Source organism: Heterocephalus glaber, unplaced genomic scaffold, assembly GCF_053883595.1.
Source record: "Heterocephalus glaber isolate CG9 unplaced genomic scaffold, H.glaber_assembly_v1.0 deba00001662, whole genome shotgun sequence".
Taxonomy (NCBI): Eukaryota; Metazoa; Chordata; class Mammalia; order Rodentia; family Bathyergidae; genus Heterocephalus; species Heterocephalus glaber.
In genome coordinates this window covers 5,447,983-5,724,666 of record NW_028258403.1, presented here as the reverse complement: position 1 = coordinate 5,724,666, position 276,684 = coordinate 5,447,983, and the positions used below count along the sequence as shown (strand labels likewise).

The 276,684-nt window shown below is 46.7% G+C and overlaps 19 protein-coding genes, 2 long non-coding RNA genes and 4 pseudogenes across 48 annotated transcripts; 16 read left to right on the top strand and 9 right to left on the bottom strand.

Moving 5' to 3' along the window:
* The first annotated feature begins 10,982 nt into the window (after positions 1–10,982).
* Cma1 (chymase 1) lies at positions 10,983–13,851 on the top strand. The gene is made up of 5 exons (XM_004864066.3): positions 10,983–11,118; positions 11,768–11,918; positions 12,513–12,648; positions 12,866–13,120; positions 13,518–13,851. Exons 1-5 carry the CDS (start codon positions 11,061–11,063, stop codon positions 13,662–13,664), a joined length of 747 nt encoding a protein of 248 aa, XP_004864123.1. The 5' UTR covers positions 10,983–11,060; the 3' UTR covers positions 13,665–13,851.
* Positions 13,852–55,816: 41,965 nt separating this feature from the next.
* Sdr39u1 (short chain dehydrogenase/reductase family 39U member 1) lies at positions 55,817–58,949 on the top strand. Its single transcript, XM_004864067.4, has 6 exons — positions 55,817–55,915; positions 56,188–56,294; positions 56,374–56,456; positions 56,900–57,021; positions 57,772–57,915; positions 58,202–58,949. The coding sequence occupies exons 1-6, from the start codon at positions 55,900–55,902 to the stop codon at positions 58,612–58,614; spliced, it is 885 nt and encodes a 294-aa protein (XP_004864124.1). The 5' UTR covers positions 55,817–55,899; the 3' UTR covers positions 58,615–58,949.
* Positions 57,385–76,355, bottom strand: Khnyn (KH and NYN domain containing). Of its 3 annotated transcripts, none has more exons than XM_087197035.1 (8): positions 74,244–76,355; positions 67,121–67,338; positions 65,516–66,621; positions 65,235–65,365; positions 65,051–65,147; positions 62,478–62,585; positions 62,170–62,271; positions 57,385–61,637 (listed from the first exon to the last, which is right to left on the bottom strand). In XM_087197035.1, the coding sequence occupies exons 1-8, from the start codon at positions 74,353–74,355 to the stop codon at positions 61,388–61,390; spliced, it is 2,124 nt and encodes a 707-aa protein (XP_087053161.1). In that variant the 5' UTR covers positions 74,356–76,355; the 3' UTR covers positions 57,385–61,387. The 3 variants fall into 3 exon arrangements, 1 of the variants encoding a protein (XP_087053161.1); XR_015445751.1 differs by having other exon boundaries at positions 61,466–61,637; positions 62,020–62,271; XR_015445752.1 differs by having other exon boundaries at positions 61,585–61,637; positions 62,403–62,585.
* Cbln3 (cerebellin 3 precursor) lies at positions 68,229–92,894 on the top strand. Of its 2 annotated transcripts, none has more exons than XM_004864073.4 (3): positions 68,229–69,292; positions 69,739–69,858; positions 70,147–73,751. In XM_004864073.4, the coding sequence occupies exons 1-3, from the start codon at positions 68,993–68,995 to the stop codon at positions 70,342–70,344; spliced, it is 618 nt and encodes a 205-aa protein (XP_004864130.1). In that variant the 5' UTR covers positions 68,229–68,992; the 3' UTR covers positions 70,345–73,751. The 2 variants fall into 2 exon arrangements, with proteins under 2 accessions (XP_004864130.1, XP_087053162.1); XM_087197036.1 differs by lacking the exon at positions 70,147–73,751 and adding an exon at positions 90,426–92,894 and having other exon boundaries at positions 68,641–69,292.
* On the bottom strand, positions 76,403–97,582 carry Nynrin (NYN domain and retroviral integrase containing). 3 transcript variants are annotated; one of them, XM_004864075.3, is made up of 9 exons: positions 97,109–97,582; positions 96,753–96,967; positions 87,062–87,717; positions 85,383–86,939; positions 84,359–84,489; positions 84,111–84,207; positions 82,499–82,600; positions 82,194–82,295; positions 76,403–81,042 (listed from the first exon to the last, which is right to left on the bottom strand). In XM_004864075.3, the coding sequence occupies exons 2-9, from the start codon at positions 96,948–96,950 to the stop codon at positions 78,192–78,194; spliced, it is 5,694 nt and encodes a 1,897-aa protein (XP_004864132.1). In that variant the 5' UTR covers positions 96,951–96,967; positions 97,109–97,582; the 3' UTR covers positions 76,403–78,191. The 3 variants fall into 3 exon arrangements, with proteins under 3 accessions (XP_004864132.1, XP_021099520.1, XP_021099521.1); XM_021243861.2 differs by having other exon boundaries at positions 97,245–97,582; XM_021243862.2 differs by lacking the exon at positions 97,109–97,582 and having other exon boundaries at positions 96,623–96,775.
* A 2,601-nt stretch (positions 97,583–100,183) lies between these two features.
* Positions 100,184–108,507, bottom strand: LOC110345658 (uncharacterized). The gene is made up of 4 exons (XR_002389125.2): positions 106,904–108,507; positions 105,951–106,003; positions 103,499–103,582; positions 100,184–101,964 (listed from the first exon to the last, which is right to left on the bottom strand). It is a non-coding gene; the product is annotated as an uncharacterized LOC110345658 (long non-coding RNA).
* An 11,133-nt stretch (positions 108,508–119,640) lies between these two features.
* On the bottom strand, positions 119,641–128,811 carry Nfatc4 (nuclear factor of activated T cells 4). The gene is made up of 10 exons (XM_004864078.3): positions 128,535–128,811; positions 126,374–127,469; positions 124,727–124,889; positions 123,939–124,138; positions 123,514–123,686; positions 122,869–123,009; positions 121,918–121,973; positions 121,520–121,646; positions 120,755–121,336; positions 119,641–120,021 (listed from the first exon to the last, which is right to left on the bottom strand). The coding sequence occupies exons 1-10, from the start codon at positions 128,632–128,634 to the stop codon at positions 119,954–119,956; spliced, it is 2,706 nt and encodes a 901-aa protein (XP_004864135.1). The 5' UTR covers positions 128,635–128,811; the 3' UTR covers positions 119,641–119,953.
* Positions 128,812–145,152: 16,341 nt separating this feature from the next.
* Positions 145,153–146,317, top strand: LOC101703216 (serine-threonine kinase receptor-associated protein pseudogene; annotated as a pseudogene).
* A 372-nt stretch (positions 146,318–146,689) lies between these two features.
* Positions 146,690–147,198, top strand: LOC101703562 (large ribosomal subunit protein uL23 pseudogene; annotated as a pseudogene).
* Positions 147,199–149,161: 1,963 nt separating this feature from the next.
* On the top strand, positions 149,162–152,473 carry Ripk3 (receptor interacting serine/threonine kinase 3). The gene is given in 8 exon segments (XM_087197033.1): positions 149,162–149,533; positions 150,013–150,164; positions 150,291–150,337; positions 150,515–150,618; positions 150,621–150,687; positions 150,796–150,863; positions 151,068–151,436; positions 152,106–152,473. Coding segments are annotated over 7 exon segments (1,029 nt in total). The 5' UTR covers positions 149,162–149,251; the 3' UTR covers positions 151,377–151,436; positions 152,106–152,473.
* A 1,077-nt stretch (positions 152,474–153,550) lies between these two features.
* Positions 153,551–169,507, top strand: Adcy4 (adenylate cyclase 4). Of its 4 annotated transcripts, none has more exons than XM_004864083.4 (25): positions 153,551–154,013; positions 155,666–155,863; positions 155,951–156,112; positions 156,722–156,871; positions 157,231–157,379; positions 157,454–157,565; positions 158,274–158,401; positions 158,531–158,689; positions 158,949–159,081; positions 159,263–159,436; positions 162,183–162,226; positions 162,359–162,445; positions 162,636–162,705; positions 162,992–163,089; positions 163,714–163,798; positions 163,904–164,041; positions 164,640–164,750; positions 164,997–165,181; positions 165,386–165,470; positions 165,852–166,010; positions 167,562–167,708; positions 168,026–168,133; positions 168,249–168,363; positions 168,697–168,821; positions 168,907–169,507. In XM_004864083.4, exons 1-25 carry the CDS (start codon positions 153,855–153,857, stop codon positions 169,057–169,059), a joined length of 3,234 nt encoding a protein of 1,077 aa, XP_004864140.1. In that variant the 5' UTR covers positions 153,551–153,854; the 3' UTR covers positions 169,060–169,507. The 4 variants fall into 4 exon arrangements, with proteins under 4 accessions (XP_004864140.1, XP_004864139.1, XP_087053147.1 ...); XM_004864082.4 differs by having other exon boundaries at positions 158,242–158,411; XM_087197021.1 differs by having other exon boundaries at positions 155,666–156,112.
* Positions 169,508–170,564: 1,057 nt separating this feature from the next.
* On the bottom strand, positions 170,565–179,706 carry Ltb4r (leukotriene B4 receptor). 3 transcript variants are annotated; one of them, XM_013065303.3, is made up of 2 exons: positions 179,572–179,706; positions 170,565–171,895 (listed from the first exon to the last, which is right to left on the bottom strand). In XM_013065303.3, exon 2 carries the CDS (start codon positions 171,884–171,886, stop codon positions 170,840–170,842), a length of 1,047 nt encoding a protein of 348 aa, XP_012920757.1. In that variant the 5' UTR covers positions 171,887–171,895; positions 179,572–179,706; the 3' UTR covers positions 170,565–170,839. The 3 variants fall into 3 exon arrangements, with proteins under 3 accessions (XP_012920757.1, XP_087053158.1, XP_004864145.1); XM_087197032.1 differs by lacking the exon at positions 179,572–179,706 and adding an exon at positions 177,493–177,586; XM_004864088.3 differs by lacking the exon at positions 179,572–179,706 and adding an exon at positions 172,705–173,447.
* On the bottom strand, positions 173,615–179,734 carry Ltb4r2 (leukotriene B4 receptor 2). Of its 2 annotated transcripts, none has more exons than XM_004864087.4 (2): positions 179,572–179,734; positions 173,615–177,091 (listed from the first exon to the last, which is right to left on the bottom strand). In XM_004864087.4, exon 2 carries the CDS (start codon positions 177,069–177,071, stop codon positions 175,995–175,997), a length of 1,077 nt encoding a protein of 358 aa, XP_004864144.1. In that variant the 5' UTR covers positions 177,072–177,091; positions 179,572–179,734; the 3' UTR covers positions 173,615–175,994. The 2 variants fall into 2 exon arrangements, with proteins under 2 accessions (XP_004864144.1, XP_087053157.1); XM_087197031.1 differs by lacking the exon at positions 179,572–179,734 and adding an exon at positions 177,493–177,588.
* A 133-nt stretch (positions 179,735–179,867) lies between these two features.
* Positions 179,868–182,635, top strand: Cideb (cell death inducing DFFA like effector b). Its single transcript, XM_004864086.4, has 5 exons — positions 179,868–180,070; positions 180,329–180,473; positions 181,323–181,472; positions 181,702–181,892; positions 182,067–182,635. The coding sequence occupies exons 1-5, from the start codon at positions 180,030–180,032 to the stop codon at positions 182,197–182,199; spliced, it is 660 nt and encodes a 219-aa protein (XP_004864143.1). The 5' UTR covers positions 179,868–180,029; the 3' UTR covers positions 182,200–182,635.
* On the bottom strand, positions 182,616–187,893 carry Nop9 (NOP9 nucleolar protein). 2 transcript variants are annotated; one of them, XM_004864084.4, is made up of 10 exons: positions 187,549–187,891; positions 186,856–187,329; positions 185,839–185,949; positions 185,460–185,601; positions 185,139–185,331; positions 184,372–184,512; positions 183,860–183,985; positions 183,448–183,684; positions 183,154–183,259; positions 182,616–182,888 (listed from the first exon to the last, which is right to left on the bottom strand). In XM_004864084.4, exons 1-10 carry the CDS (start codon positions 187,793–187,795, stop codon positions 182,731–182,733), a joined length of 1,935 nt encoding a protein of 644 aa, XP_004864141.1. In that variant the 5' UTR covers positions 187,796–187,891; the 3' UTR covers positions 182,616–182,730. The 2 variants fall into 2 exon arrangements, with proteins under 2 accessions (XP_004864141.1, XP_004864142.1); XM_004864085.4 differs by lacking the exon at positions 185,839–185,949 and having other exon boundaries at positions 187,549–187,893.
* A 50-nt stretch (positions 187,894–187,943) lies between these two features.
* On the top strand, positions 187,944–196,164 carry Dhrs1 (dehydrogenase/reductase 1). Its single transcript, XM_087197034.1, is given in 9 exon segments — positions 187,944–188,591; positions 188,593–188,701; positions 191,810–191,953; positions 192,090–192,169; positions 194,098–194,230; positions 194,649–194,713; positions 194,715–194,793; positions 195,413–195,482; positions 195,806–196,164. Coding segments are annotated over 9 exon segments (1,077 nt in total). The 5' UTR covers positions 187,944–188,553.
* Positions 196,165–196,473: 309 nt separating this feature from the next.
* LOC110345645 (uncharacterized) lies at positions 196,474–245,485 on the bottom strand. The gene is made up of 3 exons (XR_002389103.2): positions 245,326–245,485; positions 199,094–199,278; positions 196,474–197,475 (listed from the first exon to the last, which is right to left on the bottom strand). It is a non-coding gene; the product is annotated as an uncharacterized LOC110345645 (long non-coding RNA).
* Rabggta (Rab geranylgeranyltransferase subunit alpha) lies at positions 213,516–220,094 on the top strand. 6 transcript variants are annotated; one of them, XM_021243805.2, is made up of 17 exons: positions 213,517–214,124; positions 214,457–214,513; positions 214,736–214,846; positions 215,225–215,349; positions 215,536–215,723; positions 215,968–216,171; positions 216,503–216,586; positions 216,660–216,742; positions 216,834–216,935; positions 217,041–217,146; positions 217,223–217,274; positions 217,434–217,522; positions 217,670–217,758; positions 217,847–217,963; positions 218,679–218,792; positions 219,032–219,119; positions 219,883–220,094. In XM_021243805.2, the coding sequence occupies exons 2-17, from the start codon at positions 214,511–214,513 to the stop codon at positions 220,029–220,031; spliced, it is 1,704 nt and encodes a 567-aa protein (XP_021099464.1). In that variant the 5' UTR covers positions 213,517–214,124; positions 214,457–214,510; the 3' UTR covers positions 220,032–220,094. The 6 variants fall into 6 exon arrangements, with proteins under 6 accessions (XP_087053151.1, XP_021099464.1, XP_087053150.1 ...); XM_087197024.1 differs by having other exon boundaries at positions 214,118–214,229; XM_087197023.1 differs by lacking the exon at positions 213,517–214,124 and adding an exon at positions 214,149–214,303.
* Positions 220,814–235,984, top strand: Tgm1 (transglutaminase 1). 3 transcript variants are annotated; one of them, XM_021243803.2, is made up of 15 exons: positions 220,814–222,470; positions 223,171–223,476; positions 223,626–223,814; positions 224,770–225,018; positions 225,382–225,500; positions 225,617–225,724; positions 226,153–226,327; positions 226,732–226,870; positions 227,012–227,115; positions 230,015–230,103; positions 230,631–230,784; positions 230,891–231,172; positions 231,318–231,478; positions 231,968–232,104; positions 235,584–235,984. In XM_021243803.2, the coding sequence occupies exons 2-15, from the start codon at positions 223,173–223,175 to the stop codon at positions 235,807–235,809; spliced, it is 2,436 nt and encodes an 811-aa protein (XP_021099462.1). In that variant the 5' UTR covers positions 220,814–222,470; positions 223,171–223,172; the 3' UTR covers positions 235,810–235,984. The 3 variants fall into 3 exon arrangements, with proteins under 3 accessions (XP_021099462.1, XP_021099463.1, XP_087053148.1); XM_021243804.2 differs by having other exon boundaries at positions 222,469–222,899; XM_087197022.1 differs by lacking the exon at positions 220,814–222,470 and adding an exon at positions 222,475–222,579.
* Positions 244,665–260,659, top strand: LOC101723913 (TERF1-interacting nuclear factor 2). Of its 6 annotated transcripts, none has more exons than XM_087197029.1 (9): positions 244,665–245,916; positions 246,046–246,150; positions 246,274–246,375; positions 246,452–246,562; positions 246,646–246,742; positions 246,880–247,330; positions 247,413–247,480; positions 247,677–247,768; positions 260,296–260,659. In XM_087197029.1, exons 1-9 carry the CDS (start codon positions 245,725–245,727, stop codon positions 260,299–260,301), a joined length of 1,224 nt encoding a protein of 407 aa, XP_087053155.1. In that variant the 5' UTR covers positions 244,665–245,724; the 3' UTR covers positions 260,302–260,659. The 6 variants fall into 6 exon arrangements, with proteins under 6 accessions (XP_087053155.1, XP_004864155.2, XP_004864154.2 ...); XM_004864098.4 differs by lacking the exon at positions 260,296–260,659 and adding an exon at positions 247,917–251,314 and having other exon boundaries at positions 246,455–246,562; XM_004864097.4 differs by lacking the exon at positions 260,296–260,659 and adding an exon at positions 247,917–251,314.
* Positions 254,422–255,000, top strand: LOC110345655 (serine/threonine-protein kinase PAK 2 pseudogene; annotated as a pseudogene).
* On the top strand, positions 255,028–255,804 carry LOC147822328 (serine/threonine-protein kinase PAK 2 pseudogene; annotated as a pseudogene).
* A 1,359-nt stretch (positions 260,660–262,018) lies between the features above and the next one.
* LOC101700514 (magnesium-dependent phosphatase 1) lies at positions 262,019–264,338 on the top strand. 3 transcript variants are annotated; one of them, XM_004864121.4, is made up of 6 exons: positions 262,019–262,175; positions 262,282–262,342; positions 262,439–262,549; positions 263,400–263,507; positions 263,580–263,665; positions 263,834–264,046. In XM_004864121.4, the coding sequence occupies exons 1-6, from the start codon at positions 262,139–262,141 to the stop codon at positions 263,923–263,925; spliced, it is 495 nt and encodes a 164-aa protein (XP_004864178.1). In that variant the 5' UTR covers positions 262,019–262,138; the 3' UTR covers positions 263,926–264,046. The 3 variants fall into 3 exon arrangements, with proteins under 3 accessions (XP_004864178.1, XP_021099516.1, XP_087053352.1); XM_021243857.2 differs by having other exon boundaries at positions 263,580–263,681; XM_087197226.1 differs by lacking the exons at positions 263,400–263,507; positions 263,580–263,665 and having other exon boundaries at positions 263,834–264,338.
* LOC101700145 (charged multivesicular body protein 4a) lies at positions 264,015–267,923 on the top strand. The gene is made up of 6 exons (XM_004864118.4): positions 264,015–264,538; positions 265,980–266,129; positions 266,221–266,398; positions 266,789–266,903; positions 267,050–267,185; positions 267,615–267,923. Exons 1-6 carry the CDS (start codon positions 264,508–264,510, stop codon positions 267,671–267,673), a joined length of 669 nt encoding a protein of 222 aa, XP_004864175.1. The 5' UTR covers positions 264,015–264,507; the 3' UTR covers positions 267,674–267,923.
* A 786-nt stretch (positions 267,924–268,709) lies between these two features.
* LOC147822327 (testis-specific serine/threonine-protein kinase 4-like) lies at positions 268,710–275,979 on the bottom strand. Of its 2 annotated transcripts, none has more exons than XM_087197220.1 (4): positions 270,929–275,979; positions 270,352–270,572; positions 269,610–269,973; positions 268,710–269,173 (listed from the first exon to the last, which is right to left on the bottom strand). In XM_087197220.1, the coding sequence occupies exons 1-4, from the start codon at positions 271,130–271,132 to the stop codon at positions 269,000–269,002; spliced, it is 963 nt and encodes a 320-aa protein (XP_087053346.1). In that variant the 5' UTR covers positions 271,133–275,979; the 3' UTR covers positions 268,710–268,999. The 2 variants fall into 2 exon arrangements, with proteins under 2 accessions (XP_087053346.1, XP_087053347.1); XM_087197221.1 differs by having other exon boundaries at positions 270,352–270,566; positions 270,929–271,171.
* Positions 275,980–276,684: the final 705 nt, after the last annotated feature.

Here is a 276,684-nt window from a genome sequence, read left to right as displayed (position 1 = left end):
GTTTTTAATCTCCTGGAAATCTGTTTGCATCTGTTTTATGGATTCTATTTGTTTCCTATGTTGGGATTCCATCATGTTCCTCAGATCCTCTATTTTTTTTATCTGCGTCCCCTCTAGATTCATTAATCATGTCTTGCACCATGAGCACAATCATTGCTGTTATCTGAGTAATTATTTCTGATTTCATTTTTCCCAGATCCTCTTTTGTTGCCAGTTCAGAGAGTCCAGGTGGTTGAGCATCAGATTGTTCCACCTCATTTCCCTTTGGAGTTGCTGTAGGTGATCCAGAAGTCTGTTTTTGAGGCTTGTTTATGTTTCTTCTCATTTCCAAGGTGGGGGGGTGCTTCTGGCACCCGTGCTGCTCAGCTTCTCTGCCCTAGGAGCTTGGGATGGCGGTGGGGGAGCTGACTTCCGGGTGCTAGGACAGGCTCAGCTTCTCTGCCCCTTTTATCTTTCTAATTACCAGTCTTTTAGGGGTTTCTTGGTTACTTTCACTCTCAGAATGCAGTTGCTCAATTCTCAGAGTACCCACTTTCCTCACACAGCCATGTACTTGTCAGTTTTGGAAGGTTATCCCAAAGCAGTCCCTAAACCTACATGGCCTCTAGTCCACCATCTTTCAACCTTCTCTATATAAGTTTAAGAATTGTGTGTCAACAAGGATGAAGTCATATGCCTATAATCCCAGCATTCTAGGAGACTGAGGTAGGAGGGTCACAATTTCAAGCCTTACCTAGCCAACTTAGTGAGATCCTGTGACAAAAAAATTTTTTAAAGAGAGTGCCATGTGGAGGATTGTGGGTGTGAGTTCCATGTGAGGCTGAGAGAGATCCGAGACATATTAGGTTTCTTTGAACATTTCTTCAGCAATACTTTAAAAATGTCATCCAAACAAGAAATAATGAATGACCAGCAGTTTAGGAAGGTTTCAAAGGACCTCGGTCTCTGGGATGTGCCAGAAAAGGATCGAAAAGTCAAAATTGACAAGAGATTTTGAGCCATGTTTCATGACAAAAAGTTCAAATTGAACTATGCAGTTGATAAAAGAGGATGCCCTATCAACCACAGCATTACTAAGGACTTGAAACATTTCTATGAGCTTTCAGGTTCTGATTCTGATCTCTCTGATGAAGATAGCAAACCACTGAATCAACAGAAAATAAAGAAGAAAAACCACCAGACAAAAATGAAGTAGATTCAAAAAATATAATTGAGGAAAAAAAGAAAGAAACCAAGAAAATTAATCAAAAGTATACCGGAAATAATGATTTAGATGATTCCAAAAGAATTCAGGAAATGAAAAGTTCTAAGAAGACAGATTCAGAAATAAGTCCAAAAAAGGACAGCAAAGAACTTACACAAAAAGGTACAAAAGGGGAAAAAAGCATCATTGAACATAATAGAGACTCTTTTCCCAAAAGAAAACTAAAGACAGACCCAAGCACCTCTAAAATTGTGCAATCTCCCAAGATCAGTTGTTCTGAGACAAAAAGAGAAAAGCAATCAGCTTGGTTAGGGATACTGTGGGGTTAGAATAATTATCTTTATACTGGTCTTTTGAAAAACTAAATAATAATTATTTACACAGAATGTTGGGAATGGTTAAATACTTTAGAAATATAAAGCTGTGAAAAGTAGTCAGTGATTTGTTTTTGGTGCTATAAGACAAATGTTCGAGTCTTAATATTGATTTGTAGGCAGTTGTGAGAGCTATAATCTCTAGGTAAAGTAGTAAATGTTACCACATGATAAGAGGTGTGTCTGAAGAAGGTAGAGTTAGATATTTATTAATTTATTCAGCTAGTACGTATAGATAGAACATGAGTAAGGCATCATCCTTCAACCCAGGGCTTTTACTAGATTATAGGATCACTTTGTGCAAATTAGAAAAAGGCATACCTTCTGAACATAGAGCTTCCCAGGGTTCATAGATTGGTTAGGGGATGACACTTTTGAGTGAAATAACAGATTCTTTTCCCCTAAGCAGATACAGCTCTGTAGGGTTCATGGTTTAATAAGTAGAGGTTGGCTTTGATTTCAGTTCTTCTTGACCCTTGGTAGATGCTTTTGTATGAGTAACAGCCTGCTAAGCTGTTTGCAGTGGCCCTGGTCTAAAGCAGAACAGTTCAATAGAAATATATAATTTTGAGTCTTCTAGTAGCTATGTTAAAAAGTAAAGAGAAACAGGTGACATTAATTTTAATAAAATATTTCAAAAATTAAAAAAAATTTTAAAGATCTTGGGATGTAGCACAGTATGAAGAACCTGAGTTCAATCCCCAGTATCCTAATAAAATTGTTGTTACATATAATATATTGTTACGATGATGATGTACAGGATTTCAGCTGTCACTGGAAGGTAGGAGAGAGGCCTAGAACAAATCCTCACAATAATCAGAAGGAACTAGCACTGCCCTGATATCTTGAACCATGAAAGGATAGATTTCTGTTTGGGGTGGGGGGGTTGTGGGGTTTTTTGTTTGTTTGTTTGTTGGTACTGGGGATCGAATTCAGGACCTTGCACTTGTAAAAATATTTCTTTTAATAAATTTTATATTAAATGTGCTTTAAATCATAAAACATTTTGCTGTTCAGCTATATCAAGGAACGAATCTGTGATGAGTAAGGTAAACAGATTGTGAAAGCCACATTTACCACTTTTCTTAAGCTCTGTCCTGCTTCAGTAAACTCTTTTTCTTAATAGTAATTAGAATAACAGCCCCAGGCTTTCCTCTTGCCTGGACCACACAGACCACTGCTCCCTGCCCCTGAGTCCATCCCCACTGGCCCTCCATCTCTAAGGCCTTTCCAGCAAGAAACTGACATGAGGCCCAGGACCAAAGCAAGATAAGAAAGGTTCTTGGGAGCAAAATCCAAGAAGTCCTGCAAGGAAAACTTTGTGCTACTCTGAGAGAGATAGCACCCCTCAACCTGTGTGTCCTCAAGCTTTTGCCTCACCCTAACCCCAGCCATGACTGCCACATTGGTGAGCATTGTCCTGGCTCATAACTAGCCTCTACTTGACCTCTAGACAGTTCAAACAAATTTTTACTCAAAGTCAGCCTCCTAAAGGACCTAGCTGCTCCTTACCAAAGTAAATGAGATCCAACCAGGCCCACAGATGGAGAATTTAGATGCAATGGAAATGCACTGAAGGAAAGGTAGAGATTAGTGAAATTGACACCTGTGCTGTGGACTTTCAATGCATTCAAAAAATTCAAAAGAAATGTACCTCTGACCTTACAGGGACAAAATCTAAATAAGTCAGCATTCCAAAAAGCATTCCATTTAGTCCAAGGCAATGAAAAACTCGAGGAGAAAGAAGAAACTATTTTTTCATTTTCTCTTATTACTTTACCTACATCACTGCATTTAATTCCCATGACATCATATGACAAAAAAAAAGCCAGACCTCAACCTAAGTCTTGAGCATACAAAAAACTCAAAAATGGATAATAGATGTAAAAGTAAAATCACAAAAGTTTTAGGGGAAAAAATAAGAGAAAATCTTAGTAACCTGAAGCTTAGCAAGGAGTTGTTAAGCATGACACCAAAAACACAATCATAAAATTTTTTTTTGGTACCAGGGATCGAACTTGGGACTTTGCGCTTGCAAGGCAGGTGGTGAAACCACTGAGCTAAATCCCCAGACCAATCATAAAATTTTTAAAGCTTCTGCACTGTGAAAGACACTTAAGAAAATAAAAATCCAAGCTGGAGACAAAAAGAAAATATATGCAAGTCACATGTCTGACAAATGACCTGTACTTATAATATACAATGTACTGACAAAACTCAGCAATAGGAAAATTAAAACCCAATTAAAATATGAGCAAATGACATGAACAGACACTTTACCAAAGGGGATTTTCATATGAGGGTTTTTTGTTTTGTTTTGTTTTCTTGCACTACAGGAGATTGAACCCAGAGCCTCATGCATGCTAGGTAAATGTCTACTACTGAGCTATATCCCAAGATCTTTTTTTTAAACTTTACTTTGAGATAAAGTCTTATCAAGTTTCCTAGGCTGGTCTTGAACTCACAATCCCCTAACTTAGCCTCCCAAGTAGCTGAAATTACAGGCATGTACCATCACATAGAACTCCAAAGAGGATTACAGATAGCAAATAGCACATGAAAATATATTTAACTTCATTAGAAAAATTCAAATTAAAACCACAATGAAATACCACAACAGGGGCTGGGGATTTAGCTCAGTGGTACCACCACCTGCCTCATAAGTGCAAGGTCCCAAGTGCGATCTCTGGTACAAAAAAAACCCACAACAATTTATTTATTTATCATATTGAAATGAGTAAAATTAAAACTATTACCAGAGCCCACTGCATGGGTTCCAATCTCCTGCTCGGTGCTATGACGCATGGTGAGAAGAAAGACATAGAGACAGAGTTAAAGAGACAGATACAGGTAGCCAGGGTGATGCAAGCAAGGCTGAACAAGCAAAGGCCCTGAGCACCCAGAGCTGTCAATATTCATTGGTGACATCATAGTTAGATTGAGGTAAAAGGGCTACATGAGAGGGCTATATGTAGTTGCTATGGATACATTACTGATTCAGGCAAGGCTTGTAAAGGAAAAGACAGAGCATTCTTGAATTAGGAACAGAACAGACAAAATATAGGTTGTGGTTAATAATTAACCTTGTCTTTTTAGTACAAAAGGTTTTAACTCTGGGAACAGAATTTGGATAAGAGTCACTCTGACCTCAGCATGTAGGCTTTGGCCAGACTCACTTCTCAAACAAAGCCAGTTGTGGGGTTAACTCTTTACAGCCTCCACTCCTTACAGCCTGCTTCGCACATAGTCAATAGGGCAGTCCCCCACAAACTATGGAAAATACCAAGGATTTCTATGAATGTGAACCAACTAGAATTGCTAGTGACAATGGAAAGTGTTAGAGCCACTTTAGAAAATAGTTTTATCACTTTCTTATAAAAGTAAACCTACACTTATATATGACTCAGAATCCTATTCCTGGCTGTTTGCCTTACCAAAATGAAAATTTAAGTTCACACAAAAGCCTACACACATGTTTACAGCAGCTTCATTTATAATTACAAAAAACTGTAGACAACCCAAATATTTTTCACCATGTGAATGAATAAACAAACCATGATATAACCATACAACAGAATACTACTGTTATGGACTGCTTTTTGTGTTCCTGTGTCATAAGAGTATCAGTAAATTCTTAAAACCAAGCTCTCTCACAGCCTCCAGACTGTGACCTGGGTGATCTGTACGTAACTCAGTTTTTTGTACATATTAAAGTGTCCCGTTCTATTGTTAGAAAGAGGTTTACTAGGCAAACTTAATGCTCAAATACCTTTCTTCCCAGACAAGCAGCAAATGCAGGTAAAAGTGCCACCTAAACAGGTATTTCATCTCCACCCAATGTTAATCCAAGACAAGACAACAGACAGGAAGACAAAGCCCTCTGAAATCTATCAAATTGTAAAGCAGGTTGGGTGGGCCTATGTTACTCCAGGCAAAGCTATATTGTCTTGCCTGTTATTTCCTTTAGAAGGAAGGTGCACCAACTCCCCACTTAAAACAGTATCTTTTGCAGCAAGGGCTACTCAAGAAAATCTAATCCATACTCCAGAAGTTTTTAAAATGCAACTTGATCAGGGTCTATCAGTCAACTTATCCTATCCAGCCAATTAAAAAAAACTGATCTGAAGATTATTATTTTGTCCAAGATTTCCAGGCTATTAACCTGTCCAGGACTTTACCCATGAGGTGCCTAATCCTTGTACTCTTAAACAGTTTTGCAAAAGATATAGATACATCACTGTCAATCCTGCTTGCATTCTGCTTGAAAGCAAGTTGCAATTCCTTTTTGCCATTGAGTGGACAGACCCCCAATCAAAAACAACTCTTTGATACTAGGGAGCAATGTTTCCCCAAGGATTTAAAAACTTGCCCACAATCTTTGGGGAAAATACTGGGTAGAGAGCTCCCCCGCCACCATCCCAAGCTCCTAGGGCAGAGAAGGTGAGCCAATCCCAGCACCGGGAAGGCAGCTCCCCCACCACCATCCCAAACTCCTAGGGCAGAGAAGGTGAGCCAGTCCCAGCACCCGGAAGTCAGCTCCCCCACTGCCATCCCAAGCTCCTAGGGCAGAGAAGCTGAGCCAGTCCCAGCACCCAGAAGGCAGCTCCCCCACTGCCATCCCAAGCTCCTAGGGCAGAGAAGCTGAGCAGCATGGGTGCCAGAAGCACCCTGCCACCTTGGAAATGAGAAGACACATAAACAAGCCTCAAAAACAGACTTCTGGATCACCTACAGCAACTCCAAAGGGAAATGAGGTGGAACAATCTGATGCTCAACCACCTGGACTCTCTGAACTGGCAACAAAAGAGGATCTAGGAAAAATGAAATCAGAAATAATTACTCAGATAACAGCAAAGATTGTGCTCATGGTGCAAGACATGATTAATAAATCTAGAGAGGACACAGATAAAAAAATAGAGGATCTGAGGAACATGATGGAATCCCAACATAGGAAACAAATAGAATCCATAAAACAGATGCAAACAGATTTCCAGGAGATTAAAAACTCCATCGAAAGTCTGTGGACCAGAATGAACCAATGTGAGGATAGAATTTCACATATAGAAGAAAGGATTGCAATTAGTGACCAGGAAAAGAAAAATTGCTTTAAAATCATAAAGGAACATGAGAAATCAATCCAGCAGCTGCTAGACGATGCAAAGAAGAATAACATAAGACTAATCGGAGTCAATGAAGAAACAGGAGAGAGTGCAGATGACATCAAAAAACTGTTCACAAGAGCTGGGGATTTAGCTCAGTGGTTTCATCGCCTGCTACGCAAGCACAAGGACCTGACTTCAATCCCCAGTACCAAAGAAAAAAAAAGCAAAAAAAACAACTATGAAATCTGAAAAAAAGAAATTCCCACCAAGTTTTAGGGCAGGGGATTTAGCTCAGTGGTTTCACCGCCTGCTATGCAAGCAAGGACCTGAGTGTGATCCCCGGTACCAAAAAAAAAAAAACTGTTCACAGAAGTGATGGCAGAAAACTTCCCAAGGAGGGGAAAAGAACTTGACATACAGAGAAGTGAGGCATATAGGACTCCAAAGAGCCTTGATCAAAAAAAATCTACACATAGGCATATAATAGTTTGGATTCCAGAAATCCAACAGAAGAACAAAATTCTACAAGCAGTGAGAGAAAAGAAACAAATCACACACAAAGGAAAGCCCATCAGAATCACAGCAGACTTCTCAATGCAAACCCTCAAGGCAAGAAGAGCTTGGAGTGATGTATTTCAAACCCTAAAGGAAAACAGCCTCCAACCCAGATTGATGTACCCTGCAAAACTATCTTTCAAAATTAATGGAGAAATAAGATAATTTCATGACAAAGAGCACCTCAGGAACTTCATGAATATCAAACTGGCACTCCAAAAAATTTTAGACAATACCCTAGGAAAAGACAATGAGGATCACAACCCCAGGAAACCCAGCAGAATGAATCCATTGGGTGTGACAAATTAAATGCAAAGGGGGAGAATCCAACAAAAAGAAAAAGTCATGACAAGGCTTTTAAAACTTTTAACTTCATCTCCCTAATGAGTGTATAATTCAATCTTGTTATTGTACTGATTAGTATTTTTCTGATTCTAGAGCTTCATACCTTTCCTTGTGCTATACTGGCTATTTACCATCTTCTTATGTCTACTTTCTAATTGGGTTGTCTATTAATGAGCTCTAAGAGTTCTTTATATATTCTGGTCATAGGTTATATGCATTGTAAATATGGTCTGTTTAAGGACTACTTTTCATTTTAAAGATGTCATTTAATCCTCTAAATTTTGATGGAATCTCATTTATTAATTTTTTCTTTTATACATCATGTCTTTTGTATACTAGGTAGTTCTTGCCTACCCTGAATTCATAAATAGTTTCCCTTATAATTTCTTCTTAAAGTTTTATACTTTTAGGCTTTCATATTTAGGTTCATAGATCCCTTCAAGTTATTTTCATGCATGGAAATAAAGGGCTGAGGTTAATTTTTATATAGGGATACCAGGTGTTCTAGTGCCGTTTGCTGAAGACACTATCTCTTCCTCGGCTCTTGAATTGAGTTTATATTCTATAAAATGCTAATGTTAAATAATCTTTCAAAACTCAGTGGACCATATATGTGTGGTTCTATTTCTAGATTTTCTGTTTTAGTCCAATGATCTATATGTCTTTCATTACACCAGCACTGCTTTGATTACTGTAGCTTTAGAAGAAGTCTTAAAATTAGGTATTAAATGTCTTCCAACACTGTTTTTGTTGTTGTTTTTGGCTTTTCTAGGTCTTTTGTACTCCTACATAACTTTTAAATTTCAATATCCAATTCTTCACTTATAGCAAGTATACACAGACCTGAACTTTTATATATACCTTGTGTTTTCTAATCCTGCTAAATTCAAATACAAGTTCTAGGGGCTCCTGGAGATTTCTTAATATTGTCTCTGTAGATGATCATTTCATCTACATATAAAGATTTTGCTTCTACCTGACCAAGCCTATCCTAATTGTGTCATTTTATTGCCAGACTATTTTGGTGGGGCCTAGGTTTCAAAGTTTAATGGACAGATAAAGAGTAAGCATATCTGCCCTTGTTCCCCACCTTAAGGAGAAAGCATTGCGTCTTCTCCATTCATATAGGGTGTTCTCGCTGGAAGTATGGAGCACATGTCTTTAATCTGTTGAGAAGGTTCTGTTCTACTTCTAGGCTCCTGATAGCTTTTACCATGAACAGCTGTAGAATTTAGTCCAATACTTTTTCTCCAACTAGTGACAGGATCATATGGCTTTTTCCTTTCCTCTGTTAAAATGATGACTTTTGGGGGTGGATCTTCCAATGCTAAACCAACACTGCCATCCCTATAACAAAACTACTTTCTACATACTGCCGGATCTGAATTCTAATAGTTTGTTTTGTTAAACAAATTTCTATCTATGTTCATACTTTTTTCTTTTATTATCTTTATCCAGTTTTAGGATTAGCACAATGTTGATTTCCTAAAATGAGGGGAGAAGTGTTCCTTCTTTTTTCTGCTTTAAATGTTTGATATAATTTATCAGTTAAAATGTATATGAGCCTGCTGTTGTCATATAGGTAGGTTTTCAAGCTAGGAATATACTTTCTTTAATAGGTGCTATTCAAATTTTATATTTCCTCCAGAGTTAGTTTCATTAATTTGTCTTCCAAGGTACTTCTTAGAAGTTGTCAAATTTATTTCAAAACAGATTTTTGTAATATGCTTTCTATATCCTTTTAAATTCTGTAAAATCTGTGGTAATGTCTCCTAGATCTTGATATTGTAATTTAAAAAATGTATAATTGGTATTGTGTAACAGGAAGAAAAGGTCTAAAGGAGCAGGGGAAGTGGGAGGGGTAGGGGAAAGGAAAGAAGGGAAAAGAAAAAATATGAGAAAAGGAAAAAAATGGAAACAAAGTCTTTGCAAATAGGGAAGGGTGGAGGGGGTGAAGGGAGGGCAGGGGAAGGGGAAAAAAATAAGAACCAAGATACTCATGTAATGGTACAAGATCCCAATGATGAATGCAACTGTATTTTATACCTAAAATGTACCAATAAATTTAATGGGAAAAAAAAAGAAATGGGTCATCCCAGTCACAAACCCAAGATCACATCAAGGATCAGGCTCCCATGTATGACCTAAACACATAACTATCTAAGGGAAATGACACTGTACCATTGTACCCTCCTCTCCCTTGGACTCCATCCTCCAAGATCAGAGAAAGCAGCAGACAGGTGCTGGAAACTCAGTTCTGATTGTTATGACTTGTGTGATCTTGGTTATATTAATGTTTGAGTTTCAATTCTACATTTATAGAGACAGTAATAGTATTTTCCAAGGTGGCTGTAAAAAGAACAAAAAGAAAAAAAAAGCTAAAACCTCAAATACTGACACTGTATATTTCAGCAAAATATAGGAAACCCCAGCTACCCAGAGCAAAGCACCCATCTTCTACACCTACACTTCCCCTCCACACTGACAGGATTCTATTTCTCTATTTCCTGTGGGTGGTAGAGCAGAAAGGACCCTTGTTTTGAAAACAGAAAAATCTAATTTTGAACTGTTAGCCTTGATAGCCAGACCAATAAAATTGAAATAAAAACATCCAGTTTACAGGGCTATGAATGTAATAATATATCCAAGGGATGTGATAACAAATGACATGTGTGGGCTCTGAGAAAATGCTAATTCCATCCCATTTGTCTAGTGATGCTATACATAAAGTCCTATCCTGGAATGTGTCTCTTTCCCCCATTCACTCACCTTGGGCCTTTCTCTTGCTCTGCCAACAAACATTGATAACAGGGGAAGAGAAGCACAGATCAGTGTTTTTCAAATTGCAGATAATCATGATTTAAGAGGGGTACTGCTCAAGTTTTATAATATAGTGGAATGATGCAACATAGAATTAAATTGAATGGAATGGAACAAAAGCTAACAGAACACTGCACATCATTAGGATAAATATTGTCTTCTGAAATTTGTGTTTCACTGGGGTGTGTGTGTGTGTGTGTGCTCATATAATGGAACATATGTGCATATATTCATTGGGTCTTTTTGCAAAATTTATTTTTTAGTGTGGGCCATACCCATACTATTGTGCATGCTTCTGAATGCTCAACGTGAAAATGATCCCCAACCAGTGTTTCTGGCAGAGTTTTAATACACTGCCCTAACTGGGAAAGACAAGGTCCCTCCATGGCCAGTCTCCACACTCCCACCAGATAAGGGGCATGGTCGAGGACTCATCTAGGGAGCCAGAACGTGGGAGTTTAGGCCTAAATTTTACCTTTGGCAAAACAGAGTGGGATTCTGAGGAAACGTCTGGTCATGAGGACAGCTAAGTTAGGATGACAACAGAAAACATGACCACACAGTTCCTGTGGTTACCAGCCTTGCTCCTCCTTGCTTGCTGCGAGTAATAAAGCCCGAGGCTAAAAGATAAAACCTGCTCTAACCAGCCTCTTTGAGAAGATGTGTCTTCTTTCTTTCCCTCTACTACTCCTTCTCCTATGCTCCAGAGCCAAAGCTGGTGAGTATAAAATCCTTTTCCTCATAAATCCTCAGGATCAGCTCCTAAAACAAAGATGTTTATTCTGAACTTAGCTAACTCTTAAGGAGAGATCCCAGGATCTCTCCTCAAGAGTCCCAGAATGAAGTCTCCACTTGGGATATGCACTCCCATTCTCTTCAGGCTTCTACTACTCACTGATTTGGGGGAATTCCAGAGCACGTGGGAGGAGGAGGGAGAGTCCCAGGGTGGGCACTTTCTCTTCATCCTCTGAGCGTCAGAGCTACAGATTGCTTTGTGTCCTGTCCATTCTGTGGTGCTGCTCACAGGCTCAGGGAAGGCAGGGAAGGAAGCTGGACAATGTCCTGCATGGAGATAGAGAGCAGGCTAGGCCTCAGGCAGAGTGGGAGCAGGGGAGATCCAAAGTGGGAGATGTCTAAACAGTATTCAATTTAGAGTTGGCTATCTGCTTGGAGGAAGAAATGAGAATTTATGGACGAAAGCTGTACCTGGGAAAAGCAGGTATAAGAGACCTGAGAGAGTGATAAGCAATATTCAGGGCAAAGATGAGATTCAAGGGAAGCCTGTGTCAACCTCAACCAGACTGTGCATTCTCTGGAGACAGCATCAACGCCTGGCCCTCTTAAGGTCCTGGGACTGTCTGTTCTAGGGGATGTCATCGGTGGCACAGAGTGCAAGCCACACTCCCGTCCCTACATGGCTTACCTAGAAATTGACACTTCTGCGGGACAGCAGAGGGCCTGTGGTGGTTTCCTGATACGACGGAACTTTGTCCTGACAGCAGCTCACTGTGCAGGAAGGTAAGACAAGGGCCTGTTTCTCTCCAAATGGGAGATAAACAACCAGGCTGGCAACCTAGGCTACACTTACAGTAGGTCCTGAAGAAGGGATCCTGGTACTGGGTCAACTTTCAGGAGAGAGATTGGGACTTAGATAAATTGATCTCATTGACTAGACACCTTGAGCCTCAGTCACTGTGAGCTCAGCTTTCCTGTGGAGGAAAAGGAAGCCCACCCCAAGTCCTCCTCTAAAAACAACTTCTCTCACCTCCACTGCTTTCTTCTATGTTTTGCTCCAATGGCTAGCCCTCTTATGGGGCTCCCTGAATTAGGAAGTACTAACCCTGTCCCCTGGGCCCTCCATGGCCTGCTCATTCTCCACCAATCTTCAGGGGTCCTGTCCTGGAAATTGTGCCTGGCTCTCAGAAAGCTCTTCCCTGATTAAATCTTGAATCCCTCTGATTCCCCTCCCATAATAAGAAAAAATACAAGTAACCCAAAAAGGGGGAATGAGTCAAGTCCAGTGCTCTAGTGATGGATTCCAGCCTCTTTCCTCTCAGGAGAAATCTCCAGCCATAACTGTTTCTGCTTGTCCTTCCTTCTTCCTTACAACAGGTCTCTAACAGTCAACCTAGGAGTCCATAATAAAAAAGAGAAAGAAGACTCATGGCAGAACCTTAAGGTTCTAAAGCAATTCCCACATCCAAACTACAGTAACTATACGCTTCTCCATGACATCATGTTACTCAAGGTAACAACATCTTTCTTCTTCTGTTCATCTTCCTTGGACTTCTCTTTCAGATCCCCATTGCCCTGAAATTTCCCTGGTCTGCCTCTGGATGCTGCTTCCTCCCCACTCCTCTTTCGACTTGGCTCTACAGGGGAGCAACTTGCCCTTCCCTCCCTGATTGCCTCCAATTGCCTCCCAGCCCATGTCCTGCACTAACAGTCCCCTACTCCCTTCGTAGTTGGAGAAGAAAGCCAACCTGACCCTGGCTGTGGGCACACTGCCCCTCCCACCCCAATTCAACTTCATCCCACCTGGAAGAATGTGTCGGGCAGCAGGCTGGGGGAGAACAGGTGTGGAGGAGCATGCCTCAGACACTCTGCAGGAGGTGAAGCTGAGACTCATGGATCCCCAAGCCTGCAAACACTTCACAGACTTTAACCACAATTCCCAGCTGTGTGTGGGCAATCCCAGGAAGAGAAAATCTGTATTCAAGGTGATCCTCTAACCAGGTTCTCCACAAATCACTGTTTAGGGACCAGAATTCTTCTGGAAAGAGATAGAGCCAGAAGACTGTCAGCCAGTGACAGGTTTGGGATCATAGATGTGAGGAACCTGAAACCGTGGGCATCCTCTTTTTGCCCAGGGAAGTCTGTGACCATCCAACCCAGTCTGCAGCACAGGGCACATGGGATATGAAAAAGGTGGGGTGACTGCCCCAGGGAAGGAAGGAGGAGCATTAGACCTAGATATATAACTGCATGAGGAGCCAGGGCTCCTGGGTCTGAGGGTCTGAGTCTAAACCTGGTGATGACTCCAAGATGGGACCCATGGGCAGGGGTGGAGGACTTCCTAGCTCACCTCTTATTCTCTCTCTCCCCCCACCTTCACAGGGAGACTCTGGAGGCCCCCTCCTGTGTGCTGGGATAGCCCAGGGCATTGCATCCTATGCACATTGGAATGCAAAACCCCCTGTTGTCTTCACCCGAATCTCCCATTACCGGCCCTGGATCAACAAGATCTTGAAGGAGAATTATTAACCATGGAGCCTGGGCCAATCTAAAAGTAAATCTGGAACTGGATCTGAACAGGTTCTCTGTACTACTTGCTCTAGTCTGTCTCTGGCTCCTGCTGAAGTCCTGCCACATCCTTGAGACTCCAAAAGGTTGCTACACAAAACCAGTTCACACAACTCTCAATAAAGCTCAATAAAAAACACAAATTCCAGATCTGAGTATGATTGATCTCCTCTCTGTTGCTCTCTTCTCCCTACACACAGCAAGCTTGATTCCAAGGCCAAGTAACTGTGAGATTTGGAAAATACGTTTGTGCACATGTGTGCACGTGTGTGTGTCCATGTGTGTGTTTATATGTGTAGTGTATGAAACAGACAAAGATAGAGAAACAGAAATGGAAATACATGGACAGAGAGACTAAGATAATACTGAAAAAGTAGAGAAAGAAGAGAAAGGATTTCCCTGGAAAAGCAGGATCCAGCTTAAACAAGAAATTATACTAGCTCTTTCATTAATCATTCACCCCATCCCAACTCTAATTTGCCTTTAATAAGAGAATCACTGAGAATATTTTGCATTACAAACAAAACATGAGATCTTTAGAATATCCCGATCCTCCCCCCACTAGAAGCCAATAGCAACACCCTTCTTTCCACCACCCTGTGCAACAACCAAAATATCTCTAGGCATTGATAATGACCCCAGCAGTTGAGGGAAGAATCATCTGTTGAGGATCACTGGTTTAGATAGATGATATGATGAAAGCGGTTAATGCCACACGAGGCACTACCTCCACCTCGATAGGAGAACATCTACCATCCATGGAGCTTTAATCTGAGATGCAGAAGAGATTACCTCTCACTCTTTCCAGCTAAACAGATACTGGGAGCAGATGAGATAAGCATCACAAGATCTGCTTGAGCAACACAGAGTTCTCTGCCCACACCAGCAGGAAGTCCAAAGCCTAGAGCCTGCTCAGCACAAACACTTGCCAGTAGAAGGACTGGCTGAAGGAGGCAAAATAGAGTAGGACAGGGACACCTCCACCAAAGCCTGAGGCCAACAAGACCCATGGCTTCTGAGGGCATGGTGAATCCTTCTTACTAAGGGAATTATTTCTAAGAATTCATCTTTGAGAAATAACAGAGACATGCATGAAGATTCATGTATAAAGATTTTCATCTCAGTATTTTTAATTACCAAAAAAAAAAAGCTGGGATGCCAGCCATGGAATAGAATTTAAGTGGTAAATTAATACAATTCAATATTTTGAACTCATTAAGTTTTTACTTTAAAAACATTCAATATAATTTAGTGCCTTTAAGAACAATATGAAAGTCTCCCTATATTAGAATCTTAATTTTTTAATTTTTAAGGATGCATAAGAAAACCTGGGAGTAATTATATCAAAATAATTGTGGCGGTTATCTCTAGGGGATAGAATTGACAGCTATTTTAATTTTGTTTATGAGCTAACTTCCAAGCCTCATGTATTCTAACTATGGGGAATCAACACCATATACTGATCCACAAGTGGATAAACATATAACCATCTTCAGTCCCCCATTGGCCAAGGTTTGCTCCAAGAGGAGTAAGCATCCTTACACTTAGGAGTCATATCACTGAGCCCATCCAGAAAGTTGCTACAGAAGCTGAGCCTCCACAAGTTCCCTTGGACCAGTGCAAAGGTATGGCGGTCTTTCCTTGTCAACTGATATCATGCATGGAGATTCTTTGATCTTTAGCAAAGATGATGATGGCCAGGGATTTATGATTATGGGAAGTAAAGCTGATTGAGCTAATTAAAAGTCATGGATAAAATTGTCCTTATCCGGCCCTCCCTGTGCCACCCAAATCTATTTGCACCTTCTTAGAGTCTCTGGATCTTACCTCAAAGCATGTCCATCCTAATTTCCCAATAAGAAAGCTGCAAGTTGAAACCTTCAAAGTAATAGCAGTCATAGTCCCCTGAAAAGATTTAGAATAGCAAATCAAACTACAGTCTCTACTGCCAAAACTGGTCTAAGTCCTAACTGATATTTCTCATCTCATCTCCATGACTCATTGTAGATGTCCTCCCCATCATCTAGCACTTTAGTTAGTCTGTGCTGTATAACTGATAGGGCAACCCAGACCTCCAGCCCTAGGGCACTGAGCCTTTAGCTGCCTTGCATTTGTCAGGTTTTGACTGTTGTAATTGTCCATTTACTGTATAATTACCACTGAACAGAAAAATACAAAGGATGCCCCCAGACAATCTCCTGAGTTCCAGTCATACTCATCTCCCATTACAGAAAATCTAGCTTCTTATGGTAATCAAAGCCAATTATTCCAGCCAGTATAGTAACACTGCTTGCTGGCCACTGCTATGAGGAGCTCAAAATGGCTGGATGATAATCGCAACTTCCAGTTCACTGGAGCCTTTACCACCTTTCCTGAGGAAAGCATTTTATTCCTGGAAACCTGGACTTCTAATTTGACAGAATTTGAATCTGAAGAGACAGATGTGTGCAAATTCCACAAGTAAGAAGTCCCTCTGAGTGATAACTTAGTCAATTCTACCTCTACCTCTTCATTCCTGGACTCATATTCTAACTATGTGGCAACACTGAACTATGGATTAGTTACTGATTCAATGTATTTATTTATTAGATCCTTGAGAACAGCACTCCATTCTCGAGTGTTGTTTCTAAAATGCCACTTTTACTGATCTTTCAACAGGACAATACAGCATTCCATTAGGCTGATGGCTTCTGGATGACATGATATATGATAAGACTGAAGAACCAATTACTATACCTCCTTTTCCATAAAATTAGTCTCTGTTTTGAGATAATACTGTGTGTGAAGTAGGGCAATTTTCAAGCCCTCAGATGGTGGTCCTAGCTGAGGAACTTCAGACAGAGAAGGATAACTCATATCCAGAGTAGGTATCAGTGCTAATGAGGATGAATGCCTATTTCCTCCAAAATACAAGGGGCTAATAAAATCATAATATAATATAATCCCTCACAAAATAATCATAATATAATATAATTTTCACATAGTAATCATAACATTAATATAATCTCTCACAAGTGGCTGGCCATTCTAAGAGGGGTGCCACCTCAAGGATATAATGCTGCTATGTCTCTGCTGCTATCAGGTTAGATGATCAGCACCATCAGGACCTGAATCAACCTTGGTAGGAGAGATAATCATGCTCTTGGGCCTGTCAATAGCCCTGTCCTGTCTCTGTGATCACACTATTCTGAGCATGGTTCATTGTCCCAGCAGTGTGGTCAAGAAGAAACTCTGCCATGAAGTGTCTTGGAAATCCTGAAAGAGAAGGGAGTGTCAGCATTGTAGGAGCAATTTCTCCACCTGGTGGTGATTTTTCTGATCCAGTTACATCTTCTACTCTTGGTATTGTTCAGGTGTTCTGGGGCTTAGATAAGAAACTGGCTCAACATAAGCATTTCCCCTTGGTCAACTGGCTCATCAGCTACAGCAAATACATGCAGGCCTTGGATGAGTATTATGACAAACACTTCACAGAGTTTGTTCCTCTGAGGACCAAAGCTAAGGAAATTCTGCAGGAAGAAGAAGAACTGGCAGAAATTGTACAGCTTGTGGGAAAGGCTTCATTAGCAGAAACCGATAAAATCACTCTAGAGGTAGCAAAACTTATCAAAGATGACTTCCTGCAACAAAATGGATATACTCCTTATGACAGGTTCTGTCCATTCTACAAGACAGTAGGAATGCTGTCCAACATGATTGCATTTTATGACATGGCTCGTAGAGCTGTTGAGACCACTGCCCAGAGTGACAATAAAATCACATGGTCTATTATCCGTGAGCACATGGGGGAGATACTCTACAAACTTTCCTCCATGAAATTCAAGGATCCAATAAAAGATGGTGAGGCAAAGATCAAAGTTGACTATGTACAACTTCTTGAAGGTATGCAGAATGCATTCCGTAGCCTTGAAGATTAGAACTGTGTTCCTTTCCTCCTTTTCCTCAGCAAGCTCATATGTGTATATTTTCCTCAATTTCTCATCTCAGACTCTTAGCTTCTTTATTGTGCAGCTTTGAGACTAGTGCCCATGTGTGTTATTTGTTTTGTAGTTTATTTGGTAGGTCTTATATAAAACCAACATTCCTATGTTGCAGTGTTTGATGGTCCTCCCTGATCCTTTACCTGAAGTGGTGAATGTAGTAAATATGATAAACAATGGCTATACTACTGTAAACGTGTGTGAAAGATGACAACCCTCTTTATCCTGGGTTTTCTCTTTCCTCATCTCCATTAAATTGTAAACAGGACTACTGCATGTATACTCTTTGCAATGAATTTTGAATGGAAGTTCCGATTTCTAAACCTTTCGACAGATACTTGTGAAACAACTCAATATCTATCTGGTAAGGCCATGTGTAGCTTAGAGTTTTGCTAAGTAACTGCTTTACAGGAAATACTTTATAAAAGGTGAGTAATTAATGTTCCAATTATGCATTACTTTTCCAATATAAATCAGGAATATTTATGGGAACCTGTTGGGAACTAAACTGTTTTAAAACAGGCATTTTTGGGACTCAGCAGAATAGATGAATCAGTACCCTCTAAAAAAGTGGAAAAAAGAGACCAGATAGTCAAATTTAGATTAACATCATTTTTTAAAGTAGGAAAAGTTCAGTATCAAGGACTATTACACACTACATTACTAGAAAATCCTTTTTAAAAATACAATTAAAACAATAATCAAAAACTTGATCCACATCATATTCTCTTTCTTTTCCTCAAACATCATATAAGCCTGAGCTTTGAAGCATTTAGCAGTATGATGGACAGTAAAATACCACAGAGAAGATATTTTACTAGTGGTTTAAGGCTGTTTGCATTGTAAGAAACAGCTGGGCTGTGGCAATTCTTGGGGCCAGAGTGGCATGATGTTTTTACAGAGTATTAACATGTATTGCTTGTTTGCATGTTTGTTTGCTTGTTGAATTTTTGAACAACTGGTTTACCAGTTGTAGAAAATTTTATTTTAATATGGTTTTTCATCCACTGGCTCAGAAAATTTTTCAGACTATCCATGGCTACAGGAGCATAACAGTTTCCATTCTGTTTCATGAGGATTAAATTAATGCTTACATTGATTGGTAACAGAATCCGGGTCACGTGAAAAAAAAGATCATTTCACCCTATCTTCTCAATATATGTTTAAAAACAATAAGGCATACGGTAGAATAGCTCTAAGATCGAGTTTCTTATCAAGTCTTTCTGATAGACATTGCTGGCACCATTGCTTCGTCTTTGAGAAGAGGAAAGAGTGTGTCAACATGTCTAACAATCTCAAATACAAAAATGTAATAGCATAAATAAAAGTATTTATTTTATGCCTCACTATGTTATTTAAATTTTTATGCAATACATTTCTTTTGTTCATATAAAGAAAGATGCAGCCAGCAGAGAATTCAGATGTAGTTTTATGTAAATTCTTACAGGTTACATGTTTTTACAGTGGACTGCTATTCAGGAAAGATTCTTCCACATAACTTTTTTTTAACCTTTCAGAATATTAACAGGTAAGAATTGTGCAGTGATTTGTTGAGATGTGGACTTAATGGTGGTGCTTAATCAGCTTGCTTCCAGTGAGACCTCCTTCCTACCTAGAGGCCCTAAAACTAGTGAAAATTTTAAAGATTTCAAAAACTTTTTATTCCTACTTTAAACCTACCAGTAAACAAGGATTGTGGTCATAATGAATGATATGAAGAAACTAATTGACCAAGTTTGTTTTTTTGTTGTCCTGAATTTGAGATGTACATTTTTATTCCTTTTAAGGATGTTGATGTACAAATGTGAAGATGCTAGAGAAACTATGCTCAGATATTCATTGTAAGTGTCCCTTCACCTACATGTTATAGAATTTCAGATTGGTAATTGATAGTATTTCTGTAGAAAGAATGTGTTAAAATTACAAGCGATCTTTTAAAAAGATTATGCAGCTCTATATTTACTGCGCTGTGCCTGGTCCTAAGTGCAGCCAGTTAAGTTTCATATGTATTTTTCCAGTGTTAAATCTCACACATTGTACTCTTGGGAAATTTCTTGGAATTTCTTCCACCCTGAAGAACGAATAAAAGAGGCCATATATCGGCTCCTCATCTTTGAAATTTCACCATCTTTATGTTAAAAGTTGTGTAAAATTAAAAATCTATGAAAGAAAAAAAAAGAAGAAGAAGAAGAAACTCTGCCAAGCACCTACAGGTGGCATTACTCTTCCACCTGATTGGGAGTTTCTATGTGTCCATTCATACCAGTGCTCAGGCACAGAAATCTCTCTTTAAACATGAGGCAAGGAGTCCTTGGTCTATAGTGGCAGGGACATCAGTGACCATGAGAATGCTGAGTTGTCACTAAAGCAACTCCAGCCTAAAAGCAAAGCAAGCAGTCAACAAAAGGTGGAATTCAGTGGTAAAGAAATCAGTATATTGAAGAGTTATCTGTACTCCCATATTCGCTTATAGCATTTTCACAATAGCCAATATGGAATCAACCTAAGTGTCCATCAGTGAATGAATGGATAAAGAAAACATAATATGTTTACCCAAAAGAATACTACTCAGCTTTAAAAAGAAAAAAATTCTGTCACTTGCAATAACATGGATGAACCTAGAGAACATGCTAAGGAAAATAAGTGAGACACAAAAAAGACAAATACTGTGTGATCACACTTAAATGTGGAATTTTAAAAGTCAAGTTCTCAGAAGTAGAGAGTAGAATGGTAGCTACCAGCAGCTGGGATGCAGTGGAGGAGTGTTGAGGAATATTGAGGAAATGCTGGTCAAAAGACAAAATTACAGTTAGAGAGGAAAAATAAATTTTAAGGTCTATTGCACAGTATGGTGACTATCGTTAATAAAGTTGTATTGTATATTTGTTAATTCCTTTAAAAAAGTAGATTTTAAATGTCTTCACCACAAAAAAATTGTAAGTATATGAGGGGTTCAATATGTTATTTGCTTGACTTAATGATTTCACATATTTCAAAACAATTGTGCCCTAAATCTATGTAATTATTTGTCAATTAAAACTAAGTTTTTATTTTTAAAAACTAATTTTTACTTTAAAATTGTTTAAACCATAAATATGTACAATTTTGTCAATTTTAAATTTAAAAAATCATTTTACGTGAATAATCAGATTATCCACACATATAGGTATGCACATACACACAAACATCATACATCACCAAGACCCCCATCAGAAAATCACTGAATTACAAAAGGAGTGGCCCATTCAATAAAATTAAGATCTAATGTTATCCTCACTATTTTTTCTCCCTACCTACTTGTTATGACCTGTGTCTAGATGGCCCCTCCCCCCAAAAAAAGCTTCATGCAGTCATAGGTAAGGCTTTTCAGAGGTAGTTGAATCTACAGTGTGTGATTGATTAAGGAAGCTAAGATTAAGGGTGGGTGATTACTAACTTATTTGGCACTCCCTAATCCCACCAGCCTGGATACAATGTAGGGCACAGAAAAAAAGCTTATCTGCTCCCTTGCTTGCTTTGCTACCTTCTGATCACTATGAACTGATTCTCTTCTACAAAGCCTGTCTGCCATACCATCCTGCCTTGGAGGCAATAGATTATGGACTGAAATCTCTACAAACTGTGAGCTAAATAAAACTTTCCCCCTTTAACTTTGGGTGATGGGTATTTTGTCTCAGCAACAAAAGAAGAGTAACTAAGACACTACCAAACTGCGCTGTCAAGGACCTTGACATGGCTTTTAAATTTACTCCCTTCATCTAACCTCAGAGAAAGGGGCAATAACTGGAAGCAGTGCCTCATATAAATTCCTGTCTCACTTTCCTCTCCTCCTTTTCCAGTTCTTCATATACCTTCTTCCCTCTCTCTTCCTCTTCCATTATCCCTACACCTGCTCAAACCAGGCCAGGTGATCAATGAAACAATATCAATTCTCTACAAGAGGATTCAGGAGTGACCCTAAGTCTGCAGCTTCTAGCAGTCTCCATTGCTCGTGCTCATTTACCCCATGACCTACACCATCTCCGTGTTTGTAGCTAAAACTCAAGGAAGGATCCTGAGCATAAAGTCTTTAGACAAAGTGAGAAGCATATATGTGGCTCTCCAGAGTTCTCAAGTCTGACTGAGTCATCCACAGTAATGAAAGGTCTCAGTCCAATGAATGAGCTCCCAGTCCGGGAGAAGGTCTCTCCAACCCAGGATTAGGGACCTCAGGCTTCAGGAAAACCTGGCCATAAAGCCACCCATAAGTGCTCTCCAAGTCTAGAATAGAACTCAAGTCAGAAACTTAGGCTATCAAGCCAAAGCTCCCAACAAATACTTTCTTAAAATTCCAAGTACAGCATTTCATTCCCCGCACCCAGATCAGGAAACTTTAGTGCAGATTTTATTCCCAGCACCCAGATCAGGAAACTTTAATGTAAACCCAGGATACTTGGCCAACAGCCCAATGTGGCTACGGGCCACAATTTGAGGATCACCAGATTTCACTCCGCTTTGTATGAAGTCAGGAATATAAGCCTTCTTGCAACATGGATGAAATTTTGTTCAGTGAAATGAACCAGATACAGAAAGACAAATACTGTATGATCTGCTTATATGTGAAATCTAAAAAAGTATAACTCATGGTAGTAAAATGTAGAACAGTGGTTACCAGAGAGGTGAGAGGTGAAGGGCAGGACAAGAAAGAGGTCCTGGGGGCTGGGGACGACTTCCTAGTTCTGAAGCATCCATAGTCACCCCACCACAAAATGTCCCTACATCAAGAAAACTTCAACAGCCCCCTCTCATCCTGCCTCAGAGTTTGGCTATCCCAAATCCAAATCTAGTTATAACGCAGTGTAGAGTGAACTGAAGAAAATAGAATGTTCAAAAATGCATGTTTACTTTGATCACAACAGCACACAAAACCATACATTTTGAAGGGAAACTGGAAATAACACGTCAAAAACTGGTAAGTATATCAGAATTTTAATTAAAAGGATGGCCTTTTATTTATTATCCTTAAAAAATTTTTACAAATTATAAGGAAATAGAAAACATTTGTGAAAGATTGTTTTCTTTAAAATTTGTTTAGATGCTTAGCAAATGGTCTTATTCCCTGTATTTCCTTTACAGAACACATTCCCAGTGAACAAGGGAACCACAGAACATAGCACCCTGATGCCCAAGGCAGGTGATAGGGAGGGAGGACATCCTCAGGATCTTTCAGAGCCCATTCTTGGAGAAAGCTCCCAGGGAAAGCTTTAAGGACACCCTGAGGCCAACAGCTGGTCTACCCCTAGCATGAGCCCATGGAGCCCAAGCAGGATATGGAGAGAGCCATTGGTGCCACATTGGCCTCTTCAACCAGCCCACTCAGAAAAGACAAGATCAACCATCAGTGCAGATTTGACTCAGAGATTTGGAGCATGACATTGCTTTCCTGCTGCCATGCTGGGTCTGATAAGGGAAGAAAAAAAGTTCCAACACCTGCAGGAGAATTAGCCAAGATAAAAGGGAGCTTTCCCCTCTGTCATGGGAAAGGACCTGCTCAGCACAAACACTAGGCAATTACAGTCCAAAACAGCCCAGCTTCCCTCCATTCTGTAAAAACAGCAGAGACAGAAATATGGATGCCAAACAAGGACACACACTTACACCAGCCCAAAGTTAAGCTTTTACCAAACAGAGAGCTGTTTCCTCTTTCCATCCCATCATTCCCCTAACTACTTGATATCCCTACTTGATATTGAGAATGGGTATATTGGAGAAATGAAGTTTCCTTATATGTTACAAATTATCTTCCAGTGATTATACAATAAATGATAAACAAAAAATTGAAAAAGAAAAAAGAATACTGACCTTATTGTTAAGAGTTTATACAGAGTATAGCTCTAGAATGTTCCAATAAATTCTATTCAAAATATTGTTTTCTGTTATTGTACTCATGTCTCCAATTTTTTTTTTCAGGTACCAGGGATTGAACTCAGGACCTTGCGTTTTCCAGGCAGGTGCGGTGCAACTGAGCTACATCACTGGCTTATACTCATTTCTCAACACACTGCCTACCACACTTGATTCATCTCAGAAGCTAGCCCTTCTCCAAGAAAAGTTACAGCCATTGTTAAGTTCTTACAAGTGGAGAAGTATGTCCCCTCATCATCTGATAGTTAAATAGCCAACTTTTATACACAGGCAAAAATCAAAAAGGATCTACCCAGGCCTAGACAACCAAAACAAAGAGAGCTCTGAAGTCCTGTAGGTAAAGCTCCCTGATTTGATCATTACACATTCAGTACATGTATCATGTATCATACTGTACCCCATAAATACACAGAAATATTACATTTATCAACTCCACACCAGGAGTATAAACACTATGTACTGCAAACATGTACAAAAAAGGAAAGATATCAAGGGATGGATAGAGGGCAAGGGAAGGAAGGAAGGGAAAGGGGATGTAAAAAGGAATTAAGATGTGTTATGTACATGTACCAACCTCTCACAAGGAATGTAAACATTACGCACTTCGCACATGTACTAATAAACTAAAATAGGAAAGAAAGAAGTAAAGATCAGAATTGAAACAAGCCTCTGTGTCAATCAAGGCATAGCTAGAGTTGGAGACTGTGCCATGTTTTTGTAATTCACTGGTGTCATAGAAGAGCTCCAAAACATATGAAGTATTTCTATAGATTTTTCATCTACAGGGATAAACTCATCATTTATGATGACAAAATTTTATAAGTAAAACACAAGAAAAGCAATTAACATAACTAAAGACCTATTCTAGAGATCCATTGTACAATATGTTAACTACAGTTAATAAGAATCTATTTTATAATTGGAAATCACTAAGGGAGTAGATTTTAAGTGTTCTAACTACAAAACATATCTGAGATAATGAATATTGTTATTTAGCTTGATTTAGTCATTCCATATGTATACATATATATCCAAAATCAGGTTGTATACCATAACTATATGTAATTTTTTCAAATATGATGAAAAGAATCTAATGTAATCAGTCTGCCACTAGGACCCCTCATCATACAGATGGTGCCATTTGAGAGATCTGCTTTGCTCTCCACTACTGATAGCTTAGCCACCATCAATGACAGTTATCACATCATCCTTGGCGAGGAGAAGAACATGTCCCTGAGTCTTTGTATAACATCCCCACCACAATGAATACTGTGTCCATGACTCATTGGGCAAGCCTCCGCTGGCTGAGACTGACTAGCAAATCCAGAATGGATTACCTTGTCCACTTGAACACTGGGCAACTTGTCTATGCTGAGTGATCTTTGGTGAACATTCACCTGTGACACAGTGTCCTCAAAATTGATGCTCATTCAAGAGACATCCCTGTCATCAGTTCCAATAGTGGTCCCTGCAAATCCTGACCATATTGGCAAATGAGTGTGTCCTACCTGTGAATCAGGGTGGAGGCACATCTCTAGTTGTATTATTCAGCTTTCCCATCACTGAGACACAATACCAAGCACTCACAAATTAAAGGAGGAAAGGTTTGATGTAACTCACTCTCTTGGTTACTTTTCTCTCATTGCTGAGATAAAATACCCGACACCCAAAGTTAAAGGGGGAAAAGTTTATTTAGCTCACTGTTTATAGAGGTTTCAGTTCATAATCAGCTGACTCCAAGGCAAGGTGGCATGGCAGATCGGCATTGCAAAAGAGAAACAGTTCATGGCAGGCAGAAAGTAACAAAAGCAACAAGGGACAACCAAAGCTCTTTTTACCCCTTATATCTTATTCAGGCTACTTAAGGCAGGTAGCACTCACACCCTTAATCTTAGTGTCCTCGACCTTAGCATTCCACCATGAATCAATCCCAGTGTCACATACTCTAGATCCAGCCTTGGGGGACATCTAAACACAAACCGTAACACTCACATTTTTAAAGAATTTAGTCTATGGCCAACAGGAACATCATGGCAGAAGGATATGGCAGGGCAAAGCTGCTTAGTTTATGGCAGCTAGGAAGTACCAGAGAGGTATACATTATCTTAGTTACTTTGTCTTTGTCATTTCTGGGAAACAATACCCAACACCCACAAGATAAAGGAGAGGCTCATTTTGGCTCACAGTTCATAGAGATTTCACTCCATAGTTGGCTGGCTCCAAGAAAGGGTGAATGGTAGAGGGGCATGGCAGAGGAGAAAGAGCTCATGGCATGGCAGCAGGAAGCAGTAAGGGATCAAAGGAAGAGGAGGGATGTATATTCTAGCCCATGCCCACAGTGACCCACCTCTTCCCACCAGGCTTCATCTCCCAACATCACACCCAGCTATAAACCCATTAGTGGACTAATCCAGTGATGAGTATTGTACACACATGATCCAGTCACCTCCCAAAAGCCCCACCTTTGAGAGCATGAGATTTTGGGGAGACATCTAGATATAAACCATAACATATAGTAACTATCATTACACCTCCACAACCTACATAGACACACCCAGGAACATGCTTTACTGATATACTAGGTATTTCTTAATCCAGTGAAGCTGACAAATCAGGATTAACAGCCACACTGGCCATCTCCTTTCAGACAAAGTGGAAAACTAAATGTATCATTTGAGGTTCTGTAATAAACTTTCAGGACTACCTTCACAGGAGCTGTAATGCTACATTAGTCCACACCACCTGATGCAACAAATCAAGTGGAACCTTCTGTAGACCAGACCCAATTTTATTTCCCTTGGGCATAGGTGCCTTGTATGAGGGCTGAAAGAGAACTCAGTGTCACAGGAGTTGAGCTACTTGCTCATCAAACATCATGTTCAATTTCATAGATGCTGAGCCCCTGCTCACATGCTCCATTTCACGGCTTGTGGATCACAGCACCACAGTTCATGAGGGATGGCTCAGGTTACAAGGTTACTTCACAACCAATGACCTGAAATTTAGTCTCATCAAAAACTCAAGAGCAAACAAGTGGATGTTCCTCAAAAGGAGAACATGCTTCAGGATTCACCAGACTTCACATGACATCTCTCTCCCAGAGTCCAAGCTGTAATGGATCTCTTAGAGATCCAAATTAACAAAAGGCCAAAGTAACAACGCTGTTTGCCCTTCAATTGGGACCAGCAATAGAGTTTTTTCTCACTCTGGATTCCATTTTGAACTGACAGCTCTATGGAATTTTGTTCCAGACCAGGTTCATCCATGAAATTAGTACCACTGTTTTATGGAAATAAGGAATTTATTATAGGACTTGGATCTTATGCAAATGTGAGAGGAGCTAGGGAAGTTAGGTTCTGGAAGACAGAACACAGAATCAAAGGATCAGTTAGTAATCAGTACATCTACATCTGAAGCACTACTGCAGGCAAACAAGTCAGAGCTTTGCAGAGAAATCTTAAGGACAAAAATATCAGCCACTGATGTGGTACTATGAGGGGAGAGCTCCTGAAGAGTCTGTAGAGACTACTACTTCTAAAATATCTGGTGCCTCTGTGCAGCTGTTGCTTCTGTAGGCCACAGCCAAGTGCTTGGTAGTGGCAGCTCTGGGACCACCACACTCTCCAGCAGCTGAGAAGATAAGCTGGTTACAGAGCAGAAGGGAGATATGATGAGTTGCATGACCAGGTGTCATGAGAAATCCCCAAGGATAACTGCACCTTATTCTGCAAAAAAGATCTTTTAAGACTAGTGGCTTCTGCTCTGCTTCCTTCTTCTACTTGCTCAAGTTCTTTTGTTTCTCACCTCTAACCCAGAACAATGTAGAAAAAGGATTCTAGGAAACAGCTTCCAACACTAGCCAAGTTGATATAATGCAATTTAGCACATTGTTTATTCTCTTAGACATGGTCTGTCTTTAGGAATAAACAAATTAGAGCTGAGCCTGGAGGTTTATATATAAAAATTTTAACCACACATTTTTAAAAGAAAGTAGCAGAAAATTTACATATCTGAAAATGGCATGCTAATTAACTATAATAAGTCTACTAAGTAGAATATTCTATAGATGAGAAAATTGTCTTTAAAAATATAATTAGTGATTCCACCGCTCCCAGGGCAGCCGCACAGGCACCAGCAGCACACCCCCGCCCCCATGGAAATGAGAAGACATGTAAACAATCCTCAAAAACAGACTTCCAGATCACCTACAACAACTCCAAAGGGAAATGAGATGGAACACTGATACTCAGCTACCTGGACTCCCTGAACTGGCCACAAAAGAGGATCTGGAAATAATGAAATCAGAAATAATTTCTCAGATAGCAGCAGAAATTGTGCCCATAGTGCAAGACATGATTAATAAATCTAGAGAGGACACAGATAAAAAAATAGAGGAGCTGAGGACCATGATGGAATCCCAACACAGGAAACAAATGGAATCCATAAAACAGATGCAAACAGATTTCCAGGAAATTAAAAACTCCATTGAAAGTCTACACAGCAGAATGAGCCAATGTGAGGACAGAATTTCAGATACAGAAGATAAGATTGCAATTAGTGATGACCAGGAAAAGAAAAATTGCTTCAAAATTGTAAGGGACCACAAAAAAGCAATCCAGCAGCTGCTAGATGATGCAAAGAAGAATAACATAAGACTGATTGGAGTCAATGAAGAAACAGGAGAGAGTGCAGATGACATAAAAAAACTGTTTACAGAAATGATGGCAGAAAACTTCCCAAGCAGGGGAAAAGAACTTGACATAAAGATAAGTGAGGCATATAGGACTCCAAATAGCCTTGATTAAAAAAAAAATCTACACATAGGCATATAATTGTTAGGATTCCAGAAACCCAACAGAAGAACAAAACTCTACAAGCAGTGAGAGAAAAGAAACAAATCACATACAAAGGAAAACCCATCAGAATCACAACAGACTTCTCAATGCAAACCCTCAAGGCAAGAAGAGCTTGGAGTGATGTATTTCAAGCCCTAAAGGAAAACAGCCTCCAACCCGGATTGATGTACCCTGCAAAACTATCTTTCAAAATTGATGGAGAAATAAGATACTTTCATGATAAAGCAAACTTTAGGAACTTCATGAATACCAAACCAACACCCCAAAAAATTTTAGACAATATCCTAGGAAAAGACAATGAGGATCACAACCCCAGGAAGCCCAGCAGAATGAATCCATTGGGCATGACAAATTAAATGCAAAGGGGGAGAATCCAACAAAAAGAAAAAGTCATAATAAGGCTTTTAAAACTTTTAACTTCATCTCCCTAATGAGTGTATAATTTAATCTTGTTATTGCACTGATTAATATTTTTCTGATTCTAGTGTTACACATCTTTCCTTGTACTGTATTGGCTATTTATCATCTTCTTGCATCTAATTTTTAATTGGGTTGTCTATTAATGAGCTGTAAGAGTTCTTTATATATTCTGGCCATAGGTTATATGCATTGTAAATATGGTCTCTTTAAGGACTACTTTTCATTTTCTTAACGATGTCACTTAAAGTTCTAAATTTTGATGGAATCTCATTTATCAATTTTTTTCTTTTATACATCATATTTTTTGTATCCTAGGAAGTTCTTGCCACCCTAAATTCATAAACATTTTCCCTTATAATTTCTTCTTAAAGTTTTATAGTTTTAGTCTTTCACATTTAGGTTCATAAATCCTTTCAACTTATTTTTATGTATGCAAATAAAGGGTTGAGGTTAATTTTTTACATACAGATAACAGGTGTTCTAGTGCCATTTGCTGAAAACACTGTCTTTTCCTCAGCTCTTGGATTGAGTTTATATTCTATAAAATGTTAATGTTAAATAATCTTTCAAAACTCAGTGGACCATATATGTGTGGTTCTATTTCTAGATTCTCTGTTTTATACAAATGATCTATATGTCTTTCTTTACAACAACACTGCCTTGATTACTGTAGCTTTAGAAGAAGTCTTAAAATTAGGTACTAAATGTTTTCCAACATTGTTCTTTTTCTTTTTAGTTTTCTAGGTCTTTTGTACTCCTACATAACTTTTAAATTTCAATATCCAATTCTTCATTTATAGCAAGTATACACAGACCTGAATTTTTATATATACTTTGTGTTTTCTAATACTGCTAAATTCAAATACAAGTTCTAGGGGCTCCTGGAGATTTCTTAGTATTTTCTCTGTAGATGATCATTACATCTACATATAAAGATTTTGCTTCTACTTTGCCAATCCTATCCTAATTTTGTCATTGTATTGCCAGAATATTTTGGTTTAGGCCTAAGTTTCAAAGTTTAATGGACAGATGAAGAGTAGGCATATCTGCCCTTGTTCCTAACCTTAGGGAGAAAGCATTGTATCTTCTCCATTCATATAAGGCATTTTTGCTGGAAGTATGGAGTATATGTCTTTAATCTGTTGAGAAGGTTCTGTTCTACTTCTAGTCTCCTGATAGCTTTTACCATGAACAGCTGTAGAATTTGGTCCAATATTTTTTCTGGGACTACTGACAGGATCACATGGCCTTTTCCTTTCCTTTGCTAAAATGACGACTTTTAGGGGTGGATCTTCCAATGCTGAACCAACACTGCGGTCCCTATAATAAAACTGCTTCCTACATGCTGCCAGATCTGACTTCTAATAGTTTATTTTGTTAAATAAATTTCTATGTTCATACTTTTTTTCTATTATCTTTATCCCGTTTTAGGATTATCCAGTTTTAGGATTGCTTTAAATGTTTGATATAATTTATCAGTTAAAATGTATATGAGCCTGCTGTTGTCATATAGGTAGGTTTTCAAGCTAGGAATATACTTTCTTTAATAGGTGCTATTCAAATTTTATATTTCCTTCAGAGTTAGTTTCATTAATTTGTCTTCCAAGGCACTTCTTAGAAGTTGTCAAATTTATTTCAAAACAGATTTTTGTAATATGCTTTCTATATCCTTTTAAGTTCTATAAAATCTGTGGTAATGTCTCCTAGATCTTGACATTGTAATTTTAAAAATGTATAATTGATATTGTGTAATAAGAAGAAAAGGTCTAAAGGAGCAGGAGACATGGGAGGGGTAGGAGAAAGGAAAGAAGGGAAAAGAAAAAATATGAGAAAACGAAAAAAATGGAAACAAAGTCTTTGCAAATAGGTAAGGGTGGAGAGGGTGAAGGGAGGGCAGGGGAAGGGTAAAAAAATAAGAACCAAGATACTCATGTAATCTTACGAGATTCCAGTGATGTATGTAACTGTATTTTATACCTAAAATGTACCAATAAACTTAATGGGGAAAAAATAAATAAACAAACAAATAAATAAATTTTTAAAAATAAAATAGAAATAAAAATATAATTAGTGAGCCAGACATGATGGTGCATGCCTGTAATCTCAACAATCTGGGAAACTAAAACAAAAAGAACACAAGTTTAAGCCTAGCCTGGGTAACTTATTTAGACCCTGTTTCAAAACAATAAACAATAGGGTGGGGATATAGCTCAGCGATAAGGCTTTGGGTTCAATCCCCAGTAACACACAACACACACACACACAAATTAGTAAGATGGTAACTTCAATATTTAATTTTATGTCAAGTTGGTTAGGCTATTGTACCTATTTGGTCAAACTCTAATCTAGATGTTGTGAAAGTATTTTATAGATATGATTAATATTTTCAATCAGTTGACTTTAAGTGAAGGGGAACATAGTACTCTTGCAGAAATTTTGTTTAAATCTCCATTTGAAATGTGTTTGACATTATGTCTCTACCCCAAATGAAATGATATTATAAGAGAATAACCAAACTATACTCTTCTCCATAAAACATATATTTAAAATTAAAAAGTACATTTGTAAAACTTCAGAGGATAAAGAAAAGATATGAAAAATATTAAATACCTTTAACTCAATACTATGTGCTTGTGGTGACAATTATAACCATAAAAGCATGAACTTGATACAAGAAATGCTAAAAACTAACAAAGTAAATGTTAAAATTGACAAGTTAGAAAAAAATAAGGTAAATTTATTCATGGAAAAATAAAAGAAAATAGCAGAGAATAATTGAATTAAAATAAAAAAACAGTAGAGACATCAGAGTAAGAAAATATTTCTTAAAGATATACCAAAATAAAGGATTCAACCTCATGAATTTTGGTTTTTTGGTTTTTTGGTTTTTTGTACCAGAGATCGAACTCGGGTCCTTGTGATTGCACAGCAGGCAGTGAAACCACTGAGCTAAATCCCCAGCCCAACCTCATTAAATTTTAAACAATTAAATGGGATAAAGAAAGTACATTGAACACAGACATATACTTTTTTTCTTCCTCTAGAAACCTTTCTGAAATGGCAGCAAAAGATTTTTTAATGAATTTTTCTCTCTCACCAAGTAAAGAGAGAAAAACAGAAGACAATATCAATAAAAATTTAGAAGAATGAAATAGACCTAACTAACAGTACCTGTGTTACCTAGAAGAAATTTTAAGAACCAACTTGATTTATATTTTAGAGTCCCCAAAAGGAACTGGTAGCAATTCTAAGAATCCCATACTCCCCTTCCCTCAAATTCCCCAGAGTTAGACCACTTCTCTAATACTCTACCAAAAGCTTGAAGGTTTATTCACTGGAGAATATAAAACAGAGAGTATCTGATTGGGACATAGAATAAAAAGCAGCAAGAAGCTTTTTCTGAAACATCTTCAAAGGGAGCCAGAATGTACTGAACTAGAGCACAAGTATCCAGAAGACTTGCCCAGATGATTGCGTTCCCAGGCATAGAGTATAGGAGAGACTAGTGACCCTCAGACACAGTGCAGGGGCAACCAGTCAGGAGAGGTCTAAGGTGGCCTGGAAGCTCCACACTGCTGAGCCCAGCCATCCATGGCCCAGTTCCCTGACTCACCCCATGACAATGACCCCATCAGACAAGCTCACTCCGGGCCCATAGTCAGGAAAAACCAGAGCACTCAGCATTAGAGACTTGATTCTAAGACACAGGATGTCATTTCTGTTGCTTGCTCCTGCCCAGCTGGTGTCAAAAGCTGAAAATGGGGAATTGTATGAGCTTCGTTCCTCAACACAAGAAGTTTCACCGTTCTTCTGGGAAGGGAACATCCAGGCCTAACCAGCCTAGGGCCAACCAAGAAGAGTGCCCTGTGCTCAGGAAAAGAGCAGGACGCCAACACTACTCAAATCAAGAGGCAACACAGTGCATGTAATTAGGGAGTGGGAATGTGTCTGTTAGCGTGAGGGTTCTAGGGCAGGCTCAGTTTTTCCTGGAAAAACCCTGAACTTTTTCTCTTCTCCATGTAAAATATCCTGTGACAGAAAGTTCTTCAAACAGCCTTTCTGGGCACCAGACCTCTGTCTGCCACTCAGAGAGGGATGAGAGGAGGAAGGGGACCTTACACATCTCCATCAAGATTATGTGACTTGTGACTGGGGCCATTATTGACTGCATCTAGTGAATCTATGGCTTTGATGAAATGATAAAAAATTTTCATCCTTACTCGACCTTTCAGGACTCTCAACTTATTTGGATAGTTTAAGTGTTTGGGGTTTTTATTTTTGTTTTTGTTCCATAGCTTTAGGGCTATCAAATGTTACAGCTCCCCCAAAAAAGAATTAGATGCATTACTTTGGGTTCATTTCCTTATTAATAATTGCATCTTTAGGCATGGATAGCCAGAAGGCTAAGATCTTTGCAAGTTTTCATGATTATTTTTCTGATGAAAATCTACTGTGGTTTTCCTCTAGTACGTGACCTTATCTTTGCTGGCCTCACTGAAAAGTACACCATGACCAACAGCATGTTTTCCATTACCAACCCAACTCTGGGCTGTAAAACAACCACATTGCTTGGTCATTGCGCTTTTACCTACCAAGGACCTTTCTGTCACGTTCCAGCACTGACAGATGGCACAGTAACACAGGATATTTGGGGGGAAGGGAAACTCAGAGTAAAGATTATTTGCAAAAGGATCAGAGTTACAGAAATTAATGGGAGACAGTGATGCCCTGAGGAAGACAGAGATATTGCAGGATGCAGAGAGACATTTTCTGATCCCTCGATAACAACCTCTAATAGTGGCTCCTACAAATAGTGATGTGCCTTGCATTCCTCCTTCCCATCACAGAGAGGGAACACTCACCCATGCCAGGAAGCATAGAATGGCATAATTGAAGCTCAGCTAACAAATTTAGAACAAGGAACTTGACATCACTTCTACAATATTTTGCCCTCTGTGCTCAGCATTGTATACTTTCTCTAGTCCCTCACTGCTCCAGTTGCATCTGAGAGAACTGATGACCTAGGGCCTTCCCATTGTACTTGATCTGATATTCAGGAGATATTCTTTTGATTCTTTGCAAAAGAGAGCTAAAAAACACCCAGCACTTCAGAGGGTTCTTTTGTATAGGATTTGAATGGATTCTAATACAAGGGAACCCAAAATGCAATCATAGCCCATCTGTTAGATTTAAACTTAAAATATGTCAAGTGATAAATGTAGCCCAGCCTAAATCCATCCCACAGTGGGTCAGATGAGTGCTTGAGCCCACCCTATGGTCAGTCTTTGGTCCCTTCCTGTATATTCAGGGTGTGTGTACAGTACTTAAAAGGTACAGAACTCTCATAATTCCCTGATTTATAAAATAAGACATTATAAGAAGAAAGGCTAAATGGAAGCCTGTATAGCTGCCCCCCACCCTTAGCCAAGATGGCAAATCAGAAATAGCTCAATATTCCAAGTAAATTGTCAGTTTGGTGGCACCCTCAAAGCTTAATGCAGGGAATTGTCCCCCAGAAAACCAAATATACCGTACCAGGATGAACAGACCACCATCTCCTTTACTGATGGATCATTTCAATTGCTGCTGTTATTCTGCATGTCATATCTTTACTCTGACAGATCAACAAACCTCCAGAATTTGATATATGACTTTTGATCATGAAAATGTACTTTTAGTCCCAATCAAGGAGAACGCTCCATGCAGTTTTCATTTGCTTGGGATGAAAAGTAGTCTTGGTACTATGATAACCCTCTTGTCCTCTCCCAACATAGTCCAAAGGTTCCTTTATGTTTGAACATTCCACAAAATATCAGACTGCTCCTCTATATTGATGACATGTACCACAAAGAGGAGCAGTATTTCATTCCTCTTCATACTTTACAAATCGCCTAAAACACACTTAAAAATACTGCTCTGGCCCATTTTTCACATGTCTCAGATGCTGATGTCAGTTTCTAGAAGATCTCCAAAAACAAGAGAGGGTCCTGCAGCAGGTTCATGTGACCCATAAGATCCCATGGGTGCAAAAGATGTTTGTGATAGATAAGGTGGGCACTGTGTAAAGTGACTGATAGTCCTGATAGGTGAATTGCAGCACACATTTCTAGGGATCTTTAGGAAGGCCATGCCATGCACAGCAGATAGCTACTTCCTGTATGAAAAGTAGCTCCCAGGGGCCGGGGATTTAGCTCAGTGCTACTGCTCCTGCCTTGCAAGCACAAGGTCCTGAGTTTGATCCCTGGTACCAAAAAAAAAAAGTAGCTCCCAGAAGGCTTCTGGGCCCTAGTTGACACTGACTGTCTGACCTCAGGACATACAGTACTGTGTAATCAGAGCTATCTGCTACAAACTGGATATTACAGTTACTAAGTCACAGTGTAGTCAGGCATCCCTAGAAATCCACTTGGAAAGTTTGGCTTGTCTGTACCCACAATTTTAGGTCCCACTTAATTAAAGATCTTGATTCTCTTCCATCAAGGCCAAGGAAACAGCAAGAGTTCCACAAGATCTAAAGTATGGCTACCAGCTGTTGTATCAAGCTTTTCTTGACAGATTTGTAGGCAATGGTGAATTTACCATGTGACCCTGATTAGTATGAAGAGACAGGGCTATTGCCACATAATAATGCAATCGTGGCCACAGCACTGCTCCCAGCACAGAGCAGGTGAGCCGCGTGGGCACCCCAACACACCCACCCCCCCATCGAAATGAGAAGACACCATACAAGCCTCAAAAACAGACTTCCAGATCATCTACAGCAACCCCAAAGGGAAATGAGATGGAACAATCTGATACTCCACCACCTGGACTCCATGAACTGGCAACAAAAGAGGATCTGGGGAAAACGAAATCAGAAATAATTTCTCAGATAGCAGCAGAGATTGCACCCATAGTGCAAGGCATGATTAATAAATCTAGAGAGGACACAAATAAAAAATAGAGGAGCTGAGGAACATGATGGAATCCCAACATAGGAAACAAATGGAAACCATAAAACAGATGCAAACAGATTTCCAGGAGATTAAAAACTCCATTGAAAGTTTACACACCAGAATGAAACAATGTGAGGACAGAATTTCAGATATAGAAGATAAGATTGCAATTAGTGACCAGGAAAAGAAAAATTTCTTAAAAATTGTAAGGGACCACAAGAAATCAATCCAGCAGCTGCTAGATGATTCAAACAAGAATAATATATGACTGATCGGAGTCAATGAAGAAACAGGAGAGAGTGCAGACAACATAAAAAAACTGTTTACAGAAGTGATGGCAGAAAACTTCCCAAGCAGGGGAAAAGAACTTGACATACAGGTAAGTGAGGCATATAGGACTCCAAATATTCTTGATTAAAAAAAAAATCTACACATAGGCATATAATTGTTAGGATTCCAGAAACCCAACAGAAGAACAAAACTCTACAAGCAGTGAGAGAAAAGAAACAAATCACATACAAAGGAAAGCCCATCAGAATCACAGCAGGCTTCTAAAGGCAAACCCTCAAGTCAAGAAGAGCTTGGAGTGATGTATTCCAAGCCCTAAAGGAAAACAGCCTCCAACCCAGATTGATGTACCCTGCAAAACTATCTCTCAAAATTGATGGAGAAATAAGATACTTTCATGACAAAGAGCACCTTAGGAACTTCATGAATACCAAACCAGTACTCCAAAAACTTTTAGACAATATCCTAGGAAAAGACTACGAGGATCACAACCCAAGGAAGCCCAGCTGAATGAATCTGTCAGGTGCAACAAGAAATTAAACACAAAGGGAGAGAATCCAACAAAAAGAAAAAGTCATGACAAGGATACGTCAATACATATCAGTTATAACCATCAATGTTAATGGTCTCAATTCGCCAATCAAAAGAAATAGATTGGCAGAATGGGTCAAGAAGCAAGATCCAATGATATGCTGAATACAAGAAACACAATTCAAAAAGAAACTCATAGACGGAAAGTTAAAGGGTGGAAAACAATACTTCATGTGACAGGAACCTGAAAAAAACCAAGAGTAGCTATCCTCTTTGCAGATCAAGTGGATTTCAAACCAAAATCTGAAACACTTCTGGTCCCAAGAATTTCAGATAAGGGATAGTCAACTTGTATGTACAAATCTATTGTGAACATGTGTTTTCATTCCTCTTAAGTAAAAACTTAAGAACAGAACTGTTGGTTCTTAACAATAATACAAGAAATTTCTACATTGTTTTCCAAAATGGTTTTATCATTTTACATTCACATTAGCAGTATTTGAAAGTTCTAGGGCCGGGGATTTAGCTCAGTGGCTCTGACCCCTGCCTTGCAAGTGCAAGGTCCTGAGATCGATCCCCAGTACCAAAAAAAAAAAAGAAAGTTCTAACTGGTTCACACCTAATCTGACATCTGTTCTTTTAAAACTTTTAACTTCACCTCCCTAATGAGTGTATAATATGATTTTGTTATTGTACTGATTAGTATTTTTCTGATTCTAGTGTTGCATACCTTCCTTGTGCTGTACTGGCTATTTATCATCTTCTTGTGCTACTTTTTAATTGGGTTGTATATTAATGAGCTGTAAGAGTTCTTTATATATTCTGACCATAGGTTATATGTGTTATAAATATGGTCTGTTTAAGGACTACTTTTCATTTTCTTAAAGATATCATTTAAAGTTCTAAATTTTGATGGAATCTCATTTATCAATTTTTTTATACATCATGCTTTTTATATCCTAGGAAATTCTTGCCTACCCTAAATTCATGAACATTTTCCCTTATAATTTCTTCTTAAAGTTTTATACTTTTAGGCTTTCATATTTAGGTTCATAGATCTTTTCAACTTATTTTTATGTATGCAAACGAGGTTAATTTTTTACATACAGATAACAGGTGTTCTAGTGCCATTTGCTGAAAACACTATCTTTTCCTCTGCTCTTAAGTTGAGTTTATGTTCTATAAAATGTTAATGTTAAATAATCTTTCAAAACTCAGTGGACCATATATGTGTGGTTCTATTTCTAGATTCTCTGTTTTATACAAATGATCTATATGTCTTTCTTTACAACAACACTGCCTTGATTACTGTAGCTTTAGAGGAAGTCTTAAAGTTAGGTACTAAATGTCTTCCAAAACTGTTTTTTTTCTTTTTGTTTTCTTTTTGCTTTTCTAGGTCCTTTGTACTCCTACATAACTTTTAAATTTCAATATCCAATTCTTCATTTATAGCAAGTATACATAGACCTGAATTTTTATATATGCCTTGTGTTTTCTAATCCTGCTAAATTCAAATACAAATTCTAGGGGCTCCTGGAGATTTCTTAGTATTTTCTCTGTAGATGATCACTTCATCTACATATAAAGATTTTGCTTCTACCTTGCCAATCCTATCCTAATTGTTTCTTTTTATTCCCAGGCTATTTTGGTTTGGGCCTATGTTTCAAAGTTTAATGGACAGATGAAGAGTAGGTATATCTGCCCTTGTTCCCCACCTTAGGGAGAAAACATTGTATCTTCTCCATTCATGTAAGACATTCTCGTTGGAAGTCTGGAGTACATGTCTTTAATCTGTTGAGGAGGTTCTGTTCTACTTCTAGGCTCCTGATAGCTTTTACCATGAACAGCTGTAGAATTTAGTCCAATACTTTTTTTCCAACTAGTGACAGGATCATATGGCTTTTTCCTTTCCTCTGTTAAAATGATGACTTTTGGGGGTGGATCTTCCAATGCTGAACTAACACTGCCATCCCTATAATAAAACCACTTCCTACATACTGCCAGATCTGACTTCTAATAGTTTGTTTTGTTAAACAAATTTCTATCTATGTTCATACTTTTTTCTTCTATTATCTTTATCCAGTTTTAGGATTAGCACAATGTTGATTTCCTAAAATGAGGGGAGAAGCTTTCCTTTTTTTTCTGCTTTAAATGTTTGATAAAATTTATCAGTTAAAATGTATACAAGCCTGCTATTGTCATATAGGTAGGTTTTCAAGCTAGGAATATACTTTTTTTTTAATTATTTTATTGGTACATTGTAGGTGTACAACACAATTACATTTCTCATTGGGAACTGTACCTTTACATAATGCATCTTGGTTCTTATTTTTTCCCCATTCCTAGCCCTCCCTTCACACCCTCCACCCTTCCCTATTTACAAAGACTTTATTTCCATTTTTTTCCATTTCTCATCATTTTTTCCTTTCCCTTCTTTCCTTTCCCCTGTCCCTCCCACTACCCCTACCCCTTTGGACCTTTTCTTCCTATTTTACATTATCAATTATTCATTCTAATCATTGGTACATTTTAGGTATGCAATATAATGACAGTCATCATTGGAAATTTGCACCTTTACATAGTCTCTCTTGGTTCTTATTTTACACCCTTGCCCAGCCCTCCCTTCAATCCCTACAGTCCTCCCCATTTACAAAGATTTTGTTCCTATTTTTCCATTTTCTCATATTAATCCCATTCCCTTCTATCCTTTCCCCTAGCCCTCCCACTTCCTTCCCCTTTGCCCCTTTTCTTCCTATTCCACATTATCTATTATACATTTAGTCCTTATTTACACTTTCAGTTTCTCACACCAGAGAAACTATTCGGTATTTACACATGTGTGTCCTATTTATTTCACTTAAGAGTATTCCCTCAATGTGCATCCACTTAGCTATAAATGTCTCTAATTTCTCATTTTTTATGGCTGAATAATACTCCATTTTATTAAAAAACCACATTTTCTTTATCCAGTCTCCAGTTGATGGGCATTTGGGCTGTTTCCAAGTTTTAGTTATTACAAACTGTGCTGCTATGAACATGGGCGCACATATATCACTGTGGTATGATTCTTTTAATTCTTTGGGGAAGATCCCAAGCAGTGGAATAGCGGGGTCAAATGGGACTTCCAGTCCTAGCTCTTTGAGGTATCTCCATACTGATTTCCACAGTGCTTGCACCAGTCTACACTCCCACCAGCAGTGGAGCAGGGTTCCTCTTTCCCCACAGCCCCACCAGCATTTGTTATTGGTTGATTTCATGATAGCAGCCATTCTTCCTGGAGTGAAGTGAAATCTCAGCATTGTTTTCATTTGCATCTCTTGAATGACCAGTGATGCTGAACATTTTTTCATGTATTTATTTGCTATTTCTACTTCTTTGTCTGAGAAATGTCTGTTCATTTCAGATGCCCATTTTTGGATTGGGTCTTTAAATTTGGGAGGTCTGATCTTTTTAAGTTCTTTATAGATTCAAGATAGTAGACCTTTGTCTGAGGAAGAGCAGGTGAAGATTTTTTCCCACATTGTGGGTTGTCTCTTCACACTGCTGGTGGTTTCTCCTGCTGTGCAGAAGCCTTTTAATAAGAAGAGATCCCATTCGTTGATTGTTTGTGCTAGTTCACGGGCAACTGAGGTTTTGTTCATAAAATCTTTTCCTACACCGATGTCTTCAAGGGCTCTACCTAACCTCTGTTCCTACTGGTTCAGAGTTTCTATTTTAATATTTAGATCTTTAATCCATTTGGATTTTAGTTTAGTGCATGGTGAGAGATATAGGTCTAGTTTTAATCTTTGGCAAGTTGGAGCCCAATTTTTCCAGCACCATTTATTAAAGAGGCTATCTTTCCTCCACTGAGGGTGTTTGGCTCCTTTGTCAAAGATGAGATGGCTGAGTGTGTCTGGTGTTGTTTCTGCATCTTCTAATCTGTTCCACTGGTCCTCAGGTCTGTTTCTTTGCCAGTACCATGCTGTTTTTATCACAGTAGCTTTGTAGTAGAGTTGCAGGTTGGGGATTGTGATACCCCCTGCCATGTCTCTGTTACCTACAATTGCTTTTGCTATTCTGGGTCTCTTCTTGTTCCAAATGAATTTTTGGATTGTTTTCTCAAGGTCTATGAAGTATGCTGCTGGGATCTCAATTGGAATTGAATTAAATCTATATAGCAGTTTTGGAAGTATGGCCATTTTCACTATATTAATCCTTCCTACCCAGGACCAGGGGATGTCTGTCCATTTTCTCATATCATCTTCAATCTCTCTTTTCAGAGTGCCATAGTTTTCAGAGAAGAGGTCTTTGATTTCTTTCATTAGGAGGATTCCTAGGTATTTCAGTTTTTTGAATGCTAATGTGAAAGGAATTATTTGCCCTATTTCTCTCTCAGTGAGTCTGCCATTCGTGTAGAGGAAAGCTATTGATTTTTGTATGTTGACCTTGTAACCAGCTACTTGACTGAATTTGGTTATTAAGTCTAGAAGACTTTTGGTGGAGTTCTTGGGGTCTTCTATATAGAGTACCATGTCATCTGCAAATAATGACAATTTGACTTCTTCATTTCCTATCTTTATTCCTTTTATTTCTTTCTCTTGTCTAATTGTCATGGCTAATGTTTCCAGAACTATATTAAACAAGAGTGGTGATAGTGGACATCCTTGTCTTGCTCCTGATCTTAGTGTGAAGGATTTCAGGTTTTGACCATTTAGTATGATATTGGCTGTTGGTTTTTTATAGATGGCTTCTATCAGTTTGAGGTAGAGACCATCTATTCCAATTTTTTGTACGGTTTTTATCATAAATGCATGTTGGATTTTGTCAAATGCTTTTTCTGCATCTATGGAGATGATCATATGGTTTTTGTCTTTGGCTCTATTGATATAGTGTATTACATTGATTGATTTTCATATATTGAACCATCCCTGCATCCCTGGGATGAATCCCACTTGATCAGGGTGTATGATCTTCTTGATGATCTTCTGCATTCTGTTTGCCAGTATCTTATTAAGGATTTTTGCATCTATGTTCATTAGTGATATTGGCCTATAGTTCTCCTTTTTGGTTGATTTTTCTCTGCTTTGGGGATCAAAGTGATGCTTGCTTCCAGGAATGAATTTGGGAATATTGCTTCCCTTTCAATTTCATTGAAGAGTTTAAACAGTAGTGGCAGCAGTTCCTCTCTAAATGTCTTGTAGAATTCAGCAGTGAAGCCATCAGGGCCCAGGCTTTTCTTAGTTGATAAGTTTTTAATTACATTTTCAATTTCATTGCTTGATATTGGGTTGTTCAGAATTTTTAGGTCTTCTTCATTCAACTTTGGTCATTCATATGTATCTAGGAATCTGTCCACTTCTGTGTTGTCCATCTTATTGGCATATGGGTTCTGGAAGTAGGTATTGATGATCCTCTGGATTTCTGCTGGGTCTGTTGTAATTTCACCCTTTTCATTCCTAATTGCATGGATTTGGGCCTTTTCTTTCCTTTTTCTGACAAGTTTGGCTAAAGGTTTGTCAATTGTGTTGATTCTTTTGAAGAACCAACTCTTGGCTTCATTGATTTTTTTGTATCGTTCTCTTAGTCTCCATTGCATTGATTTCTCCTCTGATCTTTATAATTTCCTCCCTTGTATGAGCTTTGGGGTTGTCCTGCTCTTCTTTTTCTAGAAGCTTGAGGTTCAGCATCAGGTTGTTTAATTGGGCTCGTTCTGTTTCCCTAATATGTGTATTCACTGCTATGAATTTCCCTCATAAGACTGCTTTCATTGTGTCCCATAGATTCTGATATGTTGTATTGTCATTATCATTTAATTGAAGGAACTGTCTGATTTCTTCTTTAATTTCCTCTGTGACCCATTGGTTATTCCGAAGTGTGTTGTTCAGTTTCCACATGTTTATGAAATTTTTTGAGTTTCTTTTGCTATGGATCTCCAATTTCATCGCACTATGGTCTGATAATGTACAGGGGACAACTTCAATTCCTTTGCACTTACTTAAACATGTTCTCTGTGTGAGTATGTGGCCTATTTTGGAGAAGGACCCATGTGCAGCTGAGAAGAATGTGTATTCTGATTTTGTGGGGTGGAAGACTCTGTAAACATCTGTTGAGTTCATTTGTTCAAGAGTTCGATTGAGTTCCAGTATTTCATTACTTATTTGTAGTCTAGTTGATCTATCTATTTGTGACAGTGGGGTGTTGAGGTCCCCCACTACAATTGTATTAGTGCATATATGACTTTTCATGTCCGTTAGCATTTGTTTTATATAGTTGGGTGCACTAGTGTTTGGTGCATAGATATTTATGATTGTCATCTCTTCCTCTTGGATTCTTCCCTTTACAAGGATGTAATGTCCTTCTTCATCTCTCTTAATCAGTGTTGCTTTGAAATCTACTTGATCTGCCAAGAGGATAGCTACTCCTGCTTTTTTTGGGTTCCCGTTGCATGGAGTATTATTTTCCACCCTTTAACTTTCAGTCTATGAGTTTCCTTTTGAATTAAGTGTGTTTGTTGTATGCAGCATACTGTTGGATTTTGCTTCTTGACCCATTCTGCCAGTCTATTTCTTTTGATTGGTGAATTGAGGCCATTAACATTTATGATTATAACTGAAACGTATTGACTTGTCATTGCCATGACTTTTTCTTTTTGTTGGGTTCTCCCCCTTTACATTTAATTTCTCGTCATGCCAGATGGGTTCATTCTGCTTTGCTTCCTGGGGTTGTGATCCTCAAGGTCTGTTCCTAGGATATTGTGTAAAATTCTTTGGAATGCTGGTTTGGTATTCATGAAGTTCCTAAGGTGCTCTTTGTCATGAAAGTATCTTATTTCTCCATCCATTTTGAAAGATAGTTTTGCAGGTTACATCAATCTGGGTTGGAGGCTGTTTCCTTTTAGGGCTTGGAATATGTCACTCCAAGCTCTTCTTGCCTTGATGGTTGGTGTTGAGAAGTCTGCTATGATTCTGATGGGCTTTCCTTTGTATGTGATTTGTTTCTTTTCTCTGACTGCTTGGAGAACTTTGTTCTTCTGTTGTGTTTCTGGAATCTTAACAATTATATGCCTATGTGTAGATTTTTTTTTGATCAAGGCTATTTGGAGTCCTATATGCCTCACTTATCTGTATGTCAAGCTCTTTTCCCTTGCTTGGGAAGTTTTCTGCCATTATTTCTGTGAAGAGGTTTTTTTATGTCATCTCCACTCTCTCCTGTTTCTTCATTGAGCCCAATCAGTCTTATGTTATTCTTTTTTGCATCATCTAGCAGCTGCTGGATTGATTTCTCATGTTCCCTTATAATTTTGAAGCAATTTTTTTCTTTTCCTGGTCACTAATTGCAATCTTATCTTCTATATCTGAAATTCTGTCCTCACATTGGCTCATTCTGCTGTGTAGACTTTCAATGGAGTTTTTCATGTCCTGGAAATCTATTTGCATCTGTTTTATGGATTCCATTTGTTTCTTATGTTGGGATTCCATCATGTTCCTGAGCTCCTCTCTAGATTTATTAATCATGTCTTGCACTAGGGGCACAATTTCTCCTGTTATCTGAGAAATTATTTCTGATTTCATTTTTTCCAGATCCCCTTTTGTTGCCAGTTCAGTGGGTCCAGGTGGTTGAATATCAGAATGTTCCATCTCATTTCCCTTTGGGGTTGCTGTAGGTGATCTGGAAGTCTGGTTTTGAGACTTATTTATGTGTTTTCTCATTTTGACTGTGGTGGAGGGCTGTTAGTGCCTGCACGGATTACCTCCTCTGAGCTGGGTGAGGTGGGACAGGGGCCGTGAGCAGCGGTAGGGATGGTGACCCAAAAGCCCTTTCCTGTGGGCTGGGAGCAGCCAGAGGGATGGTGGCTGGGAAACCCCTTCCTCTGGACCAGCAGCAGTGGGATGGTGGCTCAGAAGCCCCTTCCTCTGGGCCAGGAGCAGCGGGACAGAAGGTCGCCCAAAAGCCCTTTCCTCTGGGCTGGGAGCAGCGGGAGGGATGGTGACCAGGAATCCCCTTCCTCTGGGCCAGGAGCAGTGGGACAATGGCTCAGAAGCCCCTACCTCTGGGCCGGGAACAGTGGGACTCAGTACCTTGGTCTCGTGGTCTGGTGTCCTCTGCATCTTTGTAGTGTGGAATCAGGTGGCTGCCTGTCTGCAGTGGGGTGATTCAGTGTCTTCCCCGCGACTGGAATATACTTTCTTTAATAGGTGCTATTCAAATTTTATATTTCCTCCAGAGTTAGTTTCATTAATTTGTCTTCCAAGGCACTTCTTAGAAGTTGTGAAATTTATTTCAAAAAAGATTTTTGTAATATGCTTTCTATATCCTTTTAAGTTCTGTAAAATCTGTGGTAATGTCTTCTAGATCCTGATATTGTAATTTTAAAAATGTATAATTGATATTGTGTCATAGGAAGAAAAGGTCTAAAGGAGTAGGGGAACTGGGAGGGGTAGGGGAAAGGAAAGAAGGGAAAAGAAAAAATATGAGAAAAGGAAAAACATGGAAACAAAGTCTCTACAAATAGGGAAGGGTGGAGGGGGTGGAGGGAGGGCAGGGGAGGGGAAAAAAATTAGAATCAAGATACTCATCTAATGGTACAAGATCCCAATGATGAATGTAACTGTATTTTATACCTAAAATGTACCAATAAACTTAATGGAAAAAAGAAACTATACTACAAAGCCACTGTGACAAAAACAGCATGGTACTGGCAAAGAAACTGACCCAAGGATCAGTAGAACAGATTAGAAGATGCAGAAACAACTCCAGACATACTCAGATACCTCATCTTTGACAAAGGAGTCAACCAACCTCACTGGGGGAAAGATAGCCTCTTTAATAAATGGTGTTGGAAAAACTGGATTTCAACTTGCCAAAGATTAAAACTAGATCCCTATCTTTCACCCTGCACTAAACTAAAATCAAACTGGATTAAAGATCTCAATATTAAAACAGAAACACTAAACTTGCTGGAAGATAAGTTAGGTAGAACTCTCGAAGATCTTGGCATAGGAAAAGACTTTATGAACAAAGCCTCAGTAGCACAGGAACCAGCACAAAGAATCAACAACTGGGATCTCATCTTATTAAAAAGCTTCTGCACTGCAAGAGTAACCACCAACAGAGCTGAGAGACAACCTAAAATGTGGGGAAAAAATTTTAGCAGCTGTACATTAGACAAAGGACTATTATCTAGAATATATAACTAACTAAAAAAAATCAGACCCCCCAAATATAGAGACCCAATTCAAAAATGGGCATGCGAAATGAACAGACATTTCTCAGACAAAGAAGTAAAAGCAGCAAAAAAAATACAAAAAAATGTTCAACATCATTGGTCATTCAAGAGATCCAGATGAAAACACTGAGATTCCACCCACCCCAGAAAAAAAATGGCTGCTATCAAGAAATCAACCAACAACAAATGCTGGTGGGGTGGTGGAGAAAGAGGAACCCTTCTCCATTGTTGATGGGCGTGTGGACTGGTGCAACCACTGTGGAAATCAATATGGAGATACCTCAAAAAACTAGTATTAGAGGTCCCATTTGACCCAGCTATTTCTCTGCTAGGTATCTTCCCAAAAGAATTAAAAGCATCATACCACAGAGATATTTGTGCACCCATGTTTATAGCGGCACAGTTTGTATTAGCTAAAACTTGGAAACAACCCAGTTGTCCATCAACTGGAGACTGGATAAAGAAGATGTTGTTATTTTATAAAATGGAGTACTACTCTGCCATAAAGAATAAGAAACTAGAGACATTTATAGCTAAGTGAATGCACATTGAGAAAATAGGACAAACGTGTAAATACCAAATAGTTTCTCTGGTGTGAAAAACTAAAAGTGTAAATAAGGATCGAAATGTATAATTGTTACTTGAAATAGGAAGAAAAGTTTAAAGGAGTAGGGGAAGTGGGAGGGGGAGGGGAAAGGAACGAAGGGAAAAGAAAAAAACATGATAAAAGGAAAAAAATGGAGGGGCCAGGGATTTAGCTCAGTGGTTTCGCTGCCTGCTGCGCAAGCGCAAGAACCCGAGTTCAGTCCCCGGTACCAAAAAAAAAAAAAGGAAAAAATGGAAACAAAGTCTTTGTAAATAGGGAAGGGTGGAGTGGGTGAAGGGAGGGCAGGGGGATGGGGGGAAAATAAGAACCAAGATATATCATGTAAAGGTACAAGATCCCAATGATGAATGTCACTGTACTGTATACCTAAAATGTACCAATAAACTTAATTTAAAAAAAGACCGGACTCCATGAGGAGCCTTCTATCCTGACTTTTCATGATAGCCCACCCTGTATCTCCTAGATGCAAGGTGCACTTTTATTTTTGCTTTTAGTCTTTTTTTTTGTTCTTCCCTTACCCTTCACCCCTCACCTTTAAAATAAACTTTTGGCACTGTTTTTGGCTTGTCTTGTCCAGTTCTTTGCTTGAGACAAGAAAGACCTGGAATACTTTTGTTTAGCAAGCTATTTCTAAAGGTACCACCTGACAATATCTGGAAAAATCTGCACTGCTGTTTCTGGAGTTTTAGAGCAAAAGTCTCAGCTCTAGGGGTCCCAAGAGACCAGACACAGCCACCCATCCCCTGGGAATCAAGGGTACAGTGTGTGGCATGTTAAATTGATGCCTTTTAATCATTCCACATGAAGATGTTGGGTAGGTTGTTTATTATTTAAGCCTAGAATTCAGGGGAAAGTTCAGGCTAAAGTCAGCAATTCAGAATTCATTGGATATGGTTTTAAAACATGAGATTCATACTAAAGAGTAAGTATGCATAAAGAAGAAGCAAGGACAATGACTGGAGTGCTCCAATGTTTAGAGATGAAGGTCAGTCAAAACCAGCAAAGGGGGCTAATGAATGACTGAAGAGGAAACAGGTACAAAGAGACAGCATGTCCTGAGAACAAAGCAAAGAAAGTGTTTCAGTAAACACTGCTGAGAGGCACAGTATGTGAGGGTCTAAGAAAAAGTCAATGAACTTTGCAACATGGAGGTCACTGACAAGAGCTGATTCCACTGAGGAGAAGAGTAGCACTAAGTCATACCACCTCTGTATATGGAACCAAGCTTTCCTTCAAAACACTTATTTCCTTTTTAAAAGTTTCTTCAAAACAGTCATACTACCATATGCCTATAATCTTAGCACTCTGGGAAGCTGAGGCAAGAGGATCACAAGTTCAAGTCCAGCCTTGGCAACTTAGTGAAACCTTATCTCAAAGAATTTTTTTAAAGGGCTGGTAATGTAGCTCAGACCCCTGGTTCAATGCCTAGTACGGGGGGCGGGGGGGATCTCAACGTTGAGATTTCTGTTCTATGTACCAACATTTTATCCAGGAAATAATACTCTGGCACCTAATGGAAATGGAGTCCTATGAATGGTCCATAAAGTGTCCTAGTTATCATCTTTTTCCTCACAGTCCATTCCAGGTATCCTGATTCCCTCACTCCCACCTGCAGGCTACTAGATACAACCTCAGCCTAGTGTGCAAGGGAGCCTGCCCAGACCCAAACTAAACTGTAGGCCCAAGGTTGCCTCTTAATTACGGGGAATCTAAGTTTTGTAAACACTTGCGGGTTTTCTCCCCATCTCTTTTGCTTTGGTCATCCCTGCTACTCTACTGCCATTTTTGTTCTTCCTCATCATCTCTTTCTCCAACCAAGTCCTCAGTGAGATACCTCAGTGGTGTAGTGACTTTCTCTCTAGATTCAGCAAAAATGCCACATTGGTTCTGGTTAGACCTCTTGTGGATGGAAATGGCCAAGGTTGACTCATAAAGGAGAAGATGGATCAACTACATCTTTCTTCCTAGGAAACCCCTCAGCTTGCACATCTGCTGAATGATGTAAGAAAATGTGAGATAAGAAGAAGGTGGAAGAAGGAAAAGGAAAAGACATCTTTGGTAAGCATTGCCTCAACTAACCTCTCTCTCTCTCTCTCTCTCTCTCTCTCTCTCTCTCTCTCTCTCTCTCATGCACACGCACATACACACATGCACACACATACATACCCATATCAGAGGATTTCCAAGCTGCCTAATTTACATTTACTACCATGAGTGTCTCCTTTAATATGACCTCATGACAACACCATTGCTATACTGGAGTGGAGGGGGACAAGCAGACCCAGGCCTCATCATCTCAGCTGCACAGAAGGACATGAGAAGCAGCATCCTTCCTGCACAGGGATATCTAGGCTAAGATTCCTCGTAGGCACTTTCGTCAGGTCTCCTTGGCTTCCTTTCCCAAAACTCAGTATTCCTCTATCTAGCCCTGTCTTTTATACCATAAACTCAGGGCTGACTGAAAACCCAGGGGTGGAGGCACTCTGACAAATTGAGTCAGATTTATCCGCAAATAATTTCAGAGGGCTGTGCTAGGGTGAGAAAAAACAAACCCAGGGAAAGCCTTTTGGTGGCCATTTTGCAGTCCAAGACTAGAACAATCTAGCAAGAATCTGCGCCTGTAGCACTTCCTTTGAGCAGGTGGGAAATGGAATGTATGGGGCTAGTGAAGCTTCTTGGGGTGGAAGAAGAGGTGCTCATGCTGAACAGTTTCCTTCTGGTCCTGCCTGGCCAAAGATATCTCTACCCCCACCCACCCACCCAGAAACTAATGCAGAAAGGTCTCATGGCCACTTGTCTCCACAGCAGGCCCCAGCCAAGTGAAGAAGGAGAGGGGCTGATGCTGGAGGCTGAGAAAATATCAACTCCTTAGTCAAGCTTCACAGACAACAGATGCCTGAATGGGGCCAGTGGGGAGAGTGGTATGTGGAAGTCTTTAGGGCATGGAGGTGTACAGCACCTGGAAAGGTGCTGACATCTAACAGAGGGCAAGGCTTAGGGGATGCAGTGTCTAATGCCTAAGACACTGGGTTCAGAGCACACTTCCAATGGCAATCCTCACAGAACTGGAGAGAACAATCCTAAAATTCATATGGAACCAGTAGAGACCTAGGATAGCAAAAGCAATCCTGGGCAACAAGAGAAAGCAGGAGGCATTACAATCCTGGATTTCAGGTTGTTTTACAGAGCTACAGTGATTAAAAACAGCACAGGGGCCAGGGATGTAGCTCAGTGGTTTCGCCACCTGCTGCGCAAGCACAAGGACCCAAGTTCAAGTCCCAGTACAAAAAAAAAAAAAAATACCGCGGTACTGGCAGAAAAACAGAAATGAGGATCAATGGAACAGAACAGAGGATGCAGAAACAATGCCACGCACATTCTGCAATCTGATCTTTGACAAAGAGGCCAAAAGAACTGGAGGAAAGATAGTCTCTCTAACAAATGGTGTTGGGAAAATTGGAAGACTGAGTCTAGACCCATATCTCACCCCATGTACTAAACTAAAATCAAAGTATATCAAAGACCTAAATATTAAAACAGAAACGTTTAATCTGCTGGAAGATAAAATAGGTAAAAACTCTTGAAGACATAGACATAGGCAAGAACTTTCTGAACAAAACCCCAACTGCATAAGAAATAACATTGAGAATAGACAAATGAGATCATATCAAATTAAAAAGCTTCTGCACAGAAAAGGAAACAACCAACAGAGTGAAGAGACAACCTACAGAGTGGGAAATAATTTTTACCTGCTATTCCTCAGACAGAATACTTATATCTAGAATACATAATGAACTAAAAAAATTAAGATTCCCCCCAAAAAAGACCCAATAAAAAATAGGCAACTGAAATGAACAGACACTTCTCAGAAGAAGTACAAATGGCCAATGAATAAATGAAAAAATGTTCACTATCCCTAACCATTAGAGAAATGCAAATTAAAATAACAGAGGGCCGGGGATTTAGCTCAGTGGTTCCGGTGCCTGCCTTGCAAGTACAAGGTACTGAGTTTGATCCCTGGTACCAAAAACAAACAAACAAACAACACTGAGATTCTACCTTACTCTACAAAGAAGGGCTATTATCAAGAAATCAAATGAGAACAAATGTTGGCAAAGCTGTGAGGGAAAAAAGGAACACTTCTACATTTTTGGTGAAAATGTAAACTAGTACAACCACTATGGAAATCAGTGTGGAGATTCCTCAAAAAACTAAAACTGGAAATTCCATTTGACCCAACTATCCCTCTTCTAGGTATCTTTCTGAAAGAGTTAAACATATCATATTACATTGATATATGTGTTCCTATGTTGGGGTATTTCAGGATCCTTTATTCTCATTTCTCTCCATAATTAGGATTTGGCTGGTTAGTTCTACCATCTTCTCATCAGAAACTATATGAAATGATGATAATGTAAACAGCATCCACCTCAGAAGATGAAAGACTGAGGAGTTTGGAGAGGAAGCTGACACTCAGGCAGAGCCTGTCCGCATCAGCCTCCCCGAAGAAGTGGCAGTGGCTTCTGTGATCATAGCTTTGTCCCTATATGTATTGAGCATACAGCTCTTGAAAGGATTCCCATTTCACCTCCATAACAATACTGATGGAGCTCCATGCCCACAAATCTATGGTCTAAGAGGGGTCTGATTTAGTGGAACCCAGCACCCCAGTTCACTGAAAGGAAGACAGAGCCAGGAGAGAAGAAGCAGGTTGTCAATAACTGGGGGGTGTAGTTAAATTGACAATGAGTCCCTTCATCTCCAGGAGACCCAGCGAGGTTTCCACAATGAAGAATAGTAAGTAGGGACCCTCTGGCCTAGGAGCAGACACATGAAGAGATGTGAATTCTTGGGACCGGGAATATGGCTCAGTGGTGCTGCACCTGCTTGGCAAGCACAAGGTCCTGAGTTTAATCCTTGGTACCGGAAGAAAAACAAAATGTGGATTCTTGATGACATTATGTGAGCACCTTCATACAGCTATGAATGAAATCAATATGTTTTGCGATATCATCTACTACATCTTCCTTTCTCAGTACTTCCTTTTCTCTCTGCTAAGGAAATAAATAAGACAAATGTCAGTTTTTACCCTCAAAATCAACTTTTCTTTCCATATCTAAATAATGACCTAAAAAGTGGGGTATTTACATGCAAGAGCAAGGTTTTGTTAAGAAAAAATGAAGCATAAAATTGATTCCACACATCAGCAAACAAAAAAGAAAAACAGTATGATATCACAGCAGTTGCCCATTGTATAGGGCTGATGCTGAAGCTAGAAGGCAAGTAGAGGAGAAAAAACTAGATTATAAATGCTGCCTGGGTTCTCTGAAGAGCTCAGCTAGGAAGGTAGGCAGAGATGCTCAAAAATACAGACGGGTAGAGGGAGCATCTGAAAAAGAACAAGGATTGTGCCACAATTCTGGGGCATAGCCAAGAGACTGGAGGCTTCTAAGAGAAGCCTTAATTGCTGCACAGATCTTGTGATGGTTTTTTTAAATGCCCACAAATTATTTGACATTCCTGCCTTCAAAAGTTAGAGCCAAATTCCCCTACCCTCACACTTTCTGACTCGCTTCTAATAAATAGGCTGTGGTATAAGTACTGCACATACCTGTGGAGATGAAGCCAGTCATTCAAGGCTTTGAGGCTTCCCCCTCATTCTCACTCTCTCGGATCACTCTCTCTGGGCAGTCAGCTGCCATGTCATAAGGATACTGAAGTAACCATATTCAGAAGTCCACATGGCAATAAACAACCAGCAATAAACAAGGATGAAGATTTTCTGCCAATAGTGTGTGAGGGAGCCTTCCTGGAAAGGATCCTCTGGCTGGCCCCAATCAAGTCTTCAGGGAATTGCAGCCCTAGCTGGCACCTTGACCATGACCTCTTGAGAGACCCTGTACTACAACCACCTAGCTAAACTATTCCCATCTTCCCAACTCACAGAAACTATATGGGAAAATAAATATTGTTGTTTCAAACCACTATATTTTTTAATTTGTTAACAGCAACATATAACCAAGTGCCAGGGCACAGCAAATTGCATGGCAATAATGACAATGGAGAACAACCCACAGTCAAGAGATGCGCCTGAGGGGAGACTCATCAAGGTCCTCACATTCTATCCTGTTGACCAGAAAGCAAGACAAGCATTTCTTTTCCCCTAGAGGACAACAAGGTAAGAATTGTGGGTACCAAAAGCAGAGACCAAAACACTATGCCCAGAGACCTGGCTTGACCATCTGCAGCTCAGCTGATCTCAGCAGGCAATATCCCATGCCCAAAAGAGATGAAAGCCTTCTGAACAGGCACTGATGACTAGATGACAATGGCTGACCCAAGAACATGCCATGCCCAGGTGTCCAGCTGTCAGAAGGAAAGAACAGGAACAAGGCATCCTGAAGGACTAAGAATTTACTCAAAGAAAACTGAGAATATGAGATGTTTTAAATTAGAAGTGATAGTTACCTTTGTTGGGTACTACACTACCAAGAAGAGATGTTTATGAGCAAGATGTGTTTAAGTATGGAAAATAAAGCTACATTTTTTTCTTTTTTCTTTTTTCTTTTTTTTTTTTTTCTGAGATAGAGTCTCATTATGTAGTTAAGGCTGGCCTTAAACTCACTACGTAGCCCAGGCTGGCCTCAAACTCCTGGTGATTCTCCTGCCTCAGCCACCTGAGTGCTAGGATTATAGGCACAAGCCACCATGTCTGGCTCAAAGTTATACTTCTGCACATTTGAATGTGACTATAATTTTTTAAATCCACTACACATTTCTTTTTACTATGAAGTATTTCAGACTTACAAAAATATAAAGAAAAATGAAATGAACACCCATGTATTCATCACCTGACCTAAAAAATCCTCCTCCCTGATCAAATTATTATAGACCACTAAGTTAGGTAGAAATATTATAGACAGATAGGGCTGGGCCTTCAAGATAGTCAATACAAAAGATAAAAACACATTACAACTGTGACTGGAGGCACATCACTTAGAGGCTAGACTTCAAGATAGAGACAAAATGACCAGGCCTACATACATCCAAGGTATGAATTAAGTGGTAATCCCTGGCCTAAAGAAGTCTAGACAGACATCACTCACCTCAGTAGGTGACTAAGACCCCTGGACCCATCACCTTTCTGAAAAGTTCTTTGTTCTTTCCATGTACACTTGCTACATGACCTTTTTCCCCATTGGATCAATATTACCTAAGCAACTATACTTATAACCTTCTTGGTTGATCATAGCTTTAACCCACGTTGTACCCACATGGTTATGCTTTATAAAAATTCCCCTGAAAAGTGGGGTTCTCAGCCACCCATTGGGGACCCCTCCTGCCTCTCAGGAGCTAAAGTCTCTCCTCTCAATAAATATTTCCTACACAATTTCTGTTGTTCCTAGAATTCATTCTTTGATTTTAGAGAATACAAACTCAATATGTCTGACATCTAACAGGTTGGAAGTTGTATTTCCCCACTATCCTTTGGAGGTCTGATATCATACCTATATCAGTACTACCACTCTACCTCTACAGGTACATGCTATTCTGTAATAAAAGAGCATTGTTTTGATAGTTTTTAATCTCTAAATGAAAACACACTGCAAGTGCTTATCTGCAACTTCCTTTTTGCTTGCCATTATAGTTTTGGGGAAGTATCAGGAGGCAAAGGGGTTTCTAGTTAAACCAACCTAACAGGGTTCTTGCTGAAGACTACCCAGGATGATCAGACATTATCTGGAGATGGTGGAGGATAAAGGATCTGATGAGATATTGAAGGTGACCTGGTATCAAGGGGATTGGGTCCTTTTTGTTTTTGGTACCAGAGATCGAACTCAGGACCTTGGGCTTGCTAGGCAGACGCCAGAACCACTGAGCTAAATCCCTAGCCCTGGGGATTGGATTCTTGATAAACTAAAACTGGATTTTACAATGAAGTAAACAGATGAGCCAAATTTGAATAAGCAAAGAATCCTTGTCATAGCCTCAATCCCAAACACTGCTTTTTGGTCTCTAGAGACTTTATCATTTTTCTAATAACTCAGCAATGCATGTAAATGGACATACATTAAATTTTACCCAGGACATTCAGGAATTTTGTACTTGTTGGAGTTTTTAAAGGATATAATATACCACGGTAGTGTTCTTTCCACGTTACTCAAAAATCTCTTAGCTTGCAACGTGTGAAATACTCTGGAAATGAGAAACACACAAAGTAACTAGTTAAGACCTATCAGGATACTGTTACAGGAATTTAGACAAAACAGAGTAACTGGAATGAGGGTGGTAGTGGGCAGTGAGAAATAGACTGGGGAGATTACTTAGTAAGTAAAAGCAAACAAGTTTCAGGAAACAAAACATATAATGAGAAGTTTTTTATAGGAGTCAGGAGCCCAGAAGACAATCCAAATTGTGTAGAATTGGAAAGTCTACAGGAAAAAAAAAAAAAAGAAGAAGAGAAAAAAAAAAACAACAGTAACTGAATTCAGAACATAGAAACCTGAAGAGAAGTACAGAGTGGAAAGAGAAGTCCTAGGACCTAGCTCTGAGGAAGAGCGACATTTTAAGAATTTAAATAAGGCAAAGCAAGCGATGGAGACTCCAAGAAGTTAAGATAAAGGCCTAGAAGACAGTGTCTTTCACTGGGGCCAAGAGACGAATATTTCCAAAAGGAGGGAGGAACTGGCAATGTCCAGTGATTCTAAGAGGTTAAGAAAAAAAAACACAGAAAAGTAAATATTACATTTGGTGACACACTGAAAACCTGTATTCTTTGAGTGGGGAAGTGAGTAATAGAGGTAAAAACCAGATGGGATGAATTGGGAAGCAGAAGATGGAAGCCACACTTAAAAGTCTGGCTATTGGGGGCCGGGGATTTAGCTCAGTGGTGCCGCCGCCTGCCTTGCAGGCACAAGGCCCCGAGTTCGATCCCTGGTACCAAAAAAAAAAAAAAGAAAAAAAAGTCTGGCTATTAAAGTGAAGAGCAAGAGAATATTAGCTAGAGTTATTTTAGGTTGAGGGACATTTCGGAACGTTTAAATGCCGACAGGAAGAAGCTAGAGCAGTGAGAAAATAAAATAGGTCGAGTAGAAAGATATCCGTAGTGCTACTGGCCCACCAAACTCAGTGTACATCCAGAATTCTGTGGTTTCAGGAGCTTCGAATTTTAGGTATACGGTTTTGTTGGTTTGTTTCTTTAGCAGGATTGTTACCGCACTGCCCCATTCCACCTACTCCTGCTCTTTCCCCGCCTTCTGCCTCTCCTCCCCGGGAAACGGGAAATTTACAACCAATCTTCACAAGCGCTTCCGGGTCCCTAGGAAAGGCCACGCCCCGTCTCGATTCGACAATTTCGGTTCACGGGAGCGCGTACCCAAAAGTCGCATGCGCAGAAGGTCGAACCGGGAGGTGATGGGAAAGGTGTGGCTTTAAATCTTGCGCAGGCGCGTTGGGTCCCGATCGCTATGCGGGTGCTAGTGGGTAAGGGCGAGCAGAAAGAGGGATTGAGGGGCGGGCTTAGCCAGGGATTGAAGGCAGGGAGCCCTTGCCGAAGGGGTACTGGCTTTGACCGCCTCGCCCAAGAAGCTGAATCCCCCTAAGTCCTGTGACTTGTGTCACCTCTGTCCTCGGGGAGGGGTAGAAGTCGGGGAGAAGTGGAGTCCAGTGGGATGGCACCAGAGCTGGGGCCCACAAGCAGGGACGCAAAGCGCCTTCGTGCACAGTAGAGTATAGAGTTTGTATTCTCCGATCAGGTGGCGGGACAGGCTTCATTGGGCAAGCCCTAACCCAGCTGCTGAAATCCAGGGGCCACGAGGTGACCCTGGTCTCCCGACGCCCGGGGCCCGCCCGGATCACGTGGGTAGGCGGTCCCTCAGGAATGGGGTGGGGGTGGGGGGGCCGGCCAGGTCGGGCGGCGGGCACCGTGCTTTCTCTGGCAGGAGGAGCTCGCCTGGTCGGGGCTGCCGAGCTGCGATGCCGTGGTCAACCTGGCCGGAGAGAACATCCTCAACCCTCTCCGAAGGTCAGCGGGGCCCTAAAGTGGATATCCTCCAGAGCAGAGGGAGTAGAGGGTCCACTCCAATGAGGACCTGCGAGCTGTGGATAATAGAGCTGCTGCAAGGGATTTAGCTCAGTGGTTCCTCGGCCTGCTTCGAAAGCTCAAGGTCCCGAGTTCGATCCCCGGTCAAAAAAAAAAAAAAAAAAATCTACAGAGATAATGGAGCTGCCAGATTGAGAACTAAACCTATATCCCGGACTGCTCCTGCCACCCACGCGCCCACCTGTTCGCCTGCCCCGTTGATTTAAGTCCTCAGGAATAACACGATGCTCAAGAAAGATACATCTTTTCTTCTGCAGTAGATATATTCCGAGTTTTGCTAGAAATTGACATGGAATAGGCCCCAGGGATAAAGGCACATGTGCATGTATGTATTTAGTGACTTTTTATTCCATTTTTTCCTGTAGGTGGAATGAAGCCTTCCAAAAAGAGGTTCTCAGCAGCCGCCTGGAGACCACCCAAATGCTAGCAAAAGCCATCACCAAAGCCCCACAAGCACCCCAGGCCTGGATTGTAGTCACAGGCGTAGGTATGCCCCTAAAGCACCAACCTCTCACATTAGCCAGGGGAAAGGGGGTGCCACAGTGAGAGGGTAGCTCAGGCCTTATAGCTGTATACACCAGAGTGCTGATCTTTTCCAGACATAGTAGCTTCTAGGTCCTCAATCCATGCTTGTTACTCCTGCCCTCTGTATTTTTACTCAGAAATGGAGGCCCTCAGAGAAAGATGAGGGAGGGTGCTGCTCCTAGTCCCAGGGAAAAGCCCACCTGTTCCCAAGTCCCTTGCTTACTGCACCATAGCTCCTTAGGAACAGAGTTCCTAATTTTTGTATGTCACCTTTGGGACCAAATAATTAATTATGTAGTGTACATAGAAGCAAGTACTCGAAGTGTTTTATTCATATTACATTTAATCTTCACAACAACCCTATGAGGTAGGTACTATTATTCCCATTTTAAAGATGCACAAATTCTAAACAGACAAGTTACATAACTTGCCAAAAGTCACAAAGCTAAGAAATGACAGAGCTGAAATTAAAACTCAAGCAGTCCGGCACCCAGATTTCTGTTCTTAACCACTACACTCTAGAAGCCTGTGAGTGAGGCTGCAGACAAAGGAGTTCACAAAAGGAACAGGTCAGGTCATAGAGAAGCTCGAGGGGGAGAGGTGTAGAGAGAGATCCCAAGGACACAGAGGGTGAGGACAAGTGCAGCCTTGACTGCAAAGGGCCAGGCAGGACACAGACACCAAGAGCAAACGAGTGCTCTTCCATTGACAGCTTACTACCAGCCCAGCCTGACTGCAGAGTATGATGAGGCCAGCCCAGGAGGAGATTTCGACTTTTTCTCCAAACTTGTGACCAGATGGGAAGCTGTAGCCAGGCTTCCCGGAGATTCTACACGTCAGGTGGTGGTACGCTCTGGTGAGAACCAAGGATCTTGGTACCAGACAGGGTGGGATGGCTTCTCTGGGCTGGGGAGGGTAGAGTGGAATCAGGGAAGCTGAGCTTAGAGAGTGACAGGATGCTATCATTTCTGGACAGCCTGCAGAGGGGAGAATAGCAAGTCCTGAAGAGTCACACTCCTCAACTCTGGGACAAAGCTGAGTCCACGTGGGGAGAGAATAAGGAAGGGAAAACAAGAATGAGACATAGTCAGACTGCTTTATAGCTGAGGGTCCTCCCTGTATCACATACCTGCCTATTCTAGGGGTTGTGCTGGGCCGTGGAGGTGGTGCCATCGGCCATATGCTGCTGCCCTTCCGTCTGGGCCTGGGGGGCCCCATCGGCTCAGGCCGCCAGTTCTTCCCTTGGATTCACATCAGGGACCTGGTAGGAATCCTGACCCATGCCCTTGAAGCAAACCACGTGCAGGGGATCCTCAATGGAGTGGCTCCAGCCTCCACCACTACCAGTGCTGAGTTTGCCCGAGCCTTGGGTGCTGCCCTGGGCCGCCCAGCCTTCATCCCTGTCCCCAGCACTGTGGTACAAGCTGTCTTTGGGCAAGAACGTGCCATCATGCTGCTGGAGGGCCAGAAGGTGGTCCCACGGCGGACACTGGCCACTGGCTACCAATATTCCTTCCCAGAGCTGGAGGCCGCCTTGAAGGAAGTCGTAGCCTAAGTAGAAAAGCTCATGACAGGAGGCCAGGCCTGTCCCTTGACAGAGGCTCCCTGATTAGATACTGTGAATAGCCTCGGGTAGTCCTCTACCTGAGAGATCCCATCTGGTTCTTTGGGATTCCTCTCCCATTCCTCTCTTCCCCATTGTTCTGTCACTCCACCTTATTTAACAAATTCTCCAGTCTCAAGGCTGTATCTCATCAAGTTGGGACTTGAACCTCTTTGAGTCCATGTAAGAAAATTTCCAAGTTTGGTTTCTCTGTGTCACATTGTTGCCCTAGTTCTTTGTGCTATGTAGAGTGCTCTGCAGTTTTGGCAATAAAGATAAATTATCCAGCTGGCTTCAGCTCATCTCTTTGGCCTAGATTCTCCTAGAATTTATTCAAAGACTGTCATTCTAGATTACTCTTTTCCCAACACAGGGTTTTTAAAATTATAATAGGCAACAGCTCTCCTTATCCTTTCCCTTCTTGGTCCCTCTTTACCAAAAGGGCTGATCACAGGTGTAAGGCATGAAGTTACGATCAAGATTAGAAAACAAGAGGAATGATGAACCATTTCCAGTGAGTTCTGTGGTCACCCTGCACATCTGTTCAGAGTACATGTCATCAGGAAGCTACCAGAGGAAGAGAGGAGGTCCCATGCAGGCCAGCCTTCAGTCTATGTCACGAAATGGCAGTGAATTTAAAAAACCACCAGATGTTGGTCTCACTTTATCAAGCTGCAGCAGGACAAATCCAACACCTAGGCTTTGCCTCTCATCTGAGTGGAGCCACCTCCATGTACCAGGATCCTCAGCACAAAAGTACAGGAGATCCCTCTGACCTACCATACATCCACCATCGTGGAGAGTGGAAAGGGCAGGGAACCAATCATGGGCTACAAATCAACCCTGTCACGAAAAATTAAGTCCCAAGTATTCATCTGGGACCCTTTTCATCGACCTAAAGTTGTGATGTCTGCTACAGTTTAACCAGAAGTAGTTTATCAGCCCCCAGTTTGGACCATATTATCCAAATCCCTTTTTTTCCCAAGGTACTATGGGTTGAGTCACTGCCAACTCCCTGACCAGGCAGGTCACCACCATGCATGCCTCCAGTCTAGGTCAATACTGACTAGCAATAAAAAGCACCAGCAGACCAAAAGGCAAAGACACTGGGACCTGGGGACCCTCCTCACTGTTCAGCTCTTCATGCCTGATTCCCTGCTACCCAGGGAAGAAATCAGAGCCTAAAAAGGATCTTAGTCAGGGATATGCTGCAGGGCCCGAACAGAACAAAGCCCAGGGGCCCCTATCCTACCTCTTACCTAGGAGTCTAGGAAGTTGACTGTTCCTAGGGTAATGACCAGCCTCAAAGGTTACAGAAAAGCATATTTTAGGCTACATTAGAGGAAGGACTACCAATGAGTACTGTCCCTGTAAGGAATGTGCTACCCTCCAGGTGGTAAATTGCCCAGCACAGAAGGAATTCAAGCAGATACAAGGCAATGACCTGTAGGAATTAGGATGGAGACGGGATGTCATGTGTGTTAGTGGAGTTAGTCTGGTGGCCAATCAGGTGCCTTCCAACTCTGATTCTTCATTTTCCAGATAACCATTTCATCTACATAAAGCTTCTATAGCCCATCTCCATACATATACATGCACACCCGGGCATACGCACGTACACACACAAAGCAGAAGTGCCTCACCTTATGCAGCCTATATCTTTGTAAAGAAAATGTTAGCTCAGATCACATTAACATCATGGCAGAGCATGGCTTCATGAATTTCGTGAATATTCCCAGTGCTTCAGCAAGAGGACCGAACCAGGGACTTCCTGACACATTTGTTAATCTGTAAACAAACACTTGATACAACAGGAGAGCTGCCATTTGTAGGAACCCTGAGAGTATTTTTGGTAATGCATTCACCCTAACTTAACTCTATTTTATAAATGTGGGTTCTGAGGGTTGCCCAAAAGGGACATAGCCATTATTTGGCACGTTACTCTGAGGACACAGTGTTAAAATCTAGGGCCTGGTACCTGAACATGAATGACCCACATCTCCATGAGAGCAAAGTTTTGATTATGGAGCCTGTGCAGGCACAGGCAGACACACCTGAGACTTGGTCCAAGCACATGTCCTCCAAGCTTTCCTCTACAGTTTCATTTCTCCTCCCAACAGGCACTTTTACTCTTGATTTATAGGCAGAAGTAAAGGCTAAGCAGCTCAATCAAAGCCATAGACAGGCACAGCTGAAACCAGTCACCCTCTGTCTTCTTCCTCAGCTCAGTGCAACCCAGCCTACCTAACACTACAGCCCCTCAAGGGCCCAGCATTCCTTCTGACACTACCAAGAGACGGCCCTCCAGTCATCCAGAGCAGCATCCAGGGGGAGAAAGGCTTGGCTTTTTTGCCAGCCCTGGATTACCCTAGCCTCGACCCCAAGTCAGCCAATGGTCCATCTCCATGACTTACCCTTTCTAGCAGCCCCTTCCTATGGAAAGCCTGTGCTAAAGCAAGACTGGGAAGTTAAGGATGAGCAGAACCTCTTGAGAGCTGGTTTGAGTTCTGCTTTGAGTTTTGGTCACTTTATGAACCTGTCCCCAAAATGCCTGGACAAAAGCTTTCCCTTCACTGGAATCCTCTTCCCGGTCCATCCCTGGCCCAAAGAACCAACTCACAGTGGCTCTGGGCCAGAGCCTGAGCAGCACAGGGACTCTCACAGAAGGGGATGGGCTGGGGGAGCCTGGGGCTAACAGGGCAGCAGTCACACAGGCAGGGAAGGCTCAAAAGTTGAGGCTCAGCAAGGCCTCAGACAGTTGGTTAATGTCCCGGCAGTATGGTTCCCGCTGCAGGATGAAGTCCACCTTGTGATCCTGACCCCCAAACACCTCCAACAGCTGGCGCCGGAGCCGCTCTGTCTCCCGGGTCTTCCGAATGCCACCACTGCCTTTTTCCTCTTCCCTCCCCTGCTGCTGATTACCATATCCTGCAAAGCCCTTGGAAGGATGCTGAGCCTTAGAAGACAACTGTTTCCTGGGAAAAAGCAGAACAGGAAGAGTTCAAGAGCACGCTGGAGGGAAATTAGACCTCAGTGGACCTCATCTCTCATCATTGCCTGGATGTAACTGCCCCCGATCCTGACTCAGGGGAGCAATCCTGAAGTTCCCAAATCTGGCCACAGAGTGGCAGTGTTGACCAACTTCTGAAGAGACTGGCACACTTCAAATCAGAGGAACCCTGTCACTATTAAAATATAGTCCTAAATTAATCTCTTAGTGGTCCAGCAGAGGGCGTGCTGAGTACGACTGGCCATCAGTACAAGCAACCATCTTCCAAATAACTCCATCACACTGATTAGGAGAAACAAGAAACAGGAAATTTCCCTTCCAATTAGGAAGTTCTGTGTCAGGATTACCTGGGAAGATTTTAAAGGCCAAGTCCAGTGTAACTCAAAACTACAGCAGAATTAAGTTGGCCCAAACTGAGGCCACACTCCCACCTGGGTCTTCAGGCCTGCAGAGAGAGAGAACAGGGCTAGGGGCTCCCTGCAGAGTTCAGGCATTACCTGGCTGGCTTCTTCAGGAACTCATCCAGAGTGGGTCCATTTCGACCCAGTGGGTCATCAGGGACCATGAAGAGGTTTCCCACGAAGGTGAAGGGCAGCAGGCTAGATAAAGAAAGAAAAAAAAGTGTGGTCATAGGCCCTTGTCCACCCCTAGACAGTTGAGACCAACACCACCAGAAGCTACTGGCTACCATCCCTTGATGCCACTTCAAGCCCCTTCCCAGAGTTCTCACCCAGTGGCCAGAGCAGAGCTGGTTTTAGAGAAAGGTCTGAATCCGTGCCCTATTCTCAAGGGAGAGCTCCCTCACCGCTCTCTGATGATTGCCATCCACTGGTCAGACTCCTCCGCCAGGTCCCGGAACTGGTCGTTGGAGACAATGATCCCACTGGTCTCCTCAGCCAACTTCAACATGAACCTGTCTCAAAAGCCACAGCAGCCGTTCTGCATTTCTCCAAAGCCCCACCCCCAACCACTTCTAGTGATGGAGATCTGGCCCTCCATGTCACCTTGACCCAGCTACAGGTGACTAACTGGATACAGGTGCCAGGAGGCAGAGGAAAGATGAATCCAAAGTGGCCTCCCAGTAGCATCCCACCTGCTCATAACAACCCTTCACCCAACACTTGTGCCTCCTTCCTGAGAAGCAAAAGATCTAGCTCTGACTCCATCTTCCACCCTACCCCACCATCCACAGATCCAGTACGTTCTCCTGAGAAGCCTTCCTTTCTGCCCCTTCCTTTTAGTCCCACAATCACCACCACAGTGTTCAGATATTACAATTGCTTATCATTGCCTCCTGAGAATTCACCCTCCTCTCAGCATTCACCACCCTGCAGTCCCTCCTGACCTCCAGCAAGAAAGCGTGCTCTTCCCCTACACAGAGCTCTTCCACACTTGCCATTCACCCGCCAAGTAAAGTCCACATGCCCACCCTGGCAGCTACAGCCCTCTAAATCTGGCTCCAAGCCACCCTTACAGCCTTATCTCTCCCTGTATTCCCTAATGTACTCTCAACCCCAGTCCAAATTAATGATCAGATTACATCCTGCTCTCTCTTAAGACTTGCCCTGTGCTGTCTTCCAAGTTTCTCAAACTATTCCCTCCATCTAGACAGTGTTTCCCAAAACTTGCTGATGAAGAGAATCACTAAGGGTAATTTTTTAAAATAGATCCCTGCCTCCGACTTTGGTAATTCTGATTCCACAGGGGAGGATGCACTCAGTAGTAAGTACTGATCTTCTAAGAGCTTTAGAAACCAAGAGATTCAGCCCATCCCACATCCTCCTCAACCAACAATTCACAAACCCTCCCTTCCTACAAAACCCAAGACAAGGGAGGCCTCCCTTCCCTCCGAGTTCCTGGAGTATTTGATTTATAGTTTCTTTTGGCTCTTTGAAGTCAACAATCTGGTCTTATTCTGTTTTCCTTCTGAAGGCCATCCACCTAGTAGTAAATGTGCAGTTGGTATTTGAGGGACTGTGGTATAAAGGGGATAGGAATCAGGTTTAGACGTGAGAAGTGTCTGGCTCTGAGTTTCCATCTGGGAAACAAATTAATAGGATAATATAAAAAGGTATTCATATATATGTGGGACCCAAGAGGCATGTTCTGGTTAAGCATGTCTTACTACTACTACATTATGTTGTATGTTCTGCAGTGTTCATCCAGCGGCCTGCACTTCACACCACTGTGCTTAATCACTGTTACCGGGCAAAATTTCCAATTTGTATGGTGTTATCTGTTCACCAGGTCCTACACAACTGCCAGACACATTCTCTAAAATTCATTAAAACTGTGTAAGTCTTCAGTTTCAATTCTGTTTCAGTGCTGGTAAGGAAAGAAGTTTCCATATCTTGGAGGAAAATATGAGACCTAGATATAAAACAAAGTAGCACTGGGAGAAAATGAACTGTGCTTTTGTAGAATACCCTTTACTTAGAAGGGGTACCAGGTAAGCATTTGAAAAGACAAATATATAATCACTATGGTTTGAAAACATTTTTTAAAAACTGAAGAGTATCCTAAAGAACAAAGAACTTTTGGTGGTAAAATTTTTAATTGGTTAATTGGCTTTAAAAGCTGCACATTTCACACACCTTGCATCCACACTGTGGCCAAAGTAGGCCCTGCTTTTTTTTTTTGGTTTTAAAGCATCTGGCAGCTTTGAGGTCTATTCTTTCTTTGTCACGGTAGCTAACTATTCTTACCCTATCTCTACATACCTAAAATAGAAGTAAGATTTTATGCAACACTTAATTAGATGCCTGCAAAGCAAAGAGCCAATGCCACTGGACTCTTGCCTAGCACCTTGTGTGATGCAAGCACACACTTGATCTTCTTTTGCTGGTCACAAAGAAGGTAAATGAATGGAGAAGGACTCTGAGGTTAATTCACTAGGAGATGGACTCATATACAATCTCAATGAGTAGTGCAACTTGAGGCTCAAATTCAGATCTTCCGGTTCTAAGTCCAGTGATCTTTCAAATAAACCATGTTTTATACAGTCCTATTATTCACAGATTGTGTTTCCTCATTTTACTTATTTTGAATGTTTACTTTGGTTTTTCCATAATGTTGGAGGGAGTTTCTCTACATGTTTGAAAATTCGGATTGTAAGAAGGCACCTGTCAGCTATTCCTGTCACCAGCTTTCCCACTTTTCCATTAAGCCAGTATTTTCTAAATTGTTGTTTGGTTTGATAAAGGAAGAATGAACCTGCAGGGCACGTTTACTTAACCAGTCATAAGTGCAGATGGAGGAAGAACTGTCCACCACTGAAGCTTAGAGACAGAGCAAATGGTGAGAGGCTGCCATCTCTCCCTCACTCTCCCACTGGGCTCCTTGAATAATCAAACCGGGGGCCAAGAGAGGAACAAGTACCTGTCATCATAGGAGGAGATCCTCTTGCCATCCATGACTCGAGAGGGGGTGAGAGAAAGCAGGCTGAGTGAGTATAGCTTTTGCAGGAAATGAATCTCTATTAAAGAAAAGAAAAATAAACAGGGCTGACCTCGAGGTGGAAACAGAGTCTATCTCAGGACAAAGATGACCAGGCCCAACTCACCTCTGACCTTGCCATCCTTACTGAAGCGCCACTGAGGCACAAAGACAGTGATGTCACGATGGCCACGGTCCCAGAAGTACTGCACAGCAATGGCAATACCCCGGCTGGAGAAATAGTGCTGCAGGCCATGCCTGCAGTGGGAAAGGGTCAGCACTCAGGACCCAAAGGAGGGGTCTGGCAGGCTGGCTGCAGGCCAGCCCCTCAGCATATGTCCCCAAGGTAGACAAAGACCTGTGTCTCATCCTTCCTCCCCAGGACTCTGAGCCCCACCAGGTACTCACACCATGGCCACATTGCTGCCGTCAATGACAATATGGCGGAGGTCCGGCTGGCCGGGTACATTGGCAAGACACAGGGTGAAAGGATCCTGCAAGGCCTCTTGAAAACGCTGAGTGCCAGTCACCAAGTTGCCTCCACGGGTGCCTCGTTTCCATGGAGATCCTCGACCTCGAGCCTGCTGCTTATCTCCCCTGTCTCCTAGATCTCCCCGGTCTCCACAGGGCCATGGGGGTTCAGGCGCAGGTGGGGGGCTAGGTACTCTCAGAGGTGAGGCTTCACCATTATGGAGCCGCTGGAGGAGGGAGGCTCCCCGGGACTGAGCTGCCTTCTGAGAGTGGCCCTGAGCACCGGGAGGCTCACACTGGACACCAGATCCTCCTCTTTGCTGAGGCACCCCCTCCTTCCCCAAGGCCATTCCTTTCAGGAACCCCATCTCCCCTGTCCCTCCACCTGCTGGCTGTGACCTGAAAGTCACTTCTTTCTCCCAGGCCTCTTCCCCAAGGAGCTCCTTCCACCCTTGATCCACCTCCCTGAGACCACCCTGTTTCCCTCTATTCTCCACAGTATGACTCACTCCACTTGCCCCCCTTGATTCTCCCTGCCCTACAGATCCAGCATCCAGAGATTCCCCACCTTCACTCAGAGAAGGTCTGACTCCCTGGTGCAGAGCACCCAACAGGCCTGGGCTCCTCCCTCCCCATGAAGCGGGTGTCAATGGCCCATGCCCCCTGGATGCCTCCTGCACCAGACTCAGTAGCTTCTCCTGGACAGCCAAGGGCAGCTGCAGCAGGGCCTCTGTGTGGGTATCCTCCCAGGGCTGCAGCAGGGCAGAGAAGTCCCTCAGCACTCCAGCACTCTGAGAGGTCATGGGGTAGGACCCTGGCCGGAAGTCCACTAGATCCTCTACACGACTCTGAGCCATGACAAACGCCTCTGTTAGCCCACTGATCATCAGCGAGCCGGGTGCCCCAGGAACCAGATGGGCTGATGTGCTCCAGGCCAGGCAGTCAAGGAAGAACCCCTGGGCTCCCAGGAAGATGCAATGCAGTCTGGGTGGGTAGTGGATTTCATTCTGCAGTTCCGGGCTGCAGAGACCCTTCAGGTACTCCTGGGAGGAGGTCAAAAAAGGAAACTGCTGGAAGCCATCCCCTTCCAGGTCATTGCTCCCCCACCCCCCCACCCCGAGCTCCAGGATGCCTGGAGTATCCAGGTGGATAATGCTACTATTCCCATTTTATAGATAAGGAAACTAAAACTCGGATCTCAAGACTGGCAGGTGGTGGAGTCAGTCTAGAACCCTTGCTTGACACCACTCCTCCCACCCCACCCCCGTGAATTCCTTGGCAGGGCCACTAGCTCAACGGATTATCTCTGCCCTCCCAAAAAGCACACAATGATTCATCAAGACAGAAGCTAGGCTGTCACAGCAGAAATGAAACCAAAACTCCAGACAAACACAGAGAGAGAAGTCCCTCAATGCTTAGGGCACTGAGGCTGCCCCGCCAGTGAAATAACCAAACAGTGGAGATCCTCCCAGGCCCCTCCTCCTGCTCTGCCTCCAGGGGGAGGGCTTCCTGGCTCCCTGGAAGGACGAGAGAGGAGTTCACCTTGGCTCGGCCGACGTTCTCCTTGGAACCCTCCAGCTGCAGCCAGATGTGGGGGTTCTCCGGACAGTCCTTGGGGAGGACGCTCACCCCCACGCTGAAAATGCGCTCCAATCGGCTCTGCTGTGCCCGGACCTTCTCCTCTGCTTCCGCAGACACCGTAAAGCGGTCAGGAGTCGGGGAGCCAGCCCCCCAAGTAGGCATGGCTTCTTCCCCTAGTCCTGGAAGAGGAGAAGGCAACTGTGAGCTTCATAGTCCCCGCAACCCAAATCCTCACCTCCCGGCCCACACCCACAATCAACAGGTCGCACTTAGTTACGTTTCTGGTAAACAACCCCAGGAGGTAACAAGCATCTGAATCCATCTCGGTGGTAGGGAAGGTGTCAGATTCTCGGAACGCAGGCCTCTTCTCCCGAAGAGGAAAGAGATGGTAGGAAAAAGGACCACAGACCGGAGCAAAAAGGGTAGTGGGCTCCAGCCCGGTCTGGAAACCACAAACCACAAGAAGTGGACTGGTGAGAAGAGTCTCCTCCGGGAACTCAGCAACCTTCGGGTCCAAGACGGCCTCTCCAAGACGAATCCTTACCAGGAGCGTGAACTGGACTGTCCCGCGGGCCCCGGATCGCCCATTCCGAGGCTCTGGCCACGCCCACCCCTGCCTCCCCCGCTCCGGGCATTGCTGGGGGCGTCGCTGGCCCGCTCCCTCAGCCAGGCGCCCCACCCGGGCCCGGGGGCCGGGACTGTCCCGCCCACAGCCGATCGCGGCCTCAGGCCCGAGCTGGGCCGCGCAGCCCACCGCAGTCTCCCGCTCCCGGGCGCCGAGGACGGGCGCGCCTACCCGCCTGGGCCGCCGGCTGGTCAGGAGATCCCGGGACCCCGCTTCGCCCGTGCCCCCGGCCCTGGGGACAAGGGCAGGGGGCCCGAATCCAGGCGGGCCTTTCCGGGCTCCTCACCCAACGGGGCCCTCTCTTTACATCTCAAACTGTGTTTTGAGTCACTTCCTGGCCTGGGGCGGAGCCAGAGCAGCTCCTCCCCGGCAGGGCCAGTGCGGCCTCCGATCCAGCCCGGCTGCGCGCTCCCTCCCACCCGGTGTGGCGCCGGCCCGCGGCTCCGCCCCGCGCTCGCCCGGGATCCCAGGCCCCGGAGTTCTGGGCGCTCTGCGCAGTTATTTTCTCGGGGAGGAGGGGTCACTCGTTGGAAGTTGACCTCTTCGTGTGAGAGTGTGGAAGACCAAAGAGAGAAAAAGGGATTGGTCCAGGGTCACAGGGTAATGACCCTCTTGACCCAAGCACTTTGCACCAAAACAATCATGGGAAAGACAAGGGCACCCCCTCTTCCAACAAATGGAAACATCTCAGAATGGCTGAGGATGTGTGAGGGAGTTTGAAGAGGAGAGGCATGAGAAGGAGGAAGGGCCTGCAGGATACAGACATCACACCACGTACACACCTCACCACACATACACGCCACACCACGCACACACACACACAGTTCCCTGTGGCACCAGGACCAGCCTCGGGTGCCACCCCGGGCAGAAGGGCTGCCCTGGAGCTCTGCTGACCCTGGATCTCTGCATGAGCCCTCCTGTCCCGTCCTCATTCCTTTTTTCCCTCCCAGGGCCCAACTGCTGTCACTTCATGCTCTGCCAAGAAGGAGGGAACTGCAGTGACAGCGGGAGTAACTGAGTGGGAGGCAGGGCAGAGTCTGGGACCTAGGGAGGTATGAAGAGGGAGGTGCCCAGGCCAGGTGACAGAGACCAGAGAGAGAGCAGTGGAGTTGGGTGAAGGGTGGTGAAAGCCGAGGCAGAGTGGAAACCAAAAGCAGCAGAAAAGGGGCAGAAGGCCGGGGTACTAGAGGCTGGCAGGGCACTCAGCCATGTTGGGAGCATCACGACCTGAGCTACCAAGTCCCTTACACAGCCTGGGGCTGCCTTTGGCCCTAGTGCTTCTAGCTGTGAGGGCTGGCTGGGCCCAGGAGGGGTCGGAGCCTGTCCTGCTGGAGGGCGAATGCCTGGTGGTCTGTGAGCCCGGCCGAGCTGCTGCAGGGGGCCCAGGGGGCGCAGCTCTGGGAGAGGCACCCCACGGAAGAGTGGCATTTGCTGCAGTCCGGAGCCATCATCATGAGCCAGCAGGAGAGACCGGCAACGGCACCAGTGGCGCCATCTACTTTGACCAGGTAATCCCCCCGCCCCAGACCAGGGGACCTATTAAGGACCTGGAAAACTGACTGTCCAACTCCACTTTGCTGTCCCTCCGACTTTAAGAAAACAGCTCCCAGGCTGGGAATTTAGCTCAGTGGCACTGCGCCTGCCTCAAAAGAGCAAGGTCCTGAGTTCAATTCCTGGTACCAGGGGAAAAAAAAGGAAAAAAAAAATCCCTACTTTTTCCCCTAAGATGGCCGGCCACTGATCATTTCACTTCCCTTAGGCAAGTGTGCTAGCGCACGTGTGCGCGCACACACACACACTCACACACAAACTTTGCCCTTTCTTACCAATACTTTTGAATACTGCACTTCTGTTCACCCTCCGTTTCTTTACTTTTCCCCTGCCCCACGCCTAGTGCTACCCTGATAAGCCACAGGCATCCCTCAGCCCCATAAGCAGGATCTGCTTCCCCTAGGTCCTGGTGAATGAGGGTGGCGGCTTTGACAGGGCCTCAGGCTCCTTCGTGGCCCCTGTCCGGGGAGTCTACAGCTTCCGGTTCCATGTGGTGAAGGTGTACAACCGGCAGACCGTCCAGGTGATGAGAACTTGGGCCCCAGCTCCCATCCCCAGCTCCAGAGGGGAGGGAGGAAGTATCAGCAGAGCCCAGTGCTCAGCTTCCACTGACCTGTGTCCTGGGGGCCAGGAGCATGGGAGGAAGGTCCTGCCTAGAGAGGGGAGGATGTGCAGAGTCAAACTCTGCCCGCCCCCCTCAGCCCACCTGGAGAGCTCATTACACCCAGATTCCCTAGAGGAAGCCCTTGGGAAAGTGAAGGTCCTAAGCTAAGGGCTGATGAATGGGCACTAACTGGGCTCCCCTCTCCAGGTAAGCCTGATGCTGAACACATGGCCCGTTGTCTCAGCCTTTGCCAACGACCCTGATGTGACCCGGGAGGCAGCCACCAGCTCTGTGCTGCTTCCCTTGGACCCTGGGGACCGGGTGTCCCTGCGTCTGCGTCGGGGGAATCTTCTGGGTGGCTGGAAATACTCAAGCTTCTCTGGCTTCCTCATCTTCCCACTCTGAGGGCTCACGCCTTTCAAAGACAGAAATGTACCCCCTAATTACTGCCTTTACCCTCCCTGTGCCCAAGACAGCATCCTTGGGACAAGAAAGACATCATGCAGGTTGCCTGTATCCCACCACCTTGCATGAGACCCCATGCCAAACACCCAGAGAAGAGAATAGAAGAGAAGAGCTGTGGGATCCCTTGGCCTGGCCCTTCTCACCCCACTCCCATGCACAGGTTCCCTCCCAACCTCCCACTGCATCTCTGTGCTGTAGCCCTAGGCCCAGGGCAAGGCTTGGCAGGGACGGAGGCCCACAGCACTACTTTGCATTCCCTGCTTCTCCTGCTCTCCCATCCCAGCTTCATGCTCAGTGCTATTTGGGGACAGGTGGCAAAGGTAAGCCTGGACAGGCTCCCACAGGGCCCAGATGGACCAGCCTCAGAGAACCCTGCAGTCCTTCCTGTGGGCAGCGCCAGCACTGTGGATCTCAGCCCACGCCACCGTATGGTTGGGGCGGGAGGCTCAGCCTCCAGCAGAAGTGTGGGTAGGGCTACAGAGCAGTCCAGAGTCTGCAGCACGAAGGGGGCATATGCTTAGCTGGTGCATATTCTACATGTGAGATATGATCATAAAATATGGAGAATGTTTAATTTTTTTAATTATCACAGTAAAAGACACATTGTTATTAATCCCCTTCAAAATACCCCACACACACACAGCAAACACACTTAGCCCATCATTCTTGCCACTTTCTGAAGCAGTTCTGGGTGTCCTCTTTTGTGAGTGTCCTTTGTTGCACTTCATGGCTACCTTGATGTCCTAAATAATTGATTCAAAACATTTACTTTTCATGGTCGTATTTTCCACTATGGAAAAGAGGCAGAAGTTGCCTAGAGCCAGATTCGGTGAACATGGAGGATGAGGACAGTTTTTACGAGCCTGCCTTTCCGTTGGCCAGCACTAGGTGGCAGCATTCACCGTACTTTTAATCACCTCCCATAAAGACACTCAAGAAAGAGGACTTTTTCGGAACTGGTTCAGAAAGTAGGGAGGACAATGGGATATGTTATGATTTACTGCAATAATATTTTTAAATTCAAAATTGACTGTGTATTTTGATAAACTCTTGTATATACCAGAAGCAGGGATCCTGGCTGTCCATTTGTGCCAGATCCCAGATGGACTCTGTCCTTACCTTCTACCAGAGACTTGAGGGTGTGTGTTTGCTCTAGCCACAGTAGAGCTGAGAGCTGGTGTACAGAGCTGGAGATGGGAGTCGAAGGTCACACAGGGACCACAGAACACTTCAGTGACCATGTGTCCTCTTGCTTAGCCATCTCCTGAAACTGCTCTACTTTAGAAGTCTCAACTTCGATCACTTCACATTCTTACTGCCACCTCTTCCACTGAGCTTCTCACTGAGTCACCTTCCCTGTACCTGTTCCAGCCTGTCCCCAACACCTCGCTGCTTTCTCCTCATCTGTGCTATCATATTCTCCTTCTTAAGCTTCCTAGTACCTGGAATTCCATGATTCATCTCTTCAACTGCTCACCTGCCAGTATCATAAATTCTCTGTCTCCTATCCCACCATTCCATTGATCCATCATGGATGCATCCATCAATACATTAACTAGTGAACAGTAGTAGATAAGACACCAGAGGCTCACTAGAGAGAGAGGATGCAGTTTGAACCAAGGGCTACAGATACAAGCCGGTATGGTATGTTGTTGAGAAAATATATGTGAAATTACATATTACAGTCAAACAAAAAGAATTTAATAATGTTCACATTAAATTGGAAATTCCAATGTAAATCTATGGTTTAAAAAAAAAAAAAATAGAAGGCCGGGGATTTAGCTCAGTGGTTCCGGTGCCTGCCGCGCAAGCACAAGGTCCTGAGTTCAATCGCCGGTACCAAAAATAAAAAAATAGAGCTGGGGATGTAGCTCAGTGATAGAGCACTTGCCTAGCACTGCCTAAGCACACATGAGGCTCTTAGTTCAAGCACCAGCAATACACACCACCACCACCATGTATGTAACGTTTTTGTGTGTAAAAGAACAACTTAAACAAAATAGATTATATGTGTCTCATCTGCAAATAAAGAGTTCAGGCAGAGCCGGGGATTTAGCTCAGTGGTTTCACCGCCTGCTATGCAAGCACAAGGACCCGAGTTCGATCCCTGGTACCAAAAAAAAAAAAAAAAAAAAAGGGTTCAGGCAGTTCAGGCACCAACCCAGGGAGATAGGATAAGAAATATAGTCCTTATTCCTGCAGCCACGTCCAGTTGTGAGTCAGCCATTAAGGAAGAAAGGAAGAGTCCTCGCTTTGACAGCACATATACTAACATAGGAAAAAAGGAAGAAGGGATATTGGGTGACTAAAAATTTTTTGAAATGTAATTATGCTACATCAATTTGTTAATATTGATAATAAAGTTGTAGTGCTTTCTATTGCTGTGTAACAAATTACAGCAAAGTCAGTGGCTTCAAACACCATCTTTTTATTATACCAGTTTCAGCAGTTTGAAGTCTTGCAGAGCATAACTGGATTATCTGCTCAAGGTTTTACAAAGTCAAAAGCAAGGTGTAGTAGTCAAGGCTGCCTTCCTTCCTAGGGTGGAAGAATCCACTTCCAAACTCATTTGGAATTCAGTTTCTTGTGGTTATAGAACTGAGATTCCTAGACTCCTCTACTTTCCCAGCAACAACTGCAGCCCAGGCCTCTCTCAAACTTTGAGTCCCTCTGACCCAACATTCTGCCACATCTCTCTGACTTAAATGGAGAAAGTTCTCTGAGATTAAGGATTCATGTGGTTAAATTGGGCCCTCCCCAATATCCAGAATAATCTCCCTATCTTAAAGTCCATAACCTGAGTTCTTTATGCCTTTTGCCACATAAAATAACACATTCACAGGTTCTAGGGATTAGGACAGGGACATGTCTGATGCATCTGTGTATCACAGTCTTTAACTCACAGATGACACCTCCTAGAGAAAAAGCATGCAGTACAATGCACTAAATGCATGGAAAATGTGCAGCTTGGAAATTCCTATGATATGCCAGATACATACTGGCTCAGATTTTAATCATCTTAAAAATCAAATCTATTTTCAGGTTCCAAATAAGAATTCATTGATTATTCTAACTTTTCATCAGCACTGATTTGATTTGAGATGATGTTCTTCTGTCTGACAGCCAAATTCAAGAATTGTTCTGAAGTGAGATAGTATCCATCTCTAGAGTCAACACCCACTTTTATAATGGACTTAAGTATACTTTAAAATTTGTATGATCTTTGTAATGATGGCTTTGATTTACTGAAATGTATGAACCTTTTAGTGGACTTGATATATTAGACTGCAGGGTCAATTGAAATGTTTAGGAGGATTTGATTAAATTTGTAATCAGCGTTAAAACAATTTGACTTGTTTAGTTTGTTCGTTATTTAAATAGGGTTTACATGCTTAGACAGTTTTTGCTTAAGAAGGTTTGTGAAACACGGAGATTAAATAATAAATAAATCACAAGTGGTGGTGAGTGTTCCTCTGCAGGTGCCAGAAGCTGCTCAGACTTTGAGGATCCTAAAAGTAGAATTCAACTGCCCACCTTGCCTATGCCCATGCCCGGGCAGCTTATTATGACAGAGAAAAGTTCCACTGATGAAAGATTCCCCATGGGTCCAAATCCATAACCTCCTGCCACATCTCATCCTCCATATTCCAAGCAATTCTCTGATTTCCTTTGCCAGTTTCTTTCCTCATCTTCCCCAGAATCCAAATGTGGCCTTCTGTCCTCTACTTCAACCTTTTGCAGCACTGGCCCCATGGACAGTAGACACCTCACTTTCTACTTCACTGAACAAAACCAGCACCCCTGGCAGGAACCTTTCCCTCCATCACCCACGAACTCACCTTCCTTCTCATCTCTGCTTCTTCCTGTCTGGTTCAGCAGAAGCTGAAGTCGCCCCCTGGTCAAGGTGGCTATCTTCATCCGCAAGCCACGGAGCCCATTCCCTTCAAACATGCTCTCCACTTTTACTTTTCTCTGTACTCACTCCTTCCCTTCAGCACTTAAACTTTAATATTCAAGACTTTCAAATCTAAAAGCAAAAAGAAGAGGTTTGGCAGTAGCTGTAGACATGGAGACACTCGTCCTCAGCTCAATATGCCCTTGCATCTCACCTCTTTCTTAGATCAAATGTCTTAACAAAAATATCACTAACTGCTCACCTGTTAGTCACTGGTAAACTCTGGCCTCCACTGCTCCACCTAAGCTGCCCTCAGCCAATCACTCACAGTTTCCTGTTACTAAAGTCCACAGATACTTCCTACTCCTCCTGCTGCTCAGTCTCTCCCTAACATTTGACCTTCTTGCCCAGGCCCTCCTAGGAGGAGTCTCTGCCCGCCATGTCCCCACTGTGTACTCCCTGGGCTTTTCTACCACCTCCCTGCCCAGGCCCAGCTTCTTTTTCAGAATTCCCCACTACTGCCCTTCTCTTAAATACAGGTTTCCCTTATTTCCTCACACACTGGATATTAAATGTCTTAGTTACTTTTTTCATTGCTAAGACAAAATAACTAACACCCAAAGTTAAAGGAGGAAAGGTTTATTTCAGCTCACAGCTTGTAGAGATTTTAATCCATAGTCAGCTGGCTCCAAGGCAGGGTGGCACATCAGAGAAGCATCACAGAGGAGAAACAGTTCATGGAATGGCAGGCAGAAGGCAGCAAGCAGGCAACAGAAGCAGCAGCAGACAGCCAGCCTGCCTTTCCCTTTTAAACCATCCAGGCTGCCATGCTTTTGGGTGATGTCTCTCAGAATTATGCTAATTCCAGTCAGTGAACTAATCTAGTACCACATACCCTTAATCCTAGTATCACATGCCCTAGATCCAGCCAGCTCTGAAAAGCCCCACCTATGAGTGCATGAGGCTTTGGAGGACATCTAGATATAACCCATAACACTATCTTGAAGTCAACATGCTACAATCTGAACTTAAAGGCTTTGCTCACTATATCATTTCTCTCCCTTGTTCTTTCTGTGTACATGTGGAACTTTCCTGTCTGCAAGCCAGAAACCATCCCTTCTCCTCAGCCACCCCTCTCTCACAACCGCCACATCCAGACACTCACATCCAGTGGTTCTGTTCATTGCTTTCCCATCCACACTGGCTCAAAACACCATTATCTCAGCTAGATTTCTATCAAAGCTTCCTAACTGCCCCCTTGACCTCTAGTTTTCCCCCTCTCAATGCTTTCTCCATTTGGAAGTTTTCATAGTGATCTACCTAAATGAACTGCACTGCCTAAAGCCCTTTAGTGTCTCCCAGTGGACTTCAGAAAGAAATCTACATTTCTTAACGTGGTTTGTGAGGTCTTTCACAATCCAGTGATTGCAATCACTGCTGTTTCATCTTTTACCATCTACAAATTTGTGACAATCTAAAAAAGAGTACCCTTGGGGGAAAAGTGTATATCGTTTGAGTCAAAATTTAACAGGACCAGGAAAATCATTCTTAGACCCAACAGTGGTAAATCAAGATGATTTTAAGAGAATTATCTTAATCTGGACTACCTTGAAATGGGGAAATTTTAACTGACACCATACAATGCATTAATCAAAGGAGAGGCCATACATTAAGGGGCGGGTGGGGTAACTCTAACAAGATGAATATACTTGTGTGAGAGGCAGTGTGTATAGTAGTTGAGACAGTGGGTACAGGAGACCCCATTCAGATCCAACCTCTCAGCACCTGCACCTGACCGTCAGTGCACATGACCTTCACCAATCTGTGCCTCATTTTCTTCATCTATAAAATGGAGATTAATATTATCTGCCTCACAAGGTTAGAAAGCACCTAGAACAGTATCCGGTGGCACAGGACAAGCACTCAATATATGTAAGTTGCTGTCACAGTGCAGATCTGTGCACGAACAGCCTGAGCCAGGTGATCTTGAAAAGGTGCTATCAAGGCCTTAACAGCAGCCATACCCCACAAACACTTCCACCCTAATTGACTCTGAAGCTAAAAAAAAAAAAAAAAAAAAAAAAAAAAAAGACCAACCATTAGTTCTGGTTTAATTCATTTATTGACAAAATGAAAATGAAATTCACTTAAGAGAAAGGTATAAGATCAAAGTTGTAGTTAACAGGGAAAATGCACACAGCACAGGGGTGGGAGAGTGAGGGTGGAAATACCACTAGGGAATTGGAGGAAGAGGAAAAGGAGCAAGCAGGAGTGAGCAAATGGAGTTTATGCTAAAAATCCTACTGTCAACCTTTTCAGTTTCTCCTCTGTCACCCAATCATTCATTCCTGGATAGGATTAACAACTGGAATGGATTTAAAGGTAATATCCAGGTAGTTCGTCTACAAGAGTTGGAAAATGACAGAATGGATAAAGGGGAGAGTATGGGTATAGAATTTTGAAGGATTCTCTTGCTTGAACCTGTTGCTGCAATCCTTCTCACAGTGAACTAGGAGTCAGGAACTTTAATCCTGGTCCCAGTTCAGCCACCAACTATCTATGTGACCATGAGTAAGTCACTTTGGGCCTCTTTCCTCTGCTGTATAACAAGCAAATTGGGCTTGATGCCAAGTTCTGTCCTGACTCAGCCTCTGAAGAAATGAAACTACTCAGAGGCAGAGCCAGGGAGACACTGCTGGCCTTCACCTGGAGACCAGCTGTTCAGCAGCAGTTCCAATGCAGAGGGCTAAGTGTAAGCACACACACACCTATAAGAGCTCACTTACTAAGAGTGATCTCTGCAGAGAACAGCTCTGGGGGAGCTAGGGCTTCAGAGGACTGGGGGACAGGAGGGGCTTCCAGACAAAGCAATCACACACTACGTGGTGTCTAAGAATACAGGGGACAGTGGCGGTGAAAAGAGGAGGGCTGTAGGCTTTGGGACGGGGTTGGTCAGGATTGGGAGGAAAAGAAACATCCACACCTGGCTGTGGGCCAGACTGCTCATTTCTGATGCCCTCCCCTTTAAAACAGAGGCAGAAGCCCCTTGATCTAGTAGAAGCAGCTCTTCAGGTAGAGATGCCATGCTTGGCATCTAGATCCTTAACCCCTTCCCAGCCAACACCATCAAAGTAGGGGTCAGGAGTTGTCTCCATCAGCTGGAGTCAAATGAGGTAGACCAACTTATCCCACCCTGCCTTCCCATGCTGACAAGTGGGTGACTGGAGGCCAGCCAACCTCCCAACCTGAGCCACTGCCCCTGAGGCCAGCCCTTCCAGAACAGCAGAAGCAGCCAAGCCTGCTCTAAGAAAGCTGGCCTTCAGGCTAAAGAGCCAACTGCCTCCCCACTGCCCGTATGGGTTTGTGTCAGTGACAACTCCAAGGGCAGAGGCTCCCCAGGTGCACAGGTTGAAGGGAGGTGCCACATTCTCGGTTCCTGTTGGGAAGAGGACTGTAGTTCCCAATTATGAGCCAGAGCCTCACTATTTCATGGTTAAGACAGCTAGGAATAAGACGAGGGGCGGGCCGGGGGAGTGGTTTGCAGACAGCACACCACACCCACAAGTGTGAAGGGGGAAGAGGATACTTGGGGAAAAGACTCTGAGCCTGGCCTACTTTAATAAGGAGATTTTCTACTCCCCAGTGTAAAATCACCACAGGCTCATATTTGACAGCCTTTGGCAAATTCTCCAAATACCCCAAACTGGGGCTGTTTCCATGGGAACACTGGTCCCTAGCTCAAGGCAACTCAGCAAAGCTTTAGGAAGCAACTTCTCTACACAAGGCACAACAGAGGGCTCCCAAATGGCTGAGAGCACTGCAGGAGGCAGGGGGAGGCCTAGCAGCAGAAACCCAGGACTCCCTGGGTAGGGGGCTCCCCCAGTGCTCCAGCTCATTGCTCCAAGACCTTAAAGGACAGGGGTGTGCCACTCTTGGCAAAGGGCTTCATCAAACTGCTGGGATAGATGCACCCCAACTTCTCTGGGGTTGGGAAGCCCCACACCCTATAGAGGGACAGGCTTAGCCGGTCCCCAATATAGAAGGGACCCACCCATTTGGCACTGCTGCCATTCCTGGGGAGAGACAGCAGGAGGACCTGGTCACCCACGTTCCACTCCTTCTCCTGGCTCTCCTGCTTGAAGCGCCTGTTGTCAGCCTTCTCAGTGCCTTTTTCAGCCCCCCTCCAGTGGAGCTCCAGCAGCTCCCCAATCAGCTGCAGCAGGAAAACATCCATCTTGAGCCCTTCAATGTTTGCACTGCTCATCTCCCACCACAGGGGCTCGGTCAGCCTCCTCTCAGCCCCCGTCAGGACCTGGAATGGCGTGGCCTCTGTGGAAGAGGCTCTGAAGGCCAGGTGCAACAGGGGCAGAGAGGCTGCCCACTTCCTGCCATGCAGGAAGATGAACTCCTTTAGGGCCCTCTTGAATTCCCAGTAGGCCTCTGAGCTCACTAGGCAGGGGAACTGCAAGTCCCTACTCAGGGAGGTCACCTGGGCTCCCAGGGCCAATCCACAGCTCACCAGGACATGCCGAGCAAACTGGGGGCCCTGGGCCGCCTCCAGCCTCACAGGAACGCCCCACCGTGCAAACACATGCTGAAGCAGCACCTGGGCCACCGCCATGTGTGTGTAGGGTTTCAGCGGGAACGCCTCCACCCACCGGGTGTTGGGGTCAGCCACGATGAGCACATGCCTGTGGCCCTCCTCGCTTACGGTGAGCGGCCCCACCACCTCGATCTGCAGGTTCGACCAAGGGGCAGTCGACCTGAGGGGCCAGGGGGACTCGATGACCTTCAACTCACTGCCTGTGAGATTCCGGGGGATGCAAAACAGGCAGCTCCTGCAGTAATCTTTCACATGCTCCTGCATCCCAGGCCACCATCCCAGCAACTGCAATTTTTTGTAAGTCTCCTCTGGCCGCTGGTGGGCCCCCATGGGGATGTCATGCACAGAGAAAATCAGATCCCTCCGGAGCTGCCTTGGGACTACCCAGACCTTGGGCTTTTTATCTCCCTTGAACATAAGCAGCCCACTCTCCTTGTCAAGGCTGAGTGAGTGAAAGGCAGAACTGAAGGGGGAGGAGACAGACAATTTCTGCCCAGCACGAAGTTTGGCAATGATATCAGCCAGAGTGCTGTCACTCAGCTGCAATGCCAACAAGTTGGGCCTCTTGCCCATGGTATGGGAAGTCACTACAGGGACCGGCACATCCTTTGGCAAATCCCACCACTGCCCACTTCCTTGGGCACCCTGCTTGGCCAGGTTATCCACTGTCACAGCAAACAGAGAGCTCCGGTAGGAGGTTCGGTAGATGAATGGAAGAGATGAAAGGCCAGAGGTGAGGGATATAATGTAGGAGAGCAGGCTTGGGTGAGGTAGTGCAGCCCCATCAGAGGAGAGGAAGCCCCGGGCCCTCCAGAGGGGCAGGAGCTCCCAGAGGAGGCTGAAGATCCAGTTGCAGTGGGTGAGGAAAACCACAGGGAGGTGGGACTGGCCACATCGCTCCAGGCCACAGGCCACGGCTGCCAGGTGGGCATAGGTCGGGGTGTAAGGGGAGCAGGAAAAGGAAAGGGAGACCGGGGGACTGGTGGGAGACAGGACATAGAGGCCAAAACCAGCACACCACTCATCCTCGCGGTAAAAGCAGTAGCCCGACATGTGGATGCAGACAAAAGTGGACAGGTCAGAAAAAGGAGGCAGAACCTGGAAGAAACGAGGCATGGAGGAAACAGGTGTCAACAGTCGGTTTTCCCCCAGCAGGCCCTGGAGAAGGGCCAATTCCAGGGCCCTCTTGCCTCTGTCCTGTACCAAAAGGGACCATCGAATCAACCATGCTTTGGAGACCCGGCAGCACTCTGGTGCCTCAGGAGCCACAGTGGTCCGGGAGGCGTAGACAAGGTGGAGGACCACTGGGTCATCTCCAATACAGTGGGAAAAATGCTTGAGGGCCCAGGCCACGGCATAGGGGCTGTCCCCGCCTGACTGGGGGCCCTCACTGTCCTCATCCGGGAGTAGGGGCTTCGAGGTGTAGGCGATGGGGTGCTTCTTCCCTGAGTGCTCCTGGTAGAGGATGGCTGTCAGGGCCACCTGGCTCACTGTCACCTGCAGGCGGAAGGGGAGCTGGCAATTGGGGGCTGACAGACAGAGGGCAGACACCAGGGCTCGCTTCAGGGCCAGGAAGGCCTTCTCATGCTCCTGGTCCCACACCCAGTCTGGCTTCTGCTTGAGGAGGCTGTGCAAAGGGCCCATGAGGGCTTCGTAGTCAGGGATGACATCCCGGTGGGAGTCCATGAACCCCACAAAGAAAGACAGCACGGTGAAGTTGCTGGGGGTGGTGAGCTGGGCCAGCTGGGCAAGAACCTGCTGGCAGGGAGCCTTCCCATCCCAGGGGATCCCTAGGTACGAAGAGGCCACCCCAGGAAGGAGGTCAATGTCCAGGGCTCCATCAGGGGGGTCGTGGAGGCTGAGGCATTGGAGAATTTCCTCTGAAAGGGAGGGGCACTCAACTCTGAACACTGAGGCCAGGAAAGAGTCCAGGTCATCCTCCTCAGCCCACCCTGGCATTCCCTGCCCCTCTCTCCACTCCTCATCTTGCCTCTCCTCCTTCTCCTCTCTGACTTCTTCCACATTCTGTGGACCCTCCAAGGGCCTAGGATCAGTGTCATCCCTGAGTTGAGAGATGCTGGCTGAGCTGGGTGGAAGGGTCTTCCACACCTTCAAGAAGTTGCCAATGTCTGTGTCCAACCTACAAAACAGGTGGAAGAGGGAGAGGGGACAACCCCACCCCCAGATGTCATCCAAGGGAAAAGATATACCCGTGGATGCCCCACAGAGCCCTGCCCCATTCCTAAATGTCTCCAAGGCTGGGCTGAGTGCCAGTCCCCTACTTGTATAGCAAGGGCTCCATCAGGCCCTTACCTGTGAATTCTTGCTCTATCTCTGCATCTGCCAGAACTTCAACAGAAAAGCAAAACTGCATTGAGCAAGATGCGTTTACCCTAATTTTAAGCCAGTGGTTTGATAAGAGGTGACTGGCAGCTCACAACCTAACCCCAGAACAAGCGCTTCATGGGGAGAGCAACACGGGAGGAGAGCCCCACGCACAAGAGGCAGACCTCAGGCTCATTTCCAAACTGGAGAAGTGAGGCTGAGGGCCAGGCCTGGGGAGAAGCACCCTGTCCAGAGGATCCCAACCAAGGCCTGCTGCTGGGCCCAGGGTACTTCAAAGTGGGCAGCAAAGTAGTTGGGAGGGGATGGAGGCCAGAGAATCAGTGACTGCAAAGCTATTCTCCTAACACCAGCAAAGTAACCTTGGAAAAATCACTTGAGTTTCAGATTCCTCATCCATAAATTACAGTAGTCATTGACATCTAACCGAACTTCACTGCTGCATTGGCACCAAGAGCATAACTTAGAAAAGGTCAGCCAGGCATGGTGACCCAGCATTTGTGAGGTTGAGGGAGGAGTTCAAGGCCAGCCTGGGCTACATAGTGAGTTCGAAGCCAGCTTGAACTACATAGCAAGACCCTGTCTCAGAAAAATAGTAAAAAGGCCTTCAACTAGAAAACAGATAAGTCTGCTACATGGGTACTTATGTAGCAGAATACTACATGGCCATTAATGTATACTATATACATTAGCATGGCATACATCTGAAAAAGAAATAGTAAAACATTGAACACAAATGCCAATTCTGGAAGGATAGATACAGCATTAAAGCATGTGTGAAGTGTTAAAACCATACTACAAGGGGTGTATGGATGCCTCAATAGATGACCAAAGTGTATTGACATGAAAAAGTCCAGTCACTCTTTTCTGTTCATGATTAAGCAGCAGACAATATTGGCTAGCACTAAAGGGAGTTCTGGTTACTCTCAGGAGGGCCTCATATATTACCTGTTTGGCTTCTTCAGAAACTCATCCAAGGTGGGGCCATCACGGCCCAGGGGGTCATCTGGCACCATGAAGAGATTCCCCGCAAAGGTGAAGGGCAGCAGGCTGGGCCCGGAAGACAAAGGGGCATAGTCTTAGATGAGCCCTGACTTTCCCATGCCCTGCTACTGCCTGGCTGTTACCCCACCTTCCAGAAGGTGCTAGTGAGCCCTACCCCAGGGCCCCTCTCCCTGCCCCATCATCTGCTTGCCAGGCACTGCCTGACATCAAAGGAACAAAGTGGCTCCCACCCCTAAAGGCTGTCTCACCGATCTTTGACCATGAGTTTCTTAGAATTATTCATCAGGGTGTGAATCTGCTCATTGGTAACAATGACGCCATCTGTCTCTTCTGCCAGCTTTACCATGAACCTGAAGGGAAAAGAGGAGTCACTGATGACCCAGGGACCAGCCCCATCACTTCCTGGGTCCCCTGAGAAAATGAACTTGCAGCTTCACAGAGAGGTGTGCCAGACAAAAACACTGCCCCGCACAGTCAGGGATTCAGGGCTCTGGAGTATACCCCCTCCTCTGCAGCCATCTGGGATCCCCAGCAGCCCTCTAGGAGGACACACACACCTCAACTGTACATACAAACCCTATCACACACCCCTATTAGATACACAAACACACACAGATACCGAAACCCGTCCACTTCACACATGTGTATTTACTGCTTGTTTTTGCATTTGTAAAATGGAGATAAAATCCCTACCCCATATTGCTGTAAAATTAAGTTGGATGACATAATGCATTTAAAGTGTCTAGCTCAATGCCTGTGACACAGGATATGCACAAATATTCCAATATTCTTCATTAATACACAACATTAATATGCATGCCAAGAAATAATACAAACATATTAACGCACATAAAAACACAAACCTGAATTTTAAAAATCTATTTTTCCAAGAATCACCTCTCCTCTAAGGAGTGCTGTGACCAAGAAAGAAAGCAAAGGCTACCTACTTCGCATTATCATTCGGGCTACACCAAGCATGCTATTCCAAAAATGCCCAGCAGGGGGGGGCCTTCTGTAGAAAAGACATCCTCCCTTAAACCCAGGCCTGAATTGACAGCCTCTTAGAGGTCTTACCCAGGGGATAACTGGGAAGGAGGGACCTTGAGAAGCCCTGCCCAGCTTTCCCAGGCTAGAGAGTTGAATGGATGTCCCGTCTTTGGAAAAGTAGGGAAAAAACGGAACTTTTCCCTGCCCAGCACAGGAGGTACCCAGTGAAGTCAAGACCTCTGTCTGCCCCACATCAACTCCAGCCCAGAACCAGTGACTTTGGCAGGGCCTTTCCACCCCAACAGAGGCAGGGGCACAGGCTTCCCTGGGCAAGCTGGTCCTGCAGCCTCACCGAAGAGTTGATCCCTAAGAGCGACAGGTACAGAGGCATTCAGGATTCAGGCAGATGCAGCCAGTCTATCTCCACTTCCAGAGCCTTGCCCAAGGCATTTGCTCTACACACACCTCCTCTGGTACCAGGACTTGGAGGGAAAAAAAGGCTGAAGCAGTCCCTTGAACTTCACCCTAAACTGATACCCAAAAGCCTAAGGTACCTCCGATGCTCACTGGAAGCAGGTGGAATTACCTGGCTCGTCTGATCCACAGTGGTGCATGTTGGACCACACAGTCCATGGTGAAGAAAGCCAGTTAACTCAGGGAAATAGAGCACCAGAGTCCCAAAGTCAGGAGCAACCCTTGAGCTTGGGTAGAACCAACCTCAAGGCCTCTCTTCACTTGCCCCTCACCCCATCCTCTCAGACATTATCCCCCTGACATATCTGCCACCATTTCCACAGAGAAGATGTGGCCGGGCTACCTGATACTCCATCCAAGCCCAAACATGCCCCACAGAGAACCCACGGAGCGGCGCACCTATAGTCATAGGTGGCGATCTTCTTGCCGTTCTCCAGCTGGGAGGGGGTGATTGAAAGCATCTTGAGCGAGTGAAGCTTCGTCAGAAAGTGGCTTTCTGGGGGAGAAAGGCAGAAAACAAAAATGGTCAGAGGAAGGGCTAAATGGGAAAGGCCATGGTGGAGTAGTGGAAGGTGGAGCAGAAAGGTGAGGGAAACCATCACCCTCCGGTGATGCCGGAGGGGCAGAGTGCACAGTGCACATCTCACCTCTCACCCTTCGGTTCTTCTTCAGCTGCCAGGTGGGTACAAACACAGTGACCTCTCGGTGTCCCCGGTTCCAGAAATACTGCACTGCCATGGCAATGCCTCGGCAGGAGAAGAAATGCTGGAGGCCATGCCTGTGGGGTGGTCAGAAGTGAAGGAGCAGCTTCCCCAAAACAAGAGGAAGGACTGCCTCACAACTCCCCCACTCAGAGCCACCCAGGGCAGCAAGCAGGCAATGCCAGGGAAAGAGCATCAGCACCAAAGACACCACAGTGCCCTCCTCCCTGCCCTCCATCCTCAAACATTCTGTGAGCAGCTGCTGGTACAGAGCAATTCCAGATGCTGCCTGTGTGCATGTGTGTGTGCACACATATGTATATGGACACTGAGGACGAGAGGAAGAAGGTAGCCCCATACTCAAAAGAGCTCTATTTTAGAGCTTAAAGCAAACAAAAACTCCCTGCTTGCCTATTGTGTGCTGAGAATGTGCTCATCATGAATGACTATGCTGCCATGTGGCAAATTAAGCAGCCTAGCATGTATTTATCCTAAGACCTCTACAGCAGTAAACACTGCACAGGGAGGGAAATATCAAAGGGTTGGCCAGGTCAGGAAAAGTTTCAGAGTAAATCTGTGCTGGGCCTTGCTGTTTAGGCTAAATGTTTAAAAGCCAGCCTGGGAGGAGCATGGGCCTTGGCAGTAGACAGACCTGAACCCAGAGGCTAGCCCAGCCCCTGACCAACTCAGGGACCTTGGGCGAGATTCCTCACCTCCAAGCTTGTGTCTGCCTCTACCAAAGGGGATGAACAGAAACCTTCCATTCTGGGGCTGCTGGGACAATTTGGTGCACACTGCTTAGCATTAGTGGCCACTCAATGTGCTTGTGCCATTTCCCTTCCATCCTTTCCCCATTTGAACCTTATGCCTTTTATATGGGTCAAGACAAGATGCCCACAATCCACTGCCTGTGAATTTCCTGCCCCAGCTTCTAGCATCCCCAGCCCAGCCCTCACCCGTGGCTACTCACACCATGGCCACGCTGCTGCCGTCAATGACCACTCTGCGCAATTCCTGGTTCCCAGGTTCTCCTGATAAGTTCAGCTCAAAGGGTGTGTTCAGGGCCTCATGGTACCTCTGGAAGCTGGTCACTGTGCTGTTCACCTGTGGGTGGCGAGGTGACTGCCTCGGGCCCCCCTCCCAACCCCCCAAGAGCTGGTGCTTACTGCTGGACTGGACACCCTGCCTTCCAGGTTCCACCTGGCCCTTTGGTAAGGAGGCATCACCCTTTGATGAAGGTTGGACTTCACTCAAAAGTCTGGCTACATCCAAGGTCGGCCCTGTACCTGTGGGCACTTTCTGGACTGCAGGTGTTTGGGGAGCTCTGGAGGCTTTAGAAGCTGCAGGTGCTTTGGGAGCTGCAGATGTTTTAGGAGCTGCTGATGCTTTGGGAGCTGCAGACTCCATTTTAGTCACGGGCCCAGTTTGAGCTTTGAGTGTTTTGGGACTTGCAGGTGATGTTTTGGTTGCCAGCATCTTCTGTGCCATGGCAGTTTTTGGAGTTGTAGACATCACTTGAGCTGCTGATGCCAATGCTGGTTGATCCACAGCAGCTTTTTGAGCTGTGGACACCACTTGAGCAGTAGGCATTGTTGGAGCCAAAGGCACTTTGGGAGCTGCAGGCTCTGTGCTCACTGCCGGCATCATTTGGGATGTAGGCACTTTGGGAGCTGCAGGCTGCCCTTGAGTTAGGGGTGGGTTTTCAGCTTTGGGCACTACTGCAGCCACGGGCACTTTGAGAGTTTCAGGCACTGTTCCAGCTTCAGGTGCTGACTGGGCTGTCAGCCCACCTTGAGCCATGGGCCTTCCTTGAGCTGTGAGCACCCCCTGTTCTGTGGGTGATGCTGGATAGGGCCCCTTTTCCAGCCACATACAATCTGGCTGCAGACTTCCTTGGTTCCTGCGCTCACCTCCAGCTTGTAGTTGTGTGGTAGAGGCCAAAAGTGGAAGTCTTGGGCTAACTTTGTCCTTTTCACCTGAGCCTCCTGGGACCACCAATAAACTCATGACTTTTGGGGGTGTCTCTGGCCTTGGGCAATTCTGTAGAGTTGTCTCTGTAGATTTGTAGACCAGTTCCCCATCTGGCCTACAAGCTGGGCTTTCTGCACTAGGCAAAGGAGCCAGCTCCTTCTGCTTCCACTCTAGATTTAAGGGCAAAGCACTCTGCCCTGGCAGCTTTAGCTGAATGGGGCCCAGCGGCCTCTGCCAGAATGGGAGACTAAAGCATGCCTGGGACAGGAGCCAGGCCAGGTGCAGAGAATGCAGTTGATTGATCCTCCAGAAGGCTGCAGCAATAGTCCCTGGCCACAAGGGCCCAAAGGCTGGCCCTGGGGCCCAGGCCTTCCAGGATGGATACACACCCAGGGCTGACACCGGAGGCTGGAAGGGGAATTTCTCTTCTACCTTCTGGACCTGCTTTTGTTGCAGCAAGGCTGGTGTGTGGTTCACAGAGTCCTGGCTGCTGGTTGCTCGTACCAGCCCTTCCTCTCGATCACTGTCCGTACCACTTTGATTGTTGGAACCGACCCTAGAGGAAGCCCAAGTTTGTTGAAAAGGTAGGAAGGCCAGTTTTTCCCAAACTACTACCATTTCATGGGGTATAGGGGCAAGGGAGGGTTGGACAAGCCAGGCTCATTGCCCAGAACTTACCGAACCACCTGGTTTGCTGTCTCCTGCTGTGTGCTCTGGGCTGGGATCAGGGACCTGGTGGCTCCCAGGCTGCTTAATCTCTTTGGATTTTCTGGGCCCCCATTCTGGAGGGTCCCCATCTCAAGGAAGGACCCAGGACTCTCTCCCGTGGACACCATGGCTGAGTCTTCCTTTTGCTGCTGGGGAGGGCTTCTCAGGGCCACTGGTGAGCAGGTGTTGGAGATGCCGAAGTGGCTGAGCCACTCAATGATGTCCTCCTTGCCTGCCGCATCGCGCACCAAGCTCAGCAGCAGCTCCTGAACAGCTGGGGGCAGCTGCAGCAGATCCCCTGCATACTGGTCACCACGGATCCACACCAGGGCCCCAAAGGCCCGGGTCACCTCAGCCTCCCAGATCCCCCGGGGGGTCAGCAGAGGGGCAGGGCCCCAGCGCAGGCGTGCCACCAACTCCTCCAGCCAGTTCTGGGTCATGGTGAAAGACTCGGTGAGCCCGCCTACCATCAGGGAGCCAGGAGGGCCAGGCACCAGATAGGCCAGGGTACTCCAGCAGAGGCAATCCAAAAAGAGGCCCTGGGCGCCAAGGAAGGCACAGTGCAGCATCGGCGGGTAGCGGACCTCCTTCCACAGCTCTGGGCTGCACAGGCCCTTCAGATACTCCTGGGCACATGGGGGGAGTCCAAGGAAGCTAGTCTGTCACAGGCTGCCACTGGCTCTGTCCCACCTCCCACCAGCCACCCCCTTACTGAGCATGCGCCTCCCTGTTCATTCAACCAGGGCAGCCACTCTCTCCACATCCTGCCCCTTCACACACTCATTTCTTTCCAGGAAATGTAGATGGAATGGAGAAATCTGAGGAAGAGGTAGGAAAAGACTCAGGCTTGAAGTCAAGGACACCTAATTCTACTTCCTACTTAGCCAACGCTGATTAGAATTGTAGGAAATCTTCTCAGGGCCTCTGTCGCTTCACCTATAAAATGGCAGGTTAAACTAGACACTCATGGCTCCAGTCCCGCCCTGGCATTCCAGAATTGTATGACAGTTAGAGGGAAAGGAGCCACACACTACTGAGTACTCTCCGGGAGAAAGAACTTTAGCAGCCTACCCTTGGGGCAAATTATTTATCCCCTGTGCCTGTGGGGGTTTCCCTATAGGTCAAATGGGGATAATAATAACTCCTGCCTCACTGGGCTACTGGAAGCATTAGCAAGCTAATACCTAAGAAGTGTTCAGGGTGGTGCCTGGCTCAGCCTATTCCCATTTTGCAGCTCAGAAGGGCTGCGTAGCTTGCCCGAGGACACACACAGGCTGTAAGTGGCTGGGCCAAAATCACAGCCCAGATTCTGTGTGAATCTAAAACCAGAGACCTTTCATCTCCTCTGGCTGACTGTACAGTGCCCACCTGGTAATCCTGTGGGATTCTGGCTTAATCTCCTCCAGAAGATCTCTAGCACAACCTGTACCTGTAACTGTAGTAACTCTGTTGCCCAGAAGAGACAGAGGAGGAAATAAGGTGCTGGGCTCATGTCCAGGGAAACACCCCACAGATACACACAATGTCTAACCGGAGAGAAGGCCTCTGGCTCCCTGGATGAATAGCTTTTCTGGGAGAGGTTGGGTTCCTCCACTCTCTGGCTGAGTCCCACCAGCACAGGCCCATAGGCTCCAAGGAAGCATGAGCATTCCCTCTTAACCCACCAGCCCACGTAAACTGCATCTGCCCTTGTGTCCCTCCACATCCCAGTGTCTGTGACAATCATCCCTCTCCTCATAGCTCCATTAGGGAACGAATGCTCCATTTTGGGTCTCCAAGAACCATCCTGAAGATCCCGCCACACCTCTGCTTAGTACCCAGGAACCCTCCCTGCACAGGATTATGCAGACCTCTTCCACCCAACATAGGCCACAGACCTACCTGCAACCCCTCTCCAAAGAACCTGAAATATACCCAAGTGTAACCTCTTTCAACCAGTCAAAAACAGCACGAAATTTGATGGCCATCCCAAGCCAGCTCCTGCCACCTGAACCTCAGCTGTCCCACTGCCTTGCAAGGGTGACTCTGAGCAGGTGCAGAAAACCCTCATAAATGTCCCCCATCCCATGAACCCCCATATCCCAACAATGTGAAAACAGTATATAAAAATGAAGAAATGTGTTGGAGAAGAAAATTGGTGGTTTCTCTCTCTTTGTGTTAATTTTTGTTTTGTTTTGTTTGGGATTTTGGTTTTTGAGATAGAGTATGGCTACATAGTTCAGGCTGGCTTTGAACTCACTGTGTAGACAGGCTGGCCTTAAACTTGCTGCAGTCCTCCTGCTTCAGCCTCCCAAGTGCTCATATTACAAGTGTAAGCCACCACAACCAGCTGTTTCTCTTTTTAAAAAGTGCTCAGAATATGTATTGCTTCATCAACTATTCAACATTTTTAATTAAAAAATACAGAAACTGATACAATTTTCAAAATAATAAATCTGAAATAACATTTATTTATAACTTATTACATGCCAGGCACTTTACACACATTATCTCACTAAATTTTCTCCCATCTCCACAAGGAAATTACCATCATCCCCATTTTAGATGAGAAAGAAAGTCTACACAGATAGGCTGGGATACTCAGAACTCTGACCCCAATGTCTAGGCTTTTAACTATGATGCTACCTATCATGAAAAGAAAAAGGAAATGAGGAAACAACAGACATAGAGGCCAGGAAATAACCTGGAACAACTGTACTGCGTTAGAACCCACAGATCTTTTTTCTCCAAAAGAAGAAAAAGTAGAGAAAAGGAAGGAGCGACTGGATAGATAAATGATACAGATGACTAGAAAAAGCACAGAAAAGAGCAATGTACTTGTAAAAATATATTGTTCAATGTTCCACCGATCCTTTGCCCACTTATAAGTTAAAAACATTAACACCAAGCATTATGATACTGCCCTATACTTGACAAGCTGTTTTATTTCTTAACATCTGACTGAGGATTCTCCTTTCTCGCGAGTCAGTTATTATTCATTGTCTTCTTTCCAAAGCCACCTCAATTTACACTCCAGCATACTTAAAAGGCTCAGAAAATGACCCTGCTAAGAACTCTGGAATTGGGAGGAGGCAGGAAACAAAGCCATGTTCTTAGATGAGCAGCTAGATCTGGAAGCCCATCTACCCCCTACTACACACACACAGGCTGGGCAAGCACCTCCCCATCTGCTGGAGGTTTGTTCTCTAGAAAACAAGGTTTTAGGATTACAGGTTGATCAGCATACAGTACTTGAAGGTGGGGGTACCATGTAAAAATGGGGAGGGAGGAGGAAGGCCAAATAATTTTGTTCACATGGAAGCTGAAAGCAGAGAAACTCATTCTTGCCTTTCAGAGATGTGACAGTCAAACCCTGACCTCTGGGCTGGAGAATAGAGGGATACACTCTGGAAAATCTGGCCAGCCCAAGAGCAAAGACCCCATGATCGAGAAGGAAGTTCCTTAACAGACAATGGTCCCAAATCTCTGTACAACCAAGCTCAAAACCAACCAGCCTCATCCACAGCTCCAGCTCCCAATCAGCTTTTTGTCCTTCACCCTTAATTATGCAAGGACTACCAGGCCTATGAGGGAAACTTCTAATGTAAAACACAGAGGCTGAAATTTCCAGGAAAAAGAAAACTGAAAGAAGAGAAACTAGGTGGGGAGAAGAAACCTTCAAAAAGTTTATTATCATTACTCCCTTCAGAGAGAATCTAAAGCGTATGGTACACACTACATAAGAATAGGACGCTGTTGCAGCCCGGGATTTAGCGCAGTGGTTTCACCACCTGCTGCGCAAGCGCAAGGACCCGAGTTCGATCCCTGGTACCAAAAAAAAAAAAGAATAGGATGCTGCTTTTAAAAAAAGAGAACACTAGTGACTCTTAGACATTAAGAATATGGTGGCAGAAATGAACAACTCAAGAAAAGGTGTGGAAAATAAAGCTGAAAAAAATCCTAGAAAGCAGAGTCAGAGTTGGAAAACAGGAAAAAAAATAAAAAAAGTAGAGGGTCTCTAGAAAACTCAGTGTCTGAACAGGAGACGAGGAAGGCACAGGGGAAGAATCATCAACTTTCAATCATCAATTTTCATAGATCTGAAGACCATGAAGTCCAGACAGAAGGACCCACTGCATATAAAAGCAAGTGACGAAGCAAGAAGACAGATTCAGCCACAAAGGAGTCTCACTGGGAGACCTCAGAACATTGGAGGAAACTCTAGACTTCCAAGAAGAAAAACATTTCAAACAAAGGACCAGAGACCAGAATAGCTTCACACTTCTCAGAGACAAGATGTCAACAGAGTAATGCCTTTTCATTTCCCAAGGGAAATAATTTCCATTTATAATTCAATACAGCCAATTATTAATCACATGGCCCTCAGATATGCAACCCAGACATACAGATATGCAGCACATTTTTCCTCCTGTAAAACCTTTCTTAGGAAGCCATTTTTCTTAATCCATTTTCTGCTGCCATAACAAAATATCACACGCTGGACGATTTATAGTGAACAGAAATCTATTTGGCTCACAGTTCTGGAGGCTTGGAAGTCCTTTGGGAGGTGGGGCCTAGTGGAAGGAAGTGGGTCACAGGGACCATGGCCTTGAGGGGATATTTGAGCCCCAGCCCCTTCCTCTCTCTTTGTTTCCCAGCTGCCATGAAACGAAGAAGGCTCCTCTACCATATACTCCCACCAGGATGTACTGTGCCACTACAGGCCCAAAGTAAGAAGACTAAGCAACTGTGGACTAATCTCTGAAACCATAAGCCAAAATAAATCTTTCCTTCTTATAAATTGTTCATCTTGCGTATTTTAGTTATAGAGAGCCAACTAGCATATTGACCTGTAGAAAGCTGTACTGAGAGGCTACTGGGAGGTATAAGAATTAGCAATGGGTACAAAGCAAAACAAGTAAATTAAAGAACAAGGAGTTCTTAACCTCAGTGAAATCAAAAAAGGAAAAAAAATAAAATCATAGTTCACTTCAATGCACAAATGTGTGCACACCAATGCATGATATGTGCACAGGCATTACTAGACAACGACTAAAAATAAATTACACAAAATTAAAACATAACTATATTGGGAAGAAAGAAGGAATGGCAGTATAAAGGAGCTAAATCCTCACATACAGTAAGAATTTAAAAAGGTAGCATCCAAAATTGATCAAAAGATGCCACAGTAAACGTTGTCCCTGGGAAAGAATACTGAAGAGGGAGTTGAGAAAGACAGGGCAGGGAGCCACTGCATTTGCAAAATTTTTATGAAAGTATTGGGCTTTTTAAATGTATATTAGTTACAGTAGCACGGGAACTAGCACAAAGAATCAACAACTGGGATCTCATCTTATTAAAAAGCTTCTGCACTGCAAGAGAAACCACAACAGAGCTAAGAGACAACCTACAATGTGGGAAAAAAATTTTAGCAGCTGTACCTCAGACAAAGGACTACTATCTAGAATATATAACTAACTAAAAAAAATCAGACTCCCCAAAATATAGAAACCCAATTCAAAAATGGCCATCTGAAATGAACAGACATTTCTCAGACAAAGAAGTAAAAGCAGCAAATAAACATACGAAAAAATGTTCAGCATCACTGGTCATTCAAGGGATGCAGATGAAAACAACACTGAGATTCCACCTCACTCCAGAAAGAATGGCTGCTATCAAGAAATCAACCAATGGGCCAGGGATTTAGCTCAGTGGTTCCAGCACCTGCCTCACAAGTGCAAGGACCCAAGTTCGATCCCCGGTACCAAAAAAAAAAAAAAAAAAAACAACCAACAACAAATGTTGACGGGATTGTGGGGAGAAAGGAACCCTTCTCCATTGCTGGTGGGAGTGCAGACTGGTGCAACCACTGTGGAAATCAGTATGGAGATACCTCAAAGAACTAGGACTAGAAGTCCCATTTGACCCAGCTATTCCCCTGCTGGGGATCTTCCCAAAAGAATTAAAAGAATCATACCACACCGATATATGTGCACCCATGATTATAGCAGCACAGTTTGTAATAGCTAAAGCTTGGAAACAGCCCAAGTGCCCATCAACTGGAAACTGGATAAAGAAGATGTGGGGTTTTTATAAAATGGAGTACTACTCAGCCATAAAGAATGACAAACTGGAGACATTTATAGCTAAATGGATGCACATTGAGGCCTATTTATTAAGTGAAATAAATAGGACACACATGTGTAAATACTGAATAGTTTCTCTAGTGTGAGAAACTGAAAGTGTAAATAAGGATTAAATTTATTAAAATGAATAATTGATAATTTGAAATAGGAAGAAAAGGTCCAAAGGGCTGGGGGAAGTGGGAGGCGAAAGGGAAAGGAAAGAAAGGAAAGGAAAAATTATGAGAAAAGGAAAAAATAGGAACAAAGTCTTTGTAAATAGGGAAGGGTGGAGGGGGTGAAGGGCGCAAATGGGGAAAAAATAAGAACCAAGATCATCATGTGCAGGTACAAGCACCCAATGATAAATGTAAATGTACTGTATACCTAAAATGTACCAATAAAAGAATCTAAGGGAAAAAATGTATATTAGTTAATAAAAGAAAACTTAAAGGAAAAGGGGTTGGGTGTGCACAGCACAATTAGGTATGCTGCTAAATGTTTCACAATCAGCCCAGGGCCGGGAATTATCCCTGATTTGCAGTATTTGCAAATTTCTGTGGTGTAAATATTCCCACTATGGCTGTAGATTTCATTTCACTGGCTTACAAAGTTCCTGAAATCTTAACAGTGGGTTAGTAGGACCCAAGTCCAGGGCTCTCCTGACCACAACCAACTCGCACGGTTCTGCTCATAGTTACTGTGGAGCAGGGACAGTTCAACTTCCATCTGACAGCCAAGCCAAATCCTGCTAGCCTCAGCCTGGCCCACAGCTCCAGAGCCCAGTACCCAGAAGTCACCTCTTCTACTGCTTCTGTCTTTGGGCTTGCCATCACCTCTTTCCATTCTCTCCGAAAAGAAAAGAAGGGAACATGTCCTCTCTCCTTTCTGTGGCCCAGTGCATCCTCACATCCTCACATCACTGCCAGCAAGGGCAAGAGGGATGAGCAGGGCTGGTCCCTGGGCTCCTCCAATCATTATTAAAACTCCCTCTCCACTTGCTAATTTCACCTCAAAGAAGCCACACTTCCCCAGTGTTTGTTTTGCTCCTTGGGACTGTGATGTATGACAGTCTCTTTCAACTTTTCTAAATCCCACCACTGCAAAACAATTTTTTTTTGTACCAAGGATTGAACTCTGGACCCTGCATTTGCAAGGCAAGTACAGTGCAAAACAATTTAAAGGCATTTTAGTTTTATAGAGCTTTTCCTAGAAAGTCAAGTGCATATGATATAAATGCACACCCAAGTGCTTATCCCAGATGAGCCTGTACCTTTCTTGACTCCTCCTTCACCCAAACGAGCCACCCCACACTGCAATCTCTATCAGCGAGCCTGTGTACAAAGTGCAAGATTCTGTGCCCCTAACAGCTACAACTAGGGTCAGCCACACCGCCCCCATGTAGAAACCACAAGACGTCTTTAAGCTGGGGAAAATGTTCACATAGAGTTTAATCCAAGCCTGTCACTTTACAAACAAGGACAGTAAGACTCAGAGAGGGAAAAGAACTTGTTCAGTTACACAGCTAGTTAATAATAATAATACTATCTGACATTTATCCTGTTAAGTACTGCAAAAGTACTTAAGCATGCACTATTTCAGTGGACTCTCACAACCTCCCTCCAAGAAATGAGTATTATTATATTGTTTTGTAACTAAGGAAAATGGCTCCAGGAGGGGCAAATTATTTGACCCAGGTCACTTGGTTAGAGCTGGGCATGGCAGCACATGTCTGTAATCTCAGCTACTCAGAAGGCTGAGGAAAGAGAATCACAAGTTCAAAGCTAGCCTCAGCAATTTAGTGAGACTCTGTTCCAAAATAAAATAAGGGCTGGGGATGTGGCTCAGAACTCCCTGGGTTCACTCCCCTGGGGGAGGGCATATTACAATGTAGAAAACTCCAATTTCACTCCACCACCACATACCTCTATCTGGGCCACATTTTGGTAACAGCACATCAAACCCAGATCTCCTGTGCCCTGGGACAAAAGCTTATCCTTCCCACCTTCCCTGTTCTCTCCAAAATTTCTTTTCTGTTCATCTGTGTGATAAGGGAAGGAGTTACCCAGAATTCCCTCCCACCTCAGCAATGTCTTTCCCCAGGGAAATGGGGGCTGGGAAAGGGAAGTGAGAGATCCCCTGTGCTCATTTAGCAATACTCCAAGTGGGAGCCTAGAGTGTGTGAGGATCCATGGCCCCAGGAACCCTGGGGGAGGCAGCAGTGGGAGTTGGAATTGACAGGCCTAGAGAAGCCAACCTAGGATTTAAGCAGGCAGCAGAGGAGCTGGGCATGTCAGAAAATTCTGCCCCATGCTAGAGTGAGTGCTATTTTTCATGGTAACAAAAAAATTAAGAACCCAAAAGGCTCCTCTTGTTAAGCTACCCTCTCCCAGATTCTGAAGTTTGTTACACTTACAACAGCTGGGCTCCTGCACCCTGTACATCTGTTCTCTGGGCACACACACCCCTAGTCAGAATTAGAAAAACTGCTGATGGCAGGCAGGTCTAAGGGGCTGAGGGAGGCATTTCCCAGCATGATTGACCTCCTACTGGCTATGTTCTGGGCCTCCCCCACCCACGGCTTTGACCATTTAGGATGGGGGGCAGCTGCAAACAGAAGGGGTGCGTGTGTGTGTGCGTGTGTGTGTGTGTGTGTGACTGCAGGGAAAGCAGTCTCAGGCAGACAGAGCCTGTACATGCCTACCAGCAAGAGATAAGGCAGGGGAATTTGACCAAAGAGAGCGACCTTGGATGGGATTGGGGGTGGAACTGAGAGGCCCAAGCAGGATAAGCTTGTGAGAGACGAGCTGTGACCTGGCAGTCCAACGTCCAGCCCCACACAGTAGCAGGCCATTTCATCTAAAAGCCCACCGTCTTCCTCCTGGATTATCTCCCATCCCCAAGGGCTAGGGTCTGCAGAGCAGCAGCACCCCACCAAGACCCCTGTAAGAGGCCACCTACAACATCAAGAGTGTGAGGCAGGGAGCCCAGAGTCCTGGGTTCAGATCCAGCCCCACCACCCAAGCCTATCTGACCCTGAGTTTTCAGGCAGGCCCTCAATGTTTCATCCATAAAATGTCACCATTGCCCTGGAGTGTCTCCAGTCCCAGCACTCAGTAAGACAGCCCAGGATGTAAGGAGACAGAAGGATGTAGGCCTTCCAGAGGCTTGGTGGAGAACAAAGAGGTGTATCTCTGAGGCCACAGAAATGCAGGACATTTAAACCACTCCCAGATGTAAAAGCAGACAGTGAACACTGGGCCTGGCCAGGGAAAGCTTGCTATCCACGCAGGCTGTCCCAGTGCACTTGAGGAGCAGAAGTGACAGGCCAGAGAGGGGTGGGGCAGAAAAGAAAGGCACCAAAGAAAAGGAGCAGGTAGGGAAGGAGCCGGGGCTGTAGATCTGGATGGGTGAGAGGATGTCCCAGTACCTGCAAGCCACACTGCTGAGTCCAGATTGGTCACATCTGGGATCCATGTTACATCCACATCTGGGAACCTCTGCCTCCGGGAGGGAGGAGAGGAGAGGTCTAGCTGGAACGGGGTGGGGGGTGGGGGTACCTTAGCTTTGCTCGTGTTCTCCCGGGGCCCCTCGAGCTGCAGCCAGAAGTAGGGGGTGTCGGGACGGCTCTGGAAGGCGTTCAGCTTGACCCTGAAGATGCGTTGCACTTGTAGCCGCTGCCGCTGCACCCGAGGCTTCGATTTTGTCTGCACCATGAACCATTCCAGCGCCGGGGGTTCACCCCCGGACAAGAGCATGGCTGCCCCGCCTGCCCCTGGAGAGGGGAGTCGGCGGCGTCACCGGGTCCCCGCGCCCGAGGCGCCCCGAGCCCCGGCCCCCAGCCCCGGCGCTAAGCCCTGACCCCTCCGCTGCAGCGCCCCCTGCCCCGGCCGCCTCCCGCGGGCCTGGAACCCACCCCGCGGTCCGGGCACCCTCCCTCCCGAGCTCCGTCCCTTTCAGCGGCGGCTCCCGCGACCAAGCTCTTCCTGCCCGGGGTTGAGGCTGGGGGTGGGACCGGCTGGGCTCCCGCGGCCCTTCCCTCCGCCCCCCACCTCCAGCGCTCAGCCTGTCCCTCCCGGGTAAACTCCGTCAGCAGGGTCGCGTAAATGGGGCGCGGAGGCAGGGAGGGAGGGAGAGTCGGGGCGGGAAGGAGGGGAGAGGAGAGTCCTGGAACCCTCTGCCTTCCACCAGAACTGTGGGCCCCGAGCCAGAATCCAGGGGTCAAAGTTAGTTTCCTTCCACGTTTCCCTTTCCTTAGTGGAAGGAAGGGGAAAGGGGAAAGAGTTGGTTTCAGAGACCCTCTTTTGAGATTTGGAACGGGACTCTTTCCCTGAAAGGCCTCCCAGCCTTTCCCAGAGAAGTGGGACCTCAGCCACCCTTCCCTTGGAGGAAAGGGTTAAGGGTGGATAGGGTGGAGAGGCTGGGGCCTGAGGAAACTCTGGGCTGGAGACCAAGCAGGAAGGAAAGGGTAACAACGCTGACTCCCCGCTTCCCTCTGCAGTCTGGGGAACGTCTGGGCCTGGCCGACAGCCCAGACCCTCCTGAAGCCCCCCCAGGGGTGGAGGGGCAGCCAGAGTTTTAGACTGGAGTTGTTTATGAAAGCCCCTTTTAGCAAGTGTGAGTTATGCTGTGAGGGGAGGGTTGGGAGTGAGGATCTGGGTGGTAATATAACCTCTGAGGTATCCTTCCACCCTTGACCCACAGGCCCTGGATTGGTTTCTGTGGTCTGGGACTACCCTGGCCTGGGGGAGGGTAGGGGATACCTTCTAACCCAGGCCCTGGAGGTGTTCTCTGCACAAAGAATGCTTTCAACAGCCTGTGGCCTGCACAGAACCTGGCGCTGTGCCCTATGGAGGCAGGGTCTACATTTGGGGCTTGGAGGACCTTATTTTTCAGACTAAAACCGAGAGCCAAAAGGGGACAAAGGGGAGTGAATCTTAAATCTGTGTGATCTGATTTAAATCTTAAACACGTAGGCTGCGGGCCCACCTATGTGAGGGTATAGGCAAGGGACAAGGAGGGCCCTACAGCGAGGAAGGGGTCTACTGGGAGGAGGAGAGGGGCTCAGGCACTCCCCACCTGGACTAGACTCAGCCCATCAACCCCTGCACATGCCCCACAACATTGTGCACAGTTTGGCATTCAGAAAGGGAAAGGTGATTGGTGTTAGCTCTGGCCACCTGGCTCCTTGGACTTCCCCCTCTAGAGAGTGTTGAAGCAGGAGACCCTCAGAGTGAGTCTCCACTGTCTCCACCCTTCCCACTTCTAACTATGCTCTCATTACCAAAAGAGCCTCTGCTTTATTTTGATTCAGTTTCTCCTCCTGAGCAAGGTGAGAGCCACACCCTATGCTTTCCATTCCTTTTCTGAATGAATGTTCAACTCATGTTGTCCTCTTCCCACTGACTGTGGACTCCAAGCAGGGTGTCCATGGTCAAGGAAAACCGCTGGGGTTTAATTCTGTGTTCAAAGGGGCTGTGTGGAAGGCAGGAACCTAATTCCTTCAAGCTTAGGAATTAGGGCTTTCATAAACAGGTGGGAAAAAACGTCAATTTATTTAAACTCTTGTGCCACTTTCCCTGATACCATAAAGACGGGGATAATACTACCCATGGCCCAGGCTGTAAATCAGATCACACAGGCAAAGCACCAGGCACATACCCACACCAATAAGTATTTGATTCCCTTTCCTAGGTCTTGTCTCTTCATCCCTACCTCAGTTTTGGCCCAAGTGTCACCACACCATCCCAGAAATCCACTCTTCTTTTCTTCACCCTTTCTGCTAACTCATTCCCTACCTCCCACCTGTCCACCAGATGCAGTAGATTTGCCAAAGTTATTTTTACCCAGCTTTGCCAGTAATGAATTGAGAACCCTTAAGCAGGTCACTAAAAAAGTCTTCCTCAACTAAGTTCATTTATTGGATCAAGTTCATTTAACCTATTTATTGATTATCTGCTATGAGCCAGGCCCTGGGAATATACCACTGACTAAGATGGATATCTGCTTGTCCTGTGGAATGGGAAAAGAAAGAAAAAGGAAACAGTAGCATTTCCGGGGTTGATAAGTATTATTCTATTAGAAGTAAAACAAGGAATGTCTTGATGGGGCCCCTCTGGCAAGGTGATATTTCAGCTGAGAGTGAGCAAGTATGTGAGCAATGAGATGGCAATAAGCAAAACTCTTAGCAATTTTGATGCAAGCCTTTCTTTGGCTCAGATACATTCATTGATGTATCTAGTTGATTCCTTACAGCATGAGGCCAAGACTTGTTTGGGTGTGTTGGAGGCCTTCTGCAACCTGAGCCAAATCTGTTTCCTCAACATTGTCTAGGAGGGTCTGAGCTCACGTGTTAGTAGAATTCGATCTGGCTCAGCTTGTCTGGCATTAGGGAGGACACCTTGCCAGGAGTTTGTTTGCATGAAGAGTGAGAGGTCTCCAAGGAGAAAGCTCACCTTATTACAGGAGAGGCCTGCACTGTGAGCTTGACAGAGTAACAGAGCCTATCCCTCCAAAGCTCCAGAAGGAGAGGCAGCTCTATCACTCAGAGACCTCGACCAGACCAAAATCAAAATACTCACAGAGCTACTGTGAGCAACTGGTGCATGGATAAGCATTCAGTCAAACAGACTAGAAATCTATAAAATAAGATCAGCTATATGTTTAAATTTATGTGTGGCAGATATAATCTTTCAATCAGTGGAGACAAGATGTATTTTCCAATAAATGACCTTGTGGTAATGGGGCAGCCTTCTAGATAAAATAAAATACTGGTATCAAAACAAATCCCTGGAGAATCAAATACTTCAAATTAAAAATGAACTGGGGGTGGTGATGCATGCCTAGAATACCAGCTACTCTGGAGGCTGAGGCAGGAGGATCACCAGTTCAAGCCCAGCCTGAGCAACTTCCTGAGCTCCTATCCCCAAAAAATACAAAAATAGAAAGGACTGGGTGTGTAATTCAGCACACTCTAGACTCAATTCCCAGTACTGCAAAAAAGAAAGGAAAAATTAAAAATAAATCATAAAAGTACTACAATAAGCCATGAACTTTTGTACAGATTTTCCTTGCCTTACAAGCATCACATTCAATAAGCCCATCATAAGTTGAAAATATCTGGTTCCATTGCTATTCTCCTTCTTGGTATCATCCCGAAAGAATTAAAAGCATCATACCACTGTGATATATGCACACCCATGTTTACAGCGGCACAGTTTGGAATAGCTGAATCTTGGAAACAGCTCAAATGCCCATCAACTGATGAATGGATAAAGAAGATGTGCAGTTTAATTTTTATACAATGGAGTACTACTCTGAAATAAAGAAGGATAAACATGAGACATTTCTAGGTAAATGAATGCACCTTGAGACCATATTCTTAAGTGAAATAAATTGGACACACATGTTTAAATATTGCATTGTTTCTCTGGTGTGAGAAACCAAAAGAGTAAATAAGGACAAAAATGTACAATAGATTTTGGAAAATAGGAAGAAAATGCTCAAATAGGAAGGGGAACAAGGGAGAAGAAAGGGGGAAAGGAAAGAAGGGAAAAGAAAAGAGAATAGAAGGAAAAAATGTAAACAAAGCTTTTGTAAGAAAGGAGGGGAAGAGGAGTTGAAGGGAGGGGAGAGGATGGGGGGAAAAAGAAGAATCCAGATATATCATGTACAGGTACAAATTCCCTATGATGAATGTGATCGTTATGTATATCTAAAATGTACCAATAAAGTTAATTTTAAAAATCACAAAAGTCAAAAGGTACTCAGTATTCCCAACCTACCAAACCTCCTAAAACAACACACAGCACATGATAGAGGACTAGCTGCTCACCCTCGATAGCCTTGACAGTACTGTGAGACAGCATCCTACCCCACATATCACTAGCCAGGAAAAAGAAAAAAACATTGAAGTCTGATTAATGAGTCCATATTATTTTTGCACCATCATAAAGTTGAAAAGCTGCAAGTAGAAAGATCACAAATCAGGGAGGATTGCATTATTGTATTTTAGAAAGGTGGGCCTTTCTAAGTAAGACATCATGTCAGAAGTCATTTAAAATGTATTTAATACTTTCGGTTCTGTAAATATAGACTAACCCAACAGGAAGATGGATGAAGGCTGTGATGGATTAACTAATGGTCTGTTTAAGTGGGAACGCCCAGCTGAACTGAGTCAGCATGGTTCTGGGCATTGAAGACCCACCTGAGGATTGTTCCCAATGGCATGAAAGGAGAACTGGAAGGGAAGATTGTATGCTGCTGATTTTCCTGAAGAAGCTTGCCATAGCTGGTTTCCCTGATAAGAACTCAGCTGTTCTTGTTAGAGGAGCTCAGGTCTTTGCTTCTTCTCTTCAAGGGAGCTCTGATCTTTGCCTCGAGCCTCGCTTCCTGGCTCCAGTGCAGATCCTTCACGCTGCCAGTGCAGACTTTCTAGCTTCCACCACCGGCCTTTGGACCTTCCCGGTGCAGGTCCTTGATACAGACTTGCATGAGACTGCTGCGGGCTCAGGGCCTCCAGAGGGACTTGTGGAGGACATTACAGGATCCAGGCCCTCTGCTGGATTCTTCAGGTCTCTAGCATGTGGACAGATCTCTTGCGCTCTTCTGCATTTGACTTTTTGGGTAAATATTATAAAATAATCCTATAAATTATGTGTCCTGTATTAAATCTATTCCGTTGCAAACCCTGACATCATCAAAAGATATTAATAGTCCACAAAGAAGGAAATATATACGGTTCTTAAAATATGGAAGATGCTCCACTTCACCCTTAACAACAGAAATGAAAGTTAAAACTATAGCAAGATTGAGCCAGGGATTTAGCTCAGTGGTTTCACCACCTGCTGCGCAAGTGCAAGGACCCGAGTTCAATCGCTGGTACCAAAAAAAAAAACTATAGCAATATACCATTTTTTAACACAAAGTGACAAGAATCAGCAATGTTTTCTAACCCACACTCTTGTCCACTCTTTTACCTGCTGATGTGTTCCCTCAGCCTCCGAGGACAGCCAGTCACTTCCGAGAGTTTATTTTACAGACTCATTCTCACAAATGCTAAAAATATATCTGAGCAAGGATATTCTTTGCAGCATTGTTTGTTATGGTGAATTAGAAATTACAGTATCTAAAGATGGTTGTTTGTACAATTACCTTGACTCAGAAAAAGCAGGGGTAGAACTAAGCAGCTGTCTTTGTCCCAAAGTAGAACTACCTCTAAGATACATAAAGGTGAGCTTGATGAAGCCCAGGGCAAGGAAGGAGGACCAGAGGGAACTGTCCAGGTGCTGGAAGCCCCACCCGTGCCCCCAGCACCCACACCCACAGGTGCAGTTACGGTGTCTCTAAGGAACCTGAAGTTACAGGGCTTCCCCACAGAGGCCTCGAAGTGTGTTCACATGGTCCTATGTTTTTGCAAAAAGTCTTTTCTAAGACCACCGTATCTTTCCCTTCTGACTTCTTCTCTGTCCCACTTCCCTTTGTGTCTGGTGGCATTAGGGCAGCCAGGGGCATTTGAGGGATTTGGGGAAGGAGCAATCCTTAGAGACACATTAATTATAGGTTTAGTGGGATGTACTCATATAGTTTGCAGTAACTTCCACACACAGTTAAGTTACTGCTTGTTGTCCTTGTGTTGAAATGGCCTCCAGAAATATTCTGATGACCACTGGGCCACCTCACCTGGGATGGCCACACAAAGGCAGGAGTCATGTCAAGCAGTTAATTATTTTTTAAGTACATTGATATTTTTCTGGGTTTCAGGGGTTTTTGTGGTACTTTTTAGGTTTTTAGAACATGTAATTTAATTTGATTTTGCTATTTTTGTACCACAAAAGCAAAATGCAAAATACTATTCTGACTTCTACCTTTAATATAAAAGGAAGACAGGGAGGGGGATGAAAAGAGGAAAGGCAAGGCAAGGAGAAAGAAAAGAGCAAGCTACTGTCAGGAGTGTCCTTCCTATTTGCTTAGACCTCAGGAGTCCAATTCACAGAATAAGTAGCCTGATATTACCTTGTCTGTGTCCCAAAAGGGAAACTTGTATTAGTTAGAAACACACATGCACTATATAATAACGGCCTTTTGGCCCCCTGTACAGAGTCATCAGAGTTCCTTATACCTAAGTGGTTGGTTTCATCACTCTTCAGTTACATTCCAAATCAACAGATTTGCTTCACAATTCACTGTTGACACACAATCCTATAATACACATTCATCTACATACGGAATTTACACTAGCATAAGTGTTTCTGGAAGACAGGTTCTGAGAAGCAGAATTGCTGCATTAAAGGCTATGCATACTTACATTGTTCTCTAGAATTATGGTGCACCTCTACTGGGAGAAATCATGAAGCCAATAAAAATAATGAGATGGACGATAGATCGATTCCTAAAGGGAAGAGGGAGCACAACACAGGGACACAAGATACAAAACATGACATATGCCTTGATTTCACAATGGAGGGAGCAAAGAGTACAAGAAGAAATTTCTACTTCCTGCTTCAAAGGCCTTTCCTTTTCGTGTGTGTGTGTGTGTGTGTGTGTGTGTGTGTGTGTGTGTGTGTGTGTGTAGCTCACTGGGTAGCTATAGCCTCAGCCTCTCTTTTCTATTTTTATAGTTTTTGTTTGTTTTTTTGATAAACACATATTGCCTTTATAATTTTTAAATAGTAAATAGGAGGAAGGTAAGGTACACCTGTTGTTACATAAATATGCCAGTACCTAGGGAGGAAACTCTATCTTCTTTCATTTAAAATGTTCTAACTGTGATGAAAGTGCTGTTCCTTCCTCCACCCAGGATGCATTTCTGAAAAAGGCACCATCCCTGTGGCCTTAGAAATATTACTTATCTTGGCCCGAACTGACAAACAGAGCATCTCTGTCCCTGACATCACAGCAGATTGCCTTGCCTCAGTCCTGGCATAGTTCCAGGCCTTCCTAGAAGAAGCCTAGGTAGGGTCAGGTTCACAGGAATCTACTCCCTGGCCACTCAAGGACGCCAATGGACCCTGGTGACTTCCACATTTGCCCCATATTTACTACTTTGAGTAACTGATGCAAAAACCTAAGAGGCCCAATTTGTCCAAGCTTTATGGTTGCTGGGCCAGGGCTCTGAGGCTGGGTAGAAGGGAGTGTTAGGATGAGGAGCTTCTGGGAGACTGGCAGTCTGAAGGGGAAAGACAGGGAGCACATTGGATTCTGGGGACATGCAGGCACTGGCCTAGAAACTACTGAGGGTAGGTAAGGAGCTGAGCTGGTCAAATGGGCTCCAGGGGGCAGAGGCCACCACAGACTAAGCAGAGCAGGATGGGCAGTGGGTAGCTAGAGGGGTCTCTAGCAAGAACATGACTAAGTAAAGCCACCCTGAAGCATAGGCCTCTCCTCCCCTTACCTCTCTCATCCTATCAATCATTAAGTCCTATAGACTGATTTCTCCTCCCTTCAACCAATATGCATTGAGCGCTCCTATGAGCCAAGTTCTGTTCTGAGCACTGGGGATACAGCAGCAATCATGGTTTCTGCTCTCCTGGAGCCTGTATCTATAGTTGAAAAGGTAATAATTGCATAATTATTTCACTGTAACTGCATTAAATGTTATGAAGGAAAAGTAATGCTGTGAGGCCTGCAGTTGTTGAAAAATCAACATTATCTTTTCCCAAACTTGCCTCCGAATTGCCACAGCAAAGTTGAATGGAAAACACAGAGTTCCACTTCCTCCTTCCCCTGCCTGTGCGCAGCTTCCCCCACTGTCAAGATCTTGCACCCACGTGATACTTTTGTTCCAAGAGATTATAACACAGCATTGACACATAATGATAATGATTATCAATGAAAGTCCACAGATTAGAGCCCTCTTGTTTGTTTGTTTGTTTGTTCAATGTAATAGTGTTTCGACACCTAGACTTAAGAGTATGGACAATAAGGGAGACTACAAAGTTTCTAACAGGGAAGTGGCACAGTTAGATTAGTGTTTTGCATAACATTTCACTGGCTCACATGCCACTTGTTGTCTGTCCCATGAATGTGTCCTTATCTCCTGAGGTTTAACATTCAGATGCCACAGACCACTTTTACTTGAGCTACTGAAACAACAGTTAAATTGGTCTGGCAGCCACCAGACCACCCATCCTGCTCCACCCCTTTGTCCCAGAATTCAGACCCTGGTTAATTGAAGAGCATTACTTTCTCTATGGCTCCATCTCACTCAGACTCACTGAGTAACTCTTCAGCAGTGATTTTCCAGTATCATTATCTTTGGAGCCCATTGGGTGATGGCAGTTGAATATAGTGGTTAAAAGCATCAGCTCTGACAATCTATAGCTGTGACTATATCCCAGCTCTAAAAAACCCCACCTCCTCTCCTCTAAAGAGTAGTAGAGTCTATATTAAGCTAGAGGTGAAATCTCCAGTCCAAACAGGCCAGGATTTATTCTGCTCCAATATCATGTTGCTAAATCTCCCCATTTTTAAGAAAAGCATACTAACCTGATGTTTACATAAAGCCTACTTTTGTTTTTAAGTTAACAATCATGGTAGACTGCAAAATACAGTCCCAAATTCCTCCCATTGCTATGGGCACATCCTTTGGAAGGTGATGTTGCTGGAACCCGCCCCCCATCACCGGTGGAGTCTACACGCACACACATACTCTACTTAAACTTGTGACTTGTATTGACCAATAGGATGCAGTTGGAGTTACACTTACCACTTTGAACCAAGACCTTGATTTTGGCTTTGATCATTTTGGAATACTTTACCTTCAGGCTGCATGACTGTGAGACCCACAGAACTGCCAGGGTAAGACACAGAACTGCAAGGAAGAAAAATGAATCATAGTTGTTTAAAGCCACAATTAGGATAGTTTGCTATATAGCAATAGATAACAGACAGAAACTATTAAAGCCCTTTGCCAATCAAATAAATACAAGTCACCAGTTAGTGATCTCTTCCATGTTATCTCTTTGTGGGCAGGAATCACATCTTATTGATTTGGATATCCCCAGTGCTTCTCATTGCCTGGGACTCGATACTACTTAAGTCCTTTGTGAACAAACTAATATGACTATATGACAAATTCCTGCCACAGTCACAGTATCCTTGAGGATAGGACTTTGACTTATAAACCTTTTTAATCCTAACAGAGATTGACATGTTTTTCCTGCAAGTTCTATAATCCTGTAGTAACCAGAGTTTGCCAAAGAACCAGAACCATGGGAGATAGAGATGGGAGGGAGGAAGAGGAAGAGGGAGAAGGGGAGGAAAAGAGAGAAAGACCATCCTATGGGAATTGGTTCTCATGACTATGGAGACCAAGAAGTCCCATAATCTGCCATCTGCAAGCTGGGAAACAGGAAAACAAGCCAGGCTAAGTTTAAAGACTGATGAACCAGGAGTTCTGGTGGCTGAAAGCAGAAAATGGACATCCTAGCCCCAAGAGAGGTGGGGGGATTTGCCCTTTTTCCATGTTTTTGTTCTATTTAGACCCTCAATGGATTAGATGCTACGCACCCACACTGGTGAGAGCAGACTTTCTTCACTTTACTGATCCAAATGCCAGTCTCTTCCAGAAACACACTCACAGATGCACCCAGAAATAATGTTTTATCAGCTAGCCAGGCACCCTTTGGCTCAATCAAGTTGACACACAGAATTAACCACCACAAATCCTCATAAAAGGGGAGTCTGTTCAATAAAGAATTAGTAGTCCTACCCTGCTACAGTGATGCCTTTGCCAAGCTGCTGGGGTCTGGGGACCTGAGCATGAGCTCAGTCAGAGTCGATGGCATCAGTATGTCCTTCCAGAACCTTCTGGCAAAGATATGTTTTCACCACCACTTTTCTATGGTGGAGCGAGTGGACTCCTGCGCCTCCATGTACAGCCGCTCCATCCAGGGCCACCACGTCTGCCTGCTGGTGAAGAAGGGCGAGCACTCGGTGTCCGTGGATGGGAAGGGCAGCGACTCCACCCTGCTGAGCAACCTGCTGGAAGAGATGAAGGCGACACTGGCCCAGTGCTGAGAGCCACCGACCCCCACGGAGGATGCCTCTATGGACAGATGCACAGACACGCGGAAGGACACTCCTGGCCTCTCCTCTGTCATGTGTGCTGTCCCATGCCACAGCATTAATTTAATCCACCGTCGTCCACTGTGCAGACACCCGAGGTCTGTGTTGCTTTGATGTATCTTTTTGGTTGTCCGGCGACTTTCCAGAGGCCCCAGCTGGCCCCTCCTCAACAAGGCTCCCCCAGCTCTGCCACGGGGGCCACCAGGGAGTAGTAGAACCCCCGGGCCGGGACCTGGTGGGCACCAGGGTGCTCGGCAGACAGGGCAGGGCTCATGGAACCCCTGCTGGCTGCTTTTGCCCCAACCGTCCTGACCGGTGGCATCTGCGGGAAGGTGACAGGCAACTGTCACTGAGCTGCTGTCCCTTGGGCCCGTGGTGGAAAGGATCCTGTGGGCACTAGCTGCTGTCTACATGCTTGGGAGCTGGCGGCCAGGACCGGGACCCCAGACAGAGGCTTGGCCATGCACAGAGTTGCTGATAGGGAGGGCGGGGACCTTGGTTCTTTCTCTCATTCCACAGAAGTATGTGGGCCGCTGGGTGTGTCGTGGCAACACTGTACAGTTCCCTGCCCCAAGCTTGTCACCAGATGCACCATAAGTCTTGTCCCTGTGTGGCGTCCAGGTGGGACTGGGAGCGCCACGGGAGGACACAGCTGCCCGTGTCCTCTGGCCAGACCCCAAAACACCATCTCCAGCACAGCAGCCGCTGGCAGGGTGAGGGCCCTTGCTGGTCACTCCAAACTTTCTTCAGAGATGACGCTATCCATGGCGTCCTACCTGTTCCTTTTGATGACAGTTGTCACTTTAGCATGTAGAATAATCTATTACAGAATCCCGTGCCATGATTCTAGAACTCTGAAATTGTATGATGTGTTACATAACTATTTGCTATCGACATTCCCGTATAAAGAAGAGAGACATATCACGCTGCTGTAATGATTTTTGTGTCAAGATGATCCAATAAAGTTGCAAAACAAACAAAAAAAAAGAATTAGTAGTCCAAAATGAATAACAAAATGGGATTTGGGGTAGCTGATGCACAATTGAGCCAAAGAGAATTTTGGTAACAATATGCTACAATTTGGGAGAAAAAGAAATCATCCTGAACAAATATACCCTCAAAGATAAAATGAGGAGTGTTGATACAAACAAGAAATGAAGTGTAGCCAGATCTACCCTAAACTGAGAAACTCCAAGGCCAGACAAGACTATTAACAGTGGGCCAGGGATTTAGCCCAGTGGTGCCACCACCTACCTCGAAAGTGCACCGTCCCAAGTTCGATCCCCGGCACCAAAAAAAAAAAAAAAAGACTATTAGCAGTAACTAATGGGGTGCTAAGTTAAGAGGTATTAAAATTTTCAGAATGGAGAAAATAAGAAAAAATAACCCAAAGTGAAGATGAAACTTATCTTCTCTGCTTTGAAAAACCTTTCATGCTCCATCTCATTACTCACATTAGAAGTAATAAAGTGTTACCTAGTTGAATACTGTCTTCATCACCATAGTGGGGGGGGGGGGGGTAGGGGTTGGCCATGGCCCTGGCCTCTCTCTCTTCCTCTGCCCTCTAACACCAGGAGAGATAGTGAACAAAAGAGGCTTCTTTCTGGGGCTGAGCAACATCCTAAAGAATGAAAGGGAAAATACATAGTATCCAAATGAATCCCAGAACATTTGATTAAAAGTCTGAAGTTCATTGTCTGGGCTGTCTGGCTGCCTCATGTGAAGGCTGGATGTTTTACTTTTAATCTGATGTTATTCATATAATAAGGAATTGGCTACAATGTCTTGGAAAAGATCACTGTACCTGGAGTTAGGAAATAGGCCTTCAAATCCTAGCTATGAATAGGGTGTGGTGATGAATAACTATAATCCCAGCACCTGAGAGGCTGAGGCAGAAAGACAGCAAGTTAAAGATCAGCCTGGACCACATAGTGAGACCCTGTCTCAAAAAAAAAAAAATTCCAGATGTATCCTTGGTGAGTTCCACATGACTCTAGACATTATTTAACTCTCAGTCCCTTATTTTCCTTACTGGAAGACCAACTTCCCAGCATGGTTGAGGATTAAATGAAATTAGATATGAATGTAAAGAGTTTGTTGGGGTCAGGGATTTAGCTCAGTGGTGCTGCCTGCCTCAAGGTCCTGAGTTCAATCCCCAGTACCAAAAAAAAAAAAAGAAAAATTAAAAAAGGGTTTGTTGAGGCACCTGGAACAGAGTGAGCACTCCTCAGAAGTTGTCTCCTGCTGCTACTGCTGTTCTTAGTACATCTCTCTGAGCCTTCGTTTCAGTTTGCAGCAAATGCAGGGGTTAAAACGTACAAAGCACTTGTCTATTACACATCCCCACAATAGAAACTTATTTATTTGTTTGTTTGTTTAGCAATGTTGGGAATCAAATCCAGGGCCTTGTGTGTGCTAGGCAAGCACTTCACAACTGAGCTACATCCTCAGTCCACAATGGCAGCTTTCATGATTCACTGCACAAGGAAGTACAAAAAGTCATAAATTTTATGTCTCTGCTCCTTAGGATCATTCCTTTAAACTACAGTAAATAAAGCAAACCTATGATTATGAAGGGCCAAATGACCAATGATCCTAAAAAGGAGGAAGTTGTCAGAAAATGCAGATGAGGACATGGTATATAAAGTTTACACAGAAACAGAACGTTTCTTTTTTTATCCTTTGTCAGATGTTCCTCTCACTGCCCCCTGCCTGCCCACCCTTCATCCACCCTGCTATAGCTGCCACCTGTCAGTCACCTTCCCAGCATTTGTGGGCTATAACTTCTGGGGCAGTTCACAAAAAGGGGTAACACCCACCCTAAGGCACCAACAAGCAGGATATGAGGCCAAGTCATTTCCCAGTGAGAAGAGAGGGGTGTCCTCCTGATTCTCCAGCCTGGACAAGCACCTGCCTGGCTGGAAGGAAGGCAAGGAGAATCACTGTCCACTGCAACGCTCCATCCAAAGCAAGTGCTTGTGACACCTCCAAATGGACGCAGGGCCACGCGCCTCTTCTAGACTAGGTCTTTGTGCTGCAGACGCCGAGATGCGGGATGCGTCTCCAAAAGTTAAAGGTGAAAAGCTTTAAAATGGAGGCCCCGGGGATTTAGCTCAGTGGTTGTGCCGCCTGCCTTGCAAGCTCAAGGTCCTGAGTTTGATCCCAGTACCAAAAAAAAAAAAGAATTCTTTCTCCCTCTACAGGAGTCTCAAGTTTTCTCCCTTGCTGGCTACTTTCTAAAATGTAGAAGTATACTCGTATTTTTCCACATTAAAAAAAATTTTAAATCTCAACTTTTTTAATATTCACAGTTAGGTTTTGGTTTTTTTGTTTTGTTTTTTATTTCTGTTTTTTGTTTGCATGTTTTGTTTTATTTTGTTTTTGCAATACTGAGGATTGATCCCGGAGCCTTCACATGAGCTCATCCTCAGCCTTTTTCTGTATTTTTTTATTTTGAGAAAGGGTCTTGCTGAGTAGCTAAGTTACCCAGGCTGGGCTCAAACTTGTGATCCTCCTGCCTCATATGCCCAGCGTGCTGGGTTTACAGGCGTGCACCACCACACCTGGCTTGGTAGGTATTTTTTAGAATGTTCCCCAATTTGGATTTGCCTGCAATTTTCTCATGAATAGACTAAGTTTATGGATGGATTTTGGGGTGAGTACCACAGAGGAGATGTGCCCTTCTCCTTGCAGTACATCAGAAGGTACACAATGTAATGGGACTTATTGCTGCTGCTATTTGGTTAAGGTGGTGTTTGTAAAGTTTCTGTACCAAAAGTTGCTATTTTTCCCTTTCCATACTCTACTTATGAGAAGCAAATCATCATGTTCAGAACATACTCAAGGCAAGAGACATGAAGCTCCACCTCCTATAGGGTGAGGTATCGAAGTATTTTCATAGTGTGATAAAACCACCACAGTAATGAGTATATTTGGAGACAGATGTTTGAAGGCCTTGCAAACATCCTTAAACCTTTATCTACAGATTTTAGCTCTCATTAACAAGTCTTGACTATAGCAATTATGATTGTGATAACTTGATGGTGATATTTTAGTTCCTTTATTCTTTCTACATTTGTTAACTAGAATTCTTCTGCAAGAAAGATTTGTTCCTTCTCTCCCATTTAGTTATTTACTCAACCATTGATTTACATCAACGTGGATTCATAAATGTGTATTTTATTCTTGAGGTTTGTTGTGGTTTATGTCTAGATGCCTCCAGAAGCCTCATGTGGTCATAGGCTATTTTGGAGGTGGCTGAACCTAGAGTGTGTGATTGATTAATGGTGGGGCTAGGCCTGAGGGCACTAGGATTAAGGTTTTGAGTGCTACCCACCCTAGGTAGTCTGAATAAGATAAAAGGGGCAGGGAGATGCTGTTAAGGTCCCTTGTTGCTTTCCTTACTTTGTGTGTGCCATGTTGTTTCTCCTCTGCAATGCCTGTTTGCCATCCCTGCCTTGGAGCCAGCTGCTTATGGACTGAAACCTCTTCAAACTGTGAGCTAAATAAACCTTTCCGCCTTTCACTTTGGGTGTCTGGTATTTTGTCTCAGCAACAAGAGAAAAGTAACTAAAACAGGGTTATAACTCAGTATTATCATTATTTATTATTCTGCTCTAATTGCCTCAGCTTTGGCCACTGGGACTCTCAGGTTGGCTCCTGTGTCCTTTTGATATGCTTCACCCCTCCTTTTTCCTTTTTTTTAAAATTTCCTTACTTGCTGGCCCTTTAAATGCCAGTATTTTATGTTCTCTGCCTGTGTTAGTCCATTTTTTTGTTACTATGACATACCCAAAGTGGCCTAAATTCCAAGATCAACTGGGGAGAAGAGGGGACACCGGTTCAGCCTCTGGTAAGGACTTCATGGTGAGTGAGAGCACACTTGAGAGAAGGAGAAGCCACACCTCAAAGCAGGAAGTCAGAAAGGCTGAGGTTCCACATTCTCACCAGGGGGACACTCCCCCCACCCCACTGCCATTGACCTAAGGGCCACCTAGTACTGGGCCCAACCTCTAAAGGTTCTACATCACCTCTACATCGCCAGCCTGAGGACCAAGTCTCCAACACAGGAACTTTTGGGGGACACACTTAAACCATATTCAAATTCTAGCATTGCTACGGCTCAAGATTTGACCATTTGCTCAAGGAATATTGGATTCTTTTATAGAAAATTGTTTTTAGAAACCAAAGTCTGGATGCTGTGTCCTTGTTAGTAATGGAGTGTCACTTCTTTCAGTCCCTCTTAGCATACAAACCTAACAAACACAGGTATATTTACTTACCCATATAAACACAACATATCTATACTGTACTTATTTCTGTATCTGTTCATCATTGAATAAAACTGTAAACATTGAAGAATGGCATTTTGCATGGACCTAAGTTTTTGATTCACTGGAGAAAATATGTAAAGAAGCCATTGCTGATGGTATTATATGGTAAGTCTGTGTTTAATGTTATAAGAAATGGCTAAACTATCAAAACATCCTTTAAGCATGTTTTAATGTATGGAGTTCCTTTTCCATCTCTTTATTTCTTCTTATTTTTGAAATGAGATTTTTTTTTCTGGAAAGAAACCAGGCCATTTGTTCAATAAAAGAACATTATTTTAGAGTCTGTTTGGAGCAAGATGGCAGAATGCAAGTAGCCTCTGAATGACTCTGCAAGTGAGAGAATTTGGGGCAATAAAGGAGATATTAGAATCCTGTACAGCTGGGCATGGTGGTGCACACCTGTAATCCTAACGCTGAGGGAGGCTGAGGCAGAAGGATCACAAGTTCAAGTCCTGCCTGTGTAACTTAGTGAGACTGGGCCTCAAAAGTAAAAAATAATAGGGCCAGGGATTTAACTCAGTGGTTCTGCCACCTGCCTCAAAAGCACAAGATCCCAAATTCGATCCCTGGTACCAAAAAAAAAAAGTTAAAAATAATAGAAAGGGCTAGGGATGTAGTTCAATGATAGAGCACTCCTAGGTTCTGATTCCCAGTACTGCTCAAAAAAATTACTGAGAGGAAGTAAGGGAAAAACTCAGAGAACCAATAAAGAAGTGTCAGAAAAACCGAAGCTGCATGGAAAATCAGAAAAGCAATGCAGAGAAAAATGGTAAGCAAGTTGCAGTGCCATCCCAACCTGAGGAGGGGAGCCAGGCTCCCCAAGCCTGAGGTAAGTTGCCTGAGTGGACAGTAAACTCCAATAAAGACAAACCAGCGTTCCTTACCACAGGAGAAACCCACAGTTCGTAAAGACATTAAATCCAGTTCAGGTATTTAGGTTGAGAGAACAACATCATTTTGAATTGCTGGATAATCAATATTCCTTCATACTGATGTATCATAACTTATTTAACCACTCCTTAATATCCAAAAATGACACTACAAATGTTTCCAGGAACCAATTTTCTTTCTAAAAGTTCCTTGGGAGTCTCAGTTTCCTCACATCCCCATCACCTGTCCGACTCTATTCTCACCTGCTACTGGACAACCCTCACCAAAGTCCAAAATGACTAACCATCTTCTTTACATCTCCCTCCTTCCTGACATGCTCCCTTCCCTCATTTCTCACAACCCACACTCTCCTGGTTTTCTTCCTACCTCTCTAGATGATCTGTCCTCTTTTGCAGTATCTTCTTTCTCTGGCCATCCCTTAAATATGTCTCTCCTTCATGGCAGTGCCCTGAGCTTCCTCCTCATCCTCTGGATGATCTCAGGTGATCTCCTATGCACTCAACTGCCTTCTCTATATATATGGTGTCTGTAGCTCTCTCTCCTGAGTGTCAGGTCCTGATGTCCTGACAGTGAGAAAAAATGTCTCCAATTAGCTACAGCTTATTTGCTTATTTGTCCAATACTTACATACCTATAAAGTAGCTTCAGAATTAATAACCTGCAACAGGTTCCCAGCAACCCAAACACAGCTCATGTTCAATGTGAACAGACGGCTTCAACTTATACCCAACCTAAACCTCTATAATCCACATCTACTCGTCTCCCTCCTTCTGTACTTTCTCTCACTGTGACTGACAACTGCCTCCCTCTATCTGCCCATGTGTTGCCCTAACTAGAAACATGGACACTATCACTGACTCCTACCTGTCCTTTTCCTCCCACAGTCTATCACAAAATCTAACCTCATCTTTCAACATTTTCCACTTCTCCTCATGCTGCACACACACACACAGCTCCTGTCTTACTTAATTTTTTCAATTCCCTAACTATATCAAGCTATGGGGTATTGTACATGCTGTCTTTCTGCCTGCAACACTCTTTCCTCACCCCCATTCTCTTTTTGCTTGGCTTGCTCCATATGTCATTTATTCCTAGAACTCATCATTGACTATCCCCCAAGCCTAGGTCAGGAGCTTGGGTGTAATGTAGTGTATGGCAATGTAAATGGTAATGTAATGTAATGGTAATGTAAATTCCTCCATCTTAGCATTTATCATCCTATTTTCATAATCCTCACTTACTTCTCTAAATCCCTGTGAAGCAGCATTTCCCAAATTGTCTCAAGAAGATACTGAGTTAAGGTGTCACTAGAATGTAAGCTCCATGAGAAATATGTTGGGTTTATTGTTGTATCTTCAGTGTTTAGAACAATGCTTGGCATAGAAAGCCTATGACCTAATATTTGCAGAATGAATTCATATTTGTAGCACTTAGCTTCCAATGTTACCCTCAACCATCAGTGTTCTCACATTGAATTAGGGCTGGTCTATGTGACTAACAAAGTGTGGTAGAGATGACTGAGTAACTTCCAAGTCTAAGTTATAAACTTTCCACTGTGGCTCCTTGGAGTGTTCACGTGGGGGAAGCCAACTGCTTTGTCATGAAGATACTCAAGTAGCCCATGGACAGGTTGAGGAGATGAAGAACAGAGTCCTCCTGCCAATAGCTAGTACCAACTTACCAGCCATGTGAATAAACCACTGGAAAATGGATCCAGCAAAACCTTTAGATTGAGGCCTCATGAAAGACTCCAAGAAAAAGCTGCTCAGCCAAGCTATACCTAAATTTCTGACCCCCAGAAACTGTGAGAGACAACTTTTTATTGTTGTTTTAAATCACTAAGTTTTGGGGCAATATGTGACACAACAGTATGTAATTAATAAATATTGTCTTACAAAAAAGAACGGCTCTAAGTAAACTTGGGAAAGTAGATTAGACAGTACTCTAACAGTAATTAAACAGGGATTTATTTACTGGAGGATTCCTCCTTCTACCACATGAATACCCTCGAGAATCCCCATCCTCTTTAGCGGCTCACTCCTTTTGCACCTTCTTAACTCCAGCAGGGAAATGTAGTTTGGAAAAGTAAACCTACAATCAACCAGCATCTCAAAGAAAGTAACACCAAGATTGTCCAAAGGCAGCAGCAGAGGGAGGATCTCCTATGGAGCCGGTTTTAAAATTCTTACTCTTCCCTCCTCCAAAGTCACCTTTCCTTTGGAACTCTCACAAGAGTTCCACCATTCTGGGGTCAGAGGACAATGCTCTCCCCTTCATGACTTGGGCCCAAACATGGTCATCTTTACTTAACTGACATTAGAATGATTGATAACACTTTGCAAGACATTCTCTGCAATGGATCGTGCTGGGTCCCAAAAGAGTCAAGTTCAAGTCCTAATGCTCAACACCTGTAAATATGTCCTTATATGGAAACAGGGTCCTTGGAGATGCATTCATGTTAGGATGAGGTTGTGCTAGATTACAGCCCTAAATCCAAGGAGTGAAGAGAAAGAGATGTGGACACAGAAACTTGGAAGAGACACAGGGAAGAGTGCCATGTGACATCAGAGGCAGAGATGTGATTGATGCTTTTGCAAGCCAAGGAACGCAAAAGATTGCCAAGGATCGTCAGAAGCTAGGAGACAGGCATGCGACAGATCTCTCTCAGAAACTCCAGAAGAAACCCACCCTGCCAACAACTTGGTTGTCCTGAACTGAGGCAATAAATGTCTGTTTGCTTAATCCACCCAGTGTGTGGTGCTTTGATAGAGCAGCCCTAGAAAGTGAAGATACTCAGACAGGACTAAAAGTAATAACCCCATAGAACATAAAAGTGAATTGCCTCCCAGCCACAGAATGTCACCTTGCCCAACCTTGCTCCCTAGCTTCCTGCCTTTCAGAGATACAGGCTGCTTGGATGCACTCAGGCCTAACTAGATTCCTCAGATACAGGCCTGAGAGAGAACATAGAGAGACATTCCTTTCATCTCTCTACCCAAGGATTGAGTAACAAACCTACATTCCTGGCCCTGGATGCTCTTTATCTCAGGATACTGACATTAGGAATATCTGGTTATCTCAGAGCACATCTTGTTCCTCACTCTAAGGGATATATCCAACAAGTTATCTCAAAACACAATCATCTATTACCACTATACACAAGCAACAGGAGAGGGTGGGTTAAGTGTCCCTCCTCTGAGGTCTCAAAGTCCCCAGTACTGCCCTGACATTACATATCATTCTGGAAGTGTCTGTTAAACTTCAAGCTCCAACAGGAAAGGAATTATGTTTGTCTCATCCATTCCTCTGTCTCCAGTACCTATCACAGAGGTTGATACATAGCAAGAGCTCAATAAACATTGACAGAAGAGGAATCTAGGACCCAGTTGGGCCTGGTGACATGTTGAAGATCACATACATAGCTGATGATCAAGCACCATCTTTGAGGCCCAGAGTAGCAGCCAGAAGAGACTTAATAAGTTCCACAGGCAGCTGTAGGCTAAGTGAGCACCCAGGCTCCAGGATATGCCTGAGAACATCCTTAGATTATCTAAATAGCAAGACAGAGCCAGGTGAGGAATGTGTTGCCCTTCCTCCCCCAATTTCACTTTTCCAGGTGACCCTCCACCTGTGGAAGCCCAGATAAGATTTGAAGAAGGGAGCAGAAAAGTTATTTCAGAGTCTGACACTTAACTGACCAATGACTCTAGTTTCTAAACGTTCCTGTGCTGAATAATCACCTAAGAGTGCTTTAAAATGAAGATACCCCAAAAAATAAAAAATAAAATAAAATGAAGATACCTGGGCTCCACCCATCAAGAATATAACTGAGTAGATCAAAGTCACTAGGAGTCTGCATTAAAAGTGAAAAACAAAAAGCTCCCAAACCTCCCCAGTAATTCAAATGCAAATAATCCTCAGATCACACTTTTCAGTAACCCTGGCCAAGAGGTTTTCTCTAGTTTCAGGAGGAGACCCAGCCTCCTCTCTCTTCTAACTACAGACAGCATCAGGGAGCTGGATGTCTGTCTGTAAGGTTCCTGGGAAGAGACAGTCCTTCTAGAGTACCAGAATGACAACTTGCAAAGGCCGTGGAGGCCAGCCCACATTCGGATTCTAATGAACTGAGGGTGAGGCCTGTGCAGTGTGGGCCCAGAGAGCAGGACAAGCCCCTGGCAGAGCAGACACGAGGAAGTAGATGTGAGCACCGTGTGAGGAAAAATTTCATGGTGGATCAACTGTATCATTCCCAGTTTAAGACCTAAGGCCTAATAGGAGGGTTCCCAACACCCACGATAACTACCTTCCCTAGCAGGCTAAAGACCCTTCAGAATCCAGCCCTACTTCCTCTTCAGGCATTCTTTACAAGCCCCACTCCCAGAACTTAACCTGCCTCCCCACCCCAAGCTAAGCCTTCCTTCATTCTCCACGCAGGCCAGGCCCTTGAGATCTGTCAACCTTCCCCCCTGCCTCTTCCTCCAGGACTTTGACTGCTCTGGTCACTCTGCCTGGTCTGTCTTTTACCCTTATCAACTCCTAGTCATTCTTCATGTCACAATTTAGAAGTCACTTAAACCTCCCCAACTGAATGAACAGCCTCTGTATGAAAATCATTCACTGACACTCCCCACCCCAGAATCTGACAGTATTCTCTGTACAGGAAATATTTACTGATTTGAATTATTAAACTGTAATAAGCTTACTTACTGTTGCCACAGGAGGCTAAGAAAGGGCTGGGGATTAGTAGCTGCTCGATAAATGTTAGACAGTGGGTGAATGGCAGTGTCCTAACAGAAAACTAAACGGTTCCCCATTGTGACAACTTTTCATTCTCATGGCGACTGACCCACCCTGTCAGAAACCTTGACGGTGGAGATGAAGAATGCTAGACGTGACACATATGCCCCGTGACGCCCTCTGACATGAAGATTATAGGGTAATGACTGGCGGGAGGTAGCAGGGGACCTTCGAAAAGCCACCAAGGCCTGCTGAGCTGATCACTTGATGTCGCTCTGGTTTGCAGCAGTTTCTCAGGGAAATAAAGGGACTTCATTACAAGGCGACAACAGAACAGGATCACCCTGATTCTCTTGTCCTCCAGTCCATAGCCAGCTTCTGCCACACCCACCTGTGTCCTCCTGGAAATTGCCAAGACTGTCTGGATTCACTAGGCATAGAGAAGCTCCACCTACCTTGAAGTGAGGCAAGTGTCCCCAGTACTGACTCTCTGAAAGTCTTCTGGTTACATCCCCTGCAGGGGAACTAGGCAGTCAAGCTGGCGGTGCTCAACGCCTGCTGCCTGGGCCAGGCTCCACTTGAGCAGGCAAATACAGCCTGACTTTCCCCAGCTCACTGGGACTTGGCCTCACCAGCCATCAAGACAGAGGACAGAGCAGCTTTCCAGCCTGGGCCAGTCAATAGTGAGGTACCAGCTACCTAGACACCAGCAGGGGTACATCTACAGGACAAGTCAGGAGCCCATACAATGCCCTGAGTCTCAGAGCTGCTGGGGAAGCTGTTTGGCTTCCTACAGTCACCCCTGAAGCACAAATCATTCCAGGATATCTTCACAGTCTTCAGGGGTAGGAGACTCCAGGGTGAGCATAGATCCTTGCCAGCTCTTTGTCATTCCCTCCCTCACTTCAAGGAATGAGCCACAGGGCCTGAGCCTCCTGGGTCAGGCTGTGCAAGTGTGAGTGTGCAGCTGGGGGCAGGAGGCCAGGAGTGCACCATTCATCTGCTGCTGATTAGCTATTCGACCTTGAGCAAGCACTTGTCCCTCTCTGAACCCAGATTCCTCCTCCGTAAATGAGAGAATAACTAGACTAGTGTTTCCTCACCTTAGTCATGAATCAGATTCACTGTAAGACAAAGAAACTTGAAAAAATTGATTCCTAGATCCCATCCCAAAGTTCCTAAAGGAACCTGAACCCCCAGAAGGAAGAGAGTAGAGAAGACTACTCAAGACCTGGCCCCCACCCAGGGCCCCAGTCAGGAACCCTCTGGACCCATGCTCTCCAGCCCCCCTCCACTAAGAAGCTCCTCGGACTGCAATGCTCCCAGCCAAACTTTACGTCTTTCCAACTTCCAGCCTCCTTGATCCAGAGCATGAGTAAGCTTTACCACCCCTCTCTCCAAAGAGCTCTGGAGCCTGAAGTACTAGTGAGTGACCAGTTTATTACCCATCCTCTTGTCCCCAGCCTCCCAGCACCATAGCCTGCATACAGTCTGGACAGTGTCTTCTCCCTGGCCAGTTCTGGGCCTCAGTCTGTCTCCACCCCATCTCCTCTCCTCCACACTCTCTCTTCCCTGGCCCTTCAAAGCAGCACCAGGCCTAGGGGTCACACTTCAGCTGGGGAAGGGCTGAGGAAAGAGAAACGGGAGTTGGCCCCAAGCTTCTGGAGCTTGCACCCCAGGAAGGAGCCCACGTAGGCAGGGTTGAGGCCAGGGCTGGGGTTGCCAGCAGCAGTTCAGGCAGGAGGCTCTTCTCCAGGAGATGCAGGGAAGCCACTCAGGTCTCGGACAATGATCTCGCTCACTGTAAAGGAGGAGCAGTTGAGTGACTGGGCTAAGAGAAGGCCTCCTCCTTTTCCAACGACCCCCATTCCATTCCAAGCAGGACTTGGTCTAGGACACCTCTAGGCTCCTCTTCCTCTGGCTTCTCTTTCACTGGGCCTCAGATTCCCCAATGTACCTTGACACCTGCTTCTGACCAAACCTTCCCCAACTCCATCCATGTGGGCTCCCAGGCCCCCCTCCCAGCCTGTTCTTCCTGGCTTGGCCTGCAATGTCGGGGCAATCCAGGTCATGGGCATCAAATGTTGGTGTAGCCATTGAGGCAAAACAGGAAGGCTTCTCATCATCAATGCTGACCACAGTCACTGTGCTGAGGGGACACTGAGGCAAGGGAATGTGTGTATGCCTGGGACCTCAGCAAGCCAGTGCCCCTCTCTGAAATTCAATACCTGGATCTGCAAATTCAGAGAGCTGGGTGCACTGACCTTGAAAGTACTTCTAGCTCTGAGATTTTGTGATTTGAGCAGAAGGCAGAGTCAGGAGAAAGGCCAGGGAAGGTACCCCATGCACCCTTCCGAATTAAGTTAACTAAATTCAGGTGGCCACATGTACCAGGACCTTGCTGCTGGGACCCTCCCACTGGCCCTGAGAGGCCAAGGATGCCCAGTCTCTGAGAAGCCAAACTCTAACCCTCAGCAAACATGCAGTGCATTCTCTCACAGCCACTCATATGCACAGCCCCAGTCCACACCCACCTTCCTCCAGCGTGATACCCTGGATAGGAACACTGTCTCGGAAGCCGCTGCTGTAGCCACCCCTGGATTTCTCCTGTTCCGGGGCCCCTTCCCCAGGGCCATATCCAGGCCCTACCTCATTGTATCCCTCAGCAGGTAAGGGAGGAATGCTACTCTGGGGAGGGAAGGGGCCTTCGAGTGGTGGGGATGATGGTAGCGGAGACCGAAAGGGGGCTGGAGGGGGAAACGGAAGTCCTAGTGGAAAAGAGGATCCCCGTTCTCCATACAGGTCACTAGGGAATGGGCGGGGAAGGAAGGAGGCTGGAGGCAGGCGGACACAGCCTGTGGTATCCCCAGTTTCAGGGAACATACGCAGGCCCGGTCTGTAGGATGGTGGGGGCCCAGTCTGGGGATACAGAGCGGGTGTGCCATAGCCAAAGCCTTCTGACAGGTAAGGAGCTTCATAAGCAGGGTCCTCATGGGGATAGGAGGGGTAGGGGGGCCTGGGTGGCGAGAAGTCCATGTCAGTGCCAAAGGGGGGTCCCGATGCTGAAGGGAAGCCCCGGAGAGATGAGTCGGGTAGGGGCTCCTCCTTGAAGATCACTGGAAAGATGGGGGAAGCAGACGGACACATTGGTGAGAGTCTGGCAATGTCCCCACTGCAGGTTTTCCAACCTTTCCCAGGTTTCTCCATCCCTGTGCCCCTCATGATGGGCACTGCATCCCTCTGCCCTGCCTCTTTTCCCCACATTCCTCCACCCTCATGACAGGCTGTTTTAGGCGCACCAGGCAGGAACTTGAAACTCTGGGTAGGACTGCGCTTCCTTCGCCCATTGGAGACATAAAAGTAGACCTGGACTGGCCGGGACACTCGCTTGTTGCTGTACTCGGGGACAGTCAGGGTCAGAGTCACCTGGAGAAAAGCAAAGGATGAGGTAGGGAGCCTTCAGGGAGTGAAGGTCAGCCCAGACCTCCCCAAGACCCACACCTGACCCCCTAGCTTTTTCCATTCACTAAGGAGTAAAGTATTTGTGAGATGAACCTGCTTCCAGAGTAGCCAGACTCCTTCAGAAAAGAATAGATAGCTCTAGAGTTCACTTCCATGGGTAAGGGGAGCTGCTGGAAAATTTCCCAAGTCCTCTCCCCTCTCCCTCCCAGACTAGAGACCCCAGTGACACTAGTACCTCATTGCTCTGCAACCGGTCCACTGTGGCCTCCTCCTCCCATTGCAGCTTTCCATCTGTGCAGGAGGAACAGAGCACTCTGGCTTAACTCCAGGGTCCCTGCCCCCTCTCCTAGTCCCCTGTGATTTCCCCTCCTGCTGGAGCAAGGATAAATTCAAAATGTCCATAAGAAGTCTGGCACACACAGTCTGCTGGGTGTCCACTCAATCCAGTAGAAGAGACAGGGTTTTAAACTGTCCCCAAGGCACAGGAAAGCAATCTAAGGCTAAAGGAAATGGCAAGGCCAGCCAAGGAACTAGAGGGAATTAGTGACAGAGGCAACTTTGAAACCCTCCTACCCTCTCCAAATATCCCCTCCCATGATAATGCTGGCCAGGAAGATCGGAGTGGGAAAGTGCTCCAGCCTGAAAACATGCAGTGAAGCCTCCAGGTCCTGTGACCCAGAACTGCTGGGGACTCTCTGACATGGTCCCAGGGGGCCCAATGTGGGTCTAGGGGCTGGGCTCCCGGTGAGTAAGGTGGCTGCTGCAGTGGGAACTCTCAGTCTTGCCTTGCTCCACCCCTATAGCTCCATCGAGGGACCTTGCAGGCTCTCACAATCATATGTCCCATAGCTCAGAGGGGCCCCGGGGAAGCTGTGAGGGTGTGAGTTACCCTTTCTCTCCATATGCCTTTTCTACATGGGGCAAATTTACCTCAAGGCTGACTCCTTCTTAACAAACAAGATACAAATTTCTTACATTTGTTCAGCATTCTCACCATTTTAGATTGTTGCCATACCCATCTCCCGATGGGAAGCAGACAGTGCAATGGGGGCACAGTCTGTCTGCCCCATTTATAGATAAGGAAACTGAGGCTTAACTCGGTAGCTTTGTCACAGTGCCAGAGATCTTACACCTGCCAGTCCCAAGCTCTTCCTGCCCACCGTCTCTGGCCCAGGTGATTACTCACCAGGGCCCCTCTCAATGAACACCACCTTGGAGTCTGGCAGGAAGTTGGAGCCAGTCAGCACTAATTCTTCACCTCCTCTCACAGAACAAGCGCTGGGGCTGTAGGCCTCCACCTGTGGTAGCTCCTGGGCTGAGCGCTGGGCTGTAGGGCAGTGCAAGGAAGAGGCCAGGCTGGGCTGAGCATGGAGGAAACAGCCTCCACTGCCCACCCTCTGTGGAACAACTGTCACTGGCCCTGGGGGAGCTCACTTAGTGACAGACACACAAGTAAACCAATAGTATCCATGAGCTCACATGGACCATGTAAAGGACCACTCCTAGAACAGAAAGAGTGAACAGGATAGGCCTGGGAGTTACCCAAACAAGTGCACAGGCCACCTCAGGGGCAGCTAGGGGACACGGTCACTCTGGACCAGCCCAGAGAGACAGTCTATAGCAGAGACAAATAGAACCCCACCCTCACCACTCCCACATCCATGGTGGAAGTGAGGGCTGAGTACTCTTTTTTTTTTCTTTTTTTCTGAGTACTCTTTAGGGCTACCCAGGGCAGACAGGGCACAGGACACTATGGAGAGGAAATGGGTGACAAATACACAGACAAGAGAGTTGCAAGAGACAGAGAGATGCCCAAGGCCTCTTTGCTCACAGCACTCGATGGGCACTGACGCTGCCTGCACAGAGACGACCTTCCCGCCGCCTTGGGGTACGTGCACCCGGAACACCAGCCGCACACGTGTGTTTTTTCGCCCGATGTCTGTCTCACCCTTCCGCAGCTCAATGTCTGAATTCCGAAGCTTCAGGATTCCAGCACAGTCAATGCTGAGGGCAAAGAATGGATGAGGAGCCCTCCTAGCTGAAGCTGGAATAGTGATACATCCCCAAAGGGGGAAGCCCCACCATCCAGTCAAAGCCCTGAGACCTTTTAAGGGTGCCTGGGAGGACTACTTTCTAATCCAGAGGTGGCCTTACAAGGTGTAAGCCCAGCTCCTAGCGATGATGTCTACCTCTTCTGGAAAGAGGAAGAAGTGGGCCTTACTGGTCCTAACTCAGGCAGACTTGAAGGGCACTTACTTGGCAGCCATGTTGTTCTCAGGGAGCAGGGTCATCTCCAACACTTTGGTACCACTAACAACAGCTTCATAGCTGGCTGTAGCCACCATCTTGCCCGTGATACGGTGCACTTGATAGAAGGCATGAGGCCGCAGGTTTCTTTCATCTGCAGTGCCGATGAACATCTGTAAGGTCAGTGGCTTCTCACTATAACCTAGGAGCTGGCAGAGAGAGACAGAGGCCACCTAATTAAAAGCCCCAAGGTCTCTTCCTTCATCCATCCCTGGATTTTCAGTCCACCAGGGGGCCGGGACGGTGAAAGATAAAGGATATCCTGGAAGGGATTCCCTGGGGGAACTGGGTACCAGTTGTGGAGAAAACGTGGCCTGGAGTTCACAGTGTTATTCTTGGAATAAAGCCCAAGCTTGGCTGGGCAAAGGAGGAAGAGCTTCCAAGAGAGGCTGGCCCAACTCAATATAGAGAAAACCTAACTCCCAGTGACCTTTGGCCTCAGCTGAACCCCTCCCCCACATCTGGCAGGCCATTTTCCAGAGTAGACTTGAGGCTGGTGTCCCACGGGATGAGTCTAGTGTGTTGGGAGGACAGAAGAGCAGAAAATATATCCGGGTCCTTGAAGTGCACCCCTCCTCCCCCAACTCCAGCCCCTCCCCCAGGCTGCCTGCAGGGTCAGAGCTGAGAGGGAGTGTGGGAAAGGGCAGTGCCATGGGTCTCTGTACTGCTAAAGCGTGTCTGCAAGGATCTGGGATGGGAAAGGAGACAGGATAGCACGCCTGCCCTCTGCCCCTTACCTTGACTACCGGGTGGCCACCAGGAGCAGCTTTGACAGCTCCTCGGCTCCCCTCTGTCTCATAGTGAGCCCGGTGGTGGGCTCTAGGCTGTACCTCGATCCTCAGCTCCAACTGCTCATACTGGCTAGGCAGAGGCCAGTCCAGAGGGGGTAGGGCAGAGGTCCTGGGTAGGAGAGAAGAACACTGATCATCTGCAGCCTGATCCCAGTCAGGACAATGAGGAGTCTGTGAGGGAGGAGTGTCAGCAGGGGGGAAAGAGAAAATCACAGCAGTAGTCAAGTCCAAAAGCCCAGAAGCAGGGGGAGACAAAGGGACTGAGCCCCTGAGGTGAGGATGTGGAAGATGACAACTCCCTGAGACTCTCTTTGTTCCCAGCTCTGAGTACAGGGTTTGGGATTAGGACAGGCAGAATAACACAGTACCACAGACCAGAAAAGGCATTAGACATGAACCCCTTTGTTTTACAAATAAAGAAGCTGAGACCAGCAGCCACTGACAGAACCTAGAACTGATCACTTTCTGCTCCCAGGCCAGCAATCTTTCCACTAGGTGAGACTGAGTAAGTAATGTTCCAGGGTGCTAAAGTGTCTCGGATAAAGTGACTTTTCCTATGTTATGCTCTCAGATACCCTAGGTCAGCAGATTTCAACTGGTAATCAACTCTCCCCAGGTGATATTTGGCAATATCTGAAAACATTTTTTAATGTCACAACTAGTGGAGAGGGTGCTCCTAGTGTCCAATGAGTAGAGGCCAAGGAGGCTGCTAAACCATGCTACTATGCCCAATTCCACCCCGCAAAACAAATTACCCAGCTGAAGATGTCAGTAATGCTGAGACCATAAAACTTTGTCCTATAGGAACCCTACAATATCCTATGTTCTCTCCTCTAGAAACTTCTGCATGACGTCCGCTCAGACTGACATCTCAGGGTCTAAGTTTGTTTGTTTGTTTGTTTGTTTGTTTTGAGACAGGGTCTTGCTATGAAGTTCAAGCTGACCTTGAACTCGATACATAGTCCAGGCTGGCCTCAAATTTGTGGCAATCCTCCTGCCTCAGCCTTCCAAGGGCTAGGACTACAGGTGTGTGTCACCACACCCGGCAGGGTTTAATATTATTGAAATAGGCATCATTCTTTGAGAGTTCAAGGAGTAGAACAGCAAGTTTGCAAATATATGCTTTCTTTTTTAAATTAGCAGTTAGGTTTTAAATCAGATCTGGCCCTAGAAATTACGAGTTAGACAAGGGGGACTTCCTGTAAGACCATAGGGCTAGCACTTCTCTAAAGGGCCAGAGGGGAAGGCTAAAATCCAGACCAAGTTCTGAACTCAGACACAGGGTAGGGCTGGGGGTCTGGGACACCCTAGAGGGACTCTGCCTTTACCTAACTGGTCCTCCTAGAATTGTGTGGGGATGAAGCTTTTTCTAATTGGTCCACAGGGAGATATTGCCCTCTGCAAATTGTCATTCTGAAGAGGTACATTTTTACTAATTCTTCTTCAAATGAGATAAGCATCAGGAGCCCCATAGTTCTCTTCCAAAATGTGGAAGGCACCAAGAACTAAGATCTCTCTTAAAACTGTTCCTTGACCCTCCTGTTGCCCCAGGGGGTTAGAAAGAGCCCTGCTGCTAGATGCAACAACCCTCACCTGAAGATGGGGCTGTGTCCCCCAATCCGAGACTTGGACCAAGCAAGGGGAGACGGCACTGCCAGGTAGTCCATGCTGGCCACCTCCTTCCGGGGACCCCCAGGAGGAGTCACAGCCTCCTCTGCTCCCAAAGGTAGCTTCCCATTGCACGGGGCAGTCTCTTCAGATCGAGGCAGGGCCACTGCCTGCTCGCTTGAAGTTCGCCGGGTCTTCTGGGGAATGCTCTCAGCTGGTGGGGCCCCCACGTAGTCAAAGGGGCCAGGGGAGCCAGCATCCCGGGCCAGAGGTAATGGGGGGGGTGGAGGTGGCTCAGGCCCTTCTTCCCCCAGGCTGCCTCGGCGGGACAGGGCTGGGGAAGCTGAAGATGGGGTTCCAGAACTGGAATAGCGCCTCTTGCCACAAGGAGAGGTAGGCCTGGGAGAGGCTGGGGTGGGCCCAGGAGCGCTGAGGAGTAGCCAGCTATCCTCCGGCCCGCGGCCACCAGGGCTTGGACCATATAGGCTCCAGGGATCCTCTGGGGTCCATGGCCTAGGGGAAGCCCGGGGCGAGGGCAGCGGGGAGCCAAGGCCAAAGCGGGAGGCTGCTTCATTCAGCTCGGACTCCACCTCGTCACAAGCCGCATACAGGGCTGCCTCGTCAGAGGCATCAGAGAAGAAGCTCCAGGAGGACAGGCTGCTGCTGCCAGGGCTGGGGCTGAAGAAGGCGCCCCCACCCTGGCCCCCAGCCTCTCGGTAGCCCCCAAAGCCTTCGGGTGGGGGGTAATCTCTGGGAGAGCCATCCCCCCAGGCATCAGGGTTGTCCTCTAGTGGGGCCGGCGGGTCAGGCGTAGGAGAGATGGAGGTGATGCGGATGCTGGGACACTCAAGAACACGGCCGCCACAAGCGCCCCCAGAACCCCCTCCTGGTCCCCCCAGCCTCACCGACCGGGCAGGCTGGCTCTCCCAGGTGCCAGGTGAAGGGGCTGGGCGGGGTGGTGGTGAGTGCATGCCGGGTCGAGGGGGTGGAGGCCTGGGAATGCCAATAGGGGCAGCTCCATAGGGAGGGGGCTCCCCCAGAGCCAAGCGGCAGCATGGCGGGGCATCCTCTGAGTCCAGTTCTGTCAATGGGAGGGAGGTAGAAGGAGACAGAGAGAGAAGCAGGTGAGATGTCTAGGTTCCTGCAGTGACCAGCCCCCAAGCCCTGCTATGCTTCCCCCTCCTCTGCTAGGAGGGTCTCTGAAGAGCCCCTCAATGCCACAAGACAAAAGCAAAGTTGGAAGTCAGAAGATGGAAACATAGATGCAGGCGTGCCAGACTTTTCCCACTGAGAACCTCGAAATCTGAGCCCAGGGCTCTGGGACCTAGGGTACCAGAGAGGGCGGGCCTTAAGGTGAGAGAGGTGCTTAGAGAGAGGCTGGAGCGGGGCCTCGAGGCGTGTTTAGCAAGACTCTGGGCTGGGCTGGGGGCGACTCACACATGAACCCAATTAGCAGCGGTTCCCAAACCCCCGAAAGGAGCTGGCAGAAGCCCCAGTTGCCATCGCAACCGTGGCCTGAGGGTGTGTAGGGGGGTGCGCTAAGACTGTGGCACTGTGGCGACGAAGAGGTGGCTCCTCCCTCGCTCCCCCCAATCTGGGCCGGGGGTGAAGCGTGCCGGGCCCAGCCGGGTAAGGGGGAGCAGCGGGCAGCGCGGATTTCGTGCGAGCTGCGGCCGCCGCCCCCGGCTCGGTCCCCGCCATCTGCCTCTCATTGCGGCCAGACGGGGGAGGGGGAGGGGCGCCCTGGCGCGGCCTGAGAGCTCCCCCAGCACCGGGCGTCCTGTCTCCCGGACCAGGGCTCGGTCCGCAACCGGCAAGCCCCAAACTCAAACCTCCCCATTCCCTGGCTGCACCCCCCACTCTTGGGACCGCCGTCCCCACCCCCCATCCCAGTGACAGTCCGCCCAGCCAAGAGGCGGCGCACAGCCAACGGCACCCCCACCCCCGCCCCAGTCAAGACCTAAAAAGGAGAAAGTGGTGCTCGGGCCCCCAGCCTCACTTCCGCAGACTAGCTAGCCCCCAGACTCCTCTCAACTTCTGACCCTCTTATCCCCCAGCCCGGGCTAGCTGCCCTAAATTCTCCAGGCTCAGGATCCCGGGCCCTCCACTCACTGACCCCAAGACCCCTTCCCAGCCCCGCACTAACCTTCCCCCGACCCCCCCGCGCCCAGCGGGGGGGCCTCTTTTTCCTCCCCGAACACCAGCTTAAATTCCAGCTCCTCATCCTCGCAGCTTGCTGCCCCCATGGATCCGGCCGAAGCCCCCAGGTCCCAGCCCGGGCGGGAGGGGGTGCTCGGGAGGCTGCTGTATCTTCACGAGGGTGGCTCCCTCCCTCCCTTTCTCTGAGATGCCCCCTCCTCCGTTGCAGTCGCCTCCCTCCGAACGCCCCCTCGTTATTATAGAAACTTTTCCAAACTTTTTTCCCCCAAACTTCTTCAAAGCGCACCCCCCCCCCGCCTCTCTCTGATTGGTTGCCCGGGATGCTCCGGCCCCTCCTCCAGGGATGAGATGGGAAAACCACGCGCCCCTCGTCCTCCCCCACCTTCCCTCCCTCCTCCTCTCTCCATTCCCTCCCCCTCCAAAAAAAAAAAAAAAGAATTGGGAAACAGTCCCTTCAACCGTGACACGACCCTATTAATGCATTGGCCCGAAGTTGTGACAATCATTTCCCGCGGGGAGCCCGGCCCCCACCCCACCTAATCTCAATTTGGGGCTCCGAGTCACAACGCCTTAAAGAGGCCACATCCAGGGTCCCCGTGTGAAGGCCCCAGGGAAGACACTTTCTTAAGTTCTGAAGGCTTCCGTAGCCAGCATCCAGCTGGGAGGATCACCTCTCCTCTCCATTCCCTCCAAGCCTGAGGTCTAGCAGCCTCTGGGGTACAGAGGTTTCCAGGGTGCCCTAAAGAGGAAAAGGCCATTCCCTCCCAGTCACTAGGCTGAGGCCGCTCTACCTGGGCCTTCCGGAAGCTTTTCCCTTCCTAAATCAGCACCTCCCGCCTCATCCCCTGAAGGGGAAGAACTTGTAACCACCCTGCACCTCTCAGAGCCGCCTGAGCAAGAGGCTTGAAGAACTGTTTCAAGACAGCCCCTGATAGGCTCATGTCCAGGCCGGGATTTGCCGCTACCCGAGTCCCAGCCACCCAGAGGTGCCATTAATTAGCCTCCGCGGGAAGTTGGCCCCCTCCTCCCTAGAACTGTACTCTGGAACGAATTTCTGATCTGAATGCATCCCGCTCCGGTTCTCCTGAAAATCCTGGCCAGGTTTACTAGGGGGCTGGAAGCCTTGAAACCCGGTGGGCCCCTGGGCTGGACACCTGTCACCTGGGCAGGAGGAGAAAGGAAGACCCGGACTGGAGTTTCCGGGGAGGACAGACAGGAAGAGGCCTGGGGTGTGAGAGGGAGTTTCAGGGGAGATTCACGACTCGGACCAGAGAGATTGAGAGGTGGGGAAGGGCGATTGCCGCTCCCCACAGCCCCATGCACACCAAAAGCTTCAAACTTTTCCTAGAGGCCACAGCGACTTCCAATCTTAAATTCCTTTGACTCCAGGCCGGTTCCTCAATAGCGCCCCGAGCCCAGCACCCCAACAGTTAAGCCTGGGCCCTCGGGTCAGACGTTTACAAACACTCGGGAGCCAGGCGGGGACCGCGCCCGTTACTCTAATGAGAAACAGGCTCTGCTGGGCTGGGGAAGGGGGGTTGGCCCGGCGGGGCAGAGGCGGCTCTCCCCCCTCCCCTCAGTCCTCCCTCGGGCCCGCCCAGGGGACCCCCCCCCCAACCCCCGGGGACCCCAATGACGTGCGGAGCTGCCCCGGCTGTGAGCCCTGGACCGAGACGCAGGAGGGGCGGGGAGAAGAGGCCAGGCCGGCGGGGAGAGAAGAATGTTCCGAGGCCGAGCGGGCCTGGTTTGATTTTTCTACCCCCCACCCCCTAGCTTTGGTTGGTCTCAGGTTACATTTCCCTTTCAGCTTCATCTCGGAAATAAAGGAGAGACCTTTGGGGAGGGCGCACGTGAAACACCCTGAGACCTTCTACCAGCCGGCACCTGGGGAGTGAGGGGCAGAGGAGGGAAGGGATGACGTGAAGGGCAATGGGTAGAACCCCCCCGGAGACCCAGACCCAGAGCCGCTCCCCACGCCCTACCCCTTTCTTCACCACCACCACCACCCCACCCCACCCCCGCGCAGTACTAGCAGACGTGCACATTCTTTTCAAATGTCATATTTCCTTTGATCCTGGGCAGCGTTTCTCCATGTGTCTGGCTCAGCTCCTGCGCAGCCAGCCGCCTCCCCTCCCCCGTTTTGTTTTCCTGGAGAACCCTCCCTCTCCCAGCATCTGGAAGGCCCTGAGGGCTGGCGTCCGCCCTCCTTCCCCTGGCGGCCCTGGCCTCTCCTCCCAGTGACTCAATTTCCCCTCTGCGGTGTTAGGGGCTGGGGCAGAGGGAGGGAGCGAGCAGAGGGGTGACTTGTTTAGCTCAAATGTGGTACAAAGTTTTGTTTACCCAAGTGTGGTACGGAGGAGCCCAGAGACTACTCCGAGCGCCAGGCCTCTCTAGGAGCGGCGAGGCGGGGGGGGGGGGGGGTCTGGACGGTGAAAACCCACCAATCTGCCCCGGCTTCGGCAGAGGGATGGAACAAATGACTTCTGAAACGGACTGCCTGGCGCTAGAGCCTGGGGAAGAGCGGGTGGTGTAGATGTAGGTTGTTTTACACTTCTGCCCCCTGGCGACCACAGGCGCTCCCGCCTTGCTCTGGGTTGGTGGTGTCTGGGGCCACGGTGCCTGAGTCTCCGCTCCGCTGCCCCCTAGCGCGCGCACCTGGGCACAGTTCGCAGTCACCTTGGCTTGTGGCCCGCTTTGCCTTAGGCTCTGTACTTTTAACAGGCAAGACTCAATGGCTTTGGGAGTGGACTTTATCTTTCCTTAATTACACAAGATGCATTCACCTTGTAAACAATTCAAGCCGTTCAAAATTATTTAGCAAACTGTCAGTGCACGGTTTTGTGTACATTTACTAACATGTAGGTACACAGACACGTGTTCTTTCTGTACCCAAGATATCATGCTACAAGAATTTTTCCTGGCTTGGTTTTGTCCCTTCAGTTAATAAATGGGTTGTAGATTTTCTGTAAGTACAAGCATATCTGAAAGTGGTGATCAAAGTGCCCAGCTTTTTGGTTATTAAGAAACAGTGACTACCACAGATCGGATCAGGAACAGATCTGGAAGCCAAGCCTCCTAGTCCTTTCCAGGTGCTAATTCACTACACCACATTTTACATAGCACTTTCTCCTGGGCTTGGCTTTCCCAAAATGCAGAGTCTGAGATAAGACCCAGGTACAAGTAGTTTATGGTAGAAAGCAATCACAGGAAACAGAACAGGAGGAATGAAAAGAGTGCAATTGGAAAAGGCAGAAAGCCAACCAAAGGTGTGGTATTGAACTGGTTACCACTCTGAACAACTGGAACATCATCCTACGTGGGACTGTCTGTGGAGCCACATGGAATGTGAGGAGACAGAGAAGGGGAATATTCATCCTCTGATTCCCATCGCCACCCTGAGTCAAAAGCTGCCCCATGATGTGAATTCCCTCCTATTTGCAGATTTACTCAAGAGTCAACATGATAGATGTCCCATGAAAGCCTTGGGCAAAAGGCAAAAGCCAGGAGCTGTAGCTGGGATCAAGCACTGTCAAGTGACAGCTGCAAACAGATGCTTGCTGTAGCAAAACAATGGTGAGAAGTGTGTGAAGCAAGTATCCTATAAAAGTTCATTTATTCAAATGAAAAATATATGTTAAGGAACCTGTATTTCCAGAGGCAGTTCTAGGCATTGGTCTACATAAGCCAAGCCCCCAAGAATTGCCAATTTTTATCAGGCTGGAAATATATTTCACTCATGCCATTTTCTTCTCCTTTACCCCCATAACTATAGAGAGACCCATCATTTTTACTCTGTGAATACATATATCCTTCCTTTCCATTCCTTTCATTGCCAGTCCAGCTCAGACCCTGAGTTTTCTTTTTCCTTTTTGGGTTTTTGTTTTTGTTTTTTGGTTTGTTTGTTTTTTTGAGACAGGATCTTGCTATGCAGACTCACTATGTAGCTGATGCTAGCCTCGAACTTATGGGGCTCCTCCTGCCTCAGCATTCCAAGTGCTGGGATTACAGGCATGCACCACCACTCCTGGCTAGACCCTGAGTGTTCTGACTTAGATGCTCAGTAGCCTAACACCAGTGGCAAATCTCACTGATTTGACAACTGGAGCATATCATTTTCAAAGTCCCCTTCTCTGTAAGAAAAAAATATTTTCAATTTTAGTCATGATATGAAACATAATAATAATGGCCATAAAAGAAATGCAGAGTATAAAACCTTTCTTTTATTGACCTCATATGAATAATAATGTCAGGTAAATAAATATGGAAAAGTAATGGATTGATCATCATAATTATATTAATATAGTTTTTGTTTAAAAAAGAAAATATATAGTTCATTCTAGTCTACCACAAGGATGGATAATGAATGGCATTACAATTCCTGTCAAGAGTCTTAACTTCTTTAGAAATTCATCAATGGCTATCAAAACTGATCTTCCGATGTGTATCTTCAGTAGATTTATTGATCTATCTCATTTCTAGTTGATCAAAGAAGACTTTTAAATAATTTAAATTTTGTTGAGATATCATTCGCATAACCTCTACACAAGACTAATCCCTCTATCTATGTCCTAAAACCTATCTTTCCCCACTACTCTGAGTCCTCCCTTCCTCCCTTAGGCCTGAGATACTTGTCTCTCTACTACCACTCTCCCTTCTTCATAGCCTCAAGTTATCCCTCCCCAAAAAAGAAAAAGGAAAAACATCTCTTGATCCTTCTTTGTGCTTAATGTTCTACCCGCTCCTCTTTACTTCCCTTCATTACCAACTTCTCAACAGTAGTCTGTGCTCTCCACTTCTACCTCCTCAGATCTACTCATTCATTCACTCACTCAGAATGAAACACAAAACTCCTCTCTCAACAGTCATCAAAGTCCTCTTCACCACAGAATTCCTCAGACTGTGGGATCTCACCCAACTTTCATCTCTAGCAGATGCCTCTCATCCACACATCCATTTCTGAGTTCAGCTACAGCTGTGGTGGCAAGGTCTTCACCTTCACTGCCTGCACACTACCTGGACTTTCACATTCTGCTCTAGGTCTCCACTCAGAGAAACAGAACCAATTGGAAGTGTATATAGAGAGAGGTTTGCTACAAGAAATTGGCTCATATGATTGTGGATGCTGGCAAGTGCAGCATTTGCAGTGTGGGCCTACAAGCTTGAGACCCAAGCGAGCCAGAAGTGTACGGAGGCCCAAAGACTGGTAGATGGAGAATTTCTTCTTGCTGGAGGAGACTGGTCTTATTTGTTCTATTTGGGCCTTTAACTGATTGGATGAGGCCCCCACACACTATGGAGGCCAATCTGCCTTACTTAAATGTCACCAATTATGTGTTAATCTCATAAAAAAAAAATCCCTCCAGTTGACCATCACAACGTTCTTCCATCACAACATTTTTCCCCCGCGTAATAGGAACTTGCTCACCCCCTCATTCTCTCTGATGCAAACACAGCCAGGAAGTGAAGGAGACTTACTGCCTCCATGTATAATCCTCAACCAATGAGTTCATATGCTGGGGATGAATGTGCCAGCTTCTCATGTTTTGTGTGAACAATTCTGGGAGGCAATCTCTGAATTAAAGCTTGTACTGCAATGGAGCCTCCATTTCCTATTGCATAAATCTCAACAAAACACCCTTGTATCAGCTTTTCTTCCTTCCCTGTCTCCTCTGTCTGTTCCCTCACTCCTACTTCCTGGGATCCCCTTCATAAACACTATCTGCATAATCCATGCTCAGGCTTTTCTTTTAGAGAAACCTAAATTTAGATACCTTCTCTGTAGCTGCTAACTGATGATTCCTCTCTTAATTCTCTGTCCTCAGTTCCTCTCACTAGTTTCTCTTCTGTTGGCCTGACCATGAAGATGCAAGGTTCTCTGTCCTTTGCTTTCCTCCCTTCTCCCTCCTAGGCCCTGGTTAATACTGTTCACTTCAGCTTAGCTCTCACTACTCTCCCTGCCCAGTTCTCATGTCTTCTCCTGCCTGCTGGGGATCCCTTGGGGCGGCAGCACATGACTTCCACTCAGTATGTTCCTCTCCATACAAAGTCTATTCCCACACGACTTGTGTCCCTTCTGTGTCCCATATCTCCATTCACAGCACCACCATTCTGTCAATTTCCCAAAACAGCAGCTGAAAAGATTCTCTCCCCGCCTTCCCTCCTAGATCTTTCTATTAATATTTTAGAAAGCTCTTTAAACCAGGTTTCCTCTCTCCATCCCTACTGGTATAAACTCAGTTCAAGTTGTCACCATCTCTCACTTGAGTGGCTCCGTCTGTGGCCTCTGGTTTTCCCTGCCTTCAGTCTCCCCATCCCAGTCATGCTCCAAGCACCCTGGATCGGTCTTCCTGAATCACAGAATGTGGTGCAGCATAACTCAAATCCTCTCCAGAGTTTCCAGTATTAAAACAAAGCAAAACCCTTCCAGCCTTTGGCAGAGAGGAACTCCAACAGGCATGTCCTTAGGTGGGAACCGTGGTACTTTGGCATCCTGGTTGCTCACTTGGACTATTTCTCCACTCTACTCCAAGGCTGCAGGTGTGGAGCGGACCCTCTTCCATCCAAGACCTAGCCTAAGCTACATAAATTCCCTCTTGGTACTTCTCCAATCAAAGTTGGGTCAACCTAACATTTTCAAAATGAACTTCCTCAAAAACTAAGGATAAGGTTTAAAGAAAATCCATGAATTATGTACATACACACATATACATAGGCGTATATACATCTGCATGCACACACACCATAAGCAGAAATATCCAAACTTTTAAAATGAATACATCTATTTTTAAATAACCTAATAAATATAAAAGCAAAAACCTAGACTCTAAAGATTCAAATAAAACATAAGAAGAAAGCATTGTGGACTTGGATTTTGCAAAATGTTCTTATACACATTACCAAAACTATGACTCATAAAAGAAAAATTGACGTTGGATTTTATCAAAATCAAACGTTTTTGCCCTTCAAAAAATAGTTAAAATTAAAGCATAAACTGTAGACAGGAAGAAAGTTATTATTATTATTATTTTATTTTGGCGGGTACTGGGGATTGAACTCATGACCTTGTGCTTGCAAGGTAGGCAAGCTGCCACTGAGCTAAATCCCCGGCCTAAGGAAGAAAGTATTTTTAAATGATATGTCTGAAAGAGGGCTTGTATTTACAATATGTAAAGAATTCTCAAAAATCAATGAAAACTAATTATCCAATAAAATAATGAGCAGGGGGCTTGAGGGGGGGAAATGGGACAAAATAAAATGAAATTTATTTTTTAAATGGGCAAAATTTTTGAACAGATACTTCACCTAGGAAGATATAGAGATGGCAAGTAAGCACATGAAAAGATGTTACCAGTTAGAAGAGTTAATATATTTTTTTAATTCTTTTATTGGTACATTTTAGGTATACAACACAACTACATTTCTCATTGGGAACTTGTACCTTTACATGATGAATCTTGGTTCTTATTTTTTCCCCATTCCTAGCACTCCCTTCACGCCCTCCACCTTTCCCTATTTACAAAGGCTTTATTTCCATTTTTCCATTTCTCAGCATTTTTCCTTTCCCTTCTTTCCTTTCCCCTGCCCCTCCCACTACCCCTACCCCTTTGGACCTTTTCTTCCTATTTCGCATTATCAATTATTCATTCTAATCATTGGTACATTTTAGGTATACAATATAATGACATTCATCATTGGAAATTTGCACCTTTACATAGTCTCCCTTGGTTCTTATTTTTCACCCTTGCCCAGCCCTCCCTTCAACCCCTCCAGTCCTCCCTATTTACAAAGATTTGGTTCCTATTTTTCCATTTTCTCATATTAATCCCATTCCCTTCTGTCCTTTCCCCTAGCCCTCCCACTTCCTTGCCCTTTGCCCCTTTTCTTCCTATTTCACATTACCTATTATACGTTTTAGTCCTTATTTACACTTTCAGTTAGAAGAGTTAATATTTAAAAGGCTGGAATATAGCAAATGTTGGCAAGAATATGGAAAAACTGAAATTTTCATATATTCCTAGTGATAATGTAAAATTGTACAACACTCTAGAAAACCACTGGGCAATTTTGTAGAAAGTTAAATATATACCTACCATATAATTATGCCGTTTCACTCCAAGATATTCACCCAAGATGAAAAGATATAGGTAAATATCCATAGAAAGACTTGCTCAGGCGTACTTATAAGGATGGTACTTGTAATAGTCAAAAATTATTGTCCATGAACAAGTGAATGGTAGAAGAAATTGTGGCATATTGCATCTGTGTTACGGAATACTACTCAGCAACAAAAAAGAATTACCTATCAAAGACGTGCATAAATCTCAAAATAACACAGTGCATGAAAGAAGTCAAGACAAATGCAGAATACAAGCTATGTAATTCCACTTATATGAAATAGGAAACGCAAAGCAATCGAAAGTGACAGAAAGCAAACTGTGGTTGCTGAGAAAGAAGGAATGACATAGAAGGATAGAAAAGAAGGGTTAAAAAGGGACACAAGGAAAATGTGGGAGTGATAAATAAGTTTAATTGTGGTCATTTTTCATGAGTATATACAAATATCAGAACTAGTCAAATCCTACACCTTAAATATGTACAGTTCACTGAGTGTCAACTCTATCTCAACAAAACTATTAAAATGTTTAATTTTTAAAAATTAATAGTCTTGCTGAGTATGGTGGCCCATGCCTATAATCCTAGCACAAGGGAAGCAAATAGTTCTACTAGATGGAAAGTCCCTCTGCAGGTTGTTCCAAAGGACCTCATCCAAAAAGAAATGTAGCTGAAAAACCATAGGTCTGGATTTAAAACCTTCATTTGCTACAGAGTCTTTGTATGAAGTTGAGTTGGTTACTTAACCTCATAACCTCCTTAGTTTCTTCCTCCATAAAATGGATTTAGTAATATTTTGCCTTACAAATTTCTTGCTAAAATTCAAATGACATGACAGATGAGTCTCTATTGCATTCTAGATGCCCATCTGTGAGGTAGATTTGTTTTTGTTCTCTTTCTTCCCTACAAATAGGGACCTGGTCACAAAGACGTTCAGAAGAGAAACAATGAAGAGGAAACAGAGCAGAGGGTGTGTCTTGGATTGTGTTCCTCTAAAAGCAGTGCCTGAGACCTGGATTTAAGACTTCCTGGCGGGTGGTCCCAGAGATCAGGAGGCAGGGAACAGAAACTGTGGGTCAGGAAAGGATAAGATGCTGATGAGAAGGTATTCATTGAGCCAGTTACTGATGTGGAGCTCAGTCCAGCTAGCGATCCTCTGCAGAACTGTAGAGCTCACCTCCAAAAAGATAGAAGGCTGTGCACTGGTCGGTGACCTGCACTGGCTGAGGGCTGCTCTTGGGCACTTCCTCTCCTCCCTTCTCCCCACACTTCTGTCCTCCGAGGGAGGCACTGGCAAGGTCAGGGGACTGCTCACTACAGCAGCTGCAGCTCAAGTCAGAGAACACACGTGGGCCTGGGGCACAGGGCCTCAGCAGCTGCTACCTCAGACCCAGAGCCTGTCTGTGGGTCAGCAGTATGACGTTATCAGCCCTGATGTGCACCTTTGGGGCAGGCAGGCAAATGTCAAGTACTTTTAACCAGTGACCCTGATCTTTCTGAAAACCACAGGCAGGGGCAAACTGTTCTGCAGTAGCACTCTCAGGACAGGTGCGTAGGAGGAACGAGAGAGAATATCTAAGGGGTGAGTCATTAAAGGGGCCTTAGGAGGAAAGGGTGGAGCTGGGAACTGATCAGAAGGAAGAGCTAGTCATTTCACTGAACAGTAGTAGTCAAATTCTCTACTCTACAAATAAACTGTTCCTCAGATTGGAAATGCACACAACTTGTGCCTGGAAATATGCTGTTTTCTTTTCTTTTGGTGGGGGGGGGGACCAGGGATCGAACTTGGGACCTTGCGCTTGTGAGGCAGGCGGCAAAACCCCTGAGCTAAATCCCCGGCCCCATGCTGTTTTCTTTTATGCCTTATTTCACTTCATCCTAATAAAAATCCAATCTAGGTAAGCACTAAAATTAATCAAAACTCAGAGAGACTGCATAACTTGCTAATGATCAGTGAGGCATTGACAAAGCAGAATTCAACTCCAGGGAGACATTGTACCCTTGACCATATGCAACACTCAACTCTGTTTGAAAAAAAAGGACACTCAGCTGGGGAATCCGTTTGAAGCAGTGGCCTGCCCCACTGGGATGAGAGGAGCCAAGGACAGTGCAGAAATTAGACCTTCAACGTTAATTAGACACAGTTAAGCAAACAGCAGGACTGTACAGTGATAGGAGGGGCATTAGGGGTGCACGTGTGTGTGTGTGTGTGTGTGTGTGTGTGTGTGTGTGGGCGCTTGGCTGCTCAAAGTTCTTTTAGTTCCTCCATGCAATTATAGAATCAAAAGAACTTCCCCTTTCCAGTTGCTCTCATCTCAAGGGTACAAACAGGTGACTTAAGTCCTGCCAGTGGGACAGTCAGGGATACAACTCCAAAATGTACTCTCTGTGAGGAAACAGATGAGACGTGGGGCCCCATTTTCTAGGACAGGAGAACAGAAGAGAACCAGAGCCTGCATGGTTCTTTGCAAAGGCATCAATCTCTCAGCTTTTCTATAGAAAAAAGAGGCCTTTGACCTGGCTAGAATCCTGCAGGAGAAGAGCACGCATGACCTGGTCACTGGAGAGGTCTCCCTAAAGAAAAAAACCCAAGTAGAAGAAGGAGTAGTGAAAGTGCTGGGCAGAGAGTCCTAAGTGGAAAGTTTTCCCAGAACTCTTCTCTGCTTAACCCTGGGATTTGTTTTATGGATTTTCAAAGTTCAATAAGCTCAGTCCCCAAAAGAGACAGCTTGCACCCCTGACTGGTTAAGGTTTTGTTGGGTTTCTTTCTCTTGCATCAGGGGGCAGAGACAAGGGTTTCCCCCATGAGCTGAAGCATCCCCAATGTGGGCATGACCCACATGGCCTTGGTGAAAAGAGGCCTCTTATCATTCTACTTGTTCGCATCCTGAGCCCCCTCTCAATGAGACTATCTTATTTCTTCATCCGCAGTAAGTCCCACCTCACAGGTTTTTGGTGGTTTACCTCGAAAATGCTTTGTGGTAATCAAATATGAAAAAGATCAGCATTTATCATTTTTGTTGATAATGATGTAAAGTTGCTTGGGAGCAAAACCAAAGCAGAAACAGAAAGCACAGAGCTCTCAACCAGTCCATACCCTCACAAGGTACATGCTGTGATTTCCACCCTTGGCTCACAACATCTTCTCTGACTGGAATCACCTCACCTAGGTTTATATCTGTCAAAGTTTAGTCATTATCCAGCAACTCCAAGCATCCAAGATGAGCAGAGTAGACTTCTGAGTTAAGGTACTGGCAGGTGGAAGAAGGAAGTGGCAATATCTCTGTACAATGACCTAGAAGAAAGAGGTGGCTGACATGTAAAATCACTGCATAGACTGCATGTATTCATTTTAGAAAAATTAGAAAATTTAGAAAAAATCAGAATATAAAATATAAGAAAATATGTGGCAGGCTGAGGTAGGAGATTCACAAGTTCAAGCCCAGATCAGGAGACTTAGTGACTTATGGAGACCCTGTCTCAAAATTAAAAATTAAAAAGGGCTGGGAATATAGCTCAGTACAAAGGCTGTGAGTTTGATCCCCGGTAGTGAAAAGAGAGAAAGAAAGGAAAAAAGGAAGAAAGGAAGAAAGGAAGAAAGAAAGGAAGGAAGGAAGGAAGAATCATCTGTAAGCTATCTGTAAGCCCAACAGCAAGAAATAACTAAATATTTTTCTACTTACCCACTCAGATATCTTTCTAAATACATGTACATACTTATTTTCCAAGTAATATGTAATGTTTACACATAGTTAAAAGTTTATTAATATAAAATTTCACATCTTCCTTTCTAATACATGGAATTTTTTTGAGGCAGGGCCTTGTTATGAGGTTCAGGATGACCTGGAAATCATAGCAATCCTGCCCCCCTCAGCCTCCCAGGTGCTAGGACTGCAGGTGTGAGCCATCACACCTGGCCTCTAGTACATGGCATTTTATCATTAACAGATTCTTTTCTGTAAAATATATATAACATAAATTTTACCATTTTAATTATTTTTAAATGTATAGTTCAGTGGTATTAAGTACATTCACATTTTCATATACATCAACACCATGTACCTCTAGAACACTTTTATCTTCCCAGACTAAAATTTTGAAGCCACTGCCGGGTGTAGTGGCGAACACCTGTAATCCCGGCACTAGGGAGGCTGAGGCGAGAGAAGCACCGTGAGTTCGAGGCCAGTCTGGGCTACATAGTGAGTTGAAGGCCAGCCTGAACTACATAGCAAGGCCCTGTCTCAAAAATCCAAATAAATAAGTAAATAAATAAAATTCCGTAGTCATTAAACAGTAGCTCCCCATTCCCTCCTTTCAGCCCCAGGAAACCCCCCTTCCATTTTCTGTGACTATGAGTTTGACAATTCTAGGTACCTCATGTAAGAGGAACCACTCACATGCATCCTTTTGTGACTGGTTTATTTCTCTTAGCATAATCTCATCAAGGTTTCCATATGTAATGGCATGTTTCAGAGCTTTATCAAAGCTGAATAATATGTTTAAGATCAAATAATATTTCACTGGATGTATCTACCACATTCCGTGTATCCCTTCATTCACTGGTAGGCACTCGGGTTGTTTGCATCTTTTGGCTGTTATGAATAATGCTGCTGTGAACACTGGTGTTCACTGCTTCCAGTTCTTTTCGGCACATGCCCAGAGTGGAATTGCTGGTAGTAGATCTGATTCGTAGATCTGTTGATCTGACAGTAGAACTATAAAAAAAAGAGGACATCTAACTTTATTTTTCTTGTTATTGTTATTATTATTATTATTATTTGGAGATAGATACTTGGATTTGGACCAAAGCCTTTGCACTGAGCTACATCACCAGCTGCCCTTTAAGCCAAGATCTTGCTAAGTTGCTAAATTGCCCAAGACGGACTCAAAAGTTCAATCCTCCTGCCTCAGCCTCGCAGAATACTGGAATTATAAGCATGCACCCCCAGATCTGGCTTTTTTTTAACCAGAAAGCCCCCCCATCTCATTTCTGTAGATCTAATAACATGGCACTTGGTTTTCATTAAACTTATTAGGAAACTAACATTTTTTCTTGCATCTCGCATATGGGATTTTAAAAAATCTTCTTGGTGCACATCCATTAGACATTCTTTTAGGAAAAAATCTATTGGTGGTAAACTCAGTTTTCATTTATTTTCAAATGTCTTTTTTTCTTAAAAAAAAAAATTTACTGGGCATAGAATCCCACTTTAGCAAATTATTCTCGCGGCATTGAGCATTCCAGTGTGTTCTGAACATTGTGAATGTTCTGAGTCATTCCTGTGTGCTCTGGTGCCCACTGCGGCTGTTGAGAGGTGCGACCAGTTCAGTTGTTGGACGGCAGACACAGCTCAGTGCCATTCCTCTGTAGATGAACCATGCTGTCTCCAGCCTTGGCCATTCTTTGTCTTCATTGCTCTGCAGTTTCACGAGATGTACCTAAATGTGAAATTGGCATACATTCTTCTTGCTATATTTGAGGATTTTTATCTTTCATCAATTCTTGAAATTTGTCAGCCGCTTTCTCTTTCAATATTACATTTTCTGTACATTATATGCTCTCATGTTTTCTCCTCTTTCCGTGTGGAATTCCAATTTTATGTATGTTAGAGCTCCTTGTCCTTTGTCTCTTAACTTTTCTCTATGCTTGTCTCTCTTTAATACACTATGGAGAGCTTTTTTAGACCCATCCTTCAGTACACCAATTTTCTTGTTAGCTATATCTTTTGATGAACCAAGTATTGAAATTTCGTTTTTCTGGTTATATCCTTTTTAAATTTCCAGATATTCAATTATTTTCCTACATTTATCTGGGCATCTTTATGACCTCTTGTTCCTTCTTTATTTTTTATTCTATCTTTTATTTATTTAAACATTTCACAATAGCTTCTTTAATTTATCTGATCCTTCCAAACTCTTAAGTCCTTAAAAGTTTAAACATGTTATTGTTCCTGCTGATTCTCTCTCATGGTGATTTGAATCCTTGTTTAGTTAGTAAATTTTTGTGAGTTTAAATTTTACCGAATTTAATCCAGTAGGCTGCATTGAGGGTGTTTCCCTCCAAGGAGGATTTGATTTGCTTCTATTGAGGCCACTTTTACAGGGAATATTAATGTAGGACCATTGAAAAATTTTGTTTCTTGTTTACTTGTTCAAAAAGAAAGTAAAAATTCCAGCCACAGATCCATGTGAGAGCAGGTCTCACATGGAAACTGATGTTTTTACTAATTTTAACATCTGGTGCTACCACTACACACATTTCTTGTAGGTTTCCTCTGCAAGATGGTGGACTTTTTCGTTCCAAATGAGAACGTAGCCACTTTAAAGGCCCCAGATTGATGGGAATGACATGGTTTAAATATGGTTTGTCCCTACAAAGCTCCATGTTAAGGAATGATCACCAATGTAATGGTATTGAGAGGCAGTAGCCTTTAAGAGATGTTTTTGTCATTAAGAGAAATGAATGCAGTTTTATGGGTCTAGATTTGTTAATGAGATGGCAGGATGTGATCGAGTAAACAGGTCCTGTGCTCACTTCATCTTTATGTGCCTGCTTGCCCTTCTGCTTTCTGCCATGAGTTGAAACAGCACAAGTCCCTCACCAGAAACCAAGAGGATTCAGTATTGACCTTGGGCTTCCCGGACTCCAGAGTCCTGAGCCAAAATAAACCTCTTTTCTTTATAAATATCACAGTCTCAGCTGTTTTGTTATAGCAAACACAACAGATACATTATAGAAAACAGATTAAGACAAGGGATAGAGGAGTTCCATATTCAGCTCTCCTATCCTCCTAGGCCCCAAGTCTAACCCCATACCCTCTACTCAGGCCCCAAAGCGCAAGGTTTCTAGTTAGTTAACATGCCAGTTTACTTTTTGGTTGGTATTATTTTATCTCACTAGTTTCCTTGGGGAATTAATCTTTATTTTCATAAGAACTTTAATGAACTTAAAAAGTACACTTGTAATGTTTTATACAGCATTCAGGTGTTCTGCTATGGAGGCTTTTGAGAATATCAGGTCTGCCAATCTCGCTGGCAGAGATTTTTAAACAAACCAAAAATACAATATTATTTTATGATCTGCTTTTTTCACTTGATAAACACCTTTCACATTAATAAGTATAGGTCTACTGCATCATTTAAAGGCTACATTGTATTTTATTGTATAATTTATTCATTCTGCTTCCTACTGGATATTAGGGTTTCTTGGGTATGTGTGTGTATGTGTGTGTGTATGTGTGTGAATGCATGTGTGATACTGGGGCTTGAGCCAGGGCCTTTGTACTGAGTCATACCCCCATCTCCATTTAAAAAAATTTTTTTATTTAGAAAAGATCTTGCTAAATTGCCCACACTGGGTTTGAACTTGCAATCCTCCTGCCTCAGCCTCCCAGAGTGCAGGGATTACAGTTATGTGCCACCATGCTAGGGTCAGGGTTCTGACTTTTCACTAGGATAAGCAGCACACTTCAGTGCCTACCATTACAGCTAAACTTCACATGTATTATGAGCTTCCCTATGAAACTGTTTATAAAAGTAATATGCTCCCCAGCTCCCCCAAGGCCCCAAGCTGCTTGGGCCCATTGCCATGGCTCTTTGGTCTAGGGTGGCAGAAGGCATCTCAGCATCAGCATTTTTTAAAGCCCTCCAAGTGGCTGTGCAGGTCATGATTGAAATATACAGTGAAAGTTTAAAAGTTTATCACAGCAGGGACGGAGGTTTAGCTCAGTGGTGCCAGCACCTGCCTGGCAAGCACAAGATCCTGAGTTCAATCCCCAGTTCCAAAAAAATAAAATTAAATAAATAAATAAAAGTTTATCACAGTAAAAGATATTGTCATGAATCCCTCAAAATGCTCCTCCTGGCTTCAAATACACTTATTCAATCATTCTTGCCACTTCCTGAAGCAGTTCTGGAAGTTCTCTCTCATGAGTGTCTTTATACGGTGAAATTTAAAAAAAAAAATATATATATATATATATATATACATATATATATATGGTAAATGATGCTTCTGGGTGCCATCCAATGGAAAAGCAGGCTCATAAAAACATTACGTTTGTGCCAAGCATGGTGGTGCTTGGTGCATGGTGGTGCATGCTTGTAATTCCAGCATTTAGGAGGCTGAGGCAGGAGGATGGTTGTGAGTTTGAGGTTAGCCTGGGCTATAAAGTGAGTTCAAGGCCAGCCTGAACTACATAGTGAGACCCCAAAAAAGAGAGAGAGAGAGAGAGAGAGAAGGAAGGAAGGAGAGAGAGAGAGAGAGAGAGAGAGGAGAGCCTGGTATTTAGCTCAGTGGTTCCACTACCTGCCTTGCAAGTACAAGGTCTCGAGTTCCATCCCCGGTACCAAAAAAAAAAAGAGGAAGAAAGAAAAAATTTAAACATTTGGGGCCAGGGATGTAGCTCAGTGGCACCATGCCTCCCTTGCAAGCGCAAGGTCCTGAATTCAATCCCTGGTACAGGAAAAAAAAATTTAAACATTTGACCAGTATGGACAGTACAGTTCTCCACTTCTCCTCCTCCCCTACTTTCTTTCCTCCTTCTCCCTCTTTGGCCCTTCCCTAACCTCTCAGCCTCCGTTTCTTGTTTCCTGCCCCAGCTGAAGATGCATTGCTGCCACTCACCTGCTCCGGCCCTGCACGCCCCATGCTTGACTTGGCCTTCAGTGGCACCACCCCTTATGGGTATTTCTTAATCAGTGTTTGCAAAGATGATAAACCTATGTTACAGCGCGGAAATACTACAAGATTAGACTGGAACATTTGAGGATCACAAAGGTGCTGTTTGGGGTGCAACACTGAATAAGGAGGCCACCAAAGCAGCTCCAGCAGCTGCAGATTTCACAGCCAAAGTGTGGGATGCCATCTCCAGAGATGAATTGATGACCCTGCCTCACAAATACATTGAAAGACAATGTATTTCACATGAGGTAGTGATTACTGGTTAACTGGAGGACAAGATAAATTGTCACGCATATATAACATAAACAAACCTGAACACCAGAACCTAAGGAAATCAGTGATCATATTTGTAGCATTAAGAAAAAAAAGCTATATGATACAGTGAAGGTAAACAGATTCTGTCAACTGATGATAAAACTGTTTGCCCTTGGGATCATGCTACTGTGACAGAAGTGAAATCTAAATTTTAATATGTCCATTAGGAGTATGGAATATATTTCTGAGGGAGAGATCCTGGTTATTACTGTGACTTATTGTTTTTCAAAGTGCAGTAAGTTTGGACCCAATGAAACCTTTTGAAGCGTCTGCAGTCATCAATTCTGCATCTCTTCATCCTGAGAAAGAATTTCTAGCCGTAGGTGGTGAAGTTTTAAAATTTATAATAAGTATGATCATAATAATGGAGAATTAGAATCCTACAAAGGACACTTTGTTTCCGTTCACTGTGTGAGGCTGAGTCCTGTGGAGACTCGATGCCAGCAGTTCTGAAGGTGAAATGTTGACTGTGGCAAACTGTGGTAAGTAAAACCTCTGGCCTTTGGAAATATGTGGCTCCTGAAGGAGATAGAGGTAAATTGCCAAAGTCAAAGATCAGCTTTTCAGAAACAACAGAAGAGGAACTAGAAGAAGTTGTTTCAGAAAATTCAGATTCCATCTATTCTTCAACTCCTGAAGTCAAAGTCTGAGTATCAAGCTTGTGCCACAGATAGTATAGAATTTATAGACTAAGGGAGCAGGCAGAGAAAAGCATCTGCCTCCCATTGTTACTCTGTGCTTAACAGTACACTCAGCAGCGTGAACAATGTGGAATTTAACTCAGCCCTGGGGCCAGAACACTAACTTGGTGATACCTGTGAGTGAAAACTCAGAGCACCAGAGGAAGGCAGGGGAAGCCTTGTTAATAAGAGAGCCTGTTGTCTTTTTAATGAATACATGCAAGCAACATCCAATTTCTGTCATTATGATTACATTTCTTAGCTTTTTTGTTGTTATTATGGAGAAGGAAAATATATATGCCTATTTTTCTGACATTTCTCTTAAAGCAGAATGCTCACCTTTTTACCAAGATGGCACTGAAGGCAAAGAAGGACGCTCCTGCCCCTCCCAAAGCTGAAGCCAAAGCAAAAGCTTTGAAAGCCAAGAAAGCAGTGCTGAAAGGCATCCACAGCCACAAAAAGAAGAATATCTGCACGTCACCCACCTTCCGCTGTCCCAAGACGCTGCGGCTCCGGCAGCAGCCGAAATACCCTCGGAAAAGCGCCCCCAGGAGAAACAAGCTTGACCACTATGCCATCATCAAGTTCCCCCTGACCACAGAGTCAGCCATGAAGAAGATAGAGGACAACAACACACTCATATTCATTGTGAATGTCAAGGCCAAGAAGCACCAGATCAAACAAGCTGTGAAGAAGCTCTATGACATTGATGTGGCCAAGGTCAATACCCTAATCAGGCCTGATGGAGAGAAGAAGGCATATGTTCGACTGGCTCCTGATTATTATGCTTTGGATGTTGCCAACAAAATTGGGATCATCTAAACTGAGTCCAGCTGGCTAATTCTAAATATACATTATTTTCACCATTAAAAAAAAAAACCAGAATGCTCACCCTCTTTTTATCTGCTTTAGTTGTAAAGAAGAGGAAATATATGCTAAAGTAAATGGTTTGATTTCTCTTTCATCTTAAACTGCTTCTGTACATTGGTTCTAAATATTCATTGGGCATTTACCATGCAGGGCCTTTTTAGGAAACTACAGTCCAAGGATTCCTAAGTAGTTCCCAAATAGCAAACTCTATGATGTGGATCCTTGTGGATCCTGCAGTTTGCAGTTACTCTAGAAAGCACAGTTTGCTGCTGGTCACCTCTCCCACCAGCAGAGCTCTTGGACCACTGGACAGAGTAAAAGTATGAAACAAAGGGAACACCTTTCAGAGAGAGTTAACACACCCCACAGGGCCAGTCTTCCCTAGAAGAACTAAGTCTCTGGGTCTGGCTCTATCTACTTCCTCCAGCCATTGTCAGGCCTTGGGGAGATAAATATGGATGCCTTTCATCTACCCTAAATCCTTAAGGCTCCCCGTGCCCCTGAGCTCCCAAAGGCTGTCACCCAGAGCATGTGCTTGTCAGGAACATGAATTAATCAGGGTATTTTCATGGAAAAGCTGTCCAATGGAGGAGATGGCAGGACACCTGAGATGTGTCCGGCTTTCCCATACACCTAGCCTGATCACACTACCCTGGAAGAGGGTCTTCAGTCTTCCAGCTCCAAGAGCTCCTGTTTATAGAGTGCATAAATCCCTGCTAATGCCAGGCACTTGCCTCAGCAAGAGCAGCAGTCAGGCCCTGGTCAGGAAAAGAGACAGGGACCCTTTACTCCATTGATGGATGTTTCTCCCTCCCAGCCATCTGCACCACCAGTAGAATGGTACAGGCCTGAAGTCTGTGTGAAAATGGAATAACTTGATGATTCAGGGTCAGGCTCTATGTCATTTCCATATGTACTTGAGTAAGGTACTTAAGCTGTCAGTGCCTCAGTGTCCTCATTTATGAAAATATAATAAACCTACACCCTTAGGGTTGATGTAAAATTAAATAAGCTGGGCATATGATAAGCTTTACAGGAATGTTAGCTGTGATCTCAGGAGAGCTGTGGGAAAGCTGACTCCTAGGACCATTAAATCCTAACCATAGGACCATAAAATCTCCCCACCTCAATTCTGGCAGGTGTTGGAGCTGGTCATCAGGTGGAGAAGGAAGAGAGAGTGGACTGTAGGAGAGGCTTGATTATGGATTCCTGGAAGGTGAGGACTGCTTCCAGGGCACCCTCAAAGCCCAGTACTGCTAGCCTGGCAGTGTCTCACAGCATGTGCGCAGGAAACACCAGCCAAAAGAGAAAAACGTTAGCCTTCCTTCTTCCCCACCTCCAGGGGTGAAGTGGGGCGCCACTGTTGAGGAGCCTGTGGGTGGAGGAAGTGATTGAGCCACTCTTCTCGGGGAATGACTGGGAAGGGGAATCTGTGCCTTGACCTAGAGTGACCTCTCTACAGATCCCTTCCCCCAAGATCAAGAAAAGCCCAGCTTCAGAAGTCACTCCATCTGCATGGCTCACAACTTCCGGCAGCCTGGGGTCTTGAAAGTTGTGGTGAGTAGGGAGTGGGATGAGGGCACCCCACAGAAACTCAGAGAAGCCTTTGCGAAGCCAGGGACCTAATGGGGGCGCCAGAAGCTAGAGACTGACAAACGCGGGGGAGGGGGGCACCAGGACTGAGGGGAGCAGCGCGGTGTGTGGGGGGGTGGCCAGCTGGCTAGTGGACAAGACTCCTTTCTGAGGCCCAACGGTGCCTCTGCCCCCCTGGTGTCCAGCGAGGACTTGAAGAACCCAGAGTTTGTCAGCCAAGGCGGGTTCGGCGCGGTGTTCTGGGCACAGCGTAGGATGTGGGACTATGACGTGGCCGTCAAGATCGTGAATTCGTGAGTGTCCCCACTGCGGGACGCCGGGTCTGGCCGAGGGGGCGGAGCCGCTGAGCTACCCGCCTGAGTGGGGAAGGGAGAGGTCTTTCCGGGAAGCGGATGGGCGGGCGGACGGAGCTCTTTCTTTAGGGAGGCGATATCCAGGGAGGTGAAAGCCATGGCAAATCTGCGTAACCTGTATGTGTTGAGACTGCTAGGAGTGACCGAGAACCTGCAGTGGAACGGCGTGTCTGGGCCAGCTCTGGTGACGCAGTTCATGGAGAACGGATCCTTGTCGGGGCTGCTGCAGAGGGATTGCCCTCGGCCCTGGCCTCTAGTCTGCCGCCTGCTGCAGGAAGTGGTGCTCGGGATGAGTTATCTGCACAATCTGAACCCAGTGCTACTGCACCGGGACCTCAAGCCCTCCAATGTCTTGCTGGACACAAACCTGCACGCTAAGGTTAGCCCACCCACACCCAGCCCAACCTTGGGAGAAGCCCCCCATCCCTTACCCCACCCCCAGAGCTGCCACAGCCCCACCCACTGGGACAGGTCCTGGGGCAGCCCTGTCTGCTGAATACCCTCAGCCTTTGCTCTGGACTGCCCAGAGGTCAAAGCCCAGCCAAGAATTTTAGCCGCCGCCACACCGGGCAATAGAGGTCTGGGCCCACGTGCTCAGTTCCATGGAACCACCCCACCAAAGACCCATGGCCTACTCAGCCCAAGAGACTCAGACTTGTCTGGAAAGAAGCTACTCAGTCACTCGATGGCCCAGAACCACCCACAGGAGGCCTAGATCTCCCACCCAAAGCCCCCACTCTCCCTTTCCTTACTCCCTTTATAAAACAGGCCCTGCACCTTCTGCAAGAAGGGAGGGGAGGATTCTAGAAGCTCTGCAGCCCACTTCATTCAATACTTCCTCCTTCCCTTCCTCTGCAGTTGGCAGATTTTGGCCTCTCCATGTTTCAGGGCGGGTCACTGTCAGGAGCAGGGTACGGGTCCCAGGGGCCAGGGAGTACCCTGGCTTACTTGGCTCCAGAATTGTTGGCTGATATATTCAAGAAGGCCACCAAGGCCAGTGATGTCTACAGGTAAAGTACCCACCCCAAACACACATCCCAGATTTCTACACCTCTCTGGAGCCCCTTTCAGGGTATGGTATCTGGGAAAGGAATCTTGCCAGTGGTTGGCCAGGTGTCCGCCTGTGTCTCCTGCAGCTTCCAGATCCTCATGTGGGCAGTGTTAGCAGGAAGAGAAACTGAGGGTAAGACTAAGAAGACTTTGGGGTCCTAACCCCAGGTAGCCTCTTCCTGAAAGCCTTGAGCCCTCCCTTTCTGGCTTAGCTACTCAGACTGCCTTCTGCACCTCTTCCTTGGTCAAGGGGACAGGTATCCCCTCATACCCTGAGTGCCTTTTCTGTCACCCTCCCACCCCATCCCAGTGGTGCCCCAGACATCACTGATCCATGAAACAGTCGTTGAGAAGCAGATCCGGCCCCCGTTGACTGAGCTGCCTCCGTGTCGCCCTGAGACTCCAGGCTTGGAAAAAAACTGGAGAAGCTGATACAGTGCTGCTGGAGCCATGAGCCCAATGACAGACCCCGCTTCTTCCCAGGTGAGCTGTCATTTCACTGGCAGCTGGAGTAGGCTTCAGTCTGTGAGCAGGGGGCTTTTCCCAAGAAAAGATGTTCTGCTCACTGCAACCCAATCTGCCGTCTCTCAGAATTCCAGGAAACCACCACAAAAGCCTTTTGGGGGGTACATGACAAAATGGGTGACACCATCTCTGAGGTGAGTGCCCAACCACTTCCCCCACACAGGATCTGGTCAGGGATAGCACACATGGCTCCCTGGGCCGTCCACTGCCTCCCTACTGAGCACTGTTGTGTGTGCCTTGACCTTTATCCTTGCCCTCCCCAACCCACTCCGAGCTACTAGGCACGTTTACTCTGGCTCTTCCAACTCATGCCCCACAAGCTCCTCTTGTCTCTGTAGGTGACAAAATTCCTGTCTGAGCACAGGAGCATCAATAGGAGGTTGTCTGCCCCAGAGCCAAGCCAAAGAGGGACCAAAATGGATGAGGGAGCCACTGGAAGGCAATGTGCCTGGATTGATTCCATGTTGTCTGAGAGTCTGAACTGCCTGAAGCTGGAGCAGTTCCCCATCTCAGTTCCTGAAACATGCACAGGCCTTACTGAGGAGAGGGGGGCACAGAAAGAGCAAATTCAGCATGCCAGGACAGGAAGGACCTCTTCATATTCAATGGCTCAAACTCTCCAAACTCCAGAGACCTTACCTTTCTGAAACCAGACAAACAGGCCTATTTTGACTGGAACTCCAAGTCCTGGACCCCAAGGCAATCAGGTGAGACATTGGCCTAACTCTGTTCCCTTACCAGAAACAACTTGGGGTTATAGGGTATGCAGTAGGGGAACGAGGCTCCAGGACACGAGGCCTGACAGCTGTGCTGTTTGTAGGGAGCTAAGGGACATGACACCAACTAGTCCTCCAAGGCCCCAAAGCCAGATCCAACAACAGGTACCCATCTCCCACCCCCATCCCTTTCCGCTGCTAAATTCTCCGCCACCTTCTTGCTTAATGCCTACATATTGACCCAGGGTATTTTGGGGGTGGAGAGAAACACAGTCTTCTCATGTCATAAATGAAGAAACTGACATCCACTGGGAGAGGATCCAGCTGAGGTCACACAGCAAAGCCTTGGGTCCTCTGACTCTCCCCAGCACCAGCTCTGTGAGCCCCTCGGTTCTGTTGTTGCTATGGCAATGCAAAGCGTCTCCCAGCACAAAACCCCCAAAATCAGTTGCTACTTCTCCTGAGCTTTAAAGCCACTTATTGAGAGGCAGCCTGAAGGGCAAGGCACAGGACCCACCTTGACACAGCCAGTGGCAGGCGAGTTCCCCCTTGCATTTCCCCCAGGTGAACACGAGGTGCCGCTGTCCTCCTCCCCAGTGGGCCTGCTCACCTCTTTCCGAGGGCTAAACCCTCCCACCACCGCCGCTCTTTTTCTTAAAGGGCCCTCGGTTACTATAAACACCTGAAAGTGGCTGCAGATTGGAAACAACAACCACATGACAGTGCACCACACAATTACTTTCACGAAGCAGGGCCCGATACCGTTTGGCATGAATAGGAGGGGGCAGCACCCCCATAAGTAGGTTTGAAAAAAGGCCTGCCGGATCCTGAAGCCTGGAGTGGGCCACATGGCCAGTATAAAGTGAGAACTGAAACACCTCAGGCGGCCTGTAGGTGTTGAAATGGCCAGGGTCACTCCCTTTGGCCATCAGCTTTCTTCCAGTGCAGTCCCTGCTATGCCCCAACTGACTTTGTGATCTGCCCCTGCCCCAAGAGTCAATAAACATGTTTGAACGTGGTTCCCCAAAGCGGATGAGAGTCTGATGTGTAGGGTGGGGTGGGGGGTTGAGGATGCCAGGAGCGGATAACCAGGGAGGCGGAGGCACTGCAGTCTGGCCAAGGCAGGAAGGAATCCCGGAGGTCTGGCTCCCTGGTGACCGCCCGAGGCAGGCCGCTTCCTCCAGAGCTCACCACCAGCCCCACCTTAAGCCTAAATTCAAGGGATGGGGCTCCTGGTCCCTCAGCTTGCCTTTTCTTCTGGACTTTGTAGGAGCTGAATCAGGCCCCTAGGAAATGGGGTGACTCTGTGGGAATTTGCAGACGCTAGCCCTTCTCCTGCCCTACAGGAAGCCCCCTTTATTGTCACCTCTCTCCACTACACAGGGTCATATTCTCTCACGCTGCTTTCTAGGTGTGGGAGCCCCCCTCTTTTTTTTTCTGGTACTAAAGATTGAACCCAAGGCTTTAGCAGTGAGCTGCATTCCCAGCTCTTTATTTTTATTTTTTATTTTGAGACAGGGTCTCACTAAATTAAGCTGCCCAGTTTGGGCTCAATCGTGAGATCCTCCTGCCTCATCCTCCTAGAATACTGGGATTACAGTGGAGAGGCATTTTGATTCTCAGTTGGTATTGGGGAATGAAAGCTGTGGCCCCACAGAATACCAGAACACCACCTACCTTGGAGCTGGAGGTGGCAGGAGCATGAACAGTTCAGACTGCCAGAGCTGCTGCCAGAGAGGCTGGGAGTGGAGAGGAATGAGGGTCCCTAACCCGACCTAGATCCCAGCCGCACCTGGCGGGAGGACGCACTCCCTTCCCTGGGCTCTCACCAGGCACATCGCAGCCCTCCCTCAGTCTCCCCACACCCTAACGTTCTGCCTAAGTTTTGACACAGTCTCCAAGGACCACCCCTCCGCTTCACCCTCTGCTAGGGTCCCCCACTCCCTTCCCTTGCAGGGACCAAGGAAGGAAGGCAGTGATTAGAAGATAACGAGCGAGCCGGGTGATGTGAGGGGAGGCCAGGGGAGTGCTCCGCACGGGAAGGGGCTGGGCTGTCCCGGCGGGGAAGTGGGAGGGGGCCGTGGCGCCGGGAGGGAACCGCCTGTCGCCCGGAGATCTGTGACACTAGTGACCAGGCTGCGTGGCGCGCAGTGAGTTGGGGGAAAAGACAAACCCTGGCCCCTTCGCGTCCACCCCAAGTCCTGCCCTCGTGCTGAGGCGTTTGCTGCGGCCTGTCCTGTGTGTCCGCGCTCGCGGGAGGGGTGGGAAGGACCGGGCGGCCGTCGGGAGCGCCCTGCGAGGTTTCGAGGTTGCGGCCTTGGGGCAGGTGAGAAAGGAGGCGCCGTGGAGCCCCGGGCACTCGGCCCGCGCCTGGCCAGCCCCAGGCCTGCGGCCCGGGCCGCGGAGACCATGGCCCGCCTCTTCAGCCCCCGGCCGCCCCCCAGCGAGGACCTCTTCTATGAGACCTACTACAGCCTGAGCCAGCAATACCCGCTGCTGCTCCTGCTGCTCGTCATCGTGCTCTGCGCGCTCCTGGCGCTCCTCGCCGTGGCCTGGGCGAGCGGCAGGGTGAGCGGGGCGTGCGGTGCGGGAGGGGAGGTCATTGCCCCGGGGTCATTTTCGGAATCGGAGTTTGGGGGCTTTCTTTCCCATATTTTCTCTTCTGGGAGCCAGAGAAGCGCATAGAAACTTGCTCTGAACCATAGGGACCCTGGGCATTCTGCCCTCCGGGCCTTGCTCTCTAGGTCTGCCCAGAAATAGCTCCGTCCTGGTTGCTTCTCATTTCCCTCTGGGTTCTTACAGCCCTCAGGAGTTTGTGTCCACCGGTTCTAGAACGCTAAGTCCAACACCAGATTTTCCAGTTTTCCAGAGGGGAAATTCTACTCAAGCCCCTGTGGAGATTCATTTCCTGGCCTTTCCTCCTCCTTTGGCAATGTGGGGCAGTTGTACCCCCACAGACTCCCAGAAGGCCCCTTCATTCGACCCTCAGGGAGCCCCCAAATCAACCCATTTTCAGACTTTCTTTGGGGAGGAAGAAGGACTTCGATTCCATAACTGAAAATATCCTGCTCCTTGTTTTCTTTTCACTGCATGGAGGCAAGGCGGGAAAATCAAATGGGTGTGGCCAGTCCTTGTTGGTCCACCCAAAGTCCGGAAAGAGGTGGGAACAAAGGGCGGGAACAGCCAGGGGACTTGCCGGAGCAGAGGCAGGTGGTGAAACCCCAGCCTTGGTGGCTAGGAAGGGGCGAGGGAGGAGCGCCCCCTGCTGCTCAAGAGCTGCTTCGCGCTGTCCCCGAAGCCTCGAGCTACTCCCGCCTCCCACCGCAGCGAAATTTATCCTGAGGAAATTATCTTGATTTGGAGACATTCATTCCTTAGTGTCATCTCGTTCACTTGCTGCCAGACATCAGGCAGGTACAACAATTTTGGTTTGACAGATAAAAGAGGCGTGGAAAGACCATGGATTCCCAGATAGCCCATAGGGGGTCGAAACTGGCTGTTCTGTGTAACTCTCCCAGTTCCACGGCAGCGTGCAAGTGAGATACTAGGTTGAACCATATGACACTGCCAACTCTGTTGATAAAAACAAAAAGATATCAACAATTTTTCCCAGTACTAAAGATTGAACCCAGAGCCTTGCCATTGAACGTACATCCCCAGCCATATATATTTTTACTATATTATATATTTATATATCTATTATTATATTATATATATTTATTTATATATATATATTGGGGGATCAAACCCAGGGGTGCTCTACCACTGAATCACATTCCCCAAACCATTTTATTTATTTATTTATTTATTTATTTATTTATTTATTTTGGTACTGGGGATCAAACTCAGGACCTTGTGCTTCCAAGGCAGGCATGGTGCCACTGAGCCAAATCCCTGGCATATTTATTCATTTATTTTTAAGACAAGGTGTTGCTACATTACCCAGATGGTGCTGGAATTTGCAATCCAACCTGCCTCAGCCTCCCAGAGTGTTGGAATTACAGGCATGCACCACTGTGCCTGGCTGGCAATTTCCTATGGTTCAACTTAATATGCATGGCAAACAGGTGCTGTGCTTCCTTTTCATATTTGGGTTTGAGACGCTTTTTAGAAATGTCCAGGAAGCTGCTCGCTCTTCCTCTATCTAATTGGTTTCTCCTCATTTGATTAAGCGCCCTAAGCTTCCCATCAAATTCACCCCACACATCCTTGGCCCGCAGGAGCTGACCTCGGACCCAGGCTTCCTTCCCACAGTGTTAAGTGCTTTGGGTGGCTTCTTGCTGCTGCTGGGCCTAGCTTCCCGTGAGCAGCGACTGCAGCGCTGGACACGACCACTGTCTGGCCTTGTGTGGGCTGCATTGCTGGCCCTAGGCCAGGCCTTCCTGTTTACAGGGGGCGTCGTGAGCGCCTGGGACCAGGTAAGATGGATGGCAGGAAAGGAATGGGGGAACCAGCACCCAGGCCGTTTGCTGTGTGGGCCTTCAGCTTCCTGCGCCCTGCTCCAGGTGTCCTTTTTCCTCTTCATCATCTTCACGGTGTATGCCATGCTGCCCCTGGGCATGTGGGAGGCTGCCGCCGCAGGTCTTACCTCCTCACTCTCGCACTTGCTGGTCCTCGGGCTGTACCTTGGGCCACAGCCAGACTCCCAACCTGCACTGCTGCCACAGGTAAGCATGCAAGTAACACAAGCAGTGGCCTGGGCCAGCTCTGCTGTAGGTCCTCTGAGCATTTACTGAGCTATGACTAAGTTTGGGTGCAACAGTGGGTGCAGGTCCACACATAGACCTGGATAAGGGCCTCTAGTCACTGGTACACCCAGGCAGTGCCATGCCTACTGATGCCAGAGGAGGGCTCTGGGCCCATGGGGAAGGGTGTCATAGTTCACCCAGGGAGAAAGGGTGTGGAGGCAGAAGCAGATAACGGAAACTTCAGAGAACGAAAATCAGAACTTCAGTAGTTTTGTGCAGCTACAATGGAGGCAGAGGATGAGGAGGGTGAAGTGCTACTCCAGACAGAGGAAAGGTACATGCAAATTGTAAAGATTTCTAGACTAAGAAGCCGTGTTGGCCCAGCAGCCAAGAGTCTAGAGCAGAGAGCACTGGGAGGGGAGACACTCTGGGAACCTCATAGTGTGGCACCACTTGCCCTGAGAGGCTTGGATTCCTAACTAGAGCCAGACCTTCCCCAGCCCACTCTGGAAAACAACTTCAGCTACGGCCCTAGACACCCCAATCTCCCCTGGTCCTGCTCCCTCTGAAGCTGGCCCCCCCCCACAGTTGGCAGCAAATGCAGTGCTCTTCCTGTGCGGGAATGTGGTGGGGGCATACCACAAGGCGCTGATGGAGCGTGCGCTGCGGGCCACCTTCCGGGAGGCACTCAGCTCCCTGCACTCTCGGCGGAGACTGGACACAGAGAAAAAGCACCAGGTCAGCTGGGCCCAGGAGGCAAGGTGGACCCATGCTCAGAATCGTTTACATTACACATGGACTCCTTTACAAGCCCAGTTACTTGACCTTCTATGGTGTTTCCTCCTTTGTACAAACTGTGGTTATTGCCCAACTTAGAAGGTTGTTGCTAGGCTCAATGGACTTCAAGACATTATATTAAGTGAAGAACTCTAATTCAGGTGTTGGTACTGAGAGTTAAGTCCCTAAAGGTGTTGAGGGTGGGATGGGGTGCTGGAACGGGCAGGGCTGAGGGGAGCATACTGGGGGAAGCAGTGTGTGGGCTTCTTGGCCGGAGGCCTGAGTAGGGGAGGGTTGGTGCTCATAGTGACCTTCTCCAGGAACACCTTCTCTTGTCCATCCTTCCTGCCTACCTGGCCCGAGAGATGAAAGCAGAGATCATGGCACGGCTGCAGGCCGGACAGGGGTCACAGCCAGAAAACACCAATAATTTCCACAGCCTCTATGTGAAGAGGCACCAAGGAGTCAGGTACGAGGAAGGGTGAGCAGCGGGGAGGGCTGTGGACTGAGCCTGGTTCCACTGACGAAGTCTGCCCTGCACAGTGTGTTGTATGCTGACATCGTGGGCTTCACGCGGCTGGCCAGCGAGTGCTCCCCTAAGGAGCTGGTGCTCATGCTCAATGAGCTCTTCGGCAAGTTTGACCAGATCGCCAAGGTCAGAGGGGGCCTCCCTCCCCACCCAGGGACATTCAAACACCCCATTCTTGGGAGCCCCTTCCAAAGGAAGGGGCTAAGACCCCAGTCCCACCTCAGAGCCCATGCAGGCTCCCATACACTCCAGTGGAAGTGGGAAACCCCCTCACTCACTCCCAGTCATGAGCTGCTCACTTGCTCCTCAAACATGAAGAGACCTCTCGACATTTCCACTGACGTTCCAACTATGGTGCCCCTCAGTATGCTCCAACATAGGTATTTCTGGACATTGCATCCAAAATCTAGAGACATACTCAAGTGCTCCAACCTGGAGAGACTCTTCCAAGAGAAAGTGTGCCTTCTCCAGATACAGCTCAGCAACTACTGAAACCCCAGGGGTGCAACCCATTTTGGGATCCCACTCCAGATCCCTCAGTCCTGAGACTACTTCCACATGACCAAGTCTGTGCACAACATACATGTGCCAAACCTGAGGAAACCCACAGATACCTCAGCCCTTCCAAGGGCTGTCCCTTCTGAGAAAGACATCTGAAGGGGACACCTCAGTCAGCCCCATACCAAGTTGAAGGAGTCCCTAGATCGGACCTAGACACTCCCAACCTTGGAAGTTCTTCAGGATTACTACACTCGCTCCCCACTCTTCCCAACTCCCTCCTACCCCTCTGGCTTCTAACCAGGTTCCTCTACACACCCGCACACACACTCCCAGGAGCACGAATGCATGCGGATCAAAATCCTGGGGGACTGTTACTACTGCGTCTCTGGGCTTCCCCTCTCACTGCCAGACCATGCCATCAACTGCGTGCGCATGGGGCTGGACATGTGCCGCGCCATCAGGTCAGCTCTGGTGGGTGTGTGATGGATGGATGTGGGGGAGGACAGCCAGGTGATGGTGTCCTCCTTGAGAAGAGGAGGTGTGTCTTGTGGACAAGGCTTAAGGCAAGACTCAAATTGTTCTTTGCTCAGGAAACTTCGGGCAGCCACTGGTGTGGACATAAACATGCGTGTGGGAGTGCACTCTGGCAGTGTACTTTGCGGAGTCATCGGGCTGCAGAAGTGGCAGTATGATGTCTGGTCCCACGACGTCACACTGGCCAACCACATGGAGGCGAGCGGTGTGCCAGGGTGAGACCCTGGGTCCCAGGCAGCCACCACAAGAGCCAACCAGGCCTCCCACCTGCTACCACCCTTTTTGGAGTTCCTTAAAATTAGTACAACCCTGTGTGGGGCCCAGGGAGATTCTAGGGTGCAGGGAGGGGAGCTGGTAGGCACCCCCTTAACAGGTCTTTTCTTCAAATCACACCTCCAGGAGTGCTCTTGGAGAGAACTGAGGGGTTTAGAGGACCTCCTTGCTGATCAGCCTCCCACTGTTCCCTCCTTCCAGTCGGGTGCACATCACAGGGGCTACCCTGGCCCTGCTGGCAGGGGCCTATGCTGTGGAGGATGCAGCCATGGAACACCGAGACCCATACCTTCGGGAGCTCGGGGAGCCTACATACCTGGTCATTGATCCTCGGGTAAAAGCCCAGCCTGGACCAGACAAACTGACCCGCACAACAGCAGGCCTGATCACTTCTCCTATACTGGAGATTGACTTCCTGGGTCCTAGTGGGCAGGGTGGAGGCACATGCCTCTAAGGGTTGTGGAGGAAAAGAGAAAGCATCTGTGATCTTTACTGTCAGTCTCCATATGCCCCAGGCTGAGGAAGAAGATGAGAAGGGCACCGAAGGAGGGTTACTGTTCTCTCTGGAGGGCCACAAGATGCGCCCGTCACTGCTGATGACACGCTACCTGGAGTCCTGGGGTGCAGCCAAGCCTTTTGCCCACCTGAGCCACATAGACAGCCCTGTGTCCACCTCCACTCCTCTCCCGGTATGTGTACCTCTGTTATGAGACCCAGCACTAAGGGTAAACCCACCCTCCTTGTCCTCGGGCTCCACTCTCGGCTTCCCCTGCTCCTCACCAGTGAGTCACTTGATGATTTATGACATCCCAAGTCACCAGTTTGGTCTCCTCCTGGCCCTTTCTTCCAGGGAAAGAGCAAAGCTTTCTGTACTCACCTCAGAGAAGATGCAGGATCCCCATAGACACCATGTCCATTGCTCCTCAATCTCCCCTTTCCTGACACCCCAAAAGTAGTAGTCTCCATTTCCTCCTGATTCTGATTCTAGTCCTGAAGACCCATCCCACCAGGAAGTGTCTCTATTTAACTCATTCCTGCTACTTCATGCTTTCCCTCCATCCCTACTAGAATTGGGAAGGTAGGAAGAGGAGGAAGGGTGATTGTTGCCCCTACTCTTCAGCATTTATATATGGATACAGTGAAGTACAAGTGAAAGTCACACGTGGCCTTAAAAAAGGAAGTTACCACTAGCAGACAGGATAGGTGGGAGGCTACCCCTGGTCTAGGGGAATCTAGGGCACAGCCAATTACTGTCCAGTCTTATGTGTAGCACCTTGAGGTACACAATGACCCACTAGCTGGTGAGGGATCGTGGATCTCTGCCACAAGTAGGCTCTTGGAGTTGATGCTCAATGATGAGCTGCCAGAATTCCCTCCTGCAGAGGCCCGGGTCATGTTCCTAAAGGTGTTCACAGGGTTAAGGCTCTATACCCTCGGGCAATTGACCTCACCTACCCACCCTTCCTGAAATCTGTTCAACAATCATAGCCACCTTTCTGCAGTCTTCCCAGAGTCTTATTTACTGGGTAGGACACCGTGACTAATGGGACGTCTGGAGTACCCTTTGTGTTCCATCCCCCTCCTCTCCCATCTATCAGGAAAGGCCAGAGATCAGCAAACAGTGAGGCAACATTGGCAGCAGAAGTGCAGAGGAGGACTGAATTTTAAACCGGGATGGGGGGGGGCATGTCAGAGGCTTAAACTGACGAGAGGGAGAGGAAGGAAGAATCCAAGGCCTTGCTAACTGTTGCAGGATGAGCCCTCCAGGGCAGGTGGGGTTGCTGCAAGCCCTGTGAGATGACCTTGGGAGCAATTCCTGTGGTAGGAATGCCTACCAGAGCCCATGCCAGACCTCCTGCCACTCTCCACTGGTGTGCAGGCCTGGAAGTACGAGGCTGGAGGAACAGTCACCCCTGTTCAAAGGTATCTCCTGAAGTAGGACCTCAACAGCCCAGGAATTCCACTTCTAGGCCCCTGAAGTTCTGGGGACTCAATCAAATGAAATCCTGAGAATCACCATCAACCTACTCTTAAACGGTGTAGAACTTGGGAGTAGGGGAGCAGTGTTTGTACTGGTGTGTACCATTTATCCATCCATTCCCTCCATTTTTTTTTTTTTTTTTTTGGTACCGGGGATCAAACTCTCGGATCTTTGCACTTGTGCACCAGGCAAAACCACTGAGCTAAATCCCCGGCCACCCTCCACTTTTTTTTTTTCAGTGCTGGGGATCAAACCTAGGGCCTCATGCATGCTAGGCAAATGCTCTACCCTTGAACTATAACCCCAGCATCCCTTCACATTTTTTGAACATCTATTTTATGGCAAACACTAGACTAATTCTTGAGAAGGCAGAAATAAAGTGTTTTTCCTGCCTTCAACTTATAGGCAGTCAGGGGAACAGTAGGCAGTTTGAAAAAAGTTAGGCCTGGGTATGGATGCATAGATGGGCTCAAACTACAATTCCCTCGCAATATCTCCTTCTCCCATACACTAGGTTCTGGTTTGGGGATGATGTGACCTCGTTACCCTGCTTCCTTCACATGAACCAAAAGGAGCAGGGAGAAATGGTCAGCACACTTCTGCCCTGTGGTCCACAGAACTTCACCCTCCTGCAGCACTTGCTTTACCTGTTCATTTCTGCCTAGGCTGTGCACTACTATTTAGTGAAGAAGAGAATGACTAATCAGATTAATTTCCCTTCCTTTTCCTCTTTCTTCTCTATTCCTTCTTATCCACCCCTGCCACTTCTCACCTCAGTTTAGCTGACCTCATTAAAGGTCAGAGGGAAGTCGGAATATTCTGCACTGTCACTTCAATTTAAACCAAAGACTTTTGGGCATCCAAGGGTGATGGGAAAGTCCTTGTCTTCGGAAATTGTTCAACCTTGAGAGTTTGTTTGGAAGTTGTAGCAGTTGGACCATAGCTATTCGTATACCCTTGATGGAGGAAATGGTTCTCCTCCATCAGTGAAGGTCATCCTCTTCGACTAAGACTACAGTTTCAGGAAGGACAAACATGGAGCAGTGAGTGAGGAAGAAGACACCTGCCTAGGCAGCCAGATCAGCCAAATCAGTGCTGGTAACCAATGGGGTGACAGATGTCATAGCCAGATCGCCCTCACATCCAATTTGTGCAACCTTTAGGGAAGATGAGACATGGCATATAGAAGCATATAGAAGATAAAGGGATCCTACTCAAGTGATGGAAGCAATGAGGAAATAAAGGGTGGAAAGACCTTGGGAATCTAAAGCTAGGAGGAAACTTTAAGGAGGAAATGGGGTTTGAATTTCCACTTCAAGGGCAGGTAGGGTTTGGTGGGGAAGAGAGAGAAGACATCAGAAGCAGAATAGTCTTGGCCCAAGGCCAAGGCTGTGCAGTTCATGGCTGCCTCACTGTGAGGCTACACTCACCTCCCCTGTGTGTTCTCCCTGCAGGAGAAGGCCCTGGCCTCCTTCAGCCCCCAGTGGAGCCTGGACCGGTAAGGAGATAGGAGCAACTCTGACAGTGGGACCGACTGGGTGACCTGTCTCCGTCCTTCCTGAGGGCTGCTCTGCTCACCCAGAAGCTTTTGAGGGTCTCCCTGGTGACAGACTTGGTGTTCACCGTGCAGGAGCAGGACCCCCCGGGGACTAGATGATGAACTGGACACCGGGGATGCCAAGTTCTTCCAGGTCATCGAACAGCTCAACTCTCAGAAGTATGGAAAGCAAAGCGGTCTAGGAGGAGAGGAGGCCCTGAGGGGTCACGTGGTGGGGGAGGGGGGTGCTCCGCCAAGGGCCGGGAGGAAAATGAAGGGCTGTTCTAGAGGGAAGACCCACCTGGTCCCTCCTCCTGTCCTGCCCTGCCCTACCTGGTCCTCTCTGGCGTTACCCCCCACCTCTCACCAGACAGTGGAAGCAGTCGAAGGACTTCAACTTACTGACACTGTACTTCAGAGAGAAGGAGATGGAGAAACAGGTTGGCTGGAGGGAAGCCACAAAAAGATTTCCCAGCTTAGTTCCTAGGCCTTGGAGAGGGATCAGGCCTTGTATGTCCTTCCCCTCCCTGGGTCTGCTCAATTTTTGACCTTGGAGCAAGGGGCTTGGGCCTCTCTCAGACAGAAGAGTCATCGTGTAGATTGAGCTAGTGGTGGTGGGCAGGGCCAACTCCTTGGAGAACTGGTAGGGGCTAATGGAACTGTGAAGGGTGGGGCGTGAGACTGAGCACATGCCCTGTCTCTGCCTACCCCTTCCTTCCCTTCTAGTATCGGTTCTCTGCTCTCCCTGCCTTCAAATACTATACAGCCTGCACCTTCTTGGTTTTTCTGTCCAATTTCATCATCCAAATGCTGGTGACAAACAGGTAAGGTGGCACCAGGCAAGGAGACCCTGGCTCTCTCCTCCGCAGATCCCCTTGCCCTTCCTGACCCCTGACTCACACTGTCTTCCTTTGCCCAGCCCCTTAGCTTCAGGCATTTGCCCACAGAGGAAACGTGTTCTAGAGAACTAGTGATAACCACAGACTTCGTTTCAATACTGCGGTGCACTTTTACATGCCTGTCTCTTTTGGTGCTTCAACAGCCCCATGGGGGAGCTTGTGTTCCCACTGAGAAGCCCAAAGGAGCTTAGAAAAGGTCCTTATTCCTATCTCTTCTATTAAGGTGGGGGGGTTGTTTTGTTTTTTTCAAAACTCAGCTGAGTTAAAAAGCTTTAGCCAGAGATTGGTCTGGTGCAGCCTTGGCCACTCATGTGAGCCTTCAGTGTTGTCCCCATTGTATTGATTTCTGATCCACCCAGACACTTCCCTGAGCCCTTCAGCTCTCCCCAGAACATAAGAATATGATGTCTTTGATCAGCCTGGACCCCATCAGCAGCTAATCTGGGTCCTCTGGACCACCTCCACCTGGCAGTTCCCACCCAGAAGGCATAGTACCCTCACACCACACCATGTTCTGGCTCACCAAAGCTCCTCCTCATCTTTCCACAGGCCCCCAGCTCTGGCCTTTACTTACAGCATCACCTTCCTTCTCTTCCTTCTCCTTCTCTTCGTCTGCTTCTCAGAGCACCTGACGGTAAGGTGGGCTGGGAGGTAGAAGTGGCGAGCTGGAGATCTGGCTACAACGTGGGCTGAAGAAAGCACCTCAGCCCATGCCAAGACACCTGCACTTCCTCCACAGTGGTGTGTCCAGAAAGGCCCCAAGATGCTGCACCGGCTGCCTGCACTGTCTGGCCTAGTGGCCACATGGCCTGGACTGCGAGTAGCCCTGGGCACTGCTACCATCCTCCTCGTCTTCACCATGGCCATTGCCAGCCTGGTGAGGGCAAAGGGACTTCTATCCACCCCATCAGGGTGCACTGGACCTGTGAGGGACTGAAAAGGGATCCCTGAATCTGGAAGGGCAACTAGATTAAGGCCAAGGGAGGCTGGGAATGTTGTACAAATATAAAGAAAAACGTTAGTCTCCCAGAACCTATCACCTGCACATAATCATTGTTAAAAACATTGTGATGGATGGCCTTCCCATCTCTTTCTTATGTGGGCAGATATTTACTACTTAGCTTCCTTGGCTGATTTTAACAGAATGTATAATCATCCCTAGAATTTTATCCCCGAGAGGCATCTACAATCATTCCCAGCCAAGTTCCAGAAGAGAAGCTAAGGCCCAGAGAGGTTAAGTGGCTGACAAGATCTGATACAGTAGATCCAGGACAGACTAGTGCTCATGGCACCATCTCACAGTCCCTCTACTCAGTGGACACAGGCTGAAGCTCCCTCACCAACCAGAAGTAGCAGAATCCACCCCTTTGTAGGAGCCTGGCCCTAACTCATCCCTAGGTCGGCTGAAACACAGCTGAAGCCACTATGGGGTCAAGGAGCTGCCTGCCACCTCAGCCTCTCATCTCCTTCTGCAGTTCTTCTTACCAGCATTAGCAGACTGCCCTTTCCAGGCCCCTGGTGTGTCCTCCATGGATTTCAACCTGTCCTGGGAGCTGCCTGGGTCACTGCCTCTCATCAGTGTCCCGGTAGGGATCCCTCGAAGCCCCAGACCTCCTTCTCCAGATCCTTCCTCAGTACCTTCCCCAAGTTAAAAAACATTCCACCCTGTGGACTGGGACACACATAGATCACATCCAATGTGTGTGTGGATGACACCCCCTGTTCCCAGACAAGCCCAGGGCCCTGGGAGGGACAGGATGGGAGCTCATGGATGTCCTCCCACCCCTGCTTGTGGGACATGTCCTCACCTGACCCCTTGCCTGGCCCCACAGTACTCCATGCACTGCTGTGTGCTGGGTTTCCTCTCCTGTTCCCTCTTTCTGCACATGAGCTTTGAATTGAAGCTGGTGCTGCTCCTGCTGTGGCTAGTGGCCTCCTGCTCCGTCTTCCTGCACTCCCACGCCTGGCTGTCAGACTGCCTCATTGCCCACCTTTATCCGGGCTCCTTGGACTCCAGGTGTGTATGGCCGCTGGACCAAAGCACTCAGGCCCTCATGGATGGGGGTGAGACAGGACACAGAGCTGTTCTTGCCTCACTGACCTGAACCACACACAGGGCAGAGAAGGAGGGGAGGCGAGGGCTACATGGGCTCTGGGGGCAGGGCAGAGGCCAGCAGGAAGGGACAGAGCAAGGGAAAGCCCTGATCTATGCCCTCTTCAGCCCAGGAGTGCTGAAGGAACCCAAGTTGATGGGAGCTATCTCCTTCTTCATCTTCTTCTTCACCCTCCTTGTCCTGGCTCGGCAGGTAAGCCACCCAGGGCAGCCCTGCAGGGCCTCCCTGTGAATGGTGGAGCTGGAGCCCCACATTGGTGGCTTGGTCTCTCTCCTTACCAGAGTTGAATTCAAATGGTGTGCTCACTGGAAACTTCTAAGCAAGCCCTCCTGCTCCCTCTCTTGCTCCTTCTCTCTGCTCTCTATCCTCCTAACCCCATATCTGAGAAAGCCATGCTTACAAAAAACTCTGCTGCCAGTTCTGTATCCCTACTTTGAATCTAATTTGCTACTTTCCAGCCCCTGAAGCCTTTTCTCCAAGCTGGGTGTGGAGGGTATTCAGACATCATGGAGTAGGGGTACAAACATTCAGGAGTTGGGGGTTCCCTGCACTCCCCCTCCATGGCCCTCCCAGAATGAATATTACTGCCGCCTGGACTTCCTGTGGAAGAAGAAACTGAGGCAGGAGCGGGAGGAGACAGAGACAATGGAGAACCTGACCCGGCTGCTCTTGGAGAATGTGCTGCCTGCACATGTGGCCCCGCAGTTCATTGGCCAGAACCGGCGCAATGAGGTGACTCCTGATTCCTGAACCCCGAGCCCCAGGTGCCACAGGGACTACATTTGTATGAAAGTCTTGGCCCTTAGTCCATCCTCTCTGGACTCCATACCAGTGGGTCAGGCATCCACGAAGTCCTTGTCCCTGTCAGATGCCTCTATTTTCATAAGATTTGGGGCTCTGTCTTCAGTGAGTGTAGAATCTCCACATTTCAAGTTCCTACTTGGAAGAAGAGTTTTTTCTCCAACTCATGACTATTTTGTACCTTCCAGAAGCTTGGTCAGTGTTGATGTAGTTTTCTGCAAGATACAGTCTACCAGCCAGGCATGGTGGCACACACCTGTAGTCCCAGCACTCAGGAGGCTGAGGCAGGGGGATAGCCGAGAGTTTGAAGCCAGCCCAGCTACATAATGAGTTCAAGCCCAGCCTGAACTACAAAGCGAGACCCTGTCTCAAAAAAACAAACACAAACACAAACAAAACAAAACAAACAAAAACAAAAGGGCTGAGGATGTAACTCAGTGTGGAGGCCCTGGGTCCAGTCCCTAGTACCAGCTACATGTCAAGTGCACAGCCACATGTGACTAGTGGCCACAATATCCAGCAGTACATCTATACAGTGTTTCCATCACTGCAGAAATTCCCATTGTGAGCTGGGGATTTAGCTCAGTGGTTCTGCCGCCTGCCTCGAAAGCACAAGGTCCCGAGTTCAATCGCCGGTACCAAAAAATAAAAATAAAAAAATAATAAATAATTAAAAAAAGAAAGTCCCATTGGATGATGCTGCTCTAGAGCCTCAAAAATCTGGCTATAGTCAGTTACCCACAGATAGCCACCCACATAGTTGCACCATCTTTTTTGTATTACCACTGCCTGGCCCTGTTTACTATGGAAATGCTTTTGTCTTATACTGGGGGATGTTAAAAGAAAGAGCTCAGGAATTATCTCACTAGCCTCTATTGCCTAGTCTCAGCTCTCAAGATCAGAAGTACTTCTACTTCTAGTTTCTTCACTTATGGGCACAAGGAATCTTGTAACTCCTCCTGTTTCTCTCTTCACATTGGCCACTAGAAAGCTTACATCCAGAATCCAGGACTACTAAGGACTTCATGGCACCCACTGTGTGAACACCCTCAGATCTGATTCCATCTTTATCCTGTTGTCCTTATTTTCCCTTTGTCCCACACTTACTCCCTATTGTTGCTTTATTTTATAATCCAGATTATCCCTATCTTTAAAAACTGACCTAACTGATAAAATATCTTTCAGCAATGAGATAGGGTATAAAAATAATTCCCACTGACACTATTCTGACTCCAGGAGTGAGCGAGTCCCTTTATTTAGCTGTGAGATGATTCTGACCCCAAATCTCTGTCCTTCTTGGAGTCATAATAACACCAAATCTTAGATTTCTGAATCATATCCCTGCGGTAACCAGGCCCTACCCCTCTCCCTCCCTTCCAGTCCTTCTTGAACAAAGAAACTAGGAATGTGGATATGGGCGGAGGGCCTCTGAAATGTGGAACACACGACATATACCCCTTCCCCTGTCCCTCCCTCTCCCAGGACCTCTACCACCAGTCCTATGAGTGTGTTTGCGTGCTCTTTGCCTCAGTCCCAGACTTTAAGGAGTTTTATTCTGAATCCAACATCAACCATGAGGGGCTAGAGTGTCTGCGGCTGCTCAATGAGATAATTGCTGATTTTGATGAGGTGACAATTCCAAGGGTACCCCAGACCCTATGTCCTGGATCCTCAAATTTTCCACCAGTCCCTCTTTCCACTTTGCTCTCCTGTCCATGAAGCCAATCCTATCCACCGCCATCACCACCCCAGCATTCCCTCTCCTTCTCTGATCCCCAGCTCTACACTCTCCAATAACAATGCCCCTGCCCACTCTCTCCTTCCTACTACCAGCTTCAACCCCGAAGCCTTGTCCTTTAGCCTCCAAAGCCCTTGGGCTCAGCTTCTGGGGAAGGCAAAGGGAAGAGAGCAAGAGAGACTGGGGACAAAACCTTCTCTCTGTACAGCTGCTCTCCAAGCCCAAGTTCAGTGGAGTAGAGAAGATCAAAACTATTGGCAGTACCTACATGGCAGCCACAGGCTTAAATGCCACCTCTGGACAAGATCCACAACAGGTACAACACTCTTCCTTACCGACCATCCCTCCCTGGGCTCTTCCTGGTGGACCCATAAGTAGGATTTATTTGTGTGTCCTCATTGACCCATCCTGATGGACTGGCCCATTACCAGGATGCTGAGCGGAGCTGCAGCCACCTTGGCACCATGGTGGAATTTGCAATGGCCCTGGGGTCTAAGCTGGATGTCATCAACAAGCACTCATTTAACAACTTCCGCCTGCGTGTGGGTGAGCCCCCCACCCCCACCCCGCCTTGCTGGGGCAATGTGGTGTCCCCTTGTTTTCCCATGGTCTCCCCACTCCAAGTATTTTGTAAGCTGCTTCCCAGATTATCCCTGAACCCCTTCTCCAGACTCATTCATTTGGATGAGGCATGAAACCACTGGGCCAAGAGCTCATTCCTTCCCTTCCCTAAGCCGCATTCCTCCACCCCAGAGATCCTTCTTCTCCTTTAAGGCGCCCTTGACCCTTCCTTCTCCCCAGTTCCTTTAGCTTCCTTTTCCCCACTTCCTCTTCAAAGTTCCTCTTGTAAGGCCTCCTCCTCATCACATTCTTTGTCAGGGTTGAATCATGGACCAGTAGTGGCTGGAGTGATCGGGGCCCAGAAGCCACAATATGATATCTGGGGCAACACAGTGAATGTGGCCAGTCGCATGGAGAGCACAGGAGTCCTTGGCAAGATCCAAGTGAGAGAGCTACACTGGAGGCATGGGGGAGCATGAGGAAGGGGGATAAGGACAGGACCATCCCCTTACAACCTTCCAATCTCAGGTAACTGAGGAGACAGCCCAGGCCCTGCAGTCCCTGGGCTATACATGCTACAGTCGGGGTGTCATCAAGGTCAAAGGCAAAGGACAGCTCTGCACCTACTTCCTGAACACAGACTTGACACGAACTGGACCTCCTTCCGCCACTCTAGGCTGAGGGCTCCCCGCCCTTCTAAAATCCTCTGGGACGTCTGGAGCCAACTGATGTCAGAAGCTGCTGATGTAGCTGGGAATCACCATCTCCTGTGCCCTCAACAGGATGGTTTCTTTCCAGGTCAAACTGAATGTTTGTGTGTGTTTGTGTGTGTCTGCACCTGAGTGTGTTGGGAGTGATTCTTTTCACAAGCTTAGAGGAGGACTGCCTGAGCCTCTTTGCCTACTTCCTAACTTGATTCCACTATGTTGCATACCTTAGAATCACACAGAATTTTAGCCACATAACTCAAAACAAGGATTTGTCTTTTCCTGTCCCCTACCCACAAATGTTGGAAGAAATCTCCAGAAATGTCATTTGACTTTTATTCATTCAAACGTTAAATAAGCACCTGTTATGTGCTTGCCATGGAGAATGAGTGAGTAGCCTGGAAAATAAACTATTATATCTCTCCCAGCTTCTCTTACTGTTCTCAGAGTGGCCCACTAGGCTTTCTAGGAAAGACTTGTAGACAACTTGGGGGCTTTCCTGTTCTCAGGTCCATCAGATAGCCTACCTTGCTTCTGCACCTCTTGTGCAGATGGTGACACCATGTATGGGTCTTGAAGCATTGATCTCCATTCTCACCTGCTCATACTTTAGGGTCCATGGGCAATATTTTGATAAGCTAGATTTGTTGTAAATCTTACATGTGGACTTTTGGTTTTGCTGTCCTAGTTTCTGTTTCTGTTTCTGGATTTTTATGGAAAAGATCCAAACAGTACTCTACTGCCACTGCTACTACCATCTTCCTAAGATGACACAACAAAGCTGAACCAAGATTCTCTGAGACAAGACACACCTAGGAATGAATGGCTCATCCCCCTCACTTTCAGGAATCTGTTTCCTGGGGGTTACCCTGGCCACAAAAGACCCTCAGTCCCAGCCTGTGCTAGGATGTGTGGTGAGGGTTGGCAGATGCTGATGTCCACAATTCTAGGAGATAACTTCTGATGACTTGGGTATTCTGTGAGACCTCCATGGGAGATGGAGAAAGGAAAGGAAAGGAAATCCCCTAGAGCAGTGGTGGTGAACCTATGGCACGCTGTCACAGCGGGCTGTCTGTGTCACTGAAAGCTCTGAAAGGTTCACCATCACTGCTGCTGAGACAAGGAAAATCATAGGCAGGAAGCTGGAGTCATCTAACGGGTACTTACTGCGGGCATCAGGGAGGACAATTCACAGTAGTGCTATCTTCTCAGGTCTCCTGGGACATGAATCTGTAGTAATGAGCCCACATGTCTGGTCTTTCTTGACAACTGAAGACACCTATAGGAGCCCGTAGACTTTTTCCAAGTGGAATCTGCAAAGAGCACCTACCTCCCAATCACCTGGGGTGGGGGTGGAGGTGGGAGTCTCTGCCTACCTTTGTGATTCTTCAGAAATTGTACATCATGGCAAACTAAAGACTGTCCCTCTCAACCCTACCAGGCCAATGCCGCACAGCACACATGACCCACTCAGAGTTGACCAGTTTAACACTTTTAATTGAAAAGCTGCCTGAGGTGGCAACCAGGCCAGAAAATATTTCTCTCTCTCTCTCTCTCTCTCTCTCTCTCTCTCTCTCTCTCTCTCTCTCTCTCTCTCTCTCTCTCTCTCTCTCTCCCTGTTTCCCCTCACTTGCCCCACCCCTCCCTCTTCTGCCTCTCCACCCCACCCCCCACGCCTGTTCTCCGAGTACAGAATTGGGTCCAAAAGCATGGGGCATTCCTCCAGGAGGAAAGCGAGGATCCTTCCACTAGGCCTAGCTCGATTCGCTTTGCTTGAGAGGGTCGAGGCTTTCAGCGGTGCCAGTCTCCGGAGGCTCAGGGGCACTCTTCACAGTCTTGCCTAGGGTGCCCCCGCGGCGGGTGCTGAACGTTTCTGAGCCAGTGGCCTCCAGCATCTTGGCGACGAAGCCCAAGCCTGCCGAGCGCAGCAGGCTGCCGCCGGCGCATGCGTACAATAGCGGGTTCACGCTGCTGCTCAGGAAGGCCAGAGCGATGCACACGTAGCGGGCGTTCTGCAGCTGTTGGCGGGACTGGGCTAGCGTCCTGGCCAGCGCGCGGCTCCCCTCGACCAGATTCACCACGTGGTAGGGCAGCCAGAAAGCCGCGAAGGCCACGATGATGAGCACCACCAGGCGGCCGGTGCGGCGGCTGCGGCGGAAGCGCCGCGCCTGCAGCCGACGGCTGATGTCAGAGTAGCTGCCCACCACTACCAGGAAGGGCACCACGAATCCCGTGAAGGCCTCGAAGAACAGATGAAAGGCCCTGTGCCTTTCGCTGGGGTACTCTGCCTTGCAGACTATGGTCTCCTTGGACACCCTCATCACCGTGCGGAACACGAGGACTGGCGTGGCCAGCAGGAAGGAAGCCACCCAGATGCCTGCCAGCAGCCACCGGGCCGCCGCCTTGGTGCGCATCTTCTGGGACAGAAAGGGACTGGCCACTGCCAGGGAACGGTCCAGACTCATGGCCGTGATGAGCAGGACACTGGCATACATGCTGACTCCACAGATATAGTGGCACAGGCGGCAGCCAGCCAGTTTAAAACTCCACGTGCGCTGGGCCAGGAAGTGCAGGAAAAAGGGAGCGGTGAGCAATACGGCCAAGTCAGCCAGGGCCAAGTTCAACACCATCAGGGCAGTGACTGACCGCTTCCGCATCCTTTTCAGGATGCTCCACACCACAAAGGTGTTGCCGGGAAGCCCCACAGCCAGCGACATGGACAAAAGGATCATAGACAACAGAGGTATGAAGGTGTTACCTCGAGAGGGGGGGGCTGCAAGAGTTGTAGTGTTCGTGTTCATCACAAGGACCTGGAGAGTGAGGGTGGACACATGTATGAGGGTAGGAAGCCGAAGCCCAGGGCACTCCTAGCCTGAGTAGTCTGGTCTGTCTCTGAGATCAGCAGCATAAGAGTGCCCTCCATAACACATTTCCCATCACTGCCAACTGACCCTTCTCAGTGCGAGCTGTGCCTGGTGTGGTGGCACATGCCTGTAAGGCCAGCCCTCTGGGAGGCAGAGGTGCAGGGAAGATCACAAGTTAATGCCCAGCCTAGGTAACTAACTTAGTGAGACCCTGTCTCAAAATAAGAAACAAGAAAAGGATGGGCATGTTGTTCAATTCCAAGACCTTGGTTCTATTCGCAGCAGGGGAATAGAAAAATAGTTTCCTAACTGGGCCATGTTTCTGCCCACAGACCTAATTGCAAAATATACAGCGGCGGCAGCGGCAGCAGCAGCAGCAGGAGCAACATTTCCAGACCTTTCCAGCCTCCTTCCCTTAGGAAAGGGCCCTCAAATCCAGAATCAAACTGGGAGACTTTCCTCACTGAAGGGACACCCTGTGAAAGGTTAGCTCCTCTGTCCCTGGCCCAGTCTTTAGTCCCTCAGTCCCATTGACTTCTACCGGTCACCTACCCACTCTCCCCAGGGATACCAGGATAGACCGGGGTTAAAGCGGTTGGGAAACATTACTGGACAAGCTTTGAAGGCAAATCCTCCCAGCTCCTTTTATAGTGGCCAGGTTTTCTTTGGAGATTCCTTGGCACCTTCTTTCATAGCTCCACCCGGTCTCCCACCACCACCACCACCACCACCGTCCCTCCTCCTAGGGTACTTACATACAAGTTTTGCCAGATACTGGTTGGAAGCTGGTGCCAATCCCAGGGTCAGGACAAGGTAGCTGATCCCTAGATCTGTCCCAGTGCCAGGGGCTTGGCCCTGGGTCTGGGTGCTGTCAGCTAAGTCCGCCAGAGAGGAAGTACCACAGAGCAGGGGAGGGGGAAGGTGCATCTTCCTGAGGGTGGGGCTGAAACCCTAACCCTCCCTTCACTAGGAGGGGATGAGAAGAGCCCTGGAAGGGGCAATGAGAGGAAAGAGCGGTGTGGAGAGTGAGCTGGCGGGGCGTGATCTCAAGATACAGGTCCAGACTGGAGAGATTAACAAAGCAATGAATTGTATTGTAGGAGAACGAGGGAAGGAAACTGGAGGGAGTAACAGGCTCACAATGAGAGGCCAGAATTCTGGTATCCACAAGTATTTTTTCTTTATATTTCACATAGAAATGTGTGTATACTATAGATCTTCAGATTAGTGAGAAGTGTGAGCTGACGCTGTGACTAGGTTCTGGGTCTGGGCACAGGGTAGATAACATCATGATTTAAAGAGAGCATGCCAGTAAACCAAAGGGGAGAGCACCTTATTCTTGGCTTCAGTTCAAGCCACTGTCAGGGTTGCAGGCGGTGGAGGGCATCTTCTAGCACCTCCCCTCCCTCCCTTCACTTAAAAGGATGATTCTACTCCAAATCAACCAATTCTCCATTCTCTTTGGTAGAAGCCAGTGTCTAAATGGCTGTGGTATCACACAGAATACCAAGTTCTTCCTCTTCTCGCAACCACTCACACTGCATTTGCCCATGTGGCTACCCTGCTGAGTTTGGATTTAGGCACTGAGTGGTGGGCAAGCAGATCAGCATCCTTGTGTTGGTTACTTTTCTCTCATTGCTGAGACAAAATACCCGACACCCAGAGTTAAAGGGGGAAGAGGTTTATTTGGCTCACAGTTCAGAGGTTTCAGCCGGTATTCAGCTGACTCCAAGACAGGGATGGCAAACAGACATCCCAGAGGAGAAACTACATGCACACACAAGGTAGCAAAGACAACAAGAGGGTTTAACAGCATCTTTCTGCCCCTTTTGTCTTATTAGAACTACTGGGATTAAGGCGTGCCAAACCAGTCCCTCACGTGTAGAGGTTTAGTAATCATACGCCCTTAACCTCAGCATCACACATTCCAGATTCAACTACCTCTGAAAAAGAAAGTCCCACCTCCTCTGCATGAGGCTTTGCGGGGGAGGCGGGGACAGCTAAACACAAACCATAACAATCCTACATTCCCACAGCCTTAGGTGCTCCAGGTGTCCCTTTGACAGGCAAAGGAAATAGAGGCTGAGCTGAGCATGAGCAGAAGTGAGGACACAGGGACAGTGATGCCTCATACCAAGAATCCAGGGATGTGGAAAAAAAAAAAAAAAAAACAGCACCAAAGTGTCACTCCTCTCTCTCCCTGAGTGGAAGGATGCCTTTTTTCCTTGAAGTCTCCTGTGGAAGCTAAGAACTAAGAATCCCTTCCTTCAGTCTACCACAAGCCTTCCTGCTTCTCTTTCAACCCTGCCACTTCACAGGAAAGATGCAGGGTGTAATGGTGGCCATTGAAGTCCCTTACATTTTCCAGCTGCCCCACTTGCTCTGGGTTGAGAAAAGCCAGAGCAGAGTTGACCCAGTAACTGTCAGGCGGAGGATATGATGAAAACAAGTGGGCTGAAACCGCAGCAAGAACTGAAGGCTGGTTGAGGAAGGATTTTCTGACCACACAGGGTGTGTAAGCTGGGGAATATGTAACAGAGGAAGTCAGTGAACCTTTGCTCTGAGTAACAGGACAGGAAGAAACCTACGTTTGGTGATAGAAACTTCCAGCTCAGAGCTCCAGGAGCAACTTGAAGCCCCTTTAGAAACTGGGTGGTTTTGCCTCCTCTCTCAAGCTTCCCCCCACCTCATCTCCCTAAAGGGCCTTTCTTCCCCCATCAAGTAAGAGGCAGTCTAAGAATACTCCCTGGTGTCCCAGATCAGAACCCCTCCGACCTCAGTTTTGGTGGCCCTGGCATGACCCTGAGTTCTAGATTTCCTTTGCTCTCTTCACTTTTGCCTGGAGGTTATAAACAGTTTAACAGTCACTTAAAGCAGACCCTGGGGTGATGGTCAGAGTAACCACCCAGGTGACCAACTATCTCAGTTTACTGGGGGGCTGATGACTGAGACAAGGGACTTTCAGTGCTAAAACTGAGAAAGTTCTGGGCTAACTGGGATGGGTTGGTTATATGTGTGCCTGTGAATGTCCCCTGAAAAGATTCCCATAATATACTCCCAAAATCAAAAGTATCAGGATCCAGAACAGTTTTTAGACCTACCAATAGAGAAATTTCAAAAGGTGGGGACTGAGAAGTATTAGAGAAGGGGTTAGGAAAAGTGAGCAGTCCTGGGAGGTAGCAAGACTCAGCAAAGAGAGAAAGGAGAAGTGTACCTTCCTGAGAAATACTTTTTTCCAAATAATCTGGCCATTCATCATGCTCCCCTCACTCTCAACCCTTAAACTTCCTCTGGCTGAGCCAGAGCTGGCTCCTGAGCACCTTTTCAAGACTGCCCTGGGTGGGGCGGTCAGGTGGTCAGGTAAGTCTTTGACTCCCAGGCCCCTGCATCACTGTCCTTGTGTGCCTCTCCAACTGTACCAACCACAAGAGCGGCAGGAACACTTCTTTTCAAAGCCCATTGATTTACCTTCCCCTTTCAGACCAGTTTCTTCCCCCAGCCCCCAAAGAATGGATCTCATCTTTATCTCCATCTAAACTCCCATACCTTTCCTTCCTCTTTCTCCCTTTATTTCCAGAGGGGTTCCATGGATAAGCCTAGGGGAGCCAGGCCACCCAGACTGAGGAGGACAGGGCAGGATGCCACTGAAGGCTGGCCACACTGTCCCTCCCTGGACTGGACCAGCTGGGAAGCAGGTGGCGTCCATGCAATTCAAGCTTGATGAACCACCAAAGGGAGCACACTTAAGCCATCATCCTATGGCTTCCAGTATATTTCGCAACAGCTACTGGCAACAGGTGAGCAATGCTGGCACATGAGTCCACGCCAACCTCCAAGCACATGATATTTTTAACATGGGCCATCCCCACCCTCACAACCCCTCAGTCTGGAGGAATCTGGGCCTGCCCCAAGTGTGTAATAATCCTGCTCTGCCAAATCCAAACTGTGTTCAGAGAAGGGTCCCCAAAAGCCCCAGAGTGGTGAATTTCAGGGGGCATGGGAAGTTTCAGGGAAGAGCAGGCCCAGCCCGTGCGGGGGTTTAGTGTCAAGGATCCCATTCTTGACTGCCCCTCTTCAGCCCGCCCCCGGGGTCTCCATTGCCTCCAACCTGCCCCACTACTTTTAGCCGAGGAGTAGTTCGGAGCTCCATGGTGCCTTCCCTAGAGCGGCTGCCCCCTCGGGCTTCCCAGGAACCCTCGAAGAGCCGCATGAGGAAACGAGGACCAGCCCGAGGCAGCAGATCCCCAGCGGTGAAGACGTAGAGCACCGGGTTGACGCTGGAGCTGAAGAAGGCCAAGGCCGTGGTTCCAGCTCGGACTGCCTGTCCGGCCCCACCCAGCCTCGCCAAGGCCCCTTCGGGTGGAGCGAGTACGGCCACCGCTTGCAGCAGGTTGACTGCGTGGTAGGGGGCCCAGAGCAAGCCGAAGGCCAGCACGATGGCGCTCACCAGCCGGCCCACCCGCGCGCCGTGCCTCCGGGAGCCCCAGCGGGCGCCCCACACCCGCGCCAGAGTCACACTGTAGCAGACCAGCATCAGCCCAAAAGGAAGCACGAAGGCGGTCAGAGTCTCCAGGCCCAGGTGTGCGGCGGCGTGGGCCGGCGACGGGTGGCACAGCTGGCACACGCGGTCACCCCAGAGGTGGCGGTAGACAGCGGCCGGGACGGCGAGCAGCAGGGCGGCCAGCCACACTGCCAGCAGCAGGTGGCGGGCCAGGGCCGGGCTGCGCAGCCGGGGCGCCAGGAAGGGGCGGGTGACTGCGAGGCAGCGCTGCAGGCTGAGCAGGCTGGTGAGCAGCACGCTGGCGTACATACTGAGGGCGCACACGTAGTACACCGCCTTGCAGCCTGCCTGGCCCAGCGGCCAGGTCTGCCCGACCAGGAAGGCCACGAAGAGCGGTGTAAGCAACAGCACCGCGCCGTCAGCCAGCGCCAGGTGCAGCACGAGCGTTGCAGCCAGTGGCCGTCCCTGGGCGGGCCGCCAGCCTGCCAAGCTCCACACCACAAAGCCATTTCCGGGCAGTCCTAGCAGCGCGGCCAGCAGCAGGAAGGCAGTGCCTGTGGCCCGCGAAGCCTTGGAGCTCAGCAGCGTCTCGTTCCCCGGGGGACTGTAGCAGACCGTCATTCTTCATCTCCTACAGGGGGCTGGAAGGGGCCATAGAGGGCGCTGAGGGGTGGGGCCAAGGCCCTATACTAAGGGTGCTAGGCGAGAAGGCACTGTGCATCTCCTCGCACCTCCCTCCACTTCCCTGTAACCTGCTCCCCTTGCTCTGGGAGCCTTGACTTCCTCGAGGACCCTGAGCCCCAATTCAAACACGACTTTCTTAGAACCCAGATCAGCTGCTCCCAGTCATCTGACCTACTCCCCTCCTAGCACCTTCCCAGAGCTCAGTGGTACCCAGAGCCACAGTCCTCACTCCAGGATCTCATTATGTTCACCTCTACCCCTCTAGCCTGGCCCCTTCCTCTTGGTCCAGCCCCATTTCTTATACCTCAGGGCAAAAGTGGGCAGTGGGCTGCAAAGGCGCACAGGCAGACCTACTTACTCAGCAGGGAACAGGCAAGGTTGGGGATCTGCAAGAGGCCTGGGAAAGGTGAATGGTGAAGCCGCAGTGGGTGAGGCTCCTGCTCCTGTCCTGTGACTTTCACATTCGCAGAGGGTGAGGTGAGAATAGGGAGGGACAAGATGGGGCTTATCCTGGCCCTTTCCTGGGGCCCTTCCTGCGTGTTATTCCTTCCCATCACTAACAGGCCTAGGCCTGTGGGAACCTGCCTCCCTAGAAAACAGGACAAAGCTGAAGGGGTGCAGATAGGTGCCCTGGAGAAGAAGGGGAGTAAGAGCACTCTGCTGAAGCCTGATCCTAGGCCCTGCTTCGCTCCCATCACTCCTCCCTCTCCGGCCCCTCCTTCCAGTCCACCTTCTGCAGCACTTGTGTTCTCTGGCCTCCCTGGCCAGTGCTTGGCACAGAGATTGACCCAAACAACTCACTCTTCCAGCTGGTCTCTCTTTGCCTGTTTTCAGCCTTGTGATCCTGCAGAGCCTCTTTATTTCCTCAGTTCCCAGCTCACCCTCTCCCATCTCTTGCTTTGGGCCCTGCCATCTACCCTCCACTCTCCAGGCTCTCATTAGGTTCTTAGTGACAACTTTTAAGGCATGGTTCTAGGGCCTGGAGGAAACAGGGACTTCAGAGTTATAAAGAGCTCTTGACCTTGTTGGGGAGTCATAACACAAGCATGAGAGGCCCATGTGATGAGGCTATACCAGGGTACAAGACAGGAAAGGGTGCAGTGGTAGAAACATACTGAAAAGAAGCCTCTCTTCTTGGAGAGGTCAGACAAAGCTTGGAAATGAAGATACTTGAAAGAGACCTGGCAGGTAGAGTGGTGGAAAGAAGGGCCTCTGTCCAATTGATGGCCACAACTGGGATTCCCTGGGAACAAGAATACCAGCGCCATTGTCTTAGTTTGTGTTCCTCTAAAGCAGAGGCTGAAATAAAGGTACAGGTACTCCTGTATTGGGGGGGGTCACCTCAGGAAGAAGACAGGGTAAGATAGGAGAGGAAAGCCAAGAAGAGTGTTAGTGTGTTCCGTTGGTAGGCACTGGATACCTCTGAGAAATGTACAGAATTCCCGTTGTTTGGGGACTGCCCCCTGATGCCTGTATTTTAAGGGTCTGAGTGAGCTGCCACAGCTTCCATCAAAGCATCTCCCATATGGGCCAAACTCATAACTGCATTGTCCCAAGAGTAGTGGTAGGACAGTTCCCACAAGGGAACATCCCAGACAGCTCAAGATGGCATCCGCTGGGATTCCGAAGAAAAAAGCTATCAACACCTGGATGATTAGTCCAAAATATTTCCATCCTTATAGTATGGGCAGCACTGTATCCTCGTGACACACAGGGAGAGGAAGATACATTCTACCTACCTCTTGCCACAGTTTTTGTGAGGGTTTAAGAAATCTGGGTCGGGGCTGGGTCTAGTTTCTTTCAGTGTTTTTGCCCAATATCATAAACATCTTTATCAATGCCAGAAGCACTCAAGGCCCCAGCTGGGCTCAAGCCTGCATGAGAAATGCAGCTGCCTGGATCACAGGATGGTCGAGGTAGTCTGTGTTTCTTGGTCAGCACACAGAAAGCAGGCTAGGGAAGCTGGGGGCGGGGAGTCTTATGCCTCCTGTACAGGGAAGCTCAGATGGTGCTCATTTGAGGAGTGCACTCCGATTCTGAGCTTCACTGCGGCCACTGACGACAGAGATGGAATGCAGGGTACCAAAGGACACCTCCTGTCCCACTCACATCTTATTCATGTTCGTTTATTGGAAAAAGGAAAAAGGGTAAGAGAAAAGGTGACTATTACAATGTCACTGAGCATGCAGTTCTGGCAAGTGAAACCAGAGAAATGTTGAGCCAGACCCTCTCCAACCAAGGAGGAAGGAGCAGGTAGGCAGGAAGGCTACAGTTGCAGACAGATCCACAGATCAGGATCCATCCTCTCCTCACACCACTCCCAGACACACTGCCTCACACTCACCTTCTCTAGGCCTCACTCAAGCTGCCACCCTATTTGCCACACTTAGCCAGTTTCTCACCCTGGGCACAACCTTTTCCAAAAGCTGCAGCTTACCGTTTTTCCAGTAGGTGGCACAAAAATAGTGCAGATCACTCACAATGCAGCTTCTGGGAGGCTGGGAGCCAGAAACAGATCCTATAAAATTCCCTCCGAAAAAGAAAAACCAAAGTTCCCTCCACAGAAATAAAAACACCAGAAGCCACATTCTAATTTTTTCATATAATTCCTGTTTACCCTCAATGTCTTAACCCCTCCCCGCCTCACACCACCCCCCACCCCAGCTTCATTGGCTTTTGCTGGGCAACCCTGCAGATGACCCAGTCTAGGCTCCTCCTCCTTCCCTCCCCTTGGACTTTGTCCTTCTTACTGGCCAGGAAGGGGGTCCAGAGTCCAGGTGTGACTCATCTCCCACCTCTCCAAGGCTGAGATTCCAGCTTTGCAACAGAAAACAACACTTCAGCCCCAGCCCAGCAAGAGCCAGAGAGGCAGCTTTCCTACTGCCTCCCTCTGCCATGGATTACCTCCCATCCTTGAACCCCAAAGACCTACTCAGGTAATCCCTAGCCCTTCTCTACACCCTCCAACTCTGGGGACAGGAGCAGGGAGGGCAACAAACCTTTCAGCCCCTATGAGACTCACTTCCCTTACACAGGTTAGTCCAGCCCCTAACCCCACTGCATGGTCTTCATCCAGTTGGCTAATTCACAGACCTAATGCTCTGCCCTAACCCTCCAGCCATCCCACCCCTACCATCCCCACTACACTCAGAGCCCCTCCTCCTCCCTTCTTGACTTTTCTTCCAAACTACCAGGTCAGTATCCAACGTGAGCTCTGAGTTTGGCCGTAGAGTCTGGACCTCAGCTCCACCACCTCAGCGACCTTTCCGAGTCTGTGATCACAGGCGGACAATTAGGAAAGGTCTAACAGCTGCCAGCCACCAGGAACTGCTAGATAAGGTGAGCCAGGTTCCCGGGTTCCCATATCACGGACAGCCAGGGGGCTCAAGAACAGTGACAAGTTGGAATGATGGAGCAGAAAGGGGTGAGGTCACACAGCTGTCCCTCTCTCTTAAGGGCCAAGAGTGAGGCAGTTAACCCAATGATCTCTCTTGCATTGGGGTGAATTCATTTATTTTCCAGGTACAGTCATACCTTGGTACTCAAGTGTTTTAAAACTCACCGAACTTGGTACTCAGTGCATTTTCACATAAAAACTTTGACCCAGTACTCACTGTGTGGTAATCGTTGTGTCCTAGTACTCATTGATACACGTTGATTCATGCTGATTGCCTTATGATGGGATACCTTTTTCAGCCGAAATAATTTGATACTTTTCGTTTTTGGGACTCATCGCACCTCCCAGAACCAATTGATGATGAGTACCAAGGTACCACTGTAATGGACTTCTCTTTGGGAGTAGGAGGAAGCAGTAGATGGGGAGGGCTGAAGGGATAGAATTCGTAAGTCAGGAATAGTGATCTGTGTGAAAAGTGACAATGACATGGTAGAAGAGGTTGGAGGTATAGGTCAATGGCAGAGTTGTTTGCCAAGGCCTTGATTCAATCCCCAGCACTGACATAGACATATATACATACATATACACACACACACAGTCACCCCTAGTGAGGGATCCCCAATAACTAAAGGACACTGAGATGATACCTTAAGAAGGAATGTCAAAGCACCAGGATGTAGAGCTGGTGTATCAACCAATGTCTAGGACTGAACAATGGATGTTGCCAGCTAAGGAGGGGAGGGGAATGGTATGAGATAGGCTTCTTCCCTCTGTTTCTTGCCACTGGGCAGGCACTGGAGACCCTGTCACTGAGTGGAGTGCTAACACTGGTATTAGAGGAGGATGGGACTACTGTGGAGAGTGAGGACTTCTTTCAGCTGTTGGAGGATGACACATGCTTGATGGTGTTGGAGCCAGGGCAGAGCTGGAGCTCCACCAGGGTAAGAGGCCCATACTGGAGCTGCTTAGGCCAACAATGCTCTATAGCTCTCCCCAACCTCTTCTCTAGCCTAACCCCCATCTTGGGGCAGAGGCACTGGGAGAGCTATGGAGTTGTCAAGGACATCACAAAGTGGACACAGTTCACAGTGGGTCTGACCAATGTTGATGGGGATCAGTGGTGGGTGGCAGGGTGTAAGGGTCCATTGCACTGATGTGGATGCCCTACAGAGTGGGATGCTGTCATATGGCCTGGGCCGAGAGAAGCCAAAGCACAGTAAGGACATTGCCCGCATCACCTTTGATGTGTACAAGCAAAATCCTCGAGACCTCTTCGGCAGCCTAAACGTCAAAGCAACATTCTACGGGCTCTACTCTATGAGTTGTGACTTTCAAGGAATGGGTCCAAAAAGAGTACTCAGGTCAGAAATCAACATATCCTACAACTCCATCTTCCTTATAGTTGTGTAGTTCCCATAATTCCACCTCCTACACCCATTCACCCCCACTTAGCACCCCCTTGTGATAAACTCTAGCTCTCAGGAAACTCCTGGTTTCCCCTAATCATCTGATTTCCTCTTGTCTCTGCACTTCAGGGAGCTCCTCCGTTGGATCTCCAAGCTGCTGCAAGGCCTTGGCCATATACTGCTGGGTATTTCCTCCACCCTTCACCATGTAGTGGAGGGAGCTGAGCACTGGCAATGTCAGCGTCGCCTCCATTCCTGCTGAGAAGGGGGCCTGAGCTTTTGCCCCCAGACTCATTCTACGAGACATGTCGTGAGGACTGTGACAGCATCCAGCTTCAGGACCTGTAGACAGTGCAGACTAAACAACACCCAAATCCCCCACTGTCTTCTGACCCCACTGTGATAGAACCCATCAGCATAATCCTTTACTCCCCCAACCAAACTCTTTCCTAAATACGCTATCCCATCCTACCCATATTTCCAGCCTCCCACTTACCCTGAAAGGCCCCAACCTGTCCCCAGTCATCTAGATTTAGGAAATCCCCCTAAACTGCTGCTACATCTATATCCCTACCAACTCCTCCTGTCCCTAAGCTCCCCACATTGCTGACAGCCCTCTGACTTTATCTTGAGATCTCTATTTCCTCAAATCTTTCATCTAAAAAAAAAAAAAAACAATAAAAATATAGAAATGTTTACCAAGACTTTTGACTCCAATTTAAAGCAGGAAAGGGACAGGATAGATACTCTCATTCACCCTCCCTATCAGTGCCCAGTCCCAGATCCCAGGGCCTTAGTCTTCAAGTATTGCATTCAACACCCGCCTCCGTTTGGCCACTGCACTCTGCTGCTGTTCCCAAGCTTCTCGCCGCTTCAGGAAGGTAGTCAGGGCCACATTTCGAGCCACGTGGTGGCCAAAAGGGTCTCTTATCAGCTCCTGGTTTTGCTCCCCTGCAAAAGGAACCACTCATATTTAGTACCACCCACACTTGGACACAGATTCTACTTGGGGTAAAGGTCACAAGAAGCCAGGAGAGGTGGGAACAGAGACTGTACAATAAGTCAACAGAGGGCAAGGTGAGAGCAGACTGTTAAGGACCAGTAACCAAGACCACCCTTGGCAATTGAAGTCTCTGCTGAATTTAAGTCCACTCTCCAGCCACCCAGCTATTTGGCAGGAAGTTTGCAAGCATCAAAGAGACACACTGGAACTCACCTAGCTCTGTAGCGATTTCCTTCCGAGCGCCCAAAGCTGCTCCACTCCAAATGGCATCTAGAACACGGCTGCCATGGCGACTACAGGCCAAAGCCACATATTGTCCCTGCATTGGGAAATGTATGAAAGTGTCTTGGCAGGTAGGAGAAACAAAATTTCAAAAGAACTTAGAGACTGAGTCAAACAGTCTGGGAACTACATATCTTATCTTGACTCTACAGTACACTTCTGAGGGGAGCTCATTTTCTGTACAGAGATAATGGAAGGAAATCAAGCAGAAGCCAGAACTCTAACCTTTAGGGTCTGCAGCACACGGCGGCGCTGCTTGCATGTCACAGAGGCACTGGTCAGGATGGCATCCAGTACATGAGAACCAGCAGGGCTCTGGGCCAGAGTCAGAAGTTGTGGTCCTGTCAAGGCACCCAGACTTCGAAGTACAAGAGCAGGGTTAGAGAAGTGCAGCAGATGCTGAAGCAGTAGAGAACCAAGTACTGTCACTTCGCCAAGGGCCCTGGATGTGGCTATTTCCACCTGGAAGCAAGGAGACAGGAAATTAGGGGGCAGCTACCAAACCAGGTGAATGAGCTCAGCCTCAGGGTAGTGCCACATTGCCCTGGATGAAGTCAGAAATCTCACCACCTCACTCAAAGGGCCTCCTAAGCCCAGGGAGGCCCCAGCCCCCACCTTAGCCTCTCCCCTAACTCACCTGGTGCTCTGCAGGCACTGCCCCTTCCTCCTCTGTAAGCTCATAGTACACCTCGTAAGCCATCAAAGTGGCAAAGAGAGGCACACAGGCCACATGCCGGGAAGAGGGCTTTGCACAGTGGAACGCCTAAAGGAGAAAAAAATATGATGGTTCTGAGAACTACACATCCCCAATCTCGACTTTCTAAAGAGAAAACATTCAGGAAAGGGGAGAAAGCCTAACTCCACAAGAAAGTAAACTTTAAGAGGGCTGGATCTTATCCGCTTTGCTATATCCCCACCCTCTACATATAACAGGGATTGAATAAACACTTATCCCTTAAACTTTTCTCAGCTATGAGAAACAATTTTCATTCTAGAGCTGTGAGATGTCTCTTGGATATATTTTTCCCTGTATCTGTGAACTCCCTTAGACCTCTTGGGTCTAGAGGTACAATGACTAAAACTTGGATACATCCTGAAGTAGCAGAATTTAGACTGTGGGCATAAATCAACTGTAAGTAACATACTCACCTCTAACAATAGCTGCAAGACCTGGGCTTGGTGAGCCCCAACTTTGCGGCAGGCTCCCACCAGGGCAACAACTACCCCTGTGTGGCCCTGGGCCAGGATAGCTTCCAGGGCAGGACTCAGCTCCTCAAACACAGGGGACAGCTAAGGAGAAACATGGGATGAAGAGTCTTTGGTCTTCTAGTAATAATGGATTAAGTTTTTCAGAGAAATCTTCTTGCTGAAAACAACTAAAAGTACTACATAAAATATAATAAAAAGGTTTGCCAATGTCAGGACTTTGGCTTGGCTGAGTAAGCCCAAGACGCAACGGTAGAGAGGTGCCACTTCACATAAAGAGGGGACTTTAAACAGCCCCTTCATGTAAGGGAGAACTAGAAATCACCTACCTTTCTACTCCAACTCCCAACCCATGAGCCCACTGGAAAGCCCACCCTGGTGCTAAGCAGCAAAGGAAAAGAGAATCAAGGCAATAGCCCAGTGTTGTATAGATTTGTAACTAAGAACCAAGAGTATAGGTAGCCATGGAACTTCAAGCTGACAACCTGAATTAAGACAGTCTCCTGCTGGTACTTGCTCCTAAGAAGCTAAAACAAATCCCCTCTAGGAGGAGGGCATCTCCATTCTAAGCTCTAGAAAACTCCGAATAAAAACTTTACAAAAGCAATGGGCAGCACACTGTCAGAGATATACAGAGGCAGGGACACAATAAAATAATATCCAATAAACAAGAATAAAAGGAAAAAACCCAGCCCAGGTTTCCAACTCACCAGCTCAGGGGCAGTGATTGCATCCAATAAGCGCTGCAAAGGGAAGTTAGCAATGGGATGTGCAGCCAAGGTCTGTAGCTGACCCTGGAAATGATCCTCAAAGAGACTCTGGAGCTTTTGGGGCTCCAACACTAGAAGCACCTGCTCTAAGAGTCTAGAGCTCGTCTGATCCCGCAGAAATAGCAGTAGGGGGCTGGGGACAAGGGGAAGAGGATCAGGCAATTGTAACTGCACTTCATCCAAAATGCAATTGTAGCACATCACCTCACTCATTTAACACAGCCCCACCAACTCTGGCTGACTCGAAGACCCTGACCATACCTGCCATCTGCTGAGGAATTACGAGTACTCAGGTAGCCAATCGTAGCACTGCAGAGATGGGCACAAAGCTGGGGCAGTTTTCGGTGTAAGATCTGTAAGGCTACTTGAAGGCAGAAGCTGGAGATCTTGTCAGTGATAAACACTGTAGGGAGAGGGCAGAAATAATTAAATATTTTCCAAAATCCAAACAACCTGTACAACTTCAAACCTTGAGCAACAAGGTACAAGGGACGACAGACACAAAGAATCTATATACTTTGCAATATCAAGCCAGACCAGGTTCAAAGAGAGGAGGAATGATTTGACCTAAGGACTGAGCGTGGGAGTAATCACCTCCCAAAATGTGGATCCCAGACCCTCCTCCAAATTCCCTCCTTACCAGCAATGTCCTTCAGAAAACAGGAGCTCAGGTCCTGAAGACAATGCAAGAAGGTTTCAGGGACCTCAAAATCAGTTGGCTTACATTCCCGAGTTGGGGCCCTTAGTGCTTCTAAAGGAGAATCAAGAACATGTGCAATGTTGAGTCAAAAACTGCCAATCAGAAGGAAGAAGAGGGCCAGGGATTTAGCTCAGTGGTGCCACTCCTGCCTCAAAAGCAGAAGGTCCCGAGTTCGATCCCCAGTACCAAAAAAAAAAAGAAGGAAGAAGAATTTCATAGATGAACAAGGACTCAGCTTGGAGATGTAGAATAGATATGATGCAACTGAAATGTCTCTTTTGGATGACTGAACTGAGACATTTCTGTTTTAATTTTTCAAGAAATTCCAACCAGTTCCCTTATGGTCCACAAGAGATAGTTCAAACTCCTCAGCCAGGTTTGGATGGTATTCCAAAATCAGGCCTTATTTAAAAACTCTGACCATATTTCTGTTTTTCAAAATTTAAGTCACAGCATATGACTGTATCATGAAATAAAGTTAGTGACCTTGACGAGCATTGTGTTAATCGAGCAGAGTAAAATTATAAATCAAAGAAAATACCAGAGTGGGTTGCATATAGTTAAGGATATTTCCCGAACTTTTGTTTCAGTCCAATGTGTACACATACAGCTATACACACACATATATATGAATATATCTATATCTATCTATATATAAGTGTTGAATCATATTTAAAAATAAATATCCTATGAGTTATGGGTTAAAAAAATAGTTTGAAGTCTATGGCTCTATATCAGTCACTTCTCTTCCTGCCCCCATCCTAACAGCTGACCCCCTAAACACATCTGTATGTCCTTACTTCTAGGCCTCTGTACACACTAATCTTTGAGCTAATTTCTCTGCTAATTCTCCAAGGTCAAACTACCTAATGAAGACTTGCTCTTCTGCCTACTCTGTTCTGAACTTCCTAAACTCTCCTTCCCACTAGGTCTAGTTCCCTTTCTTGTAATACTTACCAGATGACTGGGAGCCATGCGGCCTGGCTCTCTCAGACTCCAGAAGAGTCCCTCCTAACACCTGCAGCAGAGTTCTCACCACGAAGCTGCCATGTGTGTCTCCACAGTAAAAAAGAAAATCATCACACATCTCAGAGCCCAGTCCCAGGACCAGCTCCTCCAGGGCCTCCAAAGTACCATTCTTTCCATCTTTCTCCTCCTCCTCTTCCTCCTCCTCCTCCTCCTTCCTCTCCTCTTCTGCAGGACTCGCCAGCAATCGAGGCAACTGCAGCAAAGCACTTTGCAATACGTGGACCCCACAACGATGACAGGCCACTAAACGAAAGTTGGAGCGCAGAGCAGCCCAAATTTGACATAGCGGTTTCAAAGGACTGAATCCCAAGAGTTCTTGCAGCATCTCACTACCGGTCCTGTTCGTGGCTAAGGCTAGGGCTTGAGATTCCACTTCCTTCAAAATATTATGCACCATCAGCTCTGGGGGGGGGGGGGGGGAGGAAGGGGAGAGAAATATTTTAAAGAGACCGGGAAGAGGATACGGTTATGTTCATCACCTAAGGGGAGGAGGGCGGGAGCTTAAAGAGAACATGAGGGATAAAACTAATTCCCCGCACTCTGGAGACCCTAGAACGTTTTTTTTTTTTTTGCCTGTTCTGGATTTTATGATTTTGATTCCACCCCTTAGCTGCTTCCTACCTCGTTCTTCCCCGGCCTCAGGCGCCTCCTTCAGCGCTGACAGCGCCCGTCGGAAGTACCCCAGAGCTTCGGAGCTCAGGTGTGGATGCTCATCTATAGCCGGCTTCGAGCTCCAGTCCGCAGGCGATCGGGGCTGCCGTTCGCGGCCTGATGGGGGTCGCCCCGACCCTTTGGCCCCGCGCCCCCGCTTGCCGCCAGCTGGGAACTGGCGCCCCGCCTTGCGGGGGGAGCGTGGGCCCAGCCCCATAGAACTTCGGGATCCTACAGTCTGTGAGAACTTCTTTGGTTGCAGGGCTCTGGCGCCGCTAGGCGTGGAAACGCCGGCGCGTTCCCGGAGCAGCGTGCTATGTCATAGCGCCGCGACAACCCGGGACGGGCTCGGCGGGTGACTCCGCCCCCTCGGACCTGGCCCAGAATCGTCTCCGACAGTACCCCGCGATTCTTGAGTCTCCCCCACGTCCCCTTCTCAAACTTGGCCAGCACCTGGACTCTGACCCAGGTAGAGTCACTTCGTCCCGCCTGTCGGCAGGAATGAAAAGTTCTCCAACTACCGTATTTTTAAAGGCCTGGAGAACTAAACCTAGCCGGGACTTCAGAGGCACTGTGGTCTGCAGGTAAAGCGTACCTGACCTGGAAGCCATTCCCTGGCTTGGCCGCATTGGGACAGGACTGTGCCAACCTGGGCCAGAGCTCCAAATACTCAAAGATTTTACGTGATCCATCCCTGAGGAGCTGCCTTGCCAGAACCCCAACCTAGTTAGCTCCACTCACAAGGTCGCAGCAGGTGTGTCCCATCCAGCCTTCTTACCCTGGGCTTCCCAAAAGGAACAGTCAGCCTAGCCTGGAGCCCGAGTTCAGTTGTCCTCCACTGAAACTTGTCTCCCCTCAAAGGATTCCAACCTTGGCTACCTTTCCTATCTTGACGGGATCCCTTCTCCAGACACAGTCTGTAGGCTTCCTTCAAAGCTACTCTTTGCTTCACAGATAACCCCCTTTACCTGAGTTATGGCAGCGCTCATGAAGGGCCAAGTGTGTGTGGTAACGTGCCTCCAGGGGTATTGGCCGTGGCATTGCCTTGCAGCTCTGCCAAGCAGGTGCCACAGTTTACATAAGTGGCCGCCATGAGGACACCCTTTGGGTGGCTGCTGAGGAGGTAAGTGACCACCTGAGGGACGTCTTCTAATTAGCCACTCTTCAGCATCCAGTCCCATACCAGACATTTTAGTATTCCTCAACAAAACATAAATATTTACTCAGAATATAATAAACTCCATAAGTAACTTCAGGTAAGACCGAATTTCGCTACCAAGTGAGTTTTTGTTTTGTTTTGTTTTTGGTACACGAACTCGGGTCCTTGCGCTTGCTCAGCAGGCGGCTAAACCACTGGGCTAAATCCTCAGTCCTTGTTTTTTTTGTTGTTTTTTGTTTTTTGTTTGGTACTGGGGATCGAACTCCTTGCGCTTGCGAGGCAGGCGCCAGAACCACTGAGCTAAATCCCCGGCCCCCAAGTGAGTTTTATGGAAAAAAAAAATTGTGTTTGAGAGTTTCAGGGGTGGGGGGACAGGACCAGGAATTTAGCTCAGTGGTTCCGCCGCCTGCCTCGAAAGCGCAAGGACCCAAATTCGATCCCTGGTACCAAAAAAAAAAAAAAAAAGTTTCAGGGGTTTGGGAATTTCAGCTAATGGCTTTTAGACCTGGGCTTTCTTCTATTTTAGGTAAGATGTTACTGGACTGTATACTTTCATTTGACTTCTCTACTTGGTTTCAGTAAAATAAGTATTTGAGTACCTCTGATTTGCTAGGCATAGAGAAAACCACTGGGGTTCCCAAGATTAATAAAATATAATTTTCACTCTTCCAAGTCCAGCAGGAAGTCAGATACAGAAACCAGTCATTTCAGTGTAATATAAGTGATAAGAGGGAGATGTGCACAGCAGACTCCAGGTGTGTGGAGGGGCATAGAGCTAATAAAGGGAGTGGTTAGGGAAAACGTTCTGGAGGAGGTGATCTTTAAACTGACTCTTGAAAGGTGAGCATTAGGTAAAGAAGGGCTGAGAATATATCTCAGTGCGAGAGCACCTTCTGAACATTGCATAAGGCTCTGGGTTCAATCCCCAGCATGCATGGGGGAGTGGAGGAGAATGGTGAAAGTCTATGGAATTGTTAGGCAATGCAAGGGGGGAGTAGTGGGTGAGATGCCATCAAGCAAACAGTGGATCTTAAAGGTCACTGGCAAAGGATTGCAGGTGTAGCTCATGGTAGAGTGCGTGCCTAGCACGTTCAAAGTCTTGAGGTTCTGTCACCAACACTAAAAAAAAGTGATCCAGTTAGAAGATTTCAAATTTTCAAATAGATTCATGTTTCTGATCCTTTACATTGACTGGATTATGAAGAATGAATTTAAGGCAAAAAGAATAGATGTTGAGTGAGTAGTTAGGTGTTGCTGTAGTTGACAAGTAAGAGAGTAATAGGGTGGAGCATAGAGCTTAAATCTGGAGAATAAGGGATTGTTCTTGAATACGGTACTCTTCTTCCTCTGAGGCTGGAGGATGGGGCACATTTGTAGAGGATGCAGAAGACCAGGAAGTGGAAATTGTTCCCCTGATCCCTTTGATTTTTCTTTTCTTTTCTTTTTTCTTCTTTTTTTCTTTTTTTTTTTCCTCAGTATCAGGATCAAACTCAGGATCTTGCACTTGCAAGGCAGGCACAGTGCCACTGAGCTAAATCCCTGACCCCTGCCGTTGATTTTTCATTTACCAAGCAGGAGCATTGGAAGAGTGGGGAAAAGAGGACTGGGAGTGGTAGAGTTTCAAGTGAGTGGTAAAGTGTAGGAGCTAAGGACATGAGTGTTGGAAATGACCAAGGATGAGGAAAAATTTAGTTACTTGTTTTAGGAATAGGCTCCATGACTTGTCTTTTATCCTCAGCTTGCATATGAAAGGCCTTAATAAATGTTTATAGATTTTTAAAATTTTATTAGTACGTGTTTGCAGTACATGAAGTTTACACTGATCTTAGTGAATAGGTACATGTACATAACACATCTTGCTTTTTTTTACCTTCCCTCCCCACCTACCTCCCTCCTTCCGACTCTAAATCTCCTTTCCCCGTTTTCATTATTATTGTTATTTTTAGATGAATGGATAAAGAAAATGTATCTATACTCAGCTATAAAGAAGGATAAATTTGAGATATTTTTAGAAAAATGGGTATACCTGGAAAGTACAGCGTTAAGTGAAATAAATCAGACACACAAGTTTAAATACCATATTGTTGCACCCAGCGAGAAAGAACCAACCAGAGAGCGATATTAAATCCACACAGGAGTTTATTACCGACTGGGACCGAGCCAAGCATCGGACTCGAGTCTTGACTGGGGGAGATTAACATATTTTATACACCTTTGAGGCGAGCAGTTTCTAGGCACCCCTATGGGATAGAACTAGCAAAGCAAGCAAAAGGTACAGAAGCAGAACGCCCTGTCGTTAGAACATTTGTAAAACAATAGTTGATTAATTGTTGCTTCTAAGAGACTCTCTAAGGGGAGGAGGTTTCTAAGCTTCCTCCTTCTGAGTTCATCTAAAGGGCCTGCAGGTGGGTCAAGCAGCAATATGGAGTCTGTCTTGCTAACCAGGGTCCTTCACATATAGTATCTCTAATTTGAATAAGGCAAAGCACAAAAAAATAAAGGACTGGTAAAAGTAAATGGTGAGAGGGTTTAAAAAATAGAAGTAAACAGGAAAATAGATTTTTTGGAAATGGGCAGGGGTCCAGGAGACCAAGGTTGAGGAAAGGGCGAAATGAGGAAGGGGCAGTAAAAAGATGTAAGATGTGTCATGTACATGTACCAAATACCCACAAGGAATGTAAACGTTATACTGTATATCCTAAATGTCAATTTTTAAATTTTATTTATTTATTTATTTTGAGATTCACTATGTAGCCCAGGCTGACCTTGAACTCATGGCAATCCTCCTGCCTCAGCCTTCCAAGTGCTGGGATTATAGGCATGCACCACTATGCTCAGCCTTTGAGGATTTTGTGCCTGAGATCCCAATCCACCTTGCTCTGTGGGTTGGGAGAACCCACTCACTATTCCTGAAACTCCTCAAACAGACACCAGGGGGCGGTATTGCCTGCCATGTTGACTGCTGGCTTTGATTCCTCTGATCACCTTCCCAGACCCGCTTTAGTTGGAGAAATTGCATTGTATCTCACACTAGTGTGCAACTGTGAGCTCATGTCCTCTGTTCTTCACCAGCCACAATCCCTTGGAGGCTGGTGTGTGCCTGTGGTGTGTGATTCAAGCCAGGAGAATGAAGTGCGAAGCCTATTTGAACAAGTAGCTCAAGAACAGAATGGGCGTCTGAATGTGCTGGTCAATAATGCCTTTGCTGGGGTTCAGGCACCCTCTGAACTTGATCCAGCTCCACGTTCCTTACCCCCCCTTCTGGCCCCATTCACTGTCCCTTCCATTACCCAGCCCGTTACACCTTCTGCCTTCAGATCATCCAATCATTCCCCCTCCCTGTGCCTTCCAGACACTCCTGAACACTACCAGTAAGACATTCTGGGAGCTCCCTGCCTCCATTTGGGATGATGTCAATAATGTGGGACTCAGGTATGTGCTCCCCTTTCCCCACTCCAATAGCCTGGACTCCCCTCCCTCACTTAGCCTGCCTGAGGACCTGGGCCTTTTCCCGTGTGCATTCTCCTTTTCCCTCCAGCCTCCCCCATCTCTTCTCCCTTATGGCCCACTTATCTCTGGAGAAGTTCCATACAGCTTAGAGTCTGTACCTGAGAATGCCAACTTTGTTTCTATCAGTCATTGCATCGGAACAAGACACTGGCCTTGTTCTGCCTCACTCTCTGCCCATCTAAATACAAGACCCAGAAGGAGCCTCACCCTCTCAGTAATGCATGCAGCCTGTGGGCTGAATTTTCAAAAACTGTTAGACTGCACAAGCGCAAGGACCTGAGTTTGATCCCCCGGTACCAAAAAAAAAAAAAACTGTTAGGAAAATTTTTTGTTTTAGATCATGAGGATGCTAGTAAGAAAGAGTAGGCACCCGCCCTTCTTAGCCTCCATATCCTCATTCCAGACCCAAATGCAAGTGCGTTCGCAAGTCAGGTTGGGACTGCAGGAGTTCAGAGATTCACACATACATTTGGCATGCGAGTGGGATGAAATACATCATGTACAACTTGCCCAGCATAATATGTCTGCTGGTTACTATTGGAATGCTGTTACCCTCAGATAATTAAACTACACTTGATAGATGTGACCAGTCACCTGTGAAAGTAACCAAGAAGTCAAATCTGTCCATCTTGCTTCATATTTTCTATCTTGGTGCAATGTTAAGAAAAGCCTTCCAAATGGTCATAGTGGCACACACCTGTGATGCCAGCACTTGGGTGGCTGAAGCAGAAGGATCACCATCAGTTCAAAGCTAGCCTAAACTACATAATGAGACCTTGTCTCAGAATAAATAAAAGCCTTCCCTACCTTAAGTTTATAAACACATTCAACGTGTTTTCTTTTAGTGGGTTTTTCTTTGTTTGTTTGTTTGGTTGGTTGTTTTTGTCAGACAGGGTCTCCCAATATACTCTGGGCTGGCATTAAACTAGCTATGTAGCCTAGACTGGCTTCAGACTCATGATCCTCCTACCTCAGCCTCCTGAGTGCAGGACTACAGATGGGTACCACCATGCCCAACTGGGCTTTCCTATTTTACATTTAAATATTGTGTCCTTTTGGAATTCATTTTGAAATAATAAATGAGGTAGAGGGTCAGTCCCACCCAACCCAAATAACTGGTCAAGTGTCCCAACTCCATTTGCTGCATAATCTAGCTTTCTCCATTGATTTGAAGCGTTTCCTTCATACTGTGCTACATTCTGACTTCCACTTTGATCTAATTATTGACTATTTTGTTTCATTGACTTACCTGACTACTGTTATACCAGTACTGCGTCCTTTTAACTATTATGCCATTGTACGTTAAGAGTGACAGTGGGATAAATCCCTTTTGCCCACAAGTCAGAATTGTCCTGGGTACCCTCACATGTTTATTCTTACTGTTCTTTAGATTATTTTGTCAATTCCTTCAAAAAGTCTTACTAAGATATAGCTCAAATTGACTAAACATATAAATTCATTTATATAGAACTGATGTTTTACATGCTATTCTTCTTAACTTTGGACAATTTTAGCTGCACATTTTACAGTTTTAGAGTTTTTCCATGCAGACCCTACACGTTTCTTAAAGGTTTTTTCCCCTGAACCATTTTGTTTGTCATTGTTATTGTGGCAGAGCTCTTTTCTTCTTTTACATCTAAAGATTGTGGGTTCTCATCTGTCAGTGGTTAATTTTACCAGTTTTCCTCTTAGAATGTAGCCCCAGTCCAACTCCCCAGTTTCACAGCTGCCTCTCTACAGCCTTTCCCCTCTGACTACAGCCACTAGAGGGCACAAGAAGCAGCAGGGGCTGCAGCACCAGGCCAGCGTTTACAGGTTTCATTCTTTCTCCTTTCTGCCCCACTTTCTAGATGCCACTACCTGTGCTCAGTGTATGGGGCATGGCTGATAGTACCAGCTGGTATGAGGCTTATTGTGGTCATCTCTTCCCCTGGGGAACTGCAGCACATGTTCAACGTCCCCTATGGTGTCGGGAAAGCTGCGGTAAGGTCTCAGTGGCACAGGGGTTAGGAGGTACAGGATAGTGATAGTACTTGTAGCTCCGGAGGTGCAGTCCCCAGTGGTCAGAACGGTAAGGCTAAGGCCGGGGATTTAGCTCAGTGGTGCCGCCGCCTGCCTCACAAGCACAAGGTCCCAGGTTCAAACCCTATACCCCCCAAAAAGAATGATAAGGCTGGCTGGCCCTCATCTCTCCCTCTGCCCCATCCATGGACAGTTCCTTTCTTGGGCTCCCCTCAGTCTGGCAGAGCAGGTATCACACAGGAAGGGGGCCAGCAGAGACCTCAAGGATCCTGGGAAGGGCAGCAGCCAAGGGCATCCCCACTGGTATCAGGGAGGGTAAAGAAGGAAGGTGACGTGCCCAGGTGCCCGGGCTCTCATTCTGACTTCTGTCCCTCCACAGTGTGACAGACTGGCTGCTGACTGTGCCCACGAGCTGTGGCGCCATGGAGTCAGCTATGTATCTCTGACCAGGGATGATGCAGGCAGAACTGCTGAAGGATTTTATGGCAAAGGATGAGCCATTTAAGGATCCTGTGTTTAATCAGGTTAGCAAGGGAAGTAAAGAATGCCGAGGAATTAGCTTCTCTCCCTCAATATAAAAAGTAAATATTCCCACTTCTCAAGGGCTTACTAGAGCAGCATGCACAGGGCTAAGCACTGTACACGCATAATTTTAATCTTGTAAGGGAGATACTATCTTCATTTTACAGATGTTGAAACTGAAACCCAGGTCTGGGGACACAGCTCAGTAGTACAGCATATAATTAGCATGTGCAGGCTTTTGGTTCAGTCCTCAGCACTGAAAAAAAGAAAAGGAAGGAAGGAAGGCAGGCAGACATGAACAAACAGACTTGTTCCAGGTCACATGTCATACATTGAAAGGGTACCTAGCTGTGGAGCCCATGTACTTGACCCCTGCACCAACTAGCCAGAAGGTCCAGAAACTACTTGGCATTATCAGATCTCCACTTAGGAAAGGCAGCAGGTCCTGGGATATAGCATAGGGCCCACCCGGATGTGGGAAGGAGTACCTGTGGTGACTTCTGAGACCCTGGGCCCTGCAGGTCTTTGGCCTCTCTTCCTCCTGGAATAGAAGCTGGAGAGGGGGAAAATATAGGCAATGCTCCTGGAAATTAACCTTTTATTTTTCAACCTGTTTTTCAGTTCAAATGAGTTTTCTCAGCAGCAGAAACCCCAGAAATGAGTGGCAAATGTGTGGTGGCATTGGCAATAGGTGAAGATATGGGGGCCAGATGGTAACAAGAAAGATGTATGGAGGATCTGCAGGATAGTGGCAGCCAGTGGCCAGTTTTGGATCGGGAGATGGTTGAAAAATACTCTGAAGTTCTCTCTGGCTTTTGAGGCTCAGAGGGTTATGACTCCCTATTTGAGGTTTGCAAGCTGGCTTCTGGCTTCTGGGAGTTGTGGCAGAGGGAACAGAGAAAAATAGTTTTCCAGGATTCCTGGCCTGTCTCGGTGCCCTGGCCCACTGGGCCCAAACCTTGTCACTCTGCACCATTCCCATACCCACCATCTCCAACTGTGTGTGTACCGCAGACCCTGATATCCTGAGCCTGAGTGGGAAGGTGCTGCCATCATGTGACCTTGCTCAACATTATGGCTTAAAGATGTGGACGCTAAGAGCTCTGGCTCACCAGCAGCCTTGCCTGCCATTCCTTCAGTCCCCTGCTCACTCCTTTCCCTCAGTATCTTCAGCCAGGGTTGGGGTGAGGAGTGGAAAAGAGGATCTGATCTTCCTGCTCCTTCTGTTATCCCCAGGCTGCCCTGTCCACAACTACTTATCTGTGAGCTCTGCTCCCCAACATGTCTCCCCCCTGGGCTGGTTGGCCTCCTACTCGCCTGGCTTCCTTCAAACGTTTAAGTGGATTATCACCCTCTGTACCAGCAAGTCCTGACCCTTCTGGCCTGACATCAGAGTTATGCCTCTCTTCCCACTTAGGCTCTTGGATTTGCACCTATCTCAGTGGAGCGAAGTGGCCTTACTCTCCTACCAATGCCCCTGGTTTCTGCTGGGCATCCATGGTGAGTTCTAGGGTCCTTGAGAGAACCCTCTATGTGACTGGGTTTTCCTGTCCTTACCTTTAACTTTTTGTTTCAGTATCAAAAAATGCTCTGGAGGCTAATAAAGGTTCTCACTTCCCCTTCAGTGTGTTGTGAATGCTGATTCTGTGCTTAGCAAAGCACAGTAAATACTTAGAACAGTACTTGGGGAAAAGAGTCAAAGATATACAAATGGGTGGGTTCTCAAAGGCTATGTTCATAGGACAAGGCCCCTTTCCTCCATCCCTGTTCCTGCTCTTCCTTACAAGCCTGTTTCCTGTGTCCTGGCTGGGGAACAGGGTCCCTCTGACTAGGAGCATCCAGGGTCACTCTGCTTTTATCCCTCATTCCACCATCTCTCCAGGGTGCCTGCTGCTTTCTAGCTGGGCCTGATCTCTGAGTGAGATCCAATCCACCAAGGGAAATAAATAAATAAATAAATAAAAATTTTTAAAAGGGCCGGGATTTTAGCTCAGTGGTTCCACCACTGCCTGCCTCGAAAGCACAAGGTCCCGATCCCTGGAACCAAAAACAAAAACAAAAACAATCCACTGAGGGCAGATTCCTTGGTGTTTATGGTTTCCTGGAACTGGGGAAGAAGGTACTATCTGAATCCAAGTGAGGGGCAGAGAACTAGCTGTTGCCATTGACACACTCTTACCCTTCCTCATGGAGTAGTGTCACCTGAAATGCTTTTTCCCAAACTGATTACAAGAGCCCTTCTGGGCTACCTTGCCTACTCAGCAACTGGTTACACTGCCACCCAGAGCACTATGGCTTCAGGAGGCCAAGGGCAGTTTTTCAGGAGCCACAGGTGTATCAGCTGTGAATGCATACTGAAGTGGGCATCAGGCCCAAAAATGGAAAAAGGAAGTTGCAGGGGATTTGGGCAGACACCAACAGTCAGCTGTAGAGACCTAAGCAGAAGACTGGCTTGATTGGAGATTTGTATTTGAGGAAGCTCACTGGGCTGAGGTGTGGGCCAATGGAGAAGAGGCAGGCATGACAGGAGCAGCAGGAGGCTGGCCCAGGGTCAGTATTGCCAGGGACCTGATGGCAGTGGTGGTGTCAGCCGAGGAGAGATTGTAGGAGATGGTGTCTGCAGACTGCAGAGCTGGGCCTGGGCAGAACTGCTGTGGTGTTATCCTGATTGGGGACCATGAGACCTGCAGCAGCCACAGAGAGAGAATGTGAATTGCCCTGAATTAGCCCTAAGAAGACACAGGAGGCTGGCTGAGATGCAGCCCACCCCCACCAGAGCAAATCAAGGTGCTTGGTTGGTCCTTGGAAGATGATTAAACCCCCAAAGGAGCCCAGGAAGTCATGGAGATGAGATTCTTGGTTGACATTTTTAATTTGAACTTTTTTTTTTCTTTTGCAGTACCAGGGATCAAACTCACGACCTTGTGCTTGCCAGGCAGGCACGTCGCCACTGAGCTATATCCCTGGCCTAATTTGTACTTTTCAGAGACAATACATTCACATGGCCCAGAATCTAAAATGCTCCCATCCCTGTCCACTAGGGCCCAGTCCCCAACTCAGAGCCAGCCAGTGCTCCCATACTCTCAGATATCCATGCACAGCCCACACCAGTACAGCAAACATCGGAGCATATGAAAAGAGCAGAGCTGACTGTGTGCAAGCCAGCCTCTCTCTCCACCTGAGGGATTATTTTCCAGTTTCTAAGGCCTGTTCTGGCTTTGTGTCTCACCTCTCTAAGTGATGCAGCAGCCCTGAGCTCAGAGCCCTGACCTCTTGAAGGTCCTTATGCAGCTGTGCCATCAGCAGAAATTTCCCTGTCCCACCAGCAGGAAGGTAAAAGAGTGTGTGATGGCTTAAGGAGGGGAGAATAAGGGTCATGGAGGGCTGCTGTGAAGGCCTAGAAGAGACCAGCCCAAGAAGCCCAGCCCAAGCTGTCTCCGCTATAGCAGCAGACTATGGAGACTATCTCACCCCAGGGCTGTCACACCTAAAGTGAGATTCCGTCTAGAGCAACCACCTAACAGTCAGGAGGGTCAAAGTGAGGCAGACAGTGGTGCCTCTGCCTCAGGGTGTCCCCACAGATGTGAGTCTGACCAACTGCCCTGGGCTAAACAGAAAGATGTCAGAGGCATAGAGCCCCACAGTGACCGCAGAAGTCACTGTGCCGCAGCCCCTGCCCTGTCACCTTGGAGTCCCTGGTCCTCACCTCTGGGTTGGTCCATCCCATCCACAAAGCTCCTCCTCCCCTCTGCCTCCTCCTCTCTGTCCTCTCAGGCCTCCCATCCTTCTGCTGCTCCTCATGACCCTCAGTCCCTCACCTGGCCCCTCCACTGGAATCTTTTCCCTAACCTCTCATCCTGCAGTGCCCAGCCCTGGGCAGGGAGAGGCAGATGTGTACAGGCAGAGCTATGTGACAAAGGTCCAGCTCTAAGAGCTTTCAGTTAGAGAACCATGGTAAGATCCAGGGTCGGGTCACCACAGCCAGGCTCCTCCCCAAGCTGAACACAGCCTTGTTTCTTTTACGTCTCACGTTCCTGCAGGGTTGCAACATTCTAATCCCTGCCTTTCTCTACCAAACCTACCTTGCTCCCACCTCCTATCTCCAGAGAGCCAAGGGCCTGGTCCATCTCAGCCCATATTGATTCCCTACCTGAAATACTTTCAGTCAGATGCCCAACACACACCTGTGTGTGTCTCTACTCATGGGTCATCCCCAGAGCCTCATACTGTGATGGAGACCACCCCGAGTGAGCTACAAATTCACAAATTGACTTTTCATATTCAAAGTCTATGTCCACCTACTAGCCCACAGTGTCTGAAGAGCCAGCAGTTGGTGTGTGGGAAAGGAACAGCTTCATACACCAGTGGCCACAGCAGAGGTCTCAGTGATCCGTGATGCTGGCTGTGACGTCTTGGATGGCGAGACAATAGTGCAGCTAAGGGCAGCATGACTCGTACACAAAACTTCTGTGCAGACAAGAATTAATCTATGGAAAAAACATATTTCCCATTAATGATCTGTTCCTACTAGAATGTCTTGTTCCCTTGTTGCCAGGATCCTGCTAGCATCAGTGCTCTCCACCCCATTGTTCCCTGAACTACCCCTTGCCCCATCGAGAAGCTGTGTGTTCAATAAATAGGGGCAAACTCCAGGAGATGGCATTTTAGCCAGATAAGAGCTTTGACCATCCTAGGCCCTCCATTTACCCATTAAGATCTTGTCTTGTCTTTTATTATCCTGCCACAATACCTTTGGTCAGTGATTGGGAGTTTGCACACCTTCCAATAATGCTGAGCTGCAGAGGAGGCAGAAGTCACCCCAGGACTGATCAGGAGCTAAGGAGCGGTACAGGCTGGATTTTCTGCCAGTTGGTATCAAACACAGCAGAACATCAGTTTTAAAGCAGTGAAAACAAATTTTGTTCATTTTCAATAGGGCCCAGAGCCGAGCCCCATTCTGATATGTGCAGAGGTGACTTGGGCATTTTAAGGACAGAATGGGTAGGTGGAACTGGAGGGCCTCAGGGGAGTCAGAATGTGATCAGGGCAGCTGTATTTTGTTAGCTGGTAGTTATCTAAATTAGGATTCTCACCTCACAGAGGCTAGGAAACAGAGACCTTTTCCTTCTGTTGACCTTTGTTTTTTTTTTTTTGGTACCGGGGATCGATCGAACTACGGTCCTTGTGCTTTCGAGGCAGGCAGCGGAACCACTGAGCTAAATCCCCGGCTGTTGATTATATTTTAAAGAAGGGCTTTCAGGTCCTTGAGAGAGATGGTTCTGCTTGCAAGAGATACATATAACTGAAAGCTTTTTTTTAGTAAATGGGAGGTTGGGGCCTGTTGCCTGGTGCAGGTAGAACATATCGGAACATTTCCCAGCAACATCAAGCTTTCTGAATCAGGCACTTGGGTCTGGGGGCCATCCCAGGGACACAGCCTTATGCTGCTAGAGCCCTGCTAGAGTTTGGTCAGGTCTTTTAGTGCAGGGATTTGGACATAGCTGTCCTGTCCCAAGAGGTCTGCAGTCTCACAGTGCCATGGGTGCTGCTGTCCACTGCCCTCTGCTCCAAGGCACCCAGAGGACTCAGTAGTGGGCTGGCTTTAAGGGATGAACAGTTTTCCTCCACCAAGGCCCAGGTCCAGGTTCAGCTTGGAGCTAGGTCAAGAGATCACAGGTCTGCCTGCCTGTGCTTGATGCCAGAAATGGAGAGGAATATGTCTGTGCTTAACTCTATAATGAGGAATAAGGAGGAAAAGACCCTTCCTTAGTCTCTTGGAAATGCAAGGGAATCCTGTGAGGAATGCTGAGAAGGAGGAAGTGGGGCAGTCCTTAAATTTCTGTTAGCACCTATCAAGTGAGGAGGCCTTGGGTGCACTCCTCCTTGTGGGAGAGATAGTTCCAGAAGAAACAAGCAAAGCTGGAACAGATGTGGCCTTAATGTCCTGAGCATCCCCAGAGGGGCCTGTGCAAGAGGGAGTACAGTGGAGCAGCTGGACACTTTCCATATTGTAGGAGTTGAGAGAATTTATATTTATTGAGCACCTGCAATGACCAAAACCCTCTACCTAGATCTTACTTCCATTTTTTCATCTGTTCTATGAAGTAAGTAGTCTCTTACATCTGCAGAAACTGAGGCTCAGAAAAATTGAGTCACTGGACAATGGTGGCACATTCCTGGGAGCTTGAAGCAGGAGGATTGCAAGCTTGAGCCCAAATCTGACAACTTAGAGAGATTTTATCTCAAAGGGTGGGGGGAGCTATGGATGTAACTCAGTGTTAGTTTCCCTTGGGTTCAATCCCCAGTACCACTAAAAAAATTTAAAAGTTGGTAACTTGACCAGGATTGCAAGTCTTTCAAGTAAAAGAGTCTGGATTCAACCCAGTATGTATAACTCCAAGTGTAGGCTCTTTCCCTGCTTCAGGCTGCCTCTGCTGCTTTGTTCTTGTTTGGTTTTGGTTTTGGCTTTGGAAGGCCTTTTATTTTCTGCAAGAGGGGTGTTGAGGATGGGCAGGGTGGTGAAAACATTCCAGAGTTTACTCACCATGAAGACTTCCTGGACAATTTCAGTCTTGCCTTTCCCTACATTCGACCACACTTCTTTCCTCCATACATTTGATAGAGCTAATCTAATCTCTTTAGTACCACTCATTCCCCCTCCTCAACACTGACCCCATTTCTGCCTTCCAGTATGCGTCTCATGGTCCACATCTCAATGTTCTAGAAGCTTCTCCTGGTTCCTTCTGCCCTTGTTCTTTGCCCTTGCTGGGGAACCTCTTCTTTTGACATTCATTTAGGTCTTGACTAGTATTAGAGCCATAAATGTCATTATCCATTTCCTAGTAAGCTGAGGGCCCCCACCCCAGGCTAGTTCTGGGTTTTAGACCCTCATCCACCTCCTCCCCATCCCTCTTCCCTCACACAGAACTTTGACCCTGCAGCAGAACTGATAGTGCCAAGCCACCCAACTGTGCCTGAGCTCACAGGCCCAGTGGAACCCGCTGGTGAGGATTTCACCTTCCCTCCCTGGGGGCAGGTGGATTGGGTAGCCTGTGGCAGTCCCTGTGTCACAGGACTGACCCTCAGAGAACTCACTGCCTCCTAGTATCTATCAATCTTTTACCTGGGTCCCACACACAGTACCTCAGCCTTAAGCCATCTTCCCAGTGGCCTGGGGTTTTTCAGAGGACTTCTCAACAGGGTTGTCAGCTGTGGGAGCCATGGGAGGTCTTGGGGTGACTCTAGGTCCTTCCTATCCTCCCACCCCACCCCCTCCAGTGTTGTACACAAGGAGCCAAGCTCAAGCCTGAGTCATGACTGCGTACACAGAGGACATGGGCACAGCGTGGCTTCTGTCAGCAGTTCCAGACATTCTCCTCTCTACACTGAGGTCTGAGCTTCCACACCACTCCCTGTCCACGCCCTCCCACTGCCTCTGGGCCTGGCAGTGAGGACTAGAAGGTGCCCACCCTGACTGACTCACCTGGCCTGCACTCCCAGCCCTGATCTGAGATCCCCAAATCCTCCTAGCCCTTCACCCAGTCCAGTGGGTACAGCCTGTCTTGCTCCAATATCCATGGCTCATCATCCATTCATTCGTTCCCAGAGCTCCCACCAGCACCAACTGTTTCAATACACAGTTTAATTGTCCTCAGTCACTTAGGATCCCCTGAAATCATCTGTTATATTTACTTCTACAGCATCTTTCTCCCCAGCTAGAACGTAAGCTCCATGAGAGGAGGAACACTGTCTGTCTTGGTCACTGCTGTAGTGAGCTGCGCTGGGCCCAATCTCTACTGGTGAAGTGACTGGCTGATTTACATAAATGCTTATTGAGCCACTGTGGCGCAGGCATCTTGCTATATGAGGGAAAATGCAGCCAAATTAGTCCCTTTGGGTAGGTCATGGCAGGAGAAGAAGTGGGGAGCTGCATCCCATGTGATGAGCTAGAATGCAAGCACCGCAGGACCTGGTGCTGAGAGGTAGCACCAGGCTGCTCCTCCTCACTGGCAGCCCAAGTTCTGGACTCACTTACTCCAAGAAGACCCCCCTTGTGGGGCCACTCCCAATTAGGTGCTCACCCAGCACCACCCTTCTCTGTGATCACATTTGCTTGTGTGGTTTTTTCCTGCCATCCAGAAAGTTTTACTGCTCAGCCCTGCTCTAGGCTGTAAGCTCCATGAGGGCAGGGACCATGACTGTCCCATTCACTGCTGTAGCCTCTGTGTCTAGCATGATCCAGTGCTGGGGAACTCAGTCATGATGATGAATGGGACAGAGGCTGAGTCTTCCCCAAGAGGTAGGTCCCTGCTCCTGTGGCAGGTCCCTATCGTCTGTATTTGTCTACCAGCCAGAGCATCCGTCCTTGCCCGGGCCCCCATACTGGCAGTCTGACCTTGTTCCATGGCTTGTTTCTCATTTGACACAGAACGTCAGAGCTTCTGCTTCCTGGCACTAACATTGTGTATGCTCTAAACTGAGTGCACAGCCAGGTCCGGTGATGCACACCTGTAATCCCAGCACTCTGAGAGGTTTAGGCAGGAAGATCAAAAAATCAAGACCAGCCTGGGCGACTTAAGAACTTAGTGAGACTGTCTCCCAAAAAATTTTTTTAATTAAAAAATTTAAAAGGCCTGGAGTAGCTTAAAGGAAAGGCTCTGGGTTCAATCCCCAGTACCGAAAAGAAAAGCCTGAATATGATGGAGCCCCATGGAGTTGTATAGGAGCCCTACAAGGCCACTGCCAGGCAGTACATTTCTTGACCAGATTCCCAGCTTCATCAGGGCTCTGGGCAATTTTAAGGCAACAGATCATAGTTACCAACCACCATACGGTGGCTGGCTGCTGTAACAGAGACTCCAGTTCTGGCTCAAGAAGTTTTTCTAGCTTTTCAGCCCCACTTCCTGGTTTCTTTTCCTTCATCTCTTTCCCCAGAGACACCAACCTGAGTCAGCATTCACCACACCCTCGGTAGAGCAAGTGTTTGCCGGGACTTTCCCTCTGGGCCCTCCTGTCTTTTAGCCCAAGCCTGGGGCCCTGCCCTCCTCCTGGCCCCTCCCCTTCCGCCACCAGGAAGTGTGCTATGGGCACATAAGAGCACCACTGGCCATTTAGTAATTTCCTCATCCCAATTGTAAAGGAACTGGGGTGCAGGGAAGAGAGAAAGAATTCAAGCACTCAGACAAGTACCCAAGGAATGCCAGGGCCCTGAGGGAATGGGCACTATGGAGGATCTTCTTGGGCCCTGGGTCACTTTATATCCTTGGTCCATCCCAAGGATCAGAATCTTGCAGAACTTCAAGGTAGGATGACTCTGGTCCTTGAAGATGAGTAATAGAGGACTCTACTACTTTCTCACAAAGTGGTTAACTAAAACATGCTTGATTGCCTTTCATGACAGTGAGTTCACCATCACTAATTGAGGCCCATTTCAACTTTGGGCAGCTTTAATTATTAGAAAGTCCTTCGTAACAAGTCTATAGCCACTGTCTTGTTCATTTCTCTCAAGAGACACAGAATCAGGGTAGTTTCTGTTCCAAAACTTTAGAGACCTTTACTATCTGCCCCTTGAGTCTTTTCTTCCAGTTCACCACCACCATGTCCTCCTTCTGGTCATGGGCTCTCTTCACCATCCTGATTTTACAGTTTGTTCCTGTCCCTCTTCAAATGGACTACACAGTCCCAACAGGGTCTGGCTATCACAGAGTCTGATGCCTATGAACCCCATCACTCTGGGTACTAAAGCTCAAAGTCATGTTAGTGCTTTTAGCAAATCACAGGGTCACCACCTGGTGCCAACCAGAAGCCCCCATCTTCCCATACCGGTGTTATTGCGCTTTCTACACATTTGCTTGTGTGCAGATGATTATTTGAGGAGCAAAACTAGGACCTGACTCTGTCCCTGTTCAATACCGTCAGGTTAACTCTGTCCCAAGACTCCAGCCAGGTCATTCAGTATTTGGCCTTCTTCTGTTCAGATAACAGCATTTGTGTGCTCACCCAGCACATCACTGAGAAAGATCTCACCACCAGGGACTTCTTTTCAGGTTGACAAAGACACATCAGTCAACATTAGTTGGGGATGGGCATGCTACCGATATCTGCTATCTATCATTCCACCCACAATTCAGCCTCTTGTTGATAAGCATATCCTGACAGAGCTGATGAGTACTGAGGTAATCATTCAGAAATCTGTTTTCTGAGCCTAGCTCCACTGCCAATGTGTGTAACTTTATGTAACAGGATCTTTGGGCTTCTGGGCATTCAAGTCCTCCCCTCTGACATCCTGTTCTGTGGTGCTGAGGGTTACAGAGTTAGAATCAGGAAGCTGGGGACAAAAGAGGGTCCTGTTGCAAGAGACAAGAATTGGGTACTTTCCTTGCGCCACGGGGAAGCTTTCACTCTGCCCTCATTGCTGCAGGCAGCTGCCCTGCTCAGCTCTTATCCTTTCTTTTCCTTGAGCAGGATGAGTGCTGAGCCTCAGACTTCCCAACATTTGATTTCCCCTCAAATCCCCAGGGTGCCTTCTCATCTAAATGTCTTGTTTAAACATCCAGCAATCTGAGTGTGATGGCACACACTTGTAGTCACAGCTACTGTACTCTGGAAGATAAGGCAGGAAGATTACAAGTTTGAGGCCAGCCTGGGCAACTTAGTAAGACTGTCTCAAAATTTAAAAAAATTAAAAGAGCTGGGCATGTAGCTCAACAGTAGAGCACCCCTGGGTTTGATTCCCAATACTGCAAAAAACTGATTAATTAAATTTTTAAAAATAAACACCCATCACATGAAATCTGCTGAGCTATGTGAGGCCTGAGTTCCCTCCCCTGCTCTCTGCTTTCTGGCCAGAAGGCAGCCCTCCAACACATCCACGTCCAACTTCCCAGAAGCCTCCAGTTCTTCCTTCCTCACTTCCTTCCCTGACTGGCTCTGGAAGAGAATGGTGTGCAAGGCCAGGTTGGAGAGAATGCGACAAGTCTTTGCCTGCTGGGTCAGACAGCTTGGGTTCTATCACCTCTGAGCATGTGTCCTTGGGGCAAAGTCTTGGTTTCTTGCTATAAAGGCTGTAAAGCATTTACTCATTACTATTTCTCACTAATAATGGGTTCAAGAACACAGAAACTCTCTTCCTGTCTTCATTGTCCATTTTTCGCTTTGTTCCTCATTGAGACTGCTCCACCCTGTCCCTCCAGCCCTGCCCTGGCCATGACTCTGACCAAGCTCGTGTGGGCTCCCTTGTTCTCCCTCCCCTTGAGCACCCATTCACTGCTGGTATGTAATTACTGTGTGCACACACTGACACCCAGGCTGACCTCTTCTGCCCTGACCTCTTCTGCCCTGACCTCTAGGCCTCTCTCCAAGCAAGCAGTTCTTGCTGCCTCGGGACATCTCCACATCTAATTGATGTGTTGTGTTACAAGTAGCCCTTTCTCTTCCACAACTTTCCCTCCCTACCACATTCCAAGACCTCTGTGGAAACCACAAATTCTCAAGTCTCTAGCTTTATAATCTGTTAGTCTAACTAAAAGTGGCTATTGTCCCTGCATCTCAGTACCGTCTGCTACCCAGTCCTGCCTATTATTCTTCAGAAATAGTCCTTTTCCCTCCCCATGCTCAGTATGCAACCATCCCTGAGAGCCACAAGGACACGGGTCTGGGCTCCACATTCTGCCTAAAATTCCCTGAGGAGGTTTTTTAACCCCTTCCCTATATACCTTCAGTCTGTATTTCCAGTTCTCCTGCTAACCCTTCGGCCCCTTTTTTGGCTGCAGAATTTTATAATAGAATCAGAGAGCTATATGCTTAGGTTTGCACATTTTTAGTATATACAGTTACTATTCTCCATTGACAAGTTTTAAAAGAATAAAGGAAGCATCAGAAGTTTTAAGGAAAAAATTATAAACCATGACATTTCACCAGATTTAGAATAAGTGCCTTGTGAATCAACCTGAGTTCAGGTGAGGTGCCCCTTCTGTGGCCCCCATGGCCCTGGTCTAACTCTAGTTTATATGTTTCACCTCACCCATGGGAATTTTCCTGTCCAATTCTTGCACAAACCCCATGGAACTATTTAAATTTAAATTAATTAAAATTAAAATTAAAAATTCATCCCAAGTTCGATCCCTGGTACCAAAAAAAAATTAAATTAAATTAAATTAAAAATTCACAAGCTGGGCTCGGTGGCACATGCCTATAATCCCAGCACTTGGGAGGCTAAAGCAGGGGATTTCCGTGAGTTTGAGGCCAGCCTAGAATACACAATGAGTTCAAGGCCAGCCTGAACTATATAGTGAGACCCTGCCTCAAAAAACAACAACAGCCAGGGATTTAGCTCAGTGGCACTGCACCTGCCTTGCAGGTGCAATGTCCTGAGTTCAATCCCCAGTACAAACAACAACAACAACAAATTCAGCTCCTCAAATGTACTGTCCATATTCAAGTGTCTGATAGCTACAGGAGGATAGCAGCCACTGTATTGTATGGCACAGATGTTGAACATTTTTTCCATTGTTACAGAAAGTTTTATTGAACAGTGCTGCACTAAACCATAAGCTCCAAAAAGACAGAGAAAATGATTTTTGTCCAGAACTGAGTCTCTGGCATCTAGCAAGCTGTGATGCTCAGCTTCGATGCTAAATATCAGGTGACTGAATGAGTACATGCACTGACACATGGTACACAGGGGCCAAAAATATCTCCAGTACCCACCTCCTGCTTACTCCTTCTGCCTCCAGACCAGGGCTGCTAGTCTAGCTTTGATAGGGACCCTAACCCAAGGCTCATGGTCTCTCCCTGCTGTGTGTGTGTGTGTGTGTGTGTGAGTGTGTGTGTGTGTGCATAGCAAGAATTAAGAAAGGATTGCAGAGGAAGAGGCAGTCAATATGAAGATACACCAGGACTCTAGGTCTCGAGAAACTCAAATTGGGCCTCTGGCAATATTCACACCCCTCCACGAAACAGATATCCAGGCTTTGGTTTGAATTCTGGTGATTTCCTCCCAGCTCTGTGACTTTGGGCAAACTACTTGACTTCTGTGAACCCACTGCATTCATTGTTTCCTCATTTTAAGGCATGGGTAATATCGCCTATTTCACCTGGATAGTGAGCACATTAAGTAAGCTGTCTGGAGCTCTGATGATAATCATTGCTTGTTCCTTTCTCCAGGTAGGTAACATGCCTCAAACATTCAGTGGCCTCTGACACCTGTATAGTTTCCACTTATCTCACAGAAGAGGCCAAATATAAGTCTGGACAGCTCCTTTTGCCTTTAAGCAAGATGCTTAGCCTCAATTCCATTGATCTTATCTCCAGAAGCACCTGGCTCAGCTTCTCTCTGCCAGCCAGCTAAATCTGCTTGGCCTTTTCTCCCTTACCATCCCACCATGTTACATACCGGAAATACCCTTCCTACCACCTCCTCTTTCCAGAACCCAGCTCCTACCTTCCCAATTGCAGATTTTTTTCATGACACTCACTTCCTTTCTTACGCCTGCCTGACTCAACCTTCCCAGTTTCAAGATTGTTAGTCACTAAAAAACATTCCGTGCTTACGTCAGCCTTCGTCCACCCGTGCCCCTTTTCTTCTCCCTCAGTGACCGTGATGTAACATTGTGCCTGGAAAACTGCACCTGTGTGCATCTGTCTTCCAAGTTTCTGGTCGGATGTGTGAGTGTGTACCAAGCAGGAAGTGAGAACAGGTGGTAGCCAAAAAGGAAAGGCAGGTGCTGAAGTGGGAGGACTGGATTAGATCTGACATAGGTTCCATTTGTCTACTACTTAGGTAGCTCTTGACAAATTGCTTAATCTTTTTCTTCTTTTCTTTCTTTCTTTTTCCTTTCTTTCCTTTTCTTTTCTTCCTTCTTCCCTCATTCTCTTCCTTCTTTTGTTTTTTTGCTTTCCTTTCTCCTTTTCCTTTCTTTCTTTTTTTTTATTTTTGTGGTACTGGGGGTTGAACCCAGAGCCTTTGGACTAAACTATATTCCTAGTCCTTTTTTATTTTTTATTTTGAGACAGGGTCTTGCCAAGTTGCTAAAATGCCCAGGCTGGGCTTAAACTTGCCATCCTCCTGCCTCCGCCTCCAAGAGTGCTGGGATTCCAGTCATACAATAGCATGCCCAGCACTTTACTTTTTCTGAACCTGTTTCCTTTAATGTTGGTCATAATGATTAGAAATAGTGATGATGTTTGTTATTGCTACCATTACCATTTACTGAGCCCTTACTAGGTGCAGTTATCATTCTAAACAGTTTACAGAAATTATTTCTTTAATCTTAATTTCAATTTAAGCAGCTAAGCAAAGTTTTTGCTATGTTATTATCGAGGATCCTGAGACACAGAGGAATCTCAACACAGGTTGAGCAACTTGCCTCCCAAGTCACAGAGCCAGTAAGAGGCTGGACCTGGATTTGCACCAGGCAATCATCTCCAGAATTCTTCATCCTCTGCTGCTGCCTCCCATGTGTGGTGCTGGGTGGGCACTCACACCTCATCTACACAATGCTTTCATCACAGCACCTGGCACGAAGGCACCCAATAAGCAAACAACTCTCCCTCACTTGGAATGCAAGTACACATGGCTAGGAAAAGTGGCTTTTTTTCCTCTGTCACTTGTTGCAGAACCTAGGAAAGGATGGAGTATATAGGGGAAATTCAAATATATTTTCAGAGCCTGAGGTGTGGATGAAACACAAAAATTTAAAGCCATACTTTCTTACTCAGATGTGAGTATTAAATATACACATGCCACATGGGCACATACTTCACAATAACATCACACAGCCAAGTGCAGTGATGTATACCTGTAGTCCCAGCTACTTAGGAGGCTGAGGCAGGGGCATCATTTAAGGCCCAGGAGTTTGTGGCCAGCCTGGACTATGTAACAAGTAAAAGACCAGCCTGAACTACATATAGAGGCTCTATTTCAAAATTAATTAGTTATAAAATCACACACACACACACACACACACACACACACACAGAGTCTCTCTCTTACTGGCCCCTTGAACTCCTTGAAGGCTGCAGCAGAAGACAATCCTCCTAAACTGGTCCAGGCCAGATGGATATCCCCTTAATCCCTGAATACTGACCACACTCATCATTAAGCAAGCCAAGCCAGCCCTTGCTCTGTGATATTTTGTTCATTCATTCAAATAACTACCAAAAAACCTACTAAGAACTGAGTATTAGAGAGGGAAGGGCAAAAAAATATGGTTCCTGTTCTCCAGGGAATTTCAATCTGACTGGGGATGATGGCACACTAACCAAAACTTACCATGGGTGCAGAGAAAGAAGCACTGTCTTGGGCAGCACATATCAGTCTACCATATCAGACTGGAGCACACTGGACAACTTTCCACGGACAACACTTGTGTTAAGGACAAACCGAGGGCTGGGAATGGTGGCCCACTGCAGCAGTAGTAACGTGTTGCCTAGCATGATTGAGGCTCTGGGCTCAATCTGCAGTGCCAAAGTGGGGTAGAAAGGTGAGCAGGAATCACTGTTGCAAGGGAGAGGCCTGGAGTGCCAAAAAGAGGGAACAAGTTCATGTGTTTGGGAACCTGCACGAAGTTTTGTAGGTGGGATGGAGGGTTTCCCAGGGCCAGGCAGGACACAGGGCAGAGGGCAGAAAGAGCCTGATGTGTTAAGCTAAGAGATTTGAATTCTGTCCTGAAAAACTGTCGGAGCTACTGAGGGATTTTAGGTAGAGATATGTCATCAAATCTCCACTTTAAAAAAGACTTGAGGGCCAGGGATTTAGCTCGGTGGTTTCGCTGCCTGCTGCACAAGGACCTGAGTTTGATACCTGGTACCAAAAAAAGAAAAAAAAAAAAGACTTGATGAACTGATTATAGTTCATCACAGAGGAAGAGCTGATTATAGGGCCGGGGATTTAGCTCAGTGGTTCCACCACCTGCCTCACAAGCACAAGGACCTGAGTTCAATCCCTGGTACCCCACCCGCCCAAAAAACAAAACCTGATTATAGAAGGAGCAAGGTAGAGATGGAGAAAACTGAAAAGTCTTAGTGGCATCAGGAATGGGGAGGTATCTAAGAGCAAGTAAGAAGTGGGGAGGGAATAATGCCATCCACTATAATAAGAAATATAAAAGCCAACATTTAGAAGAATAGATGAGAGACAGTGATATTTTTTGACATTTGGAGTTGGAGTATCTCAGTGACACCCAGGTGATATCCAATATGTTTCTGAATATATGTATGTATACATATATAGTTATTATTATTATGACAGCTTATGAGACATCTATGCTGCAGATGCAAATTTGGGTGTCAACAGCTTACAGGTAGTAATTAAAAACATGAGTCTGGATGAAGTCACCCAGAGAAAGTATAGGGCCAGGGGCCAGAGATGTAGCTGAGTGGCATCACACCTGCCCGGCAAGTGCAAGGTCCTGAGGTCGATCCCCAGTACCAAAAAGAAAAAAAAGAAAGTATAGGGCCAGAAGATCTGTGAGATAGGACAGAGCTCTGGGGAGTTCTAGTTCCTCTAACAGGGGTCCCTAACCCTCAGATTCTGTTAGGAACTGAGCCACACAGCAGGAGGTGAGCAACTGGTGAGCAAGTGAAGCTTTGTCTGTATTTACAGCTGCTCCTCATGGCTCACATCACTGCCTGAGCTCCACCTCCTGTCAGATCAGTGGCAGCATTAGATTCACATAGGAGCAAGAACCTTGCTGTGAACTGCACATGTGAGAGATCTAGGTTGCACCCTCCTTCTTAGAATCTAATGCTTGGTGGTCTGAGGTGAAGCTGAGTCTGTGATGCTAGCTCTGAGGGGTGGCTGCAAATAACTTTAGCAGAGACATTTGACTGCACAGAGGCCATAATAAATTAATTGCATGCAGACTCGTATCAAAACCCTATCAGTGAATGGCAAATGACAATCAAGTCGCATCTGGTGACAGGCTTTATAATGGCCAGTGAGTTGGTGTACTTCAATTGTACAGCTGCATCTGGTGGCAGGCTTTAAGTCAGAATCTGACACTTATTTTAGTCTACACATGGCCCATCCATTATTTTATTTACCACTTCAATCTGTACGTCTTTCCTGCACTGTGTACTTGTCTTAGTCACAGTTTTGGTAATTTCACAAGCTGATCCTAGCCAAAATGAGTAAAAACCAAACACCACTAGAGAGCTTCTTTGAAAAGGGGAAAAGACAAGGATGAGATAGCAGAAGACTCTGATTGCTAACAACAACAAAAAAGCTATACAGAAGAGAAAATACCAAGAGTCCTATTTAAAGTATGAGTTCACTGTAATAGATGATTCAGTCTTCAGGCCCACACTGTAAAATATGTGGTGAATGACTAGCCAACAAAGCCACGAAACCTTCAAAACTGCTTTGCCACATGGAGACCAGACACCCTGCATTAAAAGACATGCCTTTGGAGTTTTTCAAAAGAAAATAAATGTGAACACAAAGAACAGAAGTAATTTTTTTTAGATAGGGTCTTGCTGTGTAGTTCAGGCTGGCCTTGAACTCACCATGTAGTCAAGGCTGGCCTCAAACTCCTGGTGACTCTCTTGCCTCAGCCTCCCAAGTGCTGGGATTACAGGCATGCACCACCATACCTGGCTAGGAAAAGAAGTAATTATTGAAGGCCACCACTTCATCAAATGTGTCTGCAATAAGGGCATAATTTTAGTGGCTTGCTGAATTGCTAAAGCTAGGAGCCTTTTACTATTGGTAAAGAATTGATCCTGCCTGTTGCTAAGGACATTTGTAGTGAACTTTTAGGAGAGACTGCAATTCAAAAGAGGTGACATATGTTCCTCTTTTGGCTAGCACTGTAACTAGACAAATTGATAAAATAGCAGAGGATATTGAAACACATTTGTTAGAAGATTAATGAATCACTGTGGCACGCAATCCAGGTTGACAAGTCTACTAATGTTGATAAGGCAAAAATGCTTGTTTTTGTGTGATGTATTTTTCAGAAGGATGTGCATGAGTGTTGTTATGTTTTGTGCATTTTTGTTGCCAACCAATGCCACAGCAGAACTATCCAAGTCTTTGAATGATTACCTATCAGTAAAATTGAATTGGCCATTTTGTATCTATATACAAATGGACAGGCTGCCGTGACTGGACACCTTTCTGGTTTTACTATTGAAGCCAAAAATATCTCCTTCTGAATGTGGGTCTACACACTATGTCATCCATAGAGAAATCCTGGCTAGCCAAAAAAGTCATCTAAATTTAACAATATTTTGCGTGATGATATTAAAATTAACAACTTGTTTGTGCAATAAGCCAGGTGAATCGACTTTGTCCATGTTAGAGGAAGATCAGCTGCTTGAGATTGCAAATGACAGTGGCTTTAAAAGTATGTTTGAGACAACTTCAAATCTCTATACATTCTAGATTAAAGCCAAGGCAGAATATCCTGAGATTTGCCACAAAACAGGAAAAAGCTTGCTTCCATTTCCAACATGCTATCTTTGTGAAGCCGGGTTTTCTGCAGTGACAACAACCAAAATGAGATTATGAAGTAGACTGGCCACAAGCAACACGCTTCAGGTGTCAGTGTCTCCCATCACCCCCAGATGTGTCCGTCTAGTTTCAGAAAAACAAGCTCCTGGCTCTCATCGAATCCGCATCATGGAGAGTTGTATAATTATTTTATTATATATTACAATGTAATACTAATAGAAATAAAGTGTACAATAAACATAATGAGCTTGAACCCCCTGAAACCATCCACTCATCCTGGTCTGTGAAAAAAATAGTCTTCCACGAAATTGATCCCTGGTGCCAAAAATAGATTGGGAATCCCTGCCTCCAACTTCAACCCAAGTTGAACAGAGATTCAGAAATGTTCATGTTCTCCCAGGAACAGTGTGTGCAGTGAAAAACGTTGAGCAATGGGACTTGGAAGTCGCCACCGTTTAGGGACAAGGAAGTAAGTCGCTAGCGTCAAAGCTGTAGAGGACAGAGTATAAGAACAGGAAACGCCATCCGTTAGATCCAATAACTGGGAGGTGGCCGGTGTGGCCAGAGGAAGGTCAGTGGAGTAGTGAGGGTACGGGTTTCCGTTGTTGCAGAAACCTCTTCAACTAGACTGCAGTTTGACTTGCTAACTGGAATAGCCGCTCCAGCTCATTTCACCTCGCCGCACGTTGCGCGTGCGCAGTAGCACAAGAGCCTTAGCGTCACTCGCCTCCTTAGCCGGCCTACTACACAGCGGGCACCTCCCCAGGCCTGCAGAGGGTGCTGCATCTCAGAGAGCTGGGGCGTGGAACCGCTCTAGCCAGCGGCCAGGCTTGGTGGCGGGGGCCACAGCTTTGCGTCCCGTACCTCCTCCCAGCGCAGGTGGGTCCGCCCGCAGGGCGGGGTGGGGGGGGAGGGGTTCCCGGCAGCAGTGGGGCTGGCAGGCAGCGGCAGCCTTCCGGGCGCAGGGCAGTCCGTGTCGCCCAGGTACCCTGGCTCGGATTGTGGCCCCGGCAGACTGCGCGATGCGAAGGGCTGTGTGGGTGGAGGTCCCAGGATTGGTGAGCGCCTCCTCATGGACTCGCGATGCCTGTGCCCCAGGACCCCTTTACACGCCGGGGGTCTCAGCACAGGACTGCGTGCGACTTCCGGGGGACACCTAGGGGCGGAGCTAGTGGGGGGCGGGATCTCGTGATTGACACCTCTCTCTCCAGTCTTGAAGGGACACCACTGGACCCCTCCCCTGTCCTGAACGCTGAGCCGGCACCATGGTGAGAATCCTGAGCCCAGCCCCACACCTCTGCTTGCCCACACCCTTGTCCTACCTCGAGACTGTGCCTCCATCACCCAATACGAATCTGGGGCTCCACAGTGTGCGTGTGTGTGTGTGTCTGTGTGTGCGCGCGTGCGTGTGTGCGCGCGTGCAGAGGTTCTGCAGGTCTGCCTTTGCAGTGCAATATGCCTGCATTCTTCCAATCCGCCCATCCCTGTAGCACGGGCGCCTGAAGGTGAAGACGTCAGAAGAGCAGGCAGAGGCCAAAAGGTTAGAGCGGGAGCAGAAGCTGAAGCTCTACCAGTCAGCCACCCAAGCCATCTTCCAGAAGGTGGGGTCGCTCAGAGTTGTACCCCACCCTAAATGACTCCCTTGGCATAGCCCAGAGCCAAGAGTTGGACCCCACAGTCAAACTGCCTAGATCCAAATCTGGGTTCTATACTTACTAGTTGTTTGACCTCAGTCAAGTTGCTGAATCACTTTGGCCCTCAGTTTGCTTATCTCTAAAGAGGAGTTAATAATCACACCTACTCCAGAAGGGTATTGTGGAGATTAAATGAGAGAATACCTGTAAAATCATAAAGTGCTTTGTGTAGCGTCTGTTGTACATTGTGGAATTCACTGCATATTGGGTAGATCTAAGTTTATGTCATTTAGCCCTGTGATGGGAGAATGTTATGCTCTGTGACCCTGCAACCTGTCTTCTCAGCGCCAAGCTGGTGAGCTGGATGAGTCAGTGTTGGAACTAACAAGCCAGATTTTGGGAGCCAACCCTGATTTTGCCACCCTCTGGAACTGCCGGCGAGAGGTGCTCCAGCAACTGGAGGCCCAGAAGTGCGTAGGGGTTCAGGGCCTCAGAAGGACCACCCTTGCCTTGCCCCTGCTGTTCCTGGGTCCAGGGTTGGAGGAAAGAGCAGCCAAGGGCAGAGAGATAGGGTGAAAGGGGAGTGGGTACAAAAAGCAATGGGCGAGCCAAGCTGAGTGTTAAAGGCTCTGACTCCCCTTTCCTTCTGGGTACAGGTCTCCCGAGGAGTTGGCTGCTCTGGTAAAGGCAGAACTGGTCTTCCTCGAGAGCTGCCTGCGTGTGAACCCTAAGTCCTATGGGACCTGGCACCACCGCTGCTGGCTGCTAGGCCGCCTGCCTGAGCCCAATTGGGCCCGAGAGCTGGAGCTATGTGCTCGCTTCCTTGAGGTGGATGAGCGGAACTGTACGTGCCCAGGATTCTGTCCCCATGGCCCTCATATGCCCCATATCCTGGTACTGGGGCCTCAGGAAGGGCCAGTGTGGGAAGGAGTAACCCAGATGAGCCAGCTTGTGCTGGTGCGGAAAGGGGTGATTCTGTCAAATCAAATGCATTGAGATGTTCGTAGGGGATCTCAGGGCACGTGAGATACCAGTGAGGTAACTCATCTTTGCCCCATTCCGAGATGTGCTGTCACCCCTCCCTCCAGTTCATTGCTGGGACTATCGGCGGTTTGTGGCTGCACAGGCAGCTGTGCCTCCTGCAGAGGAGCTAGCCTTCACTGACAGTCTCATCACCCGAAACTTTTCCAACTATTCTTCCTGGCATTACCGATCCTGCCTCTTGCCCCAGCTGCACCCCCAGCCAGACTCAAGCCCACAGGGGCGCCTCCCTGAAGATGTGCTGCTCAAAGGTAAGCAAGGCCTGGGGGTCCAGGAGAGGACTCTGCAGTGCCGCCCTTCCATCCCTATGGTGCCTACCTGGCCCTGTTCCTGAATCTGTCACTTGGCTTTATTGAACACCTAGTTCATGCCTATCTTTGTGGGTGCATAAGACTCAGGTCCTGTTTGCAAGGACCTCGGGTGTCTGATGGGGAACATAAAACTGACATGTGCAGCCCCTGTGCAAGGCTAGGAATAAATGAGATTAAGGGCTGGAGGTACTTGAGAATGGGCTGGGTCCTTTGGGTGGCCAGAAATCCAGCAGGATGCTGACCAGAGCCCTTGCCTTCCCGGCCTCTGCAGAGCTGGAGTTGGTGCAGAATGCCTTCTTCACTGACCCCAATGATCAGAGCGCCTGGTTCTATCACCGCTGGCTCCTGGGCCGAGGTAAGCAGTGGGGGAGGAGGCTGGGTGTTTGGGAAGGAATGGAAGATTTAAGGAGACCCGTGTCTCCCTCCAGCTGACCCCCAGGATGCTCTGCGGTGCCTGCACGTGAGCCGGGATGAGGCCTGTGTGACTATCTCCTTCTCTCGGCCCCTGCTAGTAAGTCTCGTGCCTTTTGCTGAAGAGCACCATGGGGTTGTGGGCCTGGGGCTGTAATAGCCGATGGGTCTGTCTTTGTTTCTTGTGCTAGGTGGGCTCCGGGACAGAGACCTTGCTGCTCGTGGCTGATCAGTCACCCCTGATTGTGGAGTGGAGGACCCCAGATGGAAGGAACCGGCCCAGCCATGTCTGGGTATCCCAGGATTCATGGGGCGGAATGAGGGCCTGGGGCAGGAACAGGGTGGGACAATCAGAAAAGTAGTGAGGCCAGGGCATTTCCTTGACCCAGTGCTCCCAGCTTTGTGACCTGCCTGCCGCCTCCCTCAGCGACCAGTTGCCCCAACATACATTTCGTGTCATTTGGACAGCAGGGGATGCCCAGAAGGAGTGTGTGCTTTTAAAAGGTGAAGCAACCTGCAGTCCCCACCCCTGCAGCAGCCCCCACACTCCTCTCCTCCAACTACCTGCCCTTTCCCTTAGGCCGGCGGGAGGCCTGGTGCCGAGACTCAGCCACGGATGAGCAGCTGTTCAGGTGATGATAGGGAAGCAAAAGGACAGGGCCTTAGACTGGGCATCAGGCAATCGGGATGGGAGGCTTGGGCCTGGGGAACATGGTCTCAGACTGAATGCTGGGGATGACCTATACTCCAGGGCCATGGGCATCACCCTCTCCCTACCTGCCCACCCTCAGGTGTGAGCTGTCAGTGGAAAAGTCCACGGTGCTGCAGTCTGAGCTCAAGTCCTGTAAGGAGCTGCAGGAGTTGGAGCCTGAGAATAAATGTAAGGTCCATTCCCTGAAAGGCTGCTCCCCACAATCCCTCTTAAGGAAGCCCTCTCTAAGGCAGTCCTTTGAGAGCTGTAAGGGTCTCACCAGGATGGGAGCAGGGGAGGATCCCGGAGATAGCCTCAATTCCTGCCCTCCCTCAGGGTGCCTGCTCACCATCATCCTGCTGATGCGGGCACTGGACCCACTCCTGTATGAGAAGGAGACGTTGCAGTACTTCCAGACCCTCAAGGCAAGTTGGGCCTGTGGGAACAGCCCAAGGGAGGCCAAGGAGGCAAGAGGAAGGCCATTGACGTACATAACTGGCCTATCCCCACTAGGCTGTGGACCCCATGCGAGCTGCCTACCTGGATGACCTGCGCAGCAAGTTCTTGCTGGAGAACAGCGTACTCAAGATGGAGTATGCGGAGGTGCGCGTGCTTCACCTGGCTCACAAGGTATGGCCTGCCATGCACATCTTCCCCTAGGCCCTTGCTGCTGGCCTCACCTCAGGTACCTCCCAACCCAGGCTGCATCCATCACCTTCCCTCCAGTCTTCTCCTCTCCTAGGCCTTACTGTCTGACACTTGGCCCATCATTCTTCTTGTCCCCCAGCTTCAAATCCTAAGTCACCAGGGCCTCCTCGTGCTGCCCCTTGCACTGGGCTGCTCACATCTTACTTCTTTGTTCAGAGTGTCCCTTCACCCACCCCTGCCACATTCCCACGTGTCTCACCATGGAGCATGTATCCCAAAACCTAAAGCCCAGATTGTTTCTAGACATTTCTGCTAAGCTTTCCAGGCTCCACTTTTCCTGTTTCTAGTCCTTCCCAGGCAGTCTTCCCACCACATCTGTTTTCCCATGTCACTGCAGCCCACCTCTGTTCCTGGCAAGTCTCTCCTGGCTCCTCACTCTGGTTCGCCTGAGCACCGGTCACTGTCCTCTGTCCTGTCCCCACTCAAGGCTGCCTCCTCCCCACTCCCACTGGCCCTCTCCCCACCCCGGCACTCCCTGTCTGTCCCATGTCCCTGGTTTATGGAATGTTCTGCTGAAGGCTCTGAGCTTCCCACCTGCTGCCATCCCTTCCCCAGTGGCCTGTGTGGACACAGAGGGCAGTGGCTGAAGACCTTCTTCCAGATCTTTTCAGGTATCTCATTTCCCTCCCACTCCTAGGATCTGACAGTGCTCTGCCATCTGGAACAGCTGCTCTTGGTCACCCATCTTGATCTGTCACACAATCGTCTCCGAACCCTGCCCCCTGCTCTTGCCGCTCTGCGCTGCCTTCAGGTAAAACACTCGTTCCTCCATTGCTGTCCCGGGTGGTCCTTTCCCCTTCCTTCACCTCAGAAGTCTGCCCACCCAACAGAGATGTCCAGGACTTCTCAGCCCCTGCCCCTCTATCACCCAGCCTGACCCCTTCTATGCACCGTAAGCTGATCACCCTGGGCTCCTCTGTTACTTGTACCAACCCCAGGCTAACAGCTGCCTGTTTGGTCTTGTGCCTCCCTTGACTCTCTGCTCTCCAGGTGCTGCAGGCCAGTGACAATTCCATAGAGTCCCTGGACGGTGTCGCTAACCTGCCCCAGCTGCAGGAGCTGTCACTGTGCAACAACCGTATCCTTCCTCCTGGCTGCCTTGCAGACAGCGCATAGATGAGGTGGCTGCTGCAAAGGAACAAACTGCAGACACAGCCAGAGTTCCGCCTTGAGGCAAGGAGGGAGACTGAGCTCTGGCAGTCTGAGCCAGGGAGATGATAGCCTAGGGCTTCTTGGGGCTGTCATTAACTTGAACTGGTGGAGTTCTGTAGCGTGTGACTTCCTCAAGCCAGAGTTCACAAACTGGCAAACTGTGGCTATTTCTGGGAACCACAGAATCAGGAAGTTTCTTTTTTTTTTTTTTTTCTTTTTCTTTTTTTCGGTACCGGAGATTGAATTCATGACCTTGCGCTTGCCAGGCAGATGCAGCGCCACTGAGCTACATCCTGGCCCAGGAAGTTTCATATTTTAAAAAACCTTCAATACTGATTACTTTTTTTAAAATTCGAAGTTAGAGAAAATTTGACCTGTATTTCAGCCCTTGGTCATTGCTGAATCAGGAATGCCTATTTGCACCACTTTGGTGCAAGGCTAGGTTTCCACTTTGCTGTAGTCTCTATCACTCTTGCTGGTAGCACACCTGGCCTGCTTCATGTGCTTCCTCCTAACCCCTGTGGCAGGTGTTTCCCGCCCATACCTCAAACCTTACTGTCTCCATGGAAGCATGGGAGATGCCCATCTAGCAGTCTTCCAGGCAGCAGTGCCCAGCTGTCAAGGGTCCCAGGAGCAAATGGATGGTGGGGAGAGGGACCTGGTGAACTTTCCTTGACTCTCAGCCCAAGGCCTTCAGCAGCCTGCAGCGCTCCAGTCTCTTGCCTCCTGCCCCAGGCTGGCTCTCCTCGACCTTCAAGGCAATCCACTGTGCCAGGAAGGGGGCATCTTGGATCACCTGGCCAAACTGTTGCCTTCAGTTCGTAGCATCCTCACCTAAGAGGCCCTGCCCTCTGCCCTTGCCCTTTAACTTATTGGGACTGAATAAAGAATGGAGAGGCCACCTCAGGCTGCCAAGCTACTGTCACTGCCATCACTACGGCTATCCCCATTACTACCTCCACATGGTTTGGGACATGAAAGGGAAGAGACTTGGAGCGTGACTCTGCTTTCATCTGATACCCTGCACCCTGCTGTTCCCTGTCATGGAGACCCAAAGCCTTCAGGTTTGGGGCAGAATTCAGGTCTGAGACTCCATTTGAGTGTAACATTTAGTTTGGGGCCAGCACTGGGCCCAGGTTCCAGGCTGGGATGAGGATTGGAATCAGTTCCCAGTCTGGGCTGAGTTACAAAGCATTTGTAAGTCTCACCAGCTAGAAGGAATCATAAAGTTTCTCCCATGACCCCCTGCCCTTTTCAGATGCCCTCTCCTTGCCTGGCTCTCAGTCGTCACGACTGAGAGGGCTCGGGCACTCTGTGTTCCAGGAAAAGCAGGTCAGGGCACCCTTGCTCCACCCTGTTGTAACAACAGTATCAGTCCCATGAACAGCTCTCTGCAATTGAAAAGCCCTGGAAATACTTGATCCCATTTGATCCTCACATGTTTTCAGGGCTGAGATGGTTTGGCTGAAGAAACCGCTGTTGAGACTTGCCAAAGGTTGCTGAGCTCTTAAGTGCTGGAGCCAAAGACACCCGGTTTAGTGCTACAGCCTCACTTTCTTGTTTCTGCAGAGACCTGGGCTCAGCTCCCTGAGGTATTGAGCTACATGTCCTTCCAGCTGTCAGCCCACACACTTTGTCCTAACTTTGAAAGGCCCTGAGGCATCAGGCCTCCCGAGGAGGAAACAGGAGTGGCTCAGGGGTTAGCACTGAGTCAAATTTGGCTGGGTGGGGAAAGAAAGATTACAACGAGAGGGAGAGAGAGAGAGAAGGCATGTGTGTGACAAAGGCATTTTCCTGGTTCTGTGGAACCTGCCTGGGCCCACATGTGCCCACAGACGTCCAGCAAGTTGGGGCCATGCCCCTTCCTGTATCCCAGGTGTTGCCCAAACAGCTCCACAACAAAAGGCTTTGGTTGAACTGCCTCAGGCTGGCCTGGAATTTTGCATGTGCTGAGGATATTGGAGGTGGAACAGATCCTCCAGGTTCTGGAGGTTGCAGTGAGACAAGAAAAAGTGGGTGTGGAGAACTCCCTGCCAGGTCCTGAAACCTCTTTGTCCCCACTCCCCGAGGCACACCCCTGCCTGATACAATTCCAAACAGCCTTTCCTGGAGACAGTTTTCACTGTCTTCTGCTCAGGGGCCAGGCAGAGCTGGGACACCAGAGGGTTGGAGGGAGAAGCACCTGGCTGACAGATAGAAGAGCAAGGCCCATGGAGAGCCTCCCTGAAAACGTTTGGCTCCTCTCTGCCTTGAGTTTATCTCCATGGCATCTCTGGTGTCTCTCAGAGACAGGGGTGGAATTAGCAAGCACTTAGGGTAGGTTCTTGGAGCTGGTTAGTCTGGATTCCCATGAAGAATTTCAGGTTGGAGAAGAGGGAGAATCTTCAGCTCCAGCTGACCAGGCACTACTCTCAGAGAAGGAAATAGGCCTATAGGAATGAGCCTTGGTTCCCAACCAAGTCTGAGTTCAAAGGCCTAAGCCTCTCCTTAACCCCCAGGCTGGAAGGAGAAAAGAGCTTGCCCCTGCTTTGACTCCCTGACCCAAACATGGAAGACAAGAAACTTGAGGGCCGGCTCACTCCTGCCCAGATGTGAGGGCTGTGGACCAGCTGGAGGAAGGAGAAACATGGGGGGAGGGGTGTCAGAAGATCTGGTAGAGCCAGCAGGTCAGGGGCTGGCCGGTGGAGCCAGTCTTCGGGCCTGGCTGCTGATGTCACCAGTCTGCACCCCAGGATGCTGGGACTTCCCTGGCAGAATGAGTTCCAGGACCAGGCCTGTGGGCCAGTTTCACAGGGCTGAGGGGGGTTTGGGCTGCAGGAGCACTTGGCAGCAGGGGTCTATGAGGGCAGACAGGGCCAAGGATAAAAGGGGCTCCCTGCTCTATGGCCCTTCACATGCCCGGTCTGGCAAGAATCTATCTGGCATGAAATCCATCACACCTGTGGTCCCACTAAGGCCTGCTCTGTACCCTAACCGCAGTCCTGACAGACCCAGTCCCCGCCCCTTTCCCTAGCATCACCTTCGTTCCTAGAAAGGGGTAAAGAGGTGGGGCCGACCCCCAGAGGCTGGCCTTCTTCCCCAAGGGGATGGAGCAACCAACTTCCCCTAATTCCCCACAGCTCGGCCCCGCCCTCCTCCCCTCATAAACTACTTGCCTGGCCCGCCCCACACCTTCCACTCAGCGGGCGGGCGGGGTCCAGCCCGGCCCTCCTGTCACATCAGTCCCCACCTGTTCCGCCCCAGGACTCAGCGCTGCCGTCGCCAACACCGCTGCCAGGTGAGGGACTCGGGCTCCGAAGGTTGCTGCGGTACTGAGCCTCAGCGGGCCGTATCGCTGTCGGACCAAGTGCCAGGGTCCCATCCCAGAAAGGAGATTAGGCCAGCGGGTACCTACCTGTCGGCTGGGCTGGGTGCTGCTCTCCCAGGGCTCAGCACAAGCTCCAGGCACCAGTGGAGCCCCTGCCACCGGCAGCCCCTGTGGGGTTTGCCAAGCACCCCAGGCCACCCACGGACCCCACCTGTCTTATACAAAGCCTGGAGTGGGACGCTTTCCACTACCAGATGGGTCCTAGAAGCTGTCTTCGTGGTGGCCTTCTAGACTAACGAGCCACAGGTGGAGGAACCAGAACACAGGACCCAGTACTCTGGTCTGTGCAGCTGGGTGTAGAGGCTGAGAGATCACTCAGAATTGTATGCATTTCCTCAGGTGGGGTCTTGAGTGGGCTTCTCCACTGAGCATATGTTTTGGGGATGTGGTTGGGTGGGTGCCTCTGTAGGGGTGGAGGGAAGGCTTCCTGTGCAGTGTGGAAAGCCTTCTCAGGGTGAGTCTAAATGGAGTTTCTAGAGGATCTCTAGGTCTATGGACATCTCTGGGTCGTATTGTCTCTGTCATCTGCCTGGGGCCAAACCTGCTGTCTGGACGGGCGGTTTTGTGGTGACCGGAGCCAGTGATCAGTCTCCTTTGCCTCTTCTTACAGGCATGATGGACAGTTCTCGCTCAGACATGGGCCGCTGGGGCGGGAACCCCTTGCAGCCCCCTGCCACACCTTCTCCAGAGCCAGACCGAGTCTGGGACCGAAACCGAGACCGAGACCGACGCCGAGGAGGAGGAGCCCGTTCCTTCTGGGCTCGCTGCTGTGGCTGCTGCTCTTGCCGGAATAGGGAAGATGACGACTGGGGGCCTGAGCCTTCTGGCTCCAGAAATCGAGGGTCCAGCTCTTGGAATCGAAGACCTGAATCCCGGGGCAGTGGTGTGAATGCGGCAGGAGATGGCACCGTCCGAGGTGAGGCCAGCTGCCCACTTCAGTTGGGAGCAAGAAGGCCTCAGTGAGATCTGAGGCTTATCCTGGTATCTCTAAGGGAGCTGGGAAGCTAAGGGGGGTGGTCCGAGTTCCTCAAGGGCCTTTGCTGACCTTGAGATGTGGCCTTGCAGAGGGCATGCTGGTGGTGACCCGTGTGGATTTGCTGGGCTCCCGCTCAGACCAGAACCGTCGAGATCACCACACCGATGAGTTTGAGTACGATGAGCTGATTGTGCGCCGTGGGCAACCTTTCTACCTGGTCCTCTTCCTGAACCGGCCCTATGAGTCCTCTGACCGTATGGCCCTTGAGCTGCTCATTGGTGAGTAGCACCTAGAATAGGAAGGGTGAAGACCCTCAACTTGATGGGGTTGGGGCTGACATTAGAGGTCAGAGAGGTCTTCAGCTCCTCCTAGCCACTGCTTACCTCCACCAGATAAGGCAGGTGCAAGCGTCCTGAGGGGTGCATCTCTAGGAGGGTCTTGGTGATGGAGTTTTCCCAAGCTCATTCTCTCCTCAAGCCTCAGGGCAGCATCTGTTCACTGTACCTCCTCGTAGGGCTGACCTCAGTGTGCCTCAGTGTGCTCTTCTTTCTGGGTCTCCTCTTTCTTCAGGGTGTGGTTGCTTCTCTCTCTCTCCCTTCCTCCCCCTCTTTCCTCTTCCCTCTCTCTCTCCAGCTCTGACTCTGTATCTGTCCCGTGGCCCAAGGCAGATGCCTCCCTCACTGCATTGCTTGGTGACCCTTGGCTGCCCAGGCTGGTGATTATGGAGCTGTCGGGGGCGGGCGACTCCTCTTACCCTTTGATTAGAGTCTAACCTTGCCCACCCCAGCCTCTAATTTCCCAAGTACCCTCACCATCGCAGCCCCAGGAAGCAGACAGGTTGGCATTCAGTATCCAGACTTCCTTTTCCTACAGGGCAGGGGGATCTGCACCAGCCTGGGTGGCTCTGCACCTCCAGCCCAGACACTGGAATGGACAGGCAGGCAGGCAAAGGGTGACAGTGGCCCTGGTCTCCACTCCCAGACTCTAACTTCAAGGTTGGGGAAACAAGTTTGGGATGTTGGACGGGGGCTCTGCCCTAACATGTAGGGAAAATGTCAGGTGGACACAGAGCTGCTCTGAGAGAGATTATTAGAGACTAAGGCGATAACCCAACTCAGGGACACACATACACAATGGCTCATAGATGTTTGGGGTGGGGCTGGGCGAAGTCTGAGCTTCCATCCCTTCTCCCAAGTGAGACTCACTAGCAAACTGCTCATTCCTCCACTCTAGGAAACAACCCTGAGGTGGGCAAGGGCACCCACGTGATCATCCCAGTGGACAAGGGGAGCAGTGGGGGCTGGAAGGCCCATGTGACCAAGGCCAGCGGGCAGAATCTGAATCTGCGGGTCCACACCTCCCCCAGTGCCATCATCGGCAAGTTTCAGTTCACGGTCCGCACACGCTGTGAGGCTGGAGAGTTCCAGCTGCCCTTGGACCCCCGCAATGAGATCTACATCCTTTTTAACCCCTGGTGCCCAGGTGAGCCAGCGGGGGTCGGGCAGCAGAGGGTGGGCAAGAGGGAAGGCAGGTCAGGGATCCTTTCCTGGGATCTGACTGGGTGCCTGGCCGTGAGAGGATCCATGCTTCCATCATCCAGGTGGGGGAGCCTGGGCCCATTGCGGGAAAGTGGCCGCTCCACATCTCCTGAGGAAAGGCCCGGACCATAGCCAGCCCTCTCCTACCAGCTCTGTCATGCTCCCTTCCTCCTTCTAAGAGCAATCCTGTCAGGCTAAAGTATCCCCGTTTTCTTCTGTGCACTGAAATTCTACACACCTGCCAGGTGGTAGGTAGGGCCCAGGACAAGAGTGAAGGAAACTAGGTATGTGTTTTCTGGGGACACAGAGGACATCGTGTATGTGGATCATGAGGACTGGCGGCAGGAATATGTACTTAATGAGTCTGGGAGAATTTACTATGGAACTGAAGCACAGATTGGTGAGCGGACCTGGAACTATGGCCAGGTATGGCTGTCTGGGGTCCCATGCACCCAGGGGACATGGAGGTGCAGCAGGGGCTGGCCCAGGGTTTGATCTCTGTCAGAGTGAGCTGTGGTCACCTCTGCCCTTTCTCCTTCCAGTTTGACCACGGGGTGCTGGATGCCTGCCTGTATATCCTAGACCGGCGGGGGATGCCATACGGAGGTCGTGGGGACCCAGTCAGTGTCTCCCGCGTCATCTCTGCTATGGTGAGCGCCCTTGCGTCTTTGAGTCCTGCTCAATGTCCTCCTGCTTCCTCCCTTCACCCCTCCCCACTGGTCTTGTTCTTTCTGGATTCCTTCAGTACCCATAACACTGTCCGTGCCTTATAAAGGGTACTGCAGAAAGGGGGTTCACTCTTCCTCTTCTCTCCCTTCTCTACCCCCCATTCCAAACCGCCTGGCTCTTGTCCCAGCTCTTGTGGAATGTAGGGCCAAACCCAAAACTTGGCACACCCAGGATTCACATTCCTGTGTCAGACAGTGGGGAGGTGTGTTTCGGGAGACAGGTGGGTGGGGTCAGGCTGATCCTGAGGCATTTAGGGTGAGGGGTAGTTGGAGGGTCAGAGACTAGGCTTGGGACCCTGCCAGGTCTGAGTCCCTCCCCCAGCTCACCCCACCCCTCTTGTCCTGGGCAGGTGAACTCCCTGGATGACAATGGAGTCCTGATTGGGAACTGGTCTGGCGATTACTCCAGAGGCACCAACCCTTCAGCGTGGGTGGGCAGCGTGGAGATCCTGCTTAGCTACCTACGCACAGGCTATTCTGTCCCCTATGGCCAGTGTTGGGTCTTTGCTGGTGTGACCACCACAGGTAGTAGAGGGACCGGGAAAGGAATGGTCTAGGCCCCTTAAGGAGGAGGGAGGGAAGCCAGGCTCCATCTTTGCTCAGCGCAGCCCACCTCTGGCTATAGCACAGGGTGCAAGCAAGGGTGGATGGCAAGATGGCCTTAATTATCATTAATTATTGTTAACAACAAGAGAGGCCTAAGGGAGAGGAGGAAGAAGCAACAGGAAGAGCTGAGCCAGACAGGTGGCCCAGCTTTCCCTAGCCCCAAACGCTCTGTGGCTCAAAGGCCTCCTGGACCCTGTGGCCCCTGACCCTGTAAACCATGCACATTGGCAACTTCAGCCACCCCTTTCCCCTAGTATCCTCGACCTGACATCTCACTTGCCCCCTACCTCATCCCCTGAACCTCAACTCTGGCTCCTCCACAGTGTTGCGATGCCTGGGCCTAGCCACACGTACTGTCACCAACTTCAACTCTGCCCACGACACTGACACATCCCTCACTATGGACATCTACTTTGATGAGAACATGAAGCCACTTGAGCATCTGAACCACGATTCTGTTTGGTGAGGTTGGGGTGGGCCTGGACTGTGCGTTTCTGCTGCAGAATGGTTCCCTGAGGCCTTGACATGGAGGAGGGCAGGGAAAGTGGTCGAGGAAGCCTTGATGGGAGTCTCAGACTCAGCCCTCCCTCCATGTCCACCCAGGAATTTCCATGTGTGGAACGACTGCTGGATGAAGAGGCCGGATCTGCCTTCGGGCTTTGATGGGTGGCAGGTTGTAGACGCCACACCCCAGGAGACTAGCAGTGGTAAGGCAGGCCCTGCCTGGCTCTCAGACCCACCCTGGCCCCCTCCAGATCTCCTCCATCTGGGTACCAGACTCCGGAGTCTCAGATTGGGCCTAGGCCTGAGACCCAAGTCCTTTAATCCCAAATTGCTTTAGCTTTTTGAGACAGGGCCTCACTTTTTTTTTTGGTACTGGGGATTGAACCCAGGACTTCGTGCTTTTGAGGCAGGCACGGCACCACCGAGCTAAATCCCCAGCCAATTTGCTTTATTGTTTTTGTTTGGTTTTTTTTTGGTACTGAGGATCGAACTTGGGACCTTGCGCTTGTGAGGCAGGCGGCCAATTTGCTTTAAATGGGCTTATCAACTAAACTACCATTGGGCCATTTTATTTTTATCTTTTTATGTGACTATTTGCCTTAATTTTATTTATAATGGTCAATTTTATTTATTTATCATAGCTAATACACTCAAATGGTTCAAAATTCAAAAGATTCAAGAGTAGTCAAGGAGAAAGCGCCTCCCTCCAGCAAAAACACTATTCTTGCTTTTTCCCCTAACACACCCAGAGATAACTAAAGAAACTTTTTATTTATATATGTATTTTAGGGTTAAAAGGTCATAATTATCAGTAATGCAAAAATAGTATATAATTTTATAACATAATATTTAACACTTCCTGTTTTTTCAGGAGATAGTTGCTTTTCTTTCATCATCTTTTTTTTGCTTGTTGTTTGTGTTTTGTTTTGGTTTTTGGTTTTTTTTGGTACCGGGGATCAAACTCGGGTCCTTGCGCTTGCAAGGCAGGCGGTGGAACCACTGAGCTAAATCCCCAGCCCTGTTTTTTGGTTTTTTTAAAACAGGCTCTTGCTATGTAATCCAGGCCAACCTTGAACTCACTGTGTAGCCCAGACTGGCCTTCAATTTGCAATTCGCCTGTTTCTCCCAAGTGCTAGAATGACAGGTGAGCATAACCACACCTGGCAAGATTTTTTTTTTTAAGTAAATTTCTACTTTTTTTTTTTCTGTACTGGGGATTGAATTTAGGACTTTGCACATGCAAGGCAGGTGTAGAACCACTGAGCTAAATCCCTGGCCCAGTTTCTACTCTTTTGGGGAGCCCACCCCAAACCTGATACCTCATGAACCTAGGACCTTGGGCATGCTAGGCAAGCTCGACCCCTGAGCTACATCCCCAGCTCCAGCCCCACAATCTATATTTTTGGAAGTTTAATCTAGTAATTCTGAAGACCTCTCAGGTTTGAGACATACTTCATGCCCTGTGAGACACATGGAAAATGGTGGCCTGCAGAGAGACTTTGGAGAGACTTTGTCTGGGACACAGAGCACTAGAATCAGACCAAATCCAATCCCACCCTCTGCCTTGTTGAAACACACTCTCATTTTCACCAACTTCCTCTCCTGTTTGTTCCATTATTTACTATGAGTTATGTGTACAGTATAGAAAAATCAGAGCTCAGGATTCAAAGAAAAAGAACAGCCCCTAAAACATAGCCCTCAGACGTAGCCTGGATGACATAACCTATCAGCCTCTTGTCTCTTTTCTGTATCCACAAACACATTTCTGCAAAAACGAGACCTACTGTACACTCTGCTCAGAGATTCCCAACCCCTTCTAACCTTGGCATTCCAGCCCCGGCAGCCTGCCTCCCCTTCCCGATGCTTCCAGCCTACCCTTTCCCAGATCCAACAGCCTAGCCTAGCCTACATTCATCCGCTGGTCTCTTCCCAGACCTCACCCTCTCAGCCGTCTGTGTATATGGTCCCCCCTGAGTTGTACAGCCTAGTGATGTCTGCCAGATGAGAACCGCCTGGCCCTGGCACTGGGGGCTCTGAGCTCTGCCCCCTTTCTGAGGAGTGGTGGGATAGGTGGCAGGCAGGGGACTCTGGGACCAGCCAAGCCAGGACTTGACTCCACCTTGATCACTTCTTAGATGAGATATCTTGCACCTTTGGCTTTGGTGTTCCTGTGTGTAACATGAGAATAACATACACCATGTAAGGATTTAAATGAGAAATTATTAAGGACTAGCAACATGCCTGGAACATTGTAGCCATTCGGTAAATATTTTTCTCCTTGCATCTGTCTCATAAGATGGTGGCATCTACTTCACCTGGCTGAGCCTGTTTTCCCATATGTAACAGGAGGCCATCACTTTAGGTATTGTTAAGATTCTTGGGCCGGGGATTTAGCTCAGTGGTTCCACCGCCTGCCTGACAAGCTCAAGGACCCGAGTTCAATCCCCAGTACCAAAAATTTAAAAAAAGATTCTTTCCTGTCAGATAGCCCTCACTTCCTGTTTGCCCTCTTCTACATAACCTTCTCCTGCCAGCCTATTTCCTCCAGGAAGCCCTCCTAGGCACAATAAAGACAGACTTTCCCCCTATCCCCATGCCCCACTTCCCAGTAGAGAGGACAGAATGGGCTGCAGAGCCGAGGATCTTTCTGCAGTGGTGGAGGTGATGTCATTGCTCTCCCAGCCAGCCAGCAGACACTGTGGGCCCTGGGTGGATCCTGGAGAAGGGGAACAGTGCTGTCCTCTGGGGGAGTCACAGATAGTAGACATCCAGCTTTAGCTGGCCCAGAGAGTGGGCTTATGACTTGGCTATGAAGGCCAAGCCTACCCTTGTCCACAAGTTTGCCCCCTACTCCGACCTCTGGCAGAGCTGCTTGGGCTTAAGAAAGCTGACTGCTCTCTTTGTTTTCCCTCCTTTGGTTGGACTGAGTATCAGCTGGCCCTGAGTGTCTGGATGAGGGCTGCTGGCCTTGTCCAGAGGCTACCAGCCAGTGGTACAGGACCTGGTAGATGGTACTGGGGCCCTGTGTAACCTCTGCCCAGGGCCCAAGGGACCCTCTCAGCTTCCTCAGACCCCTCACCTCTGCCCTGCCTCACTCCTTAGGCATCTTCTGCTGTGGTCCCTGCTCTGTGGAGTCCATCAAGAATGGCTTAGTCTACATGAAATATGACACACCCTTCATTTTTGCCGAGGTGAGGGCTGGGCTCCAGGTGCCCCCTCAGGCCACCTGGAATGATCAGAGCATTGGCTTCAGCCCTGGGTCCTGTGGTCCAGACTTCACCGCTGACTGACTAGCTGTGTGATCTTGGGCAAGTCACTCATTCTAGAGGCTTAGTTTCCTCCGTTGTAAAAAGGGGATAATAATGGCTGCCTTGCTTCCTGCACTCAGGATCAAAAGAGATAATGGGTATGAAACTGCTTCATAAGTCATAAAACCAGTGAATGAGCATAAGGGATTACTGTTATTAATGCCAAAATGTGCTGCAAGGAGCCTCCCAGACCAGCTTCTCCCCAGCACTATGGCTTCATCTGGCTCACCTTGGAAGTCTTCCAGATGGGACCTGCCAGGAAGCTCTCCAACACTTAACCTGGTTCTGCCCTGAAGCTCCAGGGATGGTTGCAGGGTGGGAGTGGGGGTGAGGGAGTGACATAGGACTAGGGGGCCAAGCCACCCTCACACCTGGCTACTTCAGTCCTGCTCACCCCTCCTCTCCAACAGGTGAATAGTGACAAAGTATACTGGCAGCGGCAGGAAGATGGCAGCTTCAAGATTGTGTATGTAGAGGAAAAGGCTATTGGCACCCTCATTGTCACAAAAGCTATCAGCTCCAACATGCGGGAGGACATCACCCACACGTATAAGCATCCAGAAGGTACTAGTCCCCCAATCCAGCCAGCCCAGTGCTGAGTGTTCTGCTGAGTGTTCATTCACCCACCCCAGCCAGTGCTGGGACCTCATCCCTGACCTTCAACCCCCAGGCTCAGAAGCAGAGCGGAAGGCAGTGGAGACAGCAGCTGCCCATGGCAGCAAGCCCAATGTGTATGCCAGCCGAGACTCTACTGAGGACGTGGCCATGCAGGTGGAAGCTCAGGACGCAGTGATGGGCCAGGATCTGACAGTCTCTGTGGTGCTGACAAATCGTGGCAGTAATCACCGCACTGTGAAGCTGCACCTCTACCTCTCTGTCACCTACTACACTGGTGTCACTGGGTCCATCTTCAAAGAGAGCAAGAAGGAAGTGGCACTGGCACCAGGAGCCTGTAAGTGCTCCTTACCCTGCCCTACCCCCTAGATGGCCAAGCTGCCAGGGCTGTGAATGTGGAGACCCCAGAGCAATGGGAAGCACCCTGGGGAGGCCTCATCTGGGGAAGCAGGCCTCGGTGACCCCATGCCACTTTCCCCCAGCGGACCGTATGACTATGCCCGTGGCCTACAAGGAATACCAGCCCCACCTCGTGGACCAGGGGGCCATGCTTCTCAATGTCTCTGGCCATGTCAAGGAGAGCGGGCAGGTGCTGGCCAAGCAGCACACCTTCCGTGTGCGCACCCCAGACCTCTCCCTCACGGTAAGTGCAGCTTTCTGGACATGAGGGACAGCCAATGAGCAATGACCAGGGGCTGAGGGAAACTGGAGGAAAAGAAGGAGGGCACTAAACTAGGAGCAGGCTAGCCTGATGGGCCTTTCCAGGAGAAAAAGTTTAAGGACCAGCTCTGGGCTCTTGGGCCTCCATTCCCTCACTTGTAAAGTAGGATCACATGTCCCTGATCCTGTGGTAAGTGTGGGTTGGGTTGGAATTTCCCCTGTGACTTTTGGGAAGCCTTCAATCAGGAGCAGAATATGAGACTCAGAAAATTTTTATTCTAAGTATTCCCCCCCTCAAGAGCAGCATACAGGCTGGGGATTTAGCTCAGTGGTTTCGCCGCCTGCTGCGCAGGTGCAAGGACCCGAGTTACCCAAGTTCAATCCCCGGTACAAAAAAAAAAAAAAAAAGAGCAGCATACAGCCCCATGTGTTTAAGCCAGGGTCTCTGATGTAGGCCATGCCTCTCTTTCAGTTACTGGGAGCAGCCGTGGTTGGCCAGGAGTGCGAAGTACAGATTATCTTCAAGAACCCCCTGCCCATTACCCTGACCAAAGTTGTCTTCCGGCTCGAGGGCTCCGGGTTACAGAGACCCAAAGTCCTCAATGTTGGGTGAGTCTGACATCTCCTGCTCGGTTGCCTCCCTTCCCCCAGCTTTGTTTTCTATCTGGACCAGGACCCCACACAGCAGCTTGGGACCAGCTAAACAGTCCCCCCAACTCATTCAATTCAGTCCAGCCAGTGCTTAGGGAGGCCTGCTGGGGCCTCATGCTGCACCCCAAGTTCCTATCCCACCTCACCATCTAATTAGGGAGTGAAACTCCACATGGGAATAATTAGTAACCAACACTGAAGAGCTGACCAGGCGCTTTCAGGAATATTATCTCACTTGGAGATCACTAAAGCCCTTTAAAGTAGAGATTGTCCTTTGATTAAAACCAAAGAGATAGATCCCTAAAGATTTAGGTTCAATCCCAGCTTCATCACTCCTGACCAGGTCCCCTCAGGCAAGGGATGTAGCTCTTCTAAGTAAGTGTGTGTTCTTACCTATCGAGGGGGATGCAATCGTACCTCAGGGGAGGGTTGGTTAGTCCAGTGCACAGCTCAAAGTTAGTGTTCTGCCACTAGATATTATTTTCCTTATTGCTATCCTCACTTGACAGATGGGGACACTGGTGGCCATGTCTCACAGGGTCTTACAGTGTACAGGGAGCAGACTCTGCTCTCTCCAGTGTGCTGCATACCACAAGGCCCTCAACTCCTGTCTGGTTTGTGCCATGAGAGCTAAGCAGCAGTTCCAGGCCCTTTCCCCCAGGCTAGGCCTGATCCCAGTCGGGACGAGGCTCTAGGCCTGTGACTATCATCTCTGACAGACATTCCATGTCCTGTTTCTCCCCAGGAAAAGCAGAAGGAAAGCAGGGCTACTCTTCAGATCAGCTTTCTGGGGCTAGGGACAGGCATTTTCCTGTTGGGGAGAGCGACACCCGTGAGAAAGGGTAGAGGTGAGGCCAAGAGCCCTGCCCACTCCCTCCCTCATACCTCCTGCCAGTGGCTACCACTTTTGCCATCAGGTCAAAGCTGAGAAGTTCGCTCTCCCGAACTTTGCCCCAGCCTGGTCCCCTGTGAATTCAGAGATACCTCACAAGGCAGCTGTCCTCAGTCACGCTATGAGTGCCTCTGGCAGCTCAGACAATGGAGCTTGACACAGACACAGCCTGCACTGCTAGTCCTGCCTGCGCCATCTCTCACCAGCACTTACACCATCCTATGGGGTCCTGAGACCAGACACTCCTCAGCATTCCCACCAGGCCATTGACTATGCCACCGCGGAAATGAGGGAAAACCACTATGCTGAGTGTCAGAGCACCTGTCTCCTCTCCTTAGCTGGGCCTTCTGTTAGTTCTTCCCCTATTGGAGGCCCCATCTGTCTACAGTAAGTGAGAGTTAGATCATGGTCTCTCAGCAGGCCTGCCTTAGACATTTTGGGACTCCTTGGCTGCTGCTAACTCAGACTAGGGCATCTCGGTCATTTGGGATCCTCAAGGGTACACCCCTGAGCTGTTGGTTCAGATGCATTACATTCCAAGATGGGTGTTACTTTGCCTCCCATTTGCACATCAAAGGCAGTGGTATGATGTGGAACCCCATTATAGAAGGTGTGCCACCCCAGCATGGTGACTGGCCACCTAATAAACATTCCAGGACTTACTCCTCCAGATGACTGCTGTCACCATCAAAACAGTCAAGAGGAGGCTGTCTGTCCCAAGCCCTTCTTGGGGACTTCCCTTAGAGCCTGAATCACTCTCTAAAATGCACCTGGAGTGGGCAATTTCTCTTCTTGGGCAGTGGATTTGACTTTGGGGAACAAGTATGAAGTCATCGAGAGCTAAGACTAATTAACAAGGTAAAAAATAAGGAGGATACAATGTCCTTTCATTCAAAAGAGGTGTGCTGTGCTCACTTTGGCAGCACATACACAGAAATGAGGTGTGCTGTGAAGGAGGGACGGGCTGACTCTGCATATCCATGCATGCGTGTGCCTGCGTGTATGTGTGCATGTGTAGTTTAAAGGAATCTGTTAAAAATCTAAGAGTTTTGTTTTGTTTGAGACAGGGCCTTGAACTCACTATGTAGCTCAGGCTGGGCTCAAACTTGTGGAAATCCTCCTTCTTCGGCCTCCCAAGTGCTGGGATTACAGTCGTATGCCACCATGCCCAGCTAAAGTCCAAGAGTTTTAAAAATGTTTCAAGCCCTGTCAACATGGTTGAACAAGTACCCAATTGAAGGGCAGCCCTCCCTGTGATGTCTAAGTTCCAATGTGCACATCAGGGAGTTAGTTTCATTACCCACACACAGCTACAGGACATTCCAGCTTTAGCAACAGACTTGTATGCAACTTCATCTCGGGCAGAGGTGTGGCAAAGGCCTCACCTTGCACTAAGTTCAGGGCAGGAAGAGAGTTTGACATTGCCAGCCAGAAGCTGGAAAGCAGTTTCTTATGGGAATAATGTTAATTATTCCACTATAAAGGTTAATTTCTGAAATATTACAATTCAATGATAGTTAAGTACACTTTTGAAGGCTGTTCTAAGCCTAAACAACTTTTAACCTGTGTCTATAAAGAAGTGGACAAAAAATTAATGCAGATTTGTAAGGAGCCAAAATATAACCTGTTAAGCTATAGACTCCCTGTGAGACTTTCTAGCGTGATATACACTCCTGCTTCCCTCCTTCAGGGACACAGAGGCACTTTCAAGGCCATCTGATCCCACCCCTTCACTTTAATTCACTTCCATTTTATGGACCAGAAAGTGAGAAGCAGAGAAGTTAAGTAAATTGTCATGAACCACACAGCTAACAAGCAGTAGAAGTAGACCAGCCCAGGGAAACCTCTCTTTGTACCTGCAGCCTGCAGGTACAAAGCCATGGCCCACAGAGAGCTCATCTTCAGTCAGGGATGCTGGTTCATTCCCTTGGAGGACTGTGCTGAATACACCACCCAAAGAGCCTCCAAAGAGGGACCCCAAGGCAGGCTTGGGTTGAATGGGTGCCCGAGGTAAGGGTTTGGGTGAGGAGGAAGGACAGATTCTGGCAGGCACAAGCAGATGCAGCTGTGTTCAGTGTATAAAACGCAACATGCAGGTTGCTGAAGAAGCTCAGACAGGGCAAGATTCGTTTCCTTAGGAGCAGGAAGTGCACAGGGAGCCCTCACTGAGGAGGTGGTGTGAGCCTTTTAAGGATTTCTTGGCCTTGGGAGCCCTAGTGAGACGGCGATGGTGTGGTCAGGGCAGGAGCAATGGTGACGGAGAGAAGGGGAGGCTGTGTGCTCCTTCTGGGGTGGCATCAGCAGTCTGTCCAGGTGGATGTGGGAGCAGACAGGGAGGAGGCCTGGGTGGTGTGTGGCTGCTGATCTGCCTATGTGGCGGTGGCCCTGGGGCTCAGGCTTTGTCCTGGTCATGGGTATGGATTCCAGGTGAGCCCAGGGTAGCCTGAATGGATCCTCCTGTTGCTCCTTCCTTCCTGCCTGCCATGGATCAGTCCTTATAGCCCCATGAGTTACTGTAGGCCTATGACCCTGTCTCTCCACACAGGGACATCGGGGGCAATGAGACAGTGACCCTGCGCCAGACATTTGTGCCTGTGAGACCAGGCCCACGCCAGCTCATTGCCAGCTTGGACAGCCCACAGCTCTCCCAGGTGCACGGTGTCATCCAGGTGGATGTGGCCCCAGCCTCTGGGGGCGGGGCTTTCTCAGAAGCTGGAGGTGACAGTCGCTCTGGGGAGTCCATCCCTATGGCATCTCGAGGTGGAGCTTAGCCCTGGACCAGGAGCCATGGGACTGGAGTCAGAAGAGCAAGGACACTGCCCCAAGATGTGGGGCCCAGCACAGAGTGGCTCCCCAGGGCCTCAGGAGAGAGCCTGGGGCACTGAAGAGGGAGCCAGTCTTTACCTACACTGGGTGGCACAGAGGACAATAAACTTTTGTAATGAATCTGCTGTCCTGTCATTCTGTCAGCCTCCATCAGATGTTCCAAGGTGTGAGGCTGCAGTCTGTGCTGGGGATGACGTGCACTCCTGCTGCCCCTGAGAAACCCAGCGGGCAGGTGATGGTGCCAGCTCAGCAGCCCTTGAGACAGGGGCTGCTTAGGGTCGGGGCAGACTCCCTTGCTTCCCAGGTTGCTGCTGCCATGCAAATCTTTTTTGAAGCCCACTGCAGTGGGGCATCACTACCCACTTTCCATAGCTCCCTCAGTAGAGACAAGGACCCAAATTCCCTTTCAAAGGCACATGCTGGAGGCAGAAATAGGTTGGTGAACTCTCAGAGCAGTATAATCCACCTTCCAATATTTGTTTCCAAAGATCTTCCTCTAAGAATTTTTACAAAATTAATACATGTTCAGTGTTGAAAATTAAGAAAACATAGAAAATTGTAAAGAAGAAAATAATAGGGCCGGGAATTTAGCTCAGTGGTTTTGCCGCCTGCTGTGCAAGCACAAGGACCCGAGTTTGATCCCCAGTACCAAAAAATTAATAATAAAATAATAATAATAATCCTTAACTGTTGTGGAGAAAATATCCGCTAACACTGTATTTCATTTGCTGCTTTCCCCCACATATAACCTGTGGTGAACATTTTCGCAGCATTAAGTTTGCTTTGAAAACATTTTAAAGGACTTGATGAGGTTTTGTTCCCAGGCAGCCATCCTGTTCCTCCTGCATCTCAAAGGCTTCCTTTCCCTGTCTCCTTGGCTGCTGCCTCCTCCTGTGTTCTCAGGGTGCCTGAGAGACTTGGGGTTGCTCCCAGGTGCTCTCTCACCCAGCTACATCTGCCTATGTGATGTCAGCCAGTCTTAAGGTTTTAAGGATTGCTGGTTTCCAAAATTGTATCACCAGACCTGCTGTTTAGCTCAAATCTCCTCAACCTTATCCATCTACCATCTTCTCAACATGTCTGACATCCAGCAGATGATCCATGTGACAAATGTGACTCCTGGCTTCCTTGCAGTGTGACCTGCCACAGCCACCCCATCCCAGCTCCAGTTTTCCAAATTCTTGGGCTCATGATCTTGGAGTTATCTTTGACTCCTTTCTTTCTCACACATCCCACATCCAATCTGTCAGCAAGTGCTTAGGGTTCTATTTTCCATACATATGTGTCCGGAATCTGACTGCTCCCATCACCTGTGTGGCTGCTATTCTGCCAGAGCTCCCTCATCTCACCTGGATTAAGGCACCAGCTTCCTAGATCTTCTCCTGCCTCCATACTTCCCAGCATACCCTACTCATCATACAGCAGGCGGAACAAGTAGGTGACTCTGTCAATTCTCTACTCCAATCCTACTGGCTTCACCCAAAGCCAGAATTCTTACAATTATCTGTTACTCTGACTTCAGCCCATTTCTCTCCCCTGACTCAGCCTATCCCAGCCCCCAGACCCTTTGCTTTCCCACAGTGCAAGGCCCTTCCTGCTCTAGGGCCTCTGCATGCTGCATTCTCTAAATTTCTTTCTCAAATATCTCTAGGGCTTTGTTCTCTCAGCTCCTTTAAGTCTTGTTTAAGAGTCACCATCTTGGTGAGCTCTCATCTCCCTATTTTAGAATTGTAGTGAGCCAGGCATGGAGGCGCACACTCATAATCCCAGAACTCTGGGAGCCAGAGGCCAGAGGACTGCAGTTCAGTCCAGCCTGGGCAATCAGCAACTTGGTGAGATCTTGTCTCAGAAAGAGGAAGGGGATTCTGGCAATGAAGCAAAGCTCAAGGTTCAAGCCCCAGTACCACTGGATTCGGGGGGATAAAGGGAAAAAAAGTTGCAACATCTCGGACTTCCTATCCCCTTCATACTTTTTCTCCGTAGCTCATATATTAGCATCTAAAATTCTATGTATTTAATTTTTTGCATTCTTGGCTTATTAAATTCTCTTTTCCTGATCTGCCTATCATAGTCCAAGCCTCCTCCTCCCTCACTTGGACTGACACACCAGTGCTTTCACTGGCCCTCCCCACCCCATCTATTCCCAGCTTGGCAGCCAGAGGTATCCTTGAAAATGTCAGTGAGATCATGTCACCCATCTGCTTACCTCCCTCCTGGCTCCTCACCTCATGGAGAAGAGCAGCCAGGGACATCTCTATGGCCCTCAGGGCTCTGAAGAGGTGGTCCCTGTCCTCCTCTGATCTCACCTTGGCCCTCGTCACTCTATTCCACCTCCCTTGCTGTTTCTTGGACCCTCCAGACACATTCCCACCTCAGAGCCTGTAGTTGTGCTTCCTCTGCCTGGCACACTCCTCTTCCACCTACCAATATGGCCAGTGCCTCCCCTCCTTTAAGATCTTTCCTTAAGCATCAGTACCTTAGTAAGGCCTTTTCTGGCCATCTTTTGGAGGCTAGATTAAACAAGATGAAAATTCACTCCTTCCTCACCATCAATTTTCCCTGCTTTCTTTTCCATCCAAAGCATTTATCCCCATCCAACACACTAAATATTTTAACTATGCATGTTTATTGTGTCTCCACTCCCCAACTAAAATACAAATTCCACAGGAGCAGTGATTTTTGTGTGATTATTCTCTTATGTCCATTGAAATTGCCACAGAAATATGCTCATTTTAATATTATATATATGGCAATACTATGCCCACCTCACAGATGAAGATTTGTCCAAAGTCATTTAGCAGTCTAGAATAGGACTGCAGCCAAAGCCTGTACCCTACCTGAAACTGAAAGTGGCCCACTGAGCTGTTAATTCTATCCCAAACTGTTCTTCCCATTTCAATGTTACTATAATGATCTACTTGCTGAAGCCCAAAACCGATGAGTCACTCTTCATTTCTCCCAGTCTGAGAAATGATTAACTGAGTAACTGCATAAGATGACAGAGAGTACGTGGCTCTGGTTTGTAGTAAAGGCATGTGACTAGCCTGGTGGCAGTAGTAGTCACCAAGGCTTTACCTAAATGGATGACCCTGGAGGACAAGAAGGCAGAAGAGGGAAGGAAGTCACTCCAGGCAAACAGAACAGCCTGTGCAAAGACCCTGAGGTGGAAGGGAGGCTGGAAGATTAAACAGAACTGAAAGAACAATGTAGCTAACACAAGGAGTAAAGGGCAGAGTGAGGAGATGAAGCTGAAGGATGTAGGCCTAAGCCTTGTGGGGCTCAGTGGCCACATGAAGGATCTTGTTCAGGCTAAGATCAATGAAAATCCTTTGAGAGGCATAAAGGATTGGAAGTAATATGACCAGACTGTGTTTTGGATTAGCTGGCCTGTAGTGTCAGGAATGGATTAAAGCAGGGCTAGAGTGAATGCAGACACAGCCCGGGAGGCAAATGTGGAAGTCTATGCTAGAGATGGTAGTTGGGCTAGAATGCTCATGCTGAAGACAGAAAAAGACACCCTGGGGAAGTATCTAGGAGGTCACCTTGACAGGGCTTGGGGAAGGATGGGATGTGGGTGAGGAGGGTGGTGTGGAGCCAGAAATAGAACTTCCCAGGTTTCTGGCTTGTGGGACAGGACTGCTTGGTGAGGTAACCCACTGATACACAGACAGGAACCACAAGGGAAGTGAGGCTCAGAGACTCAGAGCCAGTACTCTTGTATAGCTCTCTTCTCTGCTAAAGTTTTCCTCTAGGTAACTTTTAGAGATTTTGGCTTTGGTTTTAATGAAACTGTTCCTTACTTCAGAGCAGTCTCTAGACATTGTTTGAATTATCTAAAACATTTATTAATTATCAGGTATTTGGCTGGGCAAGGTGACGCACATCTGTAATCCCAGCAACTAGGAAGCTGGAGCAAGAGGATTGTGTGTTGGAGACTAGCCTGGGCTACACAGCAAGAACCTGTCTCAAAATAAAAAATAAGCCAGGCATTATGGTACACAACTATAATCAAGCACTTGGGAGGCTGAGGCAGGGCAATTACTGCAGATTCAAGGCCATCCTGGGCTACATAGTGAGTTCAAGGCCAGCCTGAATTATATAGCAAGATCCAGTCTCAAAAAACAAAAAAAATTAATAATAATAATAAATCAGATTTTTAGGCCCCCACATAGACTTCTTGTATTAGCATTCTTGTAGTAGAAGCCCAGAACAAGCTCACTAGAGGTCTGACTATTGTGCAAACTAAGAACTGAGAATAACTTTTGTTTTGCTTCTGAGCCATATTTTTTTTTCCTGTGGTCCCACTGCTTATACTTTTCTGGGCCAGCAGTAGCTATAAGACCATTTGCCTAATGTTCTGACTTCATCCTGGATATCTTCTTGAACCTTTCAGATTAAGAAGTCTTGCAGGTTAAAGGGTTCCAAGGACAGGAAAAAGGGCAAAAGTGAAGCCATTCCTCCTAGCTGTAAAAACACAAACAAGGTGCTGTGTGAGGCACTAGTAACACCACACGTACCAGGAGGAGCAAGACCTTCCCCCAAGTAGGGGTGACAGACATGGAAACATCCTAAACACAGTCCACCCTCCACTTCTGCAGTCCCACACCCATGGATTTAGCCAACCAAAGGCTGAAAATATTGAAACAAAACTGTCTGTACTGAATATATACAGACCTTTTCTTGTTGTTATTCCCTACACAAAACAGTATAACAACTACTTACATAGCATGTACATTGTATTAGGTATTAAAAGTAATCTAGAAATGATTTAATGTATTTAGAAGGACTGTGTAGGTTTTATGCAAATACAACAAGATTTTATATAAGGGACATGAGCATTGTCAGATTTTGTTATCCATGGGGGATCCTGGTACCAATTCCTCACAGGTACTAAAAGGTAACCTAACAGTAAATGTGCATATGACACTTAACCAGGAGCCAGGCTGCTCCCCAAGCGATCTGTACCTATTAATTCATTTAATCCTTATAGTAGTCCTATGAAATAAGTTCTACATGGTGGCAAAGGGATGGATGTACAGGATGCTGAGTGGCCCAGAGAATTGTGAATCTACCTGGGCTGCCCAAGGGGGGATTCCTGAAGGTGATTATGAGATGAATGGTGAAAGATGAGAAATCAAGTTCAAAAGGCAGAGGACAAAGGAGTCATGCTCCATGTGTAAAGCACAGAAATGTGGGATGACAAAGCATAGCAGGGAAAATGCAAGTTTGATGAAGAGTGGCACATAGGTACCTGGAACGCAGAATTGCAAAGGGTGTTCTTGAAGAAGTAAGTTTGGGCTGTCATTAAAAATTCTTGGGGCCGGGGATTTAGCTCAGTGGTTCCACCGCCTGCCTCACAAGCGCAAGGACCCGAGTTCAATCCCCGGTACCAAAAAAAAAAAAAAATTCTTGTGTCAGGCTAGGGATGTAGCTCATTGGTAGAATGCTTGCCTAGCACAGGTAAGGTCCTGGGTTTAATCTCTGACACTGTAAAAAAAAAAATTTTTTTTAACTTTTGTAATTTTAGGGATTTAGATTTTCTTCTGAAAGAGGGGGGAACTTTCACAGAGAGAGAGATGAGATGATCCATTTGTATTTTACCAGATTTGTGATGAAAGCAACATAGAAATTAGAAAAAAAAAACTTGGAGAGAAGTTAGGCTGGAAGTGAAGACCGTAGAGTTTTCCTCAAGGTGAAAGACAGAAGAACTAAAATAGGATAGAGACAGTAAGAAGAAAAAAGGGGATAGGTTTGATGGTTTTATAAGAAATGGAACTGAGTAGACTTAGTGACATTAGATTTGAAGAGGAAGAAGGCGAGAGTTAAGAGTAGTGACCTGGGTTTCTGACTCATGGTGCTAAGAAGAAAGGTGTCATAGTCCGGCACGGTGACAAATGCCTATAATGCCAGCATGAGAAGGTTGAGGCAGAAGGACTGAGAGGTTAAGGGTAGTCTGAGCTACACAGAAAGTCCAAGACCAGCCTGGACTGTACAGTGAGACCCTGTCTCAAAAAACAAACAACAAAACCAAAATAGAAGGGAAGGAAGGGAAGAGGAAGCGAGAGCGAGAGAGAGACAGAGAGAGAGAGACAGACAGACAGGTAGACAGAATTCCTCTTAGGTCTATCAGAGAATTGTGGGCACAGGGCAAACTACTGTCCCTTAAACTACAGAGATAAACAGGGCAGATAGAGAATCACAACATTTTGGCAGAAACTCAGGAGCAGAAACCTCTGTGAAAGCCAGGCAGGAAGACAAACTGCAATTGACAATATTTCGGGAACCTGGGTGTGAACAAATTTGAGAGTTAAAAACTCCAGGAGATTCCATTCTTAAGGAGGTCTCCAGACTTTCAGTTTCATTTCCACAAATTTTACCAAGTTCTCATAGTGAAACTACAGAAAACTCCCCTTGGCTTCTGGCAGGCGGAGAGAAATGGCCATTTTGAAATACATCCGGAGCATTCCATTCTTAACAAGGGCTTCCCAGAAACTACTCCTCCTAACTCAGGTCATTAAGACAGTCTAACAGGACAAGACAGTGGTGCATGCCTATAATCCCAGCACTGGGAAGGCTGAGGCAGGAGGGTTCAAAGCAAGCCTGGATAATATATATCTATATATTTATATATATATATATACAGATATAGATATATAGATATAGAGATATAGAGAAGGAATTATTTTGAAAAGGCATAGCAAGCACCAGAACTAAACTAATTCAGAGATACTGAAACTATCAGGCTAGGAATTTCAAACTATGATTCACCCCTGTAATCCCAGAACTCTGGGAGGCTAAGGCAGGAGGATGGCAAATTATCCACTCAGTGAGATCCTGTCTCAAAATAAAAATCAAAAAGGGATAAACCAATCACAGTGGTGCATGCCTGTAACCCCAGCACACAGGAGGCTGAGGTCAGGGGATCACTGCATATTTCAGACCAGCCTGTGCTACATAGTGAGTTCAAGGTCAGCCTGAACTACTGAGTGAGATCCTGTCTCAAAAACAAAAATTGGGCAGGCAGGGAGGGAGGTGGGCTAGAAATGTAGGTCTATGCTAGGACCTGAGTTCAGTATCCAGTACTGCAATAAATTAATAAGTAAATAATCCTACAATCATTATGCTATGGGCTTTAAAGGAAAACGTGGACAACATGCTAGAACAGGAGAGTAATGTGAACACAGAACTGAAAATACTAGAAAGAACTAAAGAAAATAAAAATAGAAATAAAAAACACTGAAACAATGAAGACTGCCTGATGGGCTCCAGGCATCAAAAGACTGGACAAGGCTAAGGAGAGAATCAATGAGCTTGAAGAAATGTCAAAAGAAATTTCCAAAACTGAAATGCAAAGAAGAAAAAGAACATAATATCCATGAACTGCAGAACCATTATAAAAGGTGTAACATACACATAATAAGAATACCAGATAAAAAGAAATGTGTGAAGCAACAATGACTAGGAATTTCCTAAAACTGGCTGGACATGGTGGCATGTGCTTTGGGGAGGCTGAGAAAGAGGGATTGCCTCGAGTTCAAGGTCAACCTGAATTATATATCGAGATCCTGTCTCGAAAAAGAGAATTTTCCCAAACTAATGATGAATACCAAACCGATCCAGGAAACTCAAAGAACAGCAAACATGACAGATACCAAACAAACACACAAAAATACAGCAGAACACTGGCATATCATATTCAAACTGCAGATAATCAAAGACATATAAAAAATTGAAAGCAAGCAGTAAGGTAGGAAACTGTTTAATAGAGGAGGAAAGAATTACATTAACATCCATTCAGAAAGCATTCAAACAAGGGAGTGGGGTGAAATATTGAGTTGAAGGAGAAAAAAACCCTTCAAATCTAATATTCTGTGTTCAGCAAAATTACCCTTCAAAAAAGAATAAACATTTTCTAAAAAAAAAAAAACCTGAGGAAATCTGACTTCCCTTGCAAGATGTGTTAGAAGGAACTCTTTAGAAAGAATGAAATAATACAGGTCAGAAACTCAAATCTACACAAAGGAAGAAGAATGTTAAAGAATAAATGAAGGAATTATATAACTAGAATTTCACACATGTCCAACTTATAATTAGCAATAAATTGCGACTCAGATAAACCTCATTGGCTACCATACTGCCACCGTGCCAAGCTATGTCCAACTTACAGTACTTTTGGACTAGGGGTCTCAGCAGCAATTAAATGCATGGATTCCCTCAGAGGACTGATCTCGGACTGGGGACAATGTGAGCCATTAGGTCTAGGAGTAGAAGAAATGGCCCAAAAGACTGTGCAGTTTCATTAAATCTTTGTAGTCAAGGCAAGTAACTAAATCAATCAACACAGTACACACTATGTGCTAAGTTTGGTCCTTGGTGATGGAATGAGTGGGAGACACTAGAAAAGATGACAAGAAGATAGGAAGAATAGTACGTTTGTTAAGTTTGCTTTAGCTGTGTGTAAAACAGATATGTGAAAAAGGAAACTTTTTAATTTTATTTTATTTGTATTTACTTGCAGTACTGGGGATTGAAACCCAGGGTCTTCCGACTGAGCTACATCCCCAGCCCTTTTGATTATTTTATTTTGAAGACCGGGTACAGTATCTGAAAAGTGCCCCAGCTGAACTCTTAACTTCCGATCCTCCTACTTGAGCCACCTCTTTATGGGGATCACAGATGCGGGCCAACACCCTGGCAAAATGTAATTTAAAACTACATGAGACAGGAAAGAGATAATACAGAAAAGCACAACTATCATCCAGAGAAAAGGAGGCTAACAACTTGATGCTTTTCAATTTTTTTTTTTTTTTTTTTTTTGGATAGTACTAAGGATTCAACCCACGAGTTCTAAAATAAGCTACATCCCCCACCCCACCCCACTCCGCTGCACTGAGGTTTTTTTTGTATTTGGGGGTAAGGTTTCTCTACTTGCCAGGCTAACCTCGACCTTGCAAGGTCCCTGCCTCAGTCTTTGGGGTAGCTGAGATTACCGGCATGCACGCCACGCCCTGCTCCAAATTTTCTAATTTTTATTTTATTGCATTCACAAATTCCTTCATCCTTTCACGATGCTGGGGCTCAAACTTAGGCCTTCTCTCCTGCTAGGCCAGCCCTGTACCACTGAACATCACCCCAGCTGTTATTTTATTTTTTAAAGGCGAGCGCCCCCTTCTGTTTCGAGAAAGGAAACTTCTAATTCTTACTGAAGTAGCGCGACTCAGGAAAGGCTTCGGAAACGCTGCTTCCCTAGCGGGTATTTAAGGAACCCTATTTCCAGAAGAAGGTGACAGAGAAGGCAGGCACCGTGATCCCCAATTTACAGATTACAAATTGAGTCTCCAGAGCTAAGTAATTTTTCTGCAGGCCCCAGGAAGGCAGAAGCTACAAAGGTCAGCGAACAGACCCACCACAATCCCGAAACCCCCATTTACTAGGGACCCCGCAGGAGTAAAGAGTCGTACCAGACCTCCTGGGCTCCACCTTATGACATCACGCCACATTTTCCTCTCTCTAATCGTCCATTGGCTCATTTCTGCTGACTTCTTCCAGAGCACCGGAAACCAGTCTCAGAACCGGAAGTAAGGTCTCTCGAATTCCTGACAGCGGCAGCATTTAAAGTTGAGCGATCAGGTGCTTTGGCCGACGGCCTGTTTCTCCATTCAGGGTCTACCCGAACCAGGAGGACACTCCATACCTCTAGTGCCCTATGGAGAGGGCTGAGGCTGATCGCAAAGTATCCGGCGCGGAACAAAAGACGCAACACTCCGAGAGGTGCCGGACGCCCCGCCCCTAGAGAAGGGTTTAGAAGTCTCCCCCGGGGAAGGCACCCGAAGACCTCCCCGGGGCGTAGCCCGCCGATCATGGCCACGCCCCAGGGGGCCGGTTCCGCCACTTGGCGCTTGGCGGCCGCAGCCTGCTGGCGAGTGGTGCGCGGACGCTGCGTGGAGCATTTCCCGCGAGTCCTGCAGTTTCTGCGCTCCCTGCGCGCGGCCGCCCCCGGCTTGGTTCGCTACCGGCACCACGAGCGCTTGTGTATGGGCCTACAGGCCAAGGTATTGGAGCGCGGAGAATCTGGAAAGGGGCGGGGTGCGAGGACCTGTGGAGGGCTATCAGGTTGGGGGTGAGACTAGTTGGAAAGGGTCGCTTGCCCGAAACGGGCTTCTGAGCTCAGTACCGTGTAGATGGTGGTGGAGATGATCCTGCAAGGCCAGCCTTGGGCTCAGGTTCTGAGTGTCCTGAATCGCCACTTCCCAGAGTCTGCACCTGCACCGCCCGACCCGAGAGCTGTGAGTAATCCCTGGAACAAGCCCTAACCACAGTTACACTTAGTGCAACAAAGTGGCCCCTTCTCCGGACCACTGGATCCTGCTGTCCCCAACTCTTATGCCTTCCATACCCTTCCTCAACAGACAAAGCGGGATCTGAGGAAGATTTTGGAGGCACGGGAAACCTTTTGCCAGCACGTGAAGCAACTGTCAGAAGCCCCTGTGGATTTGGCCTCAAAGCTGCAGGTGAGACTGGCTGGTTTGCAGGTTATTAGGTGGCTCCTGTTTTTATCCTCCTCTTCTGACCTTCTTTTCCACTCAGCAGGAGCTTGAACAAGAGTATGGGGATCCCTTTCTGGCAGCCATGGAAAAGCTGTTTTTTGAATACTTGTGTCAGCTAGAGAAAGCACTGCCTGCAGTAGAGGCACAGCAGGTTTTGTTGGGGCAAAGCACAAGGGCAGAGTGTGGGGTGATTGTATCAAAAGCTGTGGTCTTCATACATCTGCCTCCCCACAGCTTCAAGATGTGCTGAGTTGGATGCAGCCTGGAGTTTCTATCACCTCTTCTCTTGCCTTGAGCCAGTATGCTGCAGACATGGGGTGGCCGCTTCCAGGTACCAGGACCATCTGGCAACTAGCAATTTAGGGAGGTAGTGTTTAGCCTGACATCATCTGAGTCAGCCCACTGGAAGTTACATGGGCCTGAAGAGTATCTGTTCTCTTTATAAGGAACCTCATGTTTTTCTTTCAGATCCCTTTGTTTCTGGCTCAGTGAACTTGACTGAGCCCATGGAACAGAATCATTCTCAGCAATCAAGACCAGCTCTCCACAGTCCTCTGCCAAAAGCCAAGCCCAGCCCTCAGGGACCAGCTTCAAGGAAGCATCCCGAATCTTTAGCTGGCCACCACTTCAATCTGGCCCCGCTAGGCCAGCGAAAACTCCAGTCCCGATGGACATCTGCAACGGGCAGCTATAAAGAGCGCCCCACGGTCATGCTGTTGCCCTTCAGGAATCTGGACCCACCAAGCCAAGTCATAGCTAAACCTGAGAGCAGGGAAGAGCATGGGATACACACAGCAGACACAGCCTGTGTGGGCACAAGAGCAGCCTTCACTGGCAAGTCAAAGAGTCCATCTCAGGTCCTGGGGGAACGGGCACTGAAGGAGAACCCACCTGCATCGTCAGCCTCAGAGCCAACAGAGTGAGTAGAAGGGTTGCTTCTCCCTGCTAGGAGCACATTCTTTGCCTTCTTTCCCTTTACCCTTGGCTTGCTTCCCTCTCAGGAATTGCTTGGATTGCTACATGAACCCTCTGAGACTGTCATTATCACCTCCCAAGGCCAAGAAGCCAGGTAGGTGTGCTGAGTAGGGATTAGATTAGCCAGGATTCAGCTCAGTGGCACCGAAACTGCCTCACAAGGGAAAGGTTGTGAGTTTGATCCATGGTACCAAAAATAAATAAATTAACGGGATTGGATCAGACAGCCTCTTTCCACGGGCCTGTGTTCACCTAGAAAGAGAAATTTGCTTCTGGTTTCCTTCCTACAGCATGTTCTCCATTTCTGACCACCTCAGTCATTACCATAGGAGACTTGGTTTTGGACTCTGAAGAGGAAGAAAATAGCCAGAGGGAAGGAAAGGTGAGTAGCAAGGAGCAGAAAGCTGGGGCAAAGGATGGGCAGAAGAACATGACTGAGAATGAGAAGCCCACAGGCTCCAGAATAAGAGCTGCGGAAATCATTTCCATGATGGAAACACCACCACCTCCCCCTGCTCCCTTCTCTACAGGAGTCTCTGGGAAACTATCAGAAGACAAAGTATGATACCCTGGTCCCCACCTTCTGTGAATACCTCCCCACCTGTGGCTCCAGTTCCGTGCTTGCTCCTTCCCCTGACTGCACAGACAGCTCTAGACCCCTGTGAAACCACTGGAATACCGTCTGCCCTCTGTCCACCTGTTTTCTCAGCTCTGCAGTCAGCTTAGTGGGAATGAAGTGGAAGCCCAGCCTTGGGTTGCCTGAATTCATGCTAAAAGCGGTGTAATGCTTGATAATTAAATTTTGGATTTGTCACACTGTCTTGATGTGGGGAAGGGAAACTAAGGCTTCCATGGGTCAGCAGAGGTCACTCCTTAGAACTGGCCTCCCTAGAGCTGGAGGAGCCCTTTGCCTTTTTCCTTGCTTGGAAAGTGTTACGGGTGCAGAGAAGGGTTATCTTGGTGATCCCAGGGAGTCAGTGCAGTTCCTAACTAACCACCCTGGAGAAGCACCCAGGTCAGCGACTAGCATCTGTTTAAAGTCCATGAGGGCCAGGGATTTAGTTCAGTGGTTCCGTCGCCTGCCTCGCAAGCGCAAGGACCCGAGTTCAATCCCTGGTACCAAAAAAAAAAAAAAAAAAAATTAGAGCACACTTAAAGTCCATGAGCTCTCTATTGGGAGAGCTCTCTCTTTATTGAGGTGTTTTAATTATGTGAACATTTGAACTTGAGATACCTGAGGATGTAATTTAATGAGACTAGTTAAGAAAACAATTGTATTGTAGGTGTGTACCACCACACCCAACTAATTAAGGTTTTTACTTTTAAGGCAAACTTTAGAATCTTGTACCAGGTCTTTTTTAGGTTAACAGTCTTAATAAGAATCAAATGATAGTTTTAGATCTCTTACAAATTTAGGAAACTGTGTTAATGACCACAAATAGGTTTATACCAATGCATAAGTGTATCTCATCCATACAACGAAATGCTTATTTAGTTAAATCCAAAAGATGTAGATCACATTTTAATTTGTAGGATTGAATTGTATTAAATACAAATAGCAGAGATATCAGGAAGTTTTGATTATTTTGTATGTTTAAAGTCCTAATATAATGTATATTGTATAAAAGAGATCACTTACTGGTTACTATGTTTCAAACCTATGTATTTTTAGTTTTATAAACTTTGTGCATTTACACGGCACATCCCAGCATAGGCTTAGTTATGTTTGTTTTTGTATCAGGCAAAAGACATGGCATTTAGTGTCATTAAAAGAGGGTAAGTTTAAGTCAAAGTCTACAGAACAACTGTTAAGCTGTGTCTGTGAGCAGTGGATGTTACTCCAATTCACCATTTACTTCTGTTGTATTAAGACCTTCATACTCACTGCCAGGCATGGTGGTGCACGCCTATAATCCCAGTACTGGGCAGGCTGAAGTGGAGGATCACTGCAGGTTTGAGAGCAGCCATGGATACATAGTAAGTTCAAGACCAGCCTGAACTACATAGTGAGCCCCTTTCTCAAAAACAACAACAACAACAAAAAGACTTCCATCCCCATATTTTTGTTTATATATATTTTTTAAACCATGAGAATATTTATTTTTTATTTATTTTTTTTGGTACCAGGGATCAAACTTGGGTCCTTGCGCTTGCGCAGCAGGCAGCGAAACCACTAAGCTAAATCCCTGGCTCCAGAATATTTATTTTGCAAGTGCTTAATTCTTTTGCCACAATTTCCCCACATTTTTAGACAATATCTTTCCTCCCTCCCCAGGCTTTTAATCATTAGAATTTGTCAGAAGTTAAAAGGAAAAAACACATTCTTTCAGCTGAATAAATAACACATTTAATTTAAAGATTAGGAACTCTTTGAATATCGAGAATTAAAGCTGCTGGGGGTCATTTATTTGTAGATCCCAAGGTACCCTCAGTTCTAATTGAGAAAATATCTCCTATAAACTGTAACAAAACTCTCATCTCAAAACACTGAAATTTTTTATAAATTGTATCCATACTCAATAGTTTTACAATATCTGGAAAGGTACTAGATTTTTAGAAATAGCATGGACATACCTCTACATTCAGCAAACAGAGCTTATTATCAATGTGACAATACCTGAAACCCAGTCACCTGTGTAGAAGTCTGCCCTATCTTCCCCCCTCATAAATTCACTGTTAAACCCCAGATTCTTAGCCAGTGAATGCCAGGCAGAGCTTGTTTATTCTCAGTGTTATTGTGCAATTAGGTGTCTATTCAGAAAGTCCTTACCTATGCCTCTGTCTTCAAGAGTTTTACTTATTTTATCTTCCAGCAGATTAAGTGTTTCTGTGCTAACATTTTGATCTTTGGTCTATTTTGGTTTTACTTTAGTACATGGTTAGAGATCTAGCTTCAGTTTTCTGCATGTGGTTAGCCATTTTCCCAATACCATTTGTTTAAGAGGCTAACTTTGTTGTTACAATTTAAAAATTTTTTTATTAGTACACATTTGTAGTACGTAATCATCATACTTCCTGTGGGTAGTTGGTACATGTACATAACACATCTTAATTCTTTTCTTATCCCCTTCCTTCCCCTCTTCCCCCACCCCCTCCATCTCTCGGTTCCCTTCCCATTTTCAGTAGATCTGTCTCCCTATTTCCTGTCTTTAATTTGCTCTTTATTCATATTTTGTGTTTCTTATGTAAGAAATCATGCACTATTTAAACTTAGGTATCTAATTTACTTCACTTAGCATTGTTTCAAGGAGCATTTATTTTCCTACAAATGACTCATTTATCCTTCTTTATGGCAGTCTATCCTTCTTCAGTACACTCCACTTTATATAAATACTTTCTTAATCCATTCATCTACTGATAAACATGGGTATACATGTTTCACTGTAATATGATGTCTTTAACTCTCTGTGGAAGTTACCTAGAGGGGTACTAGCTGAGTTGAATAGAATTTCTAGTTTTAGTTCTTTGAGAAATCTCCATACTGATTTCTGTAATCATTTTTCTAGTTTACATTCCCACCATTTGTTCAAAGGTTTCATTCGACTCAGATATTTCTTTGTTGATTTTTTTTTTGGTCTGGTTAATCTATTTGTGACAGTGCAGTATTGAGGCCCCCTCATTATAATTGTGTTGGTGTTTATCTGATCTTTTTATGTCCAGTTGTGTTTGTTTTGTGAAGTTGGGCATGCTGATGTTTGGTGCGTATATGTTTATAATTGTCATCTTTTTCCTTTTGAATTGTTCCTTTAATATGTAGTGACTTTCTGTGCCTTTTCCGATTAGTTTTGGCTTGAAATACACTTTGTCTGAAATTAGGATAACTACTGCTTTTTGCCAAGTTCCTATTTCATGGAATATTGTTTTCCATCCTTTGATTTTTAATCTGTGAGTTTCTTTTTGGAATAAATTGTGTTTCTTGTATGTAGCATATTGTTGCATTTTGTTTCTTGATCCCTTCTGCCAATCTGTGTCTTTTAATTGAAGAACTGAGACCATTCACAATGAGAGTTATTACCATTAGGTATTGACTTATTCCTGTCATTGCATTATTTTCCTGTTGCTGATTTCTTTTTGTTTTGTTTTGTTTTAGACAGGATCTCACTTTGTAGTTCAGGCTGGCCCTGAGCTCATTATGTAGCCCAGGCTGGCCTTGAACTCAGGATGATCCTCCTGCCTCAGCCTCCCAAGTGCTGGGATTACAAGCATTTGCCACCACACCCGGCTAAACCACAAAATTTAAAAGTAAATTTACTGATCAGGCAAGATATTCCCCAATGGGCCCTTGTCAACTTTTCGCAGGGTATCTGGAAGGCTTGATATTTTCTTTGACATCCTGAGACAGGAGTCAACCTTAGCTTTGCAATTTGCCAGGACCCAGTGCAGGCTATGTGTAACCCAGCAGCCGCGTGCGCACCGATACTTAGCCCGACTTATTCTCTGTACCAACCTGGGTTTAGGCTTAAGCTTGAGCTCAGCCTGGCAGTCCAGACCTTTCTGCTTTGTCTTTATCTTTTTGGCAGTGTCCCACCCCCACCCCAGCATTGACACTAATAGTTTTATCCCAGTTCTCTTTCTCTTGTGCATACTTGGCATGACCTTGACCTTGGAGTTTAACCTATCTTGTTGCTGCTGTGGGGGAGACACACCATGGCAACTGCGCTCTTATACAGGTTTGTTGTTTTTTTGTATGGTACGGGGGATCAAACTCGGGGGATCAAACTCGGGGGATCAAACTCGTGTCCTTGCGATTGTGAGGAATGCAACGGAACCACTGAGCTAAATCCCTGAGCCCATACAAACTTTTTTTTAAATTATGCTGTTTACTAACAATATTTTCCCTAATTTGGGGGGGTTGGGGACCCTAGGCAAAACTAGAGGAGCCACTCACCAGGGAGAAAGCAAGCCAATTGGTTCAGGCATCTGCCTTTTCAGCCACGGTGGGAGCTTTGGGCAACAGTTCCCCTTGTCCAGTGCCAATTGTTCTAAGCACAGATTAACAGGTAGACAAATAGAGGAGATGCTTAAGACACAATAAATCGGTAAATCAGAGTGTACTTGAGATGTTCTGGCCAAGTTGGATTATAATAAGCCGTTTTCTCTTAGTTTCAGGTTGATAACTATAAAGTCTAGTCAGAATTCTCCCTGGGGAGGGCTGGGGATTTAGCTCAGTGGTTCCTCTGCCGGCTGCCTCCCAAGCACAAGGACTTCAGTTCAATCCCCTGTACCAAAAAAAAAGAAAGAATTCCCCCTAGGGAATACCAGTTAATACTTTGGTTATTTTAACAATAGAGAGGGAGGGAGGGTGTCAGTATGGAGGGGAGAGGCCAGGAGGGTTCTCTGCTGGAGAAGGCTGGAGGCTGAACTGAGGACTGAGAGTGGTCAAAAGAAAGGCCAAGGACATCAGTGTCAGAACCTGTGTCAAGAAAAGTGGCCTGTGAGAGGATTTAGAAAGGCAGAGGTGGCAGCCCTCCCACCGCTGGGAGCCTGTGACAAGACCATGAAGGCTTGAATGTAAGGGACCTTTGAGTCTTTGCCCTGATTGTGACAGAATAAGTCCAATTGCAATCTGGCGTTATAATTTCGAGTTCCATTACGGGGCCAAAACTCCTGATCTGGGAGTTTATATTGAGACCAGGGAGTATTGGATAGGAAAATGAGACATTTCTTCTTTGGAGTTTGAGGATCAAATCTAGACCTGTTCTTAAGAGTACAGCCCAGGGCTTTCAGCCAGAACCACCATCTTCTAGTAATTTGCCACAGTGACAAAGGGAAAGAGAAGAGGAAGCTGATACGTATTCTCTAGACCTTTCAGAAAACATAGGGTTGTTCTTTTAGCCACAAACATACTCATCTACAAAAAGGATGATATAGCCATCAAGGGAATTCCTATTCAAAAAGGAATGCTACCATGGCAAAACTGGAAGCATCTACAGGATGCTGTTGGCATTGTTGTAAACAAGCAAGTTAATGGCAAGATTCTTGCCAAATTTGGTAAGATTCTTGGCAAAAGAATTAATGTGCATATTGAGCATATTAAGCACCCTAAAAACTGAGGTAGCTTTCTGAAACGTATCAAGGAAAATGAAAAAAAAAGAAGAAAGCCAGCTATTCCCCTTCTTGTTATCTCCCTGAAATTAAAAAAGCATCACACCACAGCAATATATGCACACCCATGTTTATAGCAGCACAGTTTATAATAACTAAATCTTGGAAACAGCCCTAATGCCCATCAACCAATGAATGGATAAAGATGTGCTCTTTTTATACAATGGAGTACTACTTTGCCGTAAAGAAGGACAAACTTGAGACATTTCTAGGTAAATGGATGCATCTTGAAACCATACTCTTCAGTGAAATAAATGGGACACACGTGTAATATCATATGATTTCTCTGGCATGAGAAACCGAAAGGGTAAATAAGGGTAAATGTATAAGAGATACTGTGAAATAGGAAGAAAATGTTAAAATGGGAAGGGGAAATAGGGGGAAGAGGGAAAAAAGGAAAAAAAAAAAGAATAGAAGGAAGAAGTGGAAACAGCTATTGTAAATAAGGAGGGGAAGAGGGATTGAAGGGAGAGGAGGGTAATGGGAAAAGAATCAAAATATATCATGTACAGGTACAAATTCCCTATGATGAATGTTACCATTATGTATATCTAAAATGTACCAATAAAATTAATTTTAAAAAAGAAGCCAAAGAGAAAGGTTCCTGGATTCAACTGAAGTGCAACCTGCTCAACCCAGAGAAGCACACCTTGTGAGAATCAATGGGGAGGAACCTGAGCTGCTGGGCTTTACTCTCTATAAATTCATGGCATAAGCTGGGGACGTAGCTCTGCTGTTCAGCACCTAATAAGTGGTTAAGGTGTTTTAACCCCAGGCTCAATACCCACTACTGCTTAAAAATGAAGAAAGGTGCTCACCTATCGGAGCAGCAATGCACCAGATATAGCTCCTCGCCCACTGGGCCTGCTCACCCACACCCCTGCGAGCTCTGGCAGAGGCACATCACCCGGGACCACCATGTAATTCTGAATTGTGTCTGATAATGGAGAACTGCAAGACAAGTCCCCAGCACCTCCTGTGCAAATGAGCAGTACCATTTTTAGAACTGGAGGCAGAGAGGAAAAAAGCCCAGGAATAAAATCATATCCATACTCTTAGGCACAGAGAAAGGAGTTGCGGGGGGGCGGGGCGGAGAATAGCCAGAAATTTCTCCTCTGTATGATTTGAGTGCACCAACCATAGTGGGTTTGATGCTGTTACTGGAGAATTTATTGGTATTCCGTAACAGAAGGATCAATTATTACAGACCTCAAAATCACAAAACTGGAACAAAAGAATCCACAGGCTATGCTGGACATCTTAAAGTTCTAAGTCTGTAACATAGTGATGTGGAAATATCTGACTTTTACTCCTGCTGAACACCAAAGGATCAGCAACATCAGTGATGGTAGCTGGTGAAGAAGATGATGATGAAGAGCTGCTCCTCCTGTCATGGCCCCATAACCAGATCATACAACATCAGTTTACACAGGATCTGTAATTGACCCTATCCCTCCACCGGTTGGCGATGCTCATGTTGATAGTGGTGCCAGGTCTTCAGACAAATAGAAAAATAAGTGCTGGGCGTGGTGGCACATGCCTGTAATCCCAGAACTCAGGAGGCTGAGACAGGAGGATTGCCACAAGTTCAAGGCCAGCCTGGGCTACATGGTGAGTTCAAGGCCAGCCTCAACTACATAGCAAGACCCTATCTCAACCAAAAAGAAAAGAAAAGCAACAAAAACTAAGACCAAAATGACAGATAAAATGATTATGGAGAAATTAAGAACAATTGGGAGCATAGGTCACCCTAAGAAAAAATATACAAAATATGAACAAAATCAGACAAGGGGCTTCTAGTACAGTTTTCACTGCTGCTGATGTAGCTCTGGGTCAGGAAGTTGCTGTCAGATTAATTTACAGAAACAGCCAAAGAAGGAGTCGATCATTAATGAGATTCTAGTGATGAAGAATCCCAACATAGTTACTTTCTTGGACAGTTACCTGCTGACAGATGAGTTGTTTGTAGTTACAGAGTACCTGGCTGTGGGTCACTTACTGATGTCATGGAAACCTGCATGGATGAAGCACAGGTCACTGCTACATGGAGAGAAGCAGGCATTGGAGTTGTTACATGCTAATCAAGTGAACCACAGAGACATCAGAAGTGACAATGTGCTTTTGGGAATGGAAGAATCAGCTAAATTTACTGACCTTGTTTTTTGTGTCCAGATCACCCCTGAGCAGATCAAATCCAGTATCATGGTTGGAACCCATTACTGGATGGCACCAGAGGTGGTTACATGGTCTTTAGGTTTCATGACTATTGAGATGGTCAAAAGACCCTCTCTGTACCTTAATGAAATCCCTTGAGAGCCTTGTACCTGATAGCAACTAATGGAACCCCAGAAATTCAGAATCCAGAAAACTTTCTCTAATATTTTGGGATTTCTTAAATCAGTGTTTGGAAATGGATGTGGAGAAAAAGAGGTTCAGCCAAAAAAATTTTACAGCATCCCTTCATTCCCTCCTGAAACTGGCCAAACCATTATGGAGCTTGATATCACTGATTGTGAGCCTGGGCAACATAGTAAGACCCTGTCTCAAAAAAAAAAACAAAAAAAACAAAAAAAAAAACCCCAAAAAACCATAAGGTCTAAGCATGATTTTTTTTTTTTTTTTTTTTTTGGTACCGGGGATTAAGCATTATATTCTTGGGAAAATGGCTCTGGGCCTTTTCTTAAGAGTCTTATTCATTAATTTTTTATAAGATCAAAATGAATATTTACTAATATGTGATAAAGAAATATATTTTTATTTTAAAATTTTAAATGTATCTTCTCAGCCCTACCCCTTTCTCAAAGATAATCAATATTCTAATGGGGAAAAAATAAGAACCAAGATACATCATGTACAGGTACAAGCACCCAAATGTAAATGTATACCTAAAATGTACCAATAAAAGAATTTAAGCAAAAAAAAATAATCAATATTCTGAGATATGTATACTTCTAATATTTTCTCTGCCTGTATATATATATATATATATATATATATATATATGCATATAGAAATGGATATGTAATTATATGTTCCTTAAAGAATTATATGTTCTTTAGATCTTTCCATGTCAGTGTATACACTATTATAGGATATATCTATACTCCTTGGATGTGCCACAGTTTAGTAATTTTGTTGTTGTGCCTTACAGGATTGAACCCAGGGTCTTCACTCAGGTGCATCCCAGCCCTTTTATTCTTTTTATTTTTTTTATTTTTTTATTTTGAGATACTCTTGCTAAGCCACTAAGTTGCTCAGGCTGAGCTCAAACTTAGGATCCTCCTGCCTCAGCCTCCCAGAATGCTGGGATGACAGGCCTGCGCCCCCATGCCCAGCTAGTAATTTTCTCATTAATACATGTTACTAGGCTATTTCTAATGGTACGCTTTTACCACGGTGCTGCAGAAATCCTCACTGTACTTCAGATACATGACCAAATTTTTTTTCTAAGTTATTTTCATAGAAATAGAATTATCTAGTTGAAAAGTCTTTGCATGTAAAATATTTTTAATTAATTTTATTTTATTCCATTCCTCCCCTCAAGCCCTCTTCCCTCCCTGTGTACAGAAGTGCATGTAAAATATTAAAATTAATAAAGTGAGTAATTTGTAGACAACATGGAATTGCAAATTATAAAAGACTACTGAAAACCCCACTATAAGAGACTACTGAAAACCCTGGCCATGTGTTGGTCTCCTATGAGACAGTATGACATCTGAGAGATAGGAGAGAGAAAGAGAACAAAAGGCACAGAGACAGAGACTTGAGAGAAGCTGGGTCATGGGCTGATCTATGCTGCTTTGGGCAGCAAAGATGAAAGACACCAAGGACATCCAGTGTTTATTCATTAAACACATGGGAAGGAGGGGAACTGGGCAGGCCTCAGAACACCTGCTGATAGCAAGTATCACAGGCAGGGACACTAGCATGTCTTGACTGAAGAGAACAATTAATTCAGAGGAGAAGAATTTAGTTGGAGTCAAGTTGACTTTGGCTGGATATGAACTCAGCAAGGTTCTGTTACTTTTAATGTACTATAGCCAAATTATGGAGGGGCAAGAAGCTTGTGCCACTTATAACCTGCTAATACTGGGCAGAGATGTCTGCTACAACAAACCTGCCAATTTTTCAGGAAGATCTTTTCTTAAATTATCATATATTGTCATCATCACTTTATAAAAGGATATTTTAATACCTAAATATATTTAGTTTCAAAAAAATCTCACAGTTATTTTCTCATTTTACCAGACTATTTGTAATTTTTACATAGACTAGCACAGGATGGGGTAGAAACATGAAACTCACTATTGTAATATATTCTTTTGCATTCAGGTAGGTAAATCCAAAAGAGTTGCTTTTGCCTTTTTGAAAATGTCTTTGTACTGAATCATTCTTCTGTTCAAGAACTTTACTAAGTCCTTTCTTCATGCTGGTGTGTGTGGAAGCGCTAAGTCAAATCCTATGTTACTTTGTGAGCTACTGCCTGAGTGGCATTGAGTCCTAGTACTAGCCCCGTCAGACCAAGGCACACAGAGTGCAGGGCTAACAGGTGGGCTGTGGGCCCAAACAGCCTTTGTTTAGACTCACTTTCTCCTTTTGATTTCATAGCATGCTGTTTAATCTTTCTAAATCCTATCTTGCTTATCTATATAATAGGAATAGTAGTAATACATAGCTGATAAATTTTGGGGAGGAAGCGGTGCATGGTGGAACACACCTATAGTCCCAGCACTCAGGAGGCCGGGCAGGAGGATCTCATGTTCAAGGCCACCCTGGACTACATAGTGAGTTGAAGGCCAGTCTGGACTACTATGTAGTGAGACTGGGTCTCAGAAAACCAAACCAGGGCCAGTGATGTAGCTCAGTGGCACAGAGACTGCCTGGCAGGCACAAGGTCCTGAGTTCGATTCTGAAGCAGAAAAAAACAAAACAAAACAAAACAAACAACATGATCATCAGTGTATTAAGCCTTTCCACAAATATTTATTGGTTGATTATGTGTCAGAAACTACTTTGTGTGAATTAGAAAGATGACTTGAACATCTTTGTCCTTTAAGAAGTTGGAATGTAAATTGGAAAGTTTAACACTTAAAACAACTTGCTGTAATTGATATTAATGAAAGTCTTTATAAAGTGTTCTGGGGACAAGTTTTGGCATTATACAGGAAGTGATCTTATATTACAGGGTCTTTAAAGTTTGGGGGGTTGAGGGAGAGTACTAAAACAAGCAAAATAGTGGAAGTTAGATGAACCATGCTATGTTCATGGTCTGGGTCACTGTAGACTGTTGTGGACAGACCTTTTCTTTTCCTTTGGTACATGGCCTCAATGTTTCAGATAAACAATCTACTGCTGATCTGGATACTCAGCTCTGTTGTGGACAGACTTTTAAAAGCAAGGACAGATGGAAGATTAGATCCTTTAGAACACAACTTTTATGACTTACACAATCACTATACTATTGTGTTTGAATATCAGCAGTCCTTAGCCTATGAAAGAAGTCAGGAAGATGAGAGCTGCAATTTAGAATGTAAGAAGTTTAGAACAGACATAAAGGAATATAATGTTGAATTCCAGTGTTCAAGAATTAGTCAAGGTGGGCCGGGGATTTAGCTCAGTGGTTCCGGTGCCTGCCGCGCAAACACAAGGTCCTGAGTTCAATCCTCGGTACCAAAAACAAAACAAAACAAAACAAAAAAAAGTTCATGAAGAATTAGTCAAGGTGATTTCTGTTGTCCCTGGGATTCTTTGAATTGCCTTAATATTGATTTCTTGAATTTAAATTTATAATAGATCCAAGTAGTTCCAACTTGAAGGACTGTTTAGGACAACTCTCATTCCTGGATCATGAAAAACAAAAACAAAAAGTCTTTTTTTTTTTTTCTGAGATAGGATTTCACTATGTAGTTCAGGCTGCTGCACCTGAACTCACTATGGAGCCCAGGCAGACCTTGTACTCATGGTAATCCTCCTGCCTCAGCCTCCCAAGTCCTGGAATTACAGGCATGCGGCACCACATCTGGCTGAAAAATGTGTTTTCTATTCTTTCTTGCAGTCCTAAAAGCTCTCCATATGCTGTTCCAACAGACCATCGTGCAGAAGCCATAATGACCTTCCTATACCAAAACAATATCCCTCTACACTGTATCCTCTTCTCTCTGCTCAATCTGGGTTATAAAAGGGGGGGGGGTTGTAGGGAGAAGCTGGCCCAAGGAGTGATTGAAATGAGTGTAAAACTCATGCAACCTCTGGAGCAAAAGCAAAGGGCTCCAGGAGTGCATGGTTAAAGATAAGCACAGATCTGCAGGGCAACAGCCAAGCAGAATTTAAAAACAAAGTTACTCTCAGAGATGTTTGCTCCAGCCATTGCGTTCCTCATGCATGATAAGCTTGGTTAGCAGACCATCCTGTTCCTACCCTTTCCTCTGACCCAAACTGCTACACAGATGTTTTTCTTCTGGACCTTTGTTCTCTCATCCTTGGTCTACAATTAACCAGGGGTTACTCAGATGACTGCTATCTTCCTCAGACTTTCTCCTACTGATGAGTCTCAGTAAAGCAGTCACTCTGGGCCTCTTGGGGTTTAAACTGAACTTTGACTGTCAGTAATTTTTGGTCCTCTGTGCTACCATGGTCGCACACTGTGACATGTTGGAAATAAAATACACATTTATAATTAGGGTTAGTAAAAAATAAAGATTTAATATTTTCCTCATCCAAGTTCACAGGCATCCCAAAGAGATCCATGAAAGCTTGGTACCCCTGCTCTAGATGGTATTTCTAATGCTTTTTTCCTCCCTGCAGGAATGATGAGAAGACAGCAGCTGACTACAAGATTCTAGGCGGTTCTGTCCTCCACCTGGTGTTGGCACTGAGAGGAGGAGGTGGTCTTAGGCAATGATGAGTCTTCCCTCCACTTCACCTCCTTTTCCTTTCACTCATAATGAAGCATATATTCTCTCACTGGCTGGGACACCCAAGCCATTGCCCTCTCTCTTGGCTGCCCAGTCTTGTGTGTCTACTGGTGGGAGACTGTGAGGACCCCAGGATGCAGTGCTCCTGCCCCAAAAGGCCTTCACTGGCTATTGGGTTTTAGTTTGCAGTCCTGTGTGCTTCCCTCTCTTATGGCTGTGTCCTTGGTTGTCAATAAAATACTTCCTAGCCTCCTGGAATCTTCCTTCTGTTGCACAAAGGTGACTGAGTTCAAACTGGGCCCAGTGCTAAGCAGTTACAGCAGGTGGAAGAAGTAGGCCAGCAGAAGGGCCAGGGCTCGGAGAGGGATTGTCAGACTCCATGGTGCTGGAACTACCTCTCATTGGCTCCTGAGAGCCAATTATTGGTACCTTTTCCCTACTCCATGTTAAGTTGGTCACATAGTGTTTTTAAGTGACTGTGTCAGTCACTTGAAATTGGCCATGGTAGGAATATTACAGGAAATGGGAAACACCAGGAATCAGACCCCCTACTCAATTTGGTTGTCATGCATCTACCAGCATACCACTGATGTGAATGGTAGAAACTAGAATAAATTCTCCCATTCCGGCCTTGGTGGACATTTATGCTTCATTGAAGAAAGTCTCAAGGGCTTTGCAAACACTACATTCTTTAGTTTGTTTTGTTTTCTGAGACAGGGTTTATGTTACTGAGGAAAGTTACCAACTTCTAGGCTCAAGTGATACTTCAACCTCAGCTCAGGGAGCAACTGGAACTATAGAAGGCAATACAGCCCCAGGCTGCAGATGCTTTATTCTTTATGCCTGGAATATTTCAGATGGCTCTAGGTTCTGCACTATTAAGGGGCTGATGTAGAGAAAGGTTGATGAGTAGTAAGCTGTGATGAGATTACCTCTCAATTGGAAAGATAAAGTAAGACAGTGCTAGAATAAAGCCTTCTCTTACACTGGACATAGTGGCACACATCGGTAATCCCAGCACTCTGGGACACTGAAGCAAGAGGATCCTAAAATGGAGCCTATGCTGGAAATGTGGTGACTCAGCCAGACATTGTTTTAACAGAAAAAAAATTTTTTAAAGATGTAGCTCACTGAGTAGGTTCTGGGTTTAATCCTGAGTCTGGGGAAAAGATGAAAGAAAAAAGAAGGAAGGGAGGGAGGGAGGGAAAGAAGGAAGGAGGGATGGGGAGGAAGGAAGGAAAGAGGGAGACAGAAAGAGAGGGAGAGGAGAAGAGGAGAAAGACAAGAGGGGAGAGAGAATTGCATAGCTGTAAACCCAGAACTCACAGAGGTGAGGCAGGAGGATCTCCATTGAGTACTAAGCCAGCTTGAGCTACATAGTTCAAGGCAAGCCTGAGTTACATAGAACGACCTTGACTTAACCCTAACCCGAAAAAACGAGTAAAGGCTTCCCCATCCCTGCCTTCTCTAGTGGAAACTGGCTAAGCTGGTAGGTTGGAGAAGTAACAGAAGACTCCTGGGGACCTATCTTTGGGAACCTGGATAACTGTGCAGTCGCCTTGGAACCTTGCTGCAGACCTTCCCGTCCAGAGGCAGGGGGCAATCTTGAGCAATCGCCCAGCCGGAGCCACAGCCTGGCGTGGCGACGCTCTAGCAGCCATTTCTCAGTGGGCCGACTTGCTCTTTCCCTGGCAGCCTAGGCTCCAGCTCTGCGCGCGCCTGGTAAAACTGTCATGGCAAGGATCCCAAAGCTCGCAGTCTTTGATCTGGGTGAGGGAGGGGCTGGGAGTCTCATAGGGCGCTGCCCGAGCTTCTCCCCCAGGGCGACACAGTCCGTGCGCCCCCAAGGCCGAACCTTCCCCTCCTTCCTCCGCAGATTACACGCTCTGGCCTTTCTGGGTGGACACGCACGTAGACCCTCCCTTCCACAAGAGCGGGTGAGGCAGGGATAGGAATTGGGGCGGGGCGGGGCGGGGCGGGGGGGGGGCTAGGATGGGCCTGTCCGTTACTAAGCGTGCTCTCGCCCTCTCTAGTGATGGATCTATACGGGATAGGCGGGGTCAGAGCATCCGACTGTACCCTGAAGTGCCCGCGGTTCTGGAAAGATTGCAGAGCCTTGGGGTGCCCGTCGCGGCCGCTTCACGGTAAGAACTACTGACGCCCATCTCTCCTAATAACTGAAGGATGCCTGTACTCAGAGACATTTTATGTAACACCCTGAGTACAAAATTTTTTTCCGTTTTATTCTTGTGTTTGTTTTTCAGTTCTTTGAAATAGTTTCTCACTATGTAGTTCAGGCTGGCCTTGAACTGTGTAGCCCACGCTGCCCTCAAACTCACAGCGATCCTACTGCTTCACCCGTCCAAGCGTTGGGATTACAGGCATGGGTATACAAATGTAAGAGGTACACTGGGTAAGGTGGAACAGGCCTAAAATCCCAGCTACTCAGGAGGCTGAGGTTGGAGGATCGCAAGTTTGAGACCAGCCTGGACAATTGGGTGAGACTCTTCAAAATAAAAAGAGCCCGGGGCTGGGGTTGTACCTCAGCAACACAGCCCTGCATGGCAAGTGTGAGGTCCTGATTGCGATCACCAGTACAAGAAAAACAAAAGTCAGTGTTCAGTCCCTAATTTAAAAAAAAAAAAATTGCAAGGGGGTGGAAGAGAAGAATTAAGATGTGTTCTCTGTGTGTACCAGCTCACCACGATGAATGTAATCAGTTATGTAGTACAAACCTGTACTAATACAAATAAAAAAGCGCAACCTTGCAAATATTTGCATATGTTTCCTAATTCTACCCTCTCCTGTACCTTTTACTTGTTAAGCAGTGGCTCAGCACCAGCTGTGTCCCACAGAAGACAATGGAGTTGAATGAGGGCTTGGGAGCCTCTCCATCCCATAAAAAGAGCAAACTGGCTTCCCCTGCTTGGACTTAGCCTGTATTGCAGCCTGGCCCTTCACTCTCCTAATTGCATCCATTACACCCTTTTGCAGGACAGGTGAGGTGGAGGGGGCCAACCAGCTACTGGAGCTCTTTGGGCTTGTCAGATACTTTGTTCATCGGGAAATCTATCCAGGTAGCAAGGTTACACACTTTGAGAGGTAGGCAGGGGTAAGGGTAGGGGCTCGGGGAGCCCAGGTGCCAGCTCCCCCACCCCTGGCTGTCTTGCACAGGTTGCAGCAGAAGACTGGAGTTCCTTTCTCACAGATGATCTTCTTTGATGATGAGAAGCGGAATATTGTAGACGTCAGCAAACTGGGTACCGGGCAGTGACAGTAGGCATTTGGGGGTTGAGGAAGGAGCATTCTGAGGAGGGAAGAGTAGCTATGCGCAGGGTGGATAGTCTGCATGACAGGGGATATGACAAAAAGGTGGCAGTCATGGGACCCCTGAAAGCTTGATGCCATGTGACTTCTTTTCCTTCTAGGTGTGACCTGCATTCACATCCAGAATGGGATGAGTCTTCACACCTTAACCCAAGGGTTAGAGACGTTTGCAAAGGCCCAAGCAGGGCCCTGAGGTCCAGCCCTGTGGATGTGCCTCATCTGACACCTAAAACTGAAAAAGGAAATCAAGAAGGCATTCTCAGGTGCATTTGTTCTTTATTAAAGTTTATCTGTGTGGGACAGAAAAGACCTTCTCCATGGCGTGGATTGTTTCTATTTTCTACTGTGAATGGGGTGGTTGTCCTGAGATCCCCAGACCAGAGTGTGGGATTGAGACCCACAGGTTCTGCCTTCACCCGTGACCCAGGCTGTGATCCCGAGGTCGTGAAGAACTCTCTCACCGCGCTCTTAGCGGTGCCCTCCCAAAGAGCATTTCCTTTTAGGGAGCCAAGACGATTTGGGGGTGGGGGAGTCTTTTCAGGTAGTAGAAATGAAGCGGCCCCTTTAAGAGGGGTAGGCTGGCTCAGCGGAGGCTCTGGCACGTGACAGCGGTGACAGCGCGGTTTCTCTGCGGCTGCCGACGAAGTCACCTTAAAAGGTGGCGCCCAAAGGAGGAATTGGCCCAGACCCTGAGCTCTGAAAACCACCTTCGGGGAGCGAGGCGGAAGGGTGCGGGGCACCAGCCGAGGGCAGAGGCGCGAGAGCCGAGGTCGCCATGAGTGGGCTCCACCGACTCTTCGGAAGGGGTGAGCCCGGGACAGCCAGGCCGCCGGGAGGAGCTGGCCGAGCCGAATGGGGGGTGGGGAGAACCGCTGCTCCGGGCCAGGGGAGCGACCGAGGGGCTGGCTGCCCGACCTGGCCCGCGGAGGGGACGGGCTCAGTGCTGGTGCCGGAAGGCCTCGTCCCTCTACCTTGTAGCGTTGTAGGGGCGCCTTGTCCCCTCTACCCTTATTCCCAAGGCCACAGAAAGAGCTCGGGTCCCAGGGCACACAGACTTGAGAGAGTGGGACCCCCTGCACAGGCGCGGGAACTGCTTTGCAGGTGCCTCCCCCGCCCTTTTCCTAAACCCTGATGCTTACTCTGTGCTGAGCAAGAGAGAACTAAAGTGAAGAAGAAAAATGGCTACCTGAAGCTCAGGTCTGGAGGGGAGAGACAAGCAGAGACAGGGATTTACAGTGTAGCTCGGCAACTCAGTGAGCCAGTGCTCCCAGAAAGCCAGGTGAGGCAGAAGTGGAAGGGGGCGTGGAGTGTTTGGTCCAGAAGACTAGCAGCTTGCAGGTGCAGCAGTGACAGCCTTCAGTAACACAGGCAGGGAAGCTTGTGATATATTTAGGGAATAGACAAATGGTGGGCTTGTGTGTGTTAGTGTGTGATGTTAATGAAGGGGAGAGAAGAGTAAAGGGAGAATAGTGATGGAGAGGTCAACATTGCAAGACAGGAAAGGCCCATCTCCCTAAAACGTGTTGGATTTTAAACTGGGTGTGGTGGCACAGGTGTGTGATCTGGGCACTTGGGAGGGAGGATTGGGAGGCTGAAACTATGGGACTGTAGAAAAAATCAAATGGAAAAACAAAGTTTTGGATTTTCTCTTGTAGGCAAGAGATTATTGAAGAATTTAAGCAGTCTTGGGCCAGCAGGCTTTGATTTGAAAAAACTGACTGTTAAAAGTATGGAAGTTGAAGGGAACGATTGAAATCAGAAAGTTTTCTCCAGCGCCTTGCACTTCATTTAGTTTGGTCTGTGGAGGGAGGACCTTTGGCATCTCCTAGGATAGCAAATGGAACAGTGTTGTCAAAAAGTGACTGAAGGGGCCGGGGATTTAGCTCAGTGGTGCCACTGCCTGCCTCGAAAGCCCAAGGACCCAAGTTCAATCCCCAGTACCTGAAAAAAAAAAAAAGTGACTAGAAATGACTGAAAGGCAGCTGGGAACACGAGGACGAATGTTGGCTTTCGAAGTCATATTGCCACATTTTGATTCCTGCTTTATCTGTTAGCAGTTGTGGTTTTAGACAAAACATTTAACATCTTTGTGCCGTTTTCCTATTTGGAAAGTGAAGATAGTACATTTGTGGTAGAGAATCACTTGGAGATTAGTGATGAGACAGGCGTCTAGTACACTGTCCTCTCCATGATTGGTGGCTAATATTTTTCTTCACACCCTATGGGCCTGCTGCACTGGACTCCTAGGGAAGAAGGACAAGGGGCCAACTCCCGAAGAAGCAATACAGAAACTGAAGGAGACAGAGAAGATACTGATCAAAAAACAGGAGTTTCTGGAGCAGAAGATTCAACAGGAGCTACAGACAGCCAAGAAGCACGGGACCAAGAATAAGAGAGGTAATGAGGGACAGGAGCCCCTGGAGAGGACCCGGGGCTGACGCAAGTGCTTCCGACTCTGATGTTCAGATCAGGGTGTGGGCTGGGTCAGCCGCCCTACAGGCTCTGCGGAGAAAGAAGAGATTGGAACAACAGCTGGCACAAACCGATGGGACATTATCCACCCTGGAGTGTCAGCGTGAGGCCATTGAGAATGCCACCACCAATACAGAAGTGCTTCGTACCATGGAGCTTGCAGCCCAAGGCATGAAGAAAGCCTACCAGGACATGTGGGTATGGGGGGCAGTGGTGGAGGGGACTCAGGCACTGGGGAGGGTGGCTTGGGATTGTACTTGAAAGCTGAAAGCCTCCCTGAATGTGAATTTACATCATGCTTATGATGACTAGACCTGTGTCTCCCTCCTTGCTTCTTTTGCTGGCTGGGGCATTCTAAGGAGTAAAGCTGCTTTCTCTAATTGTTAAAGAGCCTTCAGGGAAAGGAGTGCATCCTGTCCTCTCCAGTGTGACTTCTGACTGTTTCGTAGCCCAGACTTGCCTCTTTCCCCTTTTGCTGACATGGGCTTCTTGTGAGGCCATGGTCAGGCCAGGCTTCATTCCTGCAGGTGAGAAGGTGGGGAGGGGTTGCCACCTAATCTCTTGGCTGTATGTCTTGTTCTCAGGGACACTGACAAGGTGGATGAATTGATGGCCGATATCACGGAACAGCAGGATGTGGCCCAGCAGATCTCAGATGCTATTTCTCGGCCTCTGGGTTTTGGAGATGACATTGATGAGGTGACTCGGTCCCGGTTTGAGGGAATACCGAAGAAAATATGGGACTGGCCAGAAAGAATGTTGGGGACAGTCCCTTGGGACCAGTCTGCTTTTGGAACTGGATGCTTCCTGTCTTGGTCTTATCAGTTTTGTCATCCTGTATCTAGGATGAGTTGTTGGAAGAGCTGGAGGAGCTGGAGCAGGAGGAATTGGCCCAGGAGCTGTTAAGCGTGGGTGACGAGGAAGAAGAACCCCCTGTCCAATTGCCTAGTGTACCTTCTATACATCTGCCTGCAGAGCCAGGTACCCAGAGCTATTCACTGTCCTGAGGCCTTGAGAAGGTTGGAAAAGATTTGGGATAAAATTATTCCCCACTCATCCTGCCACAGAAGATCCAGGCAGAAAGCAGTGCTTGTAGTGATGCAGGTTGTTGACTGCATAATGGCTTGGGACTAAAATGGAGCAGGGCAGAAATCCAGACTTCAGCCTGGGCTCCACACAGCAAGCTGCATAGCCTGCTTTAGGGCTGTGGATGCTATGAAGAGAGGCACCTTTCTAATTTGCATAAAGGTGCTATGGGAATGAATGGGCAGCAAACCAGCATGCAGAAGGCCTTTTAGGTTGTTTGCTAGAGAGACAATTCTAGCATGCTCTGGATGTCAGAGCAGGGCATAGCTGGAAACTTCTGAGGCATTAACACTTCTTTCTTCTCTGGGTGTCCTCTCCCCAAAGCTCCCAAAGCAGATGAAGACGAAGAAGAACTGAAACAGTTGGCTGAGTGGGTATCCTGATGAGCCTGGGCTTCTCTTCCTATGGCTTCCTGCATTGGTCCCTTTGCCTCAAGTGCCAAGTGCTGTGGTAAAAGCAGACAGCTCTTTGGGAAGCCCTGCTAAGTAATGTGATCCTATCTGAGCAAGGAGCATGTTGTCCTACCATCCCTGGTGGAAATCTTAAGAATCTTGCTGCATAATGTGCCCTAGGCTCCTTGTGTTTGACAGGAGTTACGGTGCCCTTGTTCCTAATAAAATTGGGTAGATGGGTCGTTGTGTGGGACTGTGTTGGCTACTGAAACTCCCACAGGTTCTCTGACCATATTTTTTGTTTTTTGGAACCAGGGATTGAACTCGGGTCCTTGTGCTTGTGAAGCAGGTGGCGAAACCACTGAGCTAAATCCCCAGCCCTTCTGAGCCTCTTTTTAAGCACTGAATAATGAGAGTAATGAAGGGGGGCTGGAACATCAAACAAAACACCGTGTTTTTGCAGTGCTTGAGGATGTGTTCAGAGGAGACACTGTTTCATCTTTCAAGTTGGTTTGTGCTAGAGTTGCCTGTCACTAAAGTTGAGGAAACTGCCATCATTACTTATCTGTGGAGCCATCTCTGAGTCTTCTTCACTGCTTTCCTTTGGTCCTGCCTCTGTCAAGACAGCCCCATGATTTACTGCCCTTTTTGCTTTTGCAAAGTACATGTTTGAGAAGAGAGAGTGAGAACACAGGAGTGGCCAGGGAAGTAGCTTTGCTTTATCTGAACACACACTCAATAGCACTCACCACTGGATTTTTGGTTAGCACTCTGTCTGGGAGCTGCCGTGTGTGGTGCTTGGACTCTCTGGTATTGTGTCCATACAAGTTACAGTGATGTTAGAGGTGGGAGAAGGAACCAAGGTACTGAATATAACCTATTTGTCATTTGTGAAAGAGCAACTGATGCTATCACTTTGAACTATAGACAAATAGAGCCATAATCAAAATGAAACAGCTAGGGTGGTTGAACATTAGAGAACAAAAGACAAAAATAATGAGAATGCACATACCTAGAATAACAAAACTTTCAAAATTCAAAATGAGGTTTTAATTGAGCTTCCCTTACCCCACAAGATGGACTGTGAACTACAAACTTTGCTGAACAGATGTCAAGATTACTGGTCACAGGCTCTGAGCAGAAATCCATCTCTGACCCGCAGCAGTGTTCCCACCAAGATTCCCTTTGGCAAAGAGCATCTTTGACCCTAGCTGATGAAAGTACATCAGAATTGGATTTATTTTTAGTATAAAAGATTTGTCAACCCTGACCTTCCTGCTTTGCTCCTGTCAGCCCCCTGCCTTAACCATTTTCAGGTCATTCCAAGGGCTGCTGAGAATTAGTGGTGTTGGGAGCCTGGTACGTGGCCTCAAGCAGCTTGATCTCATAGGTGGTTGGCTCAGGCTGGAACTTGACCACCCAGGGGTCCTTGATGATGTCCAGGATGGTGGCACGCTTGGCAGCTTGGCATAGCATCTGGAGGATCAGGTTCTAGGACAGAGGAGAATGAGGTCTTGACTGAGTTTGCCCTCACCGTGCCACACAGACACTGAGCAGCTGGGCCTAAACATGAAGCAGGCCAGCCTGGACACCACTCTGGTGAAAGGGGTTTGGCCCTGGTTTTATGCTGTGGGGAGAGCCAGACATTCCCTGCAAGAGGAGACCAGCCCATGGGGGCAATCCCTTGCCTAAACCCCTTCTGGCCTAAAGGGACAGAAGCTGAAACATGTTTATCAAGTGTGTCTAAGACATGGAGGTCAATGTCTGACCCTGTAAGTCCTCCCCACTACAACATGAAAAGGGCTAGAGTACGAGATGGCATGGTTGTGGGAGGAGCCTTCCCCAGTGTTCTGGATGCCTAGGTTTAATATTCCGTCCCCTCTATAGATCATCCCTAAAGCCTCAGCCCTCCAGGGGGAGCCAGCACCTTGCATTCGTGGGAGATGGTATGATTAGGTGGGAAAGTGACCTCCTTCCGAGTCCCTCTCAGCAGCTTCTTGAGATTGGTGTCATCAAAAGGCAGACGAGCAACCACTAGAGTGTAGAGGATGACGCCCATGCTCCAGGTGTCAGACAGGAAAGGGTTGTAGGGCAAGCCTCTCAAGACCTCCGGACAGGAATAAGCAAAGCTGCCACAGTAGGTCTGGCTGAGATGGGAAACAATGCTCGCACAGTGGTAAGAGGAGCTTTTATGGCCAGTCTGGTTAGGAGACACCATCTTGGCAAAGCCAAAGTCTGAAATCTTCACGTTCTCCTGCTTATCCAGCAACAGGTTTTCCAACTTTAAGTTCCTGCCAGTAGCAAAAAGATTAGTGGTCAGATTGAGGATAAGGTTTATTATATTTGGAGCTGAGGCGCCAGGAGTCAAGAGGCTAGAGATGGATGAAGACAGGCAAAGTGGCAGGGATATGCCATTATGAGAGCAAAGGGCAGTAAAGAAGGAGCCACAGAGCAAAAGGGGAGAGTGATTGTTACTTGGAGGGGCATTAATAGTTCTTTGCACACAGTATGTATTTAGAAATGTCCTGTATCAGATGATTGAACTAAAGTGGATAAATGAGCCTCCGTATTGAGCAGGGAGATCAAGAGATGAAAAAAGGGCAGAAAATAGTGTGTATAAAACCCCCTGGAGAGCCCAAGATTCCCAGTTCAGGTGGTCATGCCCTCACCGGTGCACGATGCCCTTGCTGTGCAGGTAGGCGATGCCCAGGGTTATCTGTGAGAACCACTTGCCAGCAAGGGCCTCAGAGCAGGCCCCATAGCACTGGATCCATTCAAGGATGTCACCACCCTGAGCCAGCTCCAAAATGATGTACACTCGAGATGTGGTCTCAGTGGCCTGATAGAAGCTGATGAGGTACTTGTGCCGCAAGACTTTCATTACCTGACCCTAGAAGAGGCAACCATCAAACCTGGGAAAGGAGAACCCTGGCTGTACTCCTACCCTCCAGTGTCTTCCCACTGTAGTAGGTCTTCTTTCTTACAGCTTTGGAACAGAATCAGCCCCTCCACTTCCAAGGGCAGGAGGCTTGTGGGCAAACCCTGTTTACACTTTCACGGGGCAGGAGGTGAGTGTGTGTGTGTGGGAAACAGTTTGAAAATATCTTAAGGAAGTTTCCCATCTGTCTAGTGAGATGCTTGGCTCTGGTTTGAGGCTTTGGCTCATCTAGGCCTCGCCAGACCCATTCTGGAAAACCTCAAGTAGCTGAGTACAAAGTCCACTTCCCCCTTATCCTCGCTACTGACCTGTAACTCACGAGGCAGGAACTTGTTAAGGTAGTCGTCTGAGGCCTTCTTCTTAGAGATGATCTTGATAGCTACCATGACCCTCTCCTTTATGTGGTAAGCCTCATACACGGTCCCACAGGAGCCAGTGCCAATGACCTTGCCCACATTATAATTGTACTCCTCCAAGACAGAGCCATATGATGTGTTTGGTACTGCCTCCATGCTGTCTCCCTTCCCCACAGTGTTAGGCTTGCTAAGAGAAGGGTGCTCTGCCGCTTAGAAGCCTCTGTGTCCTGTGAGGCAGTGCCTTGGGCCACAAAAAGCTAGGGTACCAAAGTGAAGGTAGTTTCCAGATGCTTGCCTATATAGTCACACAAGTCTGGGATGCTGGGCTCAGCCCTCCACTAAGAGCTTGAAGGGACAAATAAGAGAAGCAGTTCTTTTGTCTCCACTGGCTGTTTTTACTTCTTCCCCTTGGATATGGAACTTCTCGAGGTCTCAAATTCTGTATACATCACAATCCCTCTCCCATCTATCAATCATCACAAAGTTTGAGAATGGAGTGCAGTTTGGGAAATATTCATTCCCAGAGGAATATTCTGCAAGCTGGTGAGATGTCACCATTGATCTTACCTCCTTATTCATGTGAACTGAGTGCCTATATGCCAGACAGTAGGCTGAACATTAGAATAGATTACACAGGTCAACAGAGACCTATGTTCCTAGATTTTATAATCCAGCATGAGAAACACATGAGTGTAGTACAGCGAATGCAAGGTATGGGAGTTTACTCTAGAAATTTTACCTTGAAATGTGTTCTGGCCTCCCATGTCTCTGAATTTTCTACTTTTCCTCTGAACCTTCTGGTTATTCCTCCATTGGAGTTCCTTTTATCTCCATATCCTGTTGTCATCATTATCAGCATTGCTGCTGCTATTGTTGCGGTTGTTAACTGTTCTGGGGAATGAACTAAGACCTTGCATATGCTAGACAAGCACTGTAGCACTGCCACATCCCCACCTTCTCTATTTATACTTTAATTGTGATGTCCCAAGGGATCTATCACTATCTTGATTTTCTCAGGCTTTAATATCCTTAAGGATTTCATCCACTCCCAAGGCTTCAGTTGCCACATTTATGCTGAAGGCTCCTAATCTCATCTCTACCACAGATACACCTCTGGAATTCCTGATGCAGTGTCTACTGGCTTCCCAGAAATCACATGGGCATGTCTTTCCCAGCCAGCTCAAACTCACCACGTCCAAAACTGAACCCCCTCATTTTCGCTCTTAGATTTCCCCCTTCTGGAAATTCTACTCTAGTTGTCTTCTTTTAGAAACCCAAATGTCATTCAAGACCAGTGATGGTGAATATAGTGTTTTTCTTTTAAAACGAAAGATGTTAATGTAGAATTGTGTTTTTTTTAATCTAAAACCTTGGTATTCAGGTTTAATTAGCGTGCTGGCACTCTGCTGTAAATAAGTGGGTTTTCAGTTGCATTTTGGGCACTTGGGTCTCTAAAAGGTTCACCATCACTGTCCTAGATCTCCCCCGCCCCTTGGTCCTTTCATCCAATCTGTCACCAAATTCTGCCTTTTCAGACTTCTAATAATCTCATTAATGAGATACTCAGGGCTCTCCAAGCCCACTGCCACTTCTTTAGTTCAAGCCTGCATAATTTAACTGATTTCCCTAAGAACCTTCTTCTTCCTTTTGGTCTGTTCACCCTGAAGTCCAAGACATAAAACTAATCTTATTCTCATTGGAAACAAATCACTGTCTTCCCAATTTCCTCAGGATCAAATTACATTCACATTTGGCTTTCAGATGACCCTGCCTAGCCCTCCTTTTATCATTTAACCACATATAATGCATCATCCAACAGAACTGCTTTTTCATCTTTGTTCTCCTGGAAAACTGCTCCTTGAGAATTTAGCTTTGGAGCTGTTCTTTGGGGGGGGGTGTGGTACTGGGGATTGAGCTCAGGACCTTGCGCTTGCAAGGCAGGCGTGGTGCCACTGAGCTAAATCCCCAGGCCTGGAGCTGTTTTAAAGAGGCCTTTATTTACTTCTCAAGCCAACGTGAGGTGTTCCTCTCTTCTGGGTTCCCCACAGCCCTGATACTTTCTCTGTCACAGCACCTAACACAGTGTCTATTATTGGTTTTTTCCCTTACATTCCTACTAGGCTATGCAGAGAAATCAGTAATGAGAATAGTGAGCTGAAGTCAGGTTTGAAAAGAATGGGTTGTAGGGAATGGAAAGAAGCTGGTTTGAAAAATGAACAGAATCACTGGGCAGCATGGAGGGGCCAAGTGAGATTGGAAAAGAAAGCACAATTTACAGAGACATACAGTGTTGAGATTCTCTTAGCATCTTGGGTCCAGGTGCTTGAATATTCATGAATTAAGATTAGGGCTTCTTTTTTGTTTTTTGTGGGGTGGGGTGGGGGACTCACTGTGTAGTTCAGGCTGGCCTTGAACTCACTATGTAGCCCAGGCTGGTTGTGAACTTGCAGCAATTCTCCTGCCTCAGCTTCCTGAGTGGTAGGATTATAGGCATGCACCACCACACCCAGCAAGATTAGAATTCTGCTTAGCAGTGGCCATGAAACAATGAGAGAGGCACCAAAACACAGATAAGCATGTGGCTGAAATGGTGGAATATGGAATCTAAACTGCAGAAGAAATTCAAGCTAGAAACTGTCTAAGGGTGCAGGAGGATGGGTTGAAGGACTCAGTGGAGTGGAAGAACAAGTTGGTGGGAAATGACAGAAGGACCAGAAGTTGTGGCCACAGAGGATTCTTTGGATTTAAAATGTTGAGGTACTGCCAGTCAGGGGCAAATGCTTATAATTCCAGCACTTTGAGATTAAGGTAAAAGAATTCCTAGTTCAGAATCAGCCAGGGTTATATAGTGAGACCCTGTCTCAAACAAAAGAAAGATCTAAACAGATTGTGCCACAAGCTACCAATCAGTGCCCACTTGACACTCTGACTTTGGTGGCAGGGTAGTTTCAAACTCTTTTGGAAGTGAGCTCTACATCCCCATGTAATACAGTGAGCAGCCATCATCGCACGCCTTTGTAGGGAGATACACCCACTCCTCCCTGTCTTTGGCTTTTACAAACTGGTCCTTGGATAGGTAGACTGAACACAATTGCAGTCTCCCGTCTGTATGAGGGCAAACCAGTTCACTCAGGGCTTGTTTATGAAACTTCCTAGTATATCAAAAACATTGGAGGTTCTAAAGGTACAAAGGTGTATAAATTGGGCCAGGGATTTAGCTCAGTGGTTCCAGTGCCTGCCTCGCAAGTGCAAGGTCCTGAGTTCGATCCCCGATACCAAAAAAATATATATATATATCAATTATAGACTCCGTTTGAAGAGTTAACAATTAGCAAAGGATATAAGTAAAATAACAGTACAGTGGTATGAAGTGCTGTGTACAAAACTAGAAGGAGAGGTATCATTTGCACTGTTCAAAACAATGAGTTCTTCACACAGGTATGGGAAATGGTAGATCAGGCAGTCTAGCAGAAAAATAACATGAGACTTTCAGGCTTGAGAGAACATGATATCCAAGATTTCAATCTGGACGCATGATAGAATTCCAGAAAGGGAATATACCTGGATAAGTAATAAGAATCAAGAGCTGACAGACCTCATGTGTAAAGCTATTTTCACTTTTTCCCATATACTCACAGGAAAATTTTGTGCATGAAAATTGGAACTTGCTTAAAAAAAACCCATAAACTGATGCTTAACATCCCCTCCCTTGAAGTTCTGGTTTTAAAAATCCTTTTAATAGCACAGTGAAAAATGATTTAAGGAAGGCCAAGGATTTAGCTCAGTGGTTCTGGCACCTGCCTTGCAAGCACAAGGTCCCGAGTTCGATCTCCGGTACCAAAAAGAAAAATGAAAGAAAAATGATCTAAGGGGACTGTGACGAGAACCTCAGAAAGATGGCTGTCATGGTAATCAAGGTAAGAGGATGGTGCCTTTGCCAAGAAAACGCTGGACAGCAAATATAGGAAGATAACTAGGGAAATTTGGTGGCACTCATATTTGTGTTCTTTTCTTTTTTTGTACTGGGGATCGAACTCGGGACCTTGGCGCTTGCGAGGCAGGCAGTGGCACCACTGAGCTAAATCCCCAGCCAGTGGTGACACTCATATTTGAGAGAGAGAGAGAGATCTTAAGAGGCCTTTATTTCTGGCTTTAGAGACCAACAAGTTGTCAGTTAAAGATTATTCCAAAACCAAAATAACTTTTCTAACTACGAGAATCATTCATTGTCAGGCCTAGTTGTGGAAGAATGCAATATTGATTATACCTAGAGCAGGCTATAAGCAGTGCAGGCTGTAAAGCGTTAACCCCACAATTGGCTTGTTTTGAGAAATGAGTCCAGCTGAAGCCTACAGTGCTGAGGTCAGAGTGACTTGCACCCAAATGGTGTTCCCACAACTAAAACCTTACTAGAAGGACAATTTTCTAATTACAACCATACATTTTGTCTATTCGATTCATATTTCAAGAATTCTTTGTCTTATTTTTTACAAGCCTTGCTTACATTAATTTCCATAGAAACCGAATGACTGCACATCCGTCCATGTAGTACTGCCCTTGTACATAGCTTGCCTTTACCCTACTTGATTACTAATAAAAATGAGTGGCTTGGATGGACCAGGGCCTTTTTCGGTTACACTGGCATTGATTGTCCTGGCCCCCACTTTCAGTCTTCCTTAGTTCTGACTTTTAGTTGTTTTTCTCAGGCCTGCATTGTACACTAAGTAGGAGACTGCAGCCTACTGCAGAGGTTTCCAGTAACGTTTCAGGGGTCCCCCCATACCTAGTGTGGTGGCTATTCCTGTAGTTCTACCGAATCAAGAGGCTGAGGAAGGAGGACTGATTGAGCTGGAGAAGAACAGGGGGAAGTAATGAAAGGAAGGAAGGAAGGGAGGGATGCAGGGAGGGAAAGAGGAGAAAAATCATTGTATAAAAAACTCAAAACCCAACCCTTGTGTGAGGCCCTGAGTTTGATTCCCAGTATCAAAACAAAACCCTTACTTCCTGGAAACTCACCTGTCTATGGGGAGAATGGCTGAGTGAGAAAGGGTCATAATCATAGTTGTGGATAAATGAAGGCTATTTCACACCAGAAATCACTTGTGATTTTTCCATAATACTTCTTTCCTCTAGGAGAGAGAACCTTGAATCAGTTTCCTTACCTGTTGCTCCCAGGACGACAACTGGAAGTCACTGCTAGATCTGAATTCCAGAGGGATCTTCCGAGGGCAGATTCTGTTAAAAATAACTAAGAAACACAAGAGTACATTTTTTCAAAATAAGAGAGCCATACACGTACACAGAGATAGATTTTTTAAAAACACACACACAGGATGAGATGAAGGATAGCAAGATTCTTTACCTCCAATTGACAATAACACTTGTCAACCTGACCACCTCAAGAGTGAAAGGAACACCCTATCTCTGCAACTGATCCTCCCTCCCTCCCTCTTCTTTATTGTTGGCCCTGAAGGGCTAAAGTCCCAGGGAAGCCTCCAGTACTGCAATGGGGGACTTTCTTCTCTCCAGTACTAGGAATTGAACCAAAAGCCTCCAGCACATTAGGCAAGTGCTCTAGAACTAAACTACATCCCCAGCCCTTTTTATTTTTGACTCTTGCCTCATTCAGGAAATAAGGAAAGGAAAACTGTACTGAGTGTCAGGAGATCCGGTCCCCCTCCTCTGCTGGGGCAATATCTTCCCTCATT

What these genes read in the sequence shown, in the direction of transcription:
- LOC101723913 (XM_087197028.1), top strand. Translation starts at nt 245,725, where the DNA reads ATGGCCACGCCCCAGGGGGCCGGTTCCGCCACTTGGCGCTTGGCGGCC. An exon ending in GTATGGGCCTACAGGCCAAG is followed by an intron (nt 245,917 to 246,045) that starts GTATTGGAGCGC and finishes AGTACCGTGTAG; the next exon opens with ATGGTGGTGGAGATGATCCT. An exon ending in ATTTGGCCTCAAAGCTGCAG is followed by an intron (nt 246,376 to 246,451) that starts GTGAGACTGGCT and finishes TTTTCCACTCAG; the next exon opens with CAGGAGCTTGAACAAGAGTA.
- LOC101700514 (XM_087197226.1), top strand. Translation starts at nt 262,139, where the DNA reads ATGGCAAGGATCCCAAAGCTCGCAGTCTTTGATCTGG. An exon ending in GCTCGCAGTCTTTGATCTGG is followed by an intron (nt 262,176 to 262,281) that starts GTGAGGGAGGGG and finishes CTTCCTCCGCAG; the next exon opens with ATTACACGCTCTGGCCTTTC. An exon ending in CCCGTCGCGGCCGCTTCACG is followed by an intron (nt 262,550 to 263,833) that starts GTAAGAACTACT and finishes TTTTCCTTCTAG; the next exon opens with GTGTGACCTGCATTCACATC.
- Tgm1 (XM_021243803.2), top strand. Translation starts at nt 223,173, where the DNA reads ATGATGGACAGTTCTCGCTCAGACATGGGCCGCTGGGGCGGGAACCCC. An exon ending in ACCCCAGGAGACTAGCAGTG is followed by an intron (nt 227,116 to 230,014) that starts GTAAGGCAGGCC and finishes CTCACTCCTTAG; the next exon opens with GCATCTTCTGCTGTGGTCCC. An exon ending in GGCACTGGCACCAGGAGCCT is followed by an intron (nt 231,173 to 231,317) that starts GTAAGTGCTCCT and finishes ACTTTCCCCCAG; the next exon opens with CGGACCGTATGACTATGCCC.
- Sdr39u1 (XM_004864067.4), top strand. An exon ending in GATTGTAGTCACAGGCGTAG is followed by an intron (nt 57,022 to 57,771) that starts GTATGCCCCTAA and finishes TTCCATTGACAG; the next exon opens with CTTACTACCAGCCCAGCCTG. An exon ending in TCAGGTGGTGGTACGCTCTG is followed by an intron (nt 57,916 to 58,201) that starts GTGAGAACCAAG and finishes TGCCTATTCTAG; the next exon opens with GGGTTGTGCTGGGCCGTGGA.
- Cma1 (XM_004864066.3), top strand. Translation starts at nt 11,061, where the DNA reads ATGTGTCTTCTTTCTTTCCCTCTACTACTCCTTCTCCTATGCTCCAGA. An exon ending in GCAGCTCACTGTGCAGGAAG is followed by an intron (nt 11,919 to 12,512) that starts GTAAGACAAGGG and finishes TCCTTACAACAG; the next exon opens with GTCTCTAACAGTCAACCTAG. An exon ending in AGAGAAAATCTGTATTCAAG is followed by an intron (nt 13,121 to 13,517) that starts GTGATCCTCTAA and finishes CCACCTTCACAG; the next exon opens with GGAGACTCTGGAGGCCCCCT.
- Nop9 (XM_004864084.4), bottom strand. Translation starts at nt 187,795, where the DNA reads ATGGGGCTGGGCCCACGCTCCCCCCGCAAGGCGGGGCGCCAGTTCCCA. An exon ending in AATTCCTCAGCAGATGGCAG is followed by an intron (nt 185,332 to 185,459) that starts GTATGGTCAGGG and finishes CCTTGTCCCCAG; the next exon opens with CCCCCTACTGCTATTTCTGC. An exon ending in GTGTGCTGCAGACCCTAAAG is followed by an intron (nt 183,260 to 183,447) that starts GTTAGAGTTCTG and finishes TTCCCAATGCAG; the next exon opens with GGACAATATGTGGCTTTGGC.
- Adcy4 (XM_087197020.1), top strand. Translation starts at nt 153,855, where the DNA reads ATGGCCCGCCTCTTCAGCCCCCGGCCGCCCCCCAGCGAGGACCTCTTC. An exon ending in GAGGCGAGCGGTGTGCCAGG is followed by an intron (nt 158,690 to 158,948) that starts GTGAGACCCTGG and finishes CCCTCCTTCCAG; the next exon opens with TCGGGTGCACATCACAGGGG. An exon ending in GCCAGAACCGGCGCAATGAG is followed by an intron (nt 166,011 to 167,561) that starts GTGACTCCTGAT and finishes TCCCTCTCCCAG; the next exon opens with GACCTCTACCACCAGTCCTA.
- Ltb4r (XM_013065303.3), bottom strand. Translation starts at nt 171,886, where the DNA reads ATGAACACGAACACTACAACTCTTGCAGCCCCCCCCTCTCGAGGTAAC.
- Khnyn (XM_087197035.1), bottom strand. Translation starts at nt 74,355, where the DNA reads ATGTTTGAAGGGAATGGGCTCCGTGGCTTGCGGATGAAGATAGCCACC. An exon ending in TAAGGATGGCAAGGTCAGAG is followed by an intron (nt 65,148 to 65,234) that starts GTGAGTTGGGCC and finishes TTTCTTTAATAG; the next exon opens with AGATTCATTTCCTGCAAAAG. An exon ending in ATCTCCTCCTATGATGACAG is followed by an intron (nt 62,586 to 65,050) that starts GTACTTGTTCCT and finishes CTTTTGAGACAG; the next exon opens with GTTCATGTTGAAGTTGGCTG.
- LOC101700145 (XM_004864118.4), top strand. Translation starts at nt 264,508, where the DNA reads ATGAGTGGGCTCCACCGACTCTTCGGAAGGG. An exon ending in AAGAAAGCCTACCAGGACAT is followed by an intron (nt 266,399 to 266,788) that starts GTGGGTATGGGG and finishes TCTTGTTCTCAG; the next exon opens with GGACACTGACAAGGTGGATG. An exon ending in ACATCTGCCTGCAGAGCCAG is followed by an intron (nt 267,186 to 267,614) that starts GTACCCAGAGCT and finishes CTCTCCCCAAAG; the next exon opens with CTCCCAAAGCAGATGAAGAC.
- Cideb (XM_004864086.4), top strand. Translation starts at nt 180,030, where the DNA reads ATGGATTACCTCCCATCCTTGAACCCCAAAGACCTACTCAG. An exon ending in AGAGCTGGAGCTCCACCAGG is followed by an intron (nt 181,473 to 181,701) that starts GTAAGAGGCCCA and finishes GATGCCCTACAG; the next exon opens with AGTGGGATGCTGTCATATGG. An exon ending in GGTCCAAAAAGAGTACTCAG is followed by an intron (nt 181,893 to 182,066) that starts GTCAGAAATCAA and finishes TCTGCACTTCAG; the next exon opens with GGAGCTCCTCCGTTGGATCT.
- Rabggta (XM_021243805.2), top strand. An exon ending in CCCAAGCCATCTTCCAGAAG is followed by an intron (nt 214,847 to 215,224) that starts GTGGGGTCGCTC and finishes CTGTCTTCTCAG; the next exon opens with CGCCAAGCTGGTGAGCTGGA. An exon ending in TGCTTCACCTGGCTCACAAG is followed by an intron (nt 217,964 to 218,678) that starts GTATGGCCTGCC and finishes TCCCACTCCTAG; the next exon opens with GATCTGACAGTGCTCTGCCA.
- Nynrin (XM_004864075.3), bottom strand. Translation starts at nt 96,950, where the DNA reads ATGCTCTTGTCCGGGGGTGAACCCCCGGCGCTGGAATGGTTCATGGTG. An exon ending in ACAGCAAACCAGGTGGTTCG is followed by an intron (nt 86,940 to 87,061) that starts GTAAGTTCTGGG and finishes GGCTTCCTCTAG; the next exon opens with GGTCGGTTCCAACAATCAAA. An exon ending in GAAGAACCGAAGGGTGAGAG is followed by an intron (nt 84,208 to 84,358) that starts GTGAGATGTGCA and finishes TTTCTCCCCCAG; the next exon opens with AAAGCCACTTTCTGACGAAG.
- Ltb4r2 (XM_004864087.4), bottom strand. Translation starts at nt 177,071, where the DNA reads ATGACGGTCTGCTACAGTCCCCCGGGGAACGAGACGCTGCTGAGCTCC.
- Nfatc4 (XM_004864078.3), bottom strand. Translation starts at nt 128,634, where the DNA reads ATGGGGGCAGCAAGCTGCGAGGATGAGGAGCTGGAATTTAAGCTGGTG. An exon ending in GTTCATTGAGAGGGGCCCTG is followed by an intron (nt 121,974 to 122,868) that starts GTGAGTAATCAC and finishes CCTCCTGCACAG; the next exon opens with ATGGAAAGCTGCAATGGGAG. An exon ending in ACCGGTTGCAGAGCAATGAG is followed by an intron (nt 121,647 to 121,917) that starts GTACTAGTGTCA and finishes GCTTTTCTCCAG; the next exon opens with GTGACTCTGACCCTGACTGT.
- LOC147822327 (XM_087197220.1), bottom strand. Translation starts at nt 271,132, where the DNA reads ATGGAGGCAGTACCAAACACATCATATGGCTCTGTCTTGGAGGAGTAC. An exon ending in TCCTGCCTCGTGAGTTACAG is followed by an intron (nt 270,573 to 270,928) that starts GTCAGTAGCGAG and finishes TGCCTCTTCTAG; the next exon opens with GGTCAGGTAATGAAAGTCTT. An exon ending in AGCAAGGGCATCGTGCACCG is followed by an intron (nt 269,974 to 270,351) that starts GTGAGGGCATGA and finishes TGCTACTGGCAG; the next exon opens with GAACTTAAAGTTGGAAAACC.
- Cbln3 (XM_004864073.4), top strand. Translation starts at nt 68,993, where the DNA reads ATGTTGGGAGCATCACGACCTGAGCTACCAAGTCCCTTACACAGCCTG. An exon ending in GCGCCATCTACTTTGACCAG is followed by an intron (nt 69,293 to 69,738) that starts GTAATCCCCCCG and finishes TGCTTCCCCTAG; the next exon opens with GTCCTGGTGAATGAGGGTGG. An exon ending in ACAACCGGCAGACCGTCCAG is followed by an intron (nt 69,859 to 70,146) that starts GTGATGAGAACT and finishes TCCCCTCTCCAG; the next exon opens with GTAAGCCTGATGCTGAACAC.